Below are 231,003 nucleotides of genomic sequence, written 5' to 3'. Positions count from 1 at the left end.
TTGGATGAAAGGGGCTTGTTGTTCTAATAGAAAGTGCCATTAATAAAAAAAATCCATATTTTGATGGATTTTACAAAGCATTATGCAAAGCAAAGAAAATCAGCATTGACTGAGCCTTAAGAAAAAAGTATGATCAGACTTGCATAACTTGTGGCTGATTTTTAACCATAAACCAGCCCCACATTAGTTTTATTTATTTTTTACAGATTATGAGTCTAACTCCCAGTTTCACAGACAAGGTTTAAGACTAGTCCTAGATTAAAATGCATGTTTGAGCTGTTTTAACTGAAAGCAACTTGCACTGATATATCTTAGAAAAAAAGATTGAAAAAAACGTGCATCTTGAGACAAAACAATTAGCCTGGGTGCCAGCCCGAACCCCGCCCACAAAATTTTTTGGTCGGGAAGTTCGGTCTGGACTCGCTCCGTTGAGGAGCTATTATGCCCGAACAAAAATTGTTCGGACCAATCAAATTGTCAGGGCGGGCTTTATACGATGATGGACAGATGAGCAACGGTAACGTAATCATCCACGTCACCAAAGAGCGCTTGATTTGAATTAGTTTACAACAAAGACGACTGCTGCTGGAGAATTGAGATTTCACGAGTTCACATTTACAAATAAGTCAGATAGAATAAATGCGTATATAAGATTTCACACAAATAAGTCGATAGAATAAATGCGTATATGACGTGCTGTCCGAGGAGAGGGCTGTGGGCTCGGTAGCCATACTCCCCCCGTATTCCTGGTTGTGAGAGAACAAGACAAGAGTGAGGATTCGGGGTGGTGGAGGGATGCTGAAAAACTGTCAAGGAGTGTTAGGTAAGTTTACAGAGTGAATATGCTTCCTCATGCTGATAGATAGGGTAACGTTAGACATGGTATTGTTTGATGACAAGTTGATATTGGATTGATTATTTGTACGTGCTCCTCTCGAACTTTGTTTATTAAAAATCATGTGTAGATTCCGCCATCGCGTCTGTTATAGAAGATATTCACAGCGCATTCATTTTAAAAGAGGAACAGAGAGCCGCGACATTTTGTTGGTTGAAAATATGAATGAAGAACATGCGTCATTTACTCCGTTGCTCTGATTGGTTGTAGGTCTATCCAATTGAGTGCAGAGGTTTTTTTTTTCCTGGTTCGGTTGAGACACACCCCATAATCAAATCTCTATGGAGCAGTCTCAGACTCACATTCTGACTAGAATCTGAGTATGACGACGTCAGGCTACAAAACAATGGCACTGACATATTTTGAGGCACGTTTATAAAAGCTATTTAAATGTCCTAATTGGACTAAGGCCTAATCCTGGCTTAAACTAACCTCTGTTTGTGAAACTAGGCCAAAACAAATTAGTCAAAAAATTGCTTGGACTGTACCACATGATAGAGACCTTACCAGATACTAGATACACTCTTAAAAAAATAAAGGTTTCAAAGGGGTGTTTAGAGGTAGCTCACCCTGAGCTCATGACAATTTCATGAAACGTTTGTATTCTATAAACAATACAAATGATTAAACATTTTAATCAGTACACACAGTTAAAAGGACATTTTTGATATTCACAAAAGTTATAATATCCTTGTCCTAGTGTCTCTTTTTTGGTTCTATTTCGTTACCGACCATCAGAGGCAGTGATTCACAATGGATGTTATCTCTTGCTCATGTACAGCACTACCTGGGAAGCTGGATGTGAAATCGCATACTTCCCTACTATATAGTAGCCAAAAAACAGTATGTGACAAAAGTAGTATGTCTGAATTCACAATAGGCCTACTCATAAGAGTAGGCAAAACCACCAGATGACCTACTACTTACGGCGAGATTCTGAAGTGTGCATACGATGGACACTTTACTATCCCATGAGGCGACAGGAGAGGATTCGTGAATGAAGGTAAAGAAACACAACTGATGCTGGTATATAGGTCACATGATGATGACAACATGGCGAATGTAGTATGTCCTGATTACATTCATACTACACACACTCATACTATATAGAGCGTTTTAGCGGTCATAAATAAATTATTTATTCAAAATAAATACTTAAGAGATTATGCGATTTCGAACGCAGCCACAGTCTACATAATAGTAACAGTCATCACATTACCTGGAATGTCATGCGGATCTCCCCTATTTAACCCATTGATAGCCAGCAAACTGTCCCTTCAATCTTCCTGCATACGTGCAAAGATGGCAGGTAAAAAAAAAAAAAAAACTTAATTCAGAATACCTCGGATTCCGTCTTTCACAAACATTCGCATAATGCGGACTGAAAGACAAATATTGTCCCACTGGATACTTCAAGTGCACCAGTGGATGGGATGCTCCTAGTGGCACCAAATTGGCCCAGAAGACCATGGTTCCCAATGTTATTTAGGCTTCTCAGTGGGTAATCTTGGAGCCTTCCTGGAGACAGGACCTTCTCCTTGAGCTACAGGGACAGATTTGGCACCCGAACCCACATCAACTGCAGCTCCGTGTCTCAGAGGAGTAGGAAATAACTATTGAGGACTTGTGATCTAGATTACAATCCTGAGTTCTAGAGCACCCTCCACCAGGAATATCTATGCTTGTAGGTGGAAGCTTTTCACTAATTTGTGTAGACTGGGAGGGAAGATCCCAGAGCATTGCTCGGCCATTGCGCCCCACTCAGACTGTTAGAGTAAGGCTACTCATGGGGCCTTAGGCTCAACAGTGTTCTGTGTAAGTGATCTTACAATCAGACTATGTAGCACTGCAACCTAAAGTGGCTTTAAATGAAGACAGCATGCCTCAAAGCCATAACGTCAGCTAAGCGTGTTGGTGAGCTCCATGCATTGTCAATCAGTATCTTGAATGCTCTGGAATGTGGATGAAACAATGGTTCCCTTGTGGCCCAACCCCTCACTTCTCCACTCGACATTGTTTAGGAACCAAGGAATTGAGTTGGTAGCACTTAATCCTCCTATGTCAGACACATGAGACGGCAATCAAATTGAATGACAATGCCCAGTGCTAGCCCTTTTGGCTATCTGAAAGCCACAGAGAAATACAACAGTCAGACCAACTCTTCCACTGCTATTGAAGGCCCAAAAAAATGTCAGCCTGAGCTGTCAAATGAGAGGTTGTCTCACTGAGTGGTGGAAGTCATCACCTGCTTACAAGGTCAACCTTACCTCACCAGCAGGCATAAGGTGCCGTTCAGTAAGAAGTATTTCCACATATAGGCAGCATTGAGGTGTTTCCATCTAACTGACATTTTTGCAGCTGCTAATTGGTCATCTACTGATATATTCTTCAGATACTACAGGGTTATCATAAACCCAAAAGCAGAATGTTTAAAGCAGAGTCCACTGAAAATTCAACTTGACTGGACAAACTATAAAATAAGAACATGAAGAGAAAGTCACTAATTTAATTGAAGATGACCGTTTTTTTTTTTAAATGCTTACGCACTAAAAGTGGTACTTGAGGCCCATTTAGCCAAACCATTCACTCATATACCTAGTGTGACCCGGGGTGTCAACTAGTCTCTCCCCTGTGAAGACCTCCTTCCCTTCACCTCTGATAAACGTTGTCAAAATATTTCCGGTTCGCATGGACACGCGGAAGTGATAAAAAAAATTATGTATTATGAATTTATAAGGACAGACAGGTAGTTTGTTGAGGTCAATTTGTAGAGAAAGACTACACGCCTGCGCACATATATATTCAAACGAGAATACCTATAGACTAAACACGTAATACGAATATGCATGCCGTCATCGTGATATAACTGTTATCATTGGAGAAAAACGTTATTTTTTTATTTTTTTATTATTCAACGCCTGAACCTTGGAACCCATTTCAAGGTTTGCGTTCTCAATCCGCTAGGCACTGTTGTCATGCGAATGAGCAGGTCAGAGCGCATTTAGGGTTTTCTGTTAGAACGGTGTCGTGTAAGCGGCCCCCAAGTCAAGTCAACTAATGATCTTTGCAACGGAAGTGAATCGATCAAAACTAACTTTAGCTGGACAATAACTTTATTCTAGAGCTGCTGTAAAGCCAAAACAATGTTACTTTAATTTCCTATTATCACTGTAAAGCTGCTTTGAAACAGTCTATATTGTTAAAAGCACTATATACATGAAGGTGACTTGACTTGACTAACTTTTAGCCTCCACACACATATTTATGAGATTTTATAGTTTGGACCTTCCTTCCAGCAGTCTCTTGAGTCCTGAGCTGTGCCCGGACAGGTTTTACACCAGGGCAGGCATTAGTCAGTGTGGCGCAGTGTGCATTTTGTTCCCCAAAGTTTCGTCATTTGACGCAGCATGAGTTCCCTTGAAAGGAAACGTATCAGGTTATGAATGTAACCATTGTTCCCTAAGAAGGGACACTATTGTGTGCCGGCTTACCTTTGCAGCTTCCATGGTGCGCCGTCACACGCTACATCACAACGCAATGCCAATCAGGATTGGACTAGTTTCACACGTGCTTCAGTCGCTGTCGTCATTCGACTCAGGGAACAATGGTTACATTCCATAACCTGAGACGTTTGCCGGTTGTTTAGTAATTGTTTGTGGCAATTTCGGTATCCATACAGTCGGATTAATGCAGTTCACGTGGGTCCCGGCTAAAAAAATATGGAAATCCATGTAAATACAGAAAAATCACATCCCTGTTAGACACAGGCAAATTGTTATAATTTAGGAATTAGACAATCGTGCAACTCTTTTGCACACACAGATAACAATCATGTCACCTCACTAAATATAGGCTATAATAACCATCTTCTTTTATGATTGACAGCTACATCAGACTGGTCTCTGTGTTGTATAGGACCTTAAAAACATGTGCATGTTATTCTAGAAACCTCTGTCCTAAAGTTATGATGTAATGTGCCCTGAAGGACGTACTGAAAGAGGGTGGGTCCATACCCTGTTGCCAGGTTCTCGGATGTCAAGACATTTAAATGACTCAGCCACATGGACACGGGACAGGAAGAACAGCAGACAACAGGGGACTTCATAATCTTCTCCTGCTTGGGATCATCCTCAGAGCCAGACTCAGTGCTCCCTCTTTGGAATCTGCAAGATAAAATAAAGAATTCAAGAAGATTCAGTCAGATTTAATGTTTTGTTGAATCAGACAGGCAATCGCCAGGCAATTTACATTTGAATAAAGAGGCCAGAGTAGGAAATCTCCAGAATGTCTCATTGATCAAAACTTTTCCTCAGCTCCTGACAGCATTTCACTCTCCTTCCAACCCTGAACAGGCCACTTTCACTGAGATCTACAAACACATTTTACAAATAAAATCTCTGCATAGAATGAGAATGAGAAACACAGTCAAACACATATGAGAGAGTAAATATGAAAAAGTGAGTTTACAAAAAGTTTGCAAAGCTTTCTATCAAGTGTGCATTTTAATAGCTAAGAGTGTATCGATGGGAAACATTACATTTATTGTAGTGTTTCTCCATATTCTCTAAATACAGCAATGCACACTCACTGAAGCAATGCACACTCACCTAAGTATTTTTATTATTTCCAATGTTTAAGGAGACAAGCAGCCTTTGTCATGGTACAGAATGACAAAGAACTTCTTACAAAATGGAGAACACCATAAATAGAACAAACAATTAATCAGTGATCTCACATGTGAGTATTGTTGGTTCTGTTTGGTGTTCTCTGTTTTGTAGGAAGTTGTACATTAAAATTACTTGAGTGTGCCGTTACACTCTTTATAAAGTGTTTCTCCATTTAAAACCACTTTACAAGGCTGTTGTTTAATTACAGTGCTTGAACAATGAAAATAAGACAAGTATGCTGATAAATTTCATGAACACAACTTTATGAAGTTATGGACAGTCAGTATTTGTGAATTGTTAATAATGTGCTGTGTGTGTATTGCATGGCCAGAGAACCCATAGAGTTCGCATTATTACCCCAGTCCACCACTGAAAGCGCCTACAACGGGCATGTGAGCGTTAAAACTGAACCATGGAGCAATGGAAGAAAGTTGCCTTGTCTGAAGAATCATGTTTTCTTTCAGATCACGAGCATGGCCTGGCGTGTGTGCATTGTTTACCTGGGAAAGAGATTGTTGCCGGATGCATTGTGGGAAGAAGGCAGGCCGGAGGAGGCAGTGCTGGGAAATCTTGGGTCATGGCATTCATGGATGCTACTTTGACACATGCCACCAACCTAAATATTGTTGCAGACCATTCACCCCCTTCATCACCCCTAATGTTGTGGCTGATCATTATGTTTACGAGTTGTGGGCAAAAAAAATATTTTTTTCGATATAATGTATATAATAATAACATTAGACCTATAATATATCAAATAATAACATTAAAATATTACATATCAGTCATTTTATTTCCACCACACTGAACAATTGGTCCCGATTTTATCAAAGAAATAATGCATTAAAAGGGTAAAGTGTTAGCCTAATAAATCGCACTGTATAGCCTATGCCAGGATCGGCCACTATGCCCAGCTGCAAAGTCATAATGAATTGAATGCAGTGCCACGTTTGAACTTACAACCTTTATGTTACCAATTCAGATGTCTCACCACCATCCATCAATCCCCCTCCTATAGTGTGAAATGAATGTTTACCATCGGACTTATAAAGCGGATGGTGTTAATTCTCCAGTGTTTCTATTTCCATTACAGTTCTGCACACACCTGATGGACTTTTGAGCTTGTGAATTACTGACCAGCAGACTGTCGACCTTAATAAGAGATCAATTACAGACTCACACTCTTGACCAAACAAATTACTCCTGAGGCCTGAAAATGTAAACATCATATCGCAGAGCGTAACAATTGCTTGAAGAAATGATGATGCTTTTCAAAGAAGTCCCGTTTCAATAATAAATCTTACTTTACATAACTGATTAGGCATGGATAATGATGCAGTAATCATTATGAATGATTGCTGAATGACTAATCAGTCAATTATGGTTAACAGTATAATTTATCAGGACTACACAAGACACCCAAATGCAGAGGTTAAAGGATTAACGTTATAGCCTACTGATTACACTGCGTTGGAGAGAGTGATTTAGGAAGGGACAAATAAAGGAGAGAACGACAGGGACAGCATATTTTTGTCAGTGTCATCATTGTTTCGTTTGCAGGGTTCAGCACAAGGTGTCTGTCAGTGTTTATCAGGTGCAGGCAGCGACAGAGAAAACGAAAGGACTGGCAGCTGCAGATTGGACCACTTGAGGGCGCTGAAGAGATTGGCTGTTTCTGAAATGCAATAAGAGCTTATGGTTTGCTGCATACTGCGCAGTGCACAATGATGCCTGCTGTATTTTTAATAGTAAGCGCCATTATTCCACTATAAACGTTGTAAATAGTATAGAATTTATGTCACATGACATCTCATTATGTCACATGACATATGTCACATGACAAGCTCACTAAAGCTTCTGTAATTCAGGGAGTGGCTTTCAGTTATTACAGATTTTCACCTACTGGCTTTTATTATAAAACATTAAGTCAAGTAAAATTGCAAAAGGACCAAATCTCTGTATGTAATGACATACACCATTGGCATAAATCCACTGGCAGTGTACATAGGATATAACTTCAAGTTTACATAGTATAAAAAAAGCTTTTATTTTAAGTGTAAAAATGAATAGGCCTACCTAAATAGGAACCTATTAGTATAACCAATGTACACAAATAATAAAAAAATTTTTAGATTCTAAGTATTGCAATTGATTCTAAGGGAAACATTCAACAGAAGTCCTCAAAGGCACTTCAAAGAATATCAAGATACTTTTAGGTTATTGTAAAAACAGACATAAATTGTAAAGAGGCACTCTATTTTGGTTTGGGTGGTTATCTTATGAAATGGCAAAAGCGCATTTGTGTGAAAGCTGCCTTGTAGAGGTGTCAAGACAGAGCAGACGGCTGGTATTTCTCAGTCTACTGCCCATAGTCTGCACAACACACCTCAGGTGTGTGTGTGTGTGTGTGTGTGTGTGTGTGTGTGTGTGTGTGTGTGTGCGTAAAGGAACAGAGCCAAGCTTATTCTTTCCAATGCGGCTCTAAGTTTAACAACGCTTGTAATCGGAATTGATGGGTGAAGAAGAGCTCTGCTAAGACTGAAGGTAATGTAAGAGCTTCTTTGGCTGCTTTCCACAAGGTTCCACATGGCTTATCCATTTGACATTATGGGGAAATAACATTTACAGGTGTACCAGCAGTATTTCAAACAGAAAGAGAACAAAATTGAGTTTCGTTGTGTTTAATTAAAGGGATATCACCCAAAAATTTAAATTCTGTCATCATTTAGCCTACTCACCCCCTTGTCGTTACAAACCCGTAAGACTTTCGTTCATCTTCGGAACACAAATGAAGATATTTTTAATAAAATCTGAGCCATTTCTGTTCCTCCATTGACAGCTACGCAACTACCACTTTGACTTATTGTCAAAGCTGGAAGCTCAGGCATGATTGCTTGACGTGCGAAAACCAGTGAGGTTCATTCTTGTGTTACGCAGGACGTTTGAGCTTTAGCAATAACCAATGAGGTTCCTTCTCGTGTTACGCAGGACGTTTGAGCTTCAGCAAGAACCAATGAGGTTCATTCTCGTGTTACGCAGCACGTTTGAGCTTCAGCAAGAACCAATGAGGTTCATTCTCGTGTTACGCAGCACGTTTGAGCATCAGCAATAACCAATGAGGTTCATTCTTGTGTTACGCAGCATGTTTGAGCTTCAGCAAGAACCAATGAGGTTCATTCTTGTGTTACGCAGCATGTTTGAGCTTCAGCAAGAACCAATGAGGTTCATTCTCGTGTTACGCAGCACGTTTGAGCTTCAGCAAGAACCAATGAGGTTCATTCTCGTGTTACGCAGGACGTTTGAGCTTTAGCAATAACCAATGAGGTTCATTCTCGTGTTACGCAGCACGTTTGAGCTTTAGCAATAACCAATGAGGTTCATTCTCGTGTTACGCAGCACGTTTGAGCTTTAGCAATAACCAATGAGGTTCATTCTCGTGTTACGCAGCACGTTTGAGCTTTAGCAATAACCAATGAGGTTCATTCTCGTGTTACGCAGCATGTTTGAGCTTCAGCAAGAACCAATAAGGTTCATTCTCGTGTTACGCAGCACGTTTGAGCTTTAGCAATAACCAATGAGGTTCATTCTCATGTTACGCAGCACGTTTGAGCTTTAGCAAGAACCAATGAGGTTCATTCTCGTGTTACGCAGCACGTTTGAGCATCAGCAATAACCAATGAGGTTCATTCTCGTGTTACGCAGCACGTTTGAGCATCAGCAATAACCAATGAGGTTCATTCTTGTGTTACGCAGCATGTTTGAGCTTCAGCAAGAACCAATGAGGTTCATTCTCGTGTTACGCAGGACGTTTGAGCTTTAGCAATAACCAATGAGGTTCATTCTCGTGTTACGCAGCACGTTTGAGCTTTAGCAATAACCAATGAGGTTCATTCTCGTGTTACGCAGCACGTTTGAGCTTTAGCAATAACCAATGAGGTTCATTCTCGTGTTACGCAGCATGTTTGAGCTTCAGCAAGAACCAATAAGGTTCATTCTCGTGTTACGCAGCACGTTTGAGCTTTAGCAAGAACCAATGAGGTTCATTCTTGTGTTACGCAGCATGTTTGAGCTTTAGCAAGAACCAATGAGGTTCATTCTCGTGTTACGCAGCACGTTTGAGCTTTAGCAAGAACCAATGAGGTTCATTCTCGTGTTACGCAGCACGTTTGAGCATCAGCAATAACCAATGAGGTTCATTCTTGTGTTACGCAGCATGTTTGAGCTTCAGCAAGAACCAATGAGGTTCATTCTTGTGTTACGCAGCATGTTTGAGCTTCAGCAAGAACCAATGAGGTTCATTCTCGTGTTACGCAGCATGTTTGAGCTTCAGCAAGAACCAATGAGGTTCATTCTCGTGTTACGCAGGACGTTTGAGCTTTAGCAATAACCAATGAGGTTCATTCTCGTGTTACGCAGCACGTTTGAGCTTTAGCAATAACCAATGAGGTTCATTCTCGTGTTACGCAGCACGTTTGAGCTTTAGCAATAACCAATGAGGTTCATTCTCGTGTTACGCAGCATGTTTGAGCTTCAGCAAGAACCAATAAGGTTCATTCTCGTGTTACGCAGCACGTTTGAGCTTTAGCAATAACCAATGAGGTTCATTCTCATGTTACGCAGCACGTTTGAGCTTTAGCAAGAACCAATGAGGTTCATTCTTGTGTTACGCAGCACGTTTGAGCTTTAGCAAGAACCAATGAGGTTCATTCTCATGTTACGCAGCACGTTTGAGCTTTAGCAATAACCAATGAGGTTCATTCTCGTGTTACGCAGCACGTTTGAGCTGTAGCAAGAACCAATTAGGTTCATTCTCGTGTTACGCAGCACGTTTGAGCATCAGCAATAACCAATGAGGTTCATTCTTGTGTTACGCAGCATGTTTGAGCTTCAGCAAGAACCAATGAGGTTCATTCTTGTGTTACGCAGCACGTTTGAGCTTTAGCAAGAACCAATGAGGTTCATTCTTGTGTTACGCAGCACGTTTGAGCTTTAGCAAGAACCAATGAGGTTCATTCTCATGTTACGCAGCACGTTTGAGCTTTAGCAATAACCAATGAGGTTCATTCTCGTGTTACGCAGCACGTTTGAGCTGTAGCAAGAACCAATGAGGTTCATTCTCGTGTTACGCAGCACGTTTGAGCATCAGCAATAACCAATGAGGTTCATTCTTGTGTTACGCAGCATGTTTGAGCTTCAGCAAGAACCAATGAGGTTCATTCTTGTGTTACGCAGCATGTTTGAGCTTCAGCAAGAACCAATGAGGTTCATTCTCGTGTTACGCAGCACGTTTGAGCATCAGCAAGAACCAATGAGGTTCATTCTCGTGTTACGCAGCACGTTTGAGCATCAGCAAGAACCAATGAGGTTCATTCTCGTGTTACGCAGCACGTTTGAGCATCAGCAATAACCAATGAGGTTCATTCTTGTGTTACGCAGCATGTTTGAGCTTCAGCAAGAACCAATGAGGTTCATTCTCGTGTTACGCAGGACGTTTGAGCTTTAGCAATAACCAATGAGGTTCATTCTCGTGTTACGCAGCACGTTTGAGCTTTAGCAATAACCAATGAGGTTCATTCTCGTGTTACGCAGCACGTTTGAGCTTTAGCAATAACCAATGAGGTTCATTCTCGTGTTACGCAGCATGTTTGAGCATCAGCAAGAACCAATAAGGTTCATTCTCGTGTTACGCAGCACGTTTGAGCTTTAGCAATAACCAATGAGGTTCATTCTCATGTTACGCAGCACGTTTGAGCTTTAGCAATAACCAATGAGGTTCATTCTCATGTTACGCAGCACGTTTGAGCTTTAGCAATAACCAATGAGGTTCATTCTCATGTTACGCAGCACGTTTGAGCTTTAGCAATAACCAATGAGGTTAATTCTCGTGTTACGCAGCACGTTTGAGCTTTAGCAAGAACCAATGAGGTTCATTCTCGTGTTACGCAGCACGTTTGAGCTTTAGAAAGAACCAATGAGGTTCATTCTCGTGTTACGCAGCACGTTTGAGCTTTAGCAAGAACCAATGAGGTTCATTCTTGTGTTACGTAGCACGTTTGAGCTTGTAAGGCTCGGCTCGATTGGCCCAATGGCATCCGGTCAGCGGGTGAAGGTCTTTGCGTGTTACTTTCTTTCCTCGTGGCAAAGTAATTTGATTAAATGAAATACATTGTGATTAGAAAGTACATGACGCTGAGAGCCTCGGCCGCTCTCAGCATCACAGGCTGATCTGAGGTACAGAATCGCGCTGAGTCTCTTGTTGCATTTCATTATATAGACAGAAACTTCTTTTCACATGGAAACATTTTCTAACAATGAGAATTTGCATTCGGAGTTAACACCTTTCGAGAGAAGGAGGCCATCTGCCTGGAAGACCCGCCCTCCTTTGTGTCCCAGTTATATCTAAACTCTTAAAAACCTTATTACCTTTTGGTTTACTTCTTTGGGAATGAGACCTTTGTACCAGCCGCACTGAGACATTTCAAATGATACCAAACATTTGTAATACTGTATGATAATTATTCACATTAAACCATATAGATTTTTGGGTGAATTTCAGGTGATCTCAGCATGATCGAAAGAGGGAATGGGGGGTCAAGGGAAAAAGATTTAGATTAGGATTGCTTAGGTGAGACTTGCGTCTCGAATGATGGTGCTAGTTTCACAAGAGAGAGTTCAAATGTTAATTTCCAGAGAGGTCCTTTGTCTTCTCAGGGAGTGTATGCTCCTCAACCAGACTGTCCAGCATTTTCCAATTTCTCCAAGTCTTACAAGATTCTGCAAGAACCAACGAGGTTCATTCTCGTGTTACGCAGCACGTTTGAGCTTCTGCAAGAACCAATGAGGTTTGTTCACGAGCAGGTTCGGTTGAGCTTCTCTTTATGTTCGCTGATCCATGTTTAAATGTGAATAAAGGCATAAATTAAATCTGTTTATCATATAAAGTGATCATGTCTCTTCGGAAAATTTGGACTAAACCGCTAAATTCATATGGATTAGTTTTACGATCTCTTTATGAATTTTTATAAGCAACAAATAAGTGGTAGTTGTGTAGTAGCTGCCAATGGAGGGACAGAAATCGCTCATATTTTATTAAAAATATCTTCATTTGTGTTACAAAGATGAACAAAAGTCTGGAATGACATGAGAGTAAATGATGTCCGAAATTTCCTTTTTGGGCAAACAATCACTTTAATTTTATACACACATAGCCTACCATTACTCTTTAAAAATAAACACACTTAATTTTTCATATTATTTTATGTCTATATATCATTATCTTGTTACCTGGATAACATTAATTAGGTTACATGGAAACTAGTTTGAATTGGTTCCAGTGTTTCCATAACAAATCTGAGAGCTTCATCTATATATTTTCTTGTCTTGTCTTTCTAGTCTTGTCTCCACCTGTTCTCGTTAGTCTCTATGGTTTCCAATCAGTTAAGTCTTGTCAGCTGTTCCTTGTTTAGCCTGCTTGTGTATTAATACTCCCTGTTCTGTTCTATCCCTTGTCGGTTATTGTTTGTGTCAAGTGCACACTGTCTCGTACATTGGCTTGTTATCACGTTTGGAATAAATCCTCTTGATATTTGAATCTGCATTATCATCGTCTTCATTTGGGAACCTAGCGTTACATATACAGTGCAATGCATAAGTTAATACACCCATGCTAAAGTTGACTAAAAAGAGGAATAAAAAATCATATTTTGGAAATTGACCTTAATGCCTTAATTTAAAAAATTAGGAAAAATCCGACCTTTAAGGACACCAATTTTCTTTGTGAATGAATAATGTATCGTAAATAAATAAATGTTCTTCCTTAAAATACATGGTGCATAAGTTAGTACACCCCTTGATTGAGAGCAATGCAAATCAAACTAGCTATTAGGCTAACTGAAATAAAACCATGCCAATCTCTAGGTATGGTGAAGGCTATGTGATGATGTGGGGCTATTTTAATTCCAAAGGCCAAGGGAACTTTATCAGGATGCATAGTATCCTGGATCCATGAGGTAACTGGCCTTTAAAAATAAAAATCTGCCTGCCTCTATGGGAATTTAACATAGGGGTGTACTAACTTATGCACCATGTATTTTAAGGAAGAACATTTATTTATTTACGATACATTATTCATTCACAAAGAAAATTGGTGTCCTTAAAAGTTGGATTTTTCCTAATTTTTTTAATTAAGGCATTAAGTTCAATTTCCAAAATATGATTTTTTATTCCTCTTTTTAGTCAACTTTAGCATGGGTGTATTATCTTATGCATTGCACTGTATATGATTATATTGTCTATTATAGATAAGTGAATAGTTCTTCTATGGCATCAGTGTGAAAAAACCCTTTTGGAACCTTTATTTTTAAGAGTGCAATGCTGTTTGTTTTCCCCCCCCATGTCTCTTCATTGGCAATACCAGAAAATGCAGTTTCAGTCAGCAGGGTGAACCCCATCTTGAGACGAAAAAACAGAAATATACCTTTCTCCTGCATTACCCCGACCCAGATAAAAGCCAGCAGAACGCTGAAACTGTCTCCCCACAGGCCTCCTTTGCTAATGAAAGAGAGCAAGGCCTGATGGCTTTAATAATAAACATCTTTAAAGAGGTAAATAATGAGCAAACCTTCTCCCACAGAGGGCTGTAAACACTTCACTGCTGAGATCACTCAGTAAAACTCCTGCCCAGGGTTAATAATGTGAGAAGTGAAGAGTGACAGAGGAGATTGAGGAAAGAGCGGCTGGATATAAGATGAGATGCTGAGTTTCTTTTCTCCATCCTTTGGCAAAACACTTTCACTTACGGCAGAGAGCTTTCTTGAAAAGCTGGCTGAAATCTGCCACGAGAAGCTTTTTGAATAAGGTAATGGTGCGTTTTGTAGTGATTGCATTTCGATTAGTGAGTTGCATTAAACACTGCAGCTGCGTCTCAACATTACATCCAATGGCTGTGAAATTCGCAGATAATCCCTGTGAAATGAGCTGGAACATGGAAATTCAGAAGCTTATGCAGTCTAATGAGTGGAACGGCTTTTTATCTGTTACAACGAATGATGACCTCGCCACCACTGGACCATGTCTGTGAAGGGACTGATCCAATGACACTCCTGTTTTCTTCATCAGAGAAAACCATAATAACACAGAACACTGCATTTTATGCCTTAATAAACACAAAACAAATCAACATTTTTAAAGCTGAGTGTTTATTTGCATTGGCGACAGTGAACAGCAATATTGCACATATACTGCAGGCCATTTAAAATGCACATCTTTTGGCTAGTAAACACTCAGGGCCTTTAATGTAGAGATCTTTAGCTTTACATCTACAGTGCAGACTGAAGTAAGCATATAGCGTACACAAAATATTAGCACAGTTTGTTGATTCAGGAATGTGTTAGTGTGTTTGGCCGATACCGAAGAAATTAAACCTAATTACTAATACTACAAATAGCAGCTATTAAAATACATTTCCCTTTCTGGAATGTTATGTTGCTGTGCTTCTCTCTTAACCAAATAAATACTAGACTTTATTGTTAGCATTCTTCCTTTTTTTAAGTGTCTTAATTGGTTGGAAACCATTCACTGCAATTTTTTTAGACTAAGTTAGATACACTATATAGCCAAAGGCACTGATGTTGGGAATGGCAAGGTGGTTTAGTGGGGTTCACGTCTGGGATTTTTGTAGACCCATCAAAGTCTTTGTAAACCATATTTAAATGGACCCTGTTTTTGGCACCAACATTTCTCAAGAATGTCATTGTGATGTAGCATTAAAACGTCTTCACTGGAATTACCGGAATAACCAAACCCATTAACCCTTAAATGCATGAATGTTTCGCCAATCATTATTACATATTCAGGTCTTTAGTGACCCGGATCTATATATCACAATCACACGGATGGATCTCTAACTGCCGCAATAATATAAAACTTTGTTGATATTTTAATAATTACAGAAGAATAAATGAAAGCATATCTTGTTAACTTTTGGAACTTGGAAGGGTTCAATTTGAGCGGATGCTTCTTACAATCATCACTGTCCTCGTCAGAGCTCATTTCCCGGTACATTCAGCATCTGGCTTCAGCAAAACTATCATTTTCAACATCTTCAGAATCAAACATTTGATCGCTGACAGCTTCTTCACCAGGTCCACCATCAAGTGACCATGACACTAATATTTGATTGGGTATTCAGTAAATCGCTGAGCCATTTCAGAATAAAGGTGAATTGCACTTATTGAGACATCAGAGATTCAACTGTTGCACCGAAAAAAACAAAAAATACTTACACTATTACAGACTTTGGGTCACTAGCGACCCTATACTTTTTTTTTTGTTATATTGTTTATAATGAATAGATACTAAGAAGGTTGATGTCTAACGAATGACGTCCCGGGTCGCTAAAGACTCGAGGTGTGCCTTTAAGGGTTAATTAGAATCCACATACTTTTGGCCATATAGTGTAGTGTGTTACATATATGTAGACTGACAATGAAATATAATTTTTGTTCCATGTCTTTGGTTAATAAATTAATTCAATCTCTTATGCACTGTTTTAAACCATATAGATAAATATTGTCTCTCAAAATACAAATGAAAATACTTAGGGAATAAACAGAGGAGTAATCTCTATCACACAACTATTCTTGTGATATAAATAATATCTCATCAAATATCCCTATTTAATTACCACTATTCAAACATTTCTTACTGTAAACCATATGTTTGTCACAAACAATCACTATTTGCACAAAGAGTCACACAGCGTGTCTATACAGTGCTTAGTACAATGGTACACGGTGGTATCGTCATTACATAACAGCTAAGAAATTACAGTATGCATTTGACTGTTTAATGACTTGGATGGTCCAGGTGGCTATTAGATGGTGATATATTACAGTGTATTCTAATCTAAAACTCTTATTTTTATTGAGAATTTAGACCAGTTCTGGATTTTAAATAAATGCTCCTGGTTCAAAAGTTATGCACTATTTCCACAGAACAACATTTATTAGATTCATCCCTCAGTTTGTACATAAACACTTCCAATAGAAGTCTGTAGGGCAAGACATACAGGTTTTAAAGCACAAATCTGAACCTATTATTATTATTTTTGTTAATGTGCTTATCATAATTATTCTGAACAAAACTGCGTAAAATCGTAATTGTGAGTATATTTTTAATGCAGTGTGGTATTATGACCCTGATGTAATGCCTTGCTCCTTATATTTCCATGGTAAAAGCTATAGTGTAAGCACAATTTTTTTGGACAATTGATGGACAAATTATTTCTGAATTCTGTGGTAATCAACCTTGAACATTCCTTGTTGTGCAGTTTATCGTGAGTATGATAGTTCCAGTTAAACGAAAGAACAGAACACAACAGACAGACAACTGGGAGAAGTGAAGAGGAGAAGACATATAATGTCATTCTGGTCCTTCATTATGAAATTATAGCTCAAAGAGCTCCTCACCCTAACATTCTGGAATGTTCAATTTCCCAGCGGAACATTCTAGAACATCTGCGGGTTTCATTATTTTAGAGCACTTCACTGGTCTAATACTCTGGAATGCAATACTTCAGAATGTCTTCTCCATTTCCCATATTCCTAGAGAATCTACTAACGTCTACTGGATTTCCACCCTGCGCGCTCTATAAATCCTGCGCCAGTCTTTCTATCTCGTCTATCAGGAAGTCGATGTCAGACCTGGTTACGGCCGCGTTGGAGACGACCATCCTGAAGAAGTTGACCTTCTCACCCTGAGGCTGGTAGCCCACCATTGTTGTCCCACACTCCATCATCATTGCCTTGATCTTGGGGGCAACCTAGATAGAAATCACAAGACGGAAGTGTAATACTTCTACAGTATTATGAATTAATGAATACTTGTATTTTGTAGTACTTGTTATTTTTTGTATTTTGTTGTACAGTATTATGGTAGCCATGCTAAATAAAGTGAGTTCTTTGTGGTGAAATATGTAGCGTACCGGCCAAAAGTTTGGAATAATGACTTTTTTATGTTTTTGAAAGAAGTCTTATGCTCACCAAGGCTGCATTTATTTGATTAAAATTACAGTAAAAACAGCAATATTGTGAAATATTATTACAATTTCAAATAAGAGAAGGCTCATGTGACACTGAATACTGGAGTAATGGGTGATGAAAATTCAGCTTAGCCTTCACAGGAAAAAAAAAATATTTTAAAATATATTTCACAGTACTGATGTTTTACTGTAATTTTCATGAAACAAATGCATCCCTGGTGAGCAGAAGAGACTTCTTTCAAAAATTTTAAAAATCGTAATTATTCCAAACTTTTGGCCAGAAGTGTACACATTTGTATCGTATCAGTTAGTGTATAAAGTGAGGAAAATAAGTATTTGAACACCCTGCTATTTTGCCAGTTCTCCCACTTAGAAATCATGGAGGGGTCTGAAATTGTCATCGTAGGAGCATGTCCACTGTGAGAGACATAATCTAAAAAAAAAAAAAATCCAGAAATCACAATGTATGATTTTTTAACTATTTATTTGTATGATACAGCTGCAAATAAGTATTTGAACACCTGAGAAAATCAATGTTAATATTTGGTACAGTAGCCTTTGTTTGAAATTACAGAGGTCAAACGTTTCCTGTAGTTTTTCACCAGGTTTGCACACACTGCAGGAGGGATTTTGGCCCACTCCTCCACACAGATCTTCTCTAGATCAGTCAGGTTTCTGGGCTGTCGCTGAGAAACACGGAGTTTGAGCTCCCTCCAAAGATTCTCTATTGGGTTAAGGTCTGGAGACTGGCTAGGCCACGCCAGAACCTTGATATGCTTCTTACAGAGCCACTCCTTGGTTATCCTGGCTGTGTGCTTCGGGTCATTGTCATGTCGGAAGACCCAGCCTCGACCCATCTTCAATGCTCTAACTGAGGGAAGGAGGTTGTTCCCCAAAATCTCGCAATACATGGCCCCGGTCATCCTCTCCTTAATACAGTGCAGTCGCCCTGTCCCATGTGCAGAAAAACACCCCCAAAGCATGATGCTACCACCCCCATGCTTCACAGTAGGGATGGTGTTCTTGGGATTGTACTCATCATTCTTCTTCCTCCAAACACGTTTAGTGGAATTATGACCAAAAAGTTCTATTTTGGTCTCATCTGACCACATGACTTTCTCCCATGACTCCTCTGGATCATCCAAATGGTCATTGGCAAACTTAAGACGGGCCTTGACATGTGCTGGTTTAAGCAGGGGAACCTTCCGTGCCATGCATGATTTCAAACCATGACGTCTTAGTGTATTACCAACAGTAACCTTGGAAACGGTGGTCCCAGCTCTTTTCAGGTCATTGACCAGCTCCTCCCGTGTAGTTCTGGGCTGATTTCTCACCTTTCTTAGGATCATTGAGAGCCCACGAGGTGAGATCTTGCATGGAGCCCCAGTCCGAGGGAGATTGACAGTCATGTTTAGCTTCTTCCATTTTCTAATGATTGCTCCAACAGTGGACCTTTTTTCACCAAGCTGCTTGGCAATTTCCCCGTAGCCCTTTCCAGCCTTGTGGAGGTGTACAATTTTGTCTCTAGTGTCTTTGGACAGCTCCTTGGTCTTGGCCATGTTAGTAGTTGGATTCTTACTGATTGTATGGGGTGGACAGGTGTCTTTATGCAGCTAACGACCTCAAACAGGTGCATCTAATTTAGGATAATAAATGGAGTGGAGGTGGACATTTTAAAGGCAGACTAACAGGTCTTTGAGGGTCAGAATTCTAGCTGATAGACAGGTGTTCAAATACTTATTTGCAGCTGTATCATACAAATAAATAGTTAAAAAATCATACATTGTGATTTCTGGAATTTTTTTTTTTAGATTGTGTCTCTCACAGTGGACATGCACCTACGATGACAATTTCAGACCCCTCCGTGATTTCCAAGTGGGAGAACTTGCAAAATAGCAGGGTGTTCAAATACTTATTTTCCTCACTGTATAAGAGTAGGAGTGAGTCTTTGAGTATCACTTCACCTTATGAAGCCGTTGTCTCTTCTCCTCTCCATCTGGCAGGAGTCGCAGGCTTGGAGGAATGTACCAGAAACACACATTGGTGTGCTGGGGCTAAGAAACAGACAGAAAGACAGCACATAGCATTTAAGAAAACGGGACATATTCTAAGCAGCAGGGACGATTCTAGGATTTCAATATTAGGTGGCCCCAAATGACGGTATGGTATTAAAAGAACATTTTTAATATTGTTTGAATACTAGGGTAGGCATGATACAATACAGTAGGTTCTGCACTACTTATCAAGTCAATACCTGAATATTGAATTAATTTCTAATCATTTTAAATAACCAGCTAATGTTCATTGAGAATATAGACAAACTTTATATTACTGTAATTGTCAATATTGTCAATATGTGGGTACATATTTTTTTTTTAACACATTTATCCCCGGTTTCACAGACAAGGCTTAAGCCCAGACTAAAATGCATGTTTGAACTGTTAACTGAAAGCAACATGCACTGACATATCTTAAAATATGTCAGTGTCATTGTTTTGTCTCAAGATGAACAACAGTAATGTTTTTATTTCTAAGGCATGTTTATAAAAGCTACTTAAATGAACTAAGGCCTAATCCTGGCTTAATCTAAGACCTGTCTGTGAAACCGGTCCATAATGTTTTAAACACTATATTTATATATTTTTTTAACTCTACATTTGTGCAGTAAAATTAACTTTAAAGAATATCTACATATATCATTTTCATTCATGGAGATAACATGGAAAATGTGCCATGCTTTAGTGGAGGATTTCTGTCACCTGGTGGAAAACAAACACTTTTAACATCCTGAAATTACTACTATAACCAGTAGATGGCAGCAGATGACCACTCGTGAGCTCATGTGCCATTTCAACTCCCTTTTATAGTTTTTTTAAGCATGTTTTGCTTTTGGATTTATAATAAAATGAATATTATAACAAATTTTAGCAATTTTATGGCACTGAAGTATGAAGTAACGCGCTGACTAAAATATGGGGATGAGCTGAAGCCTGCCACCGGTTTCATATGAGTTTTAAAGGGGACTGAGGTGATCATGAATTAGTGTACATATTACGGAGTTAATCACAAATTTTTAGGGGTGTTGGGTGAAAATTTAGGGTAGTATTCTTTGAACAAATTATACCTTTGTGAATCATAATAAACACCTGCTACATTCTTTGATTCTGTGCAATGCGAGTGTTCATTTTCAACATCTCTAAGGTCTGAAATGTACTAGTCTACACAAGCACATGGACGTAAACACTTTGAGCAAAACAAATGCCATATTAAGTATTGTTGCATTCTGAAATGTGTCAGAATGCAAGTATGTGCTGCATTCTCAGCATTGCCATGAGGGGCAGTGTAGTGATGTAAACTTCAACAGTCTTCTTCTGTGGTCAGTTTTCTGAATAGTACTATAATATGTTATTATGAACAGTGGTAAACTCATTTGTGTTTTCACTCACCTCCCCTTGAAACACCATCTCATATCCTTCTCGGTTCTTGATCTTGTGGTAGAGATACTCAGACAGCTCCAAACATCTGTCAATGTGTCTCTCAAAGCCAATAGTGCCCTGTTAAAGACCAAAGATCCATTACAGGACAGCTGATATTCTGTCCATTCATCATCCATCCATCCATCCATCCAACCATTCACCTATCCATCCATCCAATCTATCTATCGATCCACCCACCAATTCATCCATTCAACCGTTCATTCATTCAACCATCCCTCCACCCATTCATCCATCATTCATCCAGCCGTTCATCTATCCATCAAGTCAAGTCACCTTCATTTATATAGCGCTTTTAACAATAAAGATAGTTTCAAAGCAGATTTACAGTGATAATAGGAAATGAAAGTAACAGAGATTGTTTTGGCTTCACAGCAGCTCTAGAATAAAGTTATTGTCCAGCTAAAGTTTGTTTTTGATTGATTCACTTCCGTTGCAAAGATCATTTAGGGGCCGCTTACACGACACCATTTCAACCGAAAGCAGAAAACCTTCAACGCGTTCTGGCCACTCATCCGCACGACCATCCATCCATCCCTCCATCCATCCCTCCCTCCATCCATCCAACCAACCGTTCATCCATCCAACCATCTATGCATCATACATCTATCTACCCATTAATTAATCATCCGTTGAACCATTTATCCATTCATTCATTCATTCATTCGTTCATTCGTTCATTAATCCATCATCAATCCACTCATTCATCCATCCAGGATCCATTCATTAATCCATCCAATCGTTCATCCATCCACTCATTTGTTCATCAATTCATTGAAGGGGTGGAATCTGAAATCCACTGCTGCCTCAATGTATATGTAATAAGTGATTATAATCAAGGTATTAATCAAAAATGTTCTAAATATCAAATGCGCTGAATGACTTCTCTAGGCTTATGAGATTTTACTTTGTTATAGAAGTTACCAGTGTGATTACTGAAATGTTCTTTTCATGTATTCTCTAATGTCTGAATTAAATATCTGAGAGGTGACTGAAGGGTCTGGCCCGTGTCAGGAATGCAGTAACAGTGCTTGCTCATTTAGGCCAGAAATGGCTTAAAAATGGCGTTTCAGGCTTCCCGAAATGAATTATGGACTCGTTTTTGTGTTTGAGAAAGGGCTTCAACATGTCAATACATACATCTGCTTTTCTAGGGTACCCTGACAACTATGGTCACAGGGGTCATTGAAGTCTATAGTTTGAGGGATAATTTCTTTGTTAAAGCCTTACTTTCCATTTAGATTAAAGTGTCCTCTCCTTGAGAGAAAGAACATGTTATCTTGATGTTGTGAGAAAACTCTCCTATTTATAGTTAGAGCCCACCAAATCCAACCTTGAAGAAGCTGTGTTTCTGTGTGTGTGTTAGTATTCTTGTTTACAGGTTAAGGAACAAGTGGCATTATTGGAGATTGACTGACTTGGTTTGAAACTGTGCTGAAAATTTCTCTGTTTATCTATTTCTTAGCCATTCAGAATCATTCAACCTGAAGCAATGACGTAGCTTAGACCTTGGTGAAGGGTATAACTGCTGTGATCTTTGTAACTGTAAGAGGGGTGGCCTATACAAAATCCTTGAAGTCTTGTACTTCTGCTGATGAAACTGCAAAATATCCTCAGTAAAACTTTTCTTTAATTTATTATAATTCTGACTCTTGTCATAAATTGACTGCACTTCTGACTCCGGGTCTTAATTAATCATATCTGGTCCTTGGGTCTTTGACTGCAAATCCCCTAACACACCATCAATCCATTTGTTTGATTCATTCATGAGTAACACATTATCAGACACTGAGGTTCTGATCTCATGAATGTGCACACACACCTTTGACTTCCACATGAGCCAGAATTTGAAGATGTCTACATGACGGCCACACTGTATGGCCTTGTCCCCCGTGTCATAGGTGACATCATACTGTTTATCCGGCTGAAAGAGATATCCAGCACACATGGAGTTGCAGCCCTGTAGTAGACCCTGTTAAACACACACACATGAACACAGTGAGATAGCATGAGCACTTAACAGAGATTAACATAATCACATGTAAAAATGTCCCGTCTATCGCTCTTTTACTTTCTTGTCTTCGGAACATTTTGTTTCTAGTCAGTTTTCTTTGTATTCTATCATTGAATTTTACTCCGTTCTATTAGTATTTAGACTCATTCATTCGGCCGCCCCCATTTCTGTCACCTTACCTTCTCTCGGACCAGAATGGCGGAGCACTGTAGTGGGACACCCATCATCTTGTGTGGGTTCCATGTGACAGAGTTAGCTCTGCAGAAACAACACTAATCAGAACACTGTGCTGGCACACAGTTTAGTTGGTTGTAGAGGCAAGAACATAGTAGAGCATGTCTTTAAAGGGGTGGTATAATGCCATTTTCACAAGACGTAAAATATGTCTTTGATGTCCCCAGAGTGTGTATGTGAAGTTTTAGCTCAAAATACCCCACAGATATTTTTATATAGCATGTTAAATTTGTCACTTTTTGATGGTGAGCAAAAACGCACAGTTCTGTGTCTGTTCCTTTAAATGCAAATGAGCTGCTGCTTGAGGCACAGGGGGCGGAGCTTCAAGAGCTTGCACTCACACAGACATGCACTGAAAATTTCAAAAACTTTTATGCCTTTTATGTTCAAACCGGAGTCAGAAGGATGGAAAGATTCAAGAAGAAGTGACAACATGAAGAAAGCAACGGGACATTTCTTAATGGTTATTGATGAATTTATGAAGAAGATATTTTGAAGAATATTTGTAACCAAACAGTTGTGGGGCACCAATGACTTCCATAGTATTTTTCTTCCATATTATGGAAGTCAATGGTGCCCCACAACTGTTTGGTTACAAATATTCTTCAAAATATCTTCTTTTATGTTCAGGAGAAGAAAGAAAATCATACAAGTTTGAAACAACTTGAGGGTGAATAAATGATGACATAATTTGTATTTTTGGTTGAACTATCCCTTTAAGTGCAAACTGAATGTAATGTTTTTGGACACTTAATTGCATGTTAATTGTAATTAAATGTAAAAGTAAAAAAAAAAAAGAAAAAAAGAAATGCAATTAGCATTTGACAAGCTTTTATGGTAAACAAAAATATACTTTATTGTCATTTCTACTATAATTTGATGTCATGTATTTAAATATATTTAACATTTGTAATGATTAAGTTGCAATCTAGTACATGATGTTATGGACCAGTGGACTAACAGGAGGCTTTATAGGTGACTTCCTTCATATTTGTAGTATGGATTATTTGGTTGTTGATGGTCTGACAAAGACTATGATTGTACCTGCTGTGTTAAGTGTATATTAAAATGGTTTACATCGTTTTCCAAAGATATGTGACATGTTTAGCTTTTAATTTGAGTTGCTGTATGTCACAAAGTTATCGTGCAAAAATATGCAGTGTACCGTGGACGACACATCGGAACGCTATCTGGTTAAAATATATTAACCTTAAATGTAATATTGAATAACAAACTACAGTTAAAATTAGTCAACACATCAGTGTACTTCTTTAAAGAATCACAAATAATTATTAAAACATAATTATTTAAAATGTACTATACAATATTAGTGAATGTAATATAATACTAATGAAGCAAGCTCATAAGGTTTATAACATGTTTCTCCACTTTTTTTGAGATCATCTCAATGCCACTGGTGCTTATGTATGATACCTCTCAATGCCGTCAAGCTTGTGTCTATGTTTCCTGGACATCAGCAAACCTCCACCCCACGCTCCCTTAAAAACACACCATCAGTTCCAAAAAAACGTATTCACAGCATTCAATACGTCTGTTTAAGAGAGTGAAGAAATAATCACAAACGTACATCCACATGAAGCCACAAGTTGTATTTTTCACAGATGTCAGCGATCTCATTGATTGGATCAAAGGCTCCATACACTGTAGATCCAGCTGTGGCGTTCACAAACATCGGCACAAACCCCTGGACAGCACACACACAACAAAGCCATTTCACCAGATAAACCAACTTCACATACACAATCGAAATCAAAGTTGCAGTGCTCAGAACTAATTGCATGGTAATTGCAATTAAATGAAAGTGTTATAGTTTAAATTCATATTAAATTTCATTAAGTTTTTTGACCCATCTTCAGTAGGACTTAAGTATTACACACTACAGTTAAAATTAATATCAAGCACTTTACATATGCTTTAGTATGCAAGTCAACAGATCAAAAGAAGTGTTCTTCTAATTAAAGCATGACAAAAGTTTCTAAAAAAATATTTGAAAAGTATTTTAAATTAAAAACTATGTGCACTTTTTAAGAAGCATAGTCATGAAAGTGTACTCTTTTTTTAAGTACACATAAGTGGCCTTTTATTTCATTAGTATTATCTGCAAGAACAGTTTTTAAGATTTAAAGTAAACTACAAGTGCATATTCACTACAATCAAGCACACTTCTTTTTCACAAGTATAGGCTTCCAGAAGTGCTGTAAACATGATAATGAAATGACAGTACATCACAGACACTGTCAGTGGGACTTAACTTGTAATAAACATTCCACGAATCAGTCATTACATTATACATTAGTGACGCAATGTCAAATGATTATTGCAGTGAGAATGATTATCGCCTCTTAAAGGGATAGTTCACTTTGAAATTAATTTTTGATATGTTTTAGCTTACCTCAAGGGCATCCAAGATGTAGGTGTCTTTGTTTCCGCAGTAGTTTCAATTTTAATATTTTTAGGTCAAACCGTTCTTGTCTGTCAGTCATATAATGCATGTCGATGGTCACTGGCTCAAAACACAAGCACAGAGTCCAAATTAAAACAATTCCCCATCGTCCAAATGAAACAATTCCCCATCATAAGTACACATTGATGGCCTAAGACACGAAACGAGCGGTTTGTGTGAGAAAACGAATAGTATTTATATCGTTGTTATCGCTTGAAAACAGCACACGTCCAAATGATCTGAGGGCGCGGGCGGGTATAGATATATACATAGATGTCGCCTTGGCTACTGCAGTTCATTGGAACGAAACCGTAGCCAAGCGACATCTAGTGCAAATATCTATACCCGCCCACTGGCGGGTATAGATGTATACACTAGATGTCGCCTTCGCTACTGCAGTTCATTGGAACGAAACCGTAGCCAAGGCGACATCTATGTATATATCTATACCCGCCCGCGCCGTCAGATCATTTGGACGTGTGCTGTTTTCAAGCGATAACAACGATATAAATACTATTCGTTTTCTCACACAAACCGCTCGTTTCGTGTCTTAGGCCATCAATGTGTACTTATGATGGGGAATTGTTTCATTTGGACGATGGGGAATTGTTTTAATTTGGACTCTGTGCTTGTGTTTTGAGACAGTGACCATAGACCTGCATTATATGACTGACAGACAAGAACGGTTTGACCTAAAAATATCAAAATTGAAACTACTGCGGAAACAAAGACACCTACATCTTGGATGCCCTTGAGGTAAGCTAAAACATATCAAAAATTAATTTCAAAGTGAACTATCCCTTTAACACGACAAGTAGCTTAGAGAGCTCAATGTCTTTAGTGAGGCTGACAGAGAGGTGTGTTTGAAGAGTTTATTCATGTGAACAGGACACTCACCTTCTGTTTGGCGTCAATGACTTTGGCCTCCAGATCAGCCGGAATGACTCTACCTCTAACAAAGAGACACAAATGTAACACACACTCTTGCTGATGAGAGGATCCACAAACACACAACACAGACACACTTACCTTTCATCTGTTCTCAGCAAGATCAGATTCTCTGTGCCAAAACCCAGCACTGCACTGGCCTTCTTTATAGAGTAGTGACTCTGGGAAAAATATAGTAACAGACTTGTAAGTGCATGATATTTTGTACATTAAATATATACTTCATCAAAAAACATGTCATGCCAAACTTGTGTGACTTTCATTCTTCTGTGGGACCCATAAGTAGATCTTCTGCAGAATATCCTGGCGCCTCTATTGCATTCAATGAAAGTGAATAGAAATGAGGTCTGTCGAGCTTCAAAACTGACAAACACGACCCATGAAAAGCACTATCCAGCATAGCCCTCACATCTCATTTGCATTTGCACACATTTAAATATGGTGCAAGACACATCACACCAGGTTGGACATCAATGATGATCTGTCAAGGAACCGAGAACGTTTGATGTCATTGATATCTTAATGTGTGGACATGAGATGTGAGAGCCGCGGCAAATGAGCTTTACAGAGAGCGATGGCTACACTTTTGGTCTTTTGATCTCACAAAATGCCAGTTTATGGTTTCAGAAGGCTTACTATCAGTGGTTGTGTCAGATTTTCTCATTGTCCATTTTGATGGAGAGGGTCGTAAAAATTCCATCATAATGTATTATTACCCGTCATTTTAATTTTCATATTTTAATTATAATAAGACATTTAAAAGCTTTCGCAACGTTTTCATTCACATTTTCATTTTTAATCATGAATTTACAGGATGAGCATATAAAATAGATTATGCATTTAGTTATTTATGAAGAGAACAGATTACCAGTCGACTGCGCATCGTTTTTCATGTCCAACACCACGCAAAGCAGATTAATGTTTGTTTGTTTTTTCCGCAGTGACAGCCACTAAAACACGACCTTTGTGCCTGAACAGGCAAATATGAAAAACACAATATTGCAAAATCCAATTACGATTAAAATTTGAACAAAACACATACAAAATGAACTGAACTTCTGTATCTGCCTGAACTCAAAGCTTCCTCCTGGTCCGCATGGTGACTGCTAAACTGACCGGTGACTGATAAATGTTGGCTGTTTCCGAAATCGCCCCTATACCCTCCTTCACTATCCCCTACATTAGTCCACTAATAAAGTTCACTTGAGTGAATGAAGCCAATGCAGCCGCTTTTGCATAGTTTGTCCTTGCTGTTTAATAATTATTTGAAACTGAGCAAATTAGCAGCTCCAGTAGTAATGAAAAGATTTATCTTGATATCTGTAATGGAAATGGTGTATAAACCTTAATTAAACAATTGAAGAATCAATTAAAAATAAATGTATAGCTGTATGATATTACGCTGTAGCCACATTGGACCAGTGGTTTGGAAAATGTAAGGATGATTTATCTGTGGGCGCCATCTTCTGGTCAGACGCAGGAATTCTGGGCATTATGGGTATTCTCTAGCGTTGAGCAGATATGTAGTAGATTCCACATTCGACCACTCCAGACACGTCGATGTGCCGCCACTCACAGTAAGAATAAATGATGCCACAACAATGCGCAGCTTCTGGTTGTGAAACCGCCAAGATTTAAATTCCCGAAGGCTAACCTTTCACAGGTAAGAATGTTTTGGTTTGTGTTTTTATATGTATTTACTCAATATTACAGGTTTTTAAACTATGGTAACTTTTTAATGTTGTGTTAGCTGACGCCTTCATCTTGTTGTATTGTGTTCGTTTAGCAAAATCATATGCTAAAGTCTATTGAAGATATACACTCACCTAAAGGATTATTAGGAACACCTGTTCAATTTCTCATTTATGCAATTATCTAATCAACCAATCACATGGCAGTTGCTTCAATGCATTTAGGGGTGTGGTCCTGGTCAAGACAATCTCCTGAACTCCAAACTGAATGTCAGAATGGGAAAGAAAGGTGATTTAAGCAATTTTGAGCGTGGCATGGTTGTTGGTGCCAGACGGGCTGGTCTGAGTATTTCACAATCTGCTCAGTTACTGGGATTTTCACGCACAACCATTTCTTGGGTTTACAAAGAATGGTGTGAAAAGGGAAAAACATCCAGTATGCGGCAGTCCTGTGGGCGAAATGCCTTGTTGATGCTAGAGGTCAGAGGAGAATGGGCCGACTGATTCAAGCTGATAGAAGAGCAACTTTGACTGAAATAACCACTCGTTACAACCGAGTAGGGCTGTAGTCAAGACCACCTTTGTCGAGTCCAAGACAAGTCCAAGACCAGGACTAGTCGAGTCCAAGTCAAGACCGAGTCCAAAGAGGTTCGAGTCCGAGTCAAGACCGAGTCCAAAAAGGTTCGAGTCCGAGTCAAGACCGAGTCCAGGACAGGAAAAAAAAAAGTCTGCTAAAAAAATATAGGCTATAGCCTATAGAAATTAAATCACTATGTAATAATGAAATAATGAATAATTTTAATTTTATTTAAAATAATTGACAAATTCAAAGAACAAAATTTTTTTTTTTTTAAATTATATAGGCCTAAAGGAGCACACACATTCGTTTCGACTGTCTGACTCTGATCAGCCTCACATTCTGTTCCTGTCAATCATACACGCGATGTCAACCAATTAAACTGCATGAGGGAAGGCCGAGCCAACTCACAGACACACACACACACACTAGAGATGCGGATAAACCGCGGATCGGGCGGATGATGTGACGAAAAATAATATTTTAATTAAATTCAGGCGGGTGGCGGCTGAAGCAATCAAATGAAAAAAGTTTGCCACTAAGCAAACCTGCAAGTTATGAGCTGGGTTATTTTGTTTCGATATTAACTATATTTTAAAACAGCCAGTCATTGGAGCCTAACGTTACCACTCGTGGAATAGGCAAAGAAAGAAAGGTACGAAAAAAAGTCGGAAACCTTTGCCCATTAATTAGATGTGCAAGGCAAGCAGGCTAGTTTTCGGGGTGTTATGGACAATCAAAAATGTGAATATTCACGTTGCACTAGCGGTGGACTTTCAGCGAGTTTATTTAAACATTTATTTTTTAAAGAGCCGTTTGTGAGTCAAAAGAGCCGCCTCTTTTCAGTGAGCTGATCAAACGAGCCCGTTCACGAAAAAGAGCCGGCTCTTTTCAGTGAGCTGAGTGAAACGAGCCGGCTCACGAAAAAGACCCGAAATGCCCATAGTTAGTAAGTGGCCAGTGTTTCACTTTCCCTCCAATAATATTTTGTTTTAATATCGCGGCGACGTATGTGTGATTACTGGAAACATAATAAAGACTCCTGGACTCGAGACCAAAAGCCATATTTGGCAAGACCAGTGGCCGAGACCGAGACAAGTCCGAGTCCGAATACCAGCGAGTCCGAGACAAGTCCGAGACCATAGAAAAACGGTCTCGAGTCCGGACTCGAGTCCAAGACCGGACTCGAGTACTACAGCCCTACAACCGAGGTATGCAGCAAAGCATTTGTGAAGCCACACCACGCACAACCTTGAGGCGGATGGGCTACAACAGCAGAAGACCCCACCGGGTACCACTCATCTCCACTACAAATAGGAAAAAGAGGCTACAATTTGCACGAGCTCACCAAAATTTGACAGTTGAAGACTGGAAAAATGTTGCCTGGTCTGATGAGTCTCGATTTCTGTTGAGACATTCAGATGGTAGAGTCAGAATTTGGCGTAAACAGAATGAGAACATGGATCCATCATGCCTTGTTACCACTGTGCAGGCTGGTGGTGGTGGTGTAATGGTGTGGGGGATGTTTTCTTGGCACACTTTAGGCCCCTTAGTGCCAATTGGGCATCGGTTAAATGCCACGGCCTACCTGAGCATTGTTTCTGACCATGTCCATCCCTTTATGACCACCATGTACCCATCCTCTGATGGCTACTTCCAGCAGGATAATGCACCATGTCACAAAGCTCGAATCATTTCAAATTGGTTTCTTGAACATGACAATGAGTTCACTGTACTAAAATGGCCCCCACAGTCACCAGATCTCAACCCAATAGAGCATCTTTGGGATGTGGTGGAACGGGAGCTTCGTGCCCTGGATGTGCATCCCACAAATCTCCATCAACTGCAAGATGCTATCCTATCAGTATGGGCCAACATTTCTAAAGAATGCTTTCAGCACCTTGTTGAATCAATGCCACGTAGAATTAAGGCAGTTCTGAAGGCGAAAGGGGGTCAAACACAGTATTAGTATGGTGTTCCTAATAATCCTTTAGGTGAGTGTAGATATTCATTCATGTGTCTGACTACGGTTGCAGATGCTCAGTCAACTTGATCTCGAGTGTTCATGGACTGTTCCAATATGGCGGACGGTTTAAGTGTAACGGCCCATTGAAACAGCTGCTAATGAGGCATCTATGTATTTATATGGTGGAGCGTACATCGGTTGTACACATGTTATTGCAGTGCATTGTGGGATTGAATGAGTGCACTTGATATAGTACTCCACTATGGTTTCGGACACCACTACAAATGGCTGCCCCCTCAATTGGTGCCCTATTTAAAGGTATAGGGGGCAAATTTGGATGCACCTGTTGTCTGACGTTTGTCCTTCATCCTCCACCGCATCCGCATCAGTCCCTCATTTTTCACCTCTTTTATCAAAACCATCACAACTCTTTGGCCGTTTGAACTGAGATCAAAGACGAGACAAGATAATAACTAATTAATATGCGCACTCGCCACCAACTGGACAGGGGTTGGAATTACACCCCTGTAAGAACAAGTTACAATAGATCACCCTCAGTGTAATATGTCAAAATAATTGACGGCCTTCAGATTTGTCCGTCAATGCTAAAAATACAAATATTTGGTTACACTGCTTACAATAAATGGCACAAGTTGTATGGACTACTTTTCTAGGGTGCTTATTTTATCAGTTTTGGAGCTCACTGCTTCACTATGGAAAAGAGAAACCAGGATATTCTGCAAAACTTTTAGGCTCTCAAACCCATAATAATTTCATCAGTCAGTAAAGCCAGTATGTGTTCTGCACATCAACACTGTGTTAAGTGAAAATACTATCTAAACAAAATAGTTTCTTTTAACTTTGACTTTGAAGATAGTTTATAGCTTTTAGATAAACTGAACAAAATGATTTTAACCCGAAATCACAATTTTCGATTAGACCAATGTAAAACTGCAATAAGTGACATGGTCGTTCCCCTTTTTTCAGTGCACACCCATTTAACTACACACAGAGATAGAGAGACAAAAAGGGAGAGAGAACAGAGAGAGAGAGAGAGAGTGAATGACCTACATGCTCTGAGGTGAACAGCACCAGTCTGGGAACCGCTGCCATGCCTTTGATTTTAACCTCAGGATAGTGTTTATACCGCGCCACCATCACGCTGTACATGTTTGAGATCGCTCCTCCTGCAGGAACAAACATTTTGCTACATTTAACTGATGAGTAGGTCTGTAATCAACATTGTGTACTTATAATCTCAAGAACAGACAGATACATTTACATGTGTCTTAAATTGAATAACAAATGATTTAGTCGATATTATCAGAATTATTCTGTGACTGAATTTTATTGGGTCAAATTTAAATTTGTGCATGCATGCGTTCATAATTGTCTGCAAAAATTTGTTTTAACATGGCAGCCAAATGTAGACGGGCTCCTCCATCCAGTCTTGGCTTCTCATAAGGTTTCCTTTCATATCTCATTCAGAAAAAGACATTTAGGCCTAAATTTAAGATTCATGTATTTGAATTGCATTTAAAATTGACGCAGTTTTAACAATTTAATTTAATTTATGAATTCTTCATTATTCTGTGGATTAAAAGGCCATACCTGGTGAGAAAATTCCATCGCCCTCTCCATTTGGCCAGCCAATAATCTCTCGCATTTTCTTCAGGGTGAGCTGTTCCATCAGTACAAACACTGGTGCAATCTCATATGTGAACCTGTAAACACACATACACACACACATTAATGAGTGTCTTGACGGCAGGAGGTAGCCTAATTCACTAACTGTACTGTATTTATGTAAGTCTGTTCAATCCATCACAGAATCATTCTGAGGCATCTTCAGCCTTTTAGCACCAGTCAATAATCCTCCGCGGTGATTAGCAATGATGAGCAGCTCATTAGTACATGCAAATGTCAGGTGCTCAAGCAGTTCTGTCTAATCAATATAAACAGTACTGACATATAATTTACTGACAGCAGGAACATGTGCAAACATGAAAGGTGAAGTCAAATACTAGGGCAGACCGGGGCTAGTTGTCACATGGGGAAATCATTATCGTAAATACTAGTTTCCTAATTAAAAAATAGGACATGAACGCCTTCTCAAGTCAAAACTGTAATGCGATGAGCTCGTAATCACAACTTCAGAAGTAGGAAGAACGACATTTCCGATAGCACGTGAAGGCAGCATTAGTAACAGTGAGGTTTAGTGTCAAAAGTGCAATTCTCTAGCAGAGATAATTTGGCATTTTTTGTGCCATCTCCATATAAAATTGCTGTTTTAAAGGTAGATTATATATGTCAGCATTAATGTGTTAATGCTGCTTGAACAGACTTTCGTGCTTAAACGGACAAAAACTGTCAAAATTCGCATTTTGTCGAGCTAAAAAGTGTTAAATGAACATAAAGAGTTGTGAGAAAATAGGATGTGTGTCAGATCTGTGCCATGTGCGTCTTAAAGTGACAGCAGCCTAATAAACCGGCATGTCATGTCATTAATGTTATCAAAGAACAAAAGGTGTTTCTCAATAAACAAGTACGCAAAGTTCGGATTTGAGTCGTTGGTAATTCGGACTTGCCAGTAATTCTACAAATGGAACAGCAGTGTTCTTGATAGCGTCACTCAGCTCTCTCTGACTACTCCGGTTTCCTAATTTTAGGTAACAATAAAATTGTTAAATATGTTATAAAACACCACTCAGCCCCTTTTCGTTTTCTTTAAAAAAAAAAAAAAATTAAACATATTAATAGTCACACAAATGTGGTTCAGGCTGCATGTATATTAATAACAAAACGAAATATAAAACACAACCCTGCCTCTTTTCGTTTACATTTTAAAAATATTAAACATATTAACATGTTGGTCAGGCAATATGTGCATATGTACTCACTGTAATAAAATTAAATGTCATAAAACACAACCCTGTCTCTTTTTGTTAAATGTCAGTTTTAATGATCAATAATAGCCATTACAAAAGTATAAGTAAAAGGTATAAGAATATATATATTCTTATACAATAAAAAATAAAGAAAACAATTCAGTCAAACGTACAAATTCAGAGCTCTAGTAGGCTACAATGCTAGAGTTAAATAGCCTAAATATATAAAGTTATGAAACTTCACTTTGCCCACAAATTATAGATTCATGAGACCAAAGATCGGCTGTTTGATATACACAAGACAAATTATATCTCATGTTTAACCACTACAGACACATCAGAGCCAGTGGCAAATGTCAGAAGGACCAAGGCTGTTTTCGGCGGGGTTAATGAACTCCAAAAACTTCAGTTCAATTTTACAAATAGTTGCTATCTTTATAAATAAAACACAGATTTGAGCTTTAAACAACTACATTCTTGCCTGAAATACTCTTAAAACTACATTTCGTGACACATTAACAGTCGTATTTTTAAATTACGCGGGTTTTCCCCTCTGCTATTGACGCTTTTGCTGGTTGGTGCGAAATGCATTCTGGGATACATGGCTAACTCAAGCCTGCACAAGTCACCTCTCGATGTATCCTCGGTAAAAGGGGCGGATCAAGAACACATCCGGGGATTTGAACTGTACTTGGCTAGATGTGAACTTTGAATTTGAACAGTTCTTAGGCAGCGACTGATGACGTTTCACAAGAACCACAAGAACACAAGTACAGACAAGAACGCATATTGAGAAACGGCCAAAGAGAAAATCACTCACTGCTCTTGATGGAATAACTTTTGTAGCTTTTAATAAGGATTAATCTAAATTTAATTAATAATTCATGCAGTGAAGAATTTATGCAGTGTTTGATTATTCGATTTCTGTATATTTACCTGACCAACCTGATAATCTTAAAGCACTGTTTACAAGGTCAGAAACTGATGAAAACAATAACTTTTTTGTCATATTTTTTAAAACTATGTTGAAAAAACGATAGCTTTGAATTACTGTAATGTTGAATGGTTATAATTAATGGCTAAAATTGAGAGAAAAAAAAAATCCATTTAATAGAGACATCAGTAGCAGACTGGTATCAGTGATACTGGCCTTCATTCATAGTGCTTAGTAAAAAGATGCCATTACACAAACATTTAAAATATACTATATTTATGTTGTTTCTACATAATTTTGGAGATTAAATGTGAAAGTATTACAATATAAAAATATATAAAAAACTTTAATGTTAGGTGTGATTAACTGCAGTGTTTTTAACATTTATTGTAATGTTATTTTTAATAGACTGACAGCACTACATTATATATACAGTATATATATATATATATATATATATATACACACACACATTTCCACAAGTATTTTATGAACTGAAATTTTTCAATATCTGTTTTAAACCAAATTTTAAGGACTGATAAAAGAAGCAAACCGTGTATCTATCCCTGGAATAAAACCTTCTGTTCATTTGCTGCTTTTATAAAACTATTAGTTCAATCATAAAACTGACTGTTGGCCATTATAGGCATTAGGAGTGTCACACAATACAGCCCCTTAAAATCCACAGGATCAGTAATTTGGGGAAGAGGGAAGTACATCTGAGGATGAGGAGTAAATATTTTATTGGCACATAGTCTTCGAGCTCAAACATGAATTGGGGCTCAGGTCAGGAGGCAGACAGACTGGCTAAATCGACCGTCTGCTAGCTGTCTCACGTCACCAAGGTCAGATAAATCCAAACACAGATACTCTTTTACCTAGATATCATCATATAGAGATTTAATGGATGTTCAACAAATAAAAAGCATATATAATACGGATGAACAAATGATAAAGCTCGGGTTGCTGAATATTCGATCCCTTACTTCAAAAGCACTTATTGTTAATGATATGATCACAGATTATAATCTTATATATTATATAATTATGATCGATTGCTCCTGTCTGCCTCGCTGCCTGCTGTGAGTGTGTTTGCCTCGGTGCTGTAAGCTCCGTCTTAGCCTCGTATTTCTTTGTTTTGAACCATCATTTACTACAATTTGTAGTTGTTTATACTAAATACAGCTTACCCAACATCTCAGATTGACATCGCTAGCATCCGTTACTACTAACACAACACGCTAATTCGCTACTGCTAGCCTGTTAACGCGCCACCCGTGCGCTCAGCTGTTTTATTTATTTATTTTTTCTCTCGCGCGCTCGCGCCTTTGAGTTCATAAAAGCTCAGGTAAGTAATAATCAGTCAACAAACACGGTGAGTAATGTCTTGTCCTGTTATTGTCACCTGCACTTCATGTCACATGTTTAGCATAGACTTCTCTGTTGGCAATGTAGGATTTATATGTGATAAATGTAAGGAGACAGTTAGGCTGACAGAGAAGATTTCAGAATTAGAGACACGCATCCAAACTTTAATTGAGGATAGTAAGAGTGCTAGAGCTTTAGATACTATTTTGGATGCGCCTAGCATAGTGAACTCTTTACATGATTCGGTTCCAGCTGAAGTAGTGCCTGAGCAGCCGGGCAAATGGGTGACAGTGAGGGATCGCTCTAGTCGCGGATCAAAAAACCACTCTTCCGTTCCGATTACCACAACAAATCGATTTGCCCCGCTCAGTGAAACACCCACTGAGAATTCTGTTGATTGTGCCCTAGTAATTGGTGATTCGATCACACGGAACGTGAAAATAGAGACACCAGCGAACATAGTCACATGTTTGCCGGGAGCCAGAGCGCCTGACATCAAAGCAAATTTAAAAGTGCTGGCTAATGCTAATCGTAAATTCTCTAAGATCATTATTCATGTCGGCACTAATGATGTTCGACTCCGCCAGTCGGAGATCACCAAAATTAATATTAAAGAGGTGTGTGAACTTGCAAGTACGATGTCAGGCACTGTAATTTGCTCTGGCCCCCTTCCTGTTCGCAGGAGTGATGAGATAGTTAGTAGATTGTGTTCACTGAATCGCTGGCTGTCTGAGTGGTGTCCGTGTAATAATATAGAATTCATAGACAATTGGAAAAGTTTTTGGGGCAAACCTGACCTGTTGAAAAGAGATGGTATTCATCCCTCCTGGGATGGTGCTGCTCTTCTATCTAGTAATATGGCTCATAGTCTTAGAGCTCAAACATGACAAATTGGGCACCAGGTCAGGAAGCAGACAGACTGGCTAAACCAACCGTCTGCTAGCGGCCTCGCGTCACCCAGGTCAGATAAATCCCATCACATAGAGCCTCTTTCACCTAGCTATCATCATATAGAGACTGTGTCTGTTCCCCGATTTTGGAAATCCAAAAAATGTTTAAACCTATCTAAGGTTAAAAATTTAATTGATGTTCAACAAATAAAAAACAGCTATAATACAGATGAGCAAATGATAAAGCTTGGGTTGCTGAATATTCGATCGCTTACTTCAAAAGCACTCATTGTTAATGATATGATTTCAGATAATAACCTAGATGTGCTGTGTTTGACAGAAACCTGGCTAAAACCAAACGATTACATTACTTTAAATGAGTCCACCCCGCAAGATTACTGTTATAAACATGAACCCCGTCTGAAACGCAAAGGGGGTGGTGTTGCTGTAATTTATAGTAATATTTTCAAAACCACTAAGAAATCAAGTTTCGAATATAATTCTTTTGAAGTGTTAGTGCTTAATGTAAAAATATATAGTAAAAATGATAAATCACGTTTGAGATTTGTGCTGGCTACTGTATACAGGCCACCAGGGCACCATACAGACTTTATCAAAGAATTTGCGGACTTTCTATCAGAGTTAGTATTGGCTGCAGATAAAGTACTAATTGTTGGTGATTTTAATATACACATCGATAATGAAAAAGATGCATTGGGATTGGCATTTAAAGACATTGTAAACTCAATTGGAGTTAGACAACACGTGTCAGGACCTACTCATCGTCGTAATCATACTCTAGATCTAATAATATCACATGGAATAGATGTTGATGCCGTTGAAATTCTGCAGCAGAGCGATGACATCTCAGATCATTATCTAGTCTCGTGTAAATTACATTTAGCCAAGGCTGCAAAGCCGACTCCGTGTTACAAATATGTTAGACCTATCACTTCTGCTACTAAAGATTGCTTTATTAATAATCTTCCTGATCAGTTTCATCATTTTAGCATCCCGGATAGCTTAGAAAAACTTGATATTGCAACAGAAACTTTTAACTCTCTCTTTTCCAGCACTTTAGACACAGTTGCTCCTTTGCGCTTAAAGAAGATTAAAGAAAATAATCCAACGCCGTGGTACAACGAGCACACTCGGGCCCTTAAGAGAGCAGCCAGAAAAATGGAGCGCAACTGGAAGAAAACAAAATTAGAGGTATTTCGCATTTCATGGAAAGAGAGCTCGATTGCTTACAGAGAGGCTTTAAAAGCTGCTAGATCTGCTTATTTTTCAAACCTATTAGAAGAAAATAAACATAATCCTAGGTATTTATTTGAAACAGTGGCTAAACTAACGAAAAAGAAAGCTTCAAACACAGAAGGTTCCAAGCAGCACAGCAGTAATGACTTTATGAACTTCTTCACTTATAAGATTGATAATATCAGGGATAAAATTATAACTATGCAACCGTCTACTACAGTATCGCATCAGGCAGTGCATTGTAGTCTCCCTGAGGAAAAATTTGATTCATTCATTGCTATAGGAGAGGAAGAATTTACTAAACTCGTTAAATCATCTAAATCTACAACATGTATGTTAGACCCTATACCGACTAAGCTACTGAAAGAGATGCTTCCAGAGGTCATAGATCCTCTTCTTAATATCATTAATTCCTCTTTGTCTCTAGGATACGTACCAAAAAACTTTAAGCTGGCTATGATTAAACCGCTTGTTAAAAAAATGCAACTTGATCCTTCAGAATTAGTCAATTACAGGCCGATCTCGAATCTACCCTTTCTGTCAAAGATACTAGAAAAGGCAGTATCTTCACAACTATGTTCCTTTCTAGAAAGAAATGATATCTGCGAGGATTTTCAGTCCGGATTTAGACCATACCATAGTACTGAGACTGCTCTCGTTAGAGTAACAAATGATTTGCTCTTATCATCCGATCATGGTTGTGTCTCTCTATTAGTGTTACTCGATCTTAGTGCTGCGTTTGACACCATTGACCACGACATTCTTTTAAATAGACTAGAAAACTATGTTGGCATTAGTGGAATTGCACTAGCATGGTTTAAATCATACTTATCTGACCGTTATCAGTTTGTAGCAGTAAATGAAGAGATGTCTTATCAATCACAAGTTCAGTATGGCGTACCACAGGGCTCAGTACTAGGACCGCTGCTGTTCACTCTGTACATGCTGCCATTAGGAGATATTATTAGGAAACATGGAATTAGCTTCCACTGTTATGCCGACGATACTCAGCTCTATATTTCTTCAAAACCTAACGAAACTTACCAATTCACTAAATTAACAGAATGCATAGCTGATATAAAAAACTGGATGACTCGTAATTTCCTACTTCTAAATTCTGAAAAAACAGAGATTCTAATTATTGGACAAAAAACTTCCTCACGTAATAACCTAGAATACTGTCTAACACTTGATGGCTGCTCTGTTAAGTCTTCGTCGTCGGTTAGGAACCTGGGTGTGCTCTTTGATACCAATCTTTCATTTGAAAGTCACGTGTCTAGTATCTGTAAAACCGCATTTTTCCATCTTAAAAATATATCTAAATTACGTCATATGCTCTCATTGACAAATGCGGAACAATTAGTCCATGCGTTCATGACCTCAAGGCTAGATTATTGTAATGCTCTACTGGGTGGTTGCCCTGCACGCTTAATAAACAAACTACAGCTGGTCCAAAACGCAGCAGCTCGAGTTCTTACCAGAACCAGGAAGTATGACCATATTAGCCCGGTTCTGTCAAAACTGCACTGGCTCCCTATTAAACATCGCATCAATTTTAAAATATTGCTGATTACTTACAAAGCACTAAATGGTTTAGCTCCGCGGTACTTGAGCGAGCTCTTAACGCATTATACTCCTTCACGTCTATTGCGATCTCAAAATTCCGGCCAGTTGATAATACCTAGAATATCTAAATCGACTGCTGGCGGTAGATCCTTTTCCTATTTAGCACCAAAACTTTGGAACAGCCTTCCTACCATTGTCCGGGAAGCAGACACACTCTGTCAGTTCAAATCTAGATTAAAGACACATCTCTTTGACATAGCGTTCACATAATACATTATAGACTTCTATAATTCAATATTAGGCTGCATAGATTAGGTCAGCTGGAACCGGGAACACTTCCCATAAATCCTGATGTACTTGTTACATCATGAGAAGAATGGCATCTACGCTAATTTTAGTGTCTTTGTTTATCCCAAGGTTTTCCCGCAGCCTGCCGGATCCAGGCCGTTTCCAGATCTGATGAAGGACCTTCGCCTGGACCCGATGTCAATGCAGTGCTGAAGGGCCAACTAGTCTCTCCCTATGGAGGATCCCTTTCCCACTCTACAGATAACGCGTCGTCGGGAAAACTCAATTTGCGTATCTACCCCGAATTGATAAAATAAAATAAAATTCTGAATCAAAACTATAAGGAAACACCAGTAATTTGTTTAGGTTTGGTTTGTAGGGAATTCCAAACCTGCACACATATATTCAAACGCACATAACTATAGAACTCGTTCTTAATGTGCATCTGAACGCCATCAGCGTTTCTCACAGGTTCGCGTTTAAAGTCTGTGTAGAGAGAATGGTGTCGTCTTGGCGGCCCTAATTTAAAAACAAATGATCGTTGCGACGGAAGCGAATCAATCAAAACTAACTTTAGCTGGAAAATAACTTTATTAAAGAACCGCTATAAAGCCAAAACAATCTTACGTTATATTATACATTTATCTCTGTGAAGCTGCTTTGAGACAATCTACATTGTTAAAAGCGCTATATAAATGAAGATGACTTGACTTGACTATAACCTAGATGTTCTGTGTTTGACAGAAACCTGGCTAAAACCAGACGATTACATTACTTTAAATTAGTCCACCCCGCAAAATTATTGTTATAAACATGAACCTCGTCTGAAAGGCAAAGGGGGAGGTGTTGCTGTAATTTATAGTAATATCTTCAGAATTACTGAGAAGTCTAGTTTTAAATATAATTCTTTTGAAGTGTTGGTGCTTAATGTAACACTATCTAATGTAAATGATACGTTTGAGATTTGTGCTGGCTACTGTATACAGGCCACCAGGGCACCATACAGACTTTATCAAAGAATTTGCTAATTTTCTATCACCGTTAGTACTGGCTGCAGATAAAGTCCTAATTGTTGGTGATTTTAATATATATGTGGATAACGATAAAAAGATGCATTGGGATTAGCATTAAAATACATTCTTAACTCTACTGGAGTTAGACAACACGTGTCAGGACTTACTCATTGTCGTAATCATACTCTAGATCTAATATTATCACATGGAATCAATGTTGATGCCGTTGAAATTCTGCAGCAGAGCGATGACATCTCAGATCATTATCTAGTCTCGTGTAAATTTCATTTAGCCAAGGCTACAAAGCCGACTCAGTGATAGAGATATGTTAGACCTATCACTTCTACTACTAAAGATTGCTTTATTAATAATATTCCTGATCAGTTTCATCATCTCAGCATCCCGGATAGCTTAGAAGAACTCGATATTGCGACAGAAACTTTTAACTCTTTCTTTTCCAGCACTTTAGACACAGTTGCTACTTTGCGCTTAAAGAAGATTAAAGAAAATAGTCCAACGCCGTGGTAAAACGAGCACACTCGGGCCCTTAAGAGAGCAGCCAGAAAAATGGAGCGCAACTGGAAGAAAACAAAACTAGAGTATTTTCGCATTTCATGGAAAGAGAGCACGATTGCGTACAGAGAGGACTTAAAAACTATTTTTCAACCCTATTAGAAGAAATAAACAAAACCCTAGGTATTTATTTGAAACAGTCGCTAAATTAACGAAAAATAAAGCTCCAACACCGGACGTTTCCAAACAGCACAGCAGTAATGACTTTATGAACTTATTTACTTACAAGATTGATAATATCAGGGAGAAATTTATAACTATGCAACCATGTACTACAGTATTGCATCAGAGGGAAAAATTCGATTCATTCATTGCTATAGGAGAGAAGGAATTGTCTAAACTCGTTAAATCATCTAAATCGACAACATGTATGTTATACCCTATACTGACTAAACTATTGAAAGAGATGCTTCCAGATGTCATAGATCCTCTTCTTAATATTATTAATTAAACTTGATCCTACAGAATTAGTTGAATAGTTAGTAGAATTACAGGCCGATCTCGAATCTACCTTTTCTGTCAAAGATACTAGAAAAGGCGGTATCCTCACAACTATGTTCCTTTCTAGAAAGGTTTTCAGTCAGGATTTAGACTGTATCATAGTACTGAGACAGCTCTCATTAGAGTCACAAATGATTTGCTCTTATCATCCGATCGTGGTTGTATCTCTCTATTAGTGTTACTCGATCTTAGTGCTGCATTTGATACTATTGACCACAACATTATTTTAAATAGACTCGAAAATTATGTTGGCATTAGTGGAATTGCAATAGCATGGTTTAAATCATACTTCTCTGACCGTTATCAGTTTGTAGCATTAAATGAAGAGATGTCTTATCAATCAAAAGTTCAGTATGGTGTACCACAAGGCTCAGTATTAGGACCGTTGCTGTTCACTCTGTACATGCTACCATTGGGAGATATCATTAGGAAGCATGGCATTAGTTTTCACTGTTATGCTGATGATACTCAGCTCTATATTTCTTCACGCCCAGACGAAATTTAACAATTCACAAAATTAACGGAATGCATAGCTGATATAAAAAACTGGATGACTAGTAATTTCATTATTGGACAAAAAACGTCCTCACGTAATAACCTAGAATACTGTCTAACACTTGATGGCTGCTCTGTCAAACCTTCGTTGTCGGTTAGGAACCTGGGTGTGCTCTTTGATACCAATCTTTCATTTGAAAGTCACGTTTCTAGTATCTGTAAAACCGCATTTTCATGCGTTCATGACCTCAAGGCTAGATTATTGTAATGCTCTTATGGGTGGTTGCCCTGCATGCTTACTAAATAAACTACAGCTGGTCCAAAACGCAGCAGCTTGAGTTCTTACCAGAACCAGGAAGTATGACCATATTAGCCCGGTTCTATCAACACTGCATTGGATCCCTATTAAACACTATACATTTTTTAATATAGCTGATTACTTACAAAGCACTAAATGCTTTAGCTCCGCAGTACTTGAGCGAGCTCTTAACGCATTATAGTCCTTCACGTCTATTACGATCTCAAAATTCCGGCCAGTTGATAATACCTAGAATATCAAAATCGACTGCTGGCGGTAGATCCTTCTCCTATTTAGCACCAAAACTCTGGAACAGTCTTCCTAACGTTGTCCGGGAAGCAGACACACTCTGTCAGTTCAAATCTAGACTAAAAACACATCTCTTTGATCTAGCATACACATAACACATTATAAACTTCTATAATTCAATGTTAGGCTGCATAGATCAGGTCAGCCGGAACCGGGAACACTCCCCATGAATCCTGATGTACTCGTTACATCATAAGAAGAATGGCGTCTACCATTAGTCTCTCTGTTTATCTCGAGGTTTACCACAGTCTGCCGGATCCAGGATCCAGCAAACTAACTTTAGATGGACAATAACTTTATTCTAGAGCTGCTGTAAAGCCAAATCAATCTCTGTTACTTTAATTTCCTATTATCACTGTAAAGCTGCTTTGAAACAGTCCATATTGTTAAAAGCGCTGTATAAATGAAGGTGACTTGACTTGAGTTGACTATTGATCAAAGGAGAATTTGGGCATGGACTGTGAAAGACATCATTAAATCTCTGACCCTCAGAGGTCAAACAAGGCCAGGGTATTCACTGCTGTTGTCCTCCCATCAATGAAGAACATCCCAGTGGACCAATAAAAATACTCAGAGAGTAGAATTAAACTTCCTTTTAGTTTTGTAATCTGACAATAGAGTCATTAGACCATTCCAGCCATCCATGTCATTTGACTGTCAAATATTTCTCACAAATACCAGTCTGCTTTAGGATGAGTGGAGGAATGGATGGATGGTTAGATAGATGGATGAGTGTAAGGGATGATGGGGGTGTGTATTGTGTCGGAGGCTCAGCTGGCACTGTGTGTAAATTAGCCTTGACCAATAAGGTGTTACTCTACATTCTGGAAGTTTCCATCTGCACGCTGTCTCAAAACACTCCGTCACATATCACTGGAGCTTTTCTGCTGAAAACTATTATGTTTTCAGCACACTCAGGTAAGTGCCAATCACAGGACAAATTTCATTCCAGTCTCCAGTAGAGCAACATTACTCTTTATATGCTTTTCCTAAGCTTTAGGCATAGTTTAAATGTATGTTTTTGATTCTCTGTAAATGAAATGCTGCATCAGCACAGTCATGTTTTCTGTCAGCTGTGCATGATGTAAAGATGACTTTATGTTTAAACACTGAATATGCACTGTCACTGATGTCAATTTGAATGTTCAACGTTCAAACTGCAATCTGTTTTTAAACATAGTTCTTTTAAAAAAAAAAAAGCAGATCTAAAGTTAATGGTCGAATTTTTAATACACAGGGTTAAGGCTTCATAACAAGCCCTATTTAGATTAGTTTGGGGAATATACGTGCAGTTCTGTCTTGCAAGCACTGTAAAACTTCATAGCCAGTGTAAATACAGTCTTACATGGTCACATTGCTAAAGAGGCTAATTTGGTCAAATTAATTTACTCCCTCAAATGAAATCCTTCCATGGATTTTTAGTTTGTATCGCATTCTCATCGGTTGTCATGGTTATTCATTAGTTCATTGATTATCTGTCACCTGTTTCCTTTCAGCTCATTATCTTGTGTGTATATATTGCCCTCAGTTCTCTCAGTTTTTTCCTAGTGGCCGTTTCACCTCGGGTGTGCATTTTTTTTCAATAATTCAATGGACCGGAGTCAATTATTCAGTTTATACTACGGTTACCACACCTCAAGACATTGTTCAGATGATGTTTTTCAAGGCATTTGTCAGGTTTTTGTCCTTAAAATGCTCATGTGTATAGGACTAATTTCTTACACATCTAATCCCTCGCCTCCATTACTACTCTAAAATGACGTTTTGGAATTAGCAACGGAGACTTGAGCCATTGATAGCAGACGAGAAAGAGAGAGAGAGATATTAAACGTGTGAATTACCAAAGTCTGTGTGTCTCTTAACAGTGTTCGGGATCAGCGTCTCTACTAATAGTGAATCTGTACGTTTATCTGCTTCAAGAACAGCGCCGTTATTACCTCGCTAGTGAGAAATGTCATGTAGCTTTGCTAAAGTTGCTAAACGGTTTTACTGATAAAATATTAGTTTGTGTGTGCGTATTGAGTGGGAAAGAGAGCGGGAGAAAGAGAGAATGTGCTGTCCGTACATAATAAAATGTAATTTTGTGGCAAAAAACATGGAAATAATTTGTGGTTTTTATCCTGTTGTTTACTATATTTATTTGCTGGATCAGTTTCGCTGTGGGTTTTGTTTCTTTTGCTGTTGTTGTCTGTAAGGACCTTTGAAATAACTGAAATAATTTGGCGAAGTGATATGGAACTGTAATGCGGTCAAGACCTGCATACCTTAGAACATTCGTCAACCAATCAGAGTCAAGCATTCAACAGTCCCGCAGTATAATGAATGTTTATGCTGCTAAAGATCCGTCATCTCGCCTTGCCTCGTCATAATCTTCCTCGAAACGTTACAAAATCACAAGTGAATGGAAGGAAGCTGGAACTCACATGTTAGTGTTGGCAGTGGAGGTTAGCCACTCTCCAGCTAAGCCAATGATGTCTAGACCTGAAGACAACTGGTTAAAAAACCTTGGGTGACCTGCAGGGAAAGAGAAAGGAGGAGAGAATATGATACTGACGCTTTTTTTCTCCTATTCAACAGGACTGAAAGAGCACGTCACCTGTCCGGACTCCGTATTTGAGCGTGTCCCTGCAGTCCACCAGGATCTGCTCCAGGCTCTCGGGCTGATCACACAGCTCTAAGTTGAAGCCCTCCATGCCCTCCAGCAGCTGGTGCGGATGATGGAAGTCCAGCACTTTTGTGGATCTGTCGAAGGTCTTCCGCACATAGTTAGTGAGGATCTCCACCACCTCCAGCAGGAACTGCATGGTGTACTCCTCTCCATTTTTAGCAGGAAGCAGATCTGTGACACATTTCGTTACACACTTTTATCAGTCAAATTGCTGTTCTACACAAATGTTGGTTACACTTTATTTTAAGGTGTCCTTGTTACAGTGTAATTAAGGAGTAATAATAATGAACTACTATAGGGTTAGGGTTTAGTTTAGGGTTAGTTGCATGTAATTATGCATAAGACAAGACACTAAAATAAAGTGTTACCAAATGTTTTTGTTTTCTTGTTATATGTAATTATATGTTATTGTTTGTCATGTATAATATGTCATTTATATATATTTTTGTATTATGAGTGCAAAGCAGAATATTTTAAATGAAAATAATGTTACATGAATGTCATAAAGGTAATTCATGCAAAGCATTGACATAAATGTAAATCATGGTGACATTTTTGTCAAATCTTCTGGCAGAAAGATATTTTACAAATCATTTAAGGAAGAAATACACAAACTCTATAAACAGATCAAGTTTAAGAAAAATCTACTCGTACTACAACAATGAGAACTTGTGAATTTACTTTTGGTTTGACAAACTATATATAGACCCATGCTTTGATGTAACACTCTCTGCTTTTAAACCATGGACTTTCATTTTTGAACCTTTTTTTTATTTATTCTTAAACACAAATAACTTTATTTAAAATAAACATTTTCTTCTTAATATATAAGTATCCAAATGCAAATTTTATTTTCTATGTTTTTATACTATGAAGAGTTATGGAATAACCAGAAAATAGTTATTTTAAAAAGCAAAAAAGAAACTTAATCTTTGAATTTTCTGCGCATAATGGTGATTATACTATATACCAGCATCTTTTGTGGGTTAAGTTTAAAAAAGTGAGGCTATGTAAGCTTCAGGTTGCCTAATAACTGTACTAGGATTCTGCAGAAAAAAAAAAATTAATGTATACATTTATTTGTCGGCTTGATAATTGACAGAACGCTATTATTATGCTGTTTGTCAAACCAAAGGCAAAATTGTGGTGCGAGAAAATATTGGTATGTTTTTAACTCTTTGTTTTATTACAAGTCTGCTTCTGTTTCTTCTCTCTAACGGTCTGGAAATAAAGTTGAGTCTCTCACCTCTCGCGTACAGATTGGAGAAGTCAGTCTCTGTGCGCCTGAAGCCAGACTCTCGCTCGTTGTCCCGTGTTAAAATGCTCTTGGGCTGCTGATCGTTAAAAAACCCGACAATTCGGCTCTTGTCCTCAACATTATTGTTCTTCTGCAAAAACCCTACATTATTACACACAGAGGAAGACTGAAATGAGCGACCCCCGTTCCCAAACATTGCAGCAGATAATTGAACACAAATGAATTCTCTTCGAGATCGGAGCAGTTGGGCTGTACTGTCCGACTCATGTGTATTTATGGCACAGGTTATCAAGGGGGAGGTCACCACTGATGACATCAGAATAACAGTGATTTAGATGCCCAATGAACCTTCATCGTCATCATCATCATCACCACAGAGAAGCAGAAATGAGCGCAGACTAACTGGTGATGTCAGGGACCACCGCAGCTTATAAATGCTAAAACAAATAAAAATGATTTATTTTTCTATAGGTTAGGCTTTAACAGTATAGGCTACTTTATAGCAAAAAAAAAAAAAAAAAAAAAAAGATCTATGTGATAGCAGATTTTAAGATCTCATCACATTGCATTAATTATAGAGGAATTCGATTTATCACAACGTCAGATTATGTCTTTAACAACAGAAGCTCTTTCCATCCGCATGAACGACACTGCAGATTGTTTCATTCTGTCTTCTGCTGCAGCTTCCTCATTCTCCTCATCTTCATCTTCAGCTCAATATGGGATCATTCAAGCGGTGCTTATGAACACTCTTCTTTCTCCACGGCAGTGAGAGCGACATGAAAGTAGGCTATGCCAAATCAACCTATGGTAAAACAGCGTAATATTTCATTTAAATCGTTTTTCAGATAGGATGAAATTGAATCCATGTTATTGTAATTTGATAGGAAGTGTTATTTATATTTGACAATTTATATTTAGGTCTACATATTCCATTCGTCTGTAATGAAACACAACCATAAACCGATTTATTATAGCACGACTAATTCATGGAAGACCATTTCTTTTGAAAGCATATGTTATCTCGGCAAAACAGAGGCTTGACGAATTGCCATTTAATAGATTTCCATTGAGAATAAATTCTCTTGGGACACAGGGTGATTTACCGGCTCACCTCTTAAAACAATCGCAAAGAAAGCTATTCTTTAACCCTTTCGAAGGAATTTTCTCTTTAAATCATGTGATTATGTTTAAGCAAATCAACATTAAGCAAATTCTCTAATATTCAGAATGTTGTGTTTTTTCCCCATCGGTAGGTTATTTAGTCTGCAGAGCATCTTCGGTGTTTCGGATGATCAGCATGAGTCACACACTCACCCCTTTAAATTTGGCTTTAAAAGGAAACGCATTTGCAGGCTTCTGCTCCATTCATGCTACATAATTGAGGTAGGCTAATTGAGGTGCTGTTGACTGCCACTTGGGTGACAGAGCTGAAACCACCAAAAGGGGGCGCTAGATGACACGTCTGCTCATTAAAAAGCAATTAATAGACATAATGCAAATAATGCAATAGTTTAGGTGGTATATATTTTTTTTTTTACTGGCACAGTATTTCAAGCATATACCAAACAGGTCCATCTTAGTCACTGATTTGTTTATAAAGGAGTAAAAAAAAAAAAAAATCAAATGTTTTCAACTTACCGCATATCTTCATTCCAAGTTTCCTTGTACATCCATGAGCGACTCCACTCCAGTCATAGTCTACGGGGAGAAAACGGCGGAACCTCTAAAAACCATCTTCCGAAATTTACCCAAGCGGTAAATGCGCCATCATTTATGCTACTAATATGAAATTAATGTGGGCAGCTAAACATAATTCACCAGGCTAGATCAGGACAAGAGCCTCCATCTGGTCCCGCCCCGCCCCTGCGGCCCAAACCCTGAGTTCAGCCCCATTTACCAGCGCGTTATCTCTGTCGGACCACACACTCCCGTCTCATTCTCCTCACAATGGCGAACTCCTCTATTCCTCTCAGGAGCATTCAAACGATTTCAACTGCGATTCTGATGTAAATAATTGCCATTGGTATAAAAGTGGCATGTAGGGGAAAAAAAGGATTATTTGAAATCTGACGAAATTATATATTTCTAAATGTAATCTTCACAAATGTCCAAAACAATAAATAAATAAATAATGGCCGATATATTTTAACCACTTTATGAACATATTATTTTGAAAAGTTTGACAGACTTAAACATTTCAAGTTCAAGAGGATAATTCTATTGAATGAATATAGAGATCATTTTTCGGTTTTGAAAATGATAAAAAAGCCCTAATAAATAAATAAATAAATATGTGAGATAAAATATACTTTATACTATAGTATACTAACCCTGACCCTAACCCTATACTTTATAGAATATTATTAAAATATATAGCCTATAATTGAAGACTTCTAAGTCCGTCTGACATTTTTCTTTTAAATTGGCATTTTTATGTTTTAATGTTACTCTTATCAGTGAACGTTTTTGAAAATAAAAGGCATTTCAATAACTGACTAATAACCATTTTATTGTCATTAAATTACCGAACCTGAACATAGGACTCAGAGGCTTATTTACCGTAGCATAGCCTACACGAAGTCACAATATGCCGTGACTAATTTTTGAAGAGCCGTTTCTGTCGCTGTCATGAACTTGGCGCCTCCGCCATCACACTGAAGCGAGCAGCGAGACATTAGTGCTGATTTACACTGCCTACAATTACAGATGCACTTCATACAATTACACACTTCTACTGACGACAGACTCGCTCCTGTTTTTCCCTTGTAGACCGAGATGACAAAAAATATATAATTCAATACTGACGCTATAGAATTGTCCTGTATTCATAATGATGATGATAATAATAATAATAATAATAATAAGTAATTTCAATGATAAATAATTGTAAATAATACATTTAAAATAGCCTAATATAATAATAATAATAATAATAATAATACATGACAGCAATACCTGTTCTAGCAAGGCAAAAATATATTTAAAACGGATAATGATGGATAAGAGTTGTGTTTTCTAATTGCTGTGAGCAGGTGTGTTTACTGTTTACTGTAAAGGCCATCAGCAGTGCTGATAGCAGCATCGGTCTGTCTGTCTGACTGTCTGACTGTCTGTCTGACTGTCTGTCTGTCTGTCTGTCTGTCTGTCTGTCTGCATGCCTGTCTGTCTGTCTGACTGCCTGTCTGTCTGTCTGTCTGTCTGTCTGACTGCCTGCTTGTCTGTCTGTCTGCCTGTCTGCCTGCCTGTCTGTCTGACTGTCTGACTGTCTGTCTGTATGTATGTATGTATGTCTGTCTGACTGTCTGTCTGCCGGTCTGTCTGACTGTCTGTGTGTCTGTCTGACTGCCTGTCTGACTGTCTGTCTGACTGCCTGCATGCCTGTCTGTCTGTCTGTCTGTCAGTCTGACTGCCTGTCTGTCTGTCTGACTGCCTGTCTGTCTGTCTGTCTGTCTGTCTGCCTGCCTGCCTGTCTGTCTGTCTGTTTGTCTGTCTGTCTGACTGCCTGCCTGCCTGCCTGCCTGCATGCCTGTCTGTCTGTCTGCCTGTCTGTCTGTCTGTCTGTCTGTTTGTCTGTCTGTCTGACTGCCTGCATGCCTGTCTGTCTGACTGTCTGTCTGTCTGTCTGCATGCCTGTCTGTCTGTCTGACTGCCTGTCTGTCTGTCTGTATGTATGTCTGTCTGACTGTCTGTCTGTCTGCCTGTCTGTCTGTCTGACTGTCTGTGTGTCTGTCTGACTGCCTGTCTGACTGTCTGTCTGTCTGTCTGTTTGTCTGTCTGCATGCCTGTCTGTCTGTCTGACTGCCTGCATGCCTGTCTGTCTGAATGCTTGTCTGTCTGTCTGCATGTCTGTCTGTCTGTCTGCCGGTCTGTCTGTCTGTCTGACTGTCTGTCTGTCTGCCGGTCTGTCTGTCTGTCTGTCTGACTGCCTGACTGCCTGACTTCCTGTCTGTCTGACTGCCTGTCTGTCTGTCTGACTGTCTGTCTGTCTGTCTGCCGGTCTGTCTGTCTGTCTGTCTGACTGCCTGTCTGCATGCCTGTCTGTCTGTCTGTCTGACTGCCTGTCTGCCGGCCTGTCTGTCTGTCTGTCTGTCTGTCTGTCTGCCGGTCTGTCTTTCTGTCTGACTGTCTGCCGGACTGTCTGTCTGTCTGCCTGCCTGTCTGTCTGTCTGTTTGTCTGACTGCCTGTCTTGCAGTCTGTCTATCTGCCTGTCTATCTGACTGTCTGCCTGTCTGTCTGACTGCCTGTCTGACGCTCAATGCTGCGGTGATTTGTTGGTCCTGACGCGTAGCGAATAGCGCCGTTTTCCCGCCTCGCCGACAAGATTAATGACGTTGGCCACAAAGCAAATAGCCGGAGTGAAATAGCGGTTTAAGGTGATGGACCTACTTGAGGAAGGTGGCCGTAAATCTGTCGAGTTGGGATCCGGATCGCCGCCAGAGGAGGAAGAGGAGGAAGAGGAGGGTGCCGACGCAGCCATCACCACAAGTGTTCAAGTCCTCAATCACTTTCACAGAAACCGCTCCTGTTTCAGCAGACAACACAAGTCAAGCTGACTCTATAGGGGAGATTCATGAGGAATGCAGCAACACCTGCAGAAGCAATGCTTCTTTATATCATTATTACATTCAAGCAGATTTTACATCTTATAGCCCAAAAGAAAACATCGTTGGTTTCAAATAGCCTGTCTGTGGCACTTTATTGTTTTCTATAGACATTTCAAACACTTTAAGTTCTTAAGGTAGTAACAATAGCAGAAGTTCTCCTGGAAATAGAGACCTGGAAAAAGTAAAGTGCATTAGAACAGAACCTTAACAAAGACCCATTTCAGCATGAAGGATTCTTTCAAATGAAACTATTAAAATCATTGAACCCTGAATGAATCCTCTTTTCTAACAGTCTACACACACAGGTTGCCGAGCCCTTAATTAGTTTTTTTTTTTAAGCTATAACTTCGCTAAATAAGTCAGATAAGCCAAGAACAAACAAACACGTGATAATGATGTTTTGTTTGTTTACTGAGAATGCAACTAAAATAAAAGTTCTTTATTGGAATCTGAGATTCCACGAAGAAACTTCAACATCCACGGAACCTTTCCGTTCCACAAAAGGTTCTTTATAGTGGGAAGGGGTTCTTTAGATTTGGTTCTTTTAAGAACAGTTCACTTAAGGTTCTTTTGGAAAACAAAATGGTTATTCTATATAATCACTGCAAGACCCGCGTTTGCGACCTTTATTTGGAAGTGTGGATCAGTAGGCTAGATGTCAGATCCGTTTAAGACGTCTGCATTGAAATAATCCCTGTGAACTGAAACAGCTCTGCAAGTTTCTTTCTCAGAAATGGATTTGGCTCATCATCATGCCAATAATAGGAATCACACATTGTCATGATTAATAGCCCAAACACGCAAGTATTGATTAAGAAATGGTGCACATTGATTTCTCAATTCAGATGACGAATGGATGATTGAAATTGATGACTGTTGGAAGATTAATAGAAACCTGATTTTATGTCCTTATGCAATATAGATTGCCATTATTAGGTTAAAATATAGGCAATATATTTTTTTCCAGAGAACTCCCCAGACATAATACACAGTTTTACCGATTGAAGGCACTGAGATTTACTGAACGCATGACTGTGTGAAGCACCTGTTAGATGGATAATTTACGGTTTTACTTGACATGATCAACAGACACATTTGAAAGTGAAGGAAGCCGCTTACCTGGTGAAGGAATCTAAAGAGAATCGCAACAGTGTCCAAAACCTCCGCGCAAGTGAATGTGCTCGCGCCTCACTCCTCCAGAATCAGCTGAACCCTCACTGGAGGATCGCGATGACCTTTCCGAGGCAGTGTTTGACTCGCTGCTGCTGTTTATGCGCAGACGCACGGCTGGGAATCCTCGAACCTGCACAACATCACACTGCCTCTGAAACACATCTCGTGGCATGCGCGTTACGACAGCTCTGGCACGCGTTCCCGCAGGACTTTGCGCTTAAATGAGAAAGCAAGTCACGAACAAACACTTTTCAAGTTGAACACAACAGCCACACACAACACATTATTCCTGTTCAGAGGAGTCTGTGTCGTTCTGACCTTGGAAGATCAAGGACGACAGTGTTTGCAGAACACTAAATGTCATATGTGTTTCAGCACCTGTTTTTGAACTGGTTGCAGTCCATAGGCTACTTTAGCATTGAGCTCGGAGATTTATATGTTTATGGGACAAGCCGTCCTCTTAACCTTGAAAAGACAAGCTCATGTCTCAGAAGTTTTAGTCCTGGATGTTGGCAACGAAATGAAACGCTTTTCAGACTGATGTTGAAGAAGGATTCCACATGGTGGCAGCAAGCGTTCAATTACCGGAGTTACACTCCCGCGGTTCACTCACATATTCGTAGTTTTACATTTTTTTTTTTTCACCAAGGAACCAGATTAGATTTCCTTAAGCATTATTTTCCCTATCTGTATGTGATTTGACACGCAGGAATGGAGTGTATAGGAATAAAACTGATCATGTTTGCATGATGTGAGTATCTGTGCAGGTTTCAGCAGCTGGACAGCTCCTTCTCTTCGTCACTCACATCTGTACAGCGACTCCAACAAAACACAACATTCATTTCTTCACTGCTTCCTCAACTTCAATGAAGAATCACTTTCCGTCGAACTCTGGCTGGTTCCTCAGAAAGCCATGCTGGAGTTTCGGGTTCTACAGTATATTTAAACATTCTTTCTTGATAAGACAAACACTTATTGGTCATTTTAAAACCTTATATTTTAACAGCGTAACTATGTGTTTGCTATCAAACATTTTTCCGTAGACTGTGGACACTGGCGTCATTACAAAATGACGTATACTTTTAATGTTGTCTGTTTTGATTTTGCAGGTCTATGGATGTGATTAAACGTTATTTTGAGAGAGAGAGAGAGAGGAACTGTAGGCCAATGGATCATAACTAGCGCTGCTGAGAGAGAATGTCCCACAAGTCGCCGCAAGATGGCGCTGGTATATTAGTAGCTGTCCGCAAAGCTCATTCGTCATTTGCACCTGCTTCTTCTATGCAAATGTTATGTCATCATTTAAATATAAAAAACCCTGAGACACACTAATCATGTATCAAGCAAAAAACATCAATCAATCAAACAAATAAAGAAATATATAGATTTTAAGTTATGTTTGTATAGCATAAAGAGTGTTCTTTACTTTAGACTTTTTTTCAATGTGCTCAAGTGCTCACAGGCTTCAGGAAACTACTGATAATGATAATCCCTGCAGAAATGGCAGTGTAAAGATTAAAGATTGTGTAGCCTAAAAAGAATGTTCAGTTATGTCCACTGAAAAATGTAATAAATAAAAAAATCTAATTTTATATATATATATATGTGTGTGTGTGTATAAGTATTACATTAATAATTTTGTTGGTTTCTTGTGTACTTTCCGAAGGCAACTTGTTTTATTTTTTCAGTTTCAGTCTAGTATAGCAGTTTATTAAGTTTATTATTTACAGATAACTAATTTTTCTCATAGCACTGCACATTGCCTATAGCAGATTGTTACTTTTTTAAAGCACAAAAACGCTATATTTTAGAGGAAGGATGCTGCTTGGTCAATTAGCTTAATAACATATTTAAAAAAAAAAATTCAGGCATATGTAGTAACCATTTTCGAAATGCAATTACGCAGTCAAGTCACAATCTAGCACAGCATCTCGTATCTCAGTGCCTAACAGAATGTGTTGTTTTGAAGAACAGAAAAAGAAAGTAAAAGAAAAAAGCACGGGACGTCGAGTTAGATGTAGAAATGCATTTAATCTCTTGACGCAAAGTGTCACTCCAGTCCGTTCTCCAGACATAAGTGATGCTCTTAAACACCCCAAACAACCTTTGATGCTCAGCTAGGCCTGGGTGTATTCTTTTATTTATTTATTTCCCCCCCACACACATTTAATACTCTAAAATAAACAAGCACATGTTAGATTTGAAGTATGCATGCTTAAGTATGTGTGTCTAAAAGGCTGATTCTGCCAGACTCTCAACAGACTCACATCAAAGGAAGATCAGAGTGTGGCATTCAGATCAGGTCACGCTGAGGCTTAAACACACACTCCCTGCAGCAAACACACATGTGCTGTTGTGATAGCCTGACCATATCTCACTCTCTGAAGGAGAGGAACGGCCCGTTCTGCCCCGTGGGAACTCAGTTTGCTGGAGCAGGGGCACGCTGAGACATGTTACTCCTAACCTGAAACAGCACTGGGTGCAGATCCTTCAGGGTTTCACTTCATAATGGGACATTAAAGCAATGAAAAAGAGATGACAGCAAATATATTTTCTATTTTTTATTTGCTGCAAAAGAAAAGTTTCCATGACTTTCCAAAAGACAGATTGATTGTGTTGGTCAGAAGAGAGAAAGATGTCAAATTTGTCATCACTCCCTCAGTCGTTGTATTAGAAACATCACATGCAGCGTTTTTACGTTTTTTTTCTGTCGTTTACTGACAAAGTAATACAACACAATATAGTGTTATATATGTGTATATATATATATATATATATATATATATATATAGCCTATATATATATATATATATATATATATATATATATTTTTTTTTTTTAAATATATATATATATAAATTTACTTTACTAGATTTTCAATGTTGATAACTGTGTGAATGCATCATCACCGTCTGTGAAAAGGGTCCATTATAAATTCTGCTTTCTTTTGTTTCATATTGGAAATGTGTGAATTTAGTAACGACATGATTAACTGACCATTATAACCAAATACAGTTATTTCTATGGGCTTCTCATGGTGTTTTCAAGGGATGGTTCACCCCGAAATGAAAATTCTGTCATCATTTACTCACCTGTTTCAAACCTGTATGAATTTCTTTCTTCTGCTGAACACAAAAGAAGATATTTTGAAAAATATGGGTAACCAGACTTCCATACAATAAAAAAAAAAAACTATGCAAGTCAATGGGTCCATCAACTGTTTAGTTACCCATATTCTTCCATTCTGTTCTGTTCATTTCCCACATTTAATACTCTAAAGTAAACAAGCACATGTTAGATTGAACCGAATTTTCATTTTTGGGTGAACTATTCCTTTAAGGCCAAACTTACTGAACATGTATTTCTGTGTGTCACTCTGGAAAGAAAGTACTTGATACAAGCGTGAATGAATGTGAAGAGACAACTAAGAATGTCTGAATCACTTGTCCTCTTGTTTTGCATGTACAACAACGACAATAAATTATATGTACAATAAGTATTCATTATAATAGAAGTAAAAAAAAAAAGTTGCTGCCTTAAATTTTTAAGTACAATCAACTCGGATGTTTAAGTCATTTCAACTTAAAATACATTAAACTGACTTAAAAAATTGCTTAACTTATTTTGATGAGTTAGAGCAATGTAAAAACACATGTTGTCACAACTTGTTGATTATATAATTTTGTTAACATATAATTCAGTGTAAAATAACTGTTTTAGCAAAAAAGTTTAAAGCTATTTATTTATAATTTAAGGTAATAAAAAAAAAATAGGGCTTTTCTTCTTTAAATAATTTAGAATGTGGTTATAAAATATTTAGTGCAATCATGCTTATGAATGAAGATCCAGAAAATGATTACGTTTAACTAAACTGGCATAGACACAAGATTTCTCTGATTACATAAACAAAATGCATTAAAATACTTTTTATAAGTAGTACTGTGAGTTTGGAAAGAAGTGGTTTTAAGAGAAAACATAATAATAATAAAAATAATACCCCCCCCCCCCCCTTTCCACATTTGAGGAACACATTACAAACACCCAAGTGTCAGAAACTCAAACACAATCTTCACCAATAACCTTTCAGTGTGTGTCCTCAATGAGAAAGCAGTTTTATGAATCCAAATCAAATTTGATTTCATAGTGCGTTTAATAAACAAAAATGAGTGGGATATTAAAACCTTTTACAATTTATGCAGAACTGGAACGATTTGCAATTGAAATCATTAAAGCAGCCTGGCACTGGTTAAGGTGTTGCTGTATTTGCACTTAAATCTGAAGAGACAAATATACTGTTGAAAACATTTGAGTTATAGCTAGATCCTCTAAACACAGGTAAGTGGGCAAACACTGGACAAGCGTTTAGTGCCAGGATTTGACCAACGGAGGCGCTGTTGCTGGAGAAGCGTGCCAAAAAGCCCCTTCCAAATATCATTAATAAACGCTTCCTTCATATATTCCAATCTGACTTAGTTTAAGAAAACTGTACGAAAAACCTCATTAATGACCAAATGGGCTTTCCGTGCAACTCTTTCTCCATGCAAAACTGTCAGTACAGTTCAGACATATAATTAATTATTACCATCATTCTCCTTATATTTAGAGTTAACTGCCAGAAACGCATTGAGATTGAGGTTAAAATGGACTTGATTTGATATCATTGTGTGTGAGCACATCAAAATCTGTTATTGCAGTGCATCTGAATATGCAGTATCTAGATGGAGCAGATCTGTGCGGCACAGAAATGATATTCTATTTTATAATTAATACCATAGATGGTATTAAATGAACTTTAGATGACACGATAGCAACACAGTTCGTCACGTACGTTTTTGATTGATGAGATTTCGATGCAGCGCAAAACACTTGAAGAGCGTTTCTTTGATAGCTGGAGGGCTTGTGTGTGTATTTTACACATCAAACACTGACAGCATCTGCAAAATGCTCACGTGTGACATGAAAAACAGAAAAATACAGCTGACGTCAGTTAATGTTTGCTTTATTGTCATTTTTGCTAACTTAAAATCCTGACGCCGTCCTTCGAACTCTACGCATCCTAATAACTGATAAATCTCACAGTGCTCGATTCTCAATCACAGACGCCCGACAGAGTTTCACCGTTTCTCTGTCAGGCGTTTCATACACACTCACACGCTATAAAACTTTGACATCCATTTAACTTGCATTTTTCCTCTTCAAAAAATAAATCTATGCACTTTTAATGACAACTCCACCTCGCCGTCTTATGTTTCGATGGCACGTACAAGTCATTGTCTTTATTTTCACACAATAATTTGGGAAGTTTAACAGATGGTTTTTAATAGCATGCTAGAACACCCCACAAGGAGCGAAAAACTGACACTTTCATTCAACAAAAGCTATCAATATATTTACAGGATAAAGAAATCTTCCACCGAAGACAGAGATCTTGACACAAGTTAAAACTTGTAGCTCAGGGACGGGACACATTATCCAGGGTTCCTTTAGGAACGACTTGAAAATGATATTTACAAGTCCGAGAAAAGGTGAACCTTTTTAATGAAAAAATAAAGTTTTTCGCTTCATTTAGGATCCTGAAGATCGTATTGCACTAGTCTACGTTCATCCGGGTCAACTACACGGGTCTCAGGTCTTCTCTTTTCACGTAATCAGTCTTTTCGTGACTTTTGCTCTTCTTGTTCTGGTGCGTCTTCACGTGTTTGGCCAAATGGTCGCTCCTCATGAACCTCTTGCAGCAGTCCGGACACACGAAGCGTTTTTCCCCCGTGTGAGTCCTCAGGTGCCTCTGCAACTCATCCGATCTGGTGAAGCTCTTCCCGCAGAAGAGCCAGTTACACACGAAGGGTCTCTCTCCCGAGTGCCAGCGCAGGTGCGCCTTCAGGTGGGACGTTTTCCCGTATACTTTCCCGCATCCGGGGATGTGACAGATGTGCTGCTTCTTCTTCCCGGGCTCGTCGCTGGAGCTGGACGACTGACAGTTGGGACACCGGCATCTCCGGCAGCGCCGGGCCGTGGCCAAGGGGGATTTGGTGTGGAGGAGGGCCGCGATCTGGGTCTGGTACTGCGCAAAGTCCGTGTGTCCCAACACCAAACCCCTCTGGATCGGGAAGCGGTGGGGACCGAGGGGCGACGGGTGGCTGACGTGGTTTCCCTGCTGAAGGCTCCACCACGGTATATCCTCGCCCGGGTTTGGAGAGAGCTGTCTCGGCTGCTGATGGACCAGGCCCGAGTGTCCCGGGACGAAACCGGGGATGGAGGGTGGGATGGGGGCCGGCGCCGCGTAGCTGACGGCGGGAACGTAGGTCGGCGGACAGCTCGACTGTAACGACTGCATCGAACACGGCAACATCTTAACCGGAGAGAAATCATACGGATACGTGGGATCGGCCGGAGGGGTCAACGGGAGCTCATGGTGGGAGGCGTAGGAGCCCTGCAGGTGAGATTTGGAGGATAGTCCAAAGGAGGTATTGCCGGAAAGCGCGGATTGGGGATTCGCCTCGTTACTCCACGGGTGGAAAATCCGTGACGGCGACCCGAGGGTCGTGTCGTAGGGAACTTGAATAAAGTCCGTGTGGGCGGATCCGTGATGATGACCGATCCGGTTACACGTCGCCGCTAAAAGTGCCAGAGGAGAGTGTTTGCTGTTTTCCGGCGAGGAGTTTGGAGTGCGATCCTGGATCGTGAGAAAGAGCCATGTTAAATATTTACACATGACGCATGGTAAGAAAGAAAAAAAAAAACACTTTTGGGGGAAAGATTCCTACAAAATTCTCATGCAAACGTACTTTATTTCACAGGGTTTATGAAGGAATTGAAGCAATATGCAGATACAATTTCAAAAGGAGCCAATGAAATTCAATTTGCATAACTTTAGCTGCATTGGTGAAATATGTTTAGAATCGATTTCAAGTTACCATTTGACTGGTTTAGCATTAAATTTAGGATTAATGGCTAAATTAGTTACACTTACAATGAGTTTGACTTGTTGGCTTGCTCCAAAAATCACAGGCTACGATAAAAAAATTATAATAAAAAAAACACTAAATTGAAGTTTAATTGCATTCAAAATGAACAGTAGCAAGTTTATTGCACTTTTTGTAGCACTGAATTTAGAGATGATTAAAATCGAACTGTAAATTCTGTAAAGTAAGAACTTTTACAGTAAGAACGGTTAAATCGAACTGAAAACTCTATTTAATCAAATTCTAAAAAGGATGAACTAATTAAACTCATGGAAAAGGCATTCTCGTATTTTGCTTAATGATCAATCTGAAATCGTTTGAATAATAGTTCGCGGGATAAAGTAATAATGTGTCGTTGTCAGCAGTAGTTTGCGTAGTTCAGAGACACCCAGATAAGTCGAATAAGCATCGTTTCTCCGCGTTATGCCAGCGACAGAAAGCTTTAATTTTCAACAATATCTGAAAGTTTTGACGAACCTGCAGAAATGCCTGTAGTGTGTCGTTCCTCAGCACAGCCACAGCTGCCATGGCAACACTTCCTCGAGTTCCTCAAGCTTCTCGATTTAAAGCAGCCAAATTCAGTTGTTCAAAAATAAAAAAGACTTGAGCGTGCAGTGCGTGTTGTGCGCGGTGGCGTCGCGTCCTCTCCTCCAGCTATCCCTGGACTATCTGAGGGAGTGAAGGATCACTTCTTTGGATTTGATAAGGACTTTGGTGGGCCGCCAGCCAGTCAGGAGTGAGATTTATGACTTTGAAGTTCGCCGCTGCCCAATCATCAAAGAAGAGCGGCTCTTTGAGAGGGGGAAGCAAATCCTCTGAATCCACACAAAGCTCCTATGGTGTGTTTGTTGGTCTGGATAAAAGGGCTGATTATTAGTGGGGGATGGGACGGGTGGGGATAAAGGCGGGACAATTAATGAAGTAATCACTATGTGGGAAATGTATATACACAAATAATTGGATTTTCTTGATCAAAGACCCCCTCGCCGCCTGGAGACCCCCGCTATTGGATGCCGGAGTCACCCGATCCCCCTTTCTGTAATTAAGGATTTGTTGTGCGACTATGCGACTGTGTGTTATCTCCAGAGATCTCACGCGGGCTTATGAGATAACTTCAAGAGGAAGGAACCATTTGACTCAGTATAAAGTTCACACATAGTTTAACATTTAATTTACGACTAATGGCTAAATTAGTTACACTTACAATGAGGTTGACTCCAAAAATCACAGTGAACATGCCATATCAGTCAGTTATTATTCCCACAATGTAGATAAGTTTGCAGTGGTGTCTTTCAAAATAGAATTGTTCAAATAGAATCTAGTGATTTAACAATTAGAAATTGCAAGTCGTCATGCATGTGAGAAAATGCAAGATTAGGGTCCAATTCTCACTTTTAACTACGACGTTGCCTCACTAAACTCATAATTACTGCTCATTAATAGGTAAGTTGTAGTTAATAGTTAAGTTTAGGTATAGGGATTAAGGGATGTAAAATACGGTCATGCAGAATAAGGCATTAATATGTGCTTTAGAAGTACTAATAAACAGTCAATATCCTAGTAATATGATGAGAAACTAGTTAATAGTGAGCATTAGACCCTAAACTAAAGTGTTACCTAACATTTTAATTGAATTACAAATAACCCAACATGAAATATGTGGTAACACTTAATAAGGTTTCATTAGTTAACATGCACTAATAAGGAACTGCACTTCTACAGCTTTATTAATAGTTGTCAATGTTAATTTTAAGATTTACTGATACATTATTAATATCAAAAGTTGTATTTGTTAACATTAGTTAATGCACTGTGAAGTTACATGAACAAACAATGAAACGCTGGATTTTTAATTGTTAACAAAGATGAACAAATACAGTAACAAATGTGTTGCTCATGGTTACTTCATGTTAGTTAATACATTCACCAATGTTAACAAATGAAACCTTATTGTAAAGTGTGTCTTAAACACATGATTTTCCCACAGAGGTTTTTTAACAAATAATAAAAAAATAAGACTGGGTTGTCAACAGGACGGCTCTCAAATCACATGCACTAATTGATTGTGACTAAAGAACAAAAGGAACAAGCGCTTATTGTTCTCGTAGTTGAAAAGACAAATCATTTAGTAAAGAACAGTCCCACACCACCCTGTGCAAGTCAACGTCGACCCATCAAGGTGTGGAGATGACACGATGAGGATGATGATGATGATGATGTCTTAGTTGTGTGATTTGCAGGCTGGCGAGAGGAGGAGATCCAGTCTGAACGTTTTCCAGTTCTCCTCCCTCTTCTCCGCCCCGAACCAGTCAAGCTTTCAATGCAACCCAGTCTCCGGCACACGTGACGCCTCCACAAATATTACAGGAATCGAGCATCGTAAACGAGTGCTCACGTGAAAATTGCTTCAAAGTTTAGCAGTTTCTAAGTTTTGCGGGCGAGTAAACTGTCACATCAGTGAGCGCAGCTTCAATGTGAGCATGAGACTAAATAAAAACAAGACAAGCAAACTCCCACAGAGAGATGCCTCTAATCTATGACTTTTTAAACTGTCCCTTTCCAGCAGTTTGGAGTGCTTGATGTTGAAGCAGATCAGCTCTTTTGATGGGATTAAGGTTTCTCACACAGTAACGGGGGAAGGAGGGGGAATCCCACAGGGAGGAGGGCTCAGTTTTCCTGAAGTCCTTAGAGAATCGCAAGGGGACACAATTCTGTTTATTCTTCTTAACAGTCACTGTTTCAACTAAATATCTCTCTTTACATAAGAGCATATTCCTGAGTCCTGAGACAGCTTAATAACGGCCACACGTTTTGGCAACCTTAATTCAGGTTATGCGGTGCATGCAAAGAGTTTTAAAAGTAGCAGCACACGATAAATGACAAAAGTGCAAACTTGATTTTGTTGACTTTATTTCTCAGACAAATTAGGATACAAAACAGCTGGTGAGATTGGATTGAGAACACCAACCCAAACGCACATGCCATTCACAGACGTGTGAACTGTACTGTATAGTTGGAATGAATACCAGAAAAGGGAGTTTTATATCAACACAACAGTGAGCAATGCAGGATGCACACACTTTGCTTTATGGTCAGTCGCTCATAAACAGCTCAGACCAAACTGTCTTAAAAAAGAAAGAAATAAAAGCAGCACAGTGAGTCAGCCGTCGCTCATCTAATCATGTTGTTTGGCAACAAATTATTGTAAATATTAACAGTTCAACAGGCTGCCTTTGAGAGTCCTTATATAATTAACCATTTCTAAGAAAACTGATAAATAGCACATTTGCCTTTCATAATAAATACGCAAATCCAAATACTGAGAAAATAATGCATACATAAATAATCGTTCCTCATTATTTTATATGTACAGCACATTTCGTAGCAAAACACTGGAAAAGGCGATCTGTGAAAGAAGAAAGAAAGAAAGAAAGAAAGAAAGAAAGAAAGAAAGAAAGAAAGAGGGAGATTAGTTTTAGCAGTTACATAAAACATAAATGCACGCATTTAATCCTGTAAAGCTTGATATTAAATAATAGTGCGATAAATCTAATTTTATAAAATGGAATCGAATCTTTATACAATATATATATATATATATATAAAAAAAAAAAAGTTTTCACATGTGTTTGTTGTTGAGCATTATATTGCTCACTGGTCATTTTAGTTAACAAATTTAACAAGTAATTCTTTGATTACTTGATACAAATATGAAGAGGAAGATTTATAGAATTATGCTTTACGGTCTTTTACTTGATAAAAAGTATATACTAACAATCAGATGACAGAAAGCATGTAGAAGATTGTGTGCAACAGGTTTTTTCATGTTAATAATTTAGTGACCAAAGAAACAGTAGGCTTTAAAGGGTTAATGGGAGATCATACGTAAATATTGTAAAATATCAGGAGTTCTCTGGTGACACGCAACTTTAAGTGACGTCTTCGGTCAAGATCACGGCGCTGTCTGCGGGTTTTTGATAAAACTGTCAACAGTCAGTTTTTCTTCACATAGGTCTTCTTCGGACAGGTCAGAGGCGTGTCTAGCTTTTCATGTTCTTTGGACAGACAGCAGAAGAAAATAAGGAAAAAAAAGTCTCAAAAAGAAAAAAGGGTCTCCACATCTGTCTCACACACAAGAGCAGGAGAGATGGAAAGGCAGAGAAATGCTCGGGGCTACCGGGTACGAGAGCCTCTGTAATGGTGTCTCGTATGAGAAAACATCTGTGAATTTCCTCAGTGATCTACAACAAAGTCCAACTCAGAGTAGTCACTCAGCGGGCCTTTGAAGTTTCTCCCTGACAGAAAGCTGCCATTGTGTTCTGCCCTCGACGCGGTGTAGCCTGACTCTGCTCTTGCTAATTTCCAACATTTTCCCCTGAAACCTGATACTGTTGCCTGTGCTCGGGCTGCGCGTTTAAAAGGAGCGGTGCGCTGACGGGCCTCGGGTCAGGAGATGAGGGAGAGGTCGTCCCTTAACCAGCCGCTCGCCGCTGTGTGTGGCATCGCAACTCTGACCCGCTCGGTTCCCGCGGTAATTGTTGGGGTCACGTCTGGCTTCCTCGAGCGGGATCAGAGGTTTCGGATTATACGGAGGGGCTGAACATATAGTTCATGGATATTTACTAATTTTAGATTCAGTCTGACGGGGTTTGAAGTTCTGTGCAGATGTTTGTCCTTGCGGCTCTTTTTGTTTGCCGAATTAATCAAACACTTGGTTTTTTGAGTGCAGAGAGCGAGATGATTAACATTCAGATTTCACTATACACTCATACCAACAAACAATTTTGACGGCAAATGAATATTAAACAATGGTAGGCCAAATGGAATTAAAGATCATGTTTAAACCATTGAAGGATGGAAAATAAAGCTGCAAAATCCACAAATCCCAGAGGACAAAGTATTGCTCACAGATCAAGAGACTTAAAGGCAGGGTAGGTAATTTCAGAGTTAGCTTTGAAAGCATGAGATCCCACCCTCCCTTCAGAGCGTCTCCAAAGCCACACCTTTAAAACACATGAACGTTCACAGCAGAGTCTATCACGAGAGGCGGCGTTCAACTACCTCATGTCTCAAAGCACATACCATTACAATAATAATAAACGTAAACAACTTAAAAAGAGCTGTAGTTGTACCACCTGACTGCTGCAGATTCATTTCGCTGTTGATAGTGTTTACACAGAACCGCGTAAATCTGAGTCTGAGGACGTGAACAGCTCCAGGTAGAACATCAAGGGTTGCTGGTTGTTTTGGTTCAGGAGGAACTGTAAAAGACGGCTGCGGTTTCGTTTGTGGCTCTCGGTGACTGACGTCTGTCTAACTCTGCAAAGCATGAAACGCTCTGATGACGTGTGATGTCTGCGAGAGCCGGTGTGTGGAGGTGTGGAAATACACATGTTGACAGGCAGGGAGGAAATCGTATCGTATTGGACGAACATATTTTGGTCATGTGACTTCCACAGAAGATATATACATGTTTTAATGTTTAGACCACTTCTATTATTGATTGCTATTGGATGTGAAGAGAGTTTCAACCAGAATAACACAAAGTTTTTATGAAAAATATTGCCTAACCTACCTTTAATTGAGTTCCTAGCTGTGCTTAAGAATCAACTTTATCTCAATGTTTCTCCTGAAATGCATATATGAAAATGCATATAGACTCAAATGTGTCAATAGTCAATAATGCATACAATAATAGAGCTATAAAGTAAATGTAGAAGGCAGCTCAGATCATCTGGTCTTGGAAGAATTTGATATTTTACAAATATTTTAATTGGTGAATCAGGAGACTTAAAGGGTTCACCCAAAAATGAAAATTCTGTCAGTAATTACTCACCCTCATGTTGTTCCAACCCCGTAAGACTTTCGTTCATCTTCGGAACACAAATTAAGATATTTTTGATGAAATCTGAGAGCTGATCTCACTCCTTCATAAGCTGCTAGGTAATTTCATTCTGCCAGCCCAGAAAAGTTAGTAAAGACATCGTTAAAATAGTCCAAGTGACTACAGTGGCTCAACCTTAAGTTTATCAAGCGACGAGAAGACTTTTTGTGTGCAGAAAAAACTAAAATAACGACTTTATTCATTTTCTTCCGGGTGGGCCTCTGACGAGAGTTCACGAGAGCACAATGACACATGCACGAGAACTGAGAAGGGGACGCAGATGGGTCTCGATGTAGTGTTTAAAATGGTTCTAAAGTGTGCATTTCCTGGATGTCCGAATCGTGAGAAACCAACGAGAAAACGTAAAAGTGCCTTACCAATGCCGCAAAATGAATGGCTTACCTTTCACACTTTCCCATCAAATGATCGTGAGCGTCATCTTCTCAGTTCTCGCGCATGCGTCGTGGCGTGTTCGCCTTTTTCTTTACGGCCCACACAGAATAAAATCAATAGTTGAATAAAGTCGTTATTTTAGTTTTTTCTGCACACAAAAAGTCTTCTCGTCGCTTGATAAACGTAAGGTTGAGCCACTTTAGTCACTTGGAGTATTTTAACGATGTCTTAACTAACTTTTCTGGGCCGGCAGAATGAAATTACCTAGCAGCCTATGAAGGAGTGAGACAACTCTCAGATTTCATCAAAAATATCTTAATTTGTGTTCGGAAGATGAACGAAAGTCTTACGGGGTTGGAACAACATGAGGGTGAGTAATTAATGACAGAAGTTTCATTTTTGGGTGAACTAACCCTTTAAGCAATATACTTCATTTGATTTTCATTTCATCTAAGTCACGATTGAGATACTAAAGAGATCAAGTTTAGTTTAGCATTTTTGTGCATTTAGGCTGTGTGTCCACCAAAGTGATTTTAGCCAGCTGAAAACGGCTAGCTGGGGGCGTTTCAGCCGCACATTTCAGGGTTTTTTCAGTTGAGACTTTTATAAGGAAAATCTGCAGAAGTGTATCTGATTTCACAGATAGCTTATTTCTGATTATAAAATGTTGACAGAATGTAAAGTGCTTGGTCTGGCCCTTGTTTTAAGTGACTTTGTTCCATTGTTGTTGTCATCTGTTGATGTTGTACAAGCAGGATGTGGTGGTTGGTCGCTTTGGTATTTGTCCCACCCCTCCTCCACTGTGATTGGACGGCTGGGTAAAAAGTGACAGTGATGAGCTCTGATTTTTATTCAAAGTCTCGTTGCATTGCTGCCTTTTGTTCCCATAGAAAGAATTAAAAAAATATGCTGGCCTCAGAAAAAAAAAAATGCTTTGGTGGACACACACAGCCTTAGGTTAGCATTTTAGTGGTTATATTGAAGTGATTATATTATATCCTATTAGTTATCCAACCCAGGGTAGGCTATTACAGTTAAGTATAGGTTAGTATAGGTTAGTATAAGTTAGCTAAAACGAAACCTCACAACATAAAAAAAATGGTTTGGTACTCAAAACAAAAATACCAGTAACTGAAATAAAATATAATTTTAACAAAACTTAAACTTTTATTTCATTTAGTTGCCAAGGAAACATTTCTTAATTGCATTTAGTTTAACTTGATGCACTTACATAACTAAAACTAAACAAAATGACTTAAAGGGTTAGTTCACCCAAAAATTAAAATTCTGTCAGTAATTACTCACCCTCATGTTGTTCCAACCGCGTAAGACCTTCGTTCATCTTCGGAACACAAATTAAGATATTTTTGATGAAATCTGAGCCATGTTTCACTCCTCCATAGGCTTCCAGTGTGACCGAAACTTGCTGGCCCAGAAAAGTTATTAAAGAGATCGTTAATATAGTCCAAGTGACTCCAGTGGCTCAATCTTAAGTATATCAAGCGACGAGAATACTTTTTGTGCGCAAAAACAAACAAAAATAACGACTTTATTCCACTATTCATTTCCTTCTCTCTGGATGTCTAGTTGGTTTGCGTAGTGTTTTTGCGCAGCGCGTCTGTGTTACACGTCACCACGTAGGCTCACTATTGGCCGACGCCGGTCATGTGTGTTTTGCGTGATGACGTGCAACACAGACGCGCAGCGCAAACACACTACGAGGCCCAGAGAGAAGGAAATGAAAAGTGGAATAAAGTCGTTATTTTTGTTTGTTTTTGCGCACAAAAAGTATTCTCGTCGCATGATGAACTTAATGTAGTGCCACTGTAGTTACTTGGACTATTTTAACGATGTTTTAATAACTATTCTGGGCCGGTGAGTTTCGGTCACACTGGAAGCCTATGGAGGAGTCAAAATTCTGTCAGATTTCATCAAAAATATCTTAATTTGTGTTCCGAAGTTGAACGAAAGACTTACATGGTTGGAACAACATGAGGGTGAGTAATTACTGACAGAATTTTCATTTTTGGGTGAACTAACCCTTTAACCTTTAAGTAAAATTAAAATGAAAACCAATTCAAAATATTAATAAAAACTACAATATTATCTATAAATAATATAATAACATCTATGATACTAAAATAATACCGATCCAACCCCTTTTTCTTCACAGTACCGCTCAAAAGTTTGGAAACATTAAGGTTTATTAATGTTTTTGAAAGAAGTCTCTTAAGGCTGAATTTACTTGATTAAAAATACAGTAAAAACAGTAATACTATGAAATATTATAACAATTTAAATGAATTGGTTTCTGTTGTACTATATTTATAAATGTAATTTAATCCTGTATTCGAAATCCATTACTCCAGTCTTCAGTTTCACATGATCCTTCAGAAATCAAACTTTTGACCGGTACTCTGTCCTAAAAGATTTTTTATTTATTTATATGATGCCAGAATTTAAATTCTGATAAACAGGAAAAGCTTAGCATAGAGAATCTAAGGCTTCAAGCTGAAATAGGTCAATTGCTTTCCACAGGTCAAGAGATGAGGCACAAGAATCAGTGATCACTCTTTCCATCACTGATTTGTTGTTTTTCCTGCTGAATGTACACAGGTCCTGGCCAGCTCTCTCAGCGCTCGCCCTCCTTGCGTTTGCTCAGTGGCAGCTGCGAGCACCATCTGGGAGGGCTTCAGCAAGGCCAAACAAAACAGGTTACACCTTCGGCCATGCCAAGTGCTGTAGCCTATTCCTGGTCTGCAGAAACAACAGGGGCTAATCGCAATTTCATGCTCTGATTTTCCCCAGACCTCAATCCAAGCCCCGCAGGAAAAGAAACTTTAGCTCATTTTCAGGAGATATGGGCTGCACGCGCTTCCATATGGCTGTGCGCGGGACAGTGTTCAGCTCATACCCCATGATTACAGAATTCAGCATTTTCACGTTTCTCCAACACTTTTCACTTGTCTCTATACTTAATGATTGTACTATCAGTGTCTAAAAGTAGATTTGCATACATTACAGGAGAAATCTGTCTTGTCACGTCAAATTACATATTGTGTTTGATAGCATTCTCTCTTTTTTTATATATATAAAATGGACAACTATGCTTATTTTCCAGCTAGAATTTTATTTATCCTACATACACACAAATAAATTATATTTTAACCATTTTCTACATAATTGCACAAAATTACAGCTTGTTTATTAAAGAATAAAAATATATTTTCATAGTATTTTTTTTTTACATTGAGTCTCCTTGTTAAACAAGTAACTCTGCTGGTCTGTTTGATGGTCTGACTGCCAATTAGTGTAAAATCTGATATAAGTAATTTACACATACACTACACCTTTAATTGATCAAATGTGACAGTAAAGACATTTATAATGTCACACATTTTTTTTTAATTGTGCCACTGTTTTCACATAAATATGAAGCAGCACACCTTTTCAACCTTTATAATGATCAGACATGTTTGTTGATCATCAAATCATCATTAGAATGATTTCTGAAGGATCATGTGACACTGAAGACTGGAGTAATGATGCTGAAAATACAGCTTTGATCACAGGAATAAATTCCATTTTAAAATATATTCACTTAGAAAACAGCTATTTTATATTGCAATAATATTTCACAATATTACTGTATTTTTGATCAAATAAATGCAGCCTTGGAGAGCATAAAAGACTTCAAAAACATATTTTTTTATTACTGACCCCAAACTTATGAACAGTAACGTAACAAATATTTAAATGGTTTATCTTTAATGTTTGCCTGTTTAGATTATCATAGTTTTAACTATAAAACAGTTTTTTCTATGCATTTTCAATGCAGCAAAAATAAACAATGAAGCCACAGTGAAAAGCTCTCAAAACAGTTTTAGAAAAAAGTTGGAAATCTGATTTTTTTTTAAAGAATCAAGTCGTCCCAGGACATAAAACAGCCTGTAGTTGAGGAACCGGAAATCGATTGTCAAAGTATAGACTGGTTTGGTAAACCTTAAATCTTTCAGACACAGTTGAGCTAATAGCTCGGTTACTACAGAGAGACAGATGACGAACATTGGCAAGATTTGGGCACATTCAAGTCCAAATGCAGCGGGGTAAAATCTCCCACTTTTATCCCTTCGGTATTCACTCAGTGCTCATGCAAATGTGGGTAATTCAGCGGGGCATAGAAAGCCCTCAACAAATTGCAGGTGTTAGGAAGCCGAAACAAAGGCCACTACAAGCCCTAATGGCATCCACCATCATTAGCAAGTCTTTGATGTGCGTACTCCACTCACTCTTTTATCTCCTTCTCCCCCTCTCAGCCCTTCTCTTTCTACATCTTACGCTACAGCTCGCTCTCTCCTTCTGTCTTTCTCCTCGTAACCCTCTCTCTTTCCGCGGTTCTTCATTAAATCAGTCTTTAGGGAGGGCGCCCACCCCTGTACCCGACATCTGTTTGGCTCTTATGCCTGTCTGTCTGTCACACATCAGTCAGCGTAAAAGTGTCGCGGTGCTAATCTGAAAATATCCTAAAGTACCTGTTTATTCGGAGAGGCGGCAAGCAAAGACGGCAAAATAAAGTGTTTACTTTCGTTCCCGGCTTTATTATCCCAGGCCGTGATTAGGAGGTGCAGCTCGCGGGAAGCGTTTACTAGCGAATGAACATATATGGGAGTGCGGGAGTGTGTGTTCTTGTGTATCAATGGCAGGTTACCTGCTTTACATCCCAGCAGGTTTGAAAGAGAGGCTTTGGAAACACTGCTATTCAAAACTCTTCCTTTGAACTCTAGAGGATATAGAGACAGGACAATGCTAGTCTATTTGTGCTCCCCCTTTGAAGTCCACCCTGTCTATTAGTATGAGAGAGTGTGCTGTCTGACAATAAATACTCCTCTATCTAAAGATTACGGCTGCAGAATATCTGAAAGGTGCCACATTGCTCTGCATACTTGGGAAAGAAAACACACGGTCTAGAACAAACAGTTAAAACCGAGGGGGGAAACTCTTCGGCGGAGTGCGGACCACATTAAAAGAGATCGTCAGGCGCTCCAGATGCGGAGGGCGCTTTAATGAGCGCAAAGAATAGGCAGTCCTGGTTTTATGGAGAGTTATTGAGATATTAAAGAGCACAGGTGCAGGGCCAACATTGAGCTTCTGACACGAGATCAGCTTTGCTTGTCACTAAAAGAATTGTGCTGGACAACCAGAGTTCCACATACTTTGCGCCATATCTTCGGTTTGATACTGTCTCGGTTGAAGAATGTCGGTATGAAGAACAGTCCCCGCCGTGAAGGCAAACTTCAGAGGGTTCTCGCAAGCACAAAAACTAGAGAGCTTGTTCAAAATTGATTTCCATGGCAAAACAGGGCCAAAATAATCTAGGGAACAAGATCTCTCTTAATGGATTCGATGTTCTTTAAAGAGGCACTCGCGGGTGTTAGAGTGACCTATTTCAGCCGGCGCTTTTCAGAGGAACTAAATATTCTCCGACGGGGAATAATGCTCGCAGAATATTCTCATTACCGCCTCATCCGAGCGCGAGAAAACTGGACACGGCCAGCTATGATTAGAACTAGAGCTAGTCAGTGTGCACACACTGACACACAAACACTGACAAGCACACATTCACAGAACTTTGTGATGATTATGTATGTTGTCTCTGTCTGCTGGCTCAAGCATTACTGTCATTCGAAATTAGGCCTCGAGTAAATTTGGTAATCGGTTCATTTTAATTCAGTGTTTTAGAAGGAAGTTGCATGGAAGTTGAGTATTAAATCGACACTTTCGGTTAAACATTCAAATGAATTCTAAAACCAAAATCTGACTAGATTGTGAGACATGGAGGCCATTTATGAACAAGGAGGTTCTTTATTCACTGTAATACATGGGAAAGCACTCGTGTCCACAACGCCTTCACAGAAGTGTGCATAATGTGCCTGCTTGAAAATCACTCACAGTAATATTTGTCTTTAAAATGTTTTCCAAATATGTCACAAACTTGGCATACATTTAAAGATCAAAACTTCTGAAAGCCTCTTGAGCCTACACACTGTCAGAAAAAAAGCACAAAAGCTTATTTACTGGGACGGTACCCTTTCAAAAGCTAAAGAGTGACCTTAAAGGCACATATTGGTACCAAAAGCGTATATAGGCTACAGAATTATTATCTAAATGGTAAATATTGGAACATTTTTGAAGGGTACCGTCCCAGTGACAGTGACAGAGTTTACCCATCTAACCTCAAAATCACAGTAAAGACTTACTAGTTCAGTGGGAAACTGCATTATGATGCATGTAAAAGGAAAGAGATGAGAACCTAATAAGAGGTAGCACTTTATTTTACAGCCCCGGTTCGGATGGACACACTATATACTTATTGTTGCAATTACAATAACTGGGTAATAACTAGGTACTAGTCCTGAACTTACCCCTAAACCTAACCTTAACCCATGAGGTTACCTTATATTACTCAGTAGTTTCTTGGTAAGTACACTGTAATTACATTGAAAGAGCAAGTACTGTAAAATAAAGTGCAACCAAACACAGAGGAGTTTTGCTCACCTCTGTCAGAATGAAAACGGATGTCAGCTAGATACAAATGAGGAAACTAATTGTAAAAATGAACAGAGGAAACTGGACAACACTAAACAAAGATCATGAAAATTTAGATAACTGGAAAACCAATTTCTACATACTCTTCTATAACGAAAACAACAAAGTACGCACCACTTTGAATATGCACGGACCATGAAATAAAGTGCAAATTTAGATCAGCTGTTCTCAAATTCATCTCTTCCGGACGAGCATGTTTCCCAGCATCTGAGAGCATTGTTTCATTACCATTATTTGACTCTAATTATTAATATGGGATATGTGTAAACTTGCGTAAAATACAAGAACAAATTCATCCACTTTTTTATAGTGACAGAAATTTACTGAACAAATGCCAAATTGGCTTCTTACCAAAACGCCACACATCAGATGATGCATCCACTCAGAGGATTGTAATTGATTAACAAATCAACCGAAATTTTCCTCTGCTTCATCGATTTCAAAGAAAAAAAGCCTTCATAGTGTTTGGCATGAGAGTCTCTAAATCAAAATGCCTGACAGCAGTTCTGAAGGAAAACCCCCATCAAATCAATATAACTTCTGTTACAATTGGCTACAAACACACAGATCTCCTCACTATATGCATCAATGAACCGATGAGAACCCGATCCAGAACAGACTCAACAAACATGACGTGCCGTAAACGGACAAAAAAAGATTGTGCCATTACTGACCTTAAATATCAAACCACCAGAATCATTTTGATATGAAATCTACCTGCAACATGCAAGTGTGGCTATAAGATATGTGAATTCTTGCTGTTTGAATATGTGTGCAATATTAATTAATTAAATTTCATTCTTTGAAAATATTGGAAATGTAACCTTGCCAATTCCAATAAGGCAAGCATGCTAATAAGGCTGTTTCTGACCCGAAAGCAGTTGAAAGAGAGAGCCAGAAAGATATAGAGAGAGTTTGAGAGAATAAGATCTGTCTACATCTTCACTAAAGATCAGATTTTCTTCTGGGCCCTGAGGGGTCAACAACTTCAGATGAACCAAATGATATGCAAATTTCATTAAACAGCGCCACAAATTGGCTTGTGTGTGCTGTGCGGCCCTTCTCATCTGAGAGAGAGATTTGTCCAGAATTTCTCATCCAGAATCTTATTTACACCAACATCACGGCAGGTCCGCGAATGTTGTGTTAAAAAAAAAAAAAAAAGATTTAGAGAAAAAGTAAAAAAAAAAAAAAAAAAAAAAAACATGTTTAAAGAACAAAGTGGAAAACAATTTGAAATGCAAGGCATTCATAACAGTCTTATCTTGCTCTCTTCATGTCTTTTTGTCTCTGTTTCTGTGAGAGGGGGGATCAAAAGCAAAAAATCACTTTTCATGTGCTAATGTTATCTGCCTCCTTGAGGAGAATTCAAATTAATGATTGTATCATTATTGGTTTGATAAACTGTGTTTAATGAAAGAACTATATCAAGGATGTGAATCAAAAATAAGAAAGACATTGTAGAGTATTCCTCTAACTTTCCATAACCATGAGAGGCTTTGAAATGCAGATATTGCCTGACGCCATGAGATAAGGTCAAATCTATCTCTGAGTGTGCAGGGCTGCCCTAAACATCACACAATATTCAAAAGGGCAGTTCAATATTTGGTTCAAAGGGCCTTAAATATGTAGGTTTAGACAATAAGGACCATCATAAAAAACTTTTAAAAAAACTTTATAAATGTATTCTCTAATCTTTGATTGTTTATAATTCAAAAGATAATAAATTTTCTTTGGTGAATTATTTTTCTCCCAAAATAATTCATTTGTACTCATGTATTATTTAATAATAGTGTCAGGTATGGGTGTGATGAAAGTAGCGAGGACTCAGGTGCAGAGTTAATGGGCTATTAATGATAATAAAATAAACCAAACCAAAAACTACCCCGAGGGGGAAAACAAGACAGACTTGACTTGAACAACTAGACTTGGCTTAACTTGACTTGACTTGTCAGAACCACACAGCAGGGAAACACACGGTGTACATACGACGACGAACCAGCACAGGACTGAAAACACAAGGAGAATAAATAGGGAGAGCAAACAAAGCAGGTAACGAGGGAGGACAGGTGGGGCAAATAATCAATAATCAGGTAACAAGAAGGGCGGGGCAAGACAAATAATCAATAATCAGGTAACAAGAAGGGCGGGGCAAGACAAAATGACAGGAGAGCACATGGCAAACACATGACAAGCCATGTGCTCACACCAAACATGACTAGAACACAAGCACATGGCCAGTGAAACAAATCACAAGCCATGTGCTCACACAAAACGAGACATGAACACTCAGCTAATGAGAACACTCATAAGCCACGTGTTCACACAAAACATGACAACATGAAAGCACACAGCTAGTGTAAAACACAAGCTGTGTGCTACACAGTAAGAGACAAAACATGTCATGAAAGCACGCGGCCGGTGTAAACACGACAGAAGAGCGTACGGTCTGAGCGAACAAGACAGGAGACAGGAGACAAGAAGACAGGAGACAAGATGAGCAAAAGCTCATCCTGTGCGCTCATGACAGAATACAAACACGCGTAGCATGAATGTCCGAATCCCCACACAGAACCGAAACCAATCTAGACTGGTGTGCCGGGATCCAAACACCACGCCCCGCACATGTAACAAGGCATACAGACAAGAGAGCGCACGGCTCGAGAATGCTCGAAGCCGCACGCCCACACAAAGACATGACAAAACAGGAGTTCAGGAGCTCTGTCACAAAACCAAGACATAAACTAGACAGAAGTGACAGAACCCATGACAAATACAGTGGCCTCACAAATAATTTCGACACCGAAATCACACTTAAAAATGTCTGAATGACTTTGCAATAGATATAAAATAACAAAGAAAGTGTCAACAACTGCTTTTCTCTTCACTACCTTACCATAAATTTTGCTCAATGCATTTTAATCAACTGGGGTTTTGGTGATTTACATTAGTGGATGTATGAAGTCAGTTCTTCTGAAGGTCACACATACCCCTTTACCACCAGAAGGGTTCACGTTCTGCAGCCATAGCCTGTTCTCGACCAGGCTGGAGTCTGTCGCGAACCGGTTTAGTTTTTTCCGGAGACTTGAGGAACGAACACTGACATAATGGTGCTCTGTGTTGTTTACCTGGCTTTTGTAACATGTATAGTCTGTTTTGGTTTCGTTTTCATTTTTTCCCTGATTCTTCCAGCCCAGCTCAAAGTTTCCTGTGCCCCCGCTGGTTCCGCCCAGCTCGAAGTCTCCTGTGTCTCCAGAGTACCGACCCAGCCTTCCTCTACCGCCTCCTCTTCCAAGTTCAGCCAGCTCCTTGGCCATGCTTTCGCTGGTTCCATTCAGCCCCTCGGTTCCTCATCTGACACCACTCTATTGTGTGGATTTGCCTCAGGTCTTCTGTTCTCCAGCTCCGCCCAGTCAAGAGCATCCCCTGTCTTCGTCTCCAGCCGTCGATCCATTCACTCCACCTCTGCCCATCGACCTGTCGGCTCTGCCTTGGCTCCTCCCTCTCTCGGCTCCACCTGGGACCATCGTCCTTAGTCCTCTGGCACCTTTGCTCCACCTCAGATGCTCATCACTGCGGCTCCACCTCAGTCTCCAAGACCATCGGTTTCGCCCGGTCTTGATGGCTCTTCTTCTGCGCCCTGGGCTCCACATCCAACTCGCATAAACTGCCGGTACTCTCATCTGTCCTTTTCAGATATAAATTAAAACATAACTCATTGATTCACTCTCTCAAGCTGGGTCTCTCTAGTGTGCACATAAAGAGCAATATAGTGGAATGTTATTAGATTGCTCAACAATGCGCTAGCATTTCGCTAACCTGTTAACCTGTCATCTGTACTTGCCGTCTTTTTTATCTTGCATGCTCGCACCTTTTACAAATCCATCAAAACTGTGGTGAGTTGGATCAGTCAAAAAACACGGTGAGTAATGTCATCTTCTCCTGTTATTGTCACTTGCACTGCCTAGCACATGTATAGCACAGCCTTCTCTGTCAACGGCGAGGGTTTCACTTGTGATAAATGCAGGGAGATAGTCAGGCTGACGGAGAAGATATCAGAATTAGAAACACGCATCCAAACTTTAATCAAGGACAGTAAGAATGCAAGGGCTTTAGATACTGTTTTGGATGCGACCAGCTTAGCAAACCCTGTACATTGTTCGGTTCTGGCTGTAGAGCAGGGCAACTGAACATCAAACAGGTTCTCCCCACTCAGTGACACACCCACTGAGAATCCTGTTGAATGTGCCCTAGTTATTGGCGATTCTATTACACGGAACGTGAAAATAGAGACACCAGCCACCATAGTCACATGTTTGCCGGGAGCCAGAGCGCCTGACTTCAAAGCAAATTTAAAAGTGCTGGCTAATGCTAATCGTAAATTCTCAAAGATTATTATTCACATCAGCACTAATTATGTCCGACTTCGCCATTCAGAGATCACTAAAATTACATTATATAACATTAAAGAGGTGTGTGATCTCACAAGTACGATGTCAGACACTGTATTATGCTCTGGCCCCCTCCCTGTACACCGGAGTGATGAGATACTTAGCAGCCTGTCCCCAATTAATGGCTGGCTATCAAAGTGGTGTCCGCAGAATAATATAGGGTTCATGGACCAATTAATGGCTGGCTGTCAAAGTGGTGTCCGCAGAATAATATAGGGTTCATGGACCAATTAATGGCTGGCTGTCAAACTGGTGTCCGCAGAATAATATAGGGTTCATGGACAATTGGAAAAGTTTTTGGGGCAGACCTGACCTGTTAAAAAGAGATGGTATTCATCTCTCCTGGGGTCTTAAGAGTTGGACCTTGAATAACTGGGGCCCAAGTCAGGAAGCAGACAGACTGACTAAACAGCCCATCAGCTAGCTGTCTCACATCACAGAAATCAGTTAAATCCAAACACAGAGACTCTTTTACATGCTACCCTTGAGAGATATCATTAGGAAGCATGGCGTTAGCTTTTACTGTTATGCTGATGATGCTCAGCTCTATATATCCTCGCGCCCCTACGAAACTTGCCAATTCTCAAAATTAACAGAATGCATTCTGAATTTCTGAAATTCTCAATTCTGAAAAAACAGAGATTCTGATTATTGGACCAAAAAACCCCACACGTAGTAACCTAGAATACTGTCTAACACTTGATAGCTGCTCTCTCTGAAGTCTTCGTCGTCGGTTAGGAACCTGGGTGTGCTCTTTGATACCAATCTTTCATTTGAAAGCCACATTTCTAGCATTTGTAAAACCGCATTCTTCCATTCATCTAAATTACGTCATATGCTCTCAATGACAAATGCAGAACAGTTAGTTCATGTGTTCATGACCTCAACTAGATTGAGCTAGATTATTGAAATGCTCTACTGGGTGGTTGCCCTGCATGCTTAATAAACAAACTCCAGCTGGTCCATAACACCTGATGTACTCTATGCTAATATTAGTCTCTGTTTATCCTGAGGTTTACTGTAGTCAGCCGGACCCGGGCCATATCCAGATCAGATGAAATACCTGCGCCTAGACACGACCACAACGCAGCCCTGTAGTGTCAGCAGAGACTGTGTCAACTAAACAAAAGTTTTTTTTTTTTCACGACAAACAGTTTTTTCCTCTGTATCAAAATGTTATTAAAATGATTACCATTGACCATCACCATTTTCACAGATCCACGTTTTTCAAAAACTTGAAACCTACTTCAAAGTTTGCGTTCTCTGGCCACCAAAACGCTGTTGTCGTGTAAATGAACGGCCAGAACGTATTAAGAGTTTCTGTTTTTAGTTGAAAACGGTGTCATTTAAGCGGCCCACATAAGTCAATAACTAATGATTTTTTCAACCGAAATGAATCAATCAAAAACTTATTTAAGCTGGACAATGACTTTCTTCTAGAACTGATGTACATCCAAAACAATCTTTGTTGCATTTATTTCCTATTATCACTGTGAAGCTGCTTTGAAACAATCTGTATTGTAAAAAGAGCTATTTAAATGAAGGTGACTTGACTTGACTTAAAATGTCACTTGCTTTGATAAATCAATGGAATTCATCTATTTTTTAAAGTGTGTCTTTAGTGTCCAAGTACTTTTTGGGGCCACTGTATGTATATGGGTAGAAAGTCAATAGAAAGTCAGTCAAAAAATAACTGCTGTTGTGTCCTGAGTGACTATTATGACACCACAGGATGCCAACGTCTCCAAAATCAGTGAGCTCTGTCATTAAATTCTTCATTCATTCATGCCATGTGACATCTGCACTGTTTGTCATGTGTATTAGAGCAAAACGTGTCTGATCTGACAGTCTGCCACAGAAAACAAGACTACAATCACAAAAAGAGGTGGAAAAAAAAGAGCACGGAAATAAAGAGACAAAGCAGTCTGTGAGTGATTTGTTGTTTCTCTGAAGAGCAGTTTTGCTATATTTTTTAGTAGTACTCATTCACTGACACTAGTCCTGTGCCAAGGTCTGTTACAATTGTCAAAAATACCACCTTTCTTCTGTGGCCAGGTAATAATTCATCTTTGTAAAAAAAAAAAAAAAGTTCAGGTCTAAAGTCAGACTGGATGAGCCAAGCCAAATTAATTACGCAATAAATTATGTGAAGTTGTGCTATATTGTGATCATATTCAAGGCTAAAAGGGTCTGAAAGCAATCGTAGTATCACCTACCTATTTTCTCAATATAAAACATTTATATTTAACTTAAACATTGTTGTACTGAGCAAATGTATAATGTTTCAGACATTCATGATGATTATTTTCAGTACACTAACCAAATACTGGTACAAGAATATTATTAAATAAATAAATATGACTAATTTTAATAAACACTGGTGGCTGTTATCCTATTTCTGTTGCTATCTTTTAAAAAAGCAATAAGCTACTTGATGCCGAGCATGATTGAACCACGCTTCACGCTCATCAACACCCTTTAAAGACCCCATAAACGTCCGTCCGAAAACATTTTAATTTACTGGGATGGCATATTTTCTACTGAACAGGATGTTTGGGCTGGACAAATCAAAGGTCTTGTCCTAAAATAAGGTTATTATTATTAATTTAATTGGGTTGGGACACAAGTTGAAAGAGAAGAAAAGAAAAAGTTGAAAAGAAGTGTGCATAATTGTAATGAATGTACTTCAAATCTTAAAAGAATAATAATAAAAAAAACTGTACATGCAGATAATATTAATTAAATAAAATGGCACTTAAGTGCACTTAAAGAGAGTACAAAGTGTTGCAGTGTATAGAATGTGTACTTTTTTCACAAGGGTGTAGATGGCCTCAAAGCTAACAGCGATGCTTTCATGTCATCTTTAATCATGGTAAAATCATTGTAAAGAACAACCTGCAATGACTTATTGTCATTGCTTTTAAAGGAATAGTTCATTCAAAAATGAAAATTCTGTCATCATTTACTCACCCTCATGTCATTCCAAAACCTGTATGAAATTCTATATTTTGAGTAATGCAACCAAAAAGGAGACCATTGACTTCCATTGTATAGACAAATAATAATAATCTTTTTTTGGTGAACTATCCCTTTAAATACTTAGAATCATGATGTAACAAGTATCTAAGCCAATAAGTTGGTAATGTGTGTTTAATGGTGTACAGATGCAGTGGTCTGCAGTCTGTGGAGCTCTTACCAGCTGTCAGCGCGAGTCTAAAGAGGTGGGCGGAGCACAGCTCATCTGGATGAGATAGTGGGAGGGGCAGTAGAGTTTGGGGAGGGGCCAGATAAAACGTCCTCCTCAGGAACCGACTCTATTGTGGACAGTAGTTGATAATATTCATCCTCTCCATCCAGGAGCTTGATTTGCCTGAGAAATGAGAGAGAAACATGATAAGAGCCGCAGACACCTGAAGTCAAACAGCGTACGCTGTAAAAAATTATGCTTTATGTAATATCTAAATTAACTGGATCTATCAAGTCAAAATTATTCATTAATATAACTGAATTAACTGAACAAAAGTCATTTTTAAGAGTGAGATAAAGTAGTTTCTGGAGCTAAGTTATGGCTCCAACATTGACATTTTTTAAATCATTGTCAAGTTTTTACAGTAAAATGTATTAATTATATACTGGTGGAAATGTACAAATGTACTGGTGGACAATTTTCAGCCCTGCCTTGTATCACATAATAAGAAGGAGGGTATATTTTAGGTGCTATACTGTACTGGTTGTTATTTCCTTTAAAAACACATCCGAGATTGCACTTAGGCTGTGCTTTTATGGGGTTGATAAGAAAATTGTGTTTTTGTTTTATGAAGCTGTTTTAGAATATATTGTTAGGCGTGGTATAACTGAATGGTCTGGGAATCATACTGTGAAGTTGATACACTGATACAGAGCTCCACATTGTAAATTAAATGAGTTTAAGAATTCATTTATGGGTGTATCAGTACATATTTAAATAGTAATTCAACTTGATTGAATGTTTAAAAAAAAAAAAAAAAATTTTTATTGCTTCCTCAGTAGTTCAATGAAATTATTCTATGGTGAGGAAAATTAAGTGCAACACTTGAGCATAATCTCTCAACCAATATGAGATCATAAAATCTGTATGCATAATAATTATAGAAAAATTCGCAAAATACTGTTAAAATTAGTTTTTAAAAACATTCTAAAAATAGCAAGACATGTCAAATTCCCTAATTACATTGTAAACTAAATTGGCTGCATGTCTCGTTTCCATTACAAGATACTTTAATGACCTTTCAACTGTTACTCTTTCTCTTTCTTTTTCATGTCAGTCAGTTGCATTTGTTTCTGAAACACCTAAAAATTACGGGCGCTAAAATTAATAAAACATATTGCCATTTATTATTCCATTAGCTACTCTTTAACTGTGGAAAAAATACTAAAGTAACGAACTAAGAACAAGAAAGGTTTTTCGCAGGGGTTAAAAATATGAAATAAATAAAAGAAAACGCGAGAAACGGTTAATCCTTTAATAAAGAGCGCTGATATACAGCCTGCTCGAGGTATTAGAGGAACCAGGCTTAACTTCACAGACTGTGAGGTCACATATCTCACAATTAATACATGCATTCTTATATCACGTCTTCTCTCCTCCCAAAAATAATACACATAAAAAGGCTTCTTAAATAGCTCGCATTTTCAGCTGCAAATTTGCATGAGAAGCAAACAGAGCTGTGGTCTTCTCGGCTCCCCTCCTGAGCTGGTGGGGTGTTTAGATACGAAGAAGGAAAGCTGTTATTTACCCCAGTTTTCTGGGTTTCCTCTTGCTCCCCTGATAATCCAGACTTCTCTGCAGAGAGGACACAGAACCAGCGCACGCAAACACACGCAGACAAACACACACACACACACACGCGCTCGGAGTTAGAAAAGCTTCAGAAAAGACAAGCGCGAAAGCAAGGAACATGCGCGAGAGAATCATTAATTTTTAATTCAAAGTGATTTTGTGTTGAATGTGTGCAGATGCTGATAATATCAGAAGTCACAGCATAATTTTTCTTGATCAAAGCGCGTGGGGCTGAGGCTGATGAGGCAGGCATCTTGCTCGGCTTTGATAAACCACATCAATTATTCACCGTGAAGGGAGACATCCTCACATGAAAGCAACAGATAAAGCGCCAAAGCACATGGTGGAGACAACAGAACGGCAGAGCGGCGTGGGGGTGGGGGCTCGGGGGTCTGGCACAGGTAGCTTTAATTGTATTATCATCTGGAAACAAAGTTAGACAAAGGCTTCCATGAAAGGCTTTGAACTCACGTTGAGATGGTTGTAATAAAGACTGTCTTCCGGGCTGTTCAGGAGCTTGGGCTGCTGTCCTCTACGCCGAGGGGATCGGTGATGCAGCTTCACCGTTGGACCTGCGGGACATACACACACACACACACACACACACAAAAACGGGACGGATCAGTGACACGTCTCCCATTGTGTCGCCCTGAAGGAATTGTATAAGCAGAGCAGCACAAATAAAGCTGACAGCTGCAACATAAATACATCACATGCACACGCTTAACAATAGTACAAGGCGAGATTTTTACATTTTGGAAGGAAATGTGAGTGGTGTCCATGCAAAAGTTGTCATTGCAATACTGAGGGCGTTGTTATGCGGTTGCAAAAATGATCTGACTGATAATTAGGCCCTGTTTACAGCTGGTATTATGATGCGTTTTGGTCGATCGGATCACAAGCAGACGAGGGAGACACATTCCCGTTCACACCTGGTGTTTTAATCCGTCTCTTTTGTCCACTTTCATTCACTTCTGTCCTGATTTCTTCGAGGGGAGGGTCTATGGGAGGGTAAATGTATGTGTTTTTTCAGATCTTTTCGATATAATGGACAAAATAAGCTTGTGTAATTTACATATGAACGCACACGGAGACGACAGAAAACACATGGAGAGCATCAGCTTTAGTTTCTGCTCACGAACTGAGTGTGTGTTAGAAATCAGGAATGGTGAGAGAACATTGTGTTTGTTATGTTTTTCATCTTCAGCCGACAAAGATTAAATCTCGTCTGGCTAGAGCTCTTCCCATAATGTTACTCATTAGATCAGTAGACGGAGAGTAGATGGTCCTTTGTGTCTGTTTGAACACATTCGATCACATGACTACGAAAGCAATCTGGTTGAATGTGTTTTCAACTACATCTGGAAGTGCTTGAAAGTGGACAAGCTCCAAAACATTTTAGACACCATTTACTCCTGTATTTATCGTCGTCCACTTGTGATCCGATCGACCAAAACGCATCTTAATACCAGGAGTAAACAGGGCCTTAATGCCCCGATAAACTTAAAGCGGAATCAAAGAACGAACTGATGTGACGTAATTTCGAACAAAATCAAACTTTGTTTGTTTGTTCGATAACAGATAACGCTGCTCACGTATTTATTTACCCCTAAATGACGAACGGAAAAGAACTTCGGAGTGAGTATATCGGGGCATTTAGTCAATAGGCTTCTCAAATATAAGTCTATAACATGTTATACATTACTACATGTACTTACTATAGTAATAACAGTGAATTATGCATAATTACAAGTAACTAACCCTAAACCAAACCCGGTAACACTTTAATTTACAGTGTCCTTGTTACGTTACATGTACTTACCATAGTAATGACAATAAATTATGCATAATTACATGCAACTAACCATCAACCAAATCCTAATCCTACCCTAACCATATAGTAAGTACATGTAGTTGCTTAATATTACTCAGTACTTAAATATATAATTACACTGTAACACTGACAACTTAAAATAAAGTGTAACCCCAAACCCTAACTGTAACTCTATAGTAAGTACATGTAGTTAATTAAAATGACTAATTACTTATTTAAGTACAATATAACTATGTCACCTTAAAATAAAGGGTAACCAGATTTTTTTCCTCATCCATTTTATCCACTAGGAGAAAATCTGAAATATGATAGTTTAGAAAAATATTGTATAACCCTTCCACAACAAACCATATGATTTGAGGTGTGACGTATGACTGTAACACAAACGATGTGGTATTTTGGCTGCATTTATTTGATCAAATACAGTAAAAACAGAAATGTTGTGAAATATTATTACAATTTAAAATATAAAATTATTTAAAATCATTACTCGAGTCGTCAGTGTCACATGATTCTTCAGAAACATTCTAATATCCTGACTTGCTGCTCAAGAAACATTTATTATTATTACCAATGATGAAAACAGTTAAAATAAATAAGTAAAATAACAGTTAAATATATATTTATACAGTTTTGTATAAACTTGTAAACCGCTTTTCTAATAATTCATGTCATCACATAAGAGTTCAAGTAGTTTTAAATATGCAGTGTGTACTTTTCACAATCAAACACGAGGGCCAACTATCTGATCCTTCAAAATTCTATCGGATTACAATTATCGTAGATCAAACAGCAAGTCAGGAAGAGGAGAGAGAGAGAGAGAGAGAGAGAGAGTCTTGCTTCCTCGTGTTCACTCGTAACCTTTCAGATCTACAAACATGACAAAATGAGCAGAAATCCAGGACACCTTTCTACGCCAGCATGTATATTTAATATCTGGGCCTGTTTCATCTCGACGAGGCAGAGCTTCTCTACTCATCATCTTTCCAGATCCACTGTAAATCGTCTCTAAAACAGGGTTCAGTGATGTACTCGTTCTGCAGAACGCTCCGGAACAGAATGGCGTGATGGCTTTGAACAGACCGAAGAACATCTCTATCCTTCTAACACTTCAAAGCACTGAAGTTCAGTCTTTCTCTCGCTGGGTGTAATTCAGCTTTGCATAGATTTGACTTTCTGCGGCTTCAGAAATGTTTAAAGAGCGGGTGATGTGCTCTACTGCTGTACATCGATGCACTTGTTAATAATGACTGCACAGTTCTGGTCCACAAGTTCTCCAAATGGGTCAAGAGCGCTCAGTGTCACAAGAAGCTACTGCTTTAAACTTTAAATTCAATTTTTCTTTCTGCAAAAGTTGACTTTTCCCATCAAGGACCTGCAACCTTCCCACATAACAGAACTGCTCAGCAAGTCATTTCATGATTGTAAATCAAAATTCTGTTTGGACAGAAACTCTATGAGCGGAGATCAAACAGAGAGAGCATAACTGTTTAGAATAAAAATAAGAGATGAAAAATTTAAAAAACACATTTATGAACATATTTGTTCTGACAGCAATTCAGTAATTTCATCCAGATGCTAAACACACAGAGGAATATTCCCTACCACCAATAATATGGAATCAAATACTGGGAAAATTGATTCATAAAAATATATATTAATATTGAAACAATTAATTCATAAATTAAATATAGAAGCAATAATTACGGGTAAGCTAAATCAGAAATTTGTTAACAAAAAATTAAATCATAATTGACCGTGTTTCCTTTATTAACATGTGCCAGGTCTAACTGTGAACAATGCATCGGTTCACATTTGCACACACAGCGTATACTGTAGCACAAACAGTAAAACAATGGCACTAGCAATCAAACGGTTAACACAAATGTTATGTTTATTTTTACAATCTCTTTATGAACTTTTTGATTAGTCAAAGTGGTAGTTGCGTAGCTGTCAATGGAGGGACAGAAATCTTCATTGGTCATTTTTGGGTTGAACTAAAGGGTTTCGAATGAAGATTCATGTAAAAACCTGAAATGTGATAACGTGCAACTGAACTTGCATGTCAAGTGAATGCAGTTAAACCACTGAGAGAGCCAGACAGACAGAGAGAGAGAGAGAGCAATGCCTTTCAGTTGGATACTCTCCTAACACAGCCTTTAAGTAGTTTGACCTTGAGCTATTAGTGATATGTAAGTCCCACTACCACACACATGTGGGTTAGTGCCTGATCCTCCCCCTTTGTCTGGGAAATCAGCATCATTTGATCCAGAGCTCTCCCCCAGGGCTGCTGCTCTTCCTCTGATAGGCCAGCATCACACAAGCAGTCAAAAGCCATCTAAACGCTCTTCATCCCGCCTAGGGCCTGTGTACCACACTTCTGGAGCACAGAATCACACCCCAGACAAAGACGGGACAACACTCCATAAAATCAGGATAAAATGTAACCTTTTTTCTTAGAAAAACATTACAAAGAAATGTTTATTGAACTGGCCAGATCTTATATAAAAAAAAATGAAGCATGGGATTTATCTGAACCTTCTAATAATCAGGCAGTCACTTTATTCAAGCATAGAAACAGATGTCCGTGCTAACGTAAATAAATTGAAAACATTTAGCTAATTTTGAGAGAGAGACTCAGCATGTAAGGAAGAGACCATTTCTTGCACAGTTTGCATCTAGAAGTGGCTCTAAGTGCACTGAGAAAGGCCAGTTTCAGGCTATCCATGCAATATCGGGAGACAAATAATTGTGATATATCGATATATGTCTGTACCAACAAAAACCTATGGTGCAATCTATTAGCTATTCGTAAAGTTAAACCCCATGGCGCATGACAAAGCAAACAAAACCGTAAGACTTGTGAGCAATTATTTTGTCATACTTTTGTCAAGAAAAGATTAGAAAATATATTGGATGAGAATAATTAAAAAAATGTTTACTTCCTTGAATTTAATTATGTACTTCTTTCTTAAGAACTTAAGAATCTTTCAAACAATACTTCAATACTAAAAGCAAGAGCTGCTGCACAGTCTTCAACAATACTCACTGTAGTCAACTAGTCACTGGTGTACCTCAGGTTTTGGTGCTTGGACCTCTCCTCTTCTCAATAAACATGACATTATTGGGACTAGTCAGGCACACAAGCCTTGAATGACAATCCATACTCCACCATCACACATGATTCAGATGCTTTTTGGACAACTGTGAAGGACCAGGTACTGTCAATCAATCATTCCACCAAAACATGAGTTTTAAACTTTGTCACTCATGACCCCCAAAAAACCTTCCTGTACAGCAACAATAGAGTATGGCGGTAGCAATGCCAAGATCATGGGTCTGATTCTCTGATGAACTGAACGCAATGCAAGTCACTTTGGATAAAAGAGTCTTCCAACAGGGGTGGATCTAGAAAATAATTTATAGGGTGGCAAGGGGGTGGCATGAGGGCTTTGAGGGGTGGCAACACCAAAGCAAGCAAGCAAGCATTCAATCATCTATACTTAATCTATTCTATGTCATCTATACTTCATCTATACTATATGATTAAAACCAAAATACAGCCGCAAGCAGCAATCATCAGAGTCCCAGCACCAATGGCCCATGTGAATGACTAGCAGTTAGAAAAGTCAATTTTGAATCTTGACTTAAAGTTAAAGTTTGATGAAACAGGCAACAGTAACACACAGGTGTCAAAAGTGGAATCTAAAGAAATCACTCCCTCTTACTGTTAGATTAAAAGAGAAGTAAAAACAAAACCTGTACAAAAATGTTTACTTTTGTAGGAAATGTGATCATGTTTATGGTGTAGGCCTATGTGTGTGGACACATATTCAACATTTAAATTGAGAGGAATATCATGTCATAGGAAATCACAGGGCAATCTCAAATGAATGTGAAGATATTATTTGCAGCTCAAAACCTTCAAACCCTTTATCTGAAGCATTTATTTTTAAAGAACCCTTTTCGTTTTTATCATACATTTCTATAATAAGTGCAGCCTAACCTTATGCTTGCAGTTTAAGGGCCCTATTTTAACGATCTGAAACGCAAGTATAAAACGCGAAACGCAAGTAACTTTGTGGGCGGATCTCGGCGCTGTTGCTATTATATACAGGCGGGATAAATGACTCTTGCGCCCGACGCAAATCTAAAATGGGTTGGTCTGAAGTAGCTATATTACTCATAGGTGTGGCTTGGGCGTAACGTGAAATAAACCAATCAGAGCATCATCTCACATTCACATCACCTTTAAAAGCAGGCGCGCTTGTTCCATGGCGGATTGCTATTATAACGGCGGATTGCTATTATAACGGCGGATTTGCCAGGCTCACACCAGGAGCGGTTCACAGCCGAGGAGACCGACGTTTTCGTCAGGGCCGTAAAACACAGAGAAGTGACATTGTATGGGGATGGGGAGCCCGATCTCACGGGAAAACGTACAAATTCTACGAGGTGGCTTATTCGTACGAATTCATACGACCTGACTCGTACGAATATAGTACATATTTTACGAATTGGCCAATTCGTATGAATTCATACGAATGACCTACCCCTGACCCCGCCCCTAAACCTACCCATCACGTGGGTTTAGACAAATCGTACAAATTCGTACGAGCGAGGTCGTACGAATTAGCCAACTTTTTATCATTTGTACGAATTCGTACGAATTGGTCGTGAGATAGCGTTGGGATGGGAGAAACCTACCCAAATTAGCTTCGGTTAAACAGGCGTATAATAATTTGGGTAAATGTGTAAGCTAGATTTATGCCTATTTTTTCACATCTTCATGGACACCACAATGATTTCCCTCACGTGGAATATTTTTCCTTGTAATTATGTATGGTTTGCAAAAATGGCAACTGCTGCGTCTGTGTGTAGATGAGAGAAGCAAAGTGTATGCGCGTTGTGCACATGCTACACTATGGCCAAGCATGCGCTCTTAAAATAGCATCTGAACGCGCCACTGAAAACACGCCACTGACTTTAGACTAGGTTTTTCCTGGTCAGTGGCGGAATTGTTTTCTGGAACTGCAAAATAGCACCAGGGAACGTTTGCGCCGGAACACGCCTCCTCTTTTCGCTGAACCGCCCCCGGGAGTGCAAGTTCATTCCCTAATTTACCGCCGTGCGTCTGCCGAGGGAAATGTCCGCTTTGCGTCGGGTGCAAAATAGGAATGATACATGCTTCAGTGTACAAAGTCAATTGCTCTGGGTGCAAGATAGGGCCCTATGTGTTTTTTATATTATTATTATTCATACGACAACAGTAAAACAGTGTCTTTATAGAATTTTTATAATATAACATCTTGAAAAAGACAAATAAAATGGTCTCTTCATTTTAAATGGACAGCGATTTATTTTATGTCTGGCAACTTGGAAAATATGTTTTATTGGTGTATATTAAAGTGACATAATCTTTTAATGATCTATACGCATTTTGCATATTTCTATGTATACTAATTATATAAAAACTGTATTGTCAGTACACCATAGTGATACAAATGTATCTATCTATCTATCTTGACCTTCAAATTATTTTAAATATTAAGAAAAGACCTTGTCGGGCTAGGCTGAGTATTATTTATTTAAGTCACTGGATGGCAAGAAACAATTTACAAGCCATTGCATGTTTCTTATTGTGCATGTTTGTGCTGGGAGGGACATCAATCTCTGAAGATTTGCACAAATATAATCCTTTATTCAGGACTTATTGATTTGTCTTATAGACTGTTGGGTGGAAAAGAGAGAGAGAAAAAAAAAAGCAGTAATAAAATAAACCACTAAGGGGTTGAGTTTTATTTTGTACCATTTGCCTTGCACTTCATAAATGTTTGTATTTGATAGATAAAAAGGCTGAGAATTCTTCTCGGAGAGAGGTTTTAATTTGACAAGACTCAGGCCGCCTGTTAAAAAGCACCTCTAAATCCCTTGGAAATCAGAACGAGCTTCAGAAACTACATAAAAGAGATGCTAAAAGGGTTTTTAGTCGTATAAACGCGGGAGGCGTATTGATTCCCGTCGCTCACGTGCGTGATCACCTGACACGTCTCGGGCCGGGCCGAGCCGTCGGGGTTTGTTTGTACAGATGGAGGAGAAGGGCTGGATTGTAAGGCAAAATCATCAGCAGTGCTCTTTGATGTCTAAATGAAGCATGTGCAGACCAGACCATACACACACACACACACACACACACACACACACACACTGCTGAACAGAGATGCTGAGAAACAACACACACACACACACACACACACACATGCACGCACACACGCACAAACACACAGATAAAAGCACACAGAGACAACACTAAACCACATACCTATATACACACAAAAACCCCATACACACACTAACACAGGTCTGTCCTCTATAAGAGTGCATACAGACTGCATTCTTGAACCCTCCCAAACAAAGCTACTGAACAAAACTAAAGTGAGACACTCGGGAGGATTTCCAGGCCAATCTGGACCTATTCTGACATCAGGCTCTCAGTAACGTCTGATGATTGGAATCGAAACAGGCTTGTTAAAATCTAATCCCAAGTGCTTAAATTCACAAAGAACACACACACACACACAGACACACACACACACACACGCACGCATGTACACAGTAGTGAAAATCATAGATGCAATTATATTTTTATTAAAATTTAAAAAACATAAAAAAACAAATTAAATTTAGCACAAAAAGTATGCATTCTCAGATTTGTACTTTACAAACTTACACTAGCATTCAAAAGTTTGAGGTAAGATAAAACATTTTTAAACTCTTATGCTCTCCAAGCCTGCATTTATTTAGACTAAAAAACAGCAATATTGTGAAATAGTATTACAATTTAAAGTAACTGTTTTCTATTTTATATGATCCTTCAGAAATCATTATGATGATTTGATGCTCAAAAAACATTACTGATTGTTATCAATGTTGAAAAACAGTTTTTGCTGCTTAATATTTTGTAGAGACCATTAAAAATATCTCTCTCTCTTTCTCTCTCTCTCTCTCTCTATATATATATACACACACACACGTAACACACATCTATCCCTATAGTGTCTGTGGTCACAGGAAATCTGACTTTGATAAGAAGAGTCTTTAACTCAAACAGTCACACCTCAGGAGGATGAAGGGAAATCCACGCAACTCATCACCAAGACTTAAACCATAATACCATGGATGCTAATATGCTAATAGATGGGACAGTATAAGTAGTATCATGTTAAAGTCTCAGTCTGTTACTGTCCCGTGTGAAAGTACATCCTGTTAAACTCTGTTAAAGTTACTCTGTTTCTCACTGACATTAAGAGGATTTCAAAAGTTGGCAGCAGGTTAACTAAACTTTCCCACGATACAGTGCTCTGCCTAATCTCACCTACTGAAAACAGGTGGACAAATGAAGAGCAGTGTTTAGCGAGAGGTGGAAAGCATCTAATCAAAGTAGCTAACTACTAAGAGAAATAAGGTTTAAATGATAGAATTATCAGATTATGATTCAACAACATCTTAATTTGTACTACTGAAATAGAAACTTGAAATATTAATGGATTAATGAATCAGACTTCCTAATGCTTGCGCAAAATAATGCAATAAAACAGCGATTTAAAGTTTTGTCATGCTATATTGCTAGTGCTATTTAAAGCTCTTATGAAATCAGCTGTAAGATCTATTGATTTTTCACAGGTGTTTTACCTGTATTTTGAATTACGCATTGCCTTTTGCTGTGTTTTAGGGTTAAAGGAAATGTCTGTAACTGTAACATATAATGTCCTGGCAGATTACCACTACCCTATTCTGTTTTTCTATGCATTTTCTTTCTTACAATGAACCAACTAGGTAACAAGGGAAGCATTTAAAAAGAGATTCAGTTCTCAAATGATTCATGTGCTAGTCAGGGGTGTAACGGTTCAAATTACTCGTGGTTTGGTTTTTGTCACAGTTAAGGTACGGTTTTGTATGTGCTCCCAAAAGAACTACTGTCAATAAATAATCAAACTACAAGCAACAGCACACATAAATACAATAAAATAAACAGTGCTCCTCAGGTTATTTAGGTACATCTGTAAATATGTAGTAAATAACACTGCGTATAATATTCACTGTAAATTAAATAAAGATTCATCATTATTAAAGTTTCAAAAGCTATTCAGTCAAGAGCAGTGAGTGATTTGTCTTGTGTTGTTTGATTAAGGCGAGACACTACAGGTGAATAGGGTAAATAATAGATATCACCATGAAACTTCCTCTGTTGATTACTTACACAAGTATATATAAAAAAATGTCTTACAAGTTTTAGAAATGTGTATGTTTAATTATGCAAATTAGGCATTATCTCATTAAATATGCACGATTTTGCTTATATTTTCGGTATATTTGCCAGGTGCAAAATCCTTTTTTCATTTTGTTTACACACAAGATGAAAAAAAAATTCAGAGGGATTTCAGGATATATGCATTCATTACCAAGGAAATCAAAATATACTGTCCATAGCCTTAAAATATCGATTTTCGCCATATTTTTTTAATTAAAATGTCACATAAATCAGGCCAGGAATGATTTATTAACAAATCCCTCTGAAAATATCTTCAGAATACTGCTAAGTGCATAACTGGACAGTTAGGTGTACATAGGCTGAGATGTTTGTACTGGAGAATGACAAAAAAGTCATTTTGAGAAAACGGCAGTTAAAGATTTAAACAGCTCTAAATGAGATTTCGTCGTTAGCTTTAAATCCCCCTTTGGACATTCACGATTGGTTACTGATAGAAAAGGAAATACCCATATTTGGGTTACATAGCGTTGTGCAGGAGACTCAGAGCTTTACAGCGATACCGGTCACGACAGACTTCAGTAAACAGACGGATCTCGGCATGTCGTGTTGGAATGCTAACTTCTTGGTGAATTCGTGAGAAACTTACTGCCGCAAGTAAACAAAATGTAATAAAATAAACATCTTAATGTATATTTTCAGCGTTTTCTTTATAGCAGCTTGAAAGAACACATATTAAAGGAGTAAACTAGCCCAAAATCTCAAAACTGACCACTCCATGAAAAATCTATGTTTTTGCCTGCCGTGTATCGCCTTAACATTAAAAACACAGCCAGGAGGAATATTAGTCTGCTGTCACTTTAAGAATAATGCACTGATCCAATACACTGATACACGTGTTCTTTCTCGTCTGTTTGTGTTCACTTAAGACATACTATGTTTGCTTTGATGCTCCCCAAAATGGGTATGTTGAAAATGTTTGTGTGAATTTGTCCATTCAAGCGCAAGATTTAAAAGAGATCTCAATATTTGCACGCTGTCTGAGATATGGCTTTCTGTGTGCCATGTCTCAGACAGCGTGCAAATATTGAGTTCTCTTTCACGTCTTCTTGCGACTGATTGGAAAGGCTTAAATGAGTTTAAACACAGATAGCAATGTGTGCTATTCAGGTCCCACATGCGCTCGTGTGCTATCAACACCCGGGTGATGACGGCATAAATGACTGCTCATATACGGCACTCGCATTGAACAAAGTAAGAGTGACTGGAGAACGATAGGGTTTGATTTTTACTGAGAACCGCTACACCCCTAATGCCAGACGCGTACTGTGCTTTAACAGTCAGCACAGTAAAACCTTCTCTGAGATGTTTCTCTGAAGACATTTTTCATCTTTATTGATTCAAGTTTATGTGCAAATTCACTTCAATAATGAATTTCAAGACAATCACTTTGGACGAATCCCCTGCTGTGAGCAATGTTCCCATTAATATGCAGAATCCACAGGTTTATTTGTGAGATTAAAGCTTTTTCTAAAGTCTGTTGCTTATTCATTACGGTGTGCTACTAACTCCTGCGTGTCTGTCAGAACAGATGGCCACTTTAATAAATAGCTGTTATAGAAAAAAACCTCAACAAACTGTTGGATCCCACAAACTAGCCACAATATTTCAGACAAAACAAACAGTAATAAACTTTATGTGGCTCACTGAGTTCAAGTGCTCAAATTACAACCACCCAGTATTGGAGCATTTCTTATAAAGACTTTAACAGTGTTTGGCAATAAAAGTTAATTTATCTTTTATCGTTTATTTGTTGAATATCTGCTTGTTACCCTATTGACGGGCTGCACTGAATATTTATATATTCCTGATCAAGAGCGGTGGACATGACTAGTAATTATACAGGGCTATCTTAAGAATGAAAAAAAAAACATTCAGACAATCCACCAACTAGCTGATTATGAACATTTGTAGTTTTGCCAAGTTAGTAGGAAGCAGGGGAGTGATGTTGCATGAACGAGCCTGAGAGAGAGAGAGAGAGAGAGAGAGAGAGAGAGAGAGAGAGACTCTGTCTGGCTGGTCTCCAGATAGTCGGTGTGACAGAGATGATTACTATGGTGGTGACAATAATGGACCCAAAATATAAATTCCAGATCTGTGTTGGTCTTGCATGACATGACGTGTTCCCTGCGGCCGAACCAATCAACAGAGCAGCCAATTACACACAGTCAATGACTTCAGCCCTGCACAGGCAGCCTGTGTCTGTCAAGTGATATGATCCACAGGAACAATGTCATAAGATGTTCAAAGATTTAAAGGGGTGGTTGATTATGATTTCACTTTTCTAACTTTAGCTACTGTGTAATGTCGCTGTTTGAGCATAAACAACATCTGCAAAGTTACACTGCTCAAAGTTCAAAGCAAAGGGTGATATTTTCTTTTACAGAAATTACTTTTTAAGGACTACAACAAATGGCTGGTAGGGACTACAATGAGCTTCTTCACACTAACCCTAACATTTACATAAATCCCACCCCCGGGAACACGATTTAGATTATCATGACAGAATATGCAAATCAATGACTAGAAGATCGTTAGTCTCTCCACCTTTGTCCAACTCCGGTTTAAAGGGATATTTCACTTTGAAATTAATTTTTGATATGTTTTAGCTTACCTCAAGGGCATCCAAGATGTAGGTGTCTTTGTTTCCGCAGTAGTTTCAATTGTGATATTTTTAGGTCAAACCGTTCTTGTCTGTCAGTCATATAGTGCAGGTCTATGGTCACTGGCTCAAAACACAAGCACAGAGTCCAAATTAAAACAATTCCCCACGTCCAAATGAAACAATTCCCCATCATAAGTACACATTGATGGCCTAAGACACGAAACGAGCGGTTTGTGTGAGAAAACGAACAGTATTTATATCGTTGTTATCTCTTGAACACAGCACACGTCCAAATGATCTGAGGGCGCGGGCGGGTATATATATATAAATAGATGTCGCCTTGGCTACTGCAGTTCATTGGAACGAAACCGTAGCCAAGCGACATCTAGTGTATACATCTATACCCGCCCGTGGGCGGTTATAGATGTATACACTAGATGTCGCCTTCGCTACTGCAGTTCATTGTAACGAAACCGTAGCCAAGTAATCCATAATGTCTTGCATTATGGGTGTTGAAGATGTCTTGAAGATGTTTGCATTTTGCCCCTCTTAGGACATCTATGTATATATCTATACCCGCCCGCGCTGTCAGATCATTTGGACGTGTGCTGTGTTCAAGAGATAACAACGATATACTGTTCGTTTTCTCACACAAACTGCTCGTTTCGTGTCTTAGGCCATCAATGTGTACTTACGATGGGGAATTGTTTAATTTGGACTCTGTGCTTGTGTTTTGAGACAGTGACCATAGACCTGCATTATATGACTGACAGACAAGAACGGTTTGACCTAAAAATATCAAAATTGAAACTACTGCGGAAACAAAGACACCTACATCTTGGATGCCCTTGAGGTAAGCTAAAACATATCAAAAATTTATTTCAAAGTGAACTATCCCTTTAAACATAAAAGTCAGAACAGTTTCTGAAATATTCAGTGCGTGTGTGTGAGATAATCGGACCTGCTAACAAACACACACACACACACACACGCTCCACCCTCTGTGCCGGGAGCAGCAGCTCATTTGCATTTAAAGGGACACACACAAAAACAGCGCGTTTTTGCTCACCCTCAAAAAGTGACAATTTTAAAATGCTATAAAAATATCTGTGGGGTATTTTTAGCTAAAACTTCACATACACACATGGGGACATCAGAGACATGTTTTACATCTTGTGAAAAGTGCATTATAGGACCCCTTTAACAAATATTGCTTGGTACTCTCATTGTAATGTACACTGGCCCACAAAAGTATTTGGACACTCAAGTCAGTTAAAAATGTAATTGCATCAGATATAAAACATTAAAGCAAGTGAGAACAACGGCTTTTCTCTTCATTAACTTCACTTCATATTTTTTTGTTCAGTATCTTTTAATCAGCGTGTTTTGATGGTTTTTAGTGGATGTATGAAGTCAAATCTCTAGTTCACACAGCTGTAGCAGAGGAACCACAGGTCTAATGAACACATTAACCATCCACTACCAGTGTGTCAAGCAAATGTGCTTGTGATATCTTTTAAACGATACTTCATTGTGTTTTTCCTGTGACCTAGTTTTCCCCAGTCTGTTTAATTAGATAAGTCATTCACCTGTACCCTGTTAATTTACTAATTAAGTTCCTTTGTCTGCTCTGTACTTAAACCCTCATTTCTCTCTTAGGGGGTGTTTACACATCACCATTTTCAACTAAAAACGTAAAGAATTTTATGCGTTTTAGCCGTTCGTTTACACAACAACGGCATTTTGGGTGCCTGGAAACACAAAGTTTTGAAAACTGGTTTCAAATTCCACGTTTTTGAAACCAGTCTCCTTGTAAACAACAAAAATCTCTGACGAAAATGACGTCATGCACATGCTTATTACATGTTCAGTCTATAGTGTTTCATCGCCATCTAATGGTCTGGAAGCAGAATACAGTGTATTTATCATTTTTGCAAATCAGTCTGAATGGGGATTGTTTTGACAATGGTGTCATCTGTACGCGGAAAACTCAAAGGAAAAGCGTATCCCTTTTAAGCATATCGTTGTCGTGTAAACGTACCCTTAGTCTCTGTCCGTTCTCGTTAATGTTTTTGTGGTTTTCTCCATCGTTTCTCCTGGTTCCTTAGTGTTTGTGATTAAAGTCTGTTTACCGGAATTATTCCTCGTCGTAAAAGTTTCTAATACACCACGTTACGTAACAGAAGAAAGGACCCACTGAAAAGAGCATGGCCTCACCTGCTGTACTGCTGTTATGCCTTGAGCAGGAGCAGCAAAGCCTCGAGGCCCACACCAGCGGATTTCTCTATCTGGCGAGCCTAACGGACTTCCCAGATCGCTCCCTGTGAGCTTTCTTTTTTGCAAGCCTTAACGAGCACACAAAGGCTCGCCTGCCCGGTGTGGGTCCTCGGGGTCCACATTCGCCGAGTTTGGTCCCAGTTCTTGCTGTTTTAATGTTCTTGCTTTTTGTTATGTTATATGTTAAATTATGGAATCTGGAAGGTATTTAGAGGAGCTTAAAGACATTTTTTAGGTTAACTCAATGGACTTTTTTGGAAAGATTATTCCCAATTGCCCCCCTGTTTCTCAAACATCTCCTGTATCTCCAGTGCTACATGTCTCTCCAAAATGCCCGCCCAGCCTCCCTCTCCCACCTCCTCAATCAACTAGTTCCTCAACCCCGCCTCCGCTGATGTCATTCAGTCCCTCTGCAGCTCTCACATTCTGTGAAGACCTGCCCAGTGTCTTCAGGCCTCCAGCTCCATCCAGCACAGAGGATCCCCTGTCTCCGCCTCCAGCCTCTGTGTCCATCGCTTCACTTCGGCCTGTTGACACACCGGCTCCGCTCTGGCTCCTCCCTCCCTCGGCTCCACCGGAAACCATCGGCCATACGGCTTCTCTGGGCTCCATTGTCCATCCGGCTCCACCTTGGTCAGCCGTCGACCTGCCTGCACCTTTGGCTCCGTCTTCCTCCCCGCTCCGCCTCTGTCCTCAATCCCACCGGCTCAACCTCTGTCCTCTGGTTCACCGGTTCCACCTCCGACGCTCATCATCGTGGCTCCACCTCAGTCTCCAGGGCCACCGGTTTCGCGTGGGCTCATTGGCCTCTCATCTCCACCTGTGTCTCCCTCTTCGACAGCTGCATCTCCGTCGGTCGTCCCCAGGGTATCTTCCTGTCCTGGCTGGTTCCTGGCTGAACATCTGGCTCCTCACTGACTCCTCCCACCATCCTCTCCTCCATGGACTGTTTTTGCCTTGGACTCTTTTTGTTTTTTTGTCAGCTCCACGGCCTCCTCCAGAGCCCCCTCCCTCCTCAGTTGGACTATTACTACTTTTTGGGAGGGGACGTACTGTAACATGTATGGTCTGTCTTCTATGTTTTCATTTTGTTTTTGGTTTAGTCCAGTGACCTAGTTTTCTCCAGTCTGTTTAATTAGTTATGTCATTCACCTGTACCCTGTTAATTTACCAATTAAGTTCCTTTGTCTGCTCTGTATACTTAAACCCTCAGTTCTCTCTTAGTCTCTGTCCGTTCTCGATAATGTGTTTGTGGTTTTCTCCTGCATTTTTCCTGGTTCCTTGTGAGAGTTTCTAATACACCACGTAACAATATACATACAGTGGGTACGGAAAGTATTCAGACCCCCTTAAATTTTTAACTTTTTGTTATATTGCAGCCATTTGCTAAAATCATTTAAGGTATTTTTTTTCTTCTCATTATTGTACACACAGCACCCCACATTGACAGAAAAACACAGAATTGTTGACATTTTTGCACATTTATTAAAAAAGAAAAACTGAAATTAAAATATCACATGGTCCTAAGTACGGGTGACCCCGAATAGTTGAAGATTCGATGCTTCGATATGAGGAGCCTGATTCGACTACCGATCTCACGGTCGAATCTTCGCAGAGGTGTTATGAAACGAGGACCATGCCACTTTGGCTATATGAGGGCGCTTAATGTCTGATTTCACATAGAACTAGCTTTTATGTCAATACGTTAATATTCAGCCTATTATGATAATGCTGTATATAAAAATGTGCAAAGAAAGAAGCTTTTAATAAATATTTTTTAACGTGTGTGAATAAATCCAAACACCCCGTGACAGATTTAAGTTTCACTTTCAATCCGTGACCGACAGAGAAGCGTCTTCGCGGCAAGGATTTAAATCTTTAACAATGTCTGGGATAAGAAAATCTAAAGTGTGGATGTACACCATTAGAAAGGATATTCTCCAAGGCTGGATTTAGCATTAGGAAAACCATGATCGCACTTCTGCCGGCCAACGTTTCACGCATAGACTGGGTTTCACGTTAGAATGTATTTTATCCGCGAGCACAATTTGAAAAGACTCCAACGGACACAGACAGAGTGAAAGACTGGATTTGTTCTCTTGATCAGGTAGGGTACTAGTGATTTCAAAACTTTTCAGCCGATTCTAATTTGATTTTTGGATGCTGTGAACATTTTTAGCTAAAAAGACTGCCTCTCCAGTTTAGCATTTATTGTTGTTTCTGCATTTAAAAAGACAAAGTTTAAAATTCTGGCTACTATCGTTAGTTTAATAATTTCTTTATTTTTATTTTATTTATAAATCTGTCAGGGTTATCTAATCTAACTATTTGTGGCTTGTGTTTTGAATATATGTTCCTCTGCACTTTAGGCATTTTGCACACATTTGCTCATCTTGTGACTTGATTCTGATTTATTTCGTTTTGTGTTTTTATTTATGAGAAAGGTATAATCTGTTCTAATTTAATTTAGTAATTTTTTTTTTTTTTTTTTTGGTGCATCGATGTTGTGCTGTAGGCTGGCCTGCTTGCACAGGTAATTTAGCCGATTTAATTTGATTTGCATGTGAAATGCAAATCCTGTCTGCACTGTGGCCTTTCTTGAGTTATTTATGTTATTTCTTAGTTTTATTGATCCAAAATGTTTATCTTTGTGTGATTTTCTGTACATCGCGGCTTTGAAACGTTTAAGCCCCGCCCCCAGCCCCACCCCCACCCCCATACACATGATTCGACTATTAGTCGACTATAGGCAAGACATGACGATTCTGATTCGACTATGAAAATCCATAGTCGGGGACAGCCCTAGTCCTAAGTATTCAGACCCTTTGCTGTGACACTCATATATTTAACTCAGGTGCTGTCCATTTCTTCTGATCATCCTTGAGATGGTTCTACACCTTCATTTGAGTCCAGCTGTGTTTGATTATACTAATTGGACTTGATTAGGAAAGCCACACACCTGTCTATATAAGACCTTACAGCTCACAGTGCATGTCAGAGCAAATGAGAATCATGAGGTCAAAGGAACTGCCTGAAGAGCTCAGAGACAGAATTGTGGCAAGGCACAGATCTGGCCAAGGTTACAAAAAAAATTCTGCTGCACTTAAGGTTCCTAAGAGCACAGTGGCCTCCATAATCCTTAAATGGAAGACGTTTCGGACGACCAGAACCCTTCCTAGAGCTGGCCGTCCGGCCAAACTGAGCTATCGGGGGAGAAGAGCCTTGGTGAGAGAGGTAAAGAAGAACCCAAAGATCACTGTGGCTGAGCTCCAGAGATGCAGTCGGGAGATGGGAGAAAGTTGTAGTAAGTCAACCATCACTGCAGCCATCCACCAGTCGGGGCTTTATGGCAGAGTGGCCCGACGGAAGCCTCTCCTCAGTGCAAGACACATGAAAGCACACCTGAAGGACTCCAAGATGGTGATAAATAAGATTCTCTGGTCTGATGAGACCAAGATAGAACTTTTTGGCCTTAATTCTAAGCAGTATGTGTGGAGAAAACCAGGCACTGCTCATCACCTGTCCAATACAGTCTCAACAGTGAAGCATGGTGGTGGCAGCATCATGCTGTGGGGGTGTTTTTCAGCTGCAGGGACAGGACGACTGGTTGCAATCGAGGGAAAGATGAATGCGGCCAAGTACAGGGATATCCTGGACGAAAACCTTCTCCAGAGTGCTCTGGACCTCAGACTGGGCCGAAGGTTCACCTTCCAACAAGACAATGACCCTAAGCACACAGCTAAAATAACGAAGGAGTGGCTTCACAACAACTCTGTGACTGTTCTTGAATGGCCCAGCCAGAGCCCTGACTTAAACCCAATTGAGCATCTCTGGAGAGACCTGAAAATGGCTGTCCACCAACGTTTACCATCCAACCTGACAGAACTGGAGAGGATCTGCAAGGAGGAATGGCAGAGAATACCCAAATCCAGGTGTGAAAAACTTGTTGCATCTTTCCCAAAAAGACTCATGGCTGTATTAGATCAAAAGGGTACTTCTACTAAATACTGAGCAAAGGGTCTGAATACTTAGGACCATGTGATATTTCAGGTTTTCCTTTTTAATAAATGTGCAAAAATGTCAACAATTCTGTGTTTTTCTGTCAATATGGGGTGCTGTGTGTACAATAATGAGGAAAAAAAAGAACTTAAATGATTTTAGCAAATGGCTGCAATATAACAAAGAGTGAAAAATTTAAGGGGTTCTGAATACTTTCCGTACCCACTGTATATGCAAATAATATACATATATGCAAATAATATATATTTAATGGCCTATGATTCATTAATAATGTTAGCAAGTTCTACCATAAAATCTCATTATTTTGATATGATGGCATGGTTTCGTCTAGATCAGAGTTACTTATGTAACAGTTTCAGAACAAATCAAAGAGAAGATTTTGGCTTCAGCCCAAACCAAGATTACATTTATTTGGAGACAAACTACCTAAAGGAAATGTGCACTTCCTGAACTTAATCCACCAAAGTGAGTGAAGGCACACTAACTAGGGTTGACACTATCTGTTAGTGTGCACACAGTAATTTGTTTTGTTACTCATTTGTGCTAATCCTGTAAAACTTTTGATCTTGTACTCGATGATGCATTCAAATGACATGTTCAGAGGTGTGTTTCACAGCCAACACACTGAGTAAAGCCCAGATCAGACTATTCTAACACTCCCACTCCCCAGAACCCTTCAGGCCAATGTGCAGGCCTGCCATCCACACGCAAATAAATTGGAGAAGGCAGCATAAAGTGTTTCTTTCTAGAATTTTCTTCATGCCTTTCAAGGACACTTATGTATGTGGAATAACACATCATTGTCTTTATATGTCCATACTTCATAAGTGCAAGATAGTTCTCTTCTGTTGCTCCCTCTTCTAAAAAGGATCAGACTTCATGGTATATGAAAGCTGAGCTCCTTATGTTAACCCGCTTTATAAAGATTATGCTTTTGGTAAACATACATGTCAGTAGTGAGAAAACAAGAAAGGTAAAGTATTATGCAGAGGGGCTGAAAGAGAGAGAGACCTTAACTTTCGATCTCTACTTTGAAGGAATTTCCCGGTTATTTCCAAACTAACTGTCTATTCTTCACTTGCTGTCGATTAGGACAGAAAACAATTTCAACTAGTTCTTTAAAAGAAACAAACATAAAACAAGTATGAGAAGTATACTTTAGCATACCTTTAAAAAAGTACTTATCACGGAAATAATATATACTTTAAAATAATATAATTAAGTGTGATCTGAATGTAATGATTTCAGACACTTAAAGGTGCTATAAGCGATGTCACACGTTTTTTAGGCCAAAACATTTTTTGTCACATACAGCACACATCTCCTCACTATCCGCTAGCTGCCTGTCCCCTGAACACACTGTAAAAAAAAAACGTGATATCTGTAGACAGCCCAGGCTCCACAAACAGCAAGAAAAACAAACTGGCCCAGCCTGGACCACGAAACATAACAAACAGTGTTCCAGCCAATAACCGACAAGAATGATTTGAATGGTGTGGGGAGTGGAGGAGAGAGAAGCATGAAGAGGGAAGTTAGCTAGAGGAGAGATGTCATAGACAATGACAACGATTAACGTTAAAAATTTCTATTCTTGAGAATTTTGATATGGCCGACACACGCCCATAGACGATTTCCGATGAACAAATAACAAAGAAGAGGGAAAAGTAACGCGCGAAGTCCCGAATTTACATCGGAAAAGCGTTCAAAAGGTGGGGAGAACTCCGCCGGCAGAAAGGCGTCCAATCCGAAATTCAGGTGGCTCTGTTTTTGCTGGACAGGTGGGTAAATCCAGTTTGGTTTTTCTAAATGGTTCATGACTGTTTCAGAAAGCACGGAAGGGAGGGGGAGGAGACGGGATGAGGAGGAGGGGGGGTCGAGCTAGCCTCCGTTTTGTTTGACTATACTTTTAACGTCAACAAGAAGTGACGTCACCCAACATCGCTTAGAGCATCTTTAATTGCATGTTATTTGCAATTAAATGCAAATTTAGTTTAGTTTACGTTTATATTTAATGCAGTTAGCTAAACCAAAAGTGCTTTTTCGACCCAGTTAAGTAAGACTTAAGTACATCATTTTATGTAATTTCAAAATGACTTCAACTGTCTTTGAAATATGTTTAAAATTTACTTCTGAATGTACTGACAAGCATTTACGGTAAACGAATATATACTTTAATAACATTTCTATTGAAACTTGTATGTCAAGTTCAGTTTTATCCGAAACATATGAGTGTGAATCTGAATCTAGCAATGTTTGATTACGTTGGTTGTTGTACGTATCGGGGCGGTTCGGAAATGAAATGTCTGGTGAGTGGCACTAAAAGGTTAATGTATTATGTTTGAAAATAGTGTACCACGTATCTGACCGATAGTGTTAACAAAAGCAAACATGAAATAAAAATGCATTTTCTGAAGCAACTATGCCATTTTGTCTTGCTTCTATAAGTCTTTGAGCTCTTTCATCGTGACTCGTGTTTCACATCGCAAGTGCAGTGCTGTACCACGTGAGCTACCGAGCAACTTTACTGTGTAAGAGAAGCCATACATATAAAGCTGGTGATTCAAACATCAAAATGTATTAGTTTACAAATCATGCACTATAGTAGAAGTGTTATGAGGTCAAAACAAGGAACTGTGCAAGGAACTGCACAAAAATAAGTCTTTATTAATTGATAATCTGCTCTTTTATTCATAATTTGTTGGCAAAAATGCAGATAGATGCACATTTTACAATGAGCAGGCTGGCTTTTGTACGTTAGTCAACACACCAAAATAAGTGTCCTTTTTAAGCATTACAAAAGAATATTAAAACAATGATTTAAAATGTACTTTGGTTACACTTTATTTTGATGGTCCACTTTAGATATTCTACTAACTATAAGTAACTTTGCAACTACAGTACATGTCAACTAGCAGTCATTAGAATATTAATACACTGTAGTAGACTGTCAGTAGACTGTTAGGTTAGGGTTCGGGTTAGTATAATAAGTTGGCATGCAGTTGAAAAGTTACTTATAGTCAGTAGAATGTCTGTTGGGGACCATCACTATAAAGTGTTAGCAGATATTAATCAGACTGTACAGTAATACTCCAATGACTGCTAGCTGACATGCAGATGCAAAGTTACTTATAGTTAGTAGAATGTCTAAAGTGGACCATCAAAATAAAGTGTAACCTGTACCTTAATCTAATACTTTTAATTTGAAATTATTACAAAAACAATCATGAAAGTGAACCTTCTTTAAGTACACTTAAATGGCTTTTTATTTTATTAATATTATGTGACCCTGGACCACAAAACCAGTCACATGGGTACATTTTTTGCATTTGAAATTTACAAATCACATGTAAGCTGAATAAATAAGCTTTCAATTGATGTATGGTTTGTTAGGATATGACAATATTTGGCGGAAATACAACTATTTGTAAATCTGGAATCTGAGGTTGCCAAAAAAATTTAAACATTGGGAAAATCGCCTTTAAAGTTGTCCATTTATGATTCGCGATTGTGCTGCATTCACTCACAAAAATAAATATTTTATATATTTACGGTAGGAAATTTACAAAATATCTTCATGGAACATGATCTTTACTTAATCAATAATATTGACCCATACAATGTATTGTTGGCTATTGCCACAAATATACCTGTGCTACTTGTGACTGGTTTTGCTTATGTAATCTGCATGGACAGTTTTTCTTTAAAAAGGGAGTTGAAGTAAACTACAAAAGTGGATTCAGTACAATCACACTTTTTTTGCAGCAACAAAAAGTTTGAAATGCAAAACTATGGCACTTAATCATTGCACACACGAGTATGACACTAATCGTTTAGCAACCTTGTTATCCGCAAAAAAAAAGTACACCCAGATATTATCGCTTGCTTTCTGCTTGAGGATACCAGGGAAGGACGAGATGCAACGTGATGCAGTGTGCAACTGAGTACATAGTACAGAATACTCCATCCCATAATGTAGTGCACTCACCCTGTTCTTTCCGAATGCCTGTTATTTCCGAGCCCTACACTCTTTCTCTCACAGTAGAGGGAGAGAGCGCTTGTAGCAGGGAGAAAGGCATAGGCACGATCACTTCTAAATGAAATGAACTGCAAATGTCATGAATGAGCCAGAAGCTGCCATTTTTAACACCCTCTGGACTTACTATTTATTCTGCCAGAAATTCAGGAATATTTACACAAAACTTTGTGTAAACTTTGTGTTTATTGTAAACACAGTAAAACATCTTTTTTTTTTGTGACATCACAATCAACATGTCTGTGGCCGTCCAAATCAAAATCCAATTTTCGAAATGGTAACTGGATGCTACTTGCTGTAATAACCTATATGTTTGCACATTTCTAACTGTTGTTATTTCTGTTTTGATTCTGAAATTAACGAATAATCTACTACAGATTTCTGGACCAATACATCACATAGACAAAACAATAAAACATATATTTTTTGTGACGTCACAATCAACATGTCTAAAACAAACAAAGTGGCACCCATGGCTATCATATGACGTAAAATGATGAATTTGTGTTTATACAGTAGTTTTGACAAAAAGGTATTTTTTTTATAATAAAAATAAATTTGTCAGTCTATCTCTTAAAAAAAAAAAAAAAGGTTATGATTTGTGATATTTGGCTAATGTAATGCATTTTAGTGTTTAAGGTACTAAACAAATCTGCAGTCCTTTTTTTATAAACTAAGGGATGAATCAAAATTATTGTCTGTGGCAGTGGAAACAATGCTGTCCATAAACATTAAGGGGTTAGATCTGCTAAAAATGGAAATTCTGTCATCATTCACTCACCTTCATATTGTTTCAAATCCATTTAACATTTGTTCACCTTTGAAACACGAATCAAGATATTTTAATGAAACCTGAGAGACTTCTGTCCCTCCACTGGAAGTCTATTCCACCAAAACAATGAGACTTCAAAAGTTCAAAAAGACACTGAAAAAGTAAAACCATATGAATCGAGCGGTTTAATGAAGTCTAACATAGAGACATAGAGAACAGATTTAATCTATGCTTTTATCCACGTTAAACATTGATCAACACGCATACATAGAGCACATGAAATACTGAAAACTGTTTGACAAGCAAAAACCAATGATGCTTGTTCTTGGGAATCACACAGTCACGTTTGATCAATGTGGCTTGTTCTCGCATTTATGATGATTGTGTACGGATCATTTTTATGATTTCTTCATGAACTTTTTGTAAGTGTCAAAAAAATCTCTCAGTTTTCATTCATTATATTTGTTGACTGCATTAGTTATCATTAACTAACAGTGAAAAATACATCCAAAGTATTTATATATCATAGTTATTGTTAATTTTAACTTAAAATCAAAAGTTAATATTGTTTCACTGACATTAACTAACAAAGTTAATTTTTATAAACAAATTTTAACAAAGATAAACACTATAACAAATATATTGCTCATTATTAGTTAACGTTAGTTAATACATTAACTAATGTTAACTAATGGAACTTTATTGTAAAGTGTTTCCAAATCTTCCATATAAAACGAAAGTCTTACGGGTTTGGAATGACATGAGGGTGAATAAATGACAGAAATCATTTTTTTGGCTTAAGTAACCATTTAAGATGTGAATAATCCAGCAGGCTCTAGTGTGTGTACTGAATCTAGAGTTAAAATCATAGAGCATGTGAAAAGGTGATGATTTTCTGTCCAGTCAGAAGCACACACCACATTCTGACACAGCCGGGATCAGATCAGAGACTCAGCAGCACTTAACGCCCAATAAAGATGGCAGAAGAGTGTTTGGGTCTCAGAGTAACACACTGGCCATGACCTCCCGAACATTTGATAAGGAGGGGTTAGACAGGGATAATGTGTGTGTGTGTGTGTGTGTGTGTGTGTGTGTCTCTAGGGTGACAGCAGCAGGATGAGAGGCAGGAAGTGAGCAGAACTCCAGACATCTGGCACTGCCGTCTCCCCTGACACACACACACACACACACTCTGATCTCCTCCGATCAAAGTCTGCCCTGCTTACTCTTCCACAACACACACATCCACACAGCATCCACACACACTTACACGTGTTCTCCTCACAGACAGAATCAAGTCTTTAGCTTAGCCAACAGCTCCTCTGATGAAGGCATCAAACTGTGATCTAAAACTAGTCTGTGTGTGTGTGTGTGTGCTGTATCTCAGGGCAGTCCAGTCAGCAGTTCTGTTTTTTGCATACTCAAGGTGAGGTAATTTGACTTAAACTGCTTTAAACAGCGAGAAAGAGTCATGCTGAGAGATCTTTATCCTCCAGCACCACATGAATGTGAATACAGTGAGTGACTAGAGCTGGACAGTGTTGGTCATCAACTAAATTAACGCTAGTGAAAACTACTGTAGCACTAGCAGTGGCGAGGCTGGAAATCTCCAAGTGTGTGGATACTTGTGAATTAGGGTGAACCCCTATTCTGTGCCTCTATCCAATAATATTATTTAGAATGATGTCATTGTGGGTTTTTTGAATGAATGAACAATTTCAGTTAGGGTGACATCATCACACTTGAAAAGATACATTTATACTAAATATAAATAGTTGGATCCCTGAGAAGGGAACGAGGCGCTGCGTCTGAAGCACATGTGGAGCTAATCCAATCCCGATTGGCGGAAAGATTTGATGGAAATATGAAAGTATGCGTCCTTTAGATTTATCTCGACAGACCTGATTTGAGTCACGATAAGAGGAATCGTCAATATTTTGAACCTGTATCTCGGGGTATCAACGGGGTGACGTTGCACCAATCAGGATGGGGATAGGTGCACATGTGCTTCAGACGCAGTTCACTCTCGTCTCGTCACTAAACGGCTGTTATAAATTGAACAAAACTTCACAGGTTTCATATTCTCAATTTCAAATTTTAAGGCGCAGTGAGTCCCTAGCTATTTTATATCCTCAATATCAAAACAAAACGAGTCCCCTGTGGTGAAAATCCAGCTTGTAATGTTGTTTATAAGTCTATGTGGTGTTTTTAATATGCTTTAAGACAATATGCGTTTAAGACATCATGTCATATTAATGTATTGTCATAATTATAAACAAACTGCGCAAATAGTTATATCATTTTTGGCACTTTGTTTATCTTCTAGTTATTTATCTAGAGCATCTAATTAATCAGAAGTCGCATTGCAAAATAAGGTGAATATTATTGCTTAATTCATCAAATTAGCAGGCTCCTTTTGAATCTAAATTTTTGGCTGAAACAATAATCCAACACTCTTCACGCTCTCATGTAACTTTTGGATTCATTTTAGCATTGGTTTGTAAACTGGTTTATTTTAATAATTCAATCAAACTTATTGCTTATCTATCATTCAACCGAACTTCAAGAAGTACATGGCATTTTTCCTGTCTTCTGTTTTGTAGTCAAATAAATCCTGGAAAACCGCTCTTTATCTTTGATTTTCATTCCATTACTTTTCAAGACTTTTCAAGTAGTTCAAGTTTAATATTGAATTCCCTTGTTTGAAACCCTTTTAGTTTTGCTGCCAGATACAACATACCTCCAGAAAACCAATCATTTATGCAAAACCGTATTAATAATAATCATTAAAATGAATGATTGAGTCACATACAATCAGAAGTGTGTTTGTGAGTCTGTGTGAGAATATGATGAGAATGTCATCTCCAGTGTGTGTGTGTGTGTGTTCAGACAGACAGGATGAGTGGGGTCACCTGTTCTCAGTCTCACAGAGTTAGCGTGGCTGTCTAACCCAGGCATGCTGTGGTGATCTGACAGTAATCCGAAGCCACTGCAGTGCGGAGTGTGTGTTACATTATCTGTCTTAATCCGGTAATCCGCGGACACACAGCTAATCTCAATCCCACCCCCGCACACACCTTCCTCAGTAATCACTCTAATGATGGACCCCGGCAACTGATCCCAGCAGCGCCGCCCCTGATTGACACACCTTCCCTCTCTCTGTGTATACACAAACACACACACATACACACGCACGCTGGCACGCACGCACACACATCAGGTTTCCATGTTTTATGGGGACTTTCCATAGACCTAATTTTTATACTGTACAAACTGTATATATTCTCTCTCCTCACACTAACCCTACCCATCACACAAAGCTTTCTGCATTTTTACATTTTTGAAAACCATCACTTAGTCTGATTTATAAAGCCAAAAAATCAAAAAATGTCCCCACAAGGACAAGGATTTCAGATATTGCCATTTTAGTGGGGACATTTTGTCCTCATAACGTAAGGTTTACCAGGACACACACACACACACACACCTCCCAGGCAGCTCTCATTAATGAAATTCACAGCCCAGGGCGAAACACAAAGCAAACATATGTTCAGCAAATATGTGTGTTTTGGTCTCTGTGTCACTGTAACTGGGAGTGTTTAATAGAGTCACTGGTGTGTGTGAGTCTTTGATGTGATTGGTGTGTTTTGTTACCAAAAAAAAAAAAAAAAAAAAAATTCTTTACAAAGACACACACCTCTCAGCAGAACATTTGTGCTGCTCATTCCGGTCAAGCTTCAAAAAGCACCATAAAGTAGTCCATTTGACTCGTGATCTATATAATAGATTTGTGTGATGAACTGAAATTTAAGCCGTTATTCACTAAAAATCTTCTTTGCTGTAGCTCTCAGATCTCTTTCATCCACACCGAAAAAGATGTTCAATTGTATTAAATGTGCACTTGTAGTGTACTTCTTAAAAGTATATTAACTGAAGTCCTACTCTAGTGTTTCCAAAAAGCACTCTAAAGTTCAGCTAATTGTGTTTAATACAAATTTAAACTATTTTCATTTAATTGCAAATAACATCAAGCAACCAAGTCAGAAAATATATAAGTATATTACTTGAGTACTCTTGTTAAAAGAATGCTAGAGTGTACTTTTTCACAAGGGATTCTCCTCAGTACTCAAACTTTGATTTCAGTAATTATCTCGCGTGTGACGATTGGTCATGCTTTCATTTTATAAAAAAAAAAAAAAAAAAGGCAGCTTGGAGGTTTTTCAAAATTTCTTTCTTTTTGTAAGGAATAAAGTCGGTTTAGAACAACATGAGGGTGAATAAATGTGGAATAATTTGTATATCTGTGTTTTTTTGGTCAGTGTAAATGTGCGCGCATTTGTGACTATGGGAATGTTGCAGACACACACATGTGAATGTGTGTGTGTGTGTGTGTGGACTCACCTCGCCCCTGCAGCCCGTCTCTCTCTCTGCTGTCACTCAGTTTGTCTGTCTTCAGCACAGACGCGTCACGGGAGCTGACAGACACAACCTGAAAAGAAAACGCACACACAAACACACACCCACGTCAACAGAAAACACATCAAGAAACAAAGCGCACAAATACAAACAAGCGCATCATAATGAATAAAACAGCAGCAGTCTTTTGTGTGAATGAATTGAAGTGATTTAATAAGAGCAGGCTGGTTTTGAGCATCCATTAACACACAATGTTTTTGCAACAGTAAGTGCTAATGCACTGGTACCCGAGTGCTCTCTCTCTCTCTCTCTCTCTCTCTTGTCACGCTCATTGTAATGCAGGAAATAACGGAGGCCGTCCTCGCAGACTTCCACACACATTTAATTTTATCTTTGAATAAAAGAGCTATAGGAAAGAATTAATCTGCTTAACATTTCTAAGTACACCCTCCAAAGGAGCGGGCTGTTTTAATCTTACATATGCTCAGCAGAGTTACTGGCAAAAACTGTACGTTTTCTTCATCTCATCCTTTCAACATCAAATGGCGAGCAGCAAAAATTGGATCAGACTTCAAAGCTCGGCGATGTGCTCCAAGTCACAGAGTGGCTCTACTATTTCACATATTGAATTCGAGTAGGATATCAAAGTCCTAGCAAAGAACCTCAGGTCTTTACTGGAAAAAAGGGGCTCCAACATCTGTAGAGAGAGCAGCGAAAAGACAAATCACCTCAGGGAGAAGTCAGCGTTTACTCTCTACCACGCTTTTCCAGCCTTTTGATTCACTCCTTCTCTCTCTACCTCCCTGGGTTCCTCTCTCTCTCAGTGGAGAATGAATTCTCTATGAGGGAACTGTCTCTTTTGTCTCAAGGACCGCGCTGTTTGATCTGAGGGTTGCTCTGTGTAATATTCAGTGCAGTGAGGTGACAGTAGAGTTCAGATTAACATGAGCCGTATCAGACGTGCAATTAAAGGAATAGTTCACTCAAAAATGAGATTTCAAACCAGTATATTTTGAGGATGGTCATGCTGCACTATTCCACACAATAAAATAGTAAACCAGTGACCAAGGGCAAAAGGACAAGAAGCACCATAGAAGCAGGGGAAACCTTTATGGTGCTTTTTTTGAGTAGCCCGGAAAAGAGCAACATGGCAGATCTGCAAAACGTCTCTTTTTATGTCCCACGGAAGAAACAAAATTATACAGGAGAGTGAGTAAACGCTATTCCTTTAAATTCTGGAATGATCATATCTGACCTTTTCATCTGAGATGAGATGGGTGGAAGATCTTCTTTCAGGTGTGGATTGTCTGAGGACAAAAATAATCACAAAACAATCAGAATTACTGTATTCCTCATTCATTTCTACAATTATGAGAATTTTACAATACAAGATGATTCTTTTATTTCTACAGCACTTTTATTGTGAGTGTTCTGTGTTTCTACATTGTCTGCTGGATTACATCTCCTTCAAACCATTGTAAACCTCTGTTCTGCAATCACTGTGTGGCACTGAGAGGAAGTCCAATCAAGTCTAGTCTCATTCTATGAACAGCGGACCAGAAGAAAGGCCCAGAACATTATGAGGAACAGCTCATGTTCTCCACCAGGTCCAACTGCGTCCTCGCATTACTTTTATTCTGGTCCTGGTTGTTATTCATAGCAGTTTCTGTGTTTCTTATGAGGAAAAAACCCTTTAAGTCCCCCTGTGGTGAAAATCAAGTTTTTAATGTTGTTTATATGTCTATGTTGTGTTTTTAATATGCTTTAAGACAAACCGTGTACGAATTCATATGTCAGCATTGCTGAGTATTTTCTCCTTAAAACTGCAGTGAACCAAAGACAGTCTCAAAAACACAGTTTGAAATTGCTGGTGTTTTTGACGTCACAAACTACCTTGTAACCAATCAGATCAACGTGTGATCGTCAACGAGTGGATCTCTGATCTGCTGTGAGTGAGTGGAGGCGGGAATCATTTGCATATTCATAGAACCGTGTATACTAAATGAGGCAAGGGTGTAGAGTTACATTCAAGCGAGAAAAAACTTTTCAATTTGTCATTTTTGTGATCAAAGACGAGTTTTAAGGGATACAATTATTGACTACAGGGGGACTTTAAATGTCTCATGTTTCAGAAGAGATACCAACAATGCCTCAGTGTGCTCAGATTCGCCAAGACATTCTGCCAAAGTCAATGTAAACTCAGTTATTTTGAATGAACCAAAATGAAAAACTTAAAGTTCCCTATCTGTCAGTCACTTCGATGGGGTGTCTTGATTGTTACGCCATACCAGTCCACCCAGACTTGGTTTTCGGAGCTCATGCTCCTTGCCACAGCCCTTCCCTGGCTCTCAGGGCACAATCTGGCATCCGCGCCCATACCTCTGAAACCTCCATGTCTGGCCCTTGGATGAGACGCAGAAGACTAGAGTGATAGAGACCATTACTCAGGCTAAATCCCCCCTATACGAGGTGGGCCTAAAGAGTCTTTTTCGCTAACTGGTGTGCTTCCCGAGGGAAATACCCAGAGAGATGTGCAGTCGGGTCAGTGCTTTTCTTCCTGCAGGAGAGGTTGGAGGACCGGCTGTGTCTCCTTCCACCTTGAAAGGGTATGTGGCTGCTATAGAGACACATGATGTGCATGGATGGTTAATCTTTAGGGAAGCACGACCAGATAATCAAGTTCCTCAGAGGTACCAGGTGGATAAATGCGGGATGAGGCAGACTCAGCCATGTTGTAGCTGTGTCCAGTATGTGCCCTGCATGTTTACTTGAACCGTACACAGAGCTTCAGAAGCTCGGAGCAACTCTTTGTCTGTTTAGGGGGACAGCAGAAGGGAAAGGTTGTCTCAAAACAGAGGATGGCCCAGTGGATTGTGGATACAATTGTCTTGGCATACCAGGCTCAAAGCATGCCGTATCCCTTAGGATTGTGTGCACACTTCACGAGAAATATTGCATCCTCCTGGGCTCTAGCAAACGGCACCTCTCTAACAGACATCTGTAGAGCAGCAGGCTGGGCAACACCCAATACCTTCCAGAGATTTTATAATCTCCAGGTTGAGACAGTTTTGTCCCATTTGCTATTGGGTACGAACAGGTAAGTTACGGACAACAAGTCCACCCCCCCCCCAGGTGATAATGTGCGCTTTTTTGTCCATGTGAGTTCCCCGGACTGGCGAACCCTGGACGCGAGTTTTCCCTCAGCACTTTGACAGTTGATTTCGGTGAGCTAATGGTCAGGCCCAGTACTCGTGATATACAGATGGTGGACAACCAAAATGCCTATTACCGCCGCGCCAGCTGCCGCGGCGAAATCACCGCGGCGAAAATAAACCAGCCGCATTTCAAAGTCGTTCCCGAAATGACCGCCAGGTGGCGCAAAGGGACATTGTGCAAAACAGCAGCAATTGCCGCATTTTAAAATGTAAGTGGGTTAAATAAAAAACCCTAAGCCTAATAGGCATATTTTTCATACAGGCTATATAAATAGGCCTATTAGGCTACAACAGGATAGAACCAAAGATAGAATACATTTTAGAACTGAAAAAATAGAATCAAAAGTTAAAAATAGAGGCGATATTAGGAGCAATGACGCGGAATATTTTTACTATTCTATTGAGGAATTAGATAAATGAAGAGCTCTCGTGAGCGATACAATTAGCATAGTAATTTATAGTGATTTCAAAAGCAGTCCTTAAAAAAAAAATACATGGAGTAGTGTGGCATAATTTTTGAGAGATTACTCGGAACGCGTTTTAGTTAAGATCCTGGTTTCAATGCCCTTAATCTATATAGGCTAGGCTACTGCTTTAAAAAAAAATGTCACAACGCGTTTTGAGATTGTTTTGAATTAAACATTGAAGTTTAAAATGTAGTGTTTTGGCACACCAGGCCGAGTGGCGTTACGCATTGTTCAAAAATCAGGTTTTATTCTGGCATGTTGAATTGGCGTTAGATTTTTTTTTTTTTTAGATTTATTAGATTTAGATTTTAGATTTCGTTAGATTTATTTTTCTCATAACAGCTAAAATAACTAATATAGGCTATGCCTTGTCTTAATATGACCTACTTAATATAGGCAATAGGCATATAATAGCCTATATAATAAATTAGCAAAACTTGGCCACTAAATATTTAATTTTCAATTATTTTAATTATCACAATTAAAGTTTTAATTTTATTAAATTGAACAAGCGCAACAATCAGCATTTAATCAAATATTCTAAAAGATGTATTAATAATAATAATGTTATTTCGTTTTTTCGACATGTGTGCGTGCAAAAAGCAAGATGTGTATTTGTAAATCCGGTGATGCGTGCATTGATTTTTATCAATAAACTAGTGTTTTCTGACAGTGTCGACTGCAAAGATGAAGTTGACGATCGCCATATTTGTAGTGAACGCACCTAGAGAGAAATGCACATAAAGACATAATCAGAGAGTAGCCTTTTTCATTTCGTTTTGAATTATTTCGTTTGAAGACATTTCAAGCTTTGTGTATTTGATGTATTTATCATGTCTGTGTGAGGCATACGCTGAGTTTCGTTAAGTTAGGATGAGATGCGCTCCAACTGACGTGCAATGCAAGTGACCGCGCGGGCGCCTCCATGATTAGTGTCTGTTATATTTGCTTCTCTTACTTATTTAAATCCAGGCAATTGGTTGATAAAAAATTGATTAAAATTAAGATACAATTTATAGAAAACGAAATTCACTTAAAAGAAAGGTTTTCTACTAACCAAAACTTAATGAAGTGGTCAAAATCATGTCTGACCCACTCCATATCCATTTCTCGATATAATGCATCCTATCTTACTCGTGCTGTTCACTTTTCATATTCAACATAGATGGAAAAAAATAACATTATAATATTTTAACAAATATGATACTAAATTAGATTAGTTAATGGCTACAACAGTAGGCTATAGTAGGCCTATAGGCTTTTTTTTTAGAATAGAATTTTGCTGTGCACTTTTAATTATTTAATTAATAATTTAATTTATTATTAGTGTCAGCTGGGAAGGAAATATAGAGACCAGACCTCTTGGAACTTTAATTGAATACATATAGCGTTGGTAAAGCATACTGAAATTAGCAAAGCAAAGTAGCCTAAATAAGACTGTAAGCCCTTTGCTTTTTTACGTAGCCTATAAAGGACTCTTATAGCCGACTTTGTGTTAATTTAATTTGTAGAGGATTTTTTTAACTCAAACATTAACACTGAAATAAATTAAACTAAATTATTGTAAATTTTTTGGCACACCACGACGAGTGGCGCTATGCATTGTTCTAAAGCCAGGTTTTATTCTGGCATGTTGAATTAGTGTTCGACAAACGCGGCGGCGCGTTCATTTGAATGAAGAGCGTTTGAGCGAACACACACTGGAACGTTAGGCCATGTCGTGGCCGAGTGGTTGAACTTACGTCACGATCATTTAGATGACACGGGTTCGAATCCCGAGCTAACTTGGACTACTGATATTTTTAAATTAGCCTATTAATGCATTTTATAGTCTATTGTTGATGCAGAGAGATTTGTCTAGTTCTAAAACATAGTTTTTTGCTTATAGCCTATTTACAAAATAAAATCACCATGCATTTCCATTTTACACTAAGGAACAAATATTATCCAATGACTTTACTTCTGTAGCCTATAATAATTCCAATCGTAATTTCAAAAGCAGTTCTGTTAATATATATATATATATATATATATATATATATATATATAGCCTATGACGTTTAAACGACAAACAATAAAATCAGAACCAGTATTCTGTTGCGTTCCAGTGGCAGTAATGCATCCACGGCTTTTCAAAATGTCACAAAGCGTTTTGAGATTGTTTTGAATGAAATATTGAAGTTTATAATTAAGTGTTTTGGCACACCACGACGAGTGGCGAACTCTTTGTTTTGTTTTGCAAACTAGCCTGTGGGGGGTTTGGAGAAGGCAATAGTTGCTTATCGTGGGGGTGCAGGACAGAGGTGTTAATGTTCCGTCTTTCATATGGAGAGTGTCGGAGCCAGCCTGATGAGCAGGCAAAGGCAACATTCTTTTAAGGATTAATTTCAAAATCTCCAAAAGTCCATAGCCTATGTACAGTAGGCCCTATATCTTATTAAATTATATATTGTAGTTTTATTGATTGTATTTAAAGGTTTTCCACACACAATTTCAATTTAGCATACAGAGCTCTTTAATTCGCGACCCACCTCGTTTTATTGTAAGGTGTATTCAGCAAGGCATTATCTATGAAGGAACAAAAGCTATTTGTTACAGTTTTTTCTTTCGTGATTTGTGTGGATGACACACAGCGACATATACAGTATTATCAGCTGTATTATTAATGCTTAATTTCGAGAAAGACCCGCCGCGCGCAGTGAGGGAGACCAAACTTAGTAAAAAAATATCCAGCGCGAGAGAGGCAAAGAAAAACGCCTGTTCTTAATTTGTTGCTTTGAACTTTTTTCGTTTTGTACCGTTTTAATTTTTTAATTTAGCTGGAATTTCTTTGACAATAGACATTTAAAATGTTGCAAGAATAAGATTGTGTTTCTTATTTTGCATCACAAAGGGAATAAACTCTATCGATGCAACCCTGTTTAAATAAATAAACTGTCCCGACACTTTATTCATACCTTGAAATGTGCGATGGGTTTTCAAACTTAATTAATTTTCTTTTTCTTTTACATTTTCATTGTTTATTTTTTAATTGAAAGTAATACTGTATTGAAAGTATTTTTCTGATTTGTTCGATCTGTTTTGAAAAACAGAATTGAATTCTCGTGAATGATTCACACACACAAAAAAAAATAATTTAGCAGATTAAAGACGAGCTTCATCATCTTCATTTTCTGGTGCAATCGGCTGACTGTCTTCCTTCATCAGATTCATCAGTGTCGTCTTTGCAGCGGCACAACTGGAATGTTGCAAATGTATGTTGTAATGTACAATTGATAATTAAACAAGATGATTGGCTTTAATAAACAGATGCATATTTAAGCATCAAGAACGGAAAAAACATAAACACTGCCAGCTACACTGAGATTCGATCTCAGATCGTTTGAAGCTCCGAGAGGCTATTGTTAATGCCCTTTTCAGGTCAGCCTGTATACTTGGGATAGGTGCTCCATATGTAGCGATTCATTGATGGTAATCCCATATGATGTATTGTCCACGATACAGTTTCCCTAACGGTAAACCCGTTTCTTCCCTATAGGCCGAGCTCTGTCTGTGTAGACAATCGCTGCGTTTGTAGTAGTTCCTCCTTTTTCAGGTAGGACCTACCGCACGGACCTCTTTCCATGTGTGGTACTTCCCAGTTGGTAAGTCCATGTGATGTATTCTCCATGTATTAACCTCTCTTAGGGCAGGATGTGGTCTCTGTGGTGTTCTTCCTCCTATCCAGGAGAAAGAGCGCTTCTCCAGTGCTAATTCTGGTCTGCACAGCTGTGAGAGAAAAGGTCAAAAAGATTGGCTAAAGTGACCTATTCCCATGGAAAGTACTGTCCTCTCAGTCCCTGTGTGGTCTTACATGGGCCGTTAGGTTGGTTACAATGTTGAGAGTGCGCTTATTACCCATAAATCATTAGTTCATGTTTTTTTACATTTTTATATTGAAAGTAGTAAAAAAGAAAAAAACTGTGCATTTTTATTTACCAAAAAAACTCAAACCAACAAGAATTTTGGTTTAAGACTTTTCATTTAGGGGTTGAAAATGAATAAACAGCTTGAATATTCAATCTGTCCATGCGGACGGGAATGAAACGCCTCTTTCAGTTGATTGGTCAACCAAAGATTAAACCGTGCCGTCATCAGCTGTTCCTCAGTTCCTCAAAGAACAATAGTTATATGCTGTTTCTATTGTACGGATTCCTAAAGTGTTTATTGCAACTATATTTCATCTCTTTCTCATCAAACAACCAGCCTAACGAATGGCTTGACACAAACCGTACTGCGCCAGGCAGGGCCGGTGTTCTGACGACGCGTGTCTATAGGTGAACTAGGGCGGCAAGAAAGAGAGAGATTTGGAATGATTGCACTTATAACAAGAAGTTATCGCCACATTAGTTATTCTAAATCTAAATGAACTTTCCTTCATTATAGTAATGCCACTCCCGTCCGCCTGCACCCACCACACCCGAAGCGACAAAAGACAATAGAACCCATTATAACCAGTGATGTTGTCTACACTGAATGCGGCACGACATGACAAATCCCCAACAGAAAACTGATGCCTCGTTCTACTTATGACGTATTCCAAGCACTTGTGATACTTCTCATTGGAAGGACAAATTTTTGCAACGTTAACTTTGTCGCGTCCAGTGTAGACACTGTGTTTGAGTGGCAAAACACCCTGAAGCACATCCAAAAATATCAAAACAAATAAAACCATCCAGACATAAAAACAAAAGATTACAACTTTTACTGCTTTTAACTGCATTTTATTAGGTCAAATGTTGTTTGGACCCCAACGTTCTTCAACATATCTATTGTTTTCCGCAGATATAATTCAGGCTTGAAGTTACATGAGGAGTAAGTTAAAGGAGCCATATGTAAGATTGTGGCCAAAACTGGTACTGCAATCACTTTCAAATTACTGTAGAGCAGTGTATGCCGAAACACTACTGACTTCGTGATTGGTAGATAGGTGGCCAAAACACAAGATGACAACATCAACATCAGTTGAGGGCTGCAACTTCACTTTTTAAATGACAATATCCTGGCCGGACTACTGTTGTCAGTGATATAAGTATTTGAAATGAACATGATTTCTTAATGTCTAGTGACATATCAGGGCCATTTTATGATTAATTGAAATACATTTCTTACATACAGCTCCTTTAAAACAAAATGTCCCATTTCGTCTACTTTCTGAGATAATGCCTCTGAGAAAAGACTCAGAAGTAAATTTCACATATGTCTCCACTAGGGGTTCAAAAGAGATCTTAATAATGTGCTGAAATTGGCCAAAATAAAATAAAAAAGCCTGTAATCAAAAGTAAGAAATCTCAAAATGACCTGAAACATTCTAAGATCAATTATCCCAGTTCTTTTTTTAATAGTTTGTCAAAAAAAAATTAAGTAAATTATTTGTGTATATTTGTTCTCTCTAAGGACTTTTAGGACATAACACCTGATATAAAGTTGATGCTCAAATAAAACGTACAGATAACTCTCATGTCCAACCGCGTTCAGTGCATTAACATCACAAAATTTGTTGATGAATGCAGTTGCAGTTGTTCCAGACATGTGACCCAAAGATGAATTGATGATGAATTGGAAAAGAAAAATCCCTTGTGTGAATAGCTTCATAACTTCATAAATAGATGATCTTCTGAGTACATGTGACAACATCAATGACATAATCATCATGTTTCTCCGAGGCACCATCTGTGACATAACTATTTATTGCAATAACTCTGATGTGCATTGGAACATGTATGATTTAACTGCACAGACACACACACACACACACACACACTGACGTCAGCTGGTGCTCGAACGGCGTGATAACATTCCTGTCAGCTAATGAGCATGTAGGTAAGTTTATGAACTTTACAAGGGAAAATTGGGCCAGTTGATGTCAAAATAAATCTATAACGTTCCTCTCCAGCTCTGATGAAACAGAATAGCAAAGTGTGAGGTTTGAAGTTTCACCACTGAGACTTCTGATATAAACAAGCATTGAGAATCCCCTCTGATAGGCCAACTGGCTGGAGGATACACACACACACACACAAACATATACACACCCACCCACCCAAAATACTGGGAGGGTGGATGAAAACTTTGGATTTTTTAAAAAAAAACAAGTTATTACGATATGATTGTCAGCTATCTTTGTGCTACACAAATCTGAAAAAATTATAAAAATCTGTGCGCAAAAAATAGGGCACAACTCAGAGATCTCATTTTAACTGAGATCAAGGTAAAAAGCGTCTTTGACAAAAAAATAAAACAAATAATAATATTGTCAAAGCTATGGAGTGGTTAGTGCACATGCTTTGACACTTGAGATGTTAGGCCACAAATATGATAGGGCACAACTCAGAGATCTTATTTTAACTGAGATCAAGGTAAAAAGCGTCTTTAACAAAAAAATAATAAAATAATAAAAATATTGTCAAAGCTATGGAGTGGTTAGTGCACTTGCTTTGACACTTGAGATGTTGTGCTCATGTGGGCAATACACTGTTGAGTGCAGTTTGTGTCATGTCTGAAAAAACAAAACCGCACAAACCACAACCACAACACCCCCCCCCCCCCCCCCACACACACACACACACAAAACAATAACTGTGGTGCTTATATGGGCAATGCATGGTAGAGTGCAGTTTATGTCTTGTAAAAAATAAATAAAAATAAATAATTGAAACCAAAAACAAAACACAAACCAACACAAAACTCAACAGAAAAAAAGTGCACAGTTGCATGGTTGAGTCCAATTTATGGAAGCATGTTTCCAGACAAGAATAAAATATTTTAAAAGATAATTGTGATTTTGAATCTCACAATTGCGAGTTTATTTCTGACTTTATTTCTCGGTTATAAAGTCAGAATTGTGAGATATAAACTTGCAATTGCAGGATATAAACACAATTGTGAGAAATACATTTTTCTCACAATTGCGAGTATATATCTCACAATTCTGACTTTATAACTTGCAATTGCAACTTTATATCAAGCAATTCTGAGATAAAAAGTCAGAATTGCGAGATGCAAACTCGCAAAAGTCAGAATTGTGAGATAAAAAGTCACAATTACCTTCAATTGCTTCCATACCATTTTGTGTCATGTGGCACAAACCACAACAACAACACAGAAAAACAAACCAAAAAAAAGTAATAATAATAATTAAATCCGTGTTTTTTGTGCATGTTTTTATTTTATTTTTGGCAAATCAAATCCAAAATGAATAAAAAAATATAAAAAAAACGTTTTAATTATTTTTTATAATGAGATGATGACTATTGATAGTTTGACTATTCAGAATTCTGTTGTACATGTACTTGCATTCAATAACACTGATCACCAGTTTATTTTTAACACCGCAACATTCTGTGAGAAACTGTGTGTGTGTGTGTGTGTGTGTGTGTGTGAGCGTGTGGATTGTCGCTCAATAGTTGGAATGTGAATGAATACAATGCTTGCATCTATGGGAACCTACTGTATAGAGCAAACAGATCCCTAAACACAAAAACATGAAAAAAATATACTATGATAACATACAAAGGAAACAAATACAATGAACACACCCTCACTTACCCTGTTTGTCGACTCTGTTTGTAGTCTTTCCTGACTCTGTAGCCTCTGTATGCTGTAACACATATAATTGCCAAACAATGATTAAAATAACATAATATCAGAAACCAATTTTCTAGTATTATTGTTTATACAGTAGGGGAAAATCATAAGTCTGATCACTTAGAAAAATAACAGCACACATATTTAAGGAATCTGTAGTGCAAATGGTGTAAGCAAGATAAATACATAGAGTTGGTTTGTTCAAATCACTACTAAGTTTGAGCAATAATGTTTGAAAACCCCATTAATAATGTTTTTTTTTTAAATGTCCTAAATTAGTATGACTAATAACGTATATTGCTTGGTTGTATCAAATGTAATGTAACAGTTTATTACTTGCATTCAAGCAGCTTTGATTTTGACTCTGTTACATACATTCAGATTAATTGATTCCTTTGATCAGACACTAAGTGAATGTTTAGGATAAAAAACACAATGAGCTCTGAGTGAGTAATTAGTACTTTATCACACACACAAGTGTGTAAATCTCAGAACAGATGAAAGCAGCTGCTATAAAATGCTAAAGTAGTCATTTATTCCACTTTCAATGAGACGCCCAATTAAAAAAACTCACAAAAAGTATGCTTTAATCAGAGCAGAGGGTGCGAACACAACCATGTGAACTCACACACAGTGTGGTACAGTCTGACATGTGTTGATGGGACAACACTGACCTCCATAGTATTTCGTTTTTTCATACTATGGAAGTCAATAGGGACCATCAACTGTTTGGTTACCAACATTCTTCAAAATATCTTCTGTTCAACAGATGAAAGAAATTCATACAGATTTGGAACATCTTGAGGGTGAGTAAATTATTTCATTTTTGGGTAAACTATCCCTTTAAGTGTTGTTTTAAACAGCCATAAGATATCATATATAATTATATGACACATTTGCTTTGAATCTTTTATTGTATATCAACAAAGCCATATTGCATTGTTTCAGATGTAAATGGGTTACCAGTCAACTTAAAACTAGCTCACACTGAAATTAACATTGGCCTCACTGGGAACACTCATACAGTATATGAACAACCTCTCCTAACCACTCATATGATGTTGTGAGACACTGCAGATTTTAAATAAAAAACGAAAAATGATATAAGACTTATAATACATTAGAACTATGGAACTATACTCCATTATAACTTAAGTGGATATAACATGGTGTTCATCATGTTATAAATCTTAAAAGTTATAACCACAAATAGATAAGTATTATATAATGTAGTTGTTACGATTATTTGTAAGATGATACAACATAGTTTTAATTAAAAACTTTTTTTTTATATAAGCTATTATGTATGGAAGCTTGTTCTCGCCACTGAATGAAACAATTTAAAAGATAACTGCAACTTTTTATCTCACAATTCTGACTTTTTTTCCCCCTCAGAATTGCAAGTTTATATCACAATTCTTGACTTTAAACCTCGTAATTACCTTTTTTATTTTTTATTCAGTGGCGGAAACAAGCTTTAATTATTATGCATACATTATAATGGCTTAAAATACCCTTAAATGCATTATAAACACAGGCTTCATAAAATGGCAATAATTTATAAAGCCTTTATATATAATGCATTAGTATTTTAATGCATTAATTATGTCTTGTAATGTATGGTCTCATCAATAATTATAACCACAGTAGTAAAACATTATAATACTTATCTATTCATTGAACACACCCTTAGAAAGTATAATGCAATAAAACACATGACACATACCCAATTTTGGCTGTAACAATTAAGGAATCTGCTAATATTATAAAGCATTTTAACTTTGGTTACAATTATTTAGAGAAAAAAAAAAAAGATATAATGCATTTTCTGCATTGTACAAAGACTTTAAGTAGTGTTACTAATGCAATTTTTAATATTGCCATTTAATAAATTCAGCTTGGGTTGTACAAGATCAGAACAGAATTGTCACAGAAACTTCCCTACACTGAAAAAAAGGTAACATGCACATTTCTACATTTGACCTAAAACCTTAATTTTAGGTGTCTAGTTCATTTACTAGTCAAGCAATTGGTTAAACTTAAACTTATTTTAGGGTGCCCTTGTTACAGTATAATTATACAAAAAAAACTGAGTTACATTACTTAACCACATCTACTGGTTACACTTTATTTTACAGTGTAATTAAATATTTAAGGTCTGTGTAATATTAATTAACTACATGTACTTACGATAAAGTTAGGGTTAGGATTAGGGTTTGGTTGATGGTTAGGTGCATGTAATTATGCATAATTTATAGTTACTACTATAGTATGTAACGTGTAACAAGGACACATTAAAATAAAGTGTTAACCATTTACTTTACAATTACTACTACAATATACTACCACTACATATATATATATATATATATATAAAATTACGATTAGGGTTTGGTTTAGGGTTAGTTGATTGTAATTATACATAATTGTTTACAATAGTATTAGTATAGTAATACCATGTTATTACTATAGTAAGTACATGTAAGATAACGGACACTTTAAAAAAAAAAAAAAACATTAGTATAGCTGAATGAACTTAAATTTATACCAACAAAACTCTATTTTATGGGTTAAAAAAGGTAAAAAATAGCTCTTTAAGGTAACAAATACAGTTTACCACTTGAAAAAAATATGCAAAAATTCATAGTGTATGGATATCGTATGTATATAGAAAACGTTCCCCCACTGAAAGCCTCTTTTTTTTTTCATTCTGCTTACTGTGCTCAGCATATTCTCTGCATATGGATCTCGAACGTTTGAAAGACGAGTGTTTATTTTAGAAATGCTAATGTGGCCCACCTCAAAGTGGATACACACACCTCTACACAGCTCTGAACATGTGCCGTACACCGAGCCACCTGCACCAGTGGACATACTGTGAGCACAGAGCGAGCGAGAGAGAGAGTGAGAGAGAGAGAGAGAGAGAGAGAGACGTCTGCCAAAAAGGGGAACTGAAGTACTCCAGAAGAGGAGAGGAGAACAATAGCATCACTCCTCCCTCTCCTTCCTCCCCCTGGACCCCTGCCTCAGAAGACGAGAGAGAGTGGCGATGGAAACGCACCCCGAGAAGGTTAATACGCCCGCTTTGATCTCCGGCAGGCCACACCGAGGAAGAATTCATTTACATTTCAGATGAAAAGGGTGACAGTATAAAAAGCCATCTTGTTTCTGGTATGTGAGAGTCTGTAATGGGCCGGGAATGTGAGAGAGGAAGTGGCAGGGAACCCCCAACACCCCCCATCTCTCTCTCTCTCTCTCTCTCTCTCACACACTGGGAAACAGATGAAAGCAAAGAGAAAATGCAGCTTTCTACTGAAACATGGGGACCCAATGCTGTGACCCAAACTTTCAAAAGAGACGCTGGCTCCACACATTATTAATTTAGCAGCTCTGTTTCATGGGATTGTTTGTTGAGATCAAAAAAGGTACTTTGTGAAAATGCTGAAAATTATGATTGGAGAGGTTGGTTGGAAAGATCTGGAAAGACAGAAAGAAGGAGCAGTCTAAGCTCTTGTCTCATTCACTAAACTTATTTACATGTTTACTACTGCTGCTACTTATTTTTCTCTCTTATTTTTTCCAAACACGCAAGTTAACTTTTTGATTTTTTTTTTATGTTTTTGAAAGACTAGAAATAGAATTTTCACAGAGAATAGAGAATTTTCATTTGCCTGTATTTAGTGTCACATGATCTTTCATTAAATCATTTTAATATGTTGATTTTTTTGCTCAAAACACATTTATTATTATTATTACTACTGTTAAAAACAGCTGTGCTGCTTAATCTTTTTTTCATGATTATTTGATGAATAGACAGTTTAAAGGAACAGTACTTTTGCCACATTATAAATGTTTTTACTATCACTTTTTATCAATTTAATGCATCCTTGCTGAAAAAAATTGTATACAAAAGGATAAAATCTTAATGGCCCCAAAGGGGTCCTTTCATACTTTTTGTATAATTTAAAATACGTTTAATAATATTAAATAATAGCAATCACTACTTAGTTTGGTATGACCATTTTACACCCTCTCTATGACTCTTATAATTAAACTGGTCATGTTTTTGTTGCTATGCTATTATGAACTAACAAAGAGAGCTCCACTGTGTTTGTTACATGTATGATCTGTGTTTCCCCCCTTCATTGTGTTTTTGGTTCAGTCCTGTTTCCTAGTGTTCCATAATTGTTCTAATTAATGATTGTTCTGATCACCTCATCAGTCTTTGTCCGTTATCGTCAATGTAAGTGTGAGTGTTTGGTGTTTCCCCTGAGAGTTTGGTTATTAAATGTCATTTCTACGTATTCCTCGTCTCCATGAGCTTTGTCCTACATGTAATGTGACGGAATAACGGACCCTCAAAGTGAGTAAAATAATGGACTCACCGGCGGTCCAACTGCTCTGCTTGGAGCAGGAGAAGCTTTCCCTCGAGTCTCACACCTGTGCATTCCTTGACCTGGCGTGGCTTACCTCCTTCCCTGACAGATCGCTGAGCGTCTTTTTCCCCTACAAGCCTCAACGCGGAGACGAAGGCATGCCTGCCCGGTGTGGGACCTCGGGGACATTTCGCAGAGTATGTGGAGTGGGTGTTGGTGAATTGTGGCTCGGCATACACCATCGGCCCCACTGAGGATGACATCACCACCAGCCCCACTCCATCACCACCAGAGACCAGCCATCCACCACCAGCGAGTGATGCGACGGAGAAGTTGCACGTGCCCACCGCAGACTGTGGAGACCAGCCTGCTGTGATAGACAAGCCCGTACCGAGGATAAGGATGGAGAGTGTCATCGCCACAGAGCCCGGACCACAAACGGAGTCTGACCAGGTGCGTGAGCCGGCAACATCGTGCGTCGCAGAGGGAGTGCTTGTGGAGCTCGAGGGCTGGGAGGAGAGCCCCGTTCACACCACTACTGCTGTGGATGAGATGTCAGTGGCCTCTGGCATATATTATGAGGAACTGAAAGACATTTTTGAGGACAATTTAATGGACTTTTTTGGAGAAATTATTCCCAGTCCCCCTGTATCCCAGTACCTCCAGCGCCCCCTGTCTCTCCAACGCCCCCTGTATCTCCAGAGTTCCCAGTATCTCCAGCACCCCCTGTATCTCCAGAATGCCCACCCAGCCTGCCTCTCCCGCCTCCTCAATCAGCCAGTTCCTCAGCCCTGCCTCTGCCTCTGCTGCTGTCCTTCAACCCCTCTGCAGCTCCCATATGTTGAAGACCTGCCCAGTGTCTTCAGGCCACTAGCCCCACCTAGCCTGGAGGATCCCCTGTCTCCGCCTCCAGCCTCTGTGCCCCCTGCTCCACCTCGGTCTGTCGACACTTCGGCTCCACCTTGGCTCCTCCCTCCCTCGGCTACACCGGAAATCATCTCCGGGCTCCCTTGTCCTTCCAGCTCCGCCTTGGTCAGCCGTCGGCCTGCCTACACCTACGGCTCCTTCTGGCTGCGCCCTCCCCCCAGCTGCGCCTCAGTCCCACCGGCTCAGCCTCTGCCCTCAGTATTTCCGGCTCCACCTTGGATGCTCGTCACCACGGCTTCTCTTCGGTTTCCAGGAACATCGGCTTGCGCGTGTGCTCATCGACTCATCAGCTCCATCAGGGTCTACATCTATGGCTGCTTCTCCGTTGATCGTCCCTAGGGTCTCGTCCTGGCTGGTCTCTGGCATTTCATCTGGCTCCTCCTGCTCCTTGCTCCCCACCGGCTCCTTCTGCCCTGGACTTTGTTATTTGTTAGCCCCACGCCCTCCTACAGAATCGTAGGAGGGCTCCCTCGCCCTGGTCTCCATCGCCCTCGTCTCCATGAGCTTTGTCCTACACGTAACGTGACAGTGTTCACAGTAATAACTTTTAAACTGTCTCATCCATTAATAATAGCCTCTTTGTAAAGCTGCGGTAACTTGACAGATTCAGAAATGATTCACCTGTTGAAAGATCACCCTGTATTACTGATATCTGACAAATATACAGATATATACACTGATCAGCCACAATATTAAAGGGGTCATATAATGGTACATGCACTTTTACAAGTTGATTGCACTGAAATGTCTGTTGGCAGTGCCTGTACACAACCATCCTATCATGATAAAAATCCATCCAGTGGTTTTGTTTTAATCTCCTTATATGTTTGACCATCTCTGAAATCAAGCCGTTCGATATTGTGACGTCATAAGATCGTACGCCCCTCCCGCTATTGTGATTGACAGCCGTGTTTCAACACAAGACCCGCCCTGAGCAAGCTGTGACAGCCGTTGTCATAGTAGTCCGCCATTGTTGATATGCTAGAGTAGAATGGCGTCTAAGCGATTGTGGTGTTCTGTTCTTAGATGTAATAAGGAACACAGCAGTCATTTGGATGTTCCTAAATCCGAGCCGTTGAAGAAGCAGTGGCTGAGTTTTGTTTTTGAAGCCATATGCCCAAAGGATTGATGCGGGGATTCCCTCACGGGGATTCCCCACGATCGTCTGTGCTTTCATGTTTGCGCGAATCATTTCACACCAGACAGCTTCACAAACGAGAAAAAACGGATCGGTACCAACGTGTTCCTGCTGAACCTCCAGAAGATGTGAGTGTAATGTTTTATTAACCTTTATATTAGTATTTATATTAATCTTTGCGAAATTTGCAAACCTTGCTGCAGGCTTCACGATGAATGCGTCTAAGGTTTACACTCAGGGTACATTACGGCATGTTTTCTATGTACGACGTTCTCAATATAATTCATAATCCCACGTTTATAACGAATAACACGTGGTTATTGTGTTAGATACGGTCAGAGAATGTCTAATACGGTGTACCCACAGAACAGAGGGGCGGGGTGAGCAAAGCTCATTATCATTTAAAGACACATGCACTGAAACGGCGTGCTGAAAACAGAGCTGTTTTTGACCAGGTAAAATTAGTGTTTTCTTACAATACTAATGAGAATTTTTAATTAAAGTATATTACAAACTTTTAATTTAGACCCTAAAGAATCATATTAGCTTGTACAAAAATGGCATTATATGACCCCTTTAAAACCACCTGCCTAATATCGTATAGGTCCCCCTCGTGCAGCTAAAACAACAAGACCTCTGAACGTGTCCTGTGGTATCTGGCACCAAGACATTAGATCCTTTAATTCCTGCAAATTGCAAGTTGTGGCCTCCATGGATTGGATTTGTTGGTCCAGTACATCCCATAGATGATGAATGAACCTTGGGCGCCCATGACCCTGACGCTGGTTCACCGGTTGTCCTTCCTTGCACCACTTTTGGTAGGTACTAACCACTGCACACCGGGAATAACCGACAAATCCTGCCGTTTTGGAGAGTCACTTACCCATCACTATTTGGACCTTGTCAAAGGCTCTCAGATCTTTTCTCTTGCCCTTTCTTACTGCTTCCAACACGTGAATTTTAAGAAATGACTGTTCGCTTGCTGTCTAATATATCCCACCCTTGACAGGAGCCACTGTAACACTTCACAAGTCAGTAGTTTTAATGTGTGGACGATAAGTATAGATATATAAGGGTCTACAAATATGACTATTTTAATGACTAAAGAATGTAATTTTATTTATTTATTTTGTAGTGTTATTCTAGTTTGATTTTCATAATTTCTATTTTACTTTATTTTGCACTTTTTCATGGTGTGCAGCTAATATGCAAATAGGTTTACAAATGAGTGTTACTTTTCATTCTAATAAATCGGACTACCCTGAAGTTGAGAGAAAAAAAAGTATAGAGAAGAAATTCTCCAGGAAATATTTCCACAACTTTGTGACATGAATTGTATTGGGTTGAACAGAGGTGTGTACCTGACTGGATCTGCACAGCAGCCTGCTCGCGCTCTTTCTTTATCAGCTTCAGATTCTGACGGGCCATGTGACCCCTCCAGGCTGAACAGAGACAGAAGGAAAGAGATAACGGGAATAAAACACAGAAAATTAGTTACTGGTAAACAATTTCTAGCGACCATAGCAATGTAATACAAATCAGATTTTTTTCTGTTGACCTAGTTCAACAAGTAGTTCAGATATTTACTTACAACATTTTCCCTGGATAAGGATTCATATACAGTATATGAAAAAGTAATTTTTAGTAACACTGTAGTATATTTATAGTGATGTTTTTGATCCATTGAACATTCATTTATCATAATATGATATACACTACTGTTCAAAAGTTCGAAGATTTTTAAAGAAATTAATACTTTAAATCAGCATTAAAGGGGATTAATTATGCCCCTTTTCACAAGATGTAATATACGTCTCTGCTGTCCCCAGAATGTGTCTGAAGTTTCAGCTCAAAATTCCCCACAGACAATTTATTATAACTTGTCAAATTTGCCCCTATTTGGGTGTGAGCAAAAACACGCCGTTTTTGTGTGTGTCCCTTTAAATGCAAATTAGCTGCCGCTCCTGCCCCCTTTCCAGGAGAAGGCGGAGCCTTTCCAGCTTTACATACTCTGGCAGCAACAAAACTGGAGAATCTCACGCAGCCAAAATGTCAGAAATGTTAAAAAGGGAACCATTTCCCGAATTCTGAATCTCTGTCCCACCTGTACCTTGTTACCATCATCAGCCACCAAATTCAAGAACCTGTACTTACAATTGTACCTTGAAAAATCTTGTATCTTTCTAGTGCATTACTGAGTGTTGTTTCCACTGGTGTTTTATGTGTATGACCTTGCTTCTCCTGTGTTTACCCCTTTATTTGCCTTTTGTTTGGACTTTGTATGCCTGGTTGGACTGTCTTGCTGGATTGAACCCTTACATATCTTACGACCCTGTCCTTGTATTTGCCCAATAAATCCTCTGCACATGAACCCCGCTGTGCATCCCAAGTCTTCTGTGATAAAATCATAAGTGACTCCTTTGAAAAACATACAAATATTGTACCGACCACAAACTTTTGAAAGGTAGTGTATGTAATTAAATTATAAATGCAACTTTTATTGCAATTATATTGTCCTTGAAAATGCAACCAATGTTTTCTTACTGCTGAGCCCTGCACATAGATCTGTCATCAGAAGTGTTATTTTGTAATGAGTTTGAGTTATAAGAACCTGACTGAATGATAATTGCCCCGTGGTTTCGTTTCTGTCTTTCTCTGCGGTACCGCCGAGCCCCCAGCCAGCCCTTGGTGTAGGCCTGAATCAACACCACTCGAGCGATCACTTCCCGCAACATCAGATTGAGCTGCTCCACGTGATAGTACTTCAGAAACACCTGCAAACACACGTACACACATCTATTCAGACGCAGGGAAGCATACTTGTACCTCACAATGAACACTCTACCTTCATGAGTCTGTCCGAATATAATCGCAATCAATGGGTTCGGGATGAAAGAGGACACAAGAATGTGAGGAAAGAAACCATGACCTGGAAGTATTGGTCTGACAGGCAATGCACTAAAAGAGAAAGCTAGATTTGTTTTCTGTGCTATTAAAGGTAAATTACATTACATGTATATCTAGTAAAAATGTCACTTAACCTTCTCTGAGACACAAAGTCAGACACGTGTACAGCTTGTTTAGTTAGTTGGACAATGTCTAGAGCTCTTCCTGCCTGATCCACAGCTCTAAGTATATATTGTTAGGAGCACAATAAAAGGGGAATACCTGTCCTACACTGTAAAAAAGGAATTTTCAAAGTTGTACAAGTTTTGTTTAATCATGTTTAATTCAATGTGTTACATGCAGATTCTTTGTCATTTTTGAGTGAAAAAATATATTTTTTAAAGTAACTTTTAAATCACAAACTCTACCTTAGTCTTGCCCAGGACCCAGTGTTCCAGCTTGGCTTTCTGCAGTATAATAATGGCGTTCTCTTTTCTGCCTTCTGGCATCTGATGGGCACGAAAGGCCAGATAGTAATACCTACAAGAAAACAAGATGATCAGACGCAAATTACACCAGTCAAAAAAGTACAGTGTTAAACAAACTTCAATCCCCAGCTCAAACTTTCTTTCAACTTGACTGATCATACTGTACTGGGGAAATATGTAACGGTAATTGTTTTGATGCTTTCTTCTATACAAGTTTAATGTGCAAGTAGGAATTAAGTCATAAGGTTTGAACATTGCTCTGTCTGCTTGCAGAAAGCGGTAGTTTGGAAACAATGGCTATGTTCAGAATATCATTGAAGTATCACATGAAGTATGTGTGCTGTGCACAGTACGCAACATTTCCACCAACTTTTACTACTACATTTGCCAAAATTTGCAGCATACAAACAGAGCACACTGCACTCAAGGAGGTCTACTGTAGATAATACTAGGAGAATCAGATGCAGTAATAAGTATGAACACTATTAAGTAATCTTTGCTCATGGTGGCTACAGGCACTCAGTTATGTGGCCAGGGTGTTTATATGTGTCATTTAAAAATTGCTTGCATATTTTCATTTTAAAGGTGCTCTAAGTGATGTTGGGTGACGGAGGCTAGCTAGACCCTCCCTACTCCTCATCCGCGCACTAACCCCACCCCAAATCCTTCTTGTCGGTTATTGGCTGGAACAGTTTGTTATGTTTCGTGGTACGGGTTAGCCCAGTTTGTTTTTTCTTGCCATTTGTGGAGCCTGGGCTGTCTACAGAGACCGCGTTTTGGGGACAGTGTGTTCAGGGGACAGGCAGCTAGCGGATGGTGAGGAGATGTTTGCTGTATGCGACAAAAAGAAATGTTTTGGCCTAAAAAACGCGTGACATCGCTTAGAGCACATTTAATCTAATATCTTACTTGTATATAATTAAATAGAGTGCTGCAGCGATGCCAATTTTGTAAGCCAACCTGGAAGTTAGCATCACCTTGAATCCCTCTAGGATTTTTCCATTGGCTTTTGGATAATTAATAAGCTCTTTGACCAAAAGTTCATGTTTCTTACATGTTTTGTTCATCATGATAATCTTCACAAATGAACACAACTTCTAATAATTTTGAAGCCTAAACACAATCGCCAGAAGTAAACAGCTAAACGTAGGCTATAAAAAAAAAAACACCACGGTCACATGACTTCAGCGTCACCATCATGAAGCTTCCAACAACTCTTTCAATCTTTATTTAAAAAACATACATTTTCCCTGAAAGTTTGGTTACAATAGTTTGCAAGACTGCGTTTATAAACACAAGCAGACTAGTGAGTAGATGAGGTTATCTGTTCGATGTCATGATTATTGGGTTAACGTCCTGACAACCTTTATAGTTATTTCAAGACAAGTAAAAGCTTCAGGATGATGTAACAGGGAGAGCTAAAATGCTAACTTAATATATTTAGTTAAATGGGCAACGATTAATCGCGATTAATCGCATTCAAAATAAAAGTTGGTGTTTACATAATATATGTGTGTGTACTGTGTATAATTATTTTGTATATATAAATACACACACATGCATGTATATATTTAAGAAAAATGTGTTATTTGTATACAAAATATTAATATTTATGGCTAATCTAAATTATATATAAATATATACAGTATATACATGCAAATATTTCTTAAATATATACATGCATGTGTGTGTATTTATATATACAAAATAATTATACACAGTACACACACATATATTATGTAAACACAAACTTTTATTTTGAATGCGATTAATCGCGATTAATCGTTGCCCATTTAACTAAATATATTTAATATTTTATAGTTTATTTTATTAAATGTTAACTTGACACCATTCACCAAATTAAGTATCACATACTTAACATAGCAACTCATTATTTTTGCAATTCCGTTCACTAGTGGAGCAGAAATAACACACCTCTGATAAAAGAGCATGCTGAGACTATCTTTCTAGATCTCACTATGATAGCATCTTTCTGCTGCTGCTGCAAAAAAAAAAACACAGAGAGGTAAAGCGTCACCTGATTCTCTGATAAAACTATAAATATGGGGCTTTTGTAGCTTTGTTGTTATTGTCTGGGGGCCTTCAGTTATACTTCTGAATACACCTTGCCTATAAATAAACTGGCACGAATCTCATAAATGAGTCTCATCGAAACATCTGAAGCTGGCGGTTGATCCTGGGTATTTATTTACTCTGAAGAGGAAGATTTCAGCCTTTGTGTTTGAGAAAGAAAACTGCCTTTGATTCCACTTGAACTGTGCTCTTTCATAATTATGCTCCTGATAGCTGTTGTGTCTCTGGTAGAAATTACGAAAAAAGGCTCTCCTTCACGACATCAGAGAAGGTTTTCCAGGAGAGATCCATTTGAATCCATTTCTTCATATAGAAGCTGTTATTTTTACAAAGTCAGTATGGATCAGACAGGAAGAGCTCTAGACTTTGTACGACTAAGGACATGCAATCGGAACGGTCACAGAGTATTTCTTTTTCATGCGAACTGGTCGGGTAAGTCTGGGGAAAATACGGATAATCAGGACACTTCTGTGATCAAAAGGACGACAGAAAAAAAAAAAAAAAAGCCTTGCATTTGAACGGCTCCTCTGAGTGTGGAGAAATTGTCTGGGATGTTTATGTAAAAGAGATGACCTACATGTCCACCATCTCACGGCCCACGAGAGAAAGAGATGGATGGGTTGAAAGAAAACGCAAAAAAGCGAAAAGTTTATGGAAAATGAAGTGCGATTCCCTAAGCCTCGGAAAAGTAAATTTGGACCATGAATTTCCTCCGCGCTGAGAAACTTTCAGCGGATTCACTCCGCCCCTTCAAAGTACCATTTCACCACTAATTACTCAACCAGAGTCTAATTTAGCATCACTTGTATTCTCAAAGGCTTAATCACCTATTATTGATAAGATTATGGTCTTCTTTCAGCACTATCAAAATATATAGATAATAAACCTGCGACGTGAGTTTCCCAGGAGCTTTAGGAAGCACTAGAGGAGAAGGTATATTCAATATGCGCTCATGGAGCTTTGATCTCTCTTAACTGTCTGTCTGTCTTTCTTCCTTCTTTTTATGAAGCCCAAGAGCTCCAGCTAATTAAATCTAATAACATTCCTGTAGTCCAACAGGAACACCCGGAATAATGTCATTTTGACTGCATAACTGATGAAGCCTGGACTCGGAGTCAGAATGTTTTTTTCTTGGCAGGATAACATAATCATTATGACCACCGTTATTAACATAACCTCTGTAAAATGGAGCAGGAGAGATTCTGCATGGTTTCTTCTTGACTCAAGTCTATAATATTATGAACTCTAGAGTTTCTCCTTCAATATGTCTAATTGATTTTATTGTCCTCCAGGTGAAAATCATAAGTCCAGTCACTTAACAACACACATAAGTTACATGCCAACGTTTACTATTCAGGGCTAAAGGGACAGTTTATCCAAAATGGAAATTCTGTCATTCTGTCGTTCCAAACCCGTAAGACCTTCGTTCATCTTTGGAACACAAATTAAGACATTTTTAATATTCTCTCATCATTTTAGCCCATCCTTTGGAAGTCCAACCAAAATTTTCAAGCTTCAAAAAGTTAATAAAGATGATATGATAATCCATATGAACCGAGTGGTTTATTCCAAGACTTCTGAGGAGACACTATTGCTTTATATGATGAACAGATTTAATTTAAGGCTTTTATTCACATTTAATCATTGATCAGCACATGTACATAGAGCTCAATATGGTAAAACATGCCAAATGAAAGAATAAAAAAAAGTCTTAATTTGTGTTCTGACGATGAATGAAAGTCTTAAAGTCCCCCTGTAGTAATTAATTTTATCCCTTAAACCTCATATTTGATCACCAAAATGACATTTAAAAAAAAATATTATGTGCAAAATATTTCTTCATGCCTTAAAATAGCTTGTATATAATTCGACACCCTTGTCTCATTTAGTATACGCAGTTCTATGAATATGCTAATTAGCTCCGCCTCCACTCCCTCACACCAGCTCAGAGATCCACTCGCTTTCTCAACTTACTGAGGTAAACACTGCACAATGGTATCGTTCTTCACAACCTCTTACACAACTATAATTAATATGATTAGCCTTTTGCTTTACTATGTTATCAAACAGCTAACAATGTGTTGCTAATGTTACACAAACTATGTTCCCGTTCGCCATCTCAGTTTTACTTTTAACAATCATCAGAAATGCTTTGAACAACTCAGAACGTCAGTGGAGAAAGGCATATAGTTCATCATAACATCGTAATATACATTATACACCCGCTATATTGCTAAATCTACTCGATTTTTCATATCAACAGAAAAATATATCGGATAACCTTGCATCTCTCAGGACTCCCCTGTTAGTTTGCTGTTATTGATATGCTAAAGCCCTCCGGCACGATGACATGATTGATTACAAGGTAGCTTGAGACGTCAGAAACACCAGCGATTTCAAAGCGTGTCTTTGGTTCACTGCAGTTTTAAGGAGAAAATACTCAGCAATGGTGGTGACTTATGAATTTGTACATGGTTTGTTTTAAAGCATATTAAAAACACCACATAGACATATAAACAACATTAAAAGCTTGATTTTCACCACAGGGGGACTTTAAGGTTTTTAAACTTCAGATCCCTAACCCTAAATATGAGCAACATCACTAATTAAATGAACCACAAAAAAAAAATCCCATTTTAAGTAGATCTTGTAACATAAGCTAATGAAGTGCATAAAAAATTTAACTCAACAGTATTCTCCCTGTGAATTGTCAGTCGTGTTGTGTCATTCCTAATCTCTCTCCTCCCGCTCTCATTAGCAGCTTGTTTTGTGTGATCTTCTTTTTTTCTCAGGCCCTGTGGGACAAGCACAACACTCATTCTGTGAGCGTTATGTTACTCTGTGGATGTTTTCTACCTGTTAACAAACTCCTCGATGAGTATCCGGTGAGAATAACCCTGCCGGCGGATGTTGACAGTCTCTAGGATGCCGGTGTAACGCAGCTGAACCATTACACGCTCCTTATTGAATCGCAGAGCCTGGCGGTCATCATTGGGTTTGATACAGCGGACGAAATGAGGTGTGCCGACCACCATCTTAGACAGCAGGTCCATGAGAGAGTACTGAAAAAGAAGATTTTCGTGTTTTATGGGGACTTTCTATAGACATAATGATTTTTATATAGTGCAAATGGTATATTCTATCCCCTAACCATGACTCTACCCTTACACACAACCCTCACAGAAAACTTTCAAAAAACATAATTTAGTATGATTTAGAAGCTGTAGTCCTCATGGGGACCAAAAATGTCCCTACAAGGACAAAGACTTCTGGTATTGCCACCCAAAATTTTTAATTCTGTCAGTAATTACTCACCCTCATGTCGTTCCAAACCTGTAAGATTTTCGTTTATCTTCGGTACACAAATTAAGAACTTTTTGAACTTTTTGATTTCTGTTCCTCCATTGACAGCTACGCAACTACCACTTTGACACTTCAAAAACTTCATGAAAGAGATCGTAAAACTAATCCATTGAGCAGTTTAGTCCAAATTTCGAGACTCGATCGCTTTATATGATAAACAGATTGAATTTAGGCTTATTCACACATCAACATTGATCGGCGGACATAAACAGAAGCTCAAGCGAACCTATTTGATGCGCGAGAACAAACCTCATTGGTTCTTGCTGAAGCTCAAACGTGATGCAAAACACAAGAATTGTCATGATTCCTTTCTTGCTTTAACCCTTGTCTTGTGTGGACTTTTATGTTATTTCCTGTTTTGCGCCATGTTCTTCTACTTCTTCTTCTTCTTCTTTTGGGTTGGCAAACCATCTTATGGTTCATATTGTGCCACCTACTGGGATGGAGTGTATAATAATAATAATAAATTGCTCCATGTTTTGTAGTCTTTTGTAGTTTTTCTTGTTGATTAGTTCCTGATTGTTCCCAGGTGTGTCTTGTTTGCCTATCACCCCTTGTGTATACATACCTCAGTGTTTATCATGTTCTTGGTCTGGTGTTGTCCTACGTGGATGTTATGTGTGCTCTGTTTCTGAACAAGTTCTGGTTATCTCTTGTTTGGAATCTTCTGTTTGTTGCCTGGATTTACTTTTGTTGCTTTGTTTCAATAAAATAGTCCCTGCATTTGGATCCTCCACTGTCATTTCTGAACAGCCTCATAACAAGAATGAACATCATTGGTTCTTGCAGAAGCTCAAACCGTGGTAACACGAGACCGTGTAACCGTGTAACCGTGTAACACAAACCGTGTAACACGAGAATTAACCTCATTGGTTCTCACACGTCAGGCAAACATGCTTTGACTAAAGGGCTCAATTCATAAGGTTTAGTTTTAAGGTGCGACAAGCGTCAAATGGTGCTTTTCCATGGTGCGGCTCACTTTTGGGGTACGGCTCACTGTGTACAGTATCTAGTACAGTACCTAGGCTCAAAGCGAGCCGTACCGATACTAAAATGTGACGTGTAAAACACTGCAGATCACTGATTGGCAAGAGAGAATCGTCACTACCAGCGTCACTGAAATTTGTGACACGAGACACCAAACCCGCTAGATTTAAATAGCCAGCGACAGCCACCGCAGTATCATTTGTTCGCACAACTTTTTTAAACGACTTGCTTTAAACGACACGTCGCACGCAACTTGAAAAAAGAAATGGCCGTATCGTGGTCAGTAGACGAGGCGCAGACGTTCCTCTCGTTGGTAGCCGATGAGCAGCAGTAGAGGCGCCGCAACTATAATGATCAGTCTATAATCCCACCCACTTTGAAGCGGTACTAAACTGCAGTGGAAGAGCAAACCGAGCCAAAGTAAAGTGAGTCGAGCCGTGCTACGAAGTGGAAAAGCGCCTATAGTTGTAGTTGCGTAGCTGTCAATCAAGGGACAGAAATCTCTCAGACTTCATCAAAAAGATCTACATTTGTGTCTCGAACATGAACGAAAGTCTTACGGGTTTGGAACGACGTGAGGGTGAGCAATGGATGACAGAACTTTAACTTTTGGGTGAACTATCCCTTTAAAACGGAACGATAAAATACAAAACTGAAAAATGTGATGTGCAGAGGATTCACCCTGAAATAAGACGCCACTGTCTGTCTCCTCATGTTAGTGGTTTCCTCAGGGTGACGCATCATTTCCATTGTGTCCACCTAAACACACATAAACACACTTACTGTAGCTTAGCCTGCATGCACACATCACCAATATACAAGTACACAGAACTGGTCACATAGAACAACATCCACTTTAGCACTAGGATGTTAAAATAAGGTTTCCTTAAAGTCTGGTCAGGCATAGGATGAGGAGATGGAGAGGTGGCTCTAAAAGCAGCCATATAACGTTACTTATAAACAAAAACACAGGAGATAATCCAACATCTTGATCCAAGCAACGATCCCTGAGCACGATCGGTTTAATACTGCAAAGATGTCCTTTGAAAATGAACTTCACACTTTCAACTGTTCCTAACAAGGACAAGATATGATGTGTATAACAGCCAGCCAGCTACAACAGACCTCATGAATTTATGAAGGTGATGCATAATTTAGAGCAGGTCTATACCAGCAAAGTGTGTCTTAATATTCTATTTCATCTGAGTGCGTGGAGGCAGGTGTGTGTGATCTTTGTGAAAAACGGCTGAGAAACTGAAGGGTTGGACATGAACCCTGGCTGAGAGACAATCGAACTAACCCAGTGTTTTAATAAGACATCTGTCCCACTTCTGCTTACATGCAGGGCTTTTTACAAGAGCATCTCATCTGTGACTGAAGCAGTTTAAAAGTATCTGCAATATTAACCGGAACCAATTAATTGGGTTCTGCGCGCTGGTGTCTAATTATATTTCTCTGATACAGCAGGTAGTCTGCAGGACTGTTTTAATCTTACCCGCAGAACGGGGGAAAAGGGAGAAATAATTATCCGGGGTGTTCCTTCATGGGAACAGTAGCCCAGAACTAAAGTTTAGCGTGAAGCAGACTGGCCAAATCCAGCTTTAAGAAGTCCTCAATCTGCACTAGATCTAAAGAAATGCAAACTTCATCTAGGCCTGTCACAATCATTCATTTTGTGCTGATGATTAATTGTAATACAATACAATTTAATTCTGTTTAATCCGGGGTTTTTATATCTCAATTACAGTGCAAGCCCAATACATTTTTTTTTTTTTTACTTGAAATAATTTATAATATAATAATCATAAAAATCATAATACAATTGGTGCATATGATACATTTTAATGCAGTTAAAAGAATATAATATAATATAATAACCAAACTGGACAAGATATTGCGTATTTGACGGCATTTCTTTCAGCCTAAAATTCCCTTACTTGAATAAAATGTGATTGAAATTTAAACAGCACAATTATTGTGGTCTAAAATAATTAGGATTAGATCAAATAACCCCACTCAGATAATTAATCAATGAATCGAGGCAGGCCTGACATGGTAGAGCGACGGACACTCGTATCTCCCAATAATAAAACCATCTCTGTTTAGTCTTGTCATAGACACGCATAATTCCCAGTCTGAGGATGTGAACAGCTCCGGACAGAACGTCCTCGTGTTGTCATCTCAAGAAGACTATGGTAATTATGACATGGCATGAATGCAGCATATGTTTCTATCGCTAGTCTATTGCAGGTGATAGGTGGTCTATCGGGGGAAGGAAAAATCTAATTTCATAGAGCATTTGATTGGACCAAAATCTATACTGCAAGTTAAGAGTAATTTATATTGTTCCACTTTTCAAAAAAAAATCAAATAATAATAATTAAAATGCATCTAAAAGTGAATTTTGTAATATTTTAGGTGTACATTAGCTGTTTTCAAAGCTAAAGACATGACCTAAAAGCTTCAAAATTTTTTATTTAAAAAAAGATTATGATTGTTAAAACCTTCATTAACATTATAAGTGGACTTATAGGGATAGGATGTGACCCCTTTAGAGCTGCTTCTCAAAAAATTGATTCATAGTCTCAGGATTATTTTAAATAAAACTAATTATAGTTTTTAGATAGATTTTCGTCCATTGGCTCAAAGAAAAACAAAACAAAATGAAAATAAAGTAGTGGAAATTACATCAGAAAATATGAAGACGGATATGAAGAAATTCTTACCTTTAGCAGGTATTTAGGAGACTGAGAGGGGACAGGATAGTTCAGACAGATAATAGATCAAAAGTACAGAACAGTGAAGAACAGGGTCTTTTTCAATGAAAACACACAAGAGTTCAGAGGTTCTGGAGCAAATGCACTGGCAAAATAATTACATCACAATGAATAATATATTCATTCAGATTTTGTAGTTGATGCTCCCCTGATGAAGTAACTGCTACAGACCATAAACACTTCACATCTTTAACACAAAAATATATATATTAAAGTCTAATATCATGACTAAGCTTTGATTTAACAACAAACCTGCAAGTTTATTGAAAAGATAAAACTGTCCAAAAATAGGAAAAGGAACTAAAATATGTGTTGTGTAAATCCTTTTAATCTGAATTGATCAAATATAAAAACAGGATACTTTTATGCTGAACATCTGAATATAAAGAAGACAATGTAATAGTCACAGAGCAGCTCAGACCTTACTCCTCCCGCTGCTCAGCTGTGGAGGCAGAGATCTGGACGCTGCTGTCACTCTTGCCCTGGATGTGGCCAGGTTACCTGTTCAGCAAAGAGGAAACACAGAGCAGTGACACGTCAATCTTCCCTCTCTGAAGCATGAATGAATAAAACAATACAATATAGTAGAGTAGTGCCCAAAGAATGCATGTTTGAACCCTGGAGGAGATCAACCCAAAGACAGGACTAGAAGACTGTGATCTTGCTCAAGATTGCTCTTCCCTTATGGACAGTCAAAAATCCCACAGATAGCCAGTTATCAAACTGTTATTGCTTTCATCATCATAATTCATAATTAAAAAAAAAAATTCTTCCTTTTTTTCTGATGGAATACTACTAAAATTGCACATTTTTCAATAACAGTAAAGGCCCCGACATACTCACGGTGAAGATCTTTCTCGTGCTTTTCTCTCAATAACAAAATAAACACAACTACAGTACTGAGAAAACAGTAGTTAAGAAATCCACTGATCATGTCGATGTGGATTTGCAATTCGGCACTCCATTAAAATCATGTCACATTTATTTATATACCAATAGATCGTTTAAAAGCAAGCAGCTTTACAGAATTTAACCTGGAAAAAGAGTGTCAGTGTCTCTTTCAGAATTACGACAACATTTTCTACTATAAAGCAGCTCTCCAGTGTGTTCATGCTTTTTCTCATGGACATCCGACATCGAGGGACTGAACAGAAGACATGAACCGGCGAAGGTTTCCACGTCAAAGAAGACAGAGCTTCACAGAACACCTATCATCTAATCGCCACGGACCAATGGTAGTCCGAAGGTGTTTAGCAGCCAAACTTTATTGGAAAGTTCGCTTTAAGGCAAGTTGTTTCGAATTCCCTAAATGAATACAAAACAAACTTTATTTTGCTCGAAATGACGTTACACCAGTTGGTTCTTCGATTTTGCTTCAAGTTATCGGTGCCTTAACTTTTATGGCTTTGGTCCCTGCAGTGTACCCTTGTGAAGAGCACTTAATTGTATTGAATGTGCACTTGTAGTGTAGCCTACTTAAAAAAGTAAGTACATTTAAGACAAGTACTTGCAGATTGTCACGTGTGTGGCTGTAGTAAATGCACGACGCATGAGATTCAGAGAAATAAACAGTCTTAAATAATAAATCCAGGGAGAAACTCAGGAGAACACAACCACGTCAGTCAGATGGACTCTGGGTGGTCCTCGGCCAATGAAAGCTGCTATGGAGTCCAGACCTTCTGCCGTCAGTCTGAAGGTCTGGCAACGCAAGACTAAAATATTTTAAATGTGCTTCATTCCATGTGTTTAAAATACATAACATACAAGTTTCATTTAGTTTAGTTTCATACACTGTTCGTTCGTTGGCCAGAGGAGAACTGCCCCCCCCCCCCCCCCCCGACTGAGCCTGGTTTCTGTCTCCTGATGGAGTTTTGCTTCCTTTTGGCTTGCTTAGTTGGGGACACTTAATATTCAACAATATTATTGATCTGCATTGACACCATTTTATGAGAACTGAACTGAGCTGGACGATGACATCACTGTTTTCTCCAGAACGGCTGTATAGATAAATGAACTTAATAATTTACAACAAAAAACAACCATTACTAAACTTATTTAAGCTGGACTATGACACTATTTTCTTCTAGATCTGCTGTACAGCCGAAACAAACTTTGTTGCATTATTTTCCTGTTATCAAAGCTGCTTTGAAACAACCCCTATTGTAAAAAGCGCTATACACTATAAAATTAATATCCACAAATTTTTTGGGGTTATTTTTTTCAGTATTTGGGTAGTTTTTGTGTTACCCAGCACCTGGGTCAGATGTAACAACCCAGTGTTTGGGTAGTTTTCTAGTGTTACCCAGATCTTGGGTCAGACATAACAACCCAGGGATTGTGCACGTCTTCGGTAAAATACAGGTTTGTGCACATTCTATTTTATCCATTCATTCGTTATTGTGCTGTATATTGTTTCATTTTATACAAAGCAACATATATACAGGGGCGCGATGTGAATCCCCTACACGAGTGTCGCATGACTCGCGTCAGTCTTTTCGCGTGATGGAAACGCCTGATGCTAAGCATAAATAAAAGTGATTTTATAAAAAATTATACAGAATATAAACAGGCTACGTATGATGTTAAAATATGTTCTCAGACCATAAATGCTTGTTAGTATATTTGGCAGTACAATTTAACCATATTTTCAAAGACAATGGAATTATTAAAATTACAAATAAATATCTACTTAAGTCCTACTTAAATGAGTGCTAAAGTTTAGTTTATTTAATGTACATTTAAATTATAATACATTTTCATTTAATTCTAAATAACATTCCATTGAGTGTTCGCACTTAGGCATATGCTTTTAAAGTATAGTATTTTCATAATAATTACTCTTTTAAAAGAATGCAAAAGTGTACTTTTTCACAAGGATAGCTTCTTGTAATAAAAACATCTTATTTCATGACAATAACAATAAAATTGACAAATGACTTAAACACAGTCATAAACTTTCATTATTATAATGGGTCGTTCTAATAAAGCTGCAGCCTTCAAAACACAACACAAGAGTCTTTGCCTTTCTGGACCTGCAAAGTGCGACCACATTGTAGACCTGAAATAACCTTCAATTACCCTGTAATTTAACTACATCAGTGTTTAAAAATAAATAAATACAAAGTTCTCTCATGAAACTCTAGATGGCGCTGGCTGATAACTCAATCCGTTAGTGATCACATTGTTATCTACATAGCACAGCTGATTGGTTGCTGTTGCATCAGCAGCCAATGAGCTTGCTGCTCAACATTCACTTGGCATTGTTTGCTTTTAGCAGCCTGCAGGGCGCTTTCAGAAACCCTCCACCTTCCCCAGCTCCACCTGTATAGATCTGCTACGGGGGTTATTTCATGTATGTTATAAGTGAAGCAGCAGCATGTCTTACATGCTCACAGCAGCAATAATCAACTGATACATTAACATTACCCATTAACTCACTATACTTGCTCTGCAGCAGCATAGCAAATCTATTCCGCCAACACCAAATACATTAACATTATCCATTACCATGACAATCTCTCAGAGAGTTGTCATGACAGAAATAGATAAAAAAAAATACTCCTTTAAGTGCACCTTTAACAGACAGCCTCAGAGGAGCTGTGTTGACCTTGTGACCTATGCACAGTCTAATATCCAAGTGCTGAAAGTGTTCAGGATCAGAGTGAGGCATCACTGTCTATCATCTCTCTTTCTCCCTATCGTTAATACACTCTCTTTCTGCTTCCTCTTAAACACGCACACACACGTCTTTGGGATATGAAACCCCACTGTTGCATATGCAGCACCGTCTGAGCTTTTCAAAAGTTTCTGCACAAGATGTCCAAATGTTTTCCCTGGCTGGGTCTTCAGAGACTAAACTCTGATTAATGGTACTGAAGGAGCCTTTGAAGCCGGATTGGTGACATCAAAGTGCTAATCCATGGGTGGCAGGAGTTTTATAATGAGTGGGAAGCATTTTAGCACGTTTCAAAGGCTCCGGCGCATGAATAAACAATGGCAGCACAGATGTGCCACACACCTTTAGAAAAATACCCACCGCAGAAACAGCGAGCGGATCGCAACTGTAGCTGCAGCGCTTTAGTGTGTGTGTGTGTGTCTGAAGGAATCTAGGGAAATGAAACATCTGTTGTTCTTGTAGTCTGCGCCCCAGTAATACAGCAGATGACAGATTAGAAAGGGTCACAGGCTGAAACAAACAAACAAACAATAAGTCAAGAAAACAATTATCGTTGTTCTTCCCATCGCCACACTTGTTTCGTAATGACCGTCTCGTGTGAATGAGCGCGCATGGTTCACTGCGTTCAGAGCAGATCATGTTTAATTGCTCTATTTGTTAGGGATTAATTGAGTTGTTTCAGATCTAACCATAGCTCAGGAATCCCACGCTCCTTCCAATGGGATTACAAGTGTAGGCTGCTGGTTAATGTTGTCTCTGCTGTAGTCAAAACACTGACACAGCACTGGGAACTGGCTCCCTGCGTAACGCTTTTCCACTTTTCCGCTGGTGCTGGATCTGGTGCTCGGTCTCATCCCGTGTATTTCCAAAAGAAAAAAACTACTCAAATCATTATCAAAAACTCTGTCTGCACATGAATAAACTGATGCTATTGTTTCATGCTGCACATCTACTCCAGCAAAAAAAAATTTTCCCTGTTCATTTGAAATAAAAGTATCTTTTATGAATACAGTTTTATTCATTAGATATTTGCTTAACATAATTGACCATTATATCAAAAGCGGCTTGTGATAGTGAATTTAGAATGCATAGTTGATGACTAGTAATCCAATGTTACTAGTCTAGGATTACTACTAGACTAGTAATCCAACCACTTAATTCTGAAAAAACAGAGATTCTAATTATTGGACCAAAAAGAGATGCATTTTTAAAAGTTGAGATGCGCGGGATGCTGCAAAACAGGCGAGACGTAAGCGCAATGGTCATACATGTCCGTCTAGCACGTGTTTACATAAAAAAGAAAAAAGAAAAGGAAAAGTAGTGCATTGGAATGGAAAACCGCGTTCTTTGTGAACTGACCCTAACACTTGATGGCTGCTCTGTCAAGTCTTCGTCTTTCATTTGAATTCCACATTTCTATCATCTGTAAAGCCGCATTTTTCCATCTTTAAAATATATGTAAATCATGACATGCTTTCAATGACAAATGCAGAAAAGCTAGTTCAAGTGTTCATGACCTCAAGGCTAGATTATTGTAATTATCTACTTGGTGGTTGCCCTGCACGCTTAATAAACAAACTCCAGCTAATATTCAACAATATCATTGATCTGTCTGTACTGACGCTGTTGAATGAGAACTAAATTAAACACATTAAACCTGCTAAATAGTTTTCTGCTAAATGTACACCAGCTATTCACACAAGCAACGGCTTACTGTCTTTTTATGGTTAAAGAGACACTCTTTATAATCAGAATAAGAAATAAGAATCCTCTCATCATTTACATCATTCACCATTATGCCGTCCCAGATGTATATGACTTACTTTATTCAGATGAACACAAAAAATGATTTTTAGAAAAATAATCCATCTTTGTGAGTCCAGATAATCCCAGTGCACATTAACCCAAAAGTGGGTTATTAACCCAAAACCACACAAAATTAACGCAGCGGTAATCCATACGACACCAGTTGATCAATCAATGAAGCAAAACGCTGTGTGTGTAGGAAAAATACTTATATTTTAAACTTTTTAAAGTATTAACCATTGCTTCTAGCCAAGTATCAAACACAGTTCTTGCTCAGCGTAAACATATACGTGTTCATCTGAAGAAAGAAAGTCGTACATCTGGAACGGCATGTGTATGAGTAAATGATAAAAGAATTAAAAAAATTGGTTGGAGTATCCCTTCAAGATGTCATTCACATATTAGCACCAAAATACTGGTAAACTCTGTGATGCCAATCATCAAACATAACCTTTAAAGTCACAGCGCAACAGAAGTAGCGACAGATCTTTTCTTGCGAGTTGTGACTTACATCCAAGTAAAACAGATTATCAAAGACGAAAAATATTTTGTGTGGGGACTTGGTTCTGTCCATCAGATTTTGACTGGATGGACGCAATACTGAATGTGAGCTTGCTGAACAACTTTAAAAAAAAGAACCATACATGTGAATGAATTTTTCACGATAAGATAACATGCTTTTTTGAGGAAATATAATTTCTAGGTCCTGATCACACATGATCTCTAAATGGTAAAACTATGCTTATTTTCCGAGAAAGGCTGTATATGAAAGGTGACTATAGTCAGTCGTCAGCATTATTTATTTTTGTTGGTGGAAGAGGGGTAAAAGAGACACTATAACTGGGATCATTGAGCGAGTCTCAGGTACTGCTGGTCTAATTGCCGTGATAAAGTGTCTGTCAGGTCACATGACATCATGCTAAACACAAATGAAAGAACTTCTGTTTTCGCTCAGCCTGTCATTTTTCCTAACCACTCTCTTTCTCTTCCTAGTCCTGTCTGTCTGTCTGAGACGCTCTCCTCCTCCCTCTCTCTCATCTCTCAGTGCAGATTATTAAAGGACATTTGTCAAAATGAATTAGTGCAAGTGGAACAAGCATGCAATGCATAAGTGCATTTTCACGCTTTTCACACACACATCATGGTCTGATGAAGGGGATCTACCCTGAAGTCAGCTTATAGCGCACCTACGCACACTGACACACACACATAGTGTCCGTGTCTTGCACACACACACACAGTGGAGAGAAGCAGTGTCTGTGTATGCATGTAAATTAATCACATAATGACTTCTTGATTTCTTGACACCTCCACCTAATATTTCATTGTAAATTCCCAACATTCCCAATATTCAGTGTTAAACGAACACAGGGTTTTCAATGGTCGTTTTCTAAACTATTTCCCCCAACTCCAATTAACTCTATGAGCTTAACCCTGAAGCACAACATCATTTCAACCCCGTCACAGTAAGTTTTCAATTCATATACTTAGAATTTGAATAGATAACCGAGTAGGGCTGTAGTCAAGACCACCTTTGTCGAGTCCAAGACAAGTCCAAGACCAGGACTAGTCGAGTCCAAGTCAAGACCGAGTCCAAAGAGGTTCGAGTCCGAGTCAAGACCAAGTCCAAAGAGGTTCGAGTCCGAGTCAAGACCGAGTCCAGGACAGGAAAAAAAAAAGTCTGCTAAAAAAATATAGGCTATAGCCTATAGAAATTAAATCACTATGTAATAATGAAATAATGAATAATTTTAATTTTATTTAAAATAATTGACAAATTCAAAAAAAAAAAAAAAAAAAAAAATTATATAGGCCTAAAGGAGCACACACATTCGTTTCGACTGTCTTGACTCTGATCAGCCTCACATTCTGTTCCTGTCAATCATACACGCGATGTCAACCAATTAAACTGCATGAGGAAAGGCCGAGCCAACTCACAGACACACACACACACACACACACTAGAGATGCGGATAAACCGCGGATCGGGCGAATGACGTGACGAAAAATAATATTTTAATTAAATTCAGGCGGGTGGCGGCTGAAGCAATCAAATGAAAAAAGTTTGCCACTAAGCAAACCTGCAAGTTATGAGCTGGGTTATTTTGTTTCGATATTAGCTATATTTTAAAACAGCCAGTCATTGGAGCCTAACGTTACCACTCGTGGAATAGGCAAAGAAAGAAAGGTAAGAAAAAAGTCGGAAACCTTTGCCCATTAATTAGATGTGCAAGGCAAGCAGGCTAGTTTTCGGGGTGTTATGGACAATCAAAAATGTGAATATTCACGTTGCACTAGCGGTGGACTTTCAGCGAGTTTATTTAAACATTTATTTTTTAAAGAGCCGTTTGTGAGTCAAAAGAGCCGGCTCTTTTCAGTGAGCTGATCAAACGAGCCCGTTCACGAAAAAGAGCCGGCTCTTTTCAGTGAGCTGAGTGAAACGAGCCGGCTCACGAAAAAGACCCGAAATGCCCATAGTTATTAAGTGGCCAGTGTTTCACTTTCCCTCCAATAATATTTTGTTTTAATATCGCGGCGACGTATGTGTGATTACTGGGAACATAATAAAGACTCCTGGACTCGGTCGAGACCAAAAGCCATATTTGGCAAGACCAGTGGCCGAGACCGAGACAAGTCCGAGTCCGAATACCAGCGAGTCCGAGACAAGTCCGAGACCATAGAAAAACGGTCTCGAGTCCGGACTCGAGTCCAAGACCGGACTCGAGTACTACAGCCCTATTATTCTAGTAGAATCACTCCTGTTTGTGTGCCTTGTAACAAATCACACATTATAAATGAAAAACGAATAGCCTTTCATGTTTTGTGCAAACAAAAAATATTTTAGGTTTGAAATTGCACAATTGCTAACAGCACACCTTACTAATATCTCCACAAAACATGAAATAAGTACATGAAAAAAAGAAACATGAACCAAAAAACCTGAACCGACATTCAACCAACATCTGTCTATAGAGCGTACAAACACTCTGTCTTGAGTGAACGCAAGCATCTCGCTAATAGAGCGGTGCAGGTGTGACAACACTTTGTAGGCCAAAACGCAGAAGCGAGTTGCATTTTAGCACTTTCGTTTCCATCGTTCCACAGTCAATGGGTTTTTTTCAAATGGGATTTTGGTTAAATAGCTGAAATAAGGTCTGTGGTGAACACAAGCTCAAGACACTTTCACGTTTTATTCTATAAAATAAAATACATCAGTATTACCCCACTCGTGATTTTTTTAAGCTGTTACGTGTCTTGAAAAAGGCGGTTGCTAACAAGTGGCTGAATGGGACTAAAGAGGCTATTGAGGAGATTAAACGCCATCAGGCCAAACATGTAAGCTCAGTTCGCTTTTACAGCATCTTTATGCTTATAATTGTGCTCTTATAAACTATTCTAACCCAACCGTTCTGGGAAAATGTTTTTAGATAAAAACTGAAAGAGTTGTCGGAAGCTTAGTGACGTTGAAATCATGGGACAGTGGTGTAGTTCGTTTATAGCCTACCTTTAGCTTTTTACTTCTGGCGATTGCATTTAGGCTTCAAAGTTCATAAAAGTAGTGTTCATCTGTGATAATTATCTTGATGGACAAAACGTGCAAGTATGATAAACTTTTGTTGATCACGAGCTTGTTTTTTGCGATAATTCAAAAGCCTATGGGAAAATTCAATTTCTATCTTTTTTCTTGAGGGAAATTTAGTGTAATGCTAACTGCCGGTTGACCTACAAAGTTCACTACTCTATAGTGAACCCATGGGCGTCGGAAACATTGTATGTGGGTGGGACAAGACCCACCCATTTTTTAAGACCAATGATATTGGACCCACTCACTTTTACCGTCTCTAATTCAGCACATCTGTTCACTTTTCAGAGCACCGTCAGTCAAATCCATTCCACTTGAGGAATGCCCTAATAAATTAAACTCCATTCCGTGTTTTCACGTCTGAATTTCTTTTCCCACGTATCGCGTCAGCCATGGTCTCATAACGGCTAAACACACTCTGGCTCTGCGTAAAACAGTAGCCGAGCCCCAAACTCACTCTATAGGTTTAGCTAGAATGAGATTGACGGATCTGGGGTGCGTTTCCCGCGCTGCTTAACTACAATAGTATGATGTAGGCTATCATTGAAGAAATCAACTAGCTAGTCACGACTGTTTCCGAAACCGTATTGTCGCAAACTGGTCGTTCAACCACGTTGGTTAATCATGTCACGCAGGTGATGGAGTAATAACTCATTTTAATGAATCTGTTTGAGATCGAATTAATGCTAGATGTTTTGCTATAAATTACAGACATGGCATCTGAGGACTATCTCTTATTTTTCTCAGTTATTTAGCTTTATTTCCAGGTTCAATCATAGGCTCGTTCTTACGTACTAGCGCACGTTCACACATGTGCAGTCTTCAAAAACGGTGCTTAAAATCTCTTGACGAACTAAAAGACAAATTATATTTGTATGTATTCTAAATAAAATGTATAGATTGTACTGAATGTCAGCTTGCTTATTTGGCTCAAAATAATGATGTATGAAGTCCACGTGTCATGCAAACAAGAAACTCTGCTTCTAACCACAGGTCGAGAGCTGTTGTTCCAAACACACAACTCTGCGATGCTGTTTGCGAATGTTCGTTAGAACGATCGTGTCGGGAAACACTGACTCTTTGAACTATGCTGATAACGACGGAACTTGCGAACATAGTTGGCTAACAATGCTTTTGGGAAACGCACCCCAGAGCGGATCGCTCTCAATGTTTTGGTGGTACCTGGGAGGCTCAGCGTTTACAGTTTTGGAGGTGATAAACCCATGAATGGCATATAATAGTAGTCAATGTACAATAAACTGGGTTTAGATAATGTATTTTAACATAAGAAAATCATACTGATATATTGAGCTGATATATTTTTAATATATAATTCGTTTCATTAATATTGCGCTTTTCTCAGCACACAAAGGACTTGACAATAGAAGGCATATTTGCGCCATATTGCGCCAGAACGCCCACCACACACCAGCTTATTGGTGGAGAGGAGATAGAGTGATAGAGCCAATCAGTATATATGGGGATGATTAGGAGGCCATGGACAGAGACCATTGGGCAAGTTTGGTCAGGATGCTGGGGTTACACCCTTACTCTTTTTTTCAAAGGACATCCTAGGATTTTAATGACCACAGAGAATCAGGACCTCAGTTTAATGTCTCATCCGAAGGAAGACAAAGCTAAATGTGACATATATTACAATGGGTTTGTGAATAATGTTTTTAGACCTCGCTGTCAATTTTCCTGTAAAGTTGAATGGCTATAATTAAGAAATTTTATTATATTTAATTGTGTTTGAATTTAATTAATTATAATTACGCAATAAAATAAAAAATAAAATAAATAGTAGAGGTGTCTGTATCAGTATTGCTATCAGTAATAGAGGCCTTCATCCATATTACTTTAGTATAAAGATGTCATTTAACATATTTAAAATATTAAATATTTAAAATAATGTCTTTATGCTATTTCTACATTAATTTGGAGATTTCATGTGAAAATATATATTTGGTTAAACATTTTAATGTTTTTAATTTAATTTTTACATAAACATATATGATTGATTAGTTATTTTTTAATGAATCAACAACCCTAATATAATGTGAGGCTGTTTTTTTTCTTCTATATAACCCATTAAAATGTAATAGTGATGAATGGAGACATGCTAATTGACAGATATTCTAATACAATTACATTTAATGATTTATTTTAATACCACTATTGTGGTAAAAATTCACTCAAACAATAGGATTTCATAAATAACTAACTCGAATATATTTAGCAAAATTATGTTTTATGTCTATTTACAAAATACATTCAATATTAACTTTGGGGAAAACATTATTACAATAATTTAAACTGTGAAGAAGAAAAAAACCTTTCAGCACATGAGTACGTTTCTACAGAGAGAACACAGAAACCAAAAGAGAGGTCAGGACATGAATGAAAGGAAATCGTGTGTTCGTGTGTGCGTGCGTGTGTGTGCGTGTGCGTGTGTGTACACACTTCCCATCAGGTCAATCTGTCTGTTAACTCACAGGCCTGTGAAAAAGGATGACACCCAGCATCTCTCCTCACATGTGCTTCTGACACAAGCTGCCGAATGAGAGACAGGGAAAAAAGAGAAAGAAAGCCCTGTGCATTCACTTTGAAAATTAAGCCCAGCAAGATTCTCACAGAGAACAGCGGCCCAAGCTGCCACTTGTGTTGCCTTTCTATTGACCAGAATAGTCAATGTGCCCTGGATTATAAAGCAATCCCTGCTTCGGTATGACACCTTTCATCCTAGCGCATGTGTGTGAAGCTGTCGGCACAGGGGACAATCAAAGTTGTCAGACAGCAGTCTCTACACGAGCTGACTTCTGCTGAGGAAAGCGCCTTCGTATCTCCTGGCTTTTCCTTGTACTTCATCTCTTATTCAGACGCTCTCTGCTCTTTTAAATAAATATGAAATATTCCTGAAACTCAGCACGGTAAAAAGGCAAATGTGATCGTTCCAGTCGGAGATGCCCTGCCCACATCTTGACCGGAGGCGGTTTGAGAGTCACGTTCGTTCTGTCCACTTTAAAGGGCTTTGGGTTCTTCTATGTGGGTCACTTTAACCAGGAGATGGTCTGCTGGGCCAGTTTAGTGTGACTAAGACGCAATATCACAGTTGGAAAAGCAGCAAGGGATTTTGTCGGCCTAACACAGCGCTGCCCTAAGGTCAAGCTAATGTTGAAAGAGTGGCAAACCTATTTGAAAGACTGTAATACTTGTGAGAGTACAACACCGAAAAGGATCTCTGATCGAGGATCATATACGCTACAATGAATACAACGAAGTAACTACTGAAAATAAAGGCCCTGATATACTAACGGAAACATTTTTTCGTTTTTCGCTTAGGAGAAAACTTTATCGACCTGTGGTGAACATTGAGCTTTTAACGTTGTTCATATGTCTGTGGTGTTTTTAAAAAGCTTTAAGACAAAACGGTCAAATTCATAAGTCGACACCATTGCTGAGTATTTTCTCCTTAAAACTGCAGTGAACCAAAGACAGTCTCAAAAACACGCTTTGAAATCGCTGGTGTTTCTGACGTCACAAACTACCTTGTAACCAATCAGATCAACGTGTGATTGTCAACGAGTGGATCTCTGAGCTGGTGTGAGTGAGTAGAGGCGGGGCTCATTTACATATTCATAGAACCGCGTATACTAAATGAGGCAAGGGTGTCGAGTTACATTCAAGCAATTTTAGAGCATGAATAAAAACTTTCAAGGAAAAAACATTTAAATATGTCATTTTGATGATCAAAGATGAGTTTTATGGGACTTTAAGACATGATCTAGAAAAAACTTGAGGAGAATCTGGGCATTTGGAACATGCAAATTTATTAGTCTAAACATTGGTTGTTGTTGTGAGAAGTGATTGATCAGCATTGAAAACCTTGCGTGAACAAATAAGATTTGAAAGTTAAAGATATTTCCACAAATAGCCTTAAATCAAGATAATGGTTCAACTGATAAATATTGTTTTGCTGAAAAATTATAATCATTATTATTTATCACAATTTTTTTTACATTTCATCAGAAGATAAAGATAATCTCGACTCATACAGAGCAAACCCTGTGTTTTACCTCATCTATTTTCCTGATAAATTTCCTAATTAATGAAAATCGCTTGCTACACCTGTAGATTACATTTAATAGATTATACTTTCATGAAAACATTTGAAGATGTTTTTTGAATGATGTAATTTTACATGTTTTTCACTGCATTCACATCATTTTGAGCCACAGTTGCAGCCAACCTGTGGTGTTTCAAAGGCTTCAATTCAGTGAATCATTTTGTAAATGGTTAAATTTATTAAAAGTTTTTAAAAGCTTTGTTTCATCCTTCACTACTAATTGCTGATTAATTTTAAAAACAATAAGATACTGTTCATTTCAAAATGATACGATAATCCAGAAAGACTAAAAGAACAATAATACAAATAACAGCTTTGCATGAAAGTACAAAGACAACAACCGACAAAGACTGAACTGAAACACTGGGCTATAAATACACTGAGTAAACGAGGAAGTAAATAAGACACGGATGAACAAAATAAGTAACAAAGGGAACAAGATGAGAACATACTTAGAAACCAAGGTAAACAAGACACACAGGGAATAAACAAAAATGGAAACGGGAATGAATCAGAGTACAAGATTATCAAAATAAGTGTCTTCTGGATGGCAACACAACATATAATACGTAACAGTCACATTCTGGAAGAAACAAAGTCATACAGGTGTGGAATGACATGATGCTAATACAATTATGATTGTGTGGGTTTAATTATAATGAACTATCCCTTTAATGGTACTAAGGCTCAACAAGAACCTGAAAAAAACATCCTGTATGTTTCACTGGAATCTGCAATCTAACATAAAGAAATGTAAAAGACCTTTCAAATACAACTGCACAAATCTAATCACATTCAGACCTCACAGAGTTGAACTGTAGGCTTAAACCTGCAAATCTCAATACGCCAGTCTGACTCGACTCATTCGCTCCATATGTACAAACTGCTCAACAATACATTCTGCACTCTGCAATTTCCTATACAGCAAAAACACCAGCAGTTCCTCTCCAGAGACCACGAGAACGGCCATCTCTAGCTGACAGTAACCAGAACACCATACGGTTCTCTTCTAACACACAGATGTCCTATGCAAATCCACTGCACAGAGGAGCACACACATGCAGTGTGGCCACAGGCCTGCAGTAAAAGCCCCGTGGAGTTTTCTAGAACAGGGCCAAGCCAAACATCCCAAACCTACAAATACACACAAGAGCTCTGGCTTTAGGGGAACTTGTTCATGCAAATATAATCCATTTCCTCTAAGAAAACAGCAGCAGATGGGTGGACTGCGGGCTGACCCCAGACCCAAACCAGACCTCAAGATCGTGGCCTTATGTTGGACGCCAGGGTTTATTCTGCAGCTTCAGAGGTTTAAAGAGACATATAACCTCTGTAGAACTTATTTCAAAGCTGAATGTTAATACAGCACTGAGAAGTTCATGGCACTCAATCTCAGAGTTACAGATCTCTCTGAAATGTTAAACGTCCTAAGGATCTGAGTAAACTAGAATAGTCTGTACTCTTCAGGGTAACTTGTAGGCTTTTCACACTATGTTTGACCTTGGGTCATTTTTAACTACTGGGTAAGCAATGTTTAACACTCGAAATTCTGAATGGGTGTTATGACTGTCTTTAACAATAGATTTCGATGTTTTTGTAACCTGGTTAAAACCAGACCATTCTCAGTAGTAACTGAGTTATGGCCTGGCAAAGCTTCATTAATAACTCATTTCCAAAGGGCGTCACCAACGGACGTCGCTCAAATGCCTCTGGGCGCAATTGACCCTTCGCTAAGCCACGCCCGAAAACCACCACAGGCCAATCGTGGCTTAGCAACCGTAACTAGGCGCGGGAGGTCTGGCAAGCTTTCGAGCGAGTCAGGGAAATATGCCGCGTTGTGCGTATGGATTGTGCAAATCTGATACCCGGTATCCTAAAAGTTTGGACGGGGTGGTGGATTTTGTTCCCTTCCCGAAACCTAAAACCCAAGGGGAGAAATGCCGGGCGTAATCTTCATTTATATAGCGCTTTTAACAATGTAGATTGTTCTAAAGCAGCTTTACATTGATAATAGGAAATTAAAAGTAAAGTGTTTTGGCTTTATAGCAGCTCTAGAATAAAGTTATTGTCCAGCTCGTGGATCAAGCAGTGTGATTAAAGGCAAGACGGAGGCTCACTGACATAATTTAACGTTACTTAAAAATATAGTTCAGCATTTTGTTAATCGACGGCCAAACTAGTAACGTTACCCCAATCCGATCGCGACTCTCCCGGTGTTAGTTCTAGTAAAAGTAAAAGGTAGTTGTAAAAGGAGGGAACAACACGGGGCTTGCCGGAGATCTCCAAGGAAAAGGTTGGTATGCAAACTTAATCAGTTCATAACAGTAACGTTAAGTTAGTCCGACGTGTGAGCAGTAACGTTAGCCTGGCGCGCTAAAAATACAAGCGGGAGAATGTTATCATTGCAAAGTGGTCAGGCTAATGTCGTGTGTTTATTCCACAATACATATGGATAAGCTGTTTGTTTAATAAATATTAGAATATTTTAAAATTTCAGTTACCCTGCTGGGCATGCACATAGCTGTTCCTCAAATTTGTGTTTCCCATTTGAATGGTCAGCGTATGAGGCGGCTGCTGCTTGCGCTGGGACCTAACGCTTTAACTACAATTTTGATGAAATTATTCTCTAATCGTTTGCATATTATGTCGTGGATATAGCCCTCGAATGCATACTGCAGTATTGCACTCTCATATTTTCACCTGTTCGGCAAAAATGACTAATTATCTCCTTAGGAATGTCTGAAACCAGTGCATTCATAAAGTAATAGACGTGCCAGGCGCAAAAGCTTGACAGGCGTAGCAACAGTAACTAAGGAGGGCGGGGCTTAGCGAAGGGTCAATTGGATAGACCTAAAACCAATCAGAGCGATCGTAATCGTGTAAAGCCATATGCTGCGTCAGTAGTTACACTACGCCATAAAAGTATGTACTCTTTTTGTGAAGAAAAGGTATTTACTTTTGAATGTGTAGCAAAAAAGTAGGCAAGCTTTGGGACATACTACTTCGTCATCTTTATCGGACGGATCTGTCGCGTGCATCCTGTCACGTAAACTGCCCTGTCAATCATCTTGTCACAGTTAAAATCCTCTATTAAATCTAATTTAATTTCCTACCGTTTCGGAGAGAAATGTAGTAGCACGTTCATCTGCCAGTGGGTCTTTCATGGAGACTGTCCTCATTAGTTTGCAATTTGAATATAATAATGCATTTAAAAGTTGATGCGCTTCACCAACGGACGTCGCTCAAATGCCTCTGGGCGCAATTGGATAGACCTAAAACCAATCAGAGCGATCGTCATCGTGTAAAGCCCGCCTCAACGTTTCTGATTGGTGCCGTGATTTCGACGGATTAGAAATGGGCTTGAATGAGCTCTTTGCCAGACTACTTGCAGAGCAAATCTAAATTTGCCGGAAGTTGTCTGGGTTTTCCCAGGCTAATGTTTTTGTGGTTTTAAACATGCAATAGCGAGTGGCCGTTGATACCGTTTTCTATGCAGTGACATTAGCCAATCATAACAGTGGGCGTTTACTGACAAGCCTTAAAAACATCTCGATTGCGTATGCAACCCTCGTTCCCTGAAGGAGGGAACGTTCGACGTAGTCGACGTCGGCTGAATGGGATCACGCTTAGGGAGCCTGTCATCTTCGAGTACTATTGAAACGAGCCAATGTAATTGGTGTGCGTTATTCGCATCACACACTCCGCCCCCGCGGCACGGCATAAATACGGAAGTGGATGCACACGCTAGGTGCTTTTTTCGCTGAGGAGCCGAGCATAACTCGGAGTCAGCGGTGGTCCAGCGATAGTGGCGAAGGGACTAGGTCTCCATTCCCTCCTTCAGGGAACGAGGGTTGCATACGCAACCGAGACGTTCCCTTTCAGTCGTTCACGTTTGACGTAGTCGACGTCGACTGAATGGGATCCCCCATCGAAAATGCCACTAGCTGCCACCTTCCAGTGCCTAGACAAAAGCCTCCTGACCCCCAAAATTTGGGGACAGGGCTTAGGCCAGGGAAGTCACTGCTGTTCCACATGACCACTGGGGAAGCGTGCCCTGTCAATGGAAGGAAGGGACGTTGCGGAAGCCACATCCTGCCCAAAGGGAAGTAACATGTGGAAAATACACATATGGACTGGGCGGATGACCGGACAGTACAGCATATGCAATGTCACTGGGGTGGCTCCAGCCTATGACAGGGGGAGACTCAACCGAACAGTGACGGCAGAGCCTGGGCTCGCCGCAGGGAGCCGTATCGTGGAAGAATACACATATGGGACCCACTGTAGGGATCACAACATATGGACCCAGCCTAACACAGGTTCAACCAGTGCATACGAGTGATAGGCTTTGCTTCGGACGTTCCGCCACGTCTGTTGCCGAAGGGTATGGAGGAAATCGACAGGGTTCGGCTAATAAGGGGAACTCTACTGGAGCAAGAATTGCGCACGTATCCAGTCCATAGGAGGGGAATGGCGCAGCAAGCCAACACTTCGAACCGGACTTACAGTGAACTGGCTTCTTGTGAAGGGAGCCCACAGAAAGTAGCGGTTCGACACATAGGCTAGTTCTCTAGCTAGTGTGATAGGTGTCTCCCAGCCTGTGTCAACGCCTAGGAGGGAGCAATACTCTCACTTAAGAGGAGCTCACCACTCAGGTGGGCATGTGCACCTTGCGAAAACTTTTCTCACCAAGATGAAGGCAACCACATGTAGTGGGCTAACCTCTGCTTGGAAACAACCTTCCCTTCTGCTGGTCTCCATAACAGACAAGAGTTGATCTGAGGTCCAGGCTTTGCATTCTGAGCACGTATAACCGCAATGGAGCGGACGGACCGAGAAAAGCCAGGGCTGGGTCTGCCTTCTCTGGGGCAGCGCTTGAAGGCTCACCACCTGGTCCCGTAGGAGAGGTAGGAACCTTGGGCACATATCCAGGCCTGGGTCTCAGATTTTATGAGAGTTAGCAGGCCTGAATTCCAGGCACGATTCGTTGACCGAAAATGCGTGTAAGTCCCTACCCTCTGGATAGAGACCAAGCATGCAGGAGTTTCTGACAAGCAAACTGTTTCTCTAAAAGCAGTATTTTTAACTCACTGCCTGCAGGGCTCAAGGGAGTGCAGTGCAGTAACACCAGAGATAAGTCCCCAGAGAGAGTAAAGAAAGGCGGATTCAGTCTCCTTGCTCCCCTCAGGAACCTGATGATCAAGTCGTGCTTCCACAGATTTGTATCCATTGCATCATGATGTGCGTCAATATAGAGGCAACAACATTTTGAGGTGGAGGAGACACCCCTCACTCCAACTCTCCAAGGTCTAAACGTGGGTGCCATCATGCCCCAATCCTTGAGAATGTGCTCAGGAAGGGCTGTGTAGAGGAGAGGTCTGGTTGGGCCAACAAGGGGCAACTAGCAAGACCTGGGGACGAGTCCGGAGGGGCAACAGACGTAACTGTGCGGCCCCGAAGTGGTCCCAAACAGCTGTACCACCTGGGGACGGAGTCTCTACTCTCCCTGGGCCACAGGCTGTCGTGAGGCTTGTCAGCGGCAAAATTGAGCAGGCCATCAGTAATAAGTGAAATGAAGCGACCTTAGAAGCTTCTGACTCCGAGGAGGAGGTGGCTGGCGAGTTGCAACATGCGAGGGGAGCGTAGCTCAACGGTCGCAATGTTGTCTTTTCAGACCAGTACATGCTCGCTGAGCAGTGGTGTCTCAAAGCGAAGTGAATTGCAAGCAACTCGAGGCAATGGATGCCAATGCAGTCGGAGGGCCGCACAGACCTCTGTTACTGCATGCCCTTTAAACGTGGCCCCTCAGCCGGTATTAATGGACACTCGTTCTAGGAGCCATTGGCCCCGGAGAAACAAAAGGTCTGTTTACGGGCTGAGGGTTTGGCGACAGGCCAGGGTGTTTATCACACGGAGTGTGCCGCTCTGCCACAGCCACCTTGGGACTCGGCAGTGAAGCCAGTGCTGAAGCGGTCTTCATATGGAGGAAGCCGTGTGGCTGCGTCTGCCATATGCCCCAGGAGCCTCTGAAAAAGTTTCAGTGGGACCCTTTCTCACTTCTTGAATAGCACTGACCTGACACACCTCCTTCTAAGAGATGCACTGGACTGAGATCATCTCCATACTAGAAAAGAGATCCTCAACCCTTGAGCGAGTTTACTCTTTCCCAGTTGACCTGAAGACCCAACTGGCTAAGGAGCACTTGAAGTGTAGGACCTTGTACTGATACTTCGTACCTTCGAACGCAAGAACACAGGAGGCCTGTGGAGCGGAAGGATAGAGATCTGAAGTACATGTCTTTCAGGTCGAACGCTGCAGACCAACCTCAGGGGCGGAGCATTTGGAAATGCATCTCTGTGTTTAGCAACTGAACGGAGGCTTTCGAAAAAGGGCCCGTTTCAGTAGACACAGGTCCAAGACGATCGTAACCCACCACATATTTAGGTACAATGAAGTACGGGCTTATGGAAGCCAGTCTCCATATCGGCTGGAGGGAGCGGCTACATCGCGTCCTTAGCCAGTAGGACTGTGACGTGCACACACAGGACAGGAGCACTGCTCAACACCTAGGTATGATGAATATCACTGAGCCTGGGCGGAAGCCAAGCAAAATTAATCGCAAGCCGAGTCTGACGGTACAATTTTGGGCCAGCAAGAACCGGTTGGGAAGCATTTTAGGCTTCCACAAAACCGGGCCAGGGGACCACAGACGTACCCGAGGTGGGGCAGCGAAGTGGAGAACAGGGACCCAGCTTGAGAGGCCCGAACGCGGCCCGAAGCGGGGTCTGAGTGTGCAATGCAACACTTACCTGACTCCAGTAAGTGGCAGGGGATGCGAGAGAAGGCAGATGACCGGGTCCTCGAACCGCACCCAGCTGCCGGCTGGCGAATAAGAGGGGGCTGAAGGGTGCAAGCCTTTGCAGGGACACACCGCCAGACTAACCCTCTTGGGGCCGAGGAACAGAGAAATTGCTCTTTCTTTGAGGATGTGGGTACCGCTGGCCCCGCTTTTCTGGGAGCCAGCGGCAGAACAGACACACACATAAAACAAAAAACTGGAGTGGATTGGTGACCATCTCCTAAGAGCATTCCTCCATCCCTGGGTGGCCCGCTCAGGAACACTTTCGCTGTCACTTGCCACCTGGCTTGGCAGCGCCTGAAGCTGGCGGGGCGCCCCTTCTGTGGCCGGCTCCACGCTGAGACCTGGGTGGAGGCTGCTGTGGCAGTCCAGAGGGAGCGGAGGCGGCTGCAGACGGGCGCCCTCGGCGACAAGCAGGCGGAGGATCTTCTGCCGGCGAGCAGGTGGAGGCAGCAGCAGGCCGCCGGGGCAGGATGTGCCGGATGGCCTCCGTCTGCTTCTGGGAGGCAGAGAACTGCTGGGCAAAGTTCTCTACCGCTTCGGCGAATAACCCAACCTGTGAAATGGGAGAGTCCAAGAATCGAACCTTGTCCGCTTCTCTCATGTCAGCCAGGTTGAGCCAGAGATGGTGCTCCTGGACCACAAGGGTGGACATCGCCAGACCGATCGCGCGAGCTGCAACCTTCGTACCCCGGAGGGCAAGGTCGGTTGCAGTGCGGAGCTCACCCATGAGCTCACAGTCTGGGCTACCCCCGTGCATGTTCATGAGTGCCTGGGCCTGGTGGACCTGAAGCAATGCCATGGCTTGCAGTGAGGAAGCGGCTTGCCCACAGGCTTTGTAAGCCTTGCCCGTCAGAACGGACGAAAACTTACAGGCCTTAGAGGGGAGATCCCCACGAGGATCCCCCTTCCACGAGGACACAGCTGGACACAGCTGCATCGCAACAGACCGCTCTACTGGAGGGATCGCCTCGTAACCCTTCGCCGCTCCACCATCAAGGGTAGTGAGGGGGGAGGAGCTACTCAGACGATTTCTGGCAGAGAAAGATGCCGTCCATGTCTTTGTCAACTCCTCATGCACTTCAGGAAAGAAAGGTACCGGAGCGGCGGGCTGAGAACCAGACCGACCCGCTCCGAGAAACCAATCATCCAACCGAGACGGTTCGGGACACGGTGGTTCGTTCCACTCGAGCCCTACCGCCTCAGTGGCCTTTTTAAGCATAGCTGCCATCTCTGGATCCGGCTCGGACAACGCTGGTCTCCCAGAGGGAGGCAGCACAGCCAAGCCGTCATCTCCAGAGGCCAGCTCAACGAGAACATGACTCATTCACAAGAGCTGCTTCAGCGTGCTTTAAGCCCAGACACGTGATGCAACTCTCGTGACTGTCAGAGGGGGACAGAGACCTACCACACCCAGAAATGCACGGATGGAATGGCATTTTGAAAAAGACGCAAACGCACCCGTGTTGCTCTTTTAGAAAATGGGACCCGTCACCAGTGTCAGAGCACACAGGGAATGACCGCGGCAACACTTATTTCAGCGAACTGAAACAGTGAAGCACTCACTTTTCCGCCCTCAACCAACCGTCAACACACACACAAATAGAAATTTGCTTGCTGTTAAAACAGCAGTTGAGAGCTCAAAGCTCGCGACCATCGCTGCACTGCACTGTAGAAACCACCAGCACCGGGAGAGTCTTTCTAGAAGAACACCGACACACTCACTCATTGTATACAACAGTACTTTTCAGAGACATCAAAGACGATCGGCTCCGAAGCAAAAAGCAACTAGTGCGTGCATCCACTTCCGTATTTTTCGTACTTCCGGGGGCGGAGTGTGTGATGCGAATCACGCACGCCAATTACATTGGCTCGTTTCAATAGTACTCGAAGATGACAGGCTCCCTAAGCGTGATCCCATTCAGTCGACGTCGACTACGTCGAACGTGAACGACCGAAAGGGAACTGATCATTTCAGACAGAGGGGCAGAATAAAGATACTGTATGTCATTTAAAACTTGGATGTCATGTATTCAAATATTTTTAATTACACATTTGTAATGATGAAGTTGCAATTTAGTACATTTAAAATATATTAAATGTATTATAAAATATCAAACTACAGTTAACATTATAATGAAGTAGGCTGCTTTACACGTGCATTAGTATGTTCAAGTAAATAAGTGTACTTTTTTTAAAGCACAACAAAAAGATTATTAAAACTGTAATGATTTAAAATGTACTTTAAAGTAATTTTTTAATCTGACAATATTACAAAGTGCACTTTTTAAAACTGTGTTAAGAAGTGTAGCCATGAACAGTCATGAAGGTGTTTAAGCACACTTAAATGGACTTTTAAACATTAATATTATATTATCTGTAGTTTTTTTAATCAAACTTTAAGTTTAACCTAAATTGATGCATCAATACCATTAATATGTAAATAAAAAGGGTTTACAATCGTACCATGTGAAATTGTAAAACAAAAACAAAAAAAACAACATAAGAATATGGTTATCCATCTGTAAATCGCCTATTATTGAAATGAAAACATTAAGAATTCTAATTATAAAACGGACCTCTACAGCATTTTCACAAATATCATTTATTCAGCACAGGTCTTATGATCATGCTAAGATTTTACAGCATGTACATATGCTACAAACATCACTGACATAAACAGCATGCATAAACATGATCTGTGGCAGAAATGTGTTTGAATCATCAAGCCTGACCCCTAGTGGCCCCAGCTCACTCTGCACTCATGAGGCACATGTACTTCACCAATGACAAAGATTAAATCAGGGTCTGCCAGAAGTTTAGAGATAACAGCAAAAACAGAGAACAATGAAAATATGTGCAAATTAAACCCACCAGGTATTTTACCCAGCGGATTAATATTATTATGTTATTTAAGTATAAGGAAGATTATGGCTACAATATAAAATAAAAATAAAGGTTCAGTCATTCTTTGTAGCATATTAATCAAAAACCCATTTCTTATAGAAAAAAAAAAAAAAAAAAATTCTGCATAGGGATCTTGAGTTTGTTGAGAATTACAAAAGTTGAAAGTGAATTTCTGGGTGTCTACGTTCATGTGAATGAATTGTTCTTATATTTATACATCTAATTTATATTAAAAGGTAGTGTACACTACCATTCAAGATTTAAATGTTATTGGGTTTGGTAGTCTCTGCTCACTAAAAATAACAGAGACCACTGTAATATGCTAATTAACTTGCTCAAGAAATATTTCTTATTTTTGTCACAGTTGAAAACAGTTGGATTGCTTAATATTTTCGTGGAAACAGTGATACATTAAAGTTCAAAAGAACAACATTTATTTAAAATAGAAATATTTTGTAACATTATAAATGTCTACTGACACTTGTGATCAATTGAATGCATTATTGCTGAATAAAAGTATTAATTTCTTTAAAATGTCTATCTTACTGACCACAATCTTACCTTTTTTGATGTGGGTTTACATTTAGGCAATGTTAAATATCATGGTCATTATTGCTCAATATAAATATATATATTTTTTTTTTACTTTCTACATCAGGAAGCACAAACATAACTTCAAAAATTCCCTGAATTAGTAAATCGTCCTTATACTTTTTTCATATTCTTTCAAAAATCTATGATCTGGGATGTGAAATGGAAAGCAACCATTAACTTATCTCTCTCTCTACACACACACACACACACCTCAAAATTGACCAATGAAATTATCCTATCCGTTTAGCGAATTAACCAACACTTTATCGTAAGCTCAACACATTAATTTAAAAACACTCCGGTTCTTCAAATCCCTGAGTTTTTCACCGTGTTTCCACTATACACACTCATTAACAGGTAGCCGTAGGCAGCGGCCAGCTACATAATGGCTTAACTGCAGAGATGTATGAAAATACACATCTTATAATTACCCAGCATGCTCCTATTCACACCTCACTAAGTCTAGTGACCGTCTAGCAACTCTTGGCTTTATTAAGCACCTGCCTGGCAGAACGATAGCAGAGGAAAAGCAGTTTACTGGGCTAAATAGCTGCTTTTCTTCCTCTGGGTATTTGAAAATCTTATCGCTGGAATATCCCAAACTCCAGTAGATAGCAGAGAACCAGCGGGAGCCTAGCGGACAGCTTAGAGGAAATGAAAACACATCCATCCACAGCTCTATCCTTCCAGTCTATCCCACTATTCTTCTGCCTGGAGATCAGCCACTCCAGAGATAATGGGGGGAGAGATTTGTATTTATAAAGAGAGAGAGAGAGAGAGAGAAACAGAGAAACAGAGAAAGAGAGAGACACACAAAAAGTGGCGAGAGTATATGAATTCAGCTGACTTATTTGAGTTTGAACATTTACACGCTACGTTCACGCAATCATGCTCTGCATCAGACCAGACATTTTGAAAATGGTACTGAATTTCCATAAACTCAATATTCGCACAAACACACGATATAGGAGGTATACTTTTCACCCAAAGGGTACAAATTGGTGTGCCATTGTATTTTAAAGCAATGTTTAGAGAGAGAATTGATATATATATATATATATATATATATATGATAAAGTACTGTTGAACATTATATTTTAACGAAGAAAGAAAAGCAGCTGTTTCAGTGTAGATGAACCAAAACTGAGATTTTTGAAAACGAAGGCGTGGCTGCCCACTTTCGCGCCCTGATTGGGTCTTCTGGATCATTGCATACCCTTCCCTGATTCGTAACCTCGACAACAGTGTAAACAATAACATGGAAACAGACCTGCAAGCTTTGCTGACTTCGTTGTCCTTTTTAGCAGCCATTGTACAGTTAAACTGCATTTTATAATACTGCAGCTGCCTACATGCGCAGGAGGAACGCTATTATTAGAACAATCGGCAACAGATCTCATTTTAAGCGGCATAAGCCCTACATGGAACGCGCATGCCCAGTGTGCATGCATGGTCATGTGACATGCGTTTTCGGTCGTGTAGTGTGGATGGAGATCTTTTCTGAAACGCAGTGGAAACTCCAGTATGGCCGAGGATCGTTTTCACTTTATAACACCATGTTAAGACGGAAACGTACTAGTGTGGACATATCCTCAGTAATGTGACCTCAGTAATGTGTGTAAGGCCCTGTTTACCTGGTATTAAGATGCGTTTTGGTTAATCAGATCACAAGTGGACATCACTTAATAAAGGTGTGAATGGGGTCTAAAACGCTTTGAGCTTGACCACTTTCGACCACTTCCAGATGTAGTTGAAAACACATTCGGCCGGATTGCTTTCGTAGTGTAAACACTCATGTGATCGAATGTGTTCAAACAGCCACAAAACACCGTCTGGTCTCCGTCTACTGATCTAATGAGTAACATTAGGGGAAGAGCTCTAGACAGACGGGATTTAAACTTTGTCGGCTGAAGACCCAAGTTTGGTTTGAAGATACAAAACTTACCAAGCACAATGTTCTCTCACCATTCCTGACACACACACTCACAGCGTTCGGCTGGTCTTGTGTCCATCAGAGCAGAAATGAAAGTTGATGCTCACCGTATGTTTTTCTGTCATCTCCGGACGTGTTTCTTATGTAAATTGAGTGAGCTTATTTTGTCCATTATATCGAAAGATCTGAAAAAACCCATACATTTACCCTCCCATAGACCCTCCCCTCGAAGAAATCAGGACAGAAGTGGTTTAAAGTGGACAAAAGAGACGGATTAAAACACCAGGTGTAAAGAGGAATGTCTCTCCCTCGTCTACTTGTGAGCCGATTGACCAAAACACATCTTAATACCAGCTGTAAACAGGGCCATAATGACAAAAAGAATCAATCTTATTACAACAGGTGTCTGGGCTGAAGTGTGAACATCATCACTTTCAAAAAACTGCTTTATGTTTTACAACAAACATTCACACCAACCAATCTTAACATTTTACAATCCACCATCAGGAATTTTAATGTAGGCCAGCAATACCTATCACCCATTGGCCCTGACATGACCCGGTGACCCGATTACTAATTTTTCCAATAAAATGACACTCTGCTCCAACCTCCTAGATGCTCTTTGGCACCACAGTATTTGACCCGACAATCGAGTCTGATTGGCTAGAGAGGCGAGAGAAGGGACACCGCAGACGTGACATGAACAGCTCACGGGATGAATGTCTGAATGATTCTGGTACCTGTTTTAGTCAGAGGACTGGAAAACAGCTGCTGCAGAAGTTTGTTCTCTGACGTTCTCAGAACCACCACGATGTCTGCAGGAAGAGTGTCACGGTTCTTCTCCAGGAAACCACTGACATTATACAACACCTGACAGAGAAACACAGTTATTTCAATAAACAGAATCGTTACACATCTTTACATGCGATTTGTTAAAGAAATGAATACTTTTATTCAGCAATGATGCATTTAATAGATGAAAAATAACAGTAAAAAGACATGTATAATGTTACAAAATATTTATATTTAAAACAAATGCTGTTCTTTTGAACTTTGTATTTATGAAAGCATTCTCAAAAAATGTATTATGTTTCCCTAATAATTTTAAGCAGCACACCTGTTTTCAACATTGATAATAATAAGGAATCAGCATATTAGAAATGATTTCTGAAGGATCATGTGAAATTGAAGCCTGGAGTGATAATGCTGAAAATTTAGCTTTGCCATCACTAGAGTAAATTAAACTAGTAATAAATTGTAAGAATATTATCATTTTTGACTAAATAAATGCAGCCTTGTTGAACACAAGAGACTTCCTTCAAAAACATCTTATTTAGTTTCTAGTCTGTCTTCATTGTCACTGTTTTGCCTGTGTTCATACTGTAGGTTGTCATGGTTTCTAATTAGTCCACACCTGTTCCCTGTTCTGTTGATGAACTTTCCTCTGTGTATTTAAGCCTTCAGTCTTCCTCAGTTCATTGTCTTGTGTTAAAATGTATGGATTGTGTTGAATTCTTGCTCTTTGTGTTTATTAAATATTGTTTCATTGTTCGTGGATTAAGCTACAGCAACCCATGACACCTATATTATCTATATTGTTTTACATATATTATATCTAAAAATATAATATATGCATTAATAACTGCATTAATAATTATTACAATCAACCTAAGCTATGAATTTGATTTAACTTATTACTGCATTATATATAATATTTTAGTAAAACAGCATCTAAAAGTGAGTGAGATTTTATGAAATCAAGCTCTTTACCTTGCCCGCATAATGCTGGATCCCAAAGCAAAGCTCCACACGCTTGGGTGTCCAGAAGTACTTGTTTCTCAGGTTATCCTGAAACTTATCTTTATTACAAACACTGAAGGTGAGTGGAGAATCTTATCAAACTGACACATCTTCAGCATTCATCAGAACATGGTACAAAACAGTTATCAAAATAACTGGAATAGTTAAAGTCATCTCACGGACATATCTCATACATGAAAAAACACAATGAGAACTTTTCAATTAATACTGGCTTGCTATAGCATTATTATTTAAAAAGAATGTATATTGAACATCATATGTGACCCTGGACCACAAAACCAGTCACATGGATACATTTTTTAAAATTGAGGTTTATACATCATATGAAAGCTGAATAAATAAGATTTCCATTAATGTATGGTTTGTTAGGATAGATATGACAATATTTGGCCGAGATACAACTATTGAAAATCTGGAATCTGAGGGGGCAAACAAATCTAAACATTGAGAAAATCTCCTTTAAAGTTGTCCATTTATGTTCGCGGTTGTGCTGCATTCACTCACAAAAATAAATGTTTTATATATTAACGGTAGGAAATGTACAAAATGTCTTCATGGAACATGATCTTTACTTAATAGCCTTATGATTTTTGACATAAAAAGAAAAATCGATCATTTTGACCCATACAATGTACAATACAAATATACATACAAATATACCCGTGCTACATGTGACTGGTTTTGTGATCCAGGGTCACATATAAGTAACTTTACATGAACGAGTACTAATGCGTCATTTACAGCAATGATGAAACGCTAAGCAGAAAGTCTTACCAACGAGTGTTTGGTCAGTGGCCTGTGGGAAACGACTCTCCTCGTCCAGCAGAGACAGTAAACCCATGGGCTTCTGAAGAAACATGTCCAGAATGGGCCTGTTGTCCTCGTACTCCACAAGACTGGCATCTACACCCTCACTCTGATACTCGATCTGAACAAACACACACACTATTTCATAACAAACGTATTCTGTACCTTAACATCAACAAGAACATGTAGAGATGTTAAAAGATCATCTTATCAACAATGTATTTGCTACAAATATTAACAATCTAATTCTAAAGTTTTATATATTACCTATATTTGTGCATAAGATGGAGGGCCAATCATGAAATAATGATATACAATTTTAATATACAAATGTAATCTGAAATTAAAATATACGTGAATAAAGGATAGTACATGCAGAATTCATTATATCATCATAGATTGTGTGTGAAACAAAGTAAAACAAAACTTGTGCCCTTAAATTGTGGAAAAAAGTGTATATATATATATAAAGTGTGAACTAATTGTAATGTTAAATGCAACTGAATAAGTTTATTAAGTACATCTTTAAATGTAATTTCATAACTACACCCATTGTCTTTGAAAGTGTACTGCTGAATGTACTGACAAGCATTTATGGTAAACTAAAATATATTTTAATGCCATTTATATAAAAACTTGTGTTTTATGTATTAATTTTGTAATTACACATTTGTAATGATGCAGTACATTGAAAATCTATTAAATATAAATGTAATATTGCATAACACACTCGATTAAAATAATAAAGTACTTTGCATTTGTTTTATTATGTTAGTCAACTCATCAAGTGTACTTAATTAAGTCATGAAAAAAGATTATTAAAACAAAATGTACGACGTGAAAGTAAAACTTTTAATTTGATATTACCAAATGCACTTTTTAAAAGTGTACATAATTGTGTTAAAGTCCCCCTGTAGTCAATCATTTTATCCCATAAAACTCATCTTTGATCACCAAAATGACATATTTAAATGTTTTTTCCCTGAAAAAAAAAAATCTTCATGCCTTAAAATAGCTTGAATGTAACTCGACACCCTTGCGTCATTTAGTATACGTGGTTCTATGAATATGCAAATTAGCCCCGCCTCCACTCACTTACACCAGCTCAGAGATCCACTCGTTGACAATCACACGTTGATCTGATTGGTTACAAGGTAGTTTGTGACGTCAGAAACACCAGCGATTTCAAACCGTGTTTTTGAGACTGTCTTTGGTTCACTGCAGTTTGAAGGAGAAAATACTCAGCAATGGTGTCGACTTATGAATTTACACATGGTTTGTCTTAAAGCATTTTAAGAACACCACAGACATATAAACAACATTAAAAGCTTGATTTTCACCACAGGAGGACTTTAAGAAAAAGCTATTCAAAGTGTAAGTGCACTTAAGTGGCTTTTATATTATTTGCAAGTACAATTTTTAAAAACATATTTCAAAGATTTTAAGTACACTACATTAAGGGACAGTCGTTTGAGGCCACATATGACACGAGAGGGATATGACTAATTCATAAGTCATAAGTATAGACTGAACAATGGTTCTAGAGGCACAGAGTTTCTACTGAGGAGAAAATATTATTATACAGATCTATTCAAGGACAAATATTGGTGGGTTTAGGATTAACTTGAGCTAACATTCACCTGCTTAAAGGTCTTTGTGCACAGAGAAAGTCTTACCTGTTCCAGGGCAAAGATGTGTTGATTGAAGTAGAACTGGATCTGTTCGTTAGCGATGTTGATACACAGCTGCTCAAATGAGTTCTTCTTGAAGTTTTCGAAACCAAAGATGTCCAAAATCCCCACGTTCATTCCACTCTCAGCCGTACTTCAAAGACACACAGAGCCAAACATTAGCTGACCGTCACAACACATTAAGGCCTTAACCACGCTAATGACCCAAACAACTAAATATTTTACAACCTGTCAACCAAGAAAACACAGAAACAAAGACCTTTAAAACACAGGTCTGCTTCAGCATGTCATTTCAATTTACAAAGAGCTGGTGCACTCGTCTCCGAACATTCAGCCAATCGTGATCTCCTCCAGACTCCTCAGACAGCAACCAGAGGTCACCTTCTGCTCCCGCTAACAGGTTATTAGTGGCAATAATGTTGAATGCGCTGCTGATTGGAGTGGAAATGGGAGAATTTGGATTGTGTGTATCGAGGTGGAAGACGTGAGTTTCTCTGACAAGCCCGTGGCTGAGGTCTGACAGGATTCGCTCGGATCAATGAAAGGCTCTTCCACTCTCTCTGAAGTCTTTTTAATCATCTGCATATTATTTTTTTCAATGTAACTCTGTATCAAAAATTTATACAACCCTCTTTTTTATAGCTCTTTTCTTCTTTTGCTGTGGATATTAATATTCTGAGCTGGTCAGACTAGAGGTCATCGCTGGAGATGATGCTTTCGCATGTAAACGCATCCGTAACGGAGAGATTCAAGGAGGGAGACTGGGATGAAAGTTTAGAAATTACCTTTAAATTATCGTTAAATTAACTTGATATAAAAGTCAATCCACAAAGATGAGCTCAATAGTATATAGCTGAAAAAGCCTCTCTTAACCAGGCTGGGAAGACTTTTTTTCTACCAGCAGGTAAAAGGTTGTTATATATTTATCTATTGGTTTGGCTGGTGACTATCTTAAATGACCACTCAAGTGTCACTCACATGAGATCACAGCAATAGCAAATCACAACTATACAACCATCCAGTCAATTGCACACAAACAAAATCAAGCCCAGCCTTATGTTTGTTCTTGTCCGAGAAGCCGTTTAACTGGGATATATCAAAATAGGGAAGAAAAGACTATCGCAACTTCCATTTCATGCCGACTTTACAGTGTACTGTATCTTCGCCGATTGTCAGCCTGCATTGTATTGTTACAATGTCGGAAGAATATGTAAATGAACATTGTTTTCTCTTTCTCTGTCTTACCTGGACCAAGAAATTCATGTATATTTGTCCGCCCACGGACATTTGGAACGACAGAGGGTTATTAACAGAACAGTTATTGTAAGGGTAGGTTTTAGTACTGAAAAGTGTTTTGTACTTTGTCTACTCCCAACAGCATTATGGTAAAAATGAAACAATATGGCAACAGCTTTCTTACCTGTATGCAAAGACATTTTACTTCTGGCGGAACTGACAAAACGGCAGTTTCTTTTGAAATTTTCCCCCTCGATTTGGTATAAAACACTGTGTTCATGGTCATCCAGTTTGAAAGGCTGACTACAAATACAGATGTTTTTTTAGATTTCCCCGTCGCAGCGTTCTCTCTATATTTACGATACTTTGCAGCCTTAGCCACTGCCTACAATGCGCTGGATCCTTCACTGGAAAGCCAAAGTAACTCACTCCCACTAAATGTTTACTCTTTGAATTCTTGCACCCGGGAACAATTCAGGTCAACACCATACGGAACCCAAAAATATGAGATGGGAGGAATAGTAATAAGTCAATGTTTTTGCTTTCTCAAAAGCAAATGTTTTGCGTTCCCTGAGAAACTTTGTGTTCGCTTGTAAAACCTTTGCGTTCCCTCGAGAAACTTTACGTTCGCTTGCAAAAGCTTTGCATTCGTTCGCTTGCAAAACCTTTGCGTTCCCTCGAGAAACTTTACATTCGCTCGCAAAACCTTTGCGTTCCCTTGAGAAACTTTACGTTCGCTAGCAAAACCTTTGCGTTCCCTTGAGAAACTTTACGTTCGCTTGCAAAACCTTTGCGTTCCCTCGAGAAACTTTACGTTCGCTCGCAAAACCTTTGCGTTCCCTTGAGAAACTTTGTTCGCTCGCAAAACCTTTGCGTTCCCTCGAGAAACTTTGTTCGCTCGCAAAACCTTTGCGTTCCCTTGAGAAACTTTGTTCGCTCGCAAAACCTTTGCGTTCCCTCGAGAAACTTTACGTTCACTCACAAAACCTTTGCGTTCCCTCGAGAAACTTTACGTTCGCTCGCAAAACCTTTGTGTTCCCTGGAGAAACTTTACGTTCGCTCGCAAAACCTTTGTGTTCCCTCGAGAAACTTTACGTTCGCTCGCAAAACCTTTGCGTTCCCTTGAGAAACTTTGTTCGCTCGCAAAACCTTTGCGTTCCCTCGAGAAACTTTACGTTCACTCACAAAACCTTTGCGTTCCCTTGAGAAACTTTACGTTCGCTTGCAAAACCTTTGTGTTCCCTCGAGAAACTTTACGTTCGCTCGCAAAACCTTTGCGTTCCCTTGAGAAACTTTGTTCGCTCGCAAAACCTTTGCGTTCCCTTGAGAAACTTTACGTTCGCTCGCAAAACCTTTGCGTTCCCTTGAGAAACTTTACGTTCGCTCGCAAAACCTTTGCGTTCCCTTGAGAAACTTTGTTCGCTCGCAAAACCTTTGCGTTCCCTCAAGAAACTTTACGTTCGCTTACAAAACCTTTGCGTTCCCCCGAGAAACTTTACGTACGTTTACTCGGAAAACCTTTGCGTTCCCTCGAGAAACTTTACTTCCGCTCGCAAAACCTTTGCGTTCCCCCGAGAAACTTTACGTACGCTCGCAAAACCTTTGCGTTCCGCCTAGAAACTTTGCGTTCATTCGTGAAACCTTTGTGTTCCCCCCGAGAATATTGGCGTCCGCTTGCAAATGTTTCATGTTCCTCACGAGAAACTTGCCGTTCCCCGAAAAACTTGGCGTTCCCCCTAAAAACGTTACATTCACTCGCAAAACCTTTGAGGTCCCCCGAGAAACTTTGAGTTCGCTTGCAAATGTTTTGCGTTTCCCGTAGAAACTTGCCATTCCCCGAGAAACTTTGCGTTCCCCTAAGAAACGCTCGCAAAACCTTTGTGTTCCCACAATAAACTTTACATTCGCTTCTCGGGGGAACACAAAACGTTGAGTGAGAGGACGCAAAGCATTGACAAATAAGTATATCCTACTAAAGCACAAGGGTATCAATAGCAGACTGGTGGGAGTGACACCAGGCACCAGTTTTTTTCTACCTATTAGTTTTTTTTAGTTAGGTAGCACCGATTTCAAAACAATTTTCACCTTTCTACTGCATAGGCAGCCAAGTTTTATTTAAAGCCCATTTTGCCAGTGCTTAAGAACTCCTTTAAGTACACTTTTAAAAACAGCCATGAAAGTGTACTATTTTTAAGTACACTGAAATGGCCTTTTATTTAATTAATATTATATTATCTGAAAGTACAGTTTTTAACAATATACATTTAAGATTTGAAAAACACAACATAAGTTTTTCACAAGGGTGGTGACAGTATTTTCATTTCATGAAATTCATCATGAAATTTCAAATTGATCTAAGCTGTGTCAGTGAATTACTAAAAGGCTTTGTAAAATGGTAGGCTTTGGTATATTTTAACATTAAACTGAAGGATGCAACCATGATGATGGTGATAATATTTTGCCGTACCAGATGTTAGTGTCAGGCTGTAGCAGAGCATTAATGCGGTTCACAATCCAGCTGAAGAGACGTCCATAAAGGGCTTTAGACATGGCATCTCTCACATCAGTGGCCTTGTCCACAGTATTGGTGCGAATGATGGTTTCTCCACGAGTTACCACACAGTGGGAGGTCAACGCTTCCTGAAGCTCCTCAGAGCCGATACTGAGCAGAGCGGCCGCTGTCCACAGCACATACAGAGAGAAGGACATCAGGAATGGATCTGTAACTCTTGCTTTTTGTCTGCCAATTTATTACTGACAACATTTGTAAGATTTATGTCATGAGGAAAATGTGGGTTCCGTAAATGCAAACCTAGAAATTAACATTCATGAAAATAATCAGGCACTTACCATCATCTAAGGCCTCAGAGTTGGGCACCTCACTCTTGTCGCTCTGATGTTGGGAGCTGGTGGATGTAAACTCAATATTTCCTGTATTTAAAATGGCTGCTAGAATTTTGTACACAGAATTCACTTCCTGTATATAAAGATAGAAAATATTTTATATTGAAGTATGAAAAAACATGGAAGAAAGCCTGACTAACAAAATTGTTTCTCAAAGGGATTGTTCAACCATAAAATAAAAAATAAAATCCTTCTTTATGTCATTTCAAACCTATGACCTTTCTTCTGTGGAACATAAAAGGGAGATATTCTGAGGAAGGTTAGGATTTGAAACAAATTTGGACCCCATCCAAATCCAAACAAATTTGGACCCCATTGACAAAAAAACTAATTTACATTTTTTTAAATCTTCTTTATGTTCCACAGAAGAAATAAATGAATACATGTTTGGAACGACATGAGAGACATGATTCATTTAGGGAACAATCCCTTTAATAATTATTGCATAATTGCATATGATTAAGAAATATACACCAGGATTTCAGCTGTACCTCCTCAGTAAATCCTATGATACGGAAACAGTCCTGAATGGCACCAAATTGCTCCTTGTACAGTTTGCTAGAGATGATGTCCTGCATTACTTTACCATTAAAACAATCAATGTATCTGAAAGACCAAAAAAGCAACATGTGTGATATGTTAACTAGATTCAGAATTACACATCTTTTTAAGCACTGAGTTTGTTACAAATAAACGTTAGAACCTGGGGGCAGTTTTGTTGGGTAGCCTGTATTTCTTGAGGTTGTCTTGGTGGTAAAGACCAGCATAGATATAGTAAAATATGTGGAAGTTTTTCTCGCCCCTGCAAAAGAAAATGTGAGATGTGAAGAAAAATATATGTAAGCAAAAATGTGGGAAAGAATTGTTAAAAAGTTTAAAGTCAACATGAGCAGTCTTGAGGGGAATGATTCAGCCCCACACATTAAAATTCCAAAGAAAAACGTCTTTCTATTATTTTGGTTGATGTCACCTGTCAAAGACCACTTTTCACCATCCCATCAATTCCCTATGGGTAAAATCAAGTCCTTCCCTACATGTTTATCTAGTTAATAGTATGTTTCACTCAGAAATATTTCACATTACAGAAGTAAAAAGGGTTGCAAACAGTGTTCAATGTTGACTTTAACGTTCTGATGGCCAAAGGTCTATGCAAAGTGGTTTCTCACATAGCCTGTTTGATGACTCTGGATTTTTCCAGAAGATATTCAGAGATCTTAGCACCCATCACCGCCCCTGTGGGTGTAAACTTCATCTCCAGGTACTTTCCAAAGCGGCTTGAGTTATCATTAATGGCCGTGCACGCATTACCAAACGCCTCCACCAGGGGATTCACTTGAAGAATCTTCTCACGAAGTGTACGATTATTAGCCTTGAAATAGAAAACAACAAATGATGTTTGAAGAGCCTGACCCAGATACTGCTAATTTTACAGCCATATTGATTACATCACTAGAGGGAAAACCATCAAGAATCCCATAATCAAACATGAAAGATCGGTTACTGAAATATTTCTTTGAAGCATATGAGTATTTATGAATTGATTTAGGTAGTGTATCAAAGTTGTGAGTACCTTGCCCAGAAATGTGAGATGTTGGACGATGAGGTGAGCACTCTCCGTTTTACCAGCTCCACTTTCTCCACTAATGATTATGCACTTCACAGACAAAAACAATGAAAACATTTAAACACAATGTACAGAGCTAGCACATGGATAGATTAACATACCCAGCAGCACCAATAAGAGTATGTTTGTTTGTTATTCCCCCAAAATGGAACAAAATCTCATTTACACCACATAATGTTATAACACAGTAACTTGTGATGTGGTAAAAAAAAAAAAAAAAGATATATATATATATATCACCTATATCATTATTGTTAAAATACAAAACCAATTTTGTGCTGCATGTACAATAGCTACCAATCAAAAGTTTAGGGTTAGTAAGAATTGGGGTTTTTTTATGCTTTTGAAAGAAGTCTCTTATACTCACCAAGGCTGCTGTAATATCTTGAAATAGTATTACAATTTAAAGTAACTGTTTTCTACTTTAATATATTATAAAATGTAATTTATTCCTGTGATCAAAACTGAATTTTCAGCATCATTACTCCAGTCTTCAGTGTGACACGATCCTTCAGAAATCATTCTAATATGATGATTTGCTGCTCAAGAAAATGTTCTTATGAGTACAATTTCCAATGTAAAAAAAAACACTAAATATGTTTGAGGAAACCGTGATGGATTTTTCAGGATTCTTTGATGAGTAGAAAGTTGTAAAGAACATAATGTATTTGAAATAAAAAATATTTTGTAATTCTGGACCAATTTTATGCATCCTTGCTAAATAAAAGTATTAATTTCTCTATCTCTCAAACAAACAAAGACATTTTTTGAAAATGTATTAAACATATCAAATCTTACTGACCCCACATTTTTTAATTACATTGTTAGCCAACATATTAAACTACTGTAAAAAAAAAAAAAACCTGTTTAAAAAGAGACCATGAGTGAAATACACAAGCGTATTCAAAAAACAAAGACAGCCTACTGTGTTAGTGAACTATTGACGCTTGTTTCCGCCACAGAATAAAACATTTTAAAAGATAATTGCGTCTTTTTATCTCACAATTGCAACCTTTTTTCTCATAATGTTTTGTGAGAAATTACTTTTTTATCTCAGAATTGTGTGATAAAAAGTCACAATTGCATTATATAAATACAATTGCTGTTATAAAGTCAGAATTGTGAGATATAAACTCTCGCAATTCTGACTTTATTTCTCAGATGTAAAGTCGCAATTATTTTTTAAAATGTTTTATTCTGTGGCTTCCTATAGTGAACCATGTACTGTATATGTACAATATGTTTTATAACTGACAGTGCAGACACACCTGGTCTTTGGAGAGGGTGACCATGCTCTGATAGGCTGCATCGGCAGTGGCAAAGATGTGCGGGGGGTTAGTGGAGCGTTTCATCCCATGATAGAGCTTTGAGAACTGAGAACAGACACATTTTCAGACAGGAAACTACCTCTTAGTTCACTCTCTACAAGGAAGCTTTGATTTAGAAAGCCAACTTAAAGTGGATGCCACATGAATTACACATTTGATCAAAAAAGGTATGCATTAGACACTAATTATGCCTTATTACACAGCCTGATGTTGCTCATCTCACCTGTGGAGAGTAGATGCTCAGGCCCTGGAAGGGGTTAAGGGCTATGAGGATATCACCAACATACGTGTAGATCTGCAGATCCTGATACCGCTTCTGAAGATGTGTAATGATTGTTTCCTATAAAAGAGAGATGCTGGAGATGGAAATGTTTCTTTGTTGTTTATACTACCACAGACTCACTGAATTCACATTATTTGAGCAGACAATTTAGTATTAGTTTGTAATTGAATTTCATTACATTTTAACATCAAATATGAAACGGAGTATCTATTTACACCAAGTGCAAATACCCAGCCTTGTTGGTAGAAGCTATTTTTACTTTCATGATATCAGGCATTTTTATTCTTCTTTGAAATAACATGCACTGATCATGCTCAATAAGTCCAGGAACTGTAAATAAGATTTCGATACATTTTGATTTCATGTTGACTCTAGATCTATACGATTAAGAAAGCGAAAGCCTTTGCTTAAATTCCAGCTAGATCCTCTAAATACCTCATCTAAAACCTCCAGGTTCACCAAATCATCATCAGGACAGATCTCAATGATCAGGGTTTTCCGTGTGTTGATCCGCTCATGCCTATAAAAGACAATACAGCAGTGTTACAGCCTCAGTAAATATTACAACAAAGATCTATTCAATCATAAACAATTTTGTAAAAATATGTTTTATTGTTGTGGGAGGTTGCCAGGGTGTTGCTATGCAATTTCTAGGGTGTTCTGTTGGGTTGTGGTGTTCTAGGTCAGGGGTGTCCAATCCTGCACCTGGAGGGTCCTGTCCTGCAGAGTTAAGCTCCAACATTAATTAAACACACCTGAACCAGCTAATCAAGCTCTTAGTAGGCACTATAAGAAACATTTAGGCAGGTGTCGAGACAAGCTGGAGCCAAACTCTGCAGGACTTGAAACCTTCAATGTACGCTATCATTCAAAAGTTCTTTAAATCTTGAAATGTGTACTAAAAACAGGAATTTTGTGAAATACTCTTACAATTTAAAGGGGACCTATTATGCCTGTTTTTACAATATGTAATACCGGTCTCAGGTGACCCAGAATGTGGATGTGAAGTTTCAGCTCAAAATATCCCACAGATAATTTATTAATTATACTATGTTGTAAATGCCCATTTTTAGTGAAAGAAAAAACATGCAGTTTTCAATGCATGCATCTTTAAATGCAAATGAGCTGCTGTGCTCCGCCCCCTCATCCAGAAGAGGGCGGAGCCTTTACAGCTTGTGCCTCAGATACTCTGCTAACTAACAAAACACCTGTTTGGGTTTGATTATCATCTCTATCGCAGTCACACTCAAGTGACATTGCAGTTCTTCATCATCATGAAAGATAATATTTGCATGTGCTTTAAAGCCATCTCAGTCTAAATTTCTGAAAAATGTTTTCTGAGTGCACACATCCGAATCACATGCACAGAAAGCTGCCTTTCAGACGACGCATCCTGTGAGTATTAAACTAAGCTCCCTTTCATGTATTATTCCGCTTAAACTATCAAATACACACAAAATTATGTCAAAAACACACAAAGTTCACATAAACAGTCGGTTATTTTCGTGAACTTAAACAGCAGGGAAAGAAATCACATGTGTTTATTAGATTTGTGTATTAAAGAGAAAGCAGGGTAATGTACAATACGTAGCTACTGCTGTATATGCTGTTAATATGAACCAAACAACAAAAAGACTGAAAATCACTCACTGCTCTTGATTGAATAACTTTAGTAGCTTTAATAAGAATACATTTCTTACTTGAATGCTGCTGTTAAATGCTCTGGCGAGGAGATAAATATGGCCGACTGTGTATAGAGCTCACTAAAGGGGAGGAGCTAAGCTAATAAGGCAGATTTCATCGCCAGTCTAAATGGCTAATTTTGAACTCATTGCAAAATAACACACAGAATGGATGGATTTTTTACCACATTAGGGTGGTTGTGTATACACACTACGGACACATTATTATGTTCAAAAACAATATAAAAGTGATTTTAGCATAATAGGTGTTTTCTAATATTGTAATATATTTTAAAATGTCATTTTTCCTGCGATGCAAAGCTGAATGTTCAGCATCAGCGAAACATAATCCTTCAGAAATCATTCTAATATGCTGATTTGCTGCTCAAGATATTTTCTTATTATTATCAATATTGAATATGTGACATTTCAATGAATAGAAAGCTCAAAACAACATAATTTATTTGAAATATAAATCTTTCTTTATTGTCACTTTTGATCAACTGAATCAAGTGAAAAAAAAATCCACTGGCCACAAACTTTTGAACGGTAATGTAAGTCTATGGGAATTTTTGCCCATTTTATCATCCGCCTGGTAAATTTTCTGATAAAATGTAATGGCACATCATTGAGGTATCATTCATGTTCATAGCACAAATGGTGTAAAACTAGTTAGTTACATGAAAGGTTAATACTTAGGGGCAGATTTACTGACCGCTTACACCAGCACAAACCCTTTTTTGCCATTAAAAAGACTACTGTCATCAAAGACACGCAGTGAAAAATTAGCGCTGAAAAGGCGTGGACACATTTATTTTTGCGGCTGACCTTAATGCATATGCATTTGTAGGAGTTTCCCTTTCAGATGCAAAACGTATGAGATTTAAATGAATCATGCAAGGTGATTTACTAAGGTTTACTGGTGTTTGTGGTATTATTTAATGGCCAAAAAAAGCGTGTCTTAAACGCTAATTTGCCCTGTTCACTAAATCTGGCCCTTAGTGTTCAAATCCCTAACCCTTTATATAGGAACAGTAGTTGTGATGCTTACCTTAGCAAACACCAAAAAACGAAACATTTCTGCAATATCAGGGTCTATGCGGGTCTTTTCTCTGGGGTTTAAAGGCTATTACAGCGTGTCATGAATGCACTTCATCAGGGTTTGACCCTCTATTGTATTTCTGACCTTTAGATCATGTGAAAGCAGCTGCTCTTTTCACAGCTCTTAAAACCCATCGGGCCCCGGGGACATGACAGCGTACAGACACAATAACACTGCGCTTTATGTGTGCGAGAAACAGACAGACTGAGTGTGTGTGGCGCTGTCTCTGTGTGTGTATCAGTGTTCCCTCACTCTGTAATCACTTCACTGATATTTGCCATCAGTGACTAAACAGAGAGAGCACAGCCAAGCTCATAATCTCATTACGTCTCTCTCACTGTCACTATCAGGCCAGCAGATTATACGTGGCCTGGGGAACGAGGGGATACAATCTGGCAACCCAGTGACTGTTTATTCACTATCAATCGCAGACGTACCAAGTTAACCCCTACTTTCTCAAAACAAGTTAACATTGTCTTTATAGACACTCCAGAACAAGAGTACTGTGGAAATGAAGGAACGTTGTCAAATCCTCTTTATCTCATTGAGTTCATCAGGGTTAGATTAATTCAGGACAGTGAGTCCTCATTTAACCCTGAATCGGAGAGATAGTTAGAGGGTTAAGAGCGCTAATCTAACACGCTAGTAGTAGGATTCAGATGTATCTTTGTCCAGTAAATCTCCCAAGCAACAAAACCTCAACATAACCCTAAATGCACAAATGAACTGAAAAAAGTGAAACGACGGTGTTATTTATTTAAAGTGCATTTTTATACCGGCCGTATATAAAATCGTGGTTTCAGTTAGTATAAAAGCTAATAACACTCACCATAGAAAAAAGTTTAAAGAAACAGTTGATGTGCAACTAGCTTTTTTTAGAACATAAGAGAAATTATGATGCATTTTTTAAAAAGACATCAAAATAAATGTTATTTCAAAGTTAACTGAACTTAAATTACTAAAAAAAAAATATATATATATATTTTTTTTTAATAAGCAAAAATTCTACTTAGTTTTTGTTTATGGTGAAACTAAGTATATTATGTTATATTATATTTATTATTATATTATATTATATTATATTATATTATATTATATTATATTATATTATATTATATTATATTATATTATATTATATTATTGAGCAACATTAATTACAATTTTGGCATATGTCTATTAGAAAATATACTGATTAAGTATAGTATATGCTCTTTATAATATTTTTACTTTGTATGAATGTTTTTGTCTTTGGGAAAAGGAATATTTTTGATTATTATTAAATAAAAATTTAAAATCTGAACCGAACCTAATAAATAAATATAATTTGAGAAAAACTAAATTTGGCTGTAACAAAAGAGTCTCAAATTTTAAGTTGGTCCAAGTTATCTTTTTTTCTGAGCGTATAAAAGTTTTGTCTAATTAATACTTTTATTTAGCGAGGATGCATTCAGTTGATCAAAAGTGACAGTAAAGACATTAAGGCCTGGTTTCACAGACAAGGTTTAGATTAAGCCAGGATTAGGCCTTCGTTCAATTACGACATTTAAGTAGCTTTTATTAATGTGCCTTAAAAAAAAAAAAAAACATTACTGGTGCGCATCTCAAGACAAAACAATGGCACTGACATGTTTTAAGATATGTCAATGCAAGTTGTTTTCAGTTAAGACAGCTCAAACATGCATTTTAGTCTGGGACTAGGCTTAAACCTCGTCTGTGAAACCGGGGATAATGTTACAAAATATTTATAATTAAATGCTGTTCTTTTGAACTTTCTATTCTTCAAAAGAATCCTGAAAAAATGTATCACGGTTTCCACAAAAATATGAAGCAGCGCAACTGTTTTCAACATTGATAATAGTAAGAAATGTTTCTTGAGCATCAAATCATCATATTAGGATCATGTGACACTGAAGACTGGAGTAATGATGCTGAAAATTCAGCTTTGAATTTGATATTTTAAATTGTAAAATATCACAGTATTACTGTTTACTGTATTTTTGATCAAATAAATGCTGCCTCGGTGTACATGAGAGAAACATTCACTTTTGAACGGTCGCAATGCAATAATTTTTTGTTTTGGCAAAGCAAATAAACAACAAATATAGGCCTCATCTATAATCATGCTGTTTTTCTTGTGAAAGCTTTTGAATACAGTACACAGAAACATTCTACACTGTTAAATACTTATATTTGATATTCAGCAATGGGCACTTTTAAACAAATCTAAAGCTAATATAACTCAACCACTGGGAGTACTATAGGCAGGGCACACTCCCCTCCACAAGATCTGCAGGTTTCGAGGGGTCTAAATGAGTATTTTGGATGAGAAGCCAGTGGAAACGCTTTCATTATGTTTCCCTGTATCATCTACAGTACAACAGCATCAGAGATATCCGTTTGACTTAATAGAAGCTGTCAGTGTGATGCTGCATCTAATGCTTCTGGCTCTCAGGATAAACCTGAGGAGTTTCATTCCTCCACAGATAACACTGCCATCTGCTGGAAAGAGGAAGCCCTCAACACACAGATGATAGATGACAAAGTAATATAAAAAACTCTGATTCGTATATTTCTAGACTGTCACAACAGCAAGTCTCACTGTCTCATATTAACACGTGATAAATCCACTAGGACAGCTCTGCATCTGCAGAAGACAGTGATGGATGCAAGACAAGCTCCTCACAATGGTCAAGGCTGCCAGATCTTTGCTCTGACCCTGAGAGGAATCAAAAACACCTCAAACCGTTTCAAAACGACAATCTATGACTGGCAGGCTATTATAAAACCAGTGGTGATGTTTAACGCTCTGCCTTTTTTTAAACGTGCCGCTATCCGTTTCTCTGTGGCTCCTGAACACATCGATCTGGTTTCAGAGAAGAGCTGAGAGGTCATCTAACACAGTGCTGTTGGTGTACCTGGTGGTCCTGGTCCTGCTGCCCACGTCTTGTTGCTCGCGGATGAGGACTGACAGCTGATGCCGGAGAGACGTGTCTTTCCCATGAGCCTGTTTAATGAACGGATGCTCCAGCAGATGCATCACTGATGGACGCGTCTCAAAATCTTTGATCAAACACCTGCAGAAATGAGAGGAGACTAATATGTGAAAACAGAAAGAAAGAGAGCAGAGAAACAAGCAAACATAGAGCGTTCCATATAAATGAACATGAAACATGAGTAACACAGGATAAAAAGATCCTGTAAAATCCCGTAAAGGCCCTGTCAGGAAGGTACGGCATGTCACCTGTACATCCTCATTCAGCTCCAGTCTCCGATACGCCTCACAGAAAGCTCTCGGAGGTCTGAACTGAACATCTGACCGGCCGCCTCGCTCGGTCTTGCTCTCTCGTCACCATGTGTTCAGTGCAAACACTCTTATCATGTGTCCTCAGGGTTGCGTCTGTTGTTCTGGACTGCACAGTGGCCTGGCGACCATGGCTTATGGCATTATTATTTTCCATTTCAAACAGGATTTATTTCATTTGTAGCTGTACCTTTGTGAAAAAAAGTGTTCTTAATTGTATTGAATGTGCACTTAATAGTGTAAATCAAATCTTAAAAGTATATTTTTCAAAAACTGTAGCCTACTTGCAAATAATATGATATTAAATTAAAGACCACTTACATAAATGTACATACATTTTATTAAAGTTAATATATTTTAAATGTCCTAAATTGCAACTCTTTCTTCCAAGTTTGAATGGAAATTTTATTAAAATAGGCCTATATTTTAGTTCAACTTAAATGCTTTTTACAAAACTGTATCCATATTTCAAAGACAATAGAAGCAATTATAAAATTAGATATAAAGATTTACTTAAGTCTTGCTCAAAAGTACTCTAAAGTTCAGCTAATTGTATTTAATATACATTTAACCTATAATACATTTTAATTTAATTGCAATTAACAAAGTCAAGTATACATTCAGTTCGCACATAAGTAGTATGCACTTTTTAAAGGTTTAGTTCACCCTAAAATGAAAATGAAGTCATCATTTACTCACTCTGGAGTTGTTCTAATGCAGTATATCTGTTCTTTCTTTTTTGGACCAAAAAAGTTGAAATTTAAAAAAATGTCCCGTTTTTTTTTGCGCTCGTCCATACAGTATAATGGCAGTGATAGCGACCAGCATCAAGCTTTTTAAAAAAATATGCAAAAGTATCACAGAATGATCCCATGTGTCATTTATTCCAAGTGTTCTGGGGTATATGACAGGGTTTGGTGAAAAACAAACAGAAATGTAATGTTTTATTTAACGCTAATCTTGACCTTGGCCGCTGTGCACGACTGCGCGTTCATGAGACTCCCCGGTTCACTCCGACTCGACCAGAGAAACACACAAGTTGTGAGGAATCAAGATAAAACGTGACATGTAATACAACAACAAGAAATCCCCCCCCCAAAAAATAACATTTTGCTATTCACTGCCATTATATGGACAAGCGCGAGCCGGGCATTTAAAAAAAGAAATCCTCCTTTTGTGGTCTGGAAAAAGAAAGAAGGTTATAGGGTATTACAACAATACCAGGGTGCGTAAATGATGACTTCATTTTCATTTTAGGGTGAACTATCCCTTTAAGTATATGATTTATTTAGGCACTCTTTTTTAGAAAATATGCTAAAGTGCACTTTGTTTTCACAAGGGGAAAAGTGATTAGCAAAATGTCTTTCCCCATATTCTTCTAAAAGAATGCCTTTCTCCTCATCTGTCCAGTTTGGATTTCTTTTCTTGGTTTCCTTATTTTCCAGTGTCGGTCTAAATCTCAGTGTCCTGCTTTCCTCTCGACTGGAACTGCTGCTGGGCTGAGACCAGCTCTTGTAGATTGGGCCGAGGGGTCTGTCATTAGCACACGGCATGACTGAGGGTCTGAACAGCAGGCGCTCTGATAGCAGAGGAGAAGACATTCAGCTGCACAATTACACACGCATTCAGAACAACAGTGTGAGCTTATACACACAGGCGGAGAACAAACAGCCGGCACCTTGTGATAACACAGTGTGCCCAGACACTTACTGTAGCACCACACACACACACACACACTGACAGGATTTATGCAGCAGAATTATTTCTGATCTAATGTTCCTAAAAACCCAGTTTTTAGTGTGATGTCTATAAAAAGCTTCATCTGGGTTGAAGAACATTTATTGTGCCAAACACAAATGCTGAGTGGTGTATTGCATTTTTTTTTTGTGCGAACTGTGTATTTTTCATGTATTTAATTAATGATCACATCATAATTAGACAAACAGATTCACACAAACGAATATCAGTTTGTTTAATAATGACACTGGAGCATGTTGTGGACACTAAAGCCTCTTCAACTTACTAAATACTCCTCAAGACAGAAACAATGGACTCTCTGCATGCCTACTGCCTATAGGTGTTTCTAATAAAATCTCAGAAAACACAATGCAAGCTTCTGGTATCCTTTCCATGCAATCTGTTGGCAATCACATCATTTACTAAATGGCACAAGCTGATTCTGCAGCCAAGTGAGCTTGCTTGCTCAACATTTACATAGTTGGTTTCACTTTAAGACTATAAGTAACGTTGCACTTACATCTCTGCTAACTCTCATTATAGTTTTTGTAGAGAATTTGTAGACTGGTAGGGTTAGGGTTAGAATAAGGTTTACTTAAGCCCCTTTCACTTTTACTTAAGCCCATAATCTGTCCTGGGATTTGTCCTGGGATCGTTTGATTTTGATTCATTCACACCAAATTTAGTGATTTTCCGGAATCTGTGAGTGCGTTCACACACATCCCGTAAAGATCTCGTAAAGACACGTGACGTCAGGATGTGACGTGTAACGTACGCGTTGAAAACATGTACAGCTGCATCGCGCACCGTTCCACAAAGCTGGCGAACGATCTCAGCTTCAGCGCGGATAGGAAGGAGCTCCCTGGTCTCTGCTTCATTCCAGTTTGCAAACATTTTTTCATTCTTTCTTTGTTGATGACGAACACAAACTTTCTTCTAAGAGCAACAGAGTCGCGCGATGGCACGTGCGTCATCACTACGACACACACCTTACGGCATTGGTCCTGGCTTTTGATCACACAGGGCGCGTTCCGGGACTGATCCCGGGCAATGTTACTAGGTCCCCATCCCGGCATCAATCCCGGGACGTGTTTGCATTCACACAGAAGGCACTCTAGCAATTTTACGGCAATTTCCCAGGATCAACGCGCTGTGTGAAAGGGGCTTTATAGTCAGTAGAATGTCTGTTGAGGACCATCACAATAAAGAGTTATCAGATATTAAGCATACTCTAATGACTTCTAGTTGACATGTAGTTCCAAAGTTACTTATAGCCAACAGAATGTTCAAAAGGGACCATCAAAATAAAGTGTTACCAAAAAGTCTGGTTCAGAGTTTGAGATAAGCTTCCTCTGAACCCCTCCGCCTCTCCAGCTCCACCTGTCTAGATCTGCAACAGGATTTATGTACGTCTATTCATGCAGCAGCATATCTTACATGCTCACAGCAGAGTCCATACTTGCTCTGTGTGGAGGGTGCATAGCAGATCTAGTCCTCCAATACCAAACACATTAACATTAGCTATGTTTCCATCCCAAAAGTTGCTAATTTAACCTATGCGCAAACTTGGAATATTGCATAAAAAATTGCAAATAAAGCACCCTTTCCACACCATGTGTTCAAGAGAAGAAAATAACACATTTTTGTTAACTTGGTAAACCTTTTGGTAAATTGCGAAATATCTGTAATTAAAATGGAAGTTGCTGGAAGAATCTGGGAAGAAACTGTGTCTCTTTTCTCCTACATCATAAATGACTTGCATCTCAGAGCGCACAGAGGAAACACATTTAGATGCCTGGTGTTCGAGAACGCAATCATGTGAGACGCTACTGCCATTTAGATGATAGACTCAAACCAACATTTGAGAGGCTGTGCAATGATCCGCTGGTTAGTACAATTATCCAATCACATCCACTGTTGAGGAAAAGTCACGTGAGTTTTTATTGTTGCGCATTGAGGGATTTATTATGTGTTTCAAACGTAGTTTATGTGCATGTCGATTTATCGGATAAAATTCGGTCTTTTATGCACAATTATATAATTTATGCACATCTTGGGGTTTCCATCCAACATTTTTTTATGCAACATCCAAAAATGCGCATAAAAAAAGGCAGATGGAAACTTTAGTCATATCAATTAGCATGTTGAAACTATTCAGAGAGTTGTCATAATTGAACTGTCGATCACAACTAATTACTATTAAAATATAGTTTATTACAGTATATTTTTAACTACAGTAAACTTAACATTTCAGGGTTACACTTTATTTTAAGGCTTCATTGTTACAGTGTAATTATACATTTAAGAACTGAGTAATATTAATTAACAACATGTACTTACTATAGAGTTAAGGTAGGACTAGAATTTGGTTGAGGGTTAGTTGCATGTAATTATGCATAATTTACCGTTATTACTATGGTAAGTACGTGAAACATAATAGTAACAAGGACACTGTAAAATAAAGTGTTACCCATTTCAGTATATTAAATGAATCATATATTCTTAATAATGAGTTCCAAAAGCTTTAAATACCTTTAGCGTGAAGGTGAATTGCATCAATATTGCTTTGCCTTGCTGTGTGATACTTCCCCAAGACCACAAAATTATATTTCTATTTCTAAAAGTCTATTCAAAATAACATATGTATTTATTAAATGTTTTTCTCATCTTAAAGTCTGCATGAAAGTTGCAGCTGACTTCACTTCTGTTTTATGTATTTCCCAGAGAAATGGCTGATCAAACAAGAAAAAATCAGTTTTTTAAATGATATAGACCAGCGGTTCCCATTCCCAACGTTTTTATCCTCGATGCCCCCCTCCTTACATATAAAATAACCCGAGGAAGTGAAGAGAGAAACTTCCACAGGTATACTACAGTACTGAGCCTTCAAAACCTTTCAAAACCGATGTTGCCCTGGAATAACCTGCAGTTAAGTGCCTTGCTCAAGGGCACAATGGTGATAGTTAATGGCTCAACCACCGTGGTCCCAGAAAGAACATCCAACCTTGAGTTTTAACCACAACACCAAACCATCCATTTGTGTGGAAAATTGTACACATAGAGTAGACACTCATGAGCACTTAAAGAGCAGTCAGGATAAAATCTCACCAGCACACAGATACATGCACAAACACACTTTATGAATATGACTCCGTCTGTGCTTTTAATTCATCAGGAGCGGCCAGCAGACCCGCCACACTGACAAATGAACAACTAACACAAATAAATGAGTCAATTAGCATTCACAGCCCTCCTGCTGTGCACACAACATCCCTCTCTCTGATGTTTTCATTCTCAATAATGAAATAATAATCATTGCTCTTATACACACAGAGCTGGGCCTCTTTTATTTACAGTCTCTCTGACAGGAATTAGACCGTATATCTGAGAAGTTCTCTGCATGTTTTGCTCATACAGAAATAGCCAGCATTTGCCTTGTCAAGTGAAATTACTAGAGACAGAATAGCGGTAAATAACCACAAAATGTATTTAGAATTTCAGAATGTCATTGCATTAGATATCAAAAATATCAAGAGGCGTTTGATAATACTAATTTGATCATATAAAGATAATACTAAAACAAAACATTTCACAAAAAAGCTGTCAGTATCACTCTGATCATATCTGGTCTTTCTGTGCTTTTTGTGTCAGATCTTGGTTTGGTTGTTCTTTTGGTCTTGTTTCCCTCCTCCTGTTCAATCTGTTTTGGCTCCTCCTCCTCGTTTGCTCATTCATCTTCTTGTTTCGCTGATTATTTGTCACCTCCTTCCCTTTATATTCCCTTTGTTAATCTTGTTCTGGTTTGTTATGCGTGTCTTCTCCTGTCTCCTGGTCTGTCAGTTGACTAGCACTATTTTCTTGTAACACTAGCACTAAATCTGCATTGTGACCTTTTATTCAAACAATTCACAAAAATTGAACCGTTCATTAAAGTAAACAATTGAAAATGGGGGAAAATCTCATTGTCAAATGTTTTTCTCTAATACACACTGGCCACAATTAACACCGGCCTTTTATTATTTTGCCAAGATAAGCGATCTGAGTCTTCTCCTATAATGCCTGATGAGTTTGGAGATCAGAGATCATTCCTCCATACAGAATCTCTCCAGACCCTTCAGATTCCCAGATCCATGTTGATACACTCTCCTCTTCGGTTCTCTATAGGATTCAATTCAGGGAACTGAGATAGTCGCGGAAGAACTGAAGCTTAATTTTGTGCTATTTTTGTGTTGATTTTGATGTTTGTTTTGGATCATTGTCCTGATGAAAGATCCACCCACAGCCCATTATAAGATTTCCAGCAGAGACTGTCAAGATTTAGATTTTTTATCTGTTGGTATTTTAAATGGCATCTGAAATAATAAATTAAGTGCAATGTAGTGTTGTCAAAAATCTAGATTTTTCGATACATATCGATACTGAAATATCTGAAACGCTTCCAATAATCATTTCCCGCAAAATAGATACACGATAAAAGCTGTGCTTTCTCTCTCTCTCTCATCTCTCCGACAGCGAGTTACACACAAACCTGCTCTCACTCACTCGTTTAATTTGATCCAGATGAAAATTGTTGGTGTTACAGGGCTTGAATTTCGGCGTGGGATTTCGCATATTGAGCATAATTTTACTAATTCCCACAAATGTTATGCTCACACCCAAAGTGCGCGCACATAAAGCCAACTCTCAGTACAAAATTTTGTTCTTTTTCGCTGCTTAAACAGTCAAATACGCACAAAATAATGTCAACATGCCGGTCTTGTCGAGTATTACAGTATAATAGATCAGTGCATCAGGTCTTAAAGTGACAGCAGCCTAATAATCCTGCTGCCAAATTTTGAGATAATTTAAAAAACATCCATATGGCCGTTTTCCCCCATGGTCTCGATGTCAAAATTGTGGCCAGTGAAAATGCTGAGTGCTAGTAACTTTGAAAAAGCACTAGCCACAGTAGCTGGTGAGCAAAAAAGTTAATTTCAAGCCCTGTATATTGTTTTGAAACCCTGACAAACACAAATTTTGTGTTTCCTAATTTTTAAATAATATTTAAATTATTTGCACACTTGAATTATCAATAACCTTAATTGATATGTTAAGTATACTGAAGTAAATTTTTTTGATAGGGTACAATTTGATTTTTTAGGCAGATAAATACATGTTAAATGTCTGCACTTATCTTTCTTGGTGCTGATTAATGACTAGTCTGACTACTACTGGCTAGAATAAATAATAAACATGGTTCATCAATCAGTATTTTTTACATGTAATACTTAAAAATCTAAATAAATAAAAAAAGAATGAAAATGAGTGCTTATACTTTTACTGGATACATATTTTATCAGGGTATGTGGATTTGTGTTCTTTGTCCACCACTGCTAGACCAAGGAAAAAATAAAACCCAATACTAGTGAGAAAACACATCAGAGTGAGAGTTTCCTCTGTACAGGGACAGAATGATAAAGCTGTTGTACTCACTGAGCAATGAAGTGGCTAAAACTCCTGCACCAGTGCTCAGGGTGGCGTAGGGTAGGCGATGGGTTCCTGCAGATAAAACACACAAAGACACAACAGGCTTGAATGAGACAGAAGCAAACGTATTGGACTGACCTCATTTAGTGATGGTAAATAAATTACTAATCTAAAGGGACAACTGTGTTTGTTCAGAACAAATGTCTGTTCGCATTCACCTCCTTACACAAAGAAAACCAGAAAACACAAACACATCATTCAGGTACAGACCTGTGCCAAAGAAAAGCTATTCAGAACAGCTTCTCTAGTATAAAAGGCTAGAAATCAAATACTTTTACCTCTCTACTGTCCTGCACTAAAATCAATATGTTCTTTCAACTTTTTCTTTATGCCGTCACTATCAAAAATCTCCCAGAACTTTCATACAATAATTGCAGATTTCAGGTTATAAATGCAGCATATTGTTGCTATGTGTTATTATTCTGACAATGTTTGGTTTAGCACTGATGTTCAGGAAGCAGTGTTATTTTAGTATCATTGATATACTATTAAAGTTTGTTTGTTTTTGTAAATATCTTGAATAGGATTTTAATTTTATATTTTATATTTTCTGTTTTCTTTTTAATTTTAGCTCAAGTTTTAATAATCGTGTTGTTTTTATTAGTTCATTTTTTTTAACATGCCTATGTTTTTATTAAGCTTCATGCCGCAATGCATGCTGGGAGCCACCATATTATAAAACTCATGGCTCCCAGCATGCATTGTGTCACCGTTGTTGAGATTCATATGCTGATTCTTGATGTCTGTGTGTGTCTAAAAAAAAAATCCTACAATGTATTTAAAAATCATAATTCAGAATGTCTGATCTGTTGCAAGAAAGTATTGTTGGAGAATATAGTCTGTTGATAACAAATCACCACTTCTGGTCAGGGATAAGATTAGTGAATTATTCTATTTTATGATGCTGAAAACTACATCACCTGATCACCTTTGTGTCTGGCACGCTTTGCAACAAATGATGTGTTTTGGTAAACACTGTTACAAAGACCACAAACTCACATAAAGAGCCAAGAGTCAAACTCCCCAACTAAAGGAAACACTGATCATCATAATGGTGACCAAACATTTGTTCATTCTAATTCTAAACCTCTGTTAATTGTCAAAAATAACTTCTGTAGATGAATGACAGAAATAAAGTCAATCTGGTTAGTAATAAGTGAAGCTAGTAATGCTGTTTGTTGAGTTGTTTAACCATCCTCTGCTGAGATTTTAAGAGATTTAAGGCTGGTTTCACAGACAAGGCTTAAGCCTAGTCCCAGACTAAAATGCATGTTTGAGCTGTCTTAACTGAAAACAACTTGCACTGATATATCTTAAAATACGTCAGTGCCATTGTTTTGTCTTGAGATGTACATCAGTAATGTTTTTTTTTTTTTCTAAACCACGTTTAAAAAGCTACTTAAATATCCCGATTTAACTAAGGCCTAATCCTGGCTTAATCTAAGCCCTGTCTGTGAAACCGGGCTTTAATATCTTCTTTCCTAAAGTGATTCTGCTTGTTACCAGCAAGTGTTCATTACTAATGTTTGATCATCATCTAATTAATCACTTAATTATCTCATTAACTTTAACTCTGACTCAGAGTTACTTTAACAATCTTTAGAGTGGGACCATATGTACTCTGAGCAGAGTTAATTTAACTCTGGGGATTTTGCTGTGTATATACTAATGAGCCCTACCCAACCTTTTGTTTTGACTTTTTTCCATATATGTTTGAGTGACAATAATGACTGAATATGTCGAACCCCACAACCCATCAGCACTTCAGTTTTGAGTTTTTGCTGCAGAGAAGCAGTTAAGCGAGTCTTCAGCTTTTCAGCAGAGCGGGTCGTATCTCAGATGAGCTGCTGTATATCAGTGAGGTGGAGTTGTAAGTGTTTAAGTCTTTAAGACACAGAGTGTGGGCCAGGGACGCGTCGGCCTGCTGCTGGATGACAAACGAGTGTCTGGCAGGCAACATCTGTCCGCAGTGCTGCCGAGTTATGAGAGCGAATAATCCCTCTGTCAGCTACACTCAGACAGAGCCATCTATTAACTCATACACACACTTTCACATGCCCATTTATTAGCACACACACACTCACAGGCTCATTTATTAACACACAAGCAGATCTGAGTAGCTGTGAGGCCTCAAACTCAGGGACAGTTTTAGGCCATCTAAGAAAACATCATTTTTAAGGGCAGCATGTGTCTTCCTGAACAACATACATTCCAGCCTTAGGATGTTCTTTGACTTATTGGAGACATTTTTACACTAAAAAGGTATATTTGTTTAAATCCATTCACTCAATCCCATGTGAAATTGAAGTGTGCTTAATTATATTGAATGCACACTTGTAGTGTTCTTCAAATCTTATATGTAATTTGAAAAAGATCTGTACCTCCAGATAAAATAATATTAATGAAATAAAAGGACACTTAAGTGCATTTAAAAAAAAGAGTACACTTTCATCACTGTTTCTTAAACTTAAGTACACTTTTAAAAAGTGCACTTTGTAATAATGTCAAAAAGTTGTATAATTTTTTTGTGATGCTTTAAATAAGTATTATTTATACAACACTTATTTTGATGTGTTTATTCACTTGCAAACGTTTTTAATGGAGTTTTAATTGTAGTGTGTTATTCAAAATTTAAAACATTAATACATACAAAGTTAATACATTTTAAATGTGCTAAATTGCGACTTCATCATTACAAATGTGTATCTGCAAATATATTTAAATACATAAATGCCTGTCAGTACATTCAGCAGTAAACTTTAACTATAAAGACAACAGAATAAATGATTAAATGACATAAAGTCCTACTTAAGTGGGTCAAAAAAGCACTCTAAAGTTCAGCTAAATGCTTTTAATATAAATTTTACAATTAATATGCAATTAAATGTCCAAAAACATTACATTCAGTTCGCACTTAAGTATTTTCATTTCGTGCCTTTTCAGACCTGTAGATTGTTTGCTTGTTCCGACTTAATTTGTTACAATGTTGCATTTTCTTCTTGGTTCGGTTCGCTTTCACAGGCAACATTTCAAAGCGTACCAAAATGTGTTCATTCAAGTCACATGTGAGTAAAACTGTCCACTTATTAGTCAGAGATCACCTGTTCACGTTCCTCTGTGTCATCTATCAAGATGGATTGACGAGTTCGATCCGCGTGCTTATTGTGGCTTTATCTGTAGCTGTGGTAAAACATGCAAACACTTATACAAATGTAGCCTTGATTCCTGTTCTGGCTGCTAAATTATATATAATTAAGTATTTAAAATGTATATATACTGTACATAATAATACATATATACAGTTGTGGTCGGAATTATTGGCATCCTTGGTAAATATGAATCAAAGAAGCATGTAAAAATAAATCTGCATTGATAATCCTTTTGTTTATTTAAAAAAAAAAAAAACACACAAAATTACAACCTTACATTGAAGTAAAAGAATTGGAAATGTCGGGAAAATCTCTTTCAATAATTTTTTTTCTTCAAAACACAATGACCACAATTATTGCCACCGTTTTATTCAATATTTTTTCAACCTCCTTTTCCCAAGATAACAGCTCTTCTCCTATAATGCCTGATGAGTTTGGAGATCAGAGACCATTCCTCCATTCAGAATCTCTCCAGATCCATGTTGGTGCTTCTTCTCTTCAGCTCAGCCCTCTCATTTTCTATAGGATTCAGCTCAGGGAACTGTGACAGTCGTGGCAGAAGCTTCATTTTGTGCTCAGTGATCCATTTTTGTGTTGATGTTTGTTTTGGATCATTGTCCTGATGGAAGATCCAAACACAGCCCATTATAAGATTTCTAGCAGAGGCAGTCAGGTTTTGATTTTATATCTGTTGGTATTTGATAGAATCCATGATGCCATGTATCTAAACAAGATGTCCAGGACCCAGCTCATTAAAGATACAGCAGTATATTTAACCACGGGCATGGGGTACTTTTCATCATGTGTGCACCAAACCCACCAGATGGCCACAATAGGTGTTTTTTTGTTTCATCTGACCATAAAACCCAAAGTCCCATTTGAAGTTCCAGTCTTGTCTGAAAACTGAATATGCTGGAGTTTGTTTTTGGAGGAGGGAGGAGATTTTTCTTGAAACCCTCCAGAACAACATGTGGAGATGTAGGCTTTAGGCTTTCTGACCCCAAGACTCAACTAATCTCTGCAGTTCTCCATCTGTGATCCTTGGAGAGTCTTTGGCCACTCAAACTCTCCTCTTGGCCATGCATTAAGACAATATAGACACACGTCCTCTTCCTGGCAGATCCGTAACATCTTTAGTTGATTGGAACTTCTTAATTATTGCCCTGATGGTGGAAATGCGGATTTTCAATTCTTTAGCTATTTTCTTACATCCACTTTCTATTGTGTGATGCTCAACAATCTTTGTTGCTATACTATATTCCGTGGTTTTACTCATTATAATGGATTATAAAGAGAATTTGGTCTTCGTGTTTCCTCATATTTAGATTCCTGTGAAACTAGAAGTCATGGCTGGACAAATTCATCACCCTGGTGTGATAAAAAATTAAAAAATGAATGATGGTTAGATTTTTGTGAATTTCAATGAATGAAACATGGGATAAACAATTTTAAAAGGATAAACAATGCAGATTTATTTTTACAGCCATCTTTGATCATATTTACCAAGGGTGCCAATAATTCTGACCTGAACTGTATATAGATACTGCTGCATAATGGGAAATAACACATTTCCCATTATGAATTGATACTGCTTGTTCCGTTGGGTCGGATTGCATTCTCACCTCAATCAAGCCACTTCAGAGTTCGTTTTCATTTGGGCCGAGACCACCTCGTTCAGGCAATCTTGGAGCGATTGTTTTGGTGCAGATCCAAGCTCGATTGTCAAGTTCATATATGCCTAAATGAACCAAACTATGCGAGAAAATGCAACAGGTTCCGAAACAAACGAGCCAGGTGTGTACTTACAGTATTACTTCCGTAATAAGTGCTAATAAGTAAAATAATATGTAAAAAACAAAATCCTCATTCAATGTGACAAAACAATCCTGTCCAAAGATCATGGAAAAGTCATTAAAAGACACAACAGAACCCTATCTATGGTGGTTATGGACCAGGAACCAGGTAAAATTTCTTTTACTTTTGACCTTGATGAATGAAGCTTCTAAAGTCCGAAGTAACACCATGTTTTTGAGTCTGAAGTAATACCATTTTGTAAGAATCCACACAGATGACAACAAAATAAATGGGCCAATACTGATTTTCCAGTAAAAGCTCTGCAACAAGGACAGGAAGAGGAACAGAAATATGATTAAATTCACAATTCATCCCTGTCTGCAGTGTCTTATTGCTTGATGGGCTGTTTTTAGGCAAGTATGAATGTGGCGCTCTCATCTTTATATTTAGATTCCCTCTACTTCTGCTTTGTCACATGTGGTTGCAGGACGGCAGACGAAGATGACGATATATTTCCAACACAAAGGTTTAATGGTAATAATATAAATGATAGCAGGACAGGCAGCAACACACACTATACACAACGTAGATCGGACAAAGACTGAACTTAAATGCAAACACAGATGACGGTGATTAACTGAACACAGGTGATACAGATGAACTGATAGTGACAATGAAGATGACACGTGACATGTGATGACAGGCAGACAAGTCAAACAAAACACAACTGTGACATGCTTCAAGATCTCCTTTTATTTTCTCTCAATGACTCTTAATCTAATTTTGGCTTGACTGAAGTCTCAAACAGACGTAAAGAGCAGTATAGGTCGAAGGACAGACACACTACTTAAAAACACATCTTCTCTGTCTTTCATCAGAACCTATCACCAAGAACAAAGCATTAGGCATATAAACCAACCCCCGTTAAACACAGTTTTTTTCCACAGTAATCTGTCATTCTGCGCTGCTCTAAGTCACTGGGTGCTTTGATAGATATTCAGACAGGCCGTCGTCTCTGAAGAACACATCAAAGGAAAATAACCGACTCCTTCAATGCAAAATATAATGCGTGCCTGCAGCCACACACTCGCCTTGATGTTGCAGTGCTGTAGAGAGCTGCTTATACATAACAAAGTCAAGGCAACGTCGCTGATGGCGCTCCTATTGTGCTGGGTAAATTCTGCCGTGGTGTTCACCCTCATTGGGTGTTTGTGAGCACACGCAAACAGGATGTAAACACGCTGGGTTTATTCTAATCTGGCCGCGGAGCCACTAAACTCTGACTGGGAAACAGTCACGCTGTCAGCCATGTTGCTCACAACATCAGTTTGTTACGCTGTAGATGACAAGCTAGACACAAACAGAGGGAGGGGAGGAGGGATATATTAATATACATAAGTGTGAATCTCATAAAACCTGTCAGGAACATGTCTAGGTCATATTTCAACCCCAAAAAAAACAAAAACAAAACTGAGTAAACCTGTTAGAGAAGTGTGAAGCTTGTTCCCGCCACTGAATAAAAAATAAAAAAGGTAATTGCGACTTTTTATCTCACTATTCTGACTTTCTCGCAATTGCGAGTTTACATTTCGCAATTCTCACTTTTTTTCTTTTTTTTAATACGAATTATAAAGTCAGAATTGCAAGATATAAACTCAGTCGTTCTTTCTCTCAGAATTGGACTTTATAATTTGCAATTGCAAGTTTGTGATATGTATTCAGTTTTCAGTTTTCAAAAAAATCTCAGTTTTCTTGTCGCTAACATTTTGACAGGGAAAAGACTAAATCTAAATGGAATCAGTACATAAAATGCTTAATAGTAAAGATGGACGAGAAACAGCGAGTGTGCATTGCCATTGTGGCTATTTATCTGCTGAGAAATCGCAAGCGCCAGTCTGGGTTCACAAAATCATTCAGGCTCATAGTCAGCACGACGAATACCCTTTCTGCATGTACTATAAATGTTGACTTACAGTCATCTAATGTCACTGCAGTAGTTAAAATCAGCCTCAGATGGACACACAAACATGACTCCAACACAAGCTCTGTGGCCGCACTGGTTTCTGATGATATATGGCATGGCAGACATTTTGTCAATACTAATCTGCCACGTACAAAAGACTCCACAATATCTCAACCTCCCAGTGGCCTGGCCATACTGATAAAATAATTTGTAGGCGATTGGAAATGAAGGCAAAGTCCAGCTAAACACAGAAACTAGACTTACAATCTTAAAGAGTGATGTACTGCATATTGTCTTTTTTACGTTTCCATACATGCACACGTTACACTGCCATTGATTTGCCACTGTGGTAAAAATAGACAAAATCGCTTAGACTAATGTGAATTTCCATGCTGTTCATGTCCAGGTTGTTTTATACTTGTTAGTAATGGTTAAGCTGGTTAAGAGGTATGCTAGTGACTAATGAGGTCTATAATACATGGAGAAAGCTATCCATTAACATTCACATTCATCTCAGTGGCAGTTGGCAGGACTCCCGGAGTAAGGAACAGTACATAACAGTATGTAACGGAAGTCTGTTACCTGAGCTGATGAAAAAGCTATGTGACTACCCTTGTGAAAAAGTAATCCACTTAAGAATGTGCACTTGTAGTGTACAGTACTTCAAATCTTAAAAGTACATTAAAAGTACTCCCAGATTAACTGGGAGAGCAGACATATCAGGAATAAAGGAGCTAGAGACACAGTACTATCTCGATATGAAAGCTGATTAGTTAATTTGGACAAACACAACGACACCATTGAGAACAAAGGAAAGACAGAAAGAACAGTTAAAAAAAGACAATAACAGTGATAGTCAGCGTGTGAGAAAGAGCCCACCTAGAAAGTTCTGGTGTAACATCATGGACAAAAAATACCATGTACTTGCGGATAATATAATGTTAATAAAATAGGTCACTTAAGTACGCTTTCAAGACTATGTTTCTTACACTTAAAAACATTTTTAAAAAGTGCACTTTGTAATGTCGAATTAAAAGTTTTACTTTAAAGTGCAATTTAAATCATTGTTTTAATAGTTAAAGAAGTACACTTATTTGAATGTTTTGCTGACTAACATACTAACTGCACATGTATTATACATTTTAACTTTGTTTTTCAAAACTACATTTAAAGTTAATATACTTTAAATGTGATAGATTGCAACTCCATTACAAATGTGTAATTGCAGATATATGACAAGTTTCGGTAGAAATAAATGCTTGTCAGTACTTTCACTTATATTTCAAAGACAACAGAAGTGATTATGAAATTATATCTAAAGATGTACTAAAGTCCTACTTAAGTGGGTCAAAAAAGCACTCGACAGTTCATCTAATTGCATTTATAATGAATTGAAACTATATTACATTTTCAGTTAACATGCAATTAAGTGTCAAAAACACTTCATTTCGCACTTAAGAATATTCAATATGTTAAGTAACTATGTAAGTTTCAGGAACAAGCACTCTTTTTTGTCAGGGAAAATATAAAATGTTGCTTCCCAAAAATGTATCTTGTCAGAATAAATGTCTACTTTTGAATAGGAAGCATTTCTGTATCTTAAACAGTACAGTGTGGCGCTAGCAACGCTAAGGTCATGGGTTCGATTCGCAGGAAATGCTTGAACCGATCAAATGCAAACCTTGAATGGAATGGAATTTACTTTGGATAAAAGCATCTGCCATAAAATGTATGCATAAAATGTAAATGTAATGGTGTCAATGGAGAAAGATGGTTTTTTTTAGTGGTATAGGTGTAGTACAGCAGCATCTCTTTGCAGGGGTTAACTGGACCATGCCTACCAGTCAAACCTGAACCCCTCTTGGGGACACCAGAACACAAGATTCCCATTCTGCGGACAAGCGTCCAAAACACAATAGTATCTTGTAGATAATAGATCCACTAGATCTTGGTTTCAAAGTGACTTCTGCATGAGCTGTGCTACAACTCTATTGACAATAAACATTTCAGCTAATCAAATTAAAATCTTTCATGGCTAATCATGAGCCTTTAACTCTATTAAGTGCATGGGATTAAATACGCACAGTCCACTTTACACCACAGCCAACTCAGACTTAGAAGATTTTCAGTAAATATAAATGATTTACCCTTAATTAAAAACCCAGGAATCCTTGTATGTCAGTGAGAAAAACACTTTAGCTTGAGCTCAAATAATCATATTCAGGTTGGATATTGTGCAGGCTTGTGTATGAGCAGCTACAGTATTCAGTTCCCTCTGATGGCCTTCATCAAGAGTCAAACATCTCGCACTGAAAGGCTCTGATCGCTCCACGCCCCCTCGTAATCTCTCCGTCTGAGAGTGGGAACGCCGTCCCGGACAGATGACATGTTAACAGAATCATTTCACGCCCCAGTACACACACGAACACTGATTTATTCACCCGCTGCCGTGCTAAAGGTCCCACGCATCTGATTTATGCGCCATGGCCCAAATATCTAATTTGAAAAGAATAAAGAAAAAGAAAGGTAGAGGCAAGAGATAGAGGGAGAGAGACAGCTGGGTGAAAAAGCAGAGGGAGCACATCATTTTAAAGCACGTCATGATGGTGTAGATACTCTACATGATTATTGCACCGAGGCATAAACCATATGACAAATGGGCCTGCAAAGGCAAAAGCACAGTATTCTAACATTATCATTTCTCATATCCAGCATTCATAATCGAAACCTCCAGCGGCATTAAGGCACAGCCACAACACTGGTACAAACACACAAATCTTCAAATTCTCAGTATTTCATTCAACGGTGCACTTTCACTCGAAAATTTACCTTTTTCCATTACAAATTATATTATCAGCATAACAAGAAAATGCTGAAGTGAAAAATTAGAAAGAATGTCTTCGTACAATGTAAAAAAAAAGTTAATACAACTATTGGAGTACGTTTTACGCGAAAATACTATTTCAGTATTCAAAATTTGATCTTCAATTCAATGTGTTACTTAAAGAAATTTACTAGCAATTTATGAGTGAAAATGGTCTCAAAGTAAATCCTGCACCAACTTTTCTCCCCTTTGGCTTTAATGACAGCATCAGTGGAGCGCATATGAACAAAATCTGATGATGTTATCCAGCATGTTTTGTAAAAAAAACAAATTTGATTCTTCAAGTATTGTTGAAAACATTCGGCTATCTCTCAAGTGAACATAATGTGCAGTAAGCAGTATGCTAGTATTCTCTTTCTCTGTAAAACTGAGCTAAGCGCTGTAGTGTCAGTGTCATAAAGGCAATGTCCCGACAGCGAGCGGCCCATCCCCTGCAGGCCTGGAGCAGGGCAGATAACATGAGCGTCAGCCTCATCGAGAAGACAATGGGGAAGGGGGGGTGGCTAATCACAAATTAAAATTGCAATCAAAGGACATAACCAATGCATTCTGGGTGATAATGGTGTGATCATAGAAATGGCAGAAGGTCAGATTGTCACCAAAGCTTATCATTTATCATTAATCAGAATATTATGACACATGTCCCAATTCTGTGACAGTAAAACAGTCAAGCTACATGAGCGTGAACGGGGATATAGCAAGGCATGACGAAGAGCACAGTGGAATATTCAATGGAATAAAGCACTAATATGACAGTTCACTCTTTAAAGGGGACATATTATGCCCCTTTTCACAAGATGTAATATAAATCTCTGCTGTCGCCAGAATGTGTCTGTGAAATTTCAGCTCAAAATACCCCCAGATCATTTATTATAGCTTGTCAAATTTGCCCCTTTTTTGGTGTGAGCAAAAACCGTTTTGTGTGTGTCTCTTTAAATGCAAATGAGCTGCTTCTCCCGCCCCCGTTCAGAAGATGGCCGATCCTTTACATGAGCTTCGGATACTCGACAATAACAAAACATGCAAATCTCACTCATCCAAAATCTAACCCGTAGCGAGTGCAGCCTTACAGAGAGAGTCAGGAAGAGGTTAAACTTTTAGACGTACCTGGATGTTTCTGAATGGTTAGCGGATACATTTATTTAGTTGTTGTGGAGTTACATTGATTCATCTCATCGACTTGTCAATGTCAAAACATCACACACTATGGTAAGTCTTTTGAGGACATAACATAGTCATAATTTAAAAGAAACGACATGAGTGCAAAAGGCAAGTTGTTGGTGTCTTACTGACACTACTTCAGCTTGAAACTGCAGTGAATATATGGACGTTTTAGCAAACATTTTGGTTGAAAAATATTTTTACAATATTTCATATTTCAGTTCCAAACAAAACCAACATGTTTCTCTAACTTTGAGTTTACCCTCCTATTTAAGTGGTTTTAATTGGTTTTAATTTCTGCAATCTGCTGACAGTGAATCCCCTTTCACAGAGATTCCGGAAAATACACTGATAATGTGTCCCGGGATCTTTGATTTTGGTTCATTCACACTGCCAGTGATTTTCAGGAATCTGTGCATACGTTCACACACATCCCGTAAAGACACGTAACATCAGGATGTGACGTGTAATGTCTCCACATCGTCTTAAGTTTTCTTATGATCTGCGATTCCTCTCTCTAGAAACCACGCTTGTGTATTTCTTTCTGATTCAATCATAAACTAGCGCAGCTTCAGCGTCATCACTACGAAACACACCTTACGGCATTGATCCTGCCTTTTGTTCACACGGGGAGCGTTCCGGGACTGATCAATCAGGGATCAATCCCGGAGAGTGTTTGCGTTCACACAGAAGGCACTCTAGCAATTATATGGCAATTTTCTGGGATCAACGCTCTGTGTCAGAGTGTCAATGTGCATGAGAACGCTGGGGCCTTTCCTATCGGTCTCTCTCTCTTTCACGCTACTCTTATTCCTATTTTCCACTTTTCCTCAATCTCCCCTGTCTATCTCCACTTCCATCTGTTCCTCCCTCTATGTCCTCACGTTTGCCGTGTGAGTATAGCTCCCCCTGGTGTCTCTTACCGTGGTATTTTGAAGAGTGCTTTGACCGGGTGCATCTCTGCCAGCGGTGGGTCTCCGTCGGCCAGCTCTATGGCAGTGATGCCCAGAGACCACACATCACAGCGGGCATCATACGAGTAGTCATACTGCTGTTCACACGCTATCACCTGCACACAGACAAACACAGAGGCATCACACACACAAACCATGATGCTCACTCTGCACAAATAAGATTACTGTATTTCTCAGAATAGATGGAGAAAAAGACCCTAGTGATCTCAGATGTGTCTCCTCTTCAGAAGACATCTCAACTGTGCTCAGATTTGTCAAGACACTAATTACAAGTCAGCAAGCTTAATATGAACTCAAAAACTGATTTAATTCTTATTGTGAGTTATGCAATCTACATTCATTTTATACTCTTCTATACATTAATATTCTACTTCTGCTGCATGTCAACTATTGATTGATTTGTGAATATTTTTATATCCCCAGAGGAATTTTAGCATAAATATCCAACGCTATCTCACGACCAATTTGTACGAATTCGTAGGACCTGACTCTTACGATTTGTCTAAACCCCAGTGATGGGTTGGTTTAGTGGCGGGGTCAGGATTAGGTCATTCGTACGAATTCATACGAATTGGGCAACTCGTAAAATATGTACGATTTAGCAAACATCATACAAATTCGTATGAGTGAGATCGTATAAATTTGTACGAATTGCCGTGATATCGGGTTGGAAATATCTGATGCCTACACTAAACATAATTGAGAACTTTTTAAAATTGAATGGCCTCCAATTCTTACTATAGTTAATTTACGTATAGACCTTCGTCAGGTTAGATGCCAAATAAAATTTTACGCAGATGAAAACGAGGCTGTAAGGGATAGTCTTTCATTCTTTACAATGGCATGCACACTAGAAAAGTCCAAAATCATGTATTTCCACAACTCACAACTTTCAAAACTGTATTTCTTCTTTTCCAGAAAAGACTGCTGAACTGGTGTGCTGTTAAACAACAGTACAATCCATTGAACACACTGTCCTTCTATCCGTCACAGCCTCGTTTTCACTCCTGTCAGAAGGTCAATATGGTGCGCTGACTATGGTCTACTATAGGGATTCATATCATTTCGTTATTATACGGTTCAAAATGCAAAATGCATTTACCCAGCATATCCATGTGGATTTAGCTAAACCATTTTCTAAATTAAACTAATTTTATTTCAGCTCCAGTTAACCAGTATTTGTGATGTTTAATCATTACTGGACTGTAATAATCACAGTAATTACTTTATGTTGTTTTCCAGCATTAAATCAGTTTGTCAGAAACACTGTAGCCAATCGGCATATTGCTGAGCGTTTCATTTAGACTATATTTTAATTGGCCCTGAGGGGCCTCCCCCACTGGCCCCATCACCTCTCTTTCTTTCACTCTCACAGCGGCGCTCAGCTATTAACCTTCACACGACCCCCCCCCCCCCCCCCCCCCCCCCCCCACACACACACCAAACTCAGTGACAGCTCACTAATACATACACAAAAACACACTCAGCATTAAAATGCAGATTCTTTAACAAAGCTGCATGAATCTACTCACAGGTTAAAGAAGCCCAGATTGTTACAGTCAGTACAGTAAATAAAACTATACACAAAAGTATAAGAAATAAAATATATATATATATTGAATAGCAGATGTATTTGATTTACAGATTGTTGTGATTTACAGAAAATCATGATGTTAATGTATAAAATATCTAAATATCTTTAAAGTCGCATTTAGTAGATTTAGAGGTAGGTGAAAATTACATATACATTTTGTGATGATATAAACAATAAAACAGTTGGGATTTGCAATATCATTGAGTATAAACACATTGAGTATAAGTGGGTATGTATGTGGGTAAAGCTGAATCTATCAATATACTGTATACAAATGTATATACTGTATTACTGTATAGAGATGTGCCTTCTTAACAATTAATTCATTATTAAACATTCATTTTCACACGATTCCTTGCACTATAGTTTTTACTATAGTGCATGATTTATTTTGACATTTGTATGACATGTGGTTTGAAATCGCTGGTGTTTCTGACGTCACAAACTACCTTGTAACCAATCAGATCAACGTGTGATCGTCAACGAGTGGATCTCTGAGCTGCTGTGAGTGAGTGGAGGCGGGGTTCATTTGCATATTCAAAGAACTGCGTATACTTAATGAGGCAAGGGTGTAGAGTTACATTCAAGCTATTTTAAGGCATGAAAAAACTATTTCAAGACATATTTTAAATATGTCATTCTGGTAATCAAAGGTGAGTTTTAAGGGATACAATTATTGAGTACAGGTCAAAATGATTGACTTTAAGATGATCAAACCAGTTTTTTGAATAATCAACTTTGGGCTGGAAATATTCCTTCCTATAACTTCAACTTGATGATTGTATCAGAAAGTGAAGTAATTAATATTTTATGGGATGTATGACCTAATTCTCTTTAATAATTGTATTTATTTTTGTAATTATTTAATTGTATTGTGCATACACATACAGTAGCCTTGTGTGCTCACTTTTATAATATGAAATATGCGCCGGAATAACATGACACCATTTTCTTTGTTTCATCATAGACAGCTAAAGATTGTAAACTGTGGTTGATGTGTTTAGATAAAGAATCTGTGATGAACTGTACAATAAATCACAACAATCCTGTGCTATGGGTCCTGCCATTTACACAGGCTACAGTGGAGCGCATTTTACGCTGCTATTTGAAGCTTATGCTTTTTGAACGTAGTAGTGTGATATTATAACAGAAGGCCTATTATAACAGAATTTTCATTTCTGGGTAAACTCTCCCTTTAACAATAAAATGTTTTTTACTGGAACATAGGAAGAGATGGATGTTGACTGGCTAGATTTAGAAATAAAAGTGGTATTTTTTGTAACAGGACAGACCTCAGGAGCCATCCAGAAAGGAGTTCCCACTGATGTGTTTCGGCGTAGACGGGCACTTGTCAACTGAGCAGAGACTCCTGCAAGAGATCAGAGACAACATGTGTCAGAATCGTACTTTATAAGGTTATATTTTCCCTTCATAAGTTTTTTTTTTCCCCTTCATGAGGTTCATTTTTCCCTTAATTTTTTTGTTTTTTTGTGAACATCTGTGATAATACACATAACTGTACAATTATTTCTCAGGTAGGACCAAATAACACTCCGAAGGATTCAGACATTTAGGAGGTGGCAAATAATCTGACGTGACATTAGCATTCATCAGCATTACGTGATGAGGGCATTTTGCTTCCCGGCAGGGGCCACTTCTTTCTCACATCCACACGGGACAAACACGCCTCAGGCAGACGAGAATCAATGGCCCCACACACACACACACACACTTTCCATGCCAAACACCATTTAACCCCATTCACATGATGTGTGAGGATGCGTTTGATAAGCACACAGACGCCAGAACGGCTCCTCCTCCATTTAGCAGCATTTCATTTGCTGACAACTCATGGTAGAGCATTAGCATTTTATTATGTCTACAATACCGTATTGTTCCAAATATAAGATGATGTTTTTGTTTTTCTCAGAAATCTGAACAAAAAGTGTTTATTTTTAATCTCATCGCTGGTACATTTTAACAGTATTTACCATACTTTCAATACAAAAAATAAAATATGAAAAATATTCAGTATGAAAATTATTTTCACATAAAAGCATTTTTTTTTAATCAAAAAGCCTTTTCCCAAAAGGTACATCTTGAAAAAGGGGCGGTCATCTTATAATCAGGGTCGTCATATATTTGGAACAATATGGTAAAAATATATGATGTGTATCTGTATAATACTAATAATTTATGTCATGTATGGTCAACAAATTAATTGTGAATAAACCGAGGCAGTAAATCAAATATATTTGATGTTTTACACTCAGCACTCAAGACCAACTAAACTGGTTCAGCAACCAGTTCAAACAACCAGTAAAAGTCAGTTATTGGTTAGCATAAAAAGTAGCTATGGTTTTAAAAAAGCTACTGAAATAAAAGGCCACATAAGTGTACTTAAGGAGAGTACACTTTCATATATTCTTTTGAAGAATATATCATATTTCCGTTATTTTCCAGCTAATGTTCATAATAGACATTATTACTGCCCATCAAGAACATGTTAAAGCCATCTTGGAATATAAACTGGTCCAAATTGGTGTAATTTGTCGTGTAATGTCGTGATATATATTTATTACATGGCTTGGTTGAATTCCAATGTATAATGCGGTCTGTTATTTCTTGATAACAGACCGCTGCGAAGTATAACACACCTTTGCCATGAAAAACAGAGCGTTGCTATGGACGCGGAACGGACTATTTTCTTATATATATATATATATATATATATATAATGTTTATGACCATAAAAACATTTGTTGTTTGATTTTTACTTTGGTTTAAATGTCTTTTCACTGTACCGTTAAAATAGCAGAATGACAAAAAATACAAAAACTTTGTCATTATTTACTCTCATGTCATTCTAAACTAGTATGTGGTCCATTTTGAAGCTTGACAAAACATGGTCACTGTGTAGATTGTTGGAGTATGGAAAGGAGAATGTATATAAAACTTCAAAATAAAACTCTCTTTCTATAGTAAAATCCACCTCTCTCTGCAGAGAAACAGCAGTAGCCATTACCAAAGTCCACCACTTTGACTCCACCGTCTGTGGTGAGGAGGATGTTGTTGCCCTTCACGTCACGGTGGATTATTCTGTTGTCGTGAAGATGCTGGAGACCCTGAGAAAAAAGCCAGAGAAACTTTTAGCCAGTTGAAGTCAGTTAGTTGAGCCTGAAGGCCAGACTGCCTCTGATCAGCTGGACACTGTCTCGCCTCACTATCATGACCCAAAATAACTACTCTGGCACGGTCAGAGCGCTGAGGCAGCGTTCCCTGTGCTGGGGTGAGCAGATTACTTCAGTGTGTGTGTGTGTGTGTGTGTGTGTGTGTGTGTGTCTCACCAGAAGCGCTCCACACAGGATGTAGGAGATGATGGGCTCCTCAAGACGTTTTCCCCTCATCAGCAAACCCTTTATCAGTTCCGTTACTGAACCCCCATTACACAACTAACAGAGAGAAACACCAGACAGAGAGGGAAAGTAATGAGGAAAAGGAGAGAGAGAGAGAGAGAAATAGATTAATGCAGTAATAGAGAAAAGGGCAACCAAACAACAGGAGCTAAATTAGTAAGACTTCAGCACTTTTTATGATTCATAGGCTAACGAAACACACCACACTGTGTTTTTATTCATCTTGGCAGTGTATTTGTTAAACCAGCTATGAAATATCATGCATGCACATGCTAAATAACAAAATAAAAAGAATAAAAAAAACAGCTTTTATTCAGCTATACGTCATTACAAACATATTACTTTCTTTCTTTTGTAGAACACAAAATAAAATATTTATAGTAATGTCTGTGCTGCACTTTTCCATACAGTGAAAACATGCAGCTCGCGAGCTCCAGTCTGTGTCAGGAAGAGTTCAAAATCGTACCCTTCTCCATAGCTTTAAATAGGTTTCAGGTTTAAATTCAGTCTGTCTGCTGCACGCTTCAATGAGATTTGGAGGCTAACAAATGATTTTAAGTAAATAACTTCCATTTTAGACCTTTCCACTAAATATTTCCACTAATAAAACATTCACTTGGAATGTCGTGAACAAAGCATATGGGCTACATTTGGTCCCACTTTATATTAAATGCCTTAATTTGTGTAACATTTAAATTTCCATTTTACAATTTTAAAATTGTGTAAAATGTATTTACTCCAAAAAATGTATTTACTCATAATTGTGTTGCAAAACACATGTGCTGCAATTGTATTTACTATATGTATTTCATGAAGGGTTTTTAAAAAATATAAGTACAATGTAAAAAGATGTATATGTATAGAATAAGAGCGTTGTATCAAATAATGAATTTGAATGCTAGTACATAACAGTTAACCCTAGCCTAATGTATCATAATTGATACGCAAATTTGGACATTAAAATTATCCTCTAATTTACCTCTAAATTATCAACCTGATAAAAACTTGTTTATCAATTATCAACTGCAGAAAAAAACATGTTATACCAATCTACTACATGCCTTCTGTCATCTGACCGACAGTTTATACTTTTTGGGGGAAATAAAAGGCCTTTAGTGTAATTATAAATATGTCCACCTTCAGGTCGTTGTACATGTCTTCTGTACTGTGAAAACTTGTCTGTGAAATCTTCACTGGTTTCTATAAACTAAATGTAAAATTAACTTTAATATTGTTAGTAATATTTCAAAATGAACACTTACTGGACCGAAGTAACTTAAAAGATGTTAATGTATGTAAAATGTATGCTCTAAATGAATAGTGCTCAAAAACAGCTGTTGAAATTGTGGTGAAGGCTTGGACCCGGAAACTGTAATATCAGAAAGATGCCTTTACAAGCGGACACTAACAAGTACCATAATAATAACTACCACTTTACAAGGGGATGCAACTTTCATGGAAATCTCCTAGGCCATGTTTACTCCTGGTATTAAGATGCGTTTTAGTCGATCGGATCACAAGTGGACGCTAAATACAGGTGTGAATGGGGTCTAAAACGTTTGAGCTTGTCCACTTTCGACCACTTCCAGAGGTAGTCGAAAACACATTCGACCGGATTGCTTTCGTAGTGTAAACATTCATGTGATCGAATGTGTTCAAACAGCCACAAAACTCTCCATCTACTGATCTAATGAGTAACATTATGGGAAGAGCTCTAGACAGACGGGATTCAATCTTTGTCGGCTGAAGACGAAAAATGTACCAAACACAATGTTCTCTCACCATTCCTGATTTCTAACACACACTCACAGCGTATGGCTGGTCTTTGCGACTGACAGAGCAGAAACTATGAGAGCTGATGCTCTCTGTATGTTTTCTGTTTCTCTGTATCATATGTAAATTGAGTGAGCTTATTTTGTCCATTAGATCGAAAGATTTGGAAAAAAACACACCCATAGACCCTCCCCTCGAAGAAATCAGGACAGAAGTGGATGAAAGTGGACAAAAGAGACGGATTAAAACACCAGGTGTAAACGGGAATGTGTCTCCCTCGTCTACTTGCTCAGATCGAACAAAACGCATCTTAAACCAGCTGTAAACAGGGCCCTAGAAACTATTTCCTGTGGACTATGTAATGCAAATCCAAACTCTGAAAAAGAAATGTACCTCCAAAACAAGCCAAAGCTGCCCTCCAGAGAGCTCATCTGCTTTGTAGAACATGCCAAAGAACTTCACCACATTGGGATGGTTGGACAGCGAGCGCAGGATGTTGTACTCCGCTTCAATTTCCTCATCCACATCCTGACACAACCATTAGCACAGCCGCATTAATCATATATGTAAGTAAGCAAAATAACGCCCTGGTTTGTGGGGGTTCTGTATCATTTGCATTTGTTGTGTGTCATGACATGGTGTTCTTATGGGATTCTATGACAAACTACATGGACATCTGTCCTTAATTGAAGCTAGAAATTGCTGCAGATTCAAAAAAGCTCCCATATACAAAAGACAATTTTTCAGAATAGATGATGACAATGAAAAAGGTGTCAATAACGCTCCCAAGCTTTCGTGCATGTGCTTGTATGACCAGCAGGGTGTTCGATGGGTACAGTAAGGGCAGCCATGCATGAACTGTGCAGCAGGGGGTTATGGGGGATCAAGCAGCACTAATGACACCACACAACATGGGGAATATCAGGGTTAGGCATACAAATACAACATCCTGGCTAGGTTTCCAAAAATCAATAGCGCTATAGGGAAGAACATCTACTTACTCTGTTAGTGTGACTGGGATTCTGAGACAAGCCAGAGGACAAGAGGAGAAGAAATGCCTTTAAAGATTTTTCTGTTTTTCTGTTTTTGTTTGATGTTCAAATCATTGTAAATATGGAGTCTTACATCCTAAAATAAATTCATTTGACTGTAGATAGCACAGGTAAAGGTTACATATATTCACAGTACATTTTCAGCACACTTTTTTCAGATACATTACTGAAATAGTAATGCCACACTGCCCCCTTTTGAATCTATTGGGTCTAGTCTATAAAAATGAAGGTTTAAGACTCTCAGAAGAAAAGCCCAAGGAAAGCAGAGTACATGGAAGTAACAGTTTCCTTGTGCTCACATCATGAAGAGGACATGATTGCAATATACTGAACACAGATGACACAGCTGAATAAAATCTCAGAAAGCCCCAAAATGACTCACATTAATGGGATCCAAAATTTTCACTGCTGCTAGACTTCCATCTTTCTTATTGACGACTTTGTAGACCTTGCCATAGGTTCCTTTCCCAATTGTTTCCATGATGTCCCAATCAGAAGATGGATCCGCCAGCGACTCTAAACCGATCATGCTTGACTTGTAGGGATACAGTCCATAGAGAGACCTCCTGAACATTACAAGCAACAGTAATTCAAAGCATAGATTTAATTACATTTCTTCACACAGGTCTTTATACATGTAGGTACGGTTACATTTACCATTATTTGGTGAATTTTCATGGTCGAAATCAAGTCATTTTAATAGTAATTCATATAATTTCACAACAAGTTCAAGTTGGTCACACAAATTTGCCATGTTGACCAACAGAAATCTGCTTGCTTCATTAATGACAATGGACTTTTGTCCTTACTGCACCTTTATGCTGAATGTAAATGTAATAGTGCACTACAAAATTAAAATTCTGTCTCCATTTTCTCACCCTCATGTCATTCCAACCCTGTATGATTTTTATTTCTCCATGGAACACAAAATGAGAAATTTAGCATATAGTTTACACATTTAATGTTCACTGTTCTTTTTCAAACAATGAAAGTGACAAGACGTAAGACAATTGGCTACAAAAATGACAAATTGTGTGTAATGTTTCAACTCTTCAGAAGCCATAACATGGAAAGATTGAAATTCATTAGTCAACAATCTTCCCCTCTGCTGCAGGGCTCAGATCTCATTAACGCTCACATACAGTATACTGAAATATATCACACATCAAAACGTGTCACACAAGGTTTGACATCAGTTTGCAAAACATGTGCCTTGCAACCACATGCAAATTTGAATATACATATGTATAATTGTACAAAAGGAAAAATGCATTTGAGGAAAATCAGAGGGAAGATTTAACCCCTTAACGCCTGAATTTATAAAGCTGTATATAAAAAAAAAAATTCTGTGTGTTTTTGACTTTAGGTAGATGGTAAATAATGTTGAGATTATCAATTTCACTTTTGCACAACAAATAAATAGAAATTTTGGTATGTTGCAAATTTGCGACAACAGGCATTTAGGGTAATTTTGGTATGTTGCAAATTTGCGACAGTGGGCATTTAGGGTATTTTTTTACAAAATGGAAAAATTAATAAAACACATTTTCCCATCTCAGGAATGTAGATTTTATTCATGGCACAAAGTTGTTAGAACTTATAAACTTTATACTTATAAACTTTGACAAATTAATGAATCTTGACAACAGCAAGAAACAAAACACTCTCCTACTCCCTAACATTGACAGTAGTTTTTATACATTCCATGTTACACTCTGTTTAACTCTTTCCTTGTTTCTCCAGTGCATACATTATATATTCTTATAGTGTTATATCCTAACATTCTATTTTTTGTGAAAAAAAAAAAAAAAAATTTTTTGGCTGAAACCATCTAAATACAGCATTATTATAATATGTAGCCATTAGCCCAATCCAGCCGTTATGGCCCAATGTCGCAAATTTGCTACAAACAGAAATCTACAAAGTACGTAAAAAATATTCGTCACATGAAGTCTATATGAATAACATAGCTATAGAAGCAATCAATAAGCTGGTACATATTTTTATCTTAGCACAACTTAACTCATTTTGGGAAATTTCTCCACATTTGCGCACTTGATATGCGGATTTTGCAAAACAAAATATTAGCTTCGGTGAACCGGATGTAGTTCCCACTCCGACCGCTCCTACGATAAACCAGTGCGTGCAAAATGTTCCTAGGTATGTATCGAATGTGCACAAACAGGCATTGGGGGAAAACACACGCTATCTCGCCTGCAGTCTGAATGGAAGGGGTTTGTTGCAAATTCGCGACAGTAGGCGTTAAGGGGTTAAAGTAAAAAATGACCAGATTTCAGTCTTTTCCTCACACAAAGCTTTTTTTCCATTCCTCACACAAAGCTCTTTGTCATTTTTGTAGCTTGACAGCCTGACAGCGAGAACATCCTGCCCATCATTGCTCTTGTATTTTGTGGGGAGGAAAATCATTCAGGCTTCGGAACATATATGTGGGTATAAGAATATATGATAACAGAATTATTATTATTTTTTTGTCTGAACAATCCTTTTAAATGCTTCATGTGCTTGTTTTGTTTTTGTGGTCACTACAATTCTCATTCTTTCATTTGTGTTGTCTCGTCATTTTTGTTAACGTTACTATTGTTTTATGCATCCAAACTTTTCACAGTTAGTGTACATGAAGACACATTTTGGAAGTATGGTCCTACGTGAACACTAGGTAAATCTAATTAAAATGTGTCTCCTTAAGGTATACAGGCTAAGGGGTCACATCAGGTTAGAGAACGCTTGATAACACATGGCTAATTATGATAATCACACGAGGATTTTTAAAACAACAAAATCAAAAAACGATGCTATTATCTTTTACTTAATGTTTGAGAAATACAAGAAGCCATTACAGAAAATCTATCTCTCTCAATAAATTGCATTAAATACCAGATTTAGAGTTGCCATCATATGTCCTCTGCATAAAAAGAGAATGCTCTAAAAATATATCACATAGAGGGAAGCATTTACAACAAACAAAAAGGACCTAAGCCTGAGCCTTGTGGTACACCATTAGTGTTAGGGGTATGAGTCCTCAGTTACACAAAAACAGTGGTAATGATCTGACAGACAGGATCAATACACACGTATCCACAAACAAATCAAGAACCATGTTCATAATCGGCTTTAGTTCACTTCTCTAGAGTAACCTGTGTGAGCCATTAGGGCAGACAGTTTAAAAAGAACATCACAATTACAATAGTATAAGTACTTACATGGAGAACAAGACCTTTCTTTGACTCATCCCCTTAACAACAAACACTCAATAACCCACAAATATTCTCAGGGGTACAAAATGTCATCATAGCGCTCCAGCCAGGAAAAAAAAAAGTAAAAGAAAAAAAGGTCTATAATTATTTTCTATGCAAGAGAGCTGCGTGTTTCGCTAGCGTCTAGGAGTATGTGTTGATGGATTCAGATACTACTTTCCCATCACTGCGCTCTAAGAAGTCACAATCAGCTCTCCGTGATTGGATTTAACAGAGATTAACTCCGTCATGTAGCTCAGGACTACCACTCTCTCATTTATCATTTAGAGTCGAGATGTCCAAAACTTTCCCTCCTGATTACATTCCTGAGCGTAATCTAGAGAGGTATGGAGAGAGATACCACAGACCTGGGGACCGATGTCTGTCCTCACTACAGGGTGATGATAAACGAGGCACAAACACGCTCTGATTTCCAGCTTAGTTTAAAACAGTGGAATGATTTGAGTACTGAAATACTGACTATAAATGGTAAAGCATAACGACAAATTCTAAAATAGTATATAGTACAGACGTGCTTATTTTTAATTAATGTGCCAATATCAACATTATGGTTACTGTTAAGTTTAATTATGACAACTCATCAAAAATAATGTAATGGTCGATAATACAGACCCTTTCCAAAAAATTTGAATATCATGGAAAAGTTTATTTATTTCCATAATTCCATTCAAAACATTAAACTTCCATAGATTATAGATTCAGGGCCCACAACTTAAACGATTAGTATTTCGTTTAACTTAAACTTAAAGTATTTAGGAAATCCTGTTTTCGTGGGTTTTATGAGCTGGAAGCCCAAATTATGTACAAATAAACAACTAAATACTTGAAATCGTTTAAATTGTGGGATTAAGTTGTTAATCTATGGAAGTTTAACGTTTTGAATGGAATTATGGAAATAAATAAACTTTTCCATGATATTCAAATTTTTTGGAAAGGGTCTGTAAATGGTCTTCTGCTCATGTAATGATTGTCACTAATCTTTCAACCATCATTCATTCGCAATAAAAGGCTAAAACTGAAACACCTAGACCGACACACTGCGGAAGATGGTTTTACTTTTGCATGCTTGCATTTCATATTCACCTCTACGAGATTTTTTAAATAAATGATAATGGCTCTACTGAGTCTAATATATCAGATCAATGTGATGAATTTTGCCAGTCATGCAGACTCCTGAGGGAGGGAAGCGTTTATTTTGAGGTCACGTTGAAGTGGAAAAGGTAAATGGTGTTCTGCCCGTGGGGGCTCTGAGCCTTGCACACACAGAATTATGAATAGCATGAGAGATTAGACCGATGGATGCTTTGACTGTGCCGTGTGAGATGGATATTTCATACCCTCATCTATTTTCTGGAGAGGTAGAGAGCACAGCTGAATTTTGACTGATGTCCTTTTTTTTTTTTTTTTTTTTAGAAGGAAACACATTTTCCAGACCACCCAAGGAAAACAGAAAATACTATAATACTTTGAATACTTGTGCACCATTCAATGTGAAATTGAAAATGCCTTTTAAATCAGAAGTTACATTTTCTTAATTTGAAATGAATCTGAACTGAGGTATAGTAAACGGGCTGCAGAATAGTAATTCAATTGTGAACTGACGGAAGTACATTTCTCATTGTGTATAACTTGTTATCATCATACGGTATATGGTTATATGGTTTTTATTCTAGAAAAATATGATAATCAATGCATTTATATAAACAGTTTATGTGATAAAACAGTTTAATTAATTAAGATGCTTTGTATTTGTATAGTATTATAGAAAAACAGTACATGTGACTTGACTTCGCTCATATATCTCCATTAGATTTAATAAATTGTTATTTTTAAGTGGAAGGGCACTTATTTTTCAAGAATGCTTTAATTTACCCCAAAGTCAATTTAATTTCATTATTATTTACCTCAATTCAAATTCCAATTCCAATTCACACTCATGAATTGAAAGAAAGACAATTCTTAAATTCTGAATTTTGTTTTACACTGTTATGCATATTACAGTGCAACAGAAAAAAGGTGTTTAATTGAATCCCACATTCCATAATTCCTTAAATGCAGCTTTGAAGTTTTATCTAAAAATGATTGTGAGTTTAACGGTAAAAGACGCTACGGTGAAATACTGTTTATTGATTAACAAAGTTTCCGCACTATATACTGTAAATAACTGTGATAGTAGAGTACATTTAATGTAATTCTACAGTAAAATACCGTTAAATTTACAGTTTTTGGAAGTGAAAAAGAACAAGTCATTGTATAATTTACAGTTAAAAAACGTAAATTGACATTCCCACAATTCCCTGCATGACACTTCACATTTGATGTATTTTTGTTGAAATAACTGTTTCTTCAATATTTTTCTTAGTTTTTTCTAATCAGTCTCAGTACAATAGGTTTTTATGTTACATTTAATGTTGTTAAAATTTCATCCGTGTTCCCATGATGGTGTTTAGTGTTTGTGTGAATGACACTGCAGTTTCTATATATTAATACTTTCTTGTTGAAGAGCTGCTTGTGATGAGCTTTGATTCATCATGTGACTCACCACTGTGATTGGTTGTTGTCAGTGTATTACAATGGTACAAAACAAATATTAGTACTTCAATAGGTTGGTAAATTAACATTATATCAGATAATGAAATAAGTATTTTTACTGTACATTTAAGTTAGGTCTGTAAAACCTAAAATGCTGCTACCGTATTTTTTTACGGTACATTTCTTGCAACCAAAGCTGCCGTTTTTTTTTTACCGTAAATTTAACCGTTTTTTTTTTTGTTTTTTTTTCAGTGTAGAAAAGATTTAGGTCTAACCAAACAGACAGCAGCCTCCAGCATTGAGAATGTGTAAGTCACCTGCTGTTTGTCTCTGCTGTGTGTAAGACAGCATGGATGGTTTATTAATGCTGCCCAAATGTGCTTTGAGTCACTGAAGTATCTGTCAGTGTAGTGGAGTTGAATAGGTGTCATCTGATCTGCTCTTTTCCATATTAACTTTCACCGTCTCTCACACTCTCTTGCCTCTACACACCTCACCCCCCACACATGGAGAGACAGGTACACTTATAGAAAAGCCACAACTCAGTTCAACTAATATATTCTACAGATCATTAAATTACAGAGTATCAATACTTATATTTCATATTTAAAGATCACAAGTTTTCAATTTTCAAAGACTGAAGAAACATAAAATCCATCACCAGTTCTACTCATATATGACACTGCAGACTTAACAACTGTCCAATCATGCAAAACTTTGTTACATAACCATAAATGTAACTGTCCCCTCAGATACGACATTCAAATCCAGTACAAAAGAGCACCGATATGAAGATCATAAAACAAGCAATTCCAACAAGTTTTCTCTTTTAGAAACTTTGGCAAATGTATATATAGGATATTACCTTGATGATAGCTTAAAATGTTTTAATTATGAGTAATAAATATGATTTTTTTTTTAAATACATAAAAAAATTAACAAAGAACATACCTCAATTTGATGGACCTTCCTAACAAGTTGCTGAAATGTATGTGAGGGTTTGTCATTGCTACAAGCCCAAATCATCCTAATCAGCCTCTATGAATTATTCATTAGGTTGTAATGTGTAATATGATCTTGTTTTAAATATTCATTAGCCAGATGGATCTTTTCATAAAAGAGCTTTATATGGAAGACAGTAAGTTATACAATACAGTTATACAGGCGCACATGGGTGGGAGGGAATTGTTTATGAATTGTGTGTCAGTCATGTGACTCGAATAACTCCCATAATGTTTTGATATGCAGACGCACTTACATTTACGGATTATGTGTTCACATGTAACAGGGGATGGCGTGTGATTATTTTAATATCAAAGGATTGTTAAACTATGAGCCACAAACTAGAAGATAGATCCTATTCATTGTTTCTATAAAGCTCAATCGAACAGGTTCATTTAAACCATAATGGACACAGAAAACAAACAATAACGTGCTTAAAGGTATAAAGAGAAAAATGTGTTAGTTCCAGTGAAAAACGCAATATCTTTGTGTGCCAGCTCTGAGACGGTAATGACAGTGTCTCTGCAGTCATAAACAGAGACTGTGTTGCTATGGCTCATATTCTCATGGGAATAGGAGACCAGTGAAGCAGGACCTGAGTGAAAACAACAAGCAAGCACAATAGTTCAGTGAAGGCTAACAGAGAGCTGTCTCTCATTCTCTGCTAGTGCACGTGCCAGTTTAACATCTGTCCAACACACACAGATCACATTCACAATACACAGCCGTAACAGTCAATCAACCCTTTTGAAGCTTACTGTATCATATTTGGTACACACATTTCTGAGGCCTCATGATTGAAAAACTTTTCTGAAAAACCTGTTGTACACAATCTTCTTCATGCCTTCTGTCACCTGAGTAAAAGTAAAAGGCCTTGTGAAAAAGTCCCCCCTCCAGCTCCCAGGTACACGGGTAAAATATAAGGTGTGTGTAACACGTGTCCTTGTTACACGTACAGTAGTTACTATAGTATTAACTCTAAATTATGCATAATTACATGCAACCAACCCTAAACCAAACTGTAATCCTAACCCTAACTTTATAGTAAGTACATGTAGTTAATTATTATTACTCAGTACTTAAATGGATAATTACACTGTAACACCTTAAAATAAAGGTAACCTTTATATTTTTAACAATTTCTACATAAGCACCAACTGGACTAAAGCAACCTACTTCAACTTACATACACCCTCACACAACTGTATAGAGAGATCATCAGTATAGAGAGAAAGAAAATACTAAATAAAAATAAGTTATTACTTCAATAAACAGAATAGCCTTAATTTACTTGATTATCCAAACATCATATTTTTTAATGGTGTTAAAATGTGAGTATCAATATACATCAGGCTTCTGAGGAACGGTTACTTATTTGTACTTTTATTTTAAAACTAAACATTTAAATATCATCTTATCAAGAAACAGCGAGATACAGAGTGATAACTAATATTTATATGCATTTTAAGTACACATAAATATCTCATTGATTTAGATTACAAGCTATCAGAATTTCATCTTATTTTTTGGCCATATAAATATCAGCATCTGCACCAAATTGGATGCTTTTGTTCAGTTTTTGTCTCTGAATAGTGTTTTTCGTTCTCAAGAATGAGCTCCATAATCTATATCATACTATATGAGCCATAAAAGCCTGATGCATCAAATATAATACAGAACATAAAACACACTATGCAATCTTCTTTTTAGAGTTTCTTTTATATTTTCTCTAAAGGTACAATAAACTACTCCATTAAAAAAAAATCTGAATATTACTTCATATGCTAGGCTTTACGTGGTTGACTTGAGCAATAACTTTCAGTGTCATTGAAATATATTTTAAATGAAGATTATAAAGAAGCCAGAAGTTTATTACTTTTCCAGAGCACCATAGCAATCACTGAGCACTGCCATAGCAACCACTTGCTGTGCACTCAAAACACTCACTAACAACACCTTAGCAACCGCATTAAAACACCGGCCTGGCACTCTCTCTCTCTCGGTGTGGTAAAGCGTGGCAGACACCACACGCAGAGTTTGATGGGTTTACATTACATGCCACCCCCACACTGCAACACAACGACACCACCACAAAACCCAGAAATCAACTCGGAGGAATACTGAGCATAACTTTCAGTTCAGCGGTTTAACAGACAGCGCTGGCGTCTAGAGAAGCGTGACAGAACTGGTCAGGTGAGCGTGTAAGTGAAGTTAGAGTGAAGCATAGACAGAGGGAAGGAAGGTCTTACAAGATAATCTTATTTTCTAACCTCCCCTCACACACACACTGACCGAGACCTGACTTCATTCAGGGCAGATGGTCACACTCCTGTCCGCTGTAATCCTGTTAAGGGAATGTGACAGACTGTGTCTACCAGTAAAACGCTGGATTTAGAAGCAGGACCACTGAAAGATCGACCCGTACTGAGACCAAGAGCGCATATGAGCCATCACATCTTTCCTATATTAACGCTAACACTGCACAAAGCTTGATTAACACATGTATTATGCCTTTCTTAAGGCCTGTTTACAAAGGAAGATAACTATAAGAAAGATAACTATAAAGTAGCAATAATCATTCAATAAAAAATGTGTTTTTTTAATCGGCCATCATTTACTAATTCATTCCCTGATTTTAAAGGGGATATATCATGAAAATCTGACTTTTTCCATGTTAAAGTGCTATAATCGGGTCCCCGGTGCATCTAACAATCCAGAAAACATGAAAACTGACAACCCAGTAACTTTGTTTTGGTGAGCCTTTCTCTGCAAGTATGTCAAAAAAATAAACCAATCAGATTTCGCCCCCCTCCTGACGTAGGAAGGGGATCTTATTATAATATTTCCGCCCCTTAATCTGCACGTTTCCACCCATGGCGCCGCCATTTGGTTTCCGCAAGGGATAACAGAGTAACCAGTTCTAACGCAATGGCAAAAGTTCGAGCAAAGCATGCAAACTGTTATGTCTTCACTGCACAGACAAGCACTGCACACTATTAGATCAACAAATGTCACCGCTGTCTTATAAAGACCTCAGGGAACTGTGTCAACGTGTGTAAAAGTTAAACATGACCATACACGTAGATGAGATGAATCAATGTAACATTAACTCCACAACAACTAAATAAATGTATCCACCAACCATTCCGAAACGTCCAGGTGCGTCTAAGTTCTTCCTGAGTCTCTCTGTAAGGCTGCACTACGGGTTATTTCTGAAATTTGGCTGAAATTCGCGTGTTTTGTTATTGTCGAGTATCCGAAGCTCATGTATCGGATCTGCTGTCTTGTCTTCTGAACGGGGGCGGGAACAGCAGCTCATTTGCATTTAAAGGGACACACACGCGTTTTTACTCACACCCAAAAAGGGGCAAATTAGATTTAGGGACCATAGATTTATATTACATCTTGTGAAAAGGGGCATAATATGTCACCTTTTAGTAAATTGGCCGTACAATATAATAATTCGTTCCCTCTTTTTACGAAATCGTGGTCATGATATAATAATTTGTTCCCTTGTTTCAATAAATCGTGGACATGATATAATAATTTATTCCCTTGTTTTACTAAATCGTGCACATGATATAATAGTTCATTCCCTTGTTTTACTAAATCGTGTGCATGATAGGCTAATAAATTATTCCCTTAATTTAGTAAATCATGGCCATTATTTTTTTTTCCCCTTGATTTGATTTACGAAGGGAACGACTAATAGTAATATAGATACAACCTTGTCCTATTCAACATCCACACAAATTATATGACATATAGTATACTGTATCATACCGTTCTATTGACGTGTATTTTTGAAGTGTGTATCCATGTAGCCTATGCTTTCACGACTAAATTTGCTATGATCCCACTAGCTGAAAGAACTTGTTCACTGCATGATAGTTTGTGTAGCCTTAACCATGTACATTACTTTAACACATATAAATTACAATAATTTGCTTTAAAGTAAAATGTAAAAAAAAAAAATATATATATATATATATATATAGCACATCTCATGATATAGCTGAAACAATAAATGGTCAAATTAAATAATAATAACAATAATTACTGTGTGTTTGTAGTTAGCCTGCTGAACTCTACCACTAAACAGGTAGACCAGCAACTAGCAACAAAAGTGATTTTATTTTATTTTATTTTATTTTATTTTATTTTATTTTATTTTATTTTATTTTATTTTATTTTATTTTATTTTATTTTATTTTATTTTATTTTATTTTATTTTATTTTATTTTATCAGTTACAACCAAGGATGTAACAGACATTTCTGATCAGGCATTACACTCAGCCCGAGGCTGAAGAAAATATCTCTTGATTTTGTTGGTTGATGTAAAGCGATGCTAGCTAGATGTGATTACCAATGCCAATGCAAACCAGAGAATTGGAAGCAACCACTGACATGCAAGTTTCTGGTACAGTGCAGAGATGGATGTTCTTCAGTTTTGTGTGTGATGCATATTAAACATCAGCACAGTGAAGAACCCCAGTCTCTCTCTCACCATATCCTGCCATGGAGATGATACAACTCTGGCTTCCGTGTTTCCTCAGAGTTATCCAGCCCGCTGGGCACAGCGTAAACACACACACACATCTTAGGGTTAGTTAACCTCCCAAGTCAAAGTTACACACACACACACACACACACACACACACACACACATCATGATGCACTCATCAGACCGTACATCTCACTTCTAAAGACATTATCAATGTAGTCCTTGACACACAGTTTGAATTATAAGCATCATGTCAGTCAAGAGTAATTTCTATGTACCTCCCCATTCGAGAGTAATAAACTAAATTTTGTCAAGCTGAGCCAATATAGGAGGAAAATGTATTTTTAACCAGAGAACATTTTAGGTAAGTTTGAGTAATATGCCAAATGAGACTCAAACAGAAACACAGTGACCCCAAAATAGTATTTGGAGACGTAAAAATGTCTAAATGGCATCAAGGGGAAATTATTACATATCTAATGCAATAAAAATGTAGATATATTTACATGTAAATTAGATAAATACTTTTGGTGCATCTTATATATTTTTTTAATTTAAGTTATATTTCCTAATCAAAAATGTAAGATACATTACTTTTGAAGACTATTATATATATATATATATATAATAAATATGAAGCAATATTATGAGTTGTCCCTTAAAGTTGTCAGAAGTCATATGAATTCAATAAAAACTCATCCTCTAAGATGCTTAAGACGATGCATTTTTTTTTTTTTTTTTTCTTACCTGCTTTGGACCGCATCGGTTCTTCCATTGGCATTTCCTGTAAGGACATTGAATAATTAGACTCAACAAAAGCGTATGTTCGGTGTACACTAGCTCAGGTTTTCTAGAGGCTGTTCTGTAGACTCTCAAATAACCCATCCCAGCTCACTGGATCTCTCAGCACATCACCTACAGTCATGTCTCTATCACTTTGTGGCCTTGTACTGCGCTAATGGCTTTGTCTTTCCATTCAAATTATTTTTTGACCAGCTAAAACAATCATTAAAGAAGACCTACCTGCCATGGCTGGTTTCTGACATATCCGATGTGATTTTCAAACCTTCCTAGCTCTCCTGAGGTTAATAATTCACTAGAATTTGATAAGTTCCTGTGTGAGCGTTTCAGAGAGGAAGTGCACACATGACCAATCCCAGCACACACCTGACAGCTCAAGCACGGTGCAATATAATACACACTCTATACTTACAAAAAGCTGTATGATGATTTCAATAATATTAAAAACACTGTAAAAAGCATTTTAAATGTGATACAGAACCTGGACTCTTAATTGTCAGGAAATTAAGGTCAAAATGCAAAAACAACTCAATGGTCCTAATAATAATAATAACCTACTTCAGATAATATTGATACCTACTGCAGATGCGGCATCAACATATTATGCATCCATCAGAAAGCATTTTTGGATAAAACCTGCATAAACAGAAACTTCCAGTCCAAACAAATCCAGTTTGCCAAACTAATACACCATGATGTCATGCAAAATGTAGGCGGTGTATTGGTCAGTGTGTCATCCAGGCAGCTATTGTGTTGCCAACCCACTTTCCATTCAGAGCACAAACATGTTTACAGGGGTTTGGTTTCTGGGCCGCAGCACGACATCATTGAAGATTGCGCCATTAGACAACAGTAAAATGGTAGACATTTAGAAAAGTGTGAAACTAATGCAGTGAATCTACTGCTGTTTTGAATGTGTGATCAGTTATGACACATAAGAGAAATTTGTTTAGCTTTTGCAAACAATAAATCAGAAAACACACTGTCACAGAGTTCATATTATCTGCTGTAACTAATTGGTACAGAAAAGGTCATTATGTTCTCTCTCGGCCTAGATAAACCCGAGTCTCTAGTCGCCACAATTAACCCTCGTGAGAAAAGACAAGACTCTCATTAATATGATGTGGTCAGTTACCAAACAACAGCAAAATTAACTTCTGCTACATTTGCAGATGAGACATTTTAATGTGCCCCTATTATGGTATTTTAAAGTCGCCATGAAATCAATATGTAACTTTTTTGGCTTTTAGAATGAACATGTTAGCCTTAAAGGGATAGTTCACCCAAAAAATGAAATTTTTGTCATCATTTACTCACCCTCATGTTGTTACAAACCTGTATGAGTTCTTCTGTTGAACTCAAAAAATATATATTTTAAAGGGACTGTGTGTAGGAATTTCTCCCATCTAGTGGTGAAATTGTATTTTGCATTCAAACGAATAATGCTCTCCAGCGCCTCACTTTTTCAAATGCGCGTTGCATCTACGGTAGCCGTTATGTACTAAAAAGCTATGACAGTATGTCTTATAATAGCACTTCGAGTTTTTCTTCGGGTGAACAGGTTTGTTATTTAAAACAAACTGAAACTTGAAACAACGAAAAAAAGAATGTTACAGTATGAATTACTGACTGTGAAAAACATGAACTATGGTAATTAGTAGTAATGCCTTCTTTACTCGTTATATTTTTTGAAGTACGTGCATTGTTAGATATCATCATCATCAGAGCCTTCTCTAACCTTACTTTACTCAATAGCTGCATGGGCGTCAGTTTGGTTTGAAATGTGCTGGGTACAGAGACCCATTCGGAAGTGCATTTTCAGAAGTGCTGGGTACAACGACGCATTTTTCTTTTTCGCAGGTCATGTTTTGAAATACGATGTCCTGTAGCTAAGATTACTAATGAAAATAAATCAAAATGTATACAAAAATGTGATGATGTCCGACTCGTTTTATGAAGAAGAAAGCCTTAAGTTTTCAAAAAGCATTAGACATATGACCCACTATTCTGCTTCAGAAACCATGTTGACAATATGACATGACGCGGTTTAATGTACCTAAACAATGATTACCAAATTTCTCTCTCATATTGCTCCTCATAACCACTGAAAACGGTTAAAAAAATCGAACCTAAAGTCAAATTATTATGGATGTTATATGACACTAAGCGTTTCAGCTTCACATTTTCAGCAGAGCAGCTGTGGGTTGACTCCACACGGTTCTCATGGGCTTTATACTAACGTGAACAAGCTTTACGTGGTTTAATGTACCCAAACAATGAGCACCAAATTTCTCTCTCATATTGCTACTCAAACCACTGAAAACTGTCACAAAATCGAACCCAAAGTCTAATAATTATGGACGTTATCTGAAAAAAGTGGTGGGTACAAAATGACTCATGACGAAATCTGGTGGGTACGCGTTACGAATTAGTCTGATCATTGGCATAGGTATTTGTACACCATTGAGGGCATATTTATTAATAAAAATATTGATTTTAGATAATAAAATACCTAAAAAGCTACACATAGTCCCTTTAAAGAATGTTGGTAATGAAACAGGTGACAGTAGCCATTGACTTCCATAGTAGGGAAAAAATACTATGGAAGTCAATGGCTACCATCAAGTGTCTGGTTTTATACATTTGTATACATTAATAGCACATTTGTATAATGAAAAGGAAGTAATCAATTCTTAGTTAGAAGTCTCTTATTGGTATGATTGAAGCTCTCCATAAAACAAGCCCAACAATTTAGTAAAAAAAACACCTATTATGACACTTCACATTTAATGGTATAAGATGATTTGTTAGGCTAATTGCATTTAATAGATTACTCCTTAAATAAATAAAAATAAATAAAAAAACAATATTGGTTTTGTAAAAGTTATTTTTAATGCATGTTTTGGCAGAGTTTCCGTTACATTTACACCACTCTGACCAGGTGTCTGTGGCGTTTCTAGTGCTTTGAAACAGTGAATCATTTTGCGAAACAATTGGTTTATTGATTCAAAAACTCGAAAAGCTTGGAACGCATCTGTAAAAATCTGATTGGAATCGCATTTCAAACCACCTCCAAATATGGTTTGAATCAGAATGGAAAAACTATGATTTTATGTTTTTGTCCAGAATTTCAAAAACCCATCTGGATAAAATCTGGATATGCAACACACTTGGTTGTGTTGTGAGCATTTGCAGCACACGTGTTTTCAAACAGATGGAGATGTTTTCTTAATTTGCTGGTGGTTTCTTCAGTTGCAGCGTGTTGATCTTTGTGCTGTTTGCTGCACGTTTCTGTATTTGGATGCATTGTAAATATTTGCATTCACTGTTTTTATTTATTTTGAGGAATATCTGATTTTGTGCAAGTGAGATGATTAAATGTCACGAGCGTAGCGAGACCCGTGAGTAGGAAGTTCTCCGTGCCCGGAGCTACCTGTTTGATCCTGCCAGTAGCATATGCTTGTCTCAAAGATTAAGCCATGCAGATCTAAGTGCACACGAATTGCTCATTAAATCAGTTATGGTTCCTTTGATCGCTCCAACCGCTACTTGGATAACTCCAATTCCAGAGCTAATACATGCAAACTAGTGCCGAAACGACCACCCTAGGTCAGGGACGAGTGCATTTATGAGATCCAAAACCCATCCGGGGCGGCTCCGGACACTTTTGTGACTCTAGATAACCTCAGGCTGATCAAGCACCCTCATTCGAATGTCTGCCCTATCAACTATCAGCGACTACCATGGTGACCACGGCTAATGGGGAATCAGGGTTCGATTCCGGAGAGTGAGCCTGAGAAATGGCTCCCACATGCAAGGAAGGCAGCAGGCATGTAAATAACCCATTTCCAACAGAGTTAGTGACAAAAAAAATAACAACACAGGTCTCTTTCAAGGCCCTGTACTTGGAATGAGCGTATCCTAAACCCATGGGTGAGGACCCGTTAGAGTCTTGTGGCAGCAGCCGGTGTAATTTCAGCTCCAATAGCGTATACTAAAGTTGCTGAAGTTAAAAAGCACGTAGTTGGATTTCGGGAGTGGGCTGGTGGTCTTGACGTAATATGAGCCACCGCCTGTCCTGGACCCTGCATCCCGGCACCCCCCGGATGCCCTTAGCTGGGTGTCTGGTCACCTCGGGGCCCGGAGCGTTTACTTTGGAAAAAATGTGAGTGTTCAAAGCAGGCGGCTTTTCGCCACTTAACACCACAGCTAGGAATAATGGAATATGAGTCTGGTTCTATTTAGTGGGTTTCTGGAACCTGGGGGCCATGATTAATGGGGAGGCATTCATATTGCGCTGCTAGAGGTGAAATTCTTGGACCGGCACAAGACGAAAATCTGCAAAGGTTGAAGCAATCATTGTTAAATGGGACAGTCTAGCATCCTCTATGTAGGATTGCTAACAACCTGTCTAAATATGTTCACCATGGTCCATTTATTAAGAGTATAAACTATCTATAAAATAGCATCTTAGATATGTCAAAATTTTTACCTTTTTTTTTTTTTTTTTTTACTTTAGTATAATTAGATAATAGAGTAAGTTGAAACCCAATACTTAAAAAAAGGCCAAACATCACCAATAGAGGATCATATTTCACAGATAAATCAATAGGCTTTGGTCGATTATTCAGCTTTTGCAATTAGTTAAAATAGAGTTATACATATTCTGAAGAATTAATAAAACAAGGAAATCACTTCAGCTTTTGAAAATGTCTTTTTAATAAACTTTGAGCCAACTGAATAGACCAATTTCCTTCAGGTTTTCTGTCCTCTGAAATCATAAATAGGCCAACTGCTACACTGACTGGTACTGTGGTTTTATTAACATAAATTTAACGATTTGATTGCTAAGCTTGCAATTTGATTACAATATAGATTCAGTTCTATTCATTTGGATATAACAGATAGTACAGTACAAATACATTTTTCTCAAGGAAAGAAAAATCTCACAACTAATTCTGTAAATTACACAGGGAACCCAGTCAGCTGGTACATTACTATAACATTAAAGGTTTAAGTTAACTTTAATTTGTAAACACTTGCATTTTGTGCAGATTTTATAATTACAATGTTTTAAAATAACTTTTTAATAAGAGTAAAAATAAGCATATGTAATGTTGTGCTTTTTTTTTTTTTTTTTACAAAAATGCTTCTATCTAGAGTTCATTTGTCCAGCTAACTATGGAGTTTATGATCATTGAATGGCTTTCCTGAGGTAAATGTGATGTTACGTGATATATTGTTTACAAGCTGTTTTATTGACATCTTTCCGAGGTTGAAATTGATCGATTACATGAGACATGATACATTCAGTAAGCTGTATGGTTTCCTTTAACATACCTTCTGATGTTCATTCATGTTTATTTCGTGCTCTAAGTAACTAGTAGTAAAGAAGAGGAAGAGATGATTGGTTCATGTGCAGCTTGAACTGAGGTGCTATACAGCAATCTGTCACAACACATTAAAAAGCAATAAAACCACATTTATTGTTTGAATTTCGCAGTACGACAGAAAGGTCTCAGATTTCATCAAAAAGATCTTCATTTATGTTCCGAAGATGAACAAAAGTCTTACAGGTTTGGAAAGACATGAGGGTGAGTAAATGATGACAAGTTTCATTTTTGGATGAACTATCCCTTTAACTAAACTATATCTCACCCTAAAACTTGTTGCCACGTCATCTGTGAACAGTAAATCCTGCTTTCTTTGATTTGATTGGCCATCTCAATCCGACATTTAAAGTGGAGGAGCCTAAAAACTGTCAGATGAGATATGTTGTCAGGCTATATGCTAGTGTAAAAAAGGGAGATATGGCGGGTGTGATTTACCTGAGTCTGTGCACTGTGTGCAGCATCTCTCTACATGCAGGTGTGAGTTTAATTACTTCAAAAACAGTGACGTTACCATCTAGTTGCGGAGCAATAGAACGTAGCAATTCAGTAGCGATTTATTTCGAACGCGGTTGCCCAGCCCTGTTTGTTTGAACATCATTACGTTGTGCGTCAAGTTCAAGGGTTACTCTTTTGCCGTAAATCGATGCGTACGGCCGTCTGCCAGAAGCTAGTTATTTTAGTCTATAAAGTTTTAAATATGGATATTTTTCTTACACGAACGCATCGCTTCACTTCAGAAGGCCTTTATTAACCCCTGGAGAGCAGTGTCGAGCACTTTAATCACAAATAGATGCGCTTTAATGTACTTCCAAAGACAGACAGCCATTCACTCCCATTATAAAGCTCGGAAGACCTAGGACATTTTTTAATATAACTCTTGACTGTATTCGTCTGAAAGAAGAATATCATATACACCTAGGATGGCTTCAGGGTGAGTAAATCATGGGCTAATTTTCATTTTTGGGTGAACTATCCCTTTAATATAGAACAGTGATTAAACCGACTGGAACTACCTGTGCATTACCTGTCTGAACGCACACATTCCAGCCAATCAGAATAAAGTATTCTGACATACCATCGTATATGAACAATCTTTGCATAGCCAGGTGGTGAGAGCAGAAATTGTAATATGTGGATAGTACAAACGTAACAATTTTTGGATTATAACGGTCAACAAAAAAAACAAAAACAAAGGCATTTCAGAGCATCTGTATATTTTATTCACATATGTTACATTTTGCATTAAATGTCATTAAAAGTCACCCTTTCAGAGATGACATCATAAAGTCTGAATCAGCACCTACAGTAATGTACTGTATTACTGCCTGCCTGACAAGCATTCACCGCAGGAGAACACACCAGCATTATCCACCCATCACACTTAGCACAACTGTCTGTCTATACAAAGTGGGGAAGGAGAGAAATAAGAACTCTCTCAAAGGGGGGGAAAAAAACAGCAGCATGCAAGAAATCAAGATAAAATAATGAAAAGAAGCTAACTTCAAGTGCACTGAAAACATCCTCCATCCAGCATGACATGATTGCAGCAATGATAATCAACACTTACCAATCAAACTGATCAATACAAACCAAACATGCTTTTTTTTCTGGTACGAGAGTGTCTGAATATGTGTGTGGGGGGTGCTTGACGGTCTTCAGTAAGAAACAAAGCAAGCAAATTACCCTCAATATAGCTGGACGTTACACGTCCCTGTAACTGCTCTAAATATAATTTTCACAAGGGCTCCACTGATGTTATTTTGATTGACACTACATTGAGAGCTCTTGAAATTACTTTCAACAACTCTCAATGTGGTGTCACACAAGGCGAATTATTATAATGTTTAAACTGGGAACATTTTGTGTTAATCTGATCTTAATTTTTGATCTTAATTTTTAAGGGGGAAATGATGAAAGGAGGAAGTACTCGAACTAAATCACCTGCTAACAGAGGAGCTGCTTAAAATAAAGAAACTGTGTGCTATACCATACATGTCCATCACTGGACCGGGCTGTAATATTACATTTGATGTGATCCAGTTTAACGCATTTTCAAATAATTAACATGTGCATACATAATGCCCTTTCCAAATGAACAGATTACACAATCAAAGATGGTCCGAGGACAGAGCTTTGAGGAACACCGCATTTATCAGCCTGGAAAACTAGCCTTCGCTAAATGTCTATTTGTATAAAGCACCAAATTATTATTATTTTTTTTATCCTCTTTCTTTTTGATAACATTAAAACATCTTTTTTTATTATTTTTTTATTTGGTCTGATTCTTTTTGCACAAAGGAGATACACACAATCTGGCCAAGTTCAAACACTTTAGATCAGGAATTCAATATCTGAGTGGTGTGTGCATCAAAATAATATCACAATAA

General features: G+C 38.4%; 4 protein-coding genes across 4 annotated transcripts; all 4 read right to left on the bottom strand.

The window, feature by feature from the left end:
- Nucleotides 1-14,763: 14,763 nt before the first annotated feature.
- On the bottom strand, nucleotides 14,764-53,126 carry gad1a (glutamate decarboxylase 1a). The gene is made up of 17 exons (XM_084420756.1): nucleotides 53,024-53,126; nucleotides 51,687-51,822; nucleotides 48,938-48,997; nucleotides 47,285-47,437; nucleotides 45,967-46,209; nucleotides 45,794-45,884; nucleotides 32,602-32,714; nucleotides 32,062-32,177; nucleotides 26,838-26,917; nucleotides 26,706-26,760; nucleotides 24,933-25,049; nucleotides 24,779-24,843; nucleotides 23,290-23,368; nucleotides 22,919-23,068; nucleotides 21,049-21,156; nucleotides 19,567-19,656; nucleotides 14,764-17,383 (listed from the first exon to the last, which is right to left on the bottom strand). Exons 2-17 carry the CDS (start codon nucleotides 51,775-51,777, stop codon nucleotides 17,210-17,212), a joined length of 1,785 nt encoding a protein of 594 aa, XP_084276882.1. The 5' UTR covers nucleotides 51,778-51,822; nucleotides 53,024-53,126; the 3' UTR covers nucleotides 14,764-17,209.
- Nucleotides 53,127-57,301: 4,175 nt separating this feature from the next.
- sp5a (Sp5 transcription factor a) lies at nucleotides 57,302-60,715 on the bottom strand. The gene is made up of 2 exons (XM_084422068.1): nucleotides 60,517-60,715; nucleotides 57,302-59,750 (listed from the first exon to the last, which is right to left on the bottom strand). The coding sequence occupies exons 1-2, from the start codon at nucleotides 60,565-60,567 to the stop codon at nucleotides 58,692-58,694; spliced, it is 1,110 nt and encodes a 369-aa protein (XP_084278194.1). The 5' UTR covers nucleotides 60,568-60,715; the 3' UTR covers nucleotides 57,302-58,691.
- A 2,213-nt stretch (nucleotides 60,716-62,928) lies between these two features.
- LOC311299055 (myosin-IIIb-like) lies at nucleotides 62,929-184,076 on the bottom strand. Its single transcript, XM_084422446.1, has 29 exons — nucleotides 184,026-184,076; nucleotides 183,700-183,858; nucleotides 178,436-178,520; nucleotides 177,941-178,057; nucleotides 177,658-177,762; nucleotides 176,336-176,419; nucleotides 175,932-176,134; nucleotides 175,469-175,567; nucleotides 175,257-175,371; nucleotides 174,712-174,838; nucleotides 174,329-174,539; nucleotides 170,611-170,758; nucleotides 168,902-169,055; nucleotides 168,077-168,165; nucleotides 167,047-167,176; nucleotides 141,244-141,323; nucleotides 140,772-140,792; nucleotides 138,727-138,804; nucleotides 136,552-136,757; nucleotides 131,542-131,653; nucleotides 130,839-131,001; nucleotides 129,589-129,669; nucleotides 121,748-121,799; nucleotides 111,734-111,785; nucleotides 110,464-110,551; nucleotides 82,664-82,764; nucleotides 82,149-82,195; nucleotides 80,570-80,743; nucleotides 62,929-63,445 (listed from the first exon to the last, which is right to left on the bottom strand). Exons 1-28 carry the CDS (start codon nucleotides 184,037-184,039, stop codon nucleotides 80,611-80,613), a joined length of 3,054 nt encoding a protein of 1,017 aa, XP_084278572.1. The 5' UTR covers nucleotides 184,040-184,076; the 3' UTR covers nucleotides 62,929-63,445; nucleotides 80,570-80,610.
- A 19,142-nt stretch (nucleotides 184,077-203,218) lies between these two features.
- Nucleotides 203,219-214,557, bottom strand: LOC311299056 (myosin-IIIb-like; the record flags this gene model as incomplete). Its single annotated transcript, XM_084422447.1, has 7 exons — nucleotides 214,330-214,557; nucleotides 211,491-211,674; nucleotides 210,450-210,584; nucleotides 208,215-208,319; nucleotides 207,893-207,992; nucleotides 206,160-206,236; nucleotides 203,219-203,368 (listed from the first exon to the last, which is right to left on the bottom strand). Exons 1-7 carry the CDS (start codon nucleotides 214,356-214,358, stop codon nucleotides 203,219-203,221), a joined length of 780 nt encoding a protein of 259 aa, XP_084278573.1. The 5' UTR covers nucleotides 214,359-214,557.
- Between the last annotated feature and the right edge of the window lie 16,446 nt (nucleotides 214,558-231,003).

The sequence above is a fragment of the Rutilus rutilus genome (genome assembly GCF_951802725.1).
Source record: "Rutilus rutilus genome assembly, chromosome: 10".
Taxonomy (NCBI): Eukaryota; Metazoa; Chordata; class Actinopteri; order Cypriniformes; family Leuciscidae; genus Rutilus; species Rutilus rutilus.
This window is presented reverse-complemented; position numbering and strand designations above follow the sequence as displayed.

Excerpts from the sequence above, each read along its gene's own strand:
- gad1a (XM_084420756.1), bottom strand. The coding sequence starts at position 51,777 with ATGGCTGCGTCGGCACCCTCCTCTTCCTCCTCTTCCTCCTCTGGCGGC. Across the intron at positions 25,050-26,705 it reads TCATTGACGCCAAACAGAAG|GGGTTTGTGCCGATGTTTGT; the intron begins GTGAGTGTCCTG and ends TGTGCTGTCCAG. Across the intron at positions 23,369-24,778 it reads AAGCTTGACGGCATTGAGAG|AGCTAACTCTGTCACATGGA; the intron begins GTATCATACATA and ends TTGTTTCTGCAG.
- sp5a (XM_084422068.1), bottom strand. The coding sequence starts at position 60,567 with ATGGCAGCTGTGGCTGTGCTGAGGAACGACACACTACAGGCATTTCTG. Across the intron at positions 59,751-60,516 it reads CACTACAGGCATTTCTGCAG|GATCGCACTCCAAACTCCTC; the intron begins GTTCGTCAAAAC and ends CTCACGATCCAG.
- LOC311299055 (XM_084422446.1), bottom strand. Across the intron at positions 174,839-175,256 it reads TCATAGGATTTACTGAGGAG|GAAGTGAATTCTGTGTACAA; the intron begins GTACAGCTGAAA and ends CTTTATATACAG. Across the intron at positions 138,805-140,771 it reads CTCCTAAATACCTGCTAAAG|GTGGACACAATGGAAATGAT; the intron begins GTAAGAATTTCT and ends ATGTGTGTTTAG.